Source organism: Lycorma delicatula, chromosome 4, assembly GCF_047948215.1.
Source record: "Lycorma delicatula isolate Av1 chromosome 4, ASM4794821v1, whole genome shotgun sequence".
Taxonomy (NCBI): domain Eukaryota; kingdom Metazoa; phylum Arthropoda; class Insecta; order Hemiptera; family Fulgoridae; genus Lycorma; species Lycorma delicatula.
In genome coordinates this window covers 116098157-116309151 of record NC_134458.1, presented here as the reverse complement: position 1 = coordinate 116309151, position 210995 = coordinate 116098157, and the positions used below count along the sequence as shown (strand labels likewise).

Here is a 210995-nt window from a genome sequence, read left to right as displayed (position 1 = left end):
TTTTTTTTCATTATTACTTGAGTATCTTCCTTCTTTCCCTCTTTCTTCTTTTAAATGTTTATTAGCTTATTGTCTCCTACCATTATCAGGTAAGTTTACTTAACATTCATTTTTGTATTTTATTCTCTCATTGTACCTTCAGATTTTGAAATTATGTTGAATGTGCTTTATTTCTAAAAATACTATCTATGAACGTTATAAAATTGATTTTCCTTTCATTGTCATTTGCTGATCCTACATCCTCTTTTAGAGCATTTTAAAAAAGATCTCTTCATCTTCAAGAACAGCACGCTTACCTTACTCCTTTTCCTGGATTAAGCCACTCGGTTTGTTTACCTGTACATTCATAGCTGTTTTCTAATTCACTTATAATTCTCTAATTATCTTTCTAATTTACTCTTTGGCCTTTTAATATTTTCACTAGCGTAACTCATTTGACATGATCAATTTCAATTAACATATCAACTAAAACAAAAAGCAGAATTTTAGGACATCTCTACAGTTTGAATCACCACCTTCCTAAGTTACATATGAAAGCAACAGCTCCAATGGTTATTACCTCTTCAGATTTTTAGTCAGATGTGCATTGACATTTCTAATTTCACTTAATTCAAGAGAAATTTTAAGAGAAAACTATACAGAGAGAAATGAGTTCTGAAAAACAGAATATTGTATTATCTGATCAGGACAAGATGATTAATTGAAACTTAATTATCGAAACTCTTCTACTTTTAAGAAAATACTACTTATATGTATACAGATGAATGTATAAATAGACTGATTGCAGTGTTCATAGTGAAATTTAACAATTTCATTATGATTTATAAGAGAAAGGTAAAGTGAGATATTATTTGCATCAGTCGACTATCTTTTTTTTCATTATTACTTAAGTATCTTCCTTCTTTCCCTCTTTCTTCTTTTAGATGTTTATTAACTTATTATCTCCTACCATTATCAGTTAGGTTTACTTAAAATTCATTTTTATATTTTTTTTATGATTGTTAATTATTATAATTAAATTATTTATAAACAATTAATTGTAAATTTTTTTTATAATTGTAAATGTTTGGTATTTTTTTTTTATATTTGAGTATGTCAAATAAGAAACATTTATGAACCCTAAAAAAGACAGTTAATTGTTTAGGTGAGTATATCCCTTTCTCATCAAACCTTACTTTTATTATGCTTGGTTCCTTTCCCATTTTCTGTTGGCACCGATCTGCCATGGTAGGTTCTTCATGCTAAGGATTTTGAGACCTGAAGAACTAGTACATCCTTGCAATTTGGGACTGTTCATGTACTTACTCAAGGACTCTGTTTCGTGTCTGATGGATGCAATATGAATAATAGCTGAAATTCCTATCTGAAGATTAGGGCCTCTGGGCCCACTTTCAAAAAGGAGGATTTTTGATGCTATGCAGGCAGCTTTAAACAATTAACATAACTAATTAAGTATTTAAATAAGCCCACTGGTAACATGATTAATGTTACCAACATTGTTGAAGGTAAAATTGTTAAAAGAATAATGTTTAGTATCTGGTAGAAATGGCTGAATAAGAATGAAAAAAGGCTATATATTTGGCAGTTTGTTTATACTTTTACAGTTTTAACACTAAAAATGAGTGAAACCTATTATAATATTTATATACTAATATCTGAAGTAAGCTGAGAATGTAATTATAGTGTACACTCATGTTTAATGTAAAAATATATAGATACTTAAAAATGTATAGTTTTTGAGCTTTAGTACTGACATTCTTGAATTGTGACCATTCTTATGAACATAAAAAAAAAAACAATTTTTCAATGCATTTTTTAATAAGTATATTAACCGATAAACATAAAAATTAGTAAATTATATTATTTTAGTTTCACAAAGTAACATTCCCAAATACAAGTAGTCACTATTTAAAAATTTTAACATTTTTTTAATTGGCATAAAATGACCACTGATTGATTTTAAATACATAACAGTAAATTTTATTTTTGGCAAGTTTTTTTTCTAAATAGAATAAAAAGATTAATTGGAAAAAAAATTAAATGTATCAAATTTTATAGTACTGTAATAGTTTAATTTAGGATATACTGTGATTTATTTATGCAAATTATTGTGCCATTTCAGTTATTTATTGAAATTAAAGATATTAAAATATAGTTTGATAAAAATTTTTATATTTAATAAAAAAATTAGTTGTTATTTTTGAAACTAAAATGGAATTGTGCAAAATACTACAAAAAAATGTCTTTGCTACATATTTAGAAAGATAGCAGTACAAATGTTTTGTTGTGTAATGTATTTATTATATTTTGCTGTGTAATCTATTTTATTCTTTTATCATATAACTAAAAGCACTATTTTTCTTTTTGATTTAAAGTTTGAAAGAAGTTTGTTATTCTGTATGCCTGTAAAATTGTAATTATTTTACAGCTGCGTACATGCGTGCACATAACCTATTTTGTTTAATATTTTACATGCTATATTTTTTCATCTATGATTTAATAAAATATTATTACTTTATTCTCTTCAAATATTAGATATTCAAACAATAATGTAATTTATAATTCTCATCATACTTCTGTATTTAACAAAAGTTGCAGTTGAGATTTACCATACAGTTATAACATAGTCTCATAATTATTTTTATTTTCTGTCAGTTGTATTTTCTTGTTATTAAGATCTATATTTATTACAAAATCACTTGATTAAAAAAATGATATATAATTGATAAATTATGTCTATTTTCTTTTAAATACTAATTGGTGATTAATTTTCTTAAGAATTACTTAGTTTATTGGTTTACCTATGAATATATTTATGTACGTGCCAAATTTTCCAGTTTACAGAATAAATTCTGGAAGTTGTAAAAGTATGTTAAATATTTAAAATCTTATAGAATTTCATTTTTCATTTAAGATTCTTCCTGTAAGTATTAGAATTAAAACTAACCCTAAAAACAAAATTCTTCAGGATTTCTCTCTTAGAAGTATTTGTTTTCATCTGTTTGATAAATTCTTTGTAAAATTAAATAATTATAATTCTTTGTAAAAAAAAAGAAAAAGTCTTCTCTAAGTGTCTATAAATAAATTTTATTTAAATATAAAAACTTATTTGTTATCATTCAACATTCTTCCACACTATTTGTAATTTAATTAAAAATTATCTTCAAGTTATCATATTTGAAATAACAGTTAGCTTTACTGAAATATGTTAATATCATTCCAAAAGATAATGAGATGAGCATTATGGGTTTTCTTCTGTTAAATCTTTTTTGTCATCTATAATGCCTTTTATCAAAGTTATCTAGAGTCATGAAACAACAAAAAATAAAGTGGATTTTCCTACTTTGAATTCCTCTTTTAATAAAGCTTTATAATAATGGAAGATGCTTTAAAAAGAGGTGCATTTCAGTAAAATTACTTAACTTATTAATATCAGTTTATTAATTTTTATTCTTATCAAGTAAATAACTTTGTACTAATGGTATTTATAAAATATCTTTCTTAAGTTATAGGCATTTAGCTGAATCAACAAAGACTCAAAAAGTCCTTAACCTCAAAAGAATTCACTACAGCAAATAAATTATTGAGATGGGTTCAGAAAAGTATGTAAAATAAAGTGTACCCTGGTGGACATGAGCAAATAACTATTTAATTTGTTTATTTACAAATTGAGGAAAATTTTTTAGTTTTTTGTCAATAGTGGCTTTATTTTTATTGCATGTAAAAATAAAAGGCATCGATGGATAGCTGAGGAAATTTTGCATAAAAACTTCTTTGATATATTTTTCTATAAGCAAAACTAAGGGCGTTAGCAAATTTTACAGTAAGTACCTAAATCACGCTGTGGTAGAATAGAATGGAAATTGGGTACCTTGAATACAGTAAAACTAAATGGATAAATTAATAATTTATCCATAATTTCTTAATTTTTGCTTGTAGAAAAGGGTATATGCTTTTTTTATGCAAAATTGTCTTATTTCTACTGGTGGTATTTATTTTTTGATAAGATTAAAAATAAAATATTGATGAAAAACTAGATATTTTTTCAAAAAATACATTTTTTCCACAAGTGGAAAAAATGATGTATTTTTACAAAAACTCTACAAAGTTGCATAAAAATAACTTTTCATTATTTTTTTATAACTATTTGTTTATAGCGTCATTTTCATATGTTTACAAAGTATGTTAACAATTACTGTGTAAAACTCATCTTAAATAACTTGACACCATACAAATAATTAAGATAGTTTATTACTTGAAAAAAACAGAATTAATAATGATTGGTTTTGAGCTTTAGCCAAGGTACCAAAATGCTTTTTCTAAAAAATGCAATTTTCAAATGTTAAATAAACAAATAAGATACAGAGATATCCTGTTGTTATAATAAAAAAGAAAAGAAAACATTGACAAACTGTACTACGTCTTGATTTGTAGGTAGATCTAGTAGTGTATTCCAGTCTTAAGAATAAACTGTCAGAAAATTCTTGACGTATTAATTAAAAAATATGTACATGAGATTTGTTGATCAGTAATGAACTCAGTTTAATAGGAATAAATGAATGCTAATAAAAAACTTAAATTTAATTCTTCACAATTTAGTGGGTCCACTGGAACACCTCAAAGGTATTTCATACATTGGAATAATTTATCTACTCAAGTGTGCTTCTTTCCCAGTTGGAGGTATAATATAGTAATCAGATAAGTCTTCATAACCTGTAGACATCTTGTTAAAACTTATAAAATACTACTAGATTAAGGGGTAGTATGTTTAAAGATAGTGGTTTAAACATACATATAGTTTGTTAAAGAATCAAATTGTTTAATATCTTATCCATTGGTTATCATTATGTGCTAGATTCTGAAAACTAGTTAGTATGTCAAAACTGGTTTCTATAATTAGACTTGCTTATATAGCAATTGCAAAGGATTGTTTATAAATTATTATTGGTTACTTTTTTGAGATTTCAAACTAGCTCATACCAGTACAGATTAGCAAGTTTTTACTTGCATGTGTGGATCTTAAATCCATTTTTTCCATTGTCAATAATAGTTTGTGTAAACAAATACTTTTTGTTTATATGCTTAATTGTATTGCACAATGTTAGTAATTTATTTTCTTGTGAAAATAATTTTAATATATTCATCAATTTTAATCAATATTTGTGGAAAAAAGATTAATTTTTTTAAATTATAATAGTTAAAAGGGTAGTTTTGATTAATAAATAAATATTTGTGGTGTTATAATATGTATGAATAATGTATTAATATTATATTTATTTCAATATAGAGCAATTAGTGTATATATTATATTATATATTTTGTGTATGTGTAAATGTTAGTTAAAACTGAAAAATGTATTTGTAGTAAAAAATAATATTGAGAATTATTGGGAAAAAATAATCTTATTTTTTATTACTGTTATAAAAACACATAATATATATTTAAAAATAAATAAATGTTGTAAAATGGCCTCCTCTTTATATCTCAAAATCAAGATTACAATAAACTGTTATAAATTAAAAGAAAGAAAAAAGATGTGCATGTAAAACTGTAATAATAATAATTATTATTACTAAATTATTTTGTATAAAACTTAATACAACTTCAGATGATATTATTTATTATTATAAATTTTATTATAGATTTTTAAACAAAGTGTTGTGTAGATTAATTAGTTTTAATTAATAAATACTGATAATTTTATTTAGTTTATAAATTATTTTTTAGAATTAAATTTTTGTGTTTAAAATAATTAGTATATATATATATATATACACAAAATGGTAATATAAACAATATTTTTTGAATATATAAATGATTTATATATATATAGTATTATAATTTGATTGAATTTTGTAAATAGATAAAAAGATCTATATGTATATATTATAACAATTGCGTGATATGTAAAATTAATTGTAACTACTATTCACCTGTTATGAAAAAATTGATGAATCTTTTTTTTTTGGAATTTTGAAAACCCTTCAGTTTTTAAGATTCCATCATTTTTCTTCAAGTGAATAAAAAAAAAATTATCGATTTAATTAATTATTTTTTAATCTTAAGAAATATTTACTAAAAATAATATTCTATTCATTATCATTATAATGCAGTACTATTGGAACAAATATAGTTATATCAAGTTTGTTTCTATTGCAGCAATATGACTGAATAGTCTCCATCTTCTATAAAACACCAGGTAGTTAAAAAACCTGAAGTTACCCTTTCTACATAACTTGCAATTTTTGTTGAAACGTATATTTAAATTGGTTAATACAAAACATTGATCAGTAATATAGTATTACTTCCTTCCAAAGTAAAAGTGCCCAGTCTTGAAATTGTGGGTTGAGTGGGCTTCTGCTATTTGGAGGGGGACCATGGAGCTACCTATAAGCTGGGATTGTTTTGTCTCGTGTTGCAGTTCCTCGATAAGCATATATTCCCTCCTAATCCCTAGTACTTTCCTTATTCTAGATCTCTTTTTTTCACTCTGTATTTTGTAGTTTTAATTTGTTAAGGATGCCTGTCTAGGAACTCTTATTTCTTGTTACAAAGCTGATAAAGAAACATAAGTCCCTAGATTTAAAATTCATAAAAAAACTATATTTGGTATAAAAAATATAATATTTTCATATTATAAACTGATATAATGATATTCTGTCAAATTTAATTAATAAAAAGAAAAAGTTCCTTTTAATGTAGAAGTTTTGTTTTATTAAGGTTAATTTTTTTTTTCAAATAACCTTTTTGAGAGTACCAGGTGTGTAAATATGAAACCGGAATTTTTGTTTAGAGAATACACGTTTATTATTTGAAAATGATAAAAAATATTTTATTTGAAATATTGTCCATCAGTAGCTAAACATTTTTCCCATCTCTCTGACAATTTATGAATGCCACGCCAAAAAAACTGTTGCTCTTTTTAGGCAAACCAGTCATTGAGCCATTTTCATAAGAAGTGAAGCACTGCTCAGCAAGTGCATGTCCCATAGATGCAAATAAATAGTAGTTGGACAGAGCCAAGTCTGGTGAGTAAGCCGCACGCAAAAATATTTCCCAACTGAACACCTCAATCGTTTTACAGCTTTGCTGTGTGTGATGGTGCATTATCATGAAGCAAAATCACTTTGTTGCCTTTTTTGATATTCTAGTCGTTTTTTACACAATGCTTGATTCAGATCAATGATTTGTTGTCAGTAGCATTCAGTATTAATGGTTTTGCCAGGTTTTAGCAGCCCATATTAGATCACACCCATGTGATCCTACCAAACACAGAGTATTGTCTTCTTTCCATAGTGATTTTGACCTTGAAATCATGATGGTTTACCTGGAGTTACCGATGATCTTTTACGCTTAGGATTCTGAGAATATATCCACGTTTCATCATCTGTCACAATTCAATGGAGAAATGACTTTCTTTTGTACCTGGCAAGCAGCATTTCGCAAGTAGTTTTTCATTTTTCTTGCTGTCTTTCATTCAGTTCCTGTGGGAACCTATTTTCCCATCTTCTGGAACTTTCCCATGGATTTCAAACTAATGGAGATGGCTTCTCATATTATATTTAATTGAACCATGAGTTGTTGGATTTGAGTGTTATCCTTATTCAACAATGCTTGCAATTCGCTGTCTTCAAAATTTTTCGATGGTCTTCCACATTCTTCGTTTCTTACATCAAAATCACCACTTTTGAATTTTTTAAACCACTCAAAGTACTGTTTATTTACCAAAAGCATGCTCAGTGTAAGCTTTGACAAGCATTCGATGTGATTCTGCAGCAGTTTTCTTTAAATGGTAACAGAAAATCAGTGCTGTCCACAAATCGTAGTTTGTAAGTGCAAAACTCAGTATGTTCAACGCTATTTAAAACTATGCTGTTGTATGAAACTTGTATTTTTGTGAGTTGAAAATCATTGTCAGCTGTCAAAGAAAGAAAATGGCACCAATGATGCAGTTTGATGGTAACTACATTGACAGCTAGGGCATCTATGGGCAAATCCCGGTTTCATATTTACACACTTGGTATGAGAAATCAATTTTGATTATGCCTCCTTTGTGTCCACACTTCTTCTTTCATCCTTCAAGAGTGTCGTTCCTTCTCTTCATGTGTTCTTCCTTCCCCTGGTTGATTTTTTCCTTTTCTGAAGATCTGCTTTCTGAATTACCCGTCTAAAATTTGTCCTGTCACTTGTGTTTGTGTTGATTCTACTGTTTTTCTACTTTCCAAAACCATGTGGGCTTGGATTTGAAACTTCTTAAGTCAAAAATTTGTTTAATTAATCTGTTATCACCCATCCTATGTGTATGTTCATGGAATTATAATCTTTTCCTCATAACATCTGTCAGTTTTTCAACTTTCAAATATAGTTCTCTATTAGGTTGTAATTTTAATTCCAATACACTATTACTTTTAGGTCCAGTATTTTCCTCAAAATTCTCCTTTTGATGTTTTCAAGATTTCCAATTCCATGTAGTTTAAGTACTTCTGGTGCATAAATTGTTTTAAGTCTAACTACTATTTGATGTCTCAGTTTTGTGTTTCATGATAAAGATTTCTTGTAATGTGAAATGCTTTTTCACGTGCTTTTTTTTGTATTATAGTTTCTGTTGCTATTTTTTCTTTTGTGGTGTTCGACATCCATTCTCCAATATATTTAAAGCAATTCATTTTAAATGTGGGTTTATTATTTACCTTAAGGTATTGAGGTGCATCTCTGATGTTTGTCATGAACTGTATTTTTCCAAAGGACATTTGTAATCCTACTTTGGCTGCTGGTTTTTGCAATTCTAGAATTTGTTCTTGTGCATTTTCAAGTGGGACTTAATAATTAGCAATTTCACGGCATGAGTTAATTCAACTCATCTTAATAATTTTTAGATTTTTGTAAGATTGTTTAGATTTGGTCATATCTTTATTCATAAAAATTCTTTATTTACTGATTACATAGATTATGTGTACCATTGTAATTTGTAATTTTTTTCTTGTTTCTTTAACAACTTTAATTATTTGATTCACACTTTGAGCTTTTATTTTTCATACTCATCATAATGAAACGCACACATCCCATCCCTGTAGGGGAAGACACCCACCTTGTGGCAATTCCGGTTATCATACCACCCTCTCCATTCCAAGTCCTGGGGGGCTTTACTGGTTGTTGTCTTTAGACCCTCTAACAGTCATCAGCAAGGCCTCAGTCGGGATGCCGCTGATGCAAATGCCTTGGCAGACATATTCATTAGCAAAAATTATTACCTCAGCCAATGCCTTTACTTTAGGCTTCTTTCGAACATCTTCACTCTTCTTTTCCTACACTATCACCCTCTAAACTAGCTAACCGAGTCTGTGAAAGCGCAAACCCCATGCCTAGTCCAATTTTAATACCAACGCTTGTGACTGTAAATGACTCAACCATTGACTAAGTAATGAGTTAATACAGTGCTAAACTCATACCGTTCAAAATATGTTATACATAACAAAATTCAGACCTTCATCCCATCACCCACTATAAACATTATACCTGAAGACCACCCTTGGCAAGATAGTGCCATACCTCATGGTGCATGGACTACCAGGCCCTTGGTAGTGCAGTCACCCCCCCCCCCCCCCCCCGACGATAACGGCAGCTCCACCACCCAACTTTAACAACTATTGCTCTAAATTAACCGCGTTGCATTTACTCCATAACATTCAAAGATTCTTCTCGGCAAGACAGTGCCACACCTCACGGATGCATGAACAACCATCCTCTCGGTAGCACAGTCACCCCCCTGTCAACAGCAGCTCGCTTTCATCTTAGCCAAGAGGCCGAGAAGTGATCGACAGCAGCTCAGCCATTCAACTTCAACAATCACTGCTTTTGAGTTAACCGAGGCTCGTTGCCAAAACACCTACCCCTGGCCAATCAAATGTCTCTGCCGAAACCCTAGCCACTGGGTATCCTACTCTGTTTAAATACCTTAGCCGATGTAATGCAAGGAAACAAAGGAGACCAGCCTCTATCGACCGTTCCCCATGGATCTTTCAGCTAACTCGGATATCCAGAAAGGAGTTCACTCTCTCAAGTTCTGTAACTACTCTGGTACGTTCATCCTTATACCAGGGACAGACATAGAGAACATGGTCCAGTCTATCATCAACCCGCAATCTGGGCATAGATCTGAATCTACCAAACAAAACCTAGCCAATATTTCCCAAAAAGCACCATGCCTGTAAAGGAATTGTGTATTATACCGATTGGGGTAAATCCACCTAATCATGTACAAATCACACATAACCGGAAATATGCCATGTATGTGACGGCCAACAGGGTAGTCATCCCACCTGGTCTGCCAAGATGTAAAATCCTGGTCCTCACTTTCTCACATACGTTCCGAACTAAGAAGCCATCCTGTTAGGAAATATAACATTCCTTACATTCTATGGCAAGAATATTTATCGGCATAATGCCAGCAATAACACAGTTATAAAATCGTAAATGCATAAGTAAAATTATGTTGATAATTCCCCATAAAAAAGCTAATGAATGAATTTCTAATTTTATTTTAAATAGTAGTTTTCATAGCAATATTGAGTTTACATCAGATTGTTAAAATTTAAATTATCAAAGTTTGAATCTATGTTAAGATATTTACAGTACATAAATTTATACCAAAAAGGTTTCTTTTAGAACAACAGTAATTTGTGTGCTACCATACTCCAGATTTTCATCCACGCATTATGTCCATCTATCTATCACCAGGCCTCTTCCTCGTCACATATTTGGCTTCAACTTTATGATTTCTATCCTTCCATTCCTTAAAGTTTTAGATGGAAATAAAAGGCTAGTTAAAAACAGTCGGTGAAACACCAGTATCTTCAAAAGATAATTAGCATATTAAGTATTTTGATTAGCTGTAATCCTTTAGATGTTACCAGTAGTTAACATATATGGTTTTGATTATTTTATAGTTTTAAAATCTTCTCCATCAGTTAGGAGATGCAATAATATTTTATGTTATAGTTGCTTATTTGAATATTAAAATATTATACCTTAGTTCAGATGTTAATTCTTTTTAGAACTTTATCTTCTTTGCCAGAATAAATGCTTAAGTAGGATTTTTTATTGGAAACATAGTAACAGTTGTATTTAGTGTTTACATTACACTAAGAAGAAGCTTCTTGTTTATAACAATTCAGTAATTAGTAAAGAAAGATAATAACTTTGAATTTCTTGTAAACCTGGATATGAGATTTTTTTAACAGTACCTAGGTAGGTTTGGTGAAATGTTAGGAAGTTTATGTATGTAAATAACTGGATCTGATTCCAGTTTCTTCAATCTTAGATCCTCCTAAATATCACTTATCTTCCTAGCCCTCTTGATTTCAACCAAAGCTAGTCTTAGTCTACTTCTCTTTCCACTATCATAAAATATCAGCATACTTCATGATCTCATCCTCAAAGATTATCTAAAACTGAAAAAATTTGTTTAGTTGGCCATTAGCAAACATAGGTCATTTGGTATTGGCTACTAGACATAATATGACTTCACCTGAGACCAATTAGCTTTAATTTTTTTTTTTGGTTCCTGTTGAGTCTTTACAGCTACGTTATCTGAATTGCACCAGTTCCCATAGAATTTCATGGCCAAAGGCAATCAAGATTAGCCTTATCACATATTAAATGCGAAGGATTAAAGGTTGGACCTAGGATTAAAATTTGAATTTATAGTTAATTGTAGTAAATAAATAAGACAATTAAATGTAAATGTAATAAATGTGGATATATTTAATCTGTAGCATTTAAAAAGTATTCTTTTTTATATTTGTGGCTCAAGTTATTTGTGTGTAACTTTATTCAAATGTTATCAAAATTTTTCTCATATATTTTTACGTAATATTTATTTAAAAAAAAGCTTCATTTCTTTTTTGTTGTGAAAGTTTTTCTTTTCATTTGATAGACTTCATAATAAATATGGAAGTTAACCTGGTTACAGTAAAAAAATAAAATGTTTTTTCTAATGAGATTTCAGCTTTTTTTATCCATTTTGAATTGTTTTTGACATTTGCGCTGTGTTAGTTTAACATTTACCATATTTGTACTGGAACAATTGCTACAAAATAAATAAATACTGAAACAAAAAATAAATAAAATTTTGTAAAAAAAAAGATGGTATTGTAACCATATTATTCTTTATTTATTTAAGGAAGTAAAATATTATAGTTGTAAATTTTTTGAGTTTGTATTTTGTAAAAAGTAAACATTTTTCTAAATTTAGGAATTAAAGATTTTAATTAACATAATGTTTCATGTTTCTGATAGTAAAATAAATATCAGTTTTTATTGAATATCTTATTAATTTTAATGTTACTACAGTTTAGTAGTTCAAAATTGTTATATATACCAAAATTAATTTTATCAAAGATACTAATAGTCTAAATGTCAGTAAATTTTCTATTTATTAAAATCTGGTGTACTTATTTAACTAAAATTTATTTTATTAATATTTTAAATTTGAAATAATAAGGCTGACATTGGAAATTACACAAAACCATCATAAATATATGGTTTATAATAATATTTCTTTCCATTTTTTAGACTTTTAGATTAATAGTATACTTATGACATTATTATGACCACTTTACAAGAAATTCCCTATAATCGAAAAAGTCTTCAATCCACTTTAAATTGTATTATTCAAAATTAAAATAATTAATAAAAATGCCAATTCTTAATGTTTTAATAAAATTATATTTATAAAATTTCTGTTTTATGATATTGCATGAAATTAATTTTAAATAATATCGCGCAATTAATTTTATGAATCGTACCAGTTGAAATGAGGTAGTTATGAAGTAATGTAAAATGGTATGTGATGTATATGTTATTTATAGATAGAATTTTTTGTTTCAATTTACTTTAAAGTGAAAACTGTAATAATAAGGATAAAGAGTTAATTTTCTTATTACTATAACTATATTATTGCTGTACTATTAATAATGTAATTATTTTTTATTGTCATAAGGAATTTGTGAAATTTCAATTTTAATAAAATGTTTTGTCTTCTTAAATTTTATTTCTAGCTTTAACCCATACAAAAACCAAGAAGTTAGAATTAATCAATATAGAACCCCCTTACAAACAAACAGGACATTATTTCGTACTAAATCTACAGCGATTAGTTTTGTATTCTCACAATTTTTGTAATGGTATATGTAGATCTCTTTTAAAATGACTAGGACAATGGTGTGAGTTTGCTGTCTAGAAAAGACAATTTAATTATTCATAACAAAAAAAGGCTTATTTTAAATATCTAACATTTCATTTGAATTATTATTATTATTTCTTGTAGCATTGTATTACAAGTTTGTATTTGAATACAGATTGAGAAGTCTTTTAAAACCAGCCAGTAAAGCTTAATATTGTAGTTAAAAATTATCCCACCAAGAAAGATACTTATTATTCTGGCCACTGCATTAGATATGGTAGAAGTATGGCTGAAGGTCATCCTCCAAAGTGATGTGTTTCATTCATCTAGGTTTAAAATATATGTTTCATGTAATTAATGATACAGTATAATCCTATCACATAACGCATTTAAAGATACTGCCCTGTAACTCATTTTAACATACTTTTGGATGTAGTACTTGATGTCTCTAATAGTACAAGAAAACCTTTAAAAATGATGTGGTTTTTTAGTGGCCTAAATTGCTTCAAGGTCATCTATCATTAATAAATACCATCAGCTTTGGCAGTCTACAAGAACCATTTTATTAAATGTAACTTCAACCATTGGCATTTATCCTTGCCTCACATCCTTCAATTCACAAGTTATTGCTCCCTGAGATGTTTCAAGTAAGTGTAATAATCCTTTACATAGACCTAAATATTCATTAAATATAATGGTGCGCTATACCAAGATTGACCACCATATCTCAAGATTGACTGAACCAATTTTCTTCAAATTTGGTTCATATATTTCTTTGCATGGAGCATTGATCATACTATTTTTTTTCAAAATTCATTAAGAGGGTGGAGGTTATCACAAAATAACCAATTTTGATTTTCTTCAGGCATTTTAGAGAAAATTTTATTAAAAGTAAATTTGTTATTCTTAACTTATTAACTTAACATATTAACTTGTTTTAAGAAACTTTTCTAAAAATTTATTCCCATCCCTATAAAATATATATTCTGTTTTTTGGCTCTTAACTTTTAATTTTATTATTAATAGCCAGGAAAGTCATACAATACTTTACCAGCTTTTATATCTATATTATTTAGAAGTATTATATTATACATTATTAGAAAGAAAAAGTAGATACGCAGTAATGGACTACACATCCTGATGGTACTGAATAAATTCAACTCAAAACTGTTATGTAGCAAAGATTAATATTTTCAGAGAATAAGCTGGTATAGCTTTACAGTAAGAAGATTCCTTTCCTCTTCACAGGAAATTAGAGTTTTAACTATTATGTTCAGCAATTCTTGTTAATATCAGTTATGAGCAACACTACTTTTAAAATTAAATAGTTTTACAGTAGGGGTATTAATTCTGTGACACTGACATTTACAACTACTAAATAAGTGATTTTAATTGCCTAACATTTTTCAAGTGTTATCTTTTATAAAGATAATGTTTGTCAACGTTTCTGGATTGGTTGATAGTAATTATGAGATGCCTACCTCTACCTGATGGAGCCTTTTTACCAGTTGATAAGTCACACAGAAACACTTCTTTTGATGAATTCACAGCTTTATTTTTCCAAATGAAATTTTTCATCCGTTTCCTTCATTAACCCAAGTTTCATCCATATAATATATTCTATGCCCTTCTTGCCTCATTTTCTTTATCTCAGTGAGGTAATGTCTTCGCCATATGTCATCTCTTTCAGTTAAAGCACTTTCCCAGCCCCATTTTTTGTACTTAAAATTCATACTTTTTATTATTTATAAAAAAGTTGTTCTTCAGAAATCTGTTAGATCGTTATAGCCATTAACAACTTGTCTATTGCAGGCAGTTAGTTTCAAAAATAAAATTTGTGTACTTTTTTACGAATTGCGTTTTTATTGAAATTGCCAACTTTTTCTTCAATTGACCTGCGGGGTTTTGTTTTCTTTGGAGACCGTAATTCATTAGTAGATTTATACTCGCAAACCATGTTGTACACTTCAGCACAACTTCTACATGTTAGCAGTTTTATTAATGACATTGGAAATCAACGCTATTGGATTACTCTGTAATTTGCTTTTGTAAGTTTTTAAAATTATATGTTTTTCCACATGGTTTTTTAAACTTAAAAAAAATTGCATTACTGGTGTATTAACTTTAAATAACATTAGAATAAATAAATAAGAAACGGAAACATAAAAATTGAACAGAAGAACAAGAGTGATCATATGAAAATATCAAGGGTTTTAATAGAACTTAAAGACATAATATAAATTTATAAATATTTGATTACACGAGTACTATATGACTAATTAATTATACGGTGACTAATATGAGTAATGACTATTGTGTTGTTTATAGATACAGCCGCATTGTGAATCGGCACTGATACAAGGGAAGTGACTCAGCAGAAATATGATGAAATCATTAACACAAATGCAATGTTTGTTTATTCTTCACTTTACAAGCTAACTGAATACAATATATTTAGTTATCTTTCTTAAATTGTAGTTCATTCATTATAATTTCATTATTATTTTTTATTTTGTATCATTTAACAGCTTATGTTTTTAAGCATATGAAATTAACATTTTTTATTATTAACTTTTAATGTTTTATCTTCTACTTTAAGAAAAAATATTGTATTTTATTAAATATATACTCATCTGATAAAGTAGCAATCACTATGAAAACACATGTACAATTTTCAAAATTAAAAGCAGTAAAGAGAGTTTATTAAAATAATAATTTTAATATATATATAAATAAATTAAAAAAAATATATGTATATATAATAATGTAAAACAGTAAATTAAGTTATGCAATAATATAAATTGTTACTCCATCGTTAAAATATGTAGAAAGATGTCACCTAAAATTTCTTATAATATTATAGAAAAACTTCTGAGTGGTATAATGTAACAATTATTCAACACTTGCTGGCCCCTACTACAATTAATGAAAACTGGCGAAGAAAGACCAATGTGCGGTGTTTGTAATAAAATACAATTAAGCATTTAATGGAAGAGTGTACCATATATGAGGACCTCAGAAAGAGGTTCCAGCTAAGAAATGATATTGCTGCTGATTTGGAAAATGGAAATGAAGAAAAAATAGTTGCTTATTTACACGCCAATGGACTGTTTAAAAAACTGAAAATTTAAAGCTGTGTTAAACAAACTCTAAGGATAGTTTATTTATATATATATATATATATATATATATATAGGGGAGTCTTGAAGCGTGGCATGTATAGTGACGGGAGGTAGCCCTCTTGCCTAGGCCACCCGGGCTCGCCTGCATGCAAGATCAGGGAGTCGGGGTGACCAATGATGGCATGGGGGACCCTCAAGAATGGACTGAGGACGCGAGGCTATGGGTATGAGTAATGCATATCTGTAGCCAAGTAAGTCAGGATTGGGATGGACAGCCTCCCCACCGAGGGGCTTTTTGGCTGTCCTGAACAGGCGGTCAGATTGCTTTTATGACACTGGGAGGACCCCGTTGAGTTATTCTACGGGACTGTTTATAGGGAAGAGTCAGCTGCCACGGCATCCTGGGGCGACTGATATGCTGATTAATGGCGGTTTTGGTCGCCCCGAGGGTGCTTAAATAAATAAGTGAGACAGGTAGAAGGGCATAATGGGATAATGTAAAGACTTATATTTTCCATTTATGTACTTTGTGTTATTTTTCTCAAATTTTAAGATCGGGGCCCTTTACACCCCATAAGTGTTGTGGATTAATGTTTTGTGTATTTTGTTCTTTTAAATAAAAATGGAAGGGCCCTTCTTTTCACCCTTACATATGACGACCATGATGGTGATACTAACCTCTTTTCAAGAATGTGATGAGGGCTAATGCCCTTAGCAGTTGATGCCCGTAAAAAAAAGAAGATAATACATGCTGAGATTTTTAAATGTTTTGACAATATATAATTTTAAAAGTAATATTTTTAATTTTCATATTTTAATTATGTGTATTTTATAAATTAAATCTGCTGATGGAGCAGATGCTCTGAAAGTAATTCAGACAAATAGGTAAATGTTCTTACATTTCACAAACTGTATCTGGTGATATAAATATTATTATCAAGTATAGATATGATGTGTTTGTGACTATATTACATTTTAGATATCATTGGATCTAAAGTAGTTGACTGTTATAAAGTTTACAACAAACAGAATGAATTGTTTCATGTTCTAAAACCAGCATGTGCTGTTGCAAAGTTTACACAAATGGTGCTGCACTGGTAGTAGCACGAGGTATTCCTATAGAGTCTGAAAATTAAAATTTCTGTATACATTTATAACTTTTCTTGTATAAAATACAAATATTAACACATTTTATAGAAAAATGTACATATCAGTTATGTAGTATAATAAATTTTATTTTTCATTTTTTTCTGTTTTAAGACTAGTCTTAAAAAATCAAAGTGCTAAAATATGTTTCTTATTCCTTATTAAAAACTTTTGTTTACTTCTTTACATTGATGATTTGTAATTTTAGCCGTAGGACCTATATATTTTTTATGCCTACAAATTGGGATTGTATAAAATAACAATTAATAAAAAAAATTCTGGTATCTTTTTCCACTCCAGTTAACCTGTGACAAAAATTTCCACTAAGCTGTACAATCCAATGGATGGTTATCGGATACCAACCCCAGCAGTGTAAACTGGATAACTAATTAGTTATCCAGTTTAAACAAGGGAGGTGGTCAATTCAAACTTACTATCTGAAGGCTAACATTTTTTTGGATACCTCCTCAGAAAGTGATATTTACCCCATTGGAAAATTGTGAACCAGCACAGTAGCTGTAAGGAGACACCTCCTTCCTTCATTGTGATAGATTACTGTGGTATAGTGTTTCTTTTCTGAATTTTTTAAAGTTAACTAAGTATAGGTGTCAGACGGATAATTACAAACATGGAAATGTCAAAACAATTGCTCATGATATGGACTTTGTGGGAGAATTGACAAAGATTGACTAGGTGAAAAGGACTGTGGAGAATAAATGTTTGTTAGATTGAAGGTAAAGAAAAAAGTACAATGAAGTCTATTTTATAAAATTTACATATTATACAGAAAACAAAAAGAATAAATTAAATTGCTATAATTATAATTACTTAAAAATGATGAAATTAAATTAATAACTTTTTTATTCATTGCAATGCATGCAATTTCTACATTGTAAAAAAAAAATTGAATTAAGTTCATGATGTAGCAACATAATGTAACTTAAATAATAAAACCAAAATAATATCAAAAGTAATTACCCATTACTGTACTTTTGAAGAACTATTGTAATTTTAAGGTAGATATAATTTCTGTAGCATGTTCAGTAGCATTTAGAAATGAAGGAATTCATCTCTCTGCAGCAAATGAATGCCAGGGTGGATGACAAGCCACGTGTTGGAACGGTTCATGAGAAGCATAAAAAAATAAATTTGCTCATCTACTTCAGTATTTCAAGTTTTTCTTTAATAAAACAAGCGATTTAAACAGGAAGTGGCATGAAAACCTTGGTCTTCAGGAAATAATTTTGAATTCATATGAAGCACAGTTTTTTTCATATTTAGAGTTAAGTACTTCATCTTGTCAAAAGAATAACAAAAAAGAGCCTAAAAATTAAAAAAAAGATGTCAATCAGTAAAGCATAAAGAATATAAGTGATATGTATACATATATTTTTTCAAGTTAATGAAACCTTTATATTTTTAAAATTATATTTTCAGTGGAACATTTATTATATTCAATTCATCTCTTTCATTTCGATCATGTACTCCACTTATAATATTTGAAATAAAGTTATTAAAATTACTTCTCAGTTTGTTACCACTTTCTTCAGCATTTGCAGTAATATGTGTCATTCTTGAAAATTTACTACCTGAAATAAAGAATGCTTATTATAACCAGTCTTAGTTATGGTAGTAAATAATTTTAGTAGCTGGTGTATATATTTAAACACCCAGTTTCTTTTTGTTGTGAGTGCAGAAACTCTAACTAAATTAAGAAAGGGTATTTAAACAAAGATATATTAACTTCTAATTGTATTATCAGGAAATAAAAAATAAAGCAGTAACTTATAAGATAGCAATGGAAAAGTGTTATGCTGTTTAAATAAATCAGCACTTTTGCTAATTATATGAGAGTGGTTGAAATATAAACAACATATTTTTCCTTCTGTTCTATAACAAGGGTAATCTTACTTTCTGCAAGATACTTAATTCGAAATTGTACTGAATCAATCCTTGTCCTTTGTTATCAGTCAACTACTGTTATAATGTGAGAGCAAAAAATTTAATGTAGCTGAATGAATGAATGAACCAGCCTTGAAAGCTTCATTAAACTTCAAGTAAAGTTTGTAAATGAATCACAGGCAAATCTATTTCCACTGATATCAAAAACTTATCAGATTCTTTGGGAAAATCAGCAAATTACCATTGTACTAATGACTCAGAATTTAGGCATTGCAGCTAAAATGTTGAGGAAATACTACACATAAAATTATAGTACAGAAAAGTAAGCAAGATGGCTCTCTCTTGCTTGCTTAACACTAAAGCATAAATAAAAATGACTGGCTCATCTACTTCAGTATTTCAAAAGAGAGAGCGACAAATTGTTTTAACTTTGAGATCTTTTAATTAGACAGACCTACCATTTTAGTCCTGAATTGAGAATATATATTCAAGCAAAGAGCAAATTTAAATTTAAGCAAATCTATTCCAAGCAAAGACATTGATTTTTTCAAAAAATGCTTTGTCCTCATAGTATGCTTTAATAACAAATCTGTTATATCTGTCACTTTTCAATTCAGACAGTAAGTTTTGCTACTTCCCATCAAATCTAACTTGGCTGTCACTTATTTGGTTCGCTTAAAAAGGATTTTTTTAAGAAAAACGTTCACGATAATGATAAGGCTATTGAAGGTGATTTTGAGAAGCAACTGAAAGTTTTTGAAATTGAAATTATGCAACAAGTGAATTGCAGTCTAACAAACTTCACTGAATATTGTTAATTAAGAATTTTTAATTTGTTGTAAATAAATTACATGTAACAAACATTTGTATTTCAGTCATATTAATACAAGCTCTACTCTTTTAATCATACCACAGAATGAATCTCACTCCATCATCGTTCAATACGATTGTTAATTGCTTGTAACAGTTATGGAACAAATGGAGGAGTAGTAATTGAAGGTTGATACAGCTTGACAACAAAAATTTAATGATAACCAGATCGAATACTATGTAGTGGAAAGCAATAGGAAATTAGAGTTGTATTTCCTGAAGAAACACATATTATTCATTCCTTGTGCTTTTGTTATAAAATTTGATGTTGATAAGTGAAATATATAATTTATTTCTTGGGTAAAATATTCTAGAGTTAAAATAATCCCCTAACTGAATATACAATTAAAGACTAGTCAACAGATCATCAGGAACTTTAATAATTGCAACATTCTTTGGGTAGGAGTGTGTAATGTCAGAAGTTTTATTAAACAAGAGCGATAGGCTAGATAACTGTTGAAAGTTGGCAATAAAATTAGATATATATATATATATACAGAATGTCGAGGTTGGCAATCTCGAAGTTTGTTGTGTAAAAGTTGCTTGTATACACTATCTGTACTTACAATCTATGGCTAAAAAATTTATTATACTACTGTATTATCTTTTAAAGGATTACTTAAATTTTCATACCACATTATTATTGAAAAAGAAATATATATATTCCATTTTCAATAATAATTTTAAATGAGAAATAAATAGGCTATGGTTAGATTTTGGATTTAATGAGGTGAGATGAAAAGAAAGCAGGATTGTTGATCAGGAAAGTATAAAACAATTTAACTCAAATCAGTAAAGAAATTACCTGAGTTAGAGGCTTTCAAGTAATTAAATAATATTGTGGCATATATTTCTTATAATAGTGATACTTTTAATAAATTTTGGATCTTCTTGGTTACTTTTTAATGTATTTCTTATTATATTTTTTAATTATTTTTAAGATATGATCTATAGATATGCTAAGATGTATGTTAGTTATATCATAAGTAATAATCATAGTGTCTTTATTTACATTTAGGTTATTTTATTTATTTACTAATTAATAATCATCTTTCATGTAGAATGCATCAGGTAAATTCATTGTATTCCTCAGAATTTTATTTATTAGTATGGCATATTTATGTTAAATGTATTGGGTAAATTCATTCTACCCCTAAGAATTATATCTATTTATTCTGGCATAAAGATTACATTGCGATGTTTAATTTATGAATTTTTGGTGGTCCAATTAATTTAGAGGTGATCAGTTCAAAAGCATATAATATATTATATATATATATATAAAGAGAGAAAGAATTTAAGAAAAGAAAGTGGGAGAGGGGGAGAGAGAGAGAGGTAACAATAAAGTACGTAAAGGATTATAAAAAATTGAATTGGAATGCCACAGAAGGAAGGGAAGGTTGATCAAACAGGAAGAAAACTTATATGATCTATATCAAAGAGATTAAGGAGGAACTATATCAGAATTTTATAACAAATATATCTAGTAATTACATGGTGTTTTTTTATACAAATGGATGAAGCAAAAAGATTCAGGAAGATAATAAATAATACTATAAAACAGTTAGGCAGACAAATGTTATGAAATCAAATTGTGGACTATGAAATGTCTCCAAGCACAAAAGTTGATTTTGATTATTATTTAATAATGATGATGCACAAACAACAGTTTGATAATGATGGTTTTCTCTATTCATTGAAAGTTGGCAATGTAACCATTGCATAACATACTACGTCAGCTGCTGCTTTTCCAATACACCTTTGTTCAGTAACTTATTGCGTATTGAGATTGAAACTGTTCATGCAACCCAAAAGGTTGCATGAACAGCTTATTAAAATGAGTAGATCTAGTAATAGTGAAACTGATTTCAAGAGGTGAAAGCATGTTCAGATCTGTAAGATAGTTCTAGACTTTTGTTTTTAAAATTATCATTACCCGAACTTTGACAGGAGAGTTTTTTATGACATTTCTGACATTAGCTCTGAAGTCATTAAATTTTGTAGGCTGGGCTTTAAATTTCATTGTTTTTGCAACCTCATTTTGAATGAGGTAAGAACTTTCACTGGAATGATTTCTCCTCCAGCCTGAATTTGTTAGATTCCCCTTCATCTTTTTTTTTTATTTTCTGGGCGAAAAACGCTTCTACAATCATCACCCTGTCAAAATATATTTATGGTAATAAATAAAGATACATCTCAATTAGAATAGCAAAATTAGCATCTACTTGACAGCAGCTAGCATGAATAGGTGAAACAAACTACAGTAAATACTTAAATATAGACAGATGGCCCTAAGAAACTTTAAAACATAAGATAACATTTCATTACCACCTAGAGTAGTTTGCATGTTAGCCTCTAGGTTAAACTTGCGATGCAGTGCCACATAACAGATACAACCCACAAGGATGTTGTGCACTATTAGCTGGCAGTCGCATCATGTAAAAATAAGTGCGTCTACTTGTGTCAGATATTCATGAGTGAGCCTAGTGTGCCCTATTTGTAAACTACAGATAATAACCTCTCGAAGGTTATTTTTGCATGAGGAGCTCCATGGTGAAACAGTGTTCTTGATTGAATGAAGTTTATTGCTAATATTAGCATTCCACTCATCATGCACCACTCTCTTTAGAAAACAAACAAGATCAAACAATCTTGTTTGTTTTCTAACAATGTGAGTGATTGGTGATGCAATTGGTGAAAGGAGGCTGGAAACGAGCTTCCTTAACTGCACCATCAGTGCACTCATTGCCTAAAATCCCAATATGGCTGGGGATTCAGCAGAAGCTCACTATTGTAATTTGGTGATTCATTTGCAAAATGTCACAATGAATTTCACAGACAGCAGAGTGTCTGGAGTACAAATCATTAATCACCTGTAAGGCACTCACAGAATCTGAGCAAACAAGAACTTGTTGAAATTTTGGGCTAATTATATGTAAGGCCTTATTAATGGCATACAGTTCTGCAATGAAAATACTGGCAATGCTGGGAAGGCCAAACATGTATGTTCTGTTGCCAATCACAACCAACAAAATTAACATTTCTAGAGCCGTTCATATAAACTATAAAATCAGGATTCAAGCTATTCACAATATTACAAAATAACTGGATTTGTGTTCTCTTTACTATACTGACAAAGATCAAAGCAGTAATTAACAAGAGTAGGCTGCCAAAGAGGGTAATAACATGGAGCAACAGTAAGGACTGGAGATAACTGTATATTTAGAGCTGAGAAAGGGCACTGAGCTCCGATGCCTCGCAGAGCAGTAGATATCTGTTGTTCCTGTTATCAATTAACATGCTGGTTGGAGAGTACCACACATCAAAGGTTGGATGAGTTGGTTGCGCTTTAATCCGAACCACATAGGAGCATATAATCTGCTTTTGCCTATTCCAAAGAGATGGCTTGCCACTTTACACCAGCAGACTTACCAAGGGGCTTGAGTGAAATGCACCTGTGGCAAGACAGATGAATGAATGTTACACTGCATCGAGCATCCTTAGAATGGTAGCCCCAAATAACCCATGCAGCAGTAGTCTAAGCAGGCACGGACCAGAGCCTGGTAGAAGTACAACACACTAATATGATCGGATCACCAACAGATATTAGATAAAACCCTCAGCATGTCTAACATCTTTAGACATTTTACCTTCAACTCTCTCCTACAAATGTGTTACCCATGTTAGTTGCGGTCTAACTACATTCCTAGAAATCTAACTCATGTGCCACGTCTTAACTGGTTCACCATGTAAATACATGTTCCCTCAACCAGGAAAAGCAAATGCACTTTGTTTTTTCCAGGGAATACGTGAATACATTAGATTTACACCATGATTCTAAGCTGGTTATTGTTTTGAAGCACCCTCTCATCTCCAGCTAACGTTTTAAATGTTATATAAATAGAAAAAAATCATCTATAAATAAGGAACACATAACTGGTTTTTGCACGGCTTTTTATACTATTTATGGCTATGGCAAACAAAGTAACATTAAGGACACTTCTCTGGGGGTACCCCGTTTTCTAGTGTGAAACTTTCAGATACCATCATTCCAACTTGAATTCAGAAGGACCGACTACTGAGGAAACCCCGATAAGTGCGAGGAGATTACCTTCTACACCCCATTCATGAAGTGTATTTAGGATTCCTCTCCTCCATGCCATGTTGTATGCTTTTTGAAAATCAAAAAATATACAGCAACCAGGCATTGGCAGAAAAAAAAAGGGGTTTTGCATAGTAGCTTCCAGGGCAACTGCATGATCAATAGATGATCTACCCTGGTGGAAACTGCATTATTCTGGGACAATGAGGGTGTTTCTCTGAAGCTAACACACTAGACAATGGTTCACCAATCGTTCCATCATCTTGCACAGGGTACTGGTCAAGGAGATAGGATGATAACAATCCCCCTCATCCTGATTTAGGTAACTGATTGTTGGAATTTAATTATTTGCAGAGAAAAGCCACTTGCTATGAGGGAAATGAAAAATAATATGTGCCTTGAAGGTGTGAGAAGAAAAAGGAATTACTTCAGCACAAGAGTTTGAATAGCATGATATTAAGCCTTGATTAAATCCTAGAAGACTATTGGATCCCAACAGTAGAATAATTTAATTTCAAACCAGGCTTACAGCTGTGTGACCTCTCTCTCTCTCTCTCTTTTCCTGTTTAGCCTCCGGTAACTATCGTTTAGATAATTCTTCAGAGGATGAATGAGGATGATATGTATGAGTGTAAATGAAGTGGTCTTGTACATTCTCAGTTCGACCATTCCTGAGATGTGTGGTTAATTGAAACCCAACCACCAAAGAACACCGGTATCCACGATCTAGTATTCAAATCCGTGTAAAAATAACTGGCTTTACTAGGACTTGAACGCTGTAACTCTCGACTTCCAAATCAGCTGATTTGGGAAGATGCATTAACCACTAGACCAACCCGGTGGGTACAGCTGTGTGACCTGATTACTGCTTTGTCCACTTGAATGGAGGTTTAAAAAAAAACCAGATAGATGGAATATAGAAAAATACTTCTGAACAATGAAAATCTTTAAATAAATAAAGAAACAAAATAATTCAGAATGAATTTTCTGCCAACTATCTGACCAGTTGTAATGGAATGTGCTGGATTTTGGTTCAGTTTTAATGATAAAAGTGTAGCATCTTTTCCTTTAAGTAATTTCATTGATCTCATCTGCTACATTAAAATATAAACAAGATTAATAAAAAAATATCATCAAGTATTTATTTAAACAGCATTCAATTATACTTACTAAGAATTGCAGTAGGGTTAGAATTGCTATTTTGCAAGGAATGTGCAATTATCAAACAATTATTGTGATCAATACCACTCTGTACGACAAAATTATCAAAGTATTCATCTAATTCTGTTAGCTGTTCATCAGAATCTGCATCATATACAAAAATAATTCCTTGCGCATCTCTGTAACAAGCTGGCCAACAGTTCTCATACCTATATTACAAACAATCTTAAAAATCAAGAAATTAGTTATGAGATTTTTTAATATTATTTTACTTAACAGGGAAGGTCAAACTTATAAGTAATGTAGTAAAATCTGAACACATTTATTAAATCTCATCTCCACCAGTTCTTAGGAAGCACAACAAAATACTAAATAAATTATATGTATTTTTGTTTCAGTTGTTTCTGGCAAAACATTTGAAGTTCACTTAATGGAAATACTAACTATGACTTTTTTCCACAGCAGTATCTTTTTAAAAATCGAAGATAAAAAGGGATTGTATTTATTACAATAAAGTAATTATACAGATATCTTATAATACTTATCACCCACTCATATTTTACAATAAAAGATAAAACTATAATCAAATGAATTTTAAACCTGATCGTGAATTCTGTATGTCTCTTTATAAGGCAAAGATGAAAAGGAAATTAAAGTAACAATCATTGCCATATTTTTCATATTACATGTTGTGTACATTTTGTCCAACTTAGTTATTATATAATCACATTTTACCTTAGTAAAATGAAAACAGTAAAGTTTTATATTATATCTTATTTTGTGCATATGCATTAATAATAAAAAAAAAAAAAAAAAAAAAATTAACTAAAAACAGTTTCAAATACATTCAAGGTGATTATGGTGCAATTTTCATTTAACTTGATCATTTAATATAGTTTTTATTATTGTCTGCCATGGGCAGTAAAACCATTTTGTCAATAGTTAATTGAAAAGATAAAATACTTACATTTTATTTCCACTACAGTCCCACAACTCAATTTCTGCTGCTGCATTTCTGTTGTTTACATTTAAATTTTGCGTTTCAAATTCAACAATTCGTACACCTTTAGTAGGTCTATAATCCCCTCCACTAATATCTGTGGCATCGGACAAATAATTGGCAATTGTTGATTTCCCACTCTAAAAATGCAAAATATTAATGAAAAAAAGGAATTAAAAATTAGCAATGAATTCAACTGTTGTGTAAATTATTTAAAAAATAAAATTTTCATATTTTAGCAAATCTGAAAAAAGTGAAAGCTAGGTAGATTAATGAATAAATCAATCTTTATAAAAAATTATGTAATTACTTTGTTTACACAATATGCACACCAAACAACACAGAATACTGCAGACCTTTGCAAACTTAACTTTTGATAACTTTACATTCTATAAATAATATTCCTATTTGTAAGGCTGGTTCCAATTAGCAGATCACTGATTTCTAAACATGTAATAGTATCAGTTGAGTTGCTTTTATTATATTGGTTATTGTGTATTAATTCCATCCCAGGCCAAATCTGCCACCGAGTAACATATGGTCATTCTTGATGTAACCTACTCGTGATATCTCATATTATGTACTTTGGGTAATTATATTTTATGTCCCACTTCATATTTAGGCAAAACATACACATAAACTCAGTGAAAACTATAGCTGATTAAACTTTACAAATTATCTCATGGAAACTTAACATGTCTACAAAGATGTTATTTGAATTTTATATGTAAATGTAAATCCCAGACCAAAACATTCTTGAACATTGGGAAATTTTACAAGCAGACTACACTTACAAAAAAAAGTAAATGAACATACATCAAACTACACATTAAGGAGGGAACTAAAATTAACGTTAAACTCAAATTATAATTTTTTTAAATAGAAAATGTATTTAATTCATAAATAGTATGAAAATATGATCTTTTTTCATTTTTTTTTTTTTTTTTAGTGCATCTGAGTTACTTTAAATACTACTTTCTGTTCGTAAAAAGAGAACAATAAAACATTCAGTGGTATTTCCACTTTGTGAAATAAACTAAAACTAAGTAATTCTTCTGGGTAAACGGCTACGGCAAATTTATCATAAACTTAAATAACAATCCAGTTCGATAGTACAAGAATCCAAGGTTGTCCACCACTAGTATCCGTATTTTCGAATCTGATCATGTATGTTCATTAGCAATCGAGCTTGGACCATTGCGAAATAATAAACTTAACATACTGTACTAGAGAAATACAAGTTTTCTTGTCGTTGTTCATTACAACGGAAAAGAAACATCTTCAAGTTGGTGATAACGGATAGGATACTATTAAGAGAATTACTACCGAAATACACCAAAAGTACTTTACTACGTAACTTCACTTACATTGGAGGGTCCAATAATCACTGTTTTTAATTTAATCATTAAATAACACGATTTCACCTTTCAGAAAAACAGCAAAATTATATTGCTTTAAACTGCTTACAACAATATACAGTGGTTACTATGGCTACTGAAAGGAATAACAAAATTGGTGTACTTCAGGAATGAAACAACATAGACAATTGTCCATGATGAAAGTAACACGTTACTTTAATAGTAATATGTCTGTGCTTACATTTCTGAAAATGTTGAATACATAACTCATGTAAAAAGATCGTAGACAGTCTAAAACGAAACTGGGAAATTTTAGCGAAGAAACTGTTTACAGGAATTATAGCTTATAACTTTTAAAAGATAAATGAGATTCGCAGCAGTTTTAAATCAAATAAATGTATATTTAGAATCTGCATATCATAATTTATGTTGTTTATCACATTGAAAGAAACTTTAAGACGTTTTCATCAAAACTGATTTTATCCCTTTTAGTTTTCCTTAGTTATGTTTATTTACCTTTCATTTCGCTGTACGTTCGTTTGATTCCCAGCAAGGCTAAATTTTTAAAAAAATTACTCATAAAAACCTGTGACAAGTATTAGATACTTATTCTACTGATAAATAACAGAAAATTAATTACGTCTTCGAATAAATTATAGGACGTAATTAATTTTGTGATTAACCTGGCTTTTCTACTACCTAATATATATCAACTGCTCCGATAGATAGTGGTAGTGTACTGTCGTGTATTAGCAAAGCTGCTTGTTTGGATCATTCTACTTAAATTTGTCTAAGTTTTCATTTGTAGAGTTTAAAATTGTGTCAATATCAGTTTAAATAAATTAATAAAAGTTATATAGGTTCTGTAGATTGTAATGTTTCCTATAATTTTTTATTTCGAAATATAGAAAGTTTTTCCTTATAAGTTTTGTTTGTGTTGATTAAATGGGGAAAAATAGCGGATCGTGCCTCTCGCAGATTCCTTAGGGGTTATTTTTTATTTGCACTTTTAAACTAATAGTGCAAGTTTTCTTATTAAACCCCGTAAAACGTTTTGCGGGGTTGTGCAATGTATAGGTAATACAACTTTGTTACGTATTTAATATATTGGAGATTAATTTTACTTTTACAAAATTTTAAGAGGTATAATTTCGCACGTGGTATATTTTGAGGTTAAAATGCGCCGAATTTTATAAGTTGCCTAATTTTCATTGAGATCCAGCGTATACAAACATGAACGAAGTTTTGTTTACTAGTTCCTCTGGAGATTCGGTAAGTTTAAAACATTTTGTTTATTTTTGCTTGCAAATAATAATTGTCGAAGGAGTTGAATGTTGTATAGACTAACACATCTCATTGTGTGTTACGATATAGATTACTGAATAAGCCAGATGAAAGAAAATATAAACCCTAAAATACTGGCGCAACATATTGCCTACTTCTATTTCCATGATGCTACTCTGGTTTATTTTAAATCGTGCAAGGTTTTGAGGGTTGCTACTTACAGTCTTATCAGGACCCGTTTTAAGTAATTAATTATGTAGTTCATTGTAGTTAAGTATGAAATTCTTGCTTTATTTACTCAAGAAAGTTTTGCTTAAAAATTAAATATATTAATTGGTAAAAAGATATTCCCCAGTAAGCAGCAGTAATCAAGTATTAATATTTCCTTAAATAGTAGAAATTCACATAGATTTATGTAAAATGCTGTGTGCTCTGTTACTAATATAGCTATTAAATATTAAACTTGTGGGCCAAGATTAAGTTTGACTCATAAATTTCAATTTTATTTCTAATTTAATAATTGAATCAGAATTATTACAGAATAGCGTTACCATCTATGCAGATTAGAATACATCATTCCGTTAAATATTGTTATTTAAATTCACTTTATATTAATGATTAGTTAGATTATACTTGGTCCTTGAGTAGATTTGGATTCATATAAAAGAATTTACTAGTTTTATTGAATTTCAGAATAAATACTATAAACAAAAAATTTAATAAACATAAAAAACTTAGATGACTATAACTGTGTGCACTTGATGAAATTAAGAGTTCTAAATTTATTATGGATTAAAGCTTATATTAAGTGCTATCTTGTATGCTTATACTAATTATATATAATAATTATTATAAGGATAATTGATAGAAGGATAAAAAACATGCAACTGCTTATCTGGGTCTCATGTGCTATTTACTAAAAATTAAAAAAAAAAAATATTTACATTCTGAATACAATATATATATATATATATATATATATATATTTTATTATTATTATTAATTTATTTAGGTTAAACTTTTTATAGTCCATTTTTCCTGTGTACGTTAATATCTATATATACAATATAATATTCTTTCAAATAATACTCTGCAAAGCACAGAATTAGAGAAACACTCTTATCTTTACTTTTTTACTTTATCATAACATTTTGAGGCCTACGCTCATCTTCGGTGATATTTAAAAAAAATTTAGACTGTGTACATTTACATATTATTCTATTAGCTTTTTAAATTTTGTAAAAATTGTTGGTTAAAATAAAAATTTTCATAAAAACATTTAAAATAAATTAGAACAAATATTTGTTCAGTCAAGAATGAAACTATATATATATATATATATTTTTTTTTTTTGTTTTTGTTTTTTTTAGTAGTGCCTTGTATTGCACAATTGACAATATTATATTTGTGTATATGGGGAAGTATTGTATAATGAAACTATCTTTAAAAAAATATGTATAATTACAACCAAATATAAGGCACAACAAACTGGAAAATTTTCAGAATTAGTCATCTTTATTAGAAGAGAATAAAGTATTTGTTGTTTATCATTTGTTTTTCCTTTTCATTAAATTCTGTTCCTTAAAATTACTTTTTAAATTAACATACTTTCAAGTATCTTTCATTATGTTATATTGTAACTGTTTCCTGTAGATATAGTTGAAGATTATCATGTTTTGAATAGTGTCTTAAGTAATGTCATTTATATGCCCTTGTATTCAAGCGTTATGTTGCAAGGTGTAATTTCAAACACTTTGGTTATTAAATAATAACATACTCTAGAGTTGTAAGATGGCAAACTCAGCAAGGTAGTCTGCCCAATTGATGGCATGCAGTGTGTTCATGGTTTTTATTTTCCATTTTGTGCTTCTCCACAACTGTTTAATCGTTTACATATGCACACAGTTTTCAGTTTCTGCAAAATTAAAGTGCTGAAACGAGACTCGTCTAAAACAACTATGGTACTGAATGCCAGGAATTTCAATAAATGAAAAAATCTTCTTCAACCTTACTTTTAATGCATGTATGCACTAACTGGAGTAAACATCTTTCATTTCACATAATACATCACTAAAAATCTGTTCATTTCACCAATCAATACGTTCACCAAAATTTAATCTATCTTGTACTCATTCTGACAAATTTTGTTAGAAGACTAGAACACCAAGTTTTTTCATTAGTCTGCAAGCATCTGCCTTCCACTATTTAATTTTTTTAAAACAACTAGGATTGTTAAATATACCTGGGGAAGCAACATGAGTCACAACCAAATAATGTGCAGAAAAAACCATAGGAAGCATTATCGAAAATATAACTGTGCACAGAAATTATAAAGCTATGCAGATTACAGACTATTGGAAGGTAAGGCTATCTCCACAGAATAAAAGAATATACATAATGATTCTATTCAACGTGACTAAAATAAATTAAATTATTCAACTATATTAAATTTCTTTAAACTAAATTAAAACATAAATTGCAATAGCTCTAAAAGATTGAAATTATGTGTTAATAGAAAAGCATTGAAAGGTTTTGTGTGTTTCTGATATGATCAACAATTGATTATTCTCATTTTCAAAAACATAAGAGCCAGTAATTACCGAAAAGTGTGGTACATCATGCACTCTCTAGTAATTTTTCTGGATTTTTTAAGTTCTAGTAATAAAAATCTGTGTACTAGTTTTATTGAATTTCAAAAGAAATACTACAAACAAAAAATCTAATAAACATGAAAAACTTAGATGACTTTATGACAGTGTGCACTTAATGAAATTACAAGTTCTAAATTTATTGTAGGTTAAAGCTTACCTTGTGTGCTTCAAGGATGATTGATAGAAGGATAAAAAAAAACATGCAGCTGCTTATCTGTTTAAATTGACATACTTTCAAGTATCTTTCATTATGTTACATTGTAACTGTCTCCTGTTGATATAGTTGAAGATTATCATGTTTTGAATAATGTCTTAAGTAATGTCATTTATATGCCATTATATATTAAAGCTTTATGTTGCAAGGTATAATTTCAAATGCTTTGCTTATTAAATAATAACATACTGTAGAGTTGTGAGATTGCAAACTCAGCAAGGTAGACTGCCAATTGATGGCATGTAGTGTGTTCATGGTTTTTATTTTCCACTTTGTAAATCTATTTACATGCTGAACCTATTAAAATTAAATCCCCATACTTGTGAGAATTTTTTAATTTATTAATTCTAATTTCTTGTTTAATATTTAAACTAATTCAAATGTTAAATGAAAATGAAATTGGGAATGAAGATTGCGTTCTGTCAGATATTTCCTATGGGTTGAATGTCTGGGCTGTATAATACTGGGTGATTCAAAAAGGACTTCGCAGCTTTAAAAGCATATAAAAGTTTATTTAGATAACTTACAGATTCAGTTGAGGTCTCATTTCATAGCAAAACATCAATTTTTGCCTCGTAGTTCCAAATTCAGCTATCAGGTCTGTCACTAGGGTTGTTAAAAATGGATACATTTACTGGTGTGTAACATGTTCACTGTGTATTTCATGATTTGCAGTCAGCAACTGCAGTGTTCAACTTAATTTTCATAGAGTGTATAGTAGGGAGCCTTCTAGTAGGCATACAATTAGCTGTTTGCACAAACCTTCATTGAGACAGGTTCTGTTAAACGTGCAAAATTACCAGGACGCCCATGTGTCCGTGAAGCTGCTTTAGAACAACTTTGAAAAAGCTTTTTGTATAGTCTGAAGAAATCAACTGGACATGTGTCACATGAGACTGGCATTCCAAAAATGACTGTTTGGTGCATATTATGTAAAGGATTGCATTTGAAGCCATAGAAACTAACTGTGATTTAACACATTACAGATGATGACACAGTTGTTCGCCTGCAGTTTTGTGTGGAAGTGATGGATAAAACTGCAGACAACAATACATTTTTAGACAATGTAATTTTTAGTGATGAGTCAAACATTTCACTTCAGTGGCCAGATGAACACCCATAACTACAGAGTATGGATTAGCTAAAACCCTCGTGAAACTTAGCAGCATATTCATGATAGCCCTAAGCTCAGTGTTTTTTGTGCTCCAAGCAATCAAAGACTTTACAGTCCATTCTTCTTCCAGGAGGCAACCGTAAATGGTATTGTTTATCTGGTCATGATTCAGAATTTTCTAATTCCTCACATAAATGTTGATGACCAAGATGGACGCCTGCATGATGGATTACTGTCAGCATGACAGGGAATCACCTCACTACCACCTACAGGTCTGAGATTTTCTTGATACTGATTCCCAGGTTGGTGGATAGGTCGTGTAGGTCCAATTGCATGGCCACCTCACTCCCCAGACTTGACCCCCATTAGACTTTTGTTGTTGGGTTTCATAAAAGATCAGGCTTATGTACCACCTTTGCCTGCTGATCTTGTTGAGCTAAGGTTTTGAATTAACATTGCAACTGCAGAGGTATGTCCGATTTGCTGGCTACAGTCTGGAATGAGTTTGACTTCAGATGGGATGTATGCCTTATTACAAATGGAAGCCATATCGAACCAAAGTGAATGTTGGGTGACAAACTTGATGTGATTTTCTATGAAATGAGACCTCAGCCGAATCTTGTGAGTATTTCAATAAAAGTTTATATGCTTTTAAAGTTGTGAAGTTATTTTTGAATCACCTGGTATAATGAGCCAAATGTACCTTGTCATTCAAGTGAAATTTATGGCAAACCACAAAAAACATTTGCAGAGCTAAAATTTTATAAAATAGGTAATGAAAGCAACACATTAAAAGTAAATAAAGGAATAATTTTGGACAAAAGACGTTTTGGAATGAAAATCTTCAGACAAGAGACATTTTGGTTTAAAAGACAATGTATGAAATTTGTCAAAAAATTATGCTATTTGTTACTGAAAAAAAAAAAAACAATTCTTTATGATTGTTCTATATTCAAAAATATAAAAAATAAATATGATCAGAATTTAGGCCTATATGACTTTTAATGTAATAAACATTGTAGGTTTATCAGTAAAGTTAAGTTATTACAATTTTATACAATAAAATAAGAAAATAATAAACTTACCGAACTATTTAAAGTATACTTTCAGCCTCTTCCATCATACCACCTTCTAATTCATTTTCCAAATCTTTGCACTAAGTATTTACCAGAAATTACGTTTTTTTAAATAATATGTCTGACATCTGGTTTCGCCTCCCAGTTCCCTCCAAAATGAAGATGTGACAGTTACTTCACATCCTCAACTTCTGTTGTTATGGGGGATGCCTTTCTTTATTGTGTTTAGTTTGAAACCCAACAGCTTCTGTTTTGGTTTAAGAATTTTTTTGAAAGTACCATGGTTCTCCTTTAACTAGAATTTCAGATGGTGTTCTGCCCCAACATAGTATAAATCATTTGGTGGGAGCAAACTTAAAATAAAACTGGTCAGGTTTTTCATTACTTTTCCACAAGTTTCCTTCCAGTCATACATACAGCTGTCATTCAATTTGAAAACGGTTCCATGGTTCTCAAATAGTTTGTAGTATTCTTTGGGGTTTATTAAAATGGTCTAAATGCTGAAGTTCTGACAATCTGGTTGAACACCCGATGTGAAGGAAGGTATGAATGGCCAGGGACTGGGAAAATGAGATTGTTGTATGCACATGCAACAGAGTGTAGTTTACAGATCAGTATATTAGCATGGCAAAATTCTTATTCTGCTTGCCACACCTGTCTGAATACAGGCGTATTGTAGTGCAAACTTCAAAAATTAATTGTCCGTAATTTGTGAAACATGGCAGAAGTTAGTTGAACATACCCCTTTGCAGCATCTTTTTCAGTCTGTATATTTCAATGTATAAATATTAACCTTTTCTTTTGGTTGTTTATCTTTTGTTTGTTCTGTTGTAGCTGCTAGGAATATTGGGTGAAGTGAATAAAAACCAGTATTTACTTTTACTTGCAGTTCTGTGAATAAACAACGGTAAACCAAATACTTGACAAGTATTCTCTTTACTTGTAAAACAGGGAAGTGAATAACCTTTACTTATCAAGCGTTTACTTGTAACTACACGCAATTACTGATTCCGGTCAGACTCTACTTAAAACGAGTGAATAAAATCCTGAGTTCGGAAGTGTATTCAAGTATTTACTCGTAGAATTTCAAGGTAGCTGTTTAGTAACCTTATCAAACTTTCATTTAATTTTTTATACTTGGTATGGCAGCCTTTGTCAACATTCGTCAACCAAAAACTTACAAAGAAAGGCGAGCATTGAGTCCAAGAAGATATGAAGAACTAATTCCGTTTACAAAAGAATCAGTTGAATTTTTGACGAATGCTTTTTTGGAAGAAAGTAATGAAAAGCGAGGAGGTGCTCTGTCATCGCAACAGAAAATGGAAGTATTTTTGCGGTACTTAACCCTGGATTTCAAAACGGTGTCAGTGAAGACTTCGGGATTCACTGTTCTACAGTATGCAAAACTTTCGATTACGTTCTGAATAAATTAAACGAAAAGGCATCTGAGTAGATTAACTTTCCACAGAATGCTCATGAGTTAAATGAAGCCAAGAGGAAATGGAGTTCTCGTTTTAAAATGCCGAGCGTAATAGTTGCTGTGGATTGCACGCACTTAGAAATAAATAAACCAGCACGCTACGGAGACTGTTACATAAAATCGTAAGAAGTATCCCAGCATCAATGTTCAGGTAACATGTGATTCCACAGAAAAAATCACTAACGTTGATGCTTCTTGGCCGGGTAGCACCCATGACAGTCGCATTTGGAAATGGAGCAGTGTTTGCCAACCCGTGGCTAAATTTAATGCTACGGTATGCCTTTTGGGAGACAGTGGGTACGGAATTGCCCTGTAGTTAATAATACCTTTTAAACCAGCAGGAAGAAGTGTTCAATAAACAACATTCTAAAGAAAGAGTTGTTATTGAACGCATTTTTGGTCAACTTAATATACGGTTCCCGATATTGGCGAATGTTGTTCGTGTAAAATTGGGAAAAATTCCGAAAGTATTTGGGCTTGTTCTGTTTTACACAATGTTGAGAAATATTTTAATGATGTTAGTAGGCTGGGATATCTTCTTGAATCCTATTTTCAATTCCTACATTGGTTGCTCCCGGTATCTGATGAAATACAGGATTTTCATGAATTTCAAGTAACTCAAAGAGGTTTGATTCCCATTTTAGTAATTTCACTGCTCTATTCCCACTTTTGTTTTTGTCAGTTTTCATGTTATTTAATTTTTTTTAGTTTTTCTACTGTAATTGACTTCCCCGCACTTTTCTGATGTTCCTTCTGAATAGTGTTCTGTGCTTTTTCTTTAGCAGCAATTCTTTTAGAACTCATAGACCGGTCTAAAACAACGTTGTCTTTAAGAATATTTACCAAATACATTCTGCTACTTCAACGCGGATGGTTTGACTGGTTCTTGTACTTCGAAATTAGTCTCTTCACTAGACATGATGATGTTTGCTAAAAGACTGGCATGCAAACGGTGCTGGATTGATTAAAACATGAGAAACATTTGATGTATTGACAAAAGTGTCTGAACATGATGATGTTCAGGATATGAATTGTACAAGTGTTTACTTGATAAGTAAAGAGAATACTGGATAAGTAAAAGCAAAATGGGAAAACTACTCGCAAATACTTGGACAACTACCAATGTTACAAGTGTTTACTTATAAGTATTAGTAAAAGGTTACCCACTTAGTCTCAAGGGTTTACTTTATTTGACCAGTATTTACTTTAAAGTAAAAAGTATAGTTTATTCACTTCACCAATTAACAGTAGTACCACATTAAATATTTCCCTCCTGTAACATTATATTATTTTCTGTTTTACAGAATTTTTTTATTATAATTTATTATTGAATGATGTGCCATACATTGGACGATGAAAATAAAGCCATATGTGTATTTAATGTATGCATTGGACAAGAGATTTTTTGTTACAAAAAAAAGGAAGCAAATTGTACAGCCATATTGAATGAACAAGAGACATTTTGGAAATGAGACTCATATTTAAACTGAGTTTAATCATTTTAAAGACGTTTTGGAACAAAAACCATATTTTCTTCTGTAGAGGTGAAAATTGTGAATAAAGCCGTACAAAAATATCTATTTCAACAATTTTTGGACAAGAAACCTTTTGAAAATGAGTTCCTCATTATACTTTATTATTCAAGCAACATAAGTGTATACTGACAAGGTCAGCTGCTTGAATTACTGTTTAACGTGAAACCTCTCATGTAATTTTGTAACTACCTACATAATGTCATTTAATAAATAGGTATCTATATTAATTCTCTTTGGATTAAATTTCCTGAGGAATTCTAAATTGATCTGATTTAATTTGTTTTTTTTTTTAAATACTCAGCAGTAATAATATGCTCCCAGATGGTGTTCAATAGTCCACAGTGAACTCAGCATGGAATTCAGATCATTATGCTACTGAGAAGTGCAACACATTATTTAAATCATTAAGAAATAATATTTGCCTTTTTATGGCCATTTTGTTTATTACCAGATATAATCCTTTACAGTGATAAAAATGATGTATTGGAAAATGGCAGATGATGTACAAAACACTATAGTTTCCTGGATTCTGGAATCGAGTTGACAAGATCATAGGTATTCGTATTTTTGTAACAATTCAGAATTGAAAAATGACGATCGCTTTGGTAAAATAAGAAAATTGCAGAATATGCTGAATGATCGATAGCATATTTTTTCTCTGTGATGCCTACCTTGCTCAAAAAGTACATGGTGCCTTGTTTTAGTAGACATGATGCCAAACATTATTTGCATGGTAAGCCAATTTGTTTTGGATACTAAGTGTGGGCTATTTGTACCAGACTTGGATATATTATTCAAGGAAAAATATATTGTTCAGGGCTAGATACGTGCTAGGAAGAAAAATCTGAACTTTCAATTTTGTCAATGCATGTGATAAATGAAACATTTTACCACAAAAAAAGTTATAAATGACAGAAGTTCATCTGGTCATTGTATTACATCCATTACAAGAATTGAAGTCTATATCCAAATCAAACTGCTTGATTTTAAGATATTTCAAAAGCCTCATCATATGTGTTGGCATTATTACTGAAACTTCCAAGTAAAACTTGTTAACATATTGTTCTATAACTATTGCCTAAACTTAAGAAGGAAACACAAATGTAATGTCTGTGTGTTATCCACTGGTCCAAGGTTGCTGATTTGGCATGCATTTTTATTAATTTCTTTGCTTGAAATTTAACAATGAAAAGAATGTGATACTGGGACACTGATTATGGATCAAGGATCTGAATGTGGTCTTAAAGAGTAGAATACAGGAATAATTCTAAAACATTTTGAAATTTGGCAAATGTTTGCATCTGCCTATTTGAAGGAAGTATAATTAAGAATTTTTAATGTAGAAAGTTTGTTGCAAAATAAAAATATCCTGGGAACTTTTTAAAGCTATTTTATGTTAATATATTATATTGAATGGTGTTATTAACTAGAAGTAGTATGTTATACTTGTTTTATGTACATGAATTTGTTATTTAATTATGTATATTTTGTTGTATAATTAGTTTTGATGTTTTTTATATTTAATAAATAAGTAATTTCTAGTAGGAGTGAAATTTTGAAATTGATGTTATCAGAAATTGTTGAAAATCAGTTGATTGAAAGTTTGTGAAGTAAAGAGCGTAAATGTAAATAAAGAAGCTTGTGGTAAAAACTTTGTTACTATAAGTAAAATCTGAGTTGGCGAGACATACATTAAAAATTTGGTCGGTTAATTTAATATTAATAATTAGAGCGAATTGCGGTGGTAAAATCAGTAGAAGTTTTATTATTTTTGAAGGAGATATTTTGTAATAGCAAATTTTATTTTATATTTAAAAGATGTACATTAAATTATAATGGATTGAATTAGTAAAATGAATAATAATTAAAAAGTCAAACTTAATTTTATAACCACATTATTTTGTGTTTTTATATTGTGTACAGGTGGTCTCAGTCAATGTTTGGGATTCAAAGACTGGTACTTCTCTGATGTCATACAGAGGTGGAGGTGTTATAAATCCCAATGGTTTAAGTATGTTAGGTTCAGATTATTTGATTGCAGTTGAAAAATCTAAACCACTGTTACAAGTATGGCCTATTAACAGCCAGCAGCCAATCCAGTCACCTAGACTTTTATGTCCTGGTAAAGTATCTGTGATGGCTTGCAGTCCTGATGGTTGTTACATTGCACTTTCTGTTGATGAAAAATTACATGTGTATCAGGTAAGTGTTTTTTTTAATAACATGTAATATTTTTAGTATAATTAATTTTACTTAACTTTTAAGTTTTGATGAATGTTTTTTCTGAAAAAAAGTTTCTTACTCTTGAAAAAATGTATAATATTTAAAATTTTAGGATGTACTTAGGTTATTTTAAGAATTATTCATTTTGATTTAATTAAAATTAAAGTATCATTAAACTTTCCCCTGTGAAATTTCATTTTCATCTTCTGTATTCCTATAGGCGATGCACAAAATAATGAACTTCAATAAAGGGTTATTGGATTAAAATAACCAAGAGAATGCTAAGAACTCATCTAAATACTCATTTTAAGTGTTAAACAATCATTAATAATTATGAAGGAAGTTCTGAAAATAACATGTTTATATAGTAAAACTTGTAAAAGAGAATAGAAAAATTGAAAAAAATGAAATTAAAAAAAAAAACAAAAAAAACACAAGAATTGAAAACAACCTTATTTTGAGCATTCAGAGCATTCAAAGTAAAAGGTCTGCTTATGATGCTGTGTCTATAATAATTAAGGATTGGCCAATCATTAACAGTTTAAGTGAACAGATTATTTTCGTATGGTAAATTAAATTTCTTTCCTCTTTTCACTTAAATTATATTATTTTTTTTACTTTTAAGATTTGATTTTATTAATATGTGTAAAAACATTTTTTATGAATTGCACAAGCTATTTTTGTAGTTTTATGTAATTACTTATAAACTGTTTATTTGTGGGTATTTAATTTTTCTAATGTGTATATGTACACATCTGTAATGTACGTATGTAAAAATTTATGAGTAGTTTGTTCATAATGATTGTATAAATATTATTGCCTAATAATGATTATGTAAGTGGTTGAGGGGCATTCAGAAAATAAAAAACTGTGTGCATAGAGTAGGTAACCTCTCACTAGTGATATGTTGGTTTTTTGGATGTTAGTATAGATTGAACTATATTTTGAACATTGTTGTAAATACACTTTTTTTTATACTGAACTTAAATGTGTTAAAAAGTAAAATTTTCTGCAAGATAGGAAATTTGAAATGTATTCAGTTTTTAAATAGCTCGTGTAGAAATTTATAGGTAAATAAAAAAGCATGTCTTATGAATGAATAAATTGTGAGAAAATGGTGCATCACAGTTTATTAAGAAAGACCAAATCTTCACAGTGAACATTATTCTGAACGACTCTCTTTTGTGACGGAACATATTGACAATGAATTGATTACATCCAAAGGCCAGGTCCAAGTGGAAAATATGACAAACATCTTAATAATTTTTAATGGCAATGAAAAATGCAATTCATAAAAATCGCTGAAAGTAAAATACCAATCAGTAGATTGGTTCAGAGACTTCTTCAAAACTGATGTAATTTATACAGATAGGTAGTAAATAAGTCAAAATTGTGGCAATACCAGAAGAAACACCTGTTTTAACTACGCAAAATGTGTTAAAAAGTGCCTAGATTTGTGAACGCTTCAGAGGTCAGCATTTAAAAGATATTATTTTCAAAACCTAAGCCAGTAAATTATTTTATGACTAAAATTTAATTTAATGATAAAAAAATTAGTTTTGAATTATTTCGTAATGTTTTGCTAAAAATCAAGTTGAGAAGTTACTTTTTGTACCCAATCAAGTACCCACTCTGTACAAGAATTTTTTTCAAATGTTGCAAAAATATTGCATACAGTAGACTTGAAATGGGTGGACTTAGATATGGTTAAATGTATTGTTATGTTAGAAATATTTTTGTCATGGTATGGCTTGTGTTAAGGTTTGATTTCAGCTGTGTTCTGATGGTATGTGCATTTTTTAATATTTTTTGTGAAGACTTAGATTATTTCTGACAGTACTATTATTTAACAGTACAGCACAGTAAGAAAGTATGCTGTGATAGACACACTGAAATCAAATCCAGTTTAATGTAATTATTTTTCACTGGATTTTGATAACTTTTTTTGGATTTTGTAACTGCACCAACACTGAACAGCTATTGTAAGTACCTTGTGGGTGACAATATTACCAACTTATCTGATAGGTTGGGTGAATTGTACCAGTTATTTTATAGAACAGAAACCAAAATATAAAGAACAAACTTTCTTCAATTTTACTGTTTCTTTACTGCAATGTTTCTTTTCCTTTGAGTGATTTGAATATAAATTATATTGATTGAAAAGTTGTGTAATAATATGTATGGTATTTTAAAGACAAAGGTAATTAATTCCAAAAATAGTTGTTTGATGTATAAAACATAATGCATGCATTTTCCAAGTGCATCAGTTTAGATTTTACTTTCCTAGTGAATATAGCTAGAGTAGCTCTATTGAGGGGGAAAGTATATGATGATCTTGTCAAAAATGGGTATTGGGTTTTTTTTTTGCGAATCTTTATGTTTTATGGACCAACTAGTTCATCTAGAAAAAAAAAGATATGTGTGTGTGTTGCACTGTGTTTGGCTCTTTATCTCAGGATTAACCAAATTGATTTGGTTCAAATATTTTTATATAAGGCATTGATCATATTAAATGTTTTCAAAATTTATTATGGGAATGGGGGATTTTTTGTTTCTTGGCTCTAACTCTTTTAATCTTTTTTTTTTGTATTTTTCTTCATCACTTAAAGGGCTACTAAAATGAAAGTAGCTGTGGCACCTATGTTATATTTCAGACTCCAAATGTGAAGCAATTTTTTTCATTGCTTTGCTGTAAGTTGTATTTCATTTTTCAGTATTTTAAAATAATTCTGTTTCAAATTAATTCTTTTTTGTTCATCTCGGGATCATCTCTTTTCAAAATGTTTCCTAAATTTTCCCCACAGAGTAAGGAAGCTCATAAAATCAAAAAAAATTTTTATTCAAAATTTGGGAGTTTTGATGTTTACATCTTATTTTGTTAATCATCATAATTAATAAACCCCCCTTCACATAGGGCTCTCAAATTTTACAAAAATTCAGTAAATTTTTTTTTTAGTTTTTTCTATTTCAACATTTATAAAACTAATTTTGGTAAATATATTAAAAGTGACTTTTTAGTATGGCAGAATTGTACAAGAACATGTAGTGACTTATAAAGGCTATTTTATTTTACAGTTTTGTGGAATTTTCTATGATGTTATAGTTTTATAACTTTGTTGTACTTTTTTTATTTTACTATTTTTACTTTCCCGTCTTAGCGCTATTACTGTATAAGGGAAAATATTGTAATTGGTCAAATTTGGGCATATGTGGTCTTCACTGGATCTTGACATTTTGACACCTAAGGAACCCTGAAAACTGGTTGGAAATTTTCCGGATGTTCATATGTACTTGTGTTCGGTGTTGCACTCTAAATCACTTTATATCTCCAGAACTACTGGAGATATATTTTGTCAAACTGGTCAAATTACTTCTATATATTGGGCATTGATACCATTAAATTTTCAACTTAAAAGATCAAGGGAATGAGGCTGTAGAGCAAGGTCATTTTTCTTAGGCACATTTGTTAACAATTAAAAAATATTTCCAAAACCACCCTCACCCCCAAAAATGATCTAAACTAGTGACTAAGTGGGTATACTGTGTCAATAACACAATACCCTCTCACCACAAGGAGTGATTGTATAGCACTGACATATTTTAAATTAAGTTGTATGTGTAATTCATACATCAGAAAAAAGCCATGTGATGGGAAAGTCCTACAACTGTGTTGTCAGCTTTTTTTTAACAATTGTAGAATATTTTATTTTATTGTTTTAAATACTACTTTTTGACCGGCACAGCCAGGAAAATTATTCACCACTTCGTCAGCATTTTTTTATATGTATCTATGATATTCAGATTAATACTTTTAGTATGTACAGGCTAGACAACGAAATTGTGATCAACTACTTTTATATGCAGTTTATTATTATGAAATCTTATAGTGGTACATCTTTCATACATTTATTTTTTTAGCATTAAATAATATCAATGTATGTAATATTAAATTTCAGGTTTCATCAGGTTGTCTTGTTGGCAGTGGTGCACGTCATTTTCAACCAATTACTGTTATACGCTGGTGTTTTGATGGTAGTGTAATTGTATGTGGTGGGGAAGATGGTATGGTGACTGTATGGAATCTATCGAATTTACTTAATAAGAATATTCAGCAGAGCATTTCTGTAGATTCAAACCATGTTTTTAACGATCATTCTTTACCAGTAACAGATCTAATTATTACTTCTGGTGGGTCTTCATTCAGTAATTCCAGACTTATATCAGTTTCATCTGATAGAACTTGTAAGGTATGATTAAACATAATTTAATTTAAAAAATATACTGTATATAAAATTGACTAATTTAGATATTTAATATTAGCAAAAATAGAAAGAATAGCTATAAAAATTTATTTTTTTCCAGTATTCCATTTTCTGTATTCTGATGTGCATTTTGTTTGCTTATTGAATTGAAAAATTGCTCTTTCTAATAACAAAGAATTGTTATTGTTTTTAATTTTTTTTCTAAGTTCACTTAGTAAATTCTCATTTGGATCATATTACTTTTAAAAAGGTATTCTTGAAACATTAACAAAATTATAGATTCATGAATGTATCATATGTTATAACATTTTTAAAGAAAGTAGTTATGAAGTGGAATTGATTTAGCAGTGTATTCTGTTTTGATAAAGATCTATACCCAGTTAATATTCTTCTACAGTGTAATTCAAAGTGCAGATTGTTCAAAAAGTGACGCAGCCTTTTGGGAAAATGAGTAAGTTTTGCAGCGATACATTGTTCAATTTCACTTTGCAATTCGGTAATGGTGTGAGGATGAGTTTTGTAAGCAGCATCCTTAAGGTATCGTCACAAAAAAGTCAGGAGATTGAGGGGGCCACAACCCCTTCAAAATCACCTGTCCATGAAAAAACTGAACCAAGAAAGTCATAGTGTTGTTGGCTGTATGAGCAGTTGCATTGTCCTGCTGAAACCACATGTACTCTAGCCGGTCTGCAGGCATAGTGTTTAAAAATTGTTCGTTCACCATCTGTATGTAGCACTCACTCACTGTTCATTGTGCGATGAAAGAATGTTGTGAAGATTCGCCTACGTGACATTGCACACCAAACACCCACTTTTTGTCTGTGCAGAGGAGACTTGTGCAGCTGATGTGGATTTTCCATACACCAAATCCATTCTATGTATTCATATATTCATCAAGGTGGAACCATGCCTCGTCAGGTCAAAACCAATCATTGAGTTCTTCCCCTGGCATTACAGATGACATTAACTACTGACCGAAAGCTACAAGTTCTCCAGTGTCTGCAGGTGACAACTTTGAACAACACGAATTCTGTACGAATGCATCTTTAAACACTTGTGCAATGCTGCCTAGGTACCACCATTGGAGAGACCAGACTGGCTGTTGGGTAAAGTTAACAAAAACCACACAGCCAGTATTTGCCAAAAGAAATTGGACTTTATTGAAAGTGTACCAAATAAATTTATGTTATAATTATAATCTTAAAACATAACAGGAAATTATGAAATTAGCATGACTTAATACTACTTAATATATCAGCTGAATTAACAAATAAATAATGCTGTTAAATACAAAAATACATGAATAAACCTTTATAAATACACAGTGTAACAGAGCCGGAAAATAAGAGAGTTGTTTACAATAATTTCAGTATAGAAGGCGTTAAATCACAATATAATCACATTAAAATAAATAATAATATAAATAGAATTTATTCTAATAGTAAGTTTTCTTGAAAGTATTAAGTTACAAAGAAGCACAAAAACATAACTTCATATCCGGAGTAATTTTCTTTAGATTAATTTAAGAGAATATGAATTCAGTGCATGAATAGATAAGAATTAATCTCGGCGATTAACAAGTTAAATTAGATTAAATGATAGAGTTGATTGCAATAAACCTTTCAAGTAAAGGTAATTTGCTCTGAGTAACTGACGTTTGAACACGCACTTTTGATGAACAACACAAAATATAATAATAGTTATCAATAATAATATATGAAATATATTGCACATAAGTTTTATAATTCTGAAGTAGTGTTTAAATTAAAAGTAAATTTCATAAGAACGATAGTTTGCATTTAATAACCCATAAAATGGGCTACACATGAACAAGGATAACATAAACGTTTAATATGAATAATTTGCACTTGCCTGTATCACACACAAATATTAGCAAGAGATGAACTCGTAAAAGCAAGTACAGATGAATACATATGTAATCCTGGGCGTAGTCCGCACTGGTGTATCAGGAATACAGAGGTGTGATGTGGTTTAGTGGTAGAATGATGCGTAGAATCTCAGATGTGTAGTGATGAGTTTTGAGATTCTGCTTGAATGAGAATGTTACCACAAAGTTTGCAGGAGAGTGTGGCCATAGGCGACTGCACTGGTGAGATGTTCGATCTACTCTGCCGAAAGGATGGTGAAAGAAAAAGGGGGAAACCAGATCCAGGTAGTGGACAGGAGAGAGTGTGTGTAAAAGACAAGAGATGTGTGCATGTATTAGTAAGGGGACGAAAAAATAACGGGTGTATGAAAGGGGTAGTCAAAAATAATTCGATAGAAGAATAGACGCGGTCACTAAGGATGACGGAGGGAGGGTCGAACACAAGAACAAATAATAGAAACAGGTAGATTTGACAAACACAAAAATTCGGAACAAAGTGAAATTTAACATTCCTGTAATAAGACAACGGGACCCACCCTAGCTTAGAATTCGCAGAAAATAACGGAAACTTTACGCTAGAATGGCGTAAACACTGGCTAAACAGGCATCACACAGACTTCTTGGAACTAACAAAATATGCAGTTTGCACATCGATCAATGTTTCTGGTGTTAGCACTTTTGATCAACCACTTTTGGCTGCATCTGCCATTCCCTGTCTTTTTGCTAAAAATGTTAATACAAATACAGAAAGTACATATGAAAGACACAATAGTAATACAAGGAAATATGCTCATACTTATACATAAATACTTAAATATATACTAAAGTAAATTATAAATAACATTATATTGTTTATTGGCACAAAACTGTTAATTGTCTCTTGGAACTTGTACCGCTGCTTGATGGAGAACTTGTTTGTTGCATCCATTCTTGGTCTGGGCATAACTGACGCATCCAATGTTTTGGGAGACAATGGATATTCTTTGCTGCATTGTGTAACCTATTTTTCCTCTATTAAACATGCAACAAAAAGAAGGAAATATTCTTCCCTAAGGTTGTGTCACTTTTTGAACACTGTGGAGTAGTTATACATAGTGGTTAATGACCTTATTTATTAACATGTTGGTTGTGGTACCAGTTACTTATGTCTTGCAAGAGCATTTACGATGAGACATTCTTCCCTTAATTTCCCTTATGTGTAGCAAATGTATTTTTGTCTATCCTCCTCATAATTTTTTATGTCATATTCAGTAATTCAAAAGATTAAATTCTGATATTAGAGGGATTAATTTTGTACTGGACCCAAGTGACTTGTACTACAAGATACGGTTGCCCTGTAAGGCACCATTATAACCATGAGTACCGATAATGTGGACTTGTTTATATGCGAAAATGACATGCATTATAAAAATACTGTAGCTAATGTATTAACTGATTTTTTTTTTAAGAGAGAAAAATTTAGATTTTATAATGAATTAATTTTTTTACATATTAATTAGGAATTATGAATATTATCATATTATCATTTATATTATTTATAGTTTAAGAATCACTATATACACAAAAAATATAAAGGCCTTCTTATTCAAGAAGGCCTTTTCGGACCCACTGGATCCATCATCAGTTGTTAAGATAACACAATTAATAAAACAGGTATTTGGTCACAAAGGTAAAACTAATTAAAATTGTAACCAGATGTTAAAAACAGGTGTCAGTGTGCAGATGTTATAGCCAACTTAAATAGATCTTCGTTTTCGAAATGTGTTTGATGGTTCACTAAATTGAAGTTCTCATTTCAATAAGTGTAATATTTTTAAAATTCTTTAGTTTGTTATTAATGTTACAAACTTCTAATATTTCAAGATTATCCGCTAAGCTTGTCTATTCGAAATCAAGTGATCCGCCATGTTTGAAAAACATTTCTTCTTATTCTTGAATGCCCTCAGATGTTCCGAGAATCTTACCTTGAACGATCTGTCTGTTTTTCCAATATACATGGCTCACAATCTGTGCACTTAATATATGCCACTCAAGTTGAATTTGTCGAAAGACATAGGTTGAGTTATAAATAAAGAATTTTGTAGAATTGTTATTCACTGGTTTATACATGATTGTATATTTTTCTTTTTATAAAGTTCACTATTTTATGTGTTTTTGTGTACATAACTATATATAATATAACTTATTGTAATTTTTAGACTGATTTATTGGAACAAGGGTAGTGAGTGTTCTTGTTATATTTCTTATTCAAATATTGCGTGTAAATACCATTAATGAAAGATTAGTTGTAACTTTTCTTCAAAGCTATACTTCTTATACATCCCAGTTCGTTATTTAAAACCATTTTGTTATTCCGTGAATAAACCACTTCTCTATGTATCGTAGCATAGTAAGTGTTGCTCTTATGCGACCATGGGTTATTTGAGTCCCTATGAATAGTTATATTATTGCTGGTCTATTTCCTGTATACCATTGTTATAAGATCTGATAAAACTAGTACTCCGGTAATTATACATAAAGAGACTTACGATGACATAATTATGATTACATAAAGAAGAATGAATTCAGAGAGATGGAAGACCCCACAAATAAATATTTGAGAATTGTGAGAACCTTGATAAACAAATATAGAACTTTATTCAACTATGACAACAGATTAACATACCACAGCAGACTTTATCCATTCTGTCCCAAAGCTCCTGCATTTGGGACAGAATAAACCAGGCATACTTTTTAGATCATTGATAGACTTCAGAACTGCTCCATCGTATTTCATTTCAAGAATAATGGACAGGATACTTAGATTAAAATTGAATTTATTGCTTAAGTTTAATATAAAGAATGGATATGACTTAATTGAAAGATTACACACATTAAACGTTAATGGAAACACTAGTATGGTATCTTATGACATAATCAACATGTATTCGAGCATACCAATTACAGAAACTATGAATATAATAAAGGATAACTTTTGAAAATGACACAGAGGATTTTGTTTGCACACTCATTGTTATCATTTGAAATATATGCCAACAAAACTAGGTAATTTGGTAACAAGTATTATTTTCGCAGGAAGGTTCTTTACCTATGGGTATGCCACTATCTGCCATTATGTTGGAAATATATCTACAAAACTGAAAAAGTCAATTTACATGATATATTACACACTCATGATGCTCTTTTATGGGTGAGGTATGTAGATGACATACTTGTGATATTTACATCTAACTATCTATTAGAACATCAATTAATATTACACAAACTAAATTCATTTGATGATAAGATTAAATTTACTATGGAGAGAGACAATAACAAGACCATATATATTTTGACATAAACATAAAAATTAATAACAATAACCAGACTGAAATGAGCATATACAGGAAACCGACCAGCAATAATACAACTATTCATAGGAACTCAAATAACTCCTGGTCGCATAAGAGGAACACTTACTGTGCTATGATACATAGAGCTGTGGTTTATTCACATAATAATAAGTGGTTTTAAATAACAAATTAATTATTGTGTTTGAGACTACTTGTTTTATCTGCTGTATTTTTTTGAATTTTGTTTTTTGGTGTATATGCATGCATTGTGAAACAACTGATATGTCCCTGCTTTTTTTTGGTCATGAACGTTGTGAGCTTTTATTTGACAGGTTGTGGGTTTTTTTTAAACCACCGATTTTTAAACCACCATTTTGACAATGAAACAGTGATGTCTTAAATTTATTATAATTAAAATATTGACTAGTGTAAGTTTTATAAATGATACGTTTTATAAATATTAAATGTAGCATGATACATCATATACTGTCAGAATGTTATAGCAATTTTCTCATTAGAATGGACAATCATAAATCAATATGATGCTCTTTTTTTTTTTAATTAAAAATTTCTTTACCATGATAACATATACATATAAAACAACTTTTCATTTAATTTTTAACTACTATTACATGTTGGTAACCAACATGTTTTTGTGTATAAAATCAAAAGATTGTTTTCTTATTTTCTATTATCAAGCCATCACTTGTTTATTTCCGCTAAAAATTGATAGCTACTTAGATTGACAAGAAATATTAAAACCGTTTGTAGTAAAACAAATTAATTATGACGTGTATGCAATATGAATAAAACAATTCTTTCGTAATGATGGAAAAAAGCTGTTTCAATTCAGTAAACTGCATGTAGTACTCATTCATTTCTACAAGAAATATTTACATTTTCATAACAGTGACACTCAACATAAGTAAATTATTTCATAGCAGCTGGGATTCTGCAAAAATTAATTTATTTGAATAGGAAATATTACTGGTTTTATTTTTTTTCTAGTAGATAGTAATTATTAGTAGAACCAGAAAATGGTAAGAGATCATTCTTTCTTTTTCTTGGTTAAAAAATGTTTTATAAAGTATTAGTAAGCAGTGTTACCTGCTTATGAGCTTAAGGAGTGTTACTTTGTGGTTTCTTTAATTCTTTATTTACACAATGTCTGTTTCTTCACGTATTGGAGTAGTGAAAATGGTTAGCACTACCCTTTCTGTGCAGGAGGTTGATAATTCAAAGCTTGGCTAAACCATTTATATCTTAATGCTTATGGCTCCTTGAACTGACTCCACCAGCAAATTTGTTGTATTCTAATTAACATGACTTATTGGCTTGGGTATCCATAAATTAAAAAATCTTAATTTATTACATAAACAAAGGGTGCAACTGCTTGTTGCACTGATCATAAATCAGTATATTAATAATTATTATATAAATAGCGACTGAAATATTGTAGGCTTTGGGGTAGTCATTAACCTGTGTTCTGCATAAAATTTTGTTAGCCTATTCACATGAATGGTAATGTGTTAAATGATTTCTTTCCATCATTCTTAATACAATCTGTATAAACAATGAGCAAGAACTGTATGTACAGACTTGAGAACGTTTTGTAGGATGGTTTAATGCAGACTAAAATTCAAAACAGAAATTAAAAATGGTTCAACGTATGATAGATTAAGGTCATTATATCTTACAGAACAACACAAGATTTGTTTTAATGAAAAAATATATTACTAAAAAAATAAAATTACCATATTTTTTTATTCAAAAACACAAAAGTAAACAAAATTTCATAACATAACCTTTTTTAATTAAAAAATTATTTTTTTTATAAATAGATTTATATTTTATTTAAACATAAAAACGTAAAACTATTATTTATAAATGTACTTTTGGTCTTTAAACCAAAACTTATATATATGGTACACATTCACAATTTGGATTTACTGTCCAAAGACATTTTTCCTGTTTGCTTATGTATGAATTTGTTTCATTTAAGTTATATTATTATCTTTTGCAGATATACAAACTGTCTACTGGTAAACTTCTGTTATCAGTAGTTTTCACTGAAATGTTGACATCTGTTTCTATTACTCCATCTGAAATGGACATTTTTGTTGGTTGTGCTTCAGGTGATATAAATCAGTTCTCTTTAAGAGATGGTAGACACTTGAATTCTCTGGAAATTCACATAAGTACTGGTGTTTTACTGGGTGATAATATTACTGACATTTTTAGTGGTCATAAAAAATCTGTTACTTGTCTTTCAACTTCAATTGATGGCGAGAGATTATTATCTGGTTCTGCAGATGAAACTGTTCGAATTTGGCACATAATGAGTAAGCAATGTTTAAAAGTTTTAAATCTTAAAGGTCCAGTCACAAATGCATATTTCATTAAAGTTCCTAAAGAAATGTTTCAACAAGATGTTAAAAGAAATATTATTTTACGTCCTTTTCAAAAAACATCTACTGATGCTGAGGATTCAGAATATTGTTTAGAGATAATCAATTATCATGATTTAGACATGTCATGTTATGAATTATCTAATAATTATCCTAATGTCATGATGGCAAGAAAACATTTTATTTCAGATGATGATTATTCATTAAAAGATGAATTGAATCGTTTGCGTAATATTAATGAACAATTATATAAAATTGGTATTAGTCAGTTTTTACAAAAAAGAACTAATGAAGAGTCACTAAATCAGCAGACTGTTGATGTTGCTATTAAAAATAATGATGAAGATGTTATAAGTGATGCTAATAATTTTTTTCACTCAGTTTTTGATCAACTTGAACAAAATCAAAAGCAACCAAATTTAAGAAATAAGAATAATAGAAAGATAAAAAGAAAAGTTGTTACAGAAAATACTACATTGACAAGTTTGAAAATGATTTCTAAACGTAAGAAAAAAAAATAAAATAAAAATTCTGTTAAAATGTAATAATAATATTAATTAATAATCTATAATTGACTTTTATTTTGTTGATGTGTTTATTTATATACATTATATTTGTTATATGTATATTTATTGCTGTAATTATTATTTTTTCTTTCTCATTCAAGATTGTTAAAAGATGATTTTCTGTTAACAGTTTATACATGTATTGATTATAAATGAAGAATTATATTACAACAAATATTAAATTGATTTTATTTGTATTCCTTTACTTATTGTAAACATTCTTCTGTTTATATTGAAATCACTGATTTTGTTGATTAGAACATATTTTTATTTACTGGGTGTCTGGAAAGACTGGAAATGGCTTAATTATAGAAAACTAAATTTGACTACTCTACCTGAATGTAGTTGATTACTGTATAAAAGAAACTACTCTAAGTTGTGTTAGAAATTATTTTCAGCCAACTTGGTTCCGCCATATTGAATTCAACTTTATTTTTTTAAATGGCTATATGGTCATATTACACATGATTTTAATGTAGATTTTAATGGGAAAAACTTTAGTGAAAACTCTGCATCAATAGTTTCATGTTCATCTTTTAGATATTGACTGTTAAAGTGTCCAGATTGGGGTAAAATGGCTGTTCCCAACCACTATTCAAGATAATGTTTTTGGTAGAATGGGGGGTAATATACATGATGTAACATTGCAATTTCATGCTGGAAACAATTTCAAACCATTTTCCAAAATCTGTTCTCATTAATTAATTTTTTTTTTTTGTCTTCAGTCATTTGACTGGTTTGATGCAGCTCTCCAAGATTCCCTATCTAGTGCTAGTCGTTTCATTTCAGTATACCCTCTACATCCTATATCCCTAACAATTTGTTTTACATATTCCAAACGTGGCCTGCCTACACAATATTTTCCTTCTACTTGTCCTTCCAATATTAAAGCGACTATTCCAGGATGCCTTAGTATGTGGCCTATAAGTCTGTCTCTTCTTTTAACTATATTTTTCCAAATGCTTCTTTCTTCATCTATTTGCCGCAATACCTCTTCATTTGTCACTTTATCCACCCATTTGATTTTTAACATTCTCCTATAGCACCGCATTTCAAAAGCTTCTAATCTTTTCTTCTCAGATACTCCGATCGTATAAACTTTCATATAAAGCGACACTCCAAACATATACTTTCAAAAATCTTTTCCTGACATTTAAATTAATTTTTGATGTAAACAAATTATATTTCTTACTGAAGGCTCGTTTCGCTTGTGCTATTCGGCATTTTATATCGCTCCTGCTTCGTCCATCTTTAGTAATTCTACTTCCCAAATAACAAAATTCTTCTACTTCCATAATCTTTTCTCCTCCTATTTTCGCATTCAGTGGTCCATCTTTATTATTTCTACTACATTTCACTACTTTTGCTTTGTTCTTGTTTATTTTCATGCGATAGTTCTTGTGTATGCCGTTCACTGTTCATCTATGCCGTTCATTGTTTCTTCTAAATCCTTTTTACTCTCGGCTAGAATTACTATATCATCAGCAAATCATAGCATCTTTATCTTTTCACCTTGTACTGTTACTCCGAATCTAAATTGTTCTTTAACATCATTAACTGCTAGTTCCATGTAAAGACTAAAAAGTAACAGAGATAGGAAACATCCTTGTCGGACTCCCTTTCTTATTACGAATTCTTTTTTATATTCTTCAATTGTTACTGTTGCTGTTTGGTTCCTGTACATGTTAGCAATTGTTCTTCTATCTCTGTATTTGAACCCTAATTTTTTTAAAATGCTGAACATTTTATTCCAGTCTACGTTATCGAATGCCTTTTCTAGGTCTATAAACGCCAAGTATTTTGGTTTGTTTTTCTTTAATCTTCCTTCTACTATTAATCTGAGGCCTAAAATTGCTTCCCTTGTCCCTATACTTTTCCTGAAACCAAATTGGTATTCTCCTAACACTTCTTCCACTCTCCTCTCAATTCTTCTGTATAGAATTCTAGTTAAGATTTTTGATGCATGACTAGTTAAACTAATTGTACTGTATTCTTCACATTTATCTGCCCCTGCTTTCTTTGGTATCATGAACTATAACACTTTTTTTGAAGTCTGACGGAAATTCCCCTTTTTCATAAATATTACACACCAGTTTGTATAATCTATCAATCGCTTCCTCACCTGCACTGCGCAGTAATTCTACAGGTATTCAGTCTATTCCAGGAGCCTTTCTGCCATTTAAATCTCTTAAATTCAGATCTCAGTATTGTTACTCCCATTTCATCCTCCTCAACTTCCTCTTCTTCCTCTATAACACGATTTTCTAATTCATTTCCTCCGTATAACTCTTGAATATATTCTACCCATCTATCGACTTTACCTTTCGTATTATATGTTGGTGTACCATCTTTGTTTAACACATTATTAGATTTTAATTTATGTACCCCAAAATTTTCCTTAACTTTCCTGTATGCTCCGTCTATTTTACCAATGTTCATTTCTCTTTCCACTTCTGAACACTTTTCTTTAATCCACTCTTCTTTTGCCAGTTTGCACTTCCTGTTTATAGCATTTCTTAATTGCCGATAGTTCCTTTTACTTTCTTCATCACTAGCATTTTTATATTTTCTACGTTCATTCATCAGCTGCAATATATCGTCTGAAACCCAAGGTTTTCTACCAGTTCTCTTTATTCTGCCCAAGTTTGCTTCTGCTGATTTAAGAATTTCCTTTCTAACATTCTCCCATTCTTCTTCTACATTTTCTACCTTATCTTTTTTACTCAGACCTCTTGCGATGTCTTCCTCAAAAATCTTCTTTACCTCCTCTTCCTCAAGCTTCTCTAAATTCCACCGATTCATCTGACACCTTTTCTTCAGGTTTTTAAGCCCCAATCTACATTTCATTATCACCAAATTATGGTCGCTATCAATGTCTGCTCCAGGGTAAGTTTTGCAGTCAACGAGTTGATTTCTAAATCTTTGCTTAACCATGATATAATCTTTCTGGTACCTTGCAGTATCGCCTGACTTTTTCCAAATGTATATTCTTCTATTATGATTTTTAAATTGGGTGTTGGCAATTACTAAATTATACTTCGTGCAAAACTCTGTAAGTTGGTCCCCTCTTTCATTCCTTTTGCCCAGCCCGTATTCACCCACTATATTTCCTTCCTTGCCTTTTCCAATGCTTGCATTCCAATCTCCAACTATTATTAAATTTTCATCTCCTTTTACGTGTTTAGTTGCTTCATCAATCTCTTCGTATACACACTCTACCTCATCACCATCATGGGCGCTTGTAGGCATATAGACGTTAACAATCGTTGTCGGTTTAGGTTTTGATTTTATCCTTATTACAATGATTCTATCGCTATGCGTCTTGTAATACTCCACTCTCCTCCCTATCTTCTTGTTCATCACGAAACCTACTCCTGCCTGCCCGTTATTTGACGCTGAATTAATTACTCTAAAATCACCTGACCAAAAGTCGCCTTCCTCTTCCCACCGAACCTCACTAATTCCTACTATATCCACATTCATCCCATCCATTTCCCTTTTTAAATTTTCTAGCCTACCAACCTTTTTTAAGCTTCTAACATTCCACGCCCGACTCGCAGAATGTTATTTTTCAATCTTCTGGTGACCCCTTCCTTAGTAGTCCCCACCCGGAGATCCGAACGGGGGACTATTTTACCAAGGAAGGCGCCTCCATTATTGTTATGTGAAAATGCAGAGAGCCACATTTTCTTGTAAAAAAAAAACAGCTGTAGTTTTCCATTGCTTTCAGCAGCGCAGTACTCAGAGGACTGAGCGATGTTGATATGGCCGTTTCAGTCATTGTGACTCACGCCCCTAACAACTACTGAAAGAGCTGCTGCCCTCTTTCAGGAATCATTCCTTAGTCTGGCTCTCAACAGATACCTCTCCGACATGGTTGCACCTTCGGTCCAGCTACTCTGTATCCCTGAGCACTCAAGCCCCCTCACAAACGGCAAGGTCTCATGATTCATGAGGAGGATTAATAAATTAATTAAATTAATTAAGAATTAATTAATTAAGATAATGGAATTTCTAACAAAACTAGAAACAGATGATTCATTGTTATAGAATATTGTAAAGATAAATTTTGAATAATTAAGTAACAAGAAGATATTTTTGAAAACATTTTGATGAATCATTTTCAGCATGAAATTGCCATGTTACGTTATGTGTAATTACCCCTCTTTCTACCAAAAATATTTATCTTGAATGGTGGTTAGGGATGATTGTTTTACCTTGATCTGAGCAGTTTTAATGGTCAATATCTAATACACTGATGAAGCTATCCAATGTGGGGTTTTCAATAAAAATTTTCCCATTGAAATCATGTGTAATATGACCATCATAGTGTTTAAAAAAATAGTTGAATTCAATATGGGGGATCCAAATGGGTGACAATAATTTCAAATACAACTCAGAGTAGTTTCTTTTATACTGCAATCAACTAAATTTATTCTAGTAACATAGTCACATTCAGTTTTCTATAATAAAGCTATTTCCAGACACTCTGTATGTACTTTGTATTCTGTATTTTACTTCACTAGCTGAATCATTGCAGGAAAACCTGCACAAAAAATGTTATATACCTTACCTTTCAGATTATTTTTAAACTACTGCTATTAATAAAAAATGAGCAATTAAAAGTTTCAAAGTGTAACCTATAAATTATAATAAAGATATTCAAAATAATAAAGAAAAATTTAAATAGATATATTGATCTATCAATTTGCAAGATTTATCATTAAATTCATTAAAGCTAATAAAATGACATTCACAATCCCAACAAATTTATCTTTCCTCTTAAAAACCTTTTGTGTGATTTCTTTTTGGTCTTGACAAATATTATTTACCTTTGACAAATTTTCTTTAAATGTAAGGCTAGCTCATAAATACAGATCTATCTTTAATCTTTGACCACTGTGAAAAAAGGTGATAAAGTGATAAAAATTGTGTTAAAAATGAATGATACTTAACAAAAGTACAGAGCATGAATAGAACACGGTCGGTGAAACAATGTTATACTTATCAGTTGTAGAGTAGATAGAAGCTGTTGATCAATGCCATTATCTTAATTTTAATACAAGGATTAATCCCCTGTAGTTTTCTAAAGTAAATTTAGCAATTAAAGTAAGTAAGCAAGTCTTAATAAAGTGAAACCTTTGTTAAGCAAAAATGAAAGAATATATTTTACCTTAAAGTAATTTAGTTGAAGGTACTATATTTTATAATAATGATGGGAGATAATTCTGTCATAGTGTTATTTTGCTGGTTACAGTTAACAATGGCACATTATGATTTTTTCTAGTATTGCATTTTTCTAAAATTATTCATAACAATATAAGATAATATATTTCTATATTTAATTGCTTTATTTCAAATTAAGAAATAAATTCACTAACAAAAAACAAAGATGGCAGGTTAAAATATCAGATTAATGGTGTGTTATATTTTACTATGGAAATAAATACAGCACTTACCAAAAAGAATTGTTTATATTTTAAAAAAATATAAAAACTTAAGATTAATTTTGTATTAAATGTTTATTCATGAAGATTTTTTTACATACCAAGTCAGGTGCTTAATATGCCAACCTTGGGATGCATGGCATATGTCCACATGGTAGTTGAATTTGTCCCACACTTTTGCAAGTGTTTCTCAATTCACTGCTGCTATTAATGTGGTTCTGCAGTTTGACCACTGCTGGAAGGGGAGGCACATAGACAGAATCTTTTACAAAACCCTCCACAAGTAAATCGCACAGTGTGGTGATCTTGGAGGCTATTGATATAAAGCTGAATCGTTAGATTGCATGTGGCTGATCCATCATTGAGGAATCAATTATCATTGAAAAATTCTCGAGTGTACAGACTACAGTGAAATGGTGCTCTCCCCTGCTGGAAAATTAAATCTTCCGAATCGGCCTCTAACTGAAGGAAAAGCCAGTTTTGAAGCATATTGAAATACATTGTTCCCATAACAGTGTTCTCTAAGCAAAAAAAGGGACCATACACCTTTTCCTGAGAAATTGAACAAAAAATGATAACTTTGAGAGAGTCCCATGTTGTACAAATTCATGTGGCTTCTCTGTACCCCATATTCTAACATTGTGGTGGTTTACCTTCCTGCTTAAATGAAAACCCAAGTTATTTAGGTTATTGGTTAACCTTGTCACTAAACACTAAGCATGTTACAAAATTGCCACCTTGTCAAGGATGAATTCACAAAACTCCACACGTTTGTCATTTTCATAAAGATGGCATTAACTAAATCCTGTATGGTTTTATACGCAAACGTCAACACAAATTACGCTAGATGTTCTGGGAATGTTTAGTTTTCTATCGGCATGGGGAGCTGATTTTTGGAGGCTATGTGAGAAACTCTTGAAGGATGCGCTCCACATCTTGGTCTGACACATGAGGTCGACCACTCATTTCCTCTTGCACAGGCAACCTGTGTCTTTAAATTGTCTGTACACCTAATCATCTGTGCAGTAGGTGGTTCAGCACCGTATTCACTATGAAAATCACACTAACCGTAGTTACAGACCACTGTGCGAATCATAGAACACAAAATGATTTCTGTTGCGGAGTCGTCACTTTAACCGTGAAGTGAATGAAGTTCTGATCCTAACTAGCAGTAATTGCCTGAAACTCAATAGTTCCTTCTTTCTAACAGTTCTTTGCTTGATCAAAACGGATTAAAAGGTGAATAGTTACAAAATTTAAAAATTTGATGTTTGGGACACATTGTACAAAAAAGAAGTGATATTACCATCCTTTTAAAGCGACTTAATTCTTACAAATAATTCATACCAAAAATAAATATATCAAAGTCACCAACACTAGCATCTGTAGTGATAAGGATATCGGAAGAATTACTTTTTATTGGCTTAAGGTTATTTTGTATACATGACTAAAGTTCAAGTATTGATGCAGAAGTGTACAACATGTTTGAAAAAATAAATACTTAATTTTTTTGCTTGAAAAAAATAAAGTATTTTTATATCTAAATTATCTCATAAGATATAGATTGTGAGGATGTTTGTTGTTTTGTGGAATCAAAATGATAGACAATTTGCCATTATAACCCTCCCATGAGGATCTAGCCGAATGGTTATAGTTTAATTAGATACTTTCAAACTACACACATCTGGGTTGATAGATTGTAACTTTGGGAACCGTGACCTTGCATTTGGTGGATGGCTGTTTAATTTCTGGAGAAAAATCTATTTTTGTTGGATTTTTTAATTAAACCGTTTAAACAGATGTTTTAACATCGGGAATCTTTCCAGTATATTAGGATATATATTAAAAATTCATGATATACTTCTACAGTAGATATGTTGAAAAAGTAAAGGTATTGTCTTCAAAGATAGCAGCCCCTTGCATTATCTTAAAACTGATGCTGATGCCTTGATGAAAAAGTAGCGTGTGGGTTTTCTTTTAGCCAGAGATGATTATTACAGGTAGTGTTTATTCCATGCCGATATGAATGATGCCTTAACCTTAAATAAAATATTACATAAAAACATCAGGTTATAAACAGGCTAGTACGCTAGCCAAAAATAAAAGTAAGTCCTACTTTTGAAATTATCTGGTAAGAGAACTTGAATATGCAAAAATGTGATATGATCGGGAATCTTTCCAGTATATTAGGATATATATTAAAAATTCATGATATACTTCTACAGTAGATATGTTGAAAAAGTAAAGGTATTGTCTTCAAAGATAGCAGCCCCTTGCATTATCTTAAAACTGATGCTGATGCCTTGATGAAAAAGTAGCGTGTGGGTTTTCTTTTAGCCAGAGATGATTATTACAGGTAGTGTTTATTCCATGCCGATATGAATGATGCCTTAACCTTAAATAAAATATTACATAAAAACATCAGGTTATAAACAGGCTAGTACGCTAGCCAAAAATAAAAGTAAGTCCTACTTTTGAAATTATCTGGTAAGAGAACTTGAATATGCAAAAATGTGATATGAATACAGTAGTTGATTATTAAGGATATTTCATATGGCGCATTGAATATGAATATCTTCCTGACAAATGATTGTTCTGCATGAAAATCTTAGATCCTTGTTAATTTTGTCCAGACCTCTAATTCAGGTGTGGCTGAAGAAATTGGATTACCGTCTTCATTACCAGTGGCCTAAACATATCAGTCTGACAAGACTTGATGGAGTTTGGATATTTTAATGAAGGCTATCTGTGATTTGGAAAATTATTGTAATAAAGTCGAGTTGCTTTTGTAGCAAATGTATTTGCTTAAACAGATTTGCTACATCACATAGAAAAGTAGCAACAAGAAACTTTTAAAAACTAATCACGATTGTACGAGGGCTATTCAGAAAGTAAGGAACGTTTTGGAATTTTAAAAAACCAAGTACAAGAAAAACTTTTTATTATATACATGTGAAAGAGGGACTAAAATACTACTTTTCAACATAATCACCATACAAATTCAGGCATTTATCACAGCGGTGGACAAGGTTTGAAATTCCTGTCATAGAATTCTGCCGCCTGTGATCTCAACCACTCAGTGACGCACCCATCTTGCACAAAATTTGTGGTAGCTTAGCTTCTGTGAAACAATTTCAAACAATAAAGTCCGTGAAACTTGTGGGAAACAGAGAAAGCTCCGTTATTGTGAAACGGTGGTTTTCACGAATCTTTTCGTCAACTTTGGAGACCAGATCGACAGTCACAATGCTCGGACGTCCGTCAGCTCTTCTCTTTATCGTGAACGTTTGTTCGGCCATTTTTAAACTGAATGCACCACTTCCTGACAGAACTTTCACTCATTACGTTGTTCCCGTACACTTCACACAGTTCCCGATGAATTTCTATTGGTTTTAAGTTTTTTGCCAACAAAAAACGAATCGCAGACCGCACCTCACAACTAGCGGGATTTTCGATTGCAGCACCCAATTCAAATTTGTATATAAAAAAAAAACGGGCAGTGCGGAGATGTTTCCGTTGTCACGGCTGGACGCTGACAGGTGCCGAGCACGAGCACACCAATATATACGCGATTTGCATGCGCCTGGCGGCGTCAGGTGGAAACGTTCCTTACTTTCTGAATAGCCCTCGTACATACAAAACAAAAATCAATAGTATTCTGTTACTTTTTAAAATACTCAGTAATCAGTAATCATTTTCATCTTTAAATTTGCAAAGTAATTTATAAGACAGCTGATTAAAATATTTTTGACCAAGCAGAGGAGATAATAACACAAATTTAGTGATATTTGAATATTAACTATTTGACTGCTATTCACTAAAATGACGTAGTAGAAAACGTAAAAAAACGGCAAAAAGATTATTTTGAGCATAGTCTCACACCATTTTTGTCTGTAATAAAATTTTTAAATTTATTGTACTATAAAAAATTGTACAATTTAAATTTACTGTACTGTGCTTAAAATTTTATGCATAAAACAATTATTTCATTTACACTAATAGTTCTCAAGCTGTGTGGAGTGAAAAGTTAAGATGGACGTAATTTTGAAATTTTCGAATATTAAATTATCATATTTACTTTAATGAGGAATTATTGGTTTTAGAAGGTACGCAAAGTGATATCATTAAAGTACCTCAATACTGCAGATATAAATTTTTATTTAAAAACAAAATGGTGGATAGACGGATAAAAAGGCATTTCCAGATTTATGTTTTTTAAAAACTTTTTTCTTTTAATACTATTAGGACCATTAACGAAATATTGGACGGATTTGTTTGTACTTTGTGTTATATAGTAGAACTTTAGAAAGATATAATTGATTCCTGTAGAGAACTTAAATCGAGCCCACGCTGTCAAATAAGCATATGTTTCCCATACTCGACTTTGGGAAGATTGTAAAACGAGAGTATTTTTAGATGAAATTAATTTTCAATACTTTGATTGAACATCTTGGCTCAGTGCAGCGTGAAAGCAGGATTACGTTGGCTGCTGATCGTAAAACCAGTTATAGTTTTTTAGACTGTCTGTAGACGTCTGCGATGGTGTATATTCTCAGTTGAAGACTGCTTTTCATTATTGATGTAAAACGAGCTAAGCATTAACTTTTTTCGTTAGATGACGATTTAGGACGGTCTTTAGTAGCTGAAATATCTACACTTGCAGCATCATTTAGTATTTTAATGCAATGTACTCCGATTCGTCTTCTAAACCACTCAAACCAACCACCCTTTGGTAATTCAGTTTTACATCGCTGTTGTTTATCGTCTGAAAGATTGTCAATGTCTCTGCAGAAATAGTTACCTTATTGAGGCAACCAGTTAACTGGCACTTGTAGATAATCAATTCGGTAAAATGTTTTGTACATCTGGTATTAGATCAACAGCTCTTATTTTCTTCAAACAATTCACTGCACACTGCTTACTTCTTTTTGACTCCTGTCCATGTGCTTAATATTAGGTCTGCAGCGAACATGGTAATTTACTGTTTTATTTACTTTAATATCTGATTATCTTCATGTTTTTCTTTTAAATCTAATTGGATTTTTTTTTTCATTTTTGTGATTGTATACACAAAAACTTACCTGCCTACGAAGACATATTGATTAACCTAATTATATCGCTAAGCTATTCGATGAATATAAAATAACGTAGAAATTTAAAATAATAATATTTCACTACACCATACAGAACAAAAGCACGATAACAAAAATGGTAAAACAATGTTAGCCAAGAAGGCAGTATAATAAAAATCTTAAATGCACATTGTAAAACTGTATTCATTTTAAAACTACTTAAATAGTTACGGAGTTTTAGAATGTAAGAGAATTCAAACAGTCGGAAGGGGCGAGTTTTTATCCAGGAAGGTAATAAAAATGTATTATTACAAGTGCACACAAGTAGAGAGCAATAAATATTCCTTTTCATTGCGCGATCAGTTAATCGCTTAATTTTTGTTTTGTTTTATAAAATTAGGAATTAATAAGTTGGTCGTTATAGCAAGCGGTCGTAAATCCTGAGATCTAATGTTTATATAATGGGGGAAGTCCTCGGTGATTCATCATTAATTATTCCGTTTCCTTAATATCTAGAAATTTTACATAATTATATCAGGGAAAATAAGCAAAAGCAACAATTCCTAAGGTGTATAAAAAGGGTTTATTAGATTAAAAATTCAGTATTTGGGCCTTTAAAGAACTGGTACTGAAGAAACTAATTTAATATATAATTATTAAAAAATATAAAATGATAAAAGTTTTGGCGGGCTGGTTGTAGTATTATTTACTTAACATTAGTTTTTAAGTTTTATTAAGTTTCCATTTCTTAGTACTAACTTCGAACATATCAATCTCTTAAGTAATTAAGCGAAGGCAAAACTAGGTTGATAAGTAATGAATTGTGATCATAAAAGGATACTTTTACGTAATCGAACTGTATAAATAAATTTATTACTAAAAGTAGTTGCTTATTCAATGCAGCAATGTTTAAATTATTAAAGAATAATAATAAAAATAGTAATAACAATAATAATAATAAATCAATATTTGAAATTGTTCCAAATCTTCATTGATAAATGTTATCAATACCATAGTTATTTGACAATAGTTAATCTTAAAAGAATTTTATCGAACAAAATTGATTTGTTTAGTGGTATATTAAATTAATTTAAACCCTTGTAGTTTGCTTCTGAAACTACGTAATTCCACAGTACAGAAATTCGGAAGAAGATTAAATAATAAAACGTAAAACTTTTTTTCAGTTTTTATACAAAATAAAAATTGGTAAATATGGATTAAAAGTAATTTATACAACAGTTAAATTAACTATTCTTTTTTTGAATTGCAATAAATTTAGAACTATTTATATTCAGGGTAGATTGTACTTTTTATTGTGAGTGTCAAGTAGTTGTGGCAGTTTAATGCCTGAAGCAAGAATATATACAATATAAACTTATTAATTAATTGTGTACACTAGTACCTTTTTGGAATGTCGGTTCCTATTGTATATAATGTGATTTTATTATTGTCAGTAATTAATTAAACGATATTCGCTGAACGTTTCATAAAATTTGATGATGATAATAAAGTTTGCACATATTTGTTTTTGTCATAAGTTGAAAAAACACGTTATATTTGTTAATTTGTAGTAATTTAAATCCGTAGAATAATGTTCGTAAATAACAGTTTATGACTGTAAATAGAAAACTCGGATAAAATAATACATTCTTGTTCTAATGTCCTTCCTTTTTAATTAGGCAATTGAAAAAATTTATACTATACAACTCATAGGTTTGATTTGTATCCCCTTTTGATCTGCAGTTAAATCTACAGAAATAGAATTATTTCCAATGACAGATTTTGCCAACACGTTTTAATCAATATAAGGTTTGTTGTTATTTTTATCGATTTACTGTATTGAATACCGGTAAACAATTAAAAGATTTGATTTATCTAACTCTATACTCTTGCTTCTGGATAAGTTTAATTATAGTTCAACTTCATTCGCCATTAGCGACACCTGTATCAGATAATATTAATTACCGATACTAATAATATGGCAGCACTGAAAGCATGTACTGAATTTCAACTCCGATAGGCCGACAACACGAGATATTCATGATTGTGACCAACTGTTACTGTGATAAATTTAATAATAGGTATACGCTGAGATCGATATTGGTTTCGTCTTACATGTTTTCGATTACGCTGCTATAACGGTTCTTATTTAATATCATCAAAAGACTACGGTGTATAGTATAGCTATACTCTTTAAAGGTTTGATTACATTTATTAAATTAATAATTAGTAATTAGAAAATAAAGTTGTTGCAAGTTTCAAATTTATATTACTTTTATAAAAGAAGCAATCATTGCATTAATTTACCTTCTTTGAATATTGTAACTGGTGAAATTGTTACTTCATATAATTTTTTTAATATTTCATCACTTTCAAGAATAATTTTTTTGAGAATGACCCATTAGCGATTATGAAGAATTTTATATTCTCATTTAGAGTGCAATTTTTATCAAAAAGAAATAACTTACAAATATTATATGGTGTTAATAAAACCTTTAAAGTAATAATTATTTATCTTGAAATATGATCTTACTGAATAAAAACAAAATAAAAGTGGAATAAATATGATAAAAGAAACCTAAGTAGTATTTTTATATTTTCTGTACTCTTAAATAATACAGCTAGCTCGTAATTAATATGTTTAAAATTTTTGTTATAAAAATTTTCACTACTATATTTTGAAATTAAAAAAAAAAATAGCATTTTTGTAGATTTCAAATCTCTTTTCTAAATGCAATTATTCTTTATTTATTTCGGAACATATTTTCTACATTTTCAGTTTATTTCTCATGGTAAATCTTCAAACCTCTAGGAGTGTTCTCTTTTAATTTGTTATACCTGTTCAAAGTTCTAAAAACACATTATGCATTATTATTATTTGGCTTATGAATAGTAAAAGTTCATTTCTTTTGTCTACAGTTACTGTTTTAGTAGTTATGAATGGAAAAATATAATATTTTTAATTTTTTTTTAACTCTTTTTCTCTTTTTTTTGTAGGGTTTTTTGATTGACTGCATTGATATTCTCTCTATCTGTTCATAATTTGAGTTTACATTTCAAATTACTTGTTGAATCTTCTGTATTTATTTAAATCTTTTTAATAGCGATCAGTTTTTACCTATTAGGTAATCCCTTCAAAACTGATTGAAGGGCCTTTGTACTTATCTTTATATCTAACATTATTTCATCATAAACATTGAAGTTTTTGGGTGGCTCTTACCTTCCTATGAGGTGAGAGCCCTACTCAAATTTGTAGTAATCTAAAATTAAAAAGTCAAGATAAAAATATATTTGCATGTAATTAGTAGGATTTTTCTCTTTATGTGGTAGCTATGGTGGTCATTAACCAGTATGAAAATAAGCATTTAATGAATTGTACCAACTATTGTTTAAATTTAATAATTTTGAAAACTGGTTTTTAGATGTGATTATGGTTGTGGGGTTTTTCCTAACTTCAAACCTTACAATTTCCAGAAAGCTTTTGCATGGGACATTCTAGATGTTTTGAATCTTCAGATTGTAAGGATGCTGTTAGTAATTTTACCCAGGATAAAAAAGATTGAAATTTAATATAATCATCTTAAGAATCCCTATTATTTTAATTATTATTCATTAATGACAAAATTTATCATTCAAAATAATTATTATTATTTTTAATTAGATATACATTGTTATTTGCTTTGTACAGATTATATCAGTAGATGCTGTGTTAAATATAAATGAATAATCTTTTATTCTGATAAATATATAACACTGATAAAAAAAAAATTCAATGTTTCTCTAAGTGTGATACCATTCCTTGAATTGCTTTTTGCTTTTCTGCATACATAACAGACCTGTAAATACAATTTTTCTATCAACCTTAGTTTTAAATAAATTACACTTCAAAAAACATTAAGGGAAAATATAGTTAAAATCTGTAAAATTTATATGCATGACCTGTGTTAGAATGATTTCGCTGATGCTTTTCTTTTATAAATAGCCTTAAGCACATCCTGAATTAATGTCCAACAGTAATCGGCAAGCATGTTAGTATTCTATTTCCCTTTATAGCGGCTTTTCTTCACCGATATGTCTTGGTGGAAATGTTCACCGTGTTCATCACTTACGTCTCCAAGGTTGGGAAAAAATCCAGATGTGAGTGGAGGAAATGTATTTTCAAAGACATATTACACCCCATAGTTCTGTATGAAGTAACAAGTTGATTAACAGTATCGTGGTAATTGTCGAATTTTTGTTTGCCGAGAAAGTTTTACAAATGTCTTTAAATAAAGCCCAAGCTGCACTTTCTAAATTATTTAACATTGAGTTAAATACATCATCTTTGACCAACTCTCTTATTTGAGGACCAACAAATATTCCTTTTTTAATTTTTCCTTCATTTACATTCAGAAATTTCTGCCTGATGTATAAAAATCCAGGACTATCCTTCTTCATTGCTTTTACAAAGTTTTTCATTATTCCTAGGTTGATATGTAGAGGGGGTAAAAGTATTTTTTGGATTCAGCTAAGGGCTCATTAATAATATTTTTCCCATTTGGAGTTAAGTTGTTTCGTTTCTTCCATTCTTTGGTAATATAATATTTATCCCTAGCTCGGCTGTGTCATTTGCAAAGAAAACACATGTACTTAGAATAGCCTAACTGCATGCCTAACAAAATAGCTATAACTTCCAAATCACCACATATGTTCCAGCTATGTCTTTTACAATTTATTTTTTCAAGACCATCTTTCATCACATCGTATGTCTCTTTCAAATTAATACCATAAGCGATTGGTATCGAAGGATAATTGTTACCGTTGTGTAGTAGAACCACTTTAAACCTCAGGTTTATGAACTTGTCCTAAAGTGCAACATAAGCTCATCAATATTTGTGCAATAAACCAAATTATTTTCATCAATAAAGTACTGAAAAAGTTCTTTTTATTGGCTTTGAAAGCCCAAAATTTTTGTATTTTTTTAAAAGTAAATTCAAATCTTGCAGTTTTGGTCCTAACAGTTCAGCTTCATTTTTTGTCATTTAATTCACCTTGTGATATAAGATGTGGCTTATCGGAAGATAATTCAAAATCAGAATCATTGTTGTCTTCTTCAGTACTGCCTGATTCTTCATCACTGCTATCAAAACATACATTAACAGGTGGCTGAGGAACTGGAATAATTTCACTGTGAGGTACAAGCCTGATTGCAGATTGCAATGAAGGATATTTTACAGTATGTTTAGATATTTTAGAAATTCCAGACACACTTATTAAACAAAAGTAACAATTGGTTACATGATCCTTTGGTTCACGTCAAATCATAGGTAATCAAATGGCAAAGCCTTCCATGTACCTTTCAGCCATCCTCTTGAATATACAGAACAATTAGTGCATACTATATGAGGAGCTCACGTCTTATCCTGATCACCAATTTTACACTGAAAGTACAAATGATATGCTTTTTTAATTAAAGGTGTGATGTTTTTTCTATTTGATTTTATGGTAAACTCATCACATACATAATAAAAGGTTTCCACATCATTTACACAATTCGAGGCATTATGACACTACACTGTTAACAAACATAAGGCAGCAATAAGACTGAACAAAATTAATTCATTGCTAACTCCAGTGCTTAATAAAAACAACACAGCTGTGTTTTCAGCTACATGTTTTGACCTGCACAGACATAATTAATCTTGTCTGTGAAGGCTCACTCTTCAGTATTAGGTATGATGTCATAATATGTGACTATGATATGATTTAATTCTTTGTGTAGTACTGTTTATTTATAGCTTACAAATTATTTTAACAAAGTTAAACAATAAAAAAATGAGCTAAAAAATACAATATAGGAGCTTAAAATGCTAACTATACGTTGAAAAATGAAAAAAAATCCTTTAGAATTAAAAAAATTTTCAGAAATGGTGGGTGATAGAAAGATTCTGAGTTCATATTCTTTTTCAGCATCAAAAAGCAGAATAAAATCATGTATCGCATGTTAGGAAAAAAAAATTATGTTTATCACTGAAATAATACATTACATAAATCACATCAGGAATGGGTATAACACAATTTACAAAAGGAGCTGTTCCAACATTTGATCGGATAAATGAAGGGAAACTTGTAACAGGATACAAAATATACTATTAATAATAAAATAATAAATCTGATGTGGACATCACATGACTTTCTTGTACGCCTGTTAAATTACATATACACATTTTTTTAAAATAAAAAGTACATAAAATTTTATTTCATTAATAATTTCTGAATTTTTTCATATTTTTATTGTTATTACTGAGTTATTATTTATTGTAATTTTTTTGCAGCCAGAATTTAATAATTATTAATAAATCAATATATTTAAATTAAAAAAAAAAGGAGATGAAATCTGATTCGAACCGATGTGCCTTCCCCTTGTAAGAATCCAAAAATGTCATTAATTAAAATGTTTGGTTACAACTCTGTAACCAATGAAAATAAGTACTACTTATGATATATTGTTGAAAAGCTCTCAATTAGGGCTTATTACTGCAGTTAAGAAAAAGTCCAATATTCAAATTTTGTTGGACACTTTTGGTTCAGTCGATTGCAATCAAAAAGGGAGGGCACAACTAGATGTTACAACATTGCTAAATCCAAAATTTTAACATCCTACGGCTAATCGTTTTTGAGTTATGCAAAATACATACGTACGTACAGACATCACGCCGAAACTAGTCAAAATGGATTCAGGAATGGTCAAAATGGATATTTCCGTTGAAATTTGATAACCGAAATTTTTCGCGATCACAATACTTCCTTTACTTCGTACAAGGAAGTAAAAATAAATGTGATTAAAGTTCATAAGTAATTATTTAAAATGTAAGCACATGAAATAATAGTAAATACATTAAGATAATACATATAAAAGATACTTCACAATCACAAAGTACTATTGAAAAGTTTTTGGCAACGTCTTCATATATGCAGTGAATGGAATGCAGAAAATTCTGTTTTTTTATTTCCTTGTTCGAAGTAAAGGAAGGATTGTGATCGCGAAAAATTTCGGTTATCAAATTTCAAAGGAAATATCCATTTTGACCATCCCTGAATCCATTTTCACTAGTTTCGGTGTGACGTCTGTATGTATGTATGTACGTATGTAACTCGCATAACTCAAAAACGATTAGCCGTAGGATGTTGAAATTTTGGATTTAGCACTGTTGTAACATCCAGTTGTGCACTTCCCTTTTTGATTGCAATCGACTAAACCAAAAGTGTCCAAAAAAATGGATTTTGAACTTTTTCTTAACTGCGGTAAAAAGCCCTCATTCAGAGCTTTTCAACGATATATCGTATGTGGTACTTATTTTCATTAGTTCCAGATTTAAAGCCACATAAAACTTAAATTAATGAAATATTTGGATTTTAGAAGGGGAAGGCACATCGGTTCGAATCAGACTTCATCTCCTTTTTTTAACTTTTTCTTAAATTTATTTTATTATAATTTTTTTTAAATTTAAATATATTGATTTATTAATAATTATAAACCCGTGATTGTAAAATCATTTTTACAGTAATTAATAATTCAATAATAGAATTTTGTTTTTTAAATAAGAAAAAAAAATTATTAGTGAAATAAAATTTTATGTACTATTAAAAATGTGTATATGTAATTTAGTAGGCATTATTACGTATGTGTATATCTAATAGATTTGGTGAAAATTTAAATTTAGAATCGTATTATTTTTGGATTTTCTAGTTTAATTTTATTTAATTATACTGGAATCTATGTTTAATTTTTTCTACATTGAAGTTAACTACAGAGTGACTGAAAAATAGACCCTCACAAGAACAACATATACACTAAGACATACATGCCCGATCTTTAATAAATTGCCAAAATTCTTATCTTTTAGTTCATTATTCCTCTGATGTTGTCGGACAATATTCTCCCTAAATCGGAGTTGATTATCATTCTGCATATTTGTTTTTTGATGCCAATCATTTAATCGCTCTTTGGTCTAATATATTTCTTCTGATCTTAATTTATGTACACGTTCTCTAGTTTTCAAATTTTCTCTCTCTTTTTATTCATCATTCTCTCTTAATCTTTTTATTCTTTTCTTGGTTTTAACAGTTTTTTGGTTTTTTCCTCTTTATTTATCACCTTCTCTTAATGTTAAAGGGACTTTTAATCTATCCTAATATTTCATGTAAGATTATTGAATTAATAGTTGTAAATATTTGATGTTAATAAAAACTAATATTTCAGCAATTGTGTAACTTTCCACTTTATTATACAATTGGAGGAACGTATCCCACTTTCAAATGAAATAAGTTTAAATGAAGTGCAGCGAAAAATGTGTATGTGTAATTTAATAGGCGTACAAGGAAGTCATATAGTGACCACATCAGATTTTTTTAAAACGATTTTCGTCTAATTAACGTTAAATATGCATATTCTACACTACGTAACGATAATTAGACAAGGTTAGCGAGCGTAGGTTATGTTTGGTTACCCACCGGATTGGTCTAGTGGTAAACGCGTCTTCGCAAATCAGCTGATTTTGAAGTCGAGAGTTCCAACTTTCAAATCCTAATAAAGGTAGTTACTTTTATCCGGATTTGAATACTAGATGTTGGATACCGGTGTTCTTGGTGGTTGGGTTCAATCAACCACACATCTCAAAAATGGTTGACCTGAGACTGTACAAGACTACACTTCACTTACACTCATACATATCATCCTCTGAAGTAATACCTGACGGTGATTCCCCGAGGCTAAACTGGGGGAAAAAAGTTATGTTTAGTTAGGTTATGTTTATATACGTACGATTCGTCAGTACAAGGAATCAACATAATATAAAATGTTTTGTAATTTTTATATTTCAATAAAAAAAAATGTACTTGTTCACCTAAAATAAGCATTATTCATTTTCTCATGAAATCTGAAGAAGTTGAATAAAAAAAAAGTGGCGGTGCGATAACAAACAAGTACCTTATCTTTTAATTAGTGTTTAAAAATTCATCGATGGAATAATATTGTTTCTGTAAAAGAAGATATTTTAATTGTATTGAAAATAAACTGGAGGGAAGATTTTTTAAATGGTTTGATATACTGATTCTTTTTCACCAGACCCAAACAAATAGTCTTTAATTTTATCTACTACTCTCTTAACGCTATTCTTATCAAAATAAATAATTTTATCAAAATTATTTTTAAAAGTTGGCCATCTAAAGATCTCTGAAATTGCATCTTTCATATTTTGTCTAACCTAATCATTTTTCCAGCAGTAAATCAGTTATATTCAGTAAATTATTCCAGCTGTAGTCAATTTTGATTGGATAATTTTCATTAAATGTTTTCACCATGTTCGGATATTTTATTTTTATGAACAAGTACACTTGATTTTCTTTTTACAGAATTGACAAAAACGATATAAATTTTATTTTGATTGTGCACTCGGGGATGAAGATAAAATTTGGGCGCCTCATGTTATTTGCATATCGTGTTCAGTAACTCTAACGGAATGGTTGAAAGGGAAACGATGAGCCATGCCGTTTGCTTACCGGTGATTTGGCATGAACCTAAGGACCACTTCACTGACTGCTACATTGTATGACAAATATATTTGGATTTTTATCCAAAAATAGAAAGTTAAAAAATATACAGATGTATCCTCAGCTCTAAAGCCGGTACCACACGGTGAGACTTACCTGTACCTGTACCGCTATCTAATCCGACATTGCTAGAAGAACAATCTGAAAATGAAGCAGATGATACAGAGATGTTGAAGAATTTCTTCCTATATTTGATAAGAAATCTCCTCACTTAATTCAACAACATGAACTTAATGATTTAGTTCGCGATTTAAAGTTATCAAAGCAGCAAGCTGAACTTCTGGCATCTAGACTGCAACAGTGGAATCTTTTGACTGAAAAAAACAAAAGTTACTACGTGTAGAACATGAAATAAAACTCTTTCAACTTATTTTACTATGAAAAATTCATTGTGCGTTTGTACTGATGTCGATGGCCTGATGAAAGACCGTGGAATTCAGTATATTCCTGAAGGATGGCGTCTTTTTATTAACTCTTCTAATTTTAACATGAAAGCAGTTTTATTGCATAATGGTAACAAACAGCCACCCATTCCATTATCTCATGCAGTCGACATGAAAGAAACGTATGAAACTACGGCATCAATATTAGAAGAAATAAAATACAAAGAGCATATGTGACAAGTTTGCAGTAACCTGAAAGTTATTGCGTTACTTCTTGGTTTACAAGGTGAGTTTACGAAATATTGTGATTTTCTTTGTCTTTGGTATAATTGTAATACAGTCATTACCAGGTAAAGAACTGGCCATTGTAGCAGAACTTTGTGGTTGGTAAAAAAATGTAAAGCATTTATCATTAATTAAGAGTGATAAAATCATACTGGCGCCACTTCACATAAAACTCGACTCATGAAAAATATTTAAAGGCATTAGAATAAGATGAACCAGGATTTAATTATTTAAAAATAAGTTTTTCTAAATTGAGTGATACTAAGCCCAAGGAGGGTATATTTATTGGTTAGCAGATCAAGAAACTGCTTAAAGACCCAACGTTTGACGATAAACTTAACAAATATGAACTAGCTGCATGGAAGTTCTTCAAAGATGTTGTTGGTGGTTTCTTGGGCAACAGAAGAAATGAAAACTATGTTTTTTTGGTTAATAAGCTGTTAGAAAACTACAACCATTTAGTATGTAGAATGTCGTTAAAAATTCATTTCCTACACCCCCATCTAATTTTCCCGAAAATTTGTACTCTATCAGTGATGAGCAAGGAGAGCGTTTTCCATAAGGATATTCTATCCATGGAACATTGGTACCAAGGAAGGTGGGTGACTATTGTTGGTTTTTGTTTAGAGAAACTGATCAAACATCGTATAAGCGAAAAGGTTTCTCATCGTACTCGTATTTTAAAAATTAAAGGTAAGACAATTTCAGTGATTTAAACTTTAAAAAAGTGTTATTTTAATGACATTTTCAGTGATTTAGACTTTTAGAAATTGTTATTTAAAAACTGTATCAATGTATTCCAATTTATCTGTGTTTGAATAAATAAAAATTTGATTTAAACAAATTTTAAATGAATACACGTAAATAATAATTTTTTTAAAATACTGATTTGACAGTGATTATACAATTACTAGTAAATAAATCGTACGTCTGAATCATATGTATCTAAAAACGTGATGCATTACACAAATTCTGATAACAGTTTTGAATTCAGCACACCAAAATTAGTTGAACGCACCATATACGATTCCAGATACACGAAAAAATATTTTTTGTTGACTAGTGTTATTAAACCAGCCTTAATGTTTAAAAAAAATATTTTTACTTTTCAATTTTTAATTTCATCTTTGTATTTTTAGGATAGTGCAGAATTTTAAAGCCGAAATTTTATATAGAAAAGTCATTTTTATTGCAGCCTTTTTTTTTTATCAGTATGAAAGATTAGTGGTTAGGTTTTCATAAAAAGCAACCTTTTTTCGAATATTTGGATGTAAGCTAACAAAAGTTCTTTTCAGATATCTGAATACATGGCTCCTTTATGGTTTTGCGAGCGCGCGCGCGCGCGCGCGCGCACACACACACACACACACACACACACACACACACACACACACACACACACACATATACAGACAGATATATATAAAGTGATAAATGTACAGTAGTGATTACTGATGTATTAAACACGGCTTTGGGCAATGGTATTTTTTCTTACTTTTGGACTCTTTAGTTTCAAGTTTCTACTAAGATGTTATGGAACCATCTCGTATACGGAATGCAGCTTTACTGTTTTTTCCCAGGACTCTGAACCCATTCTTAACTCAAACTAGCCTTACAAATCACCATCGAAACTGCACACACATTTAATGATATTGACAACATCATGGTAATTTTACAAGTCATAGCCATTAACTAAATGAGTTGAAAATATATTAAATTTAATAATTCATTTGTTTTGACGAAACAGGGCAACTCAAATAAAATATACAGAGTAAAAAAAATGAATTAATTTTACCTAGCTTATTCTAGTTTCCTATATTCTACAACTTCAAGCCTTACTTTCAGGAAATATCTGATTTTCCTGAACATGCATTTGTTACATTTAAGCTATCTTTTCTCTAAAAGTTGAATCGCAGATACCATTTTTAACATATGCTTTACTGATGAGTTTCCAGTATAATGTCTTTTAGCAATTCTCTAAAGAAACCACGTCACTAGTCATGTGAATACGAGGTCTGTTCAGAAAATAACCGAACTCTATTTTTTTAATCTTTATTAATTTTACATATTATTGATCCTTGTCCCTTGAAGTACTCCCCTCTGCTATTCACACACTTTTCCCGGCGGTGTTTTCACTTCATGAAACAGACCTGGATAGCTTCATTTTAAATGGCCTTTAAGGTCCACAATGGATTTGCTTTAATATCATCAATAGTCTCAAAACTGCATCCTTTCATCATTGATTTTAATTTAAAAAATAAGAAAAAATCGCAAGGAGCCAGGTCTGGAGAGCAGGAAGCTGAACGAGGACAGTTATCTGATTTTGGTACAAAACTGACGAATTGACGAAGCTGAGTGTGCGGGCGCATTGTCACGGTGAAGGAACCAAAGTTTTCTCGCCACAACTCTGGTCTCTTTTTGCGGATTTTTTCACGTAACCGTTATAAAACGTCTTGATAGTGCGCACGGTTCACTGTTTCACCTTGAGGCAAGAATTCAAAATGCACAATTTCATTAAAATCGAAAAATTCTACTGTTCGATTATCAAACGAGGAACAAATTTTGTTGCAACTCAATGCACGTTCAATTTTTCGGTGAAAATGTCATGACATAATCTAATCGAGATGATAACCTCTTCTACAACTTCTCTGACAGTCAGTTGGCGATTTGCACGCACCATATCGTTGATTTTTTGAACGTGGGTGTTGTCAGTTGAAGTCGAAGGCCTTCTTGGTCGAGGGTTATCTTCAATTGACTGACGACTACTTTTAAATCGTGAAAACCATTTATAACATTGCGTACGAATCAGAGCATCATCTTCATAAGCTTTTTGCAAAAGCTGAAACGTTTCTGTGAAAGTTATTCCTGGTTTCACGCAAAATTTTCCGTTGTACCATTGCTCCTGAAAATCGCAACTAACGCTTAAACACGATGCACTCAGATAACAATATCACGAAAACTAAATGAGAAAGATATCAACAATCCTAGAACATGTGGTTACGGAGGTGGTTATGCGGAACACAAGCTAACAACCGCACGTCACTAAATATCTCCGTTGGTACGTTATTAAAAATGTACGGTTATTTTCTGAACAGACCTCATATTTAGGTTATTCTAATTACCTGAACTGCACATTAACATAGCTTAGCCTTAATACCCACTTCTCTTATAACAATAACATTATTTATTGAATATTATAAAGTGTTTGCTTTTCTTATACAATTATTTTGGTTTATTCTTCCATCTATCAATGTTCAAACAGAAGTATGTGTAATCTTACCTTTATTTTATTTGTAATCCATCACAGTTAATACTCAAAATCCCGTCCTCAATTTTCTCTGCAATGAGTTTCTATGCCATCATTTTCCCAATCTTGGTTTTTCTATGGATTCCATGCTACCAAAGGAAATTTATGGTTGAAACATGAAGGTTTGGAGATTACCTTTTCTTTTTCCTATTTAGCCTCCGGGAATTACCGTTCAGGTATTACTTCAGAGGATGAATGAGGATGATGTGTATGAGTATAAATGAAGTGTAGTCTTGTACAGTCTTAGTTCGACCATTCCTGAAATGTGTGGTTTATTGAACACCGGGGTCTACGATCTAGTATTCAAATCCGTATTATCCGTAAGTAGATTACTTACTACACATGTTTTTCACTCTGGTTTATTTGTGTAATTTTCTGAATATGGGTTTTAATTTATTTATTAATTGGTAACAGTAAGTTGGACTTATACATATTATACCAATTTTTTTTAACCTAAAGAATTAATGTTATAATTCTTTTCTGTTTGTTTTAGGATGGAAAATTGTAGTCCAGAAAGTGATATTATTAACAAAAGTGATTTAGAACATATCATGGCTGATCTGTAAGTAAAATATAACAAATAAATATGATTATGAATATATACTATGCGTCTAGTGAAGGGTGCACAGACATGTAGAAAGGCGTCTGGCATTCATTTTCAAAGGGAAAATATTTAAATAATTAATTATTTATAAATTCATTCCAAAATAAAACAAATGTTTTAATCATTGGTTGTATACAATAAATAATTATTGTTATGTGTCTTGGTACTTATCGGTTATACGGGACCCCTACTGAGGTTATACTTTTGAGTCATTCTTACACGAAATTCGTTTCTACTGGCGACCTAAATAGGTAAAATATATATGATTTGTATGTTTAACGTTAATTAGACGAGTTTATCGAGCATAGGTTATGTTGATATATGTGCGCGATATTATGATAATCAACATAATCTAATCAAACATAACTTACGCTCGCTAACCTCCTCTGCTTAATGTTAAAAATCAAAATCTGATGTGGACATCACATGACTTCCTCGTACGCCTATTTAATTACATATACACATTTTTTGCTGCAGTTCATTTAAACTTATTTCATTTTAAAGTGAGATACGATCCTCCAATTCTTGGAGAAAGTGGACAGTTACACAATTGCTGAAATATTAGTTTTTATTAACATCAAATATTTATACAATTATTAATTCAACAATCTTACATGAAACATTAGGATAGAGTAAAAGTCCCTTTTTACTCGTTTTACTAGATCATTATTATTAATATCTTCGTGAGTTTCTGATTAACAAAAGTGTCAGATTTCTGGTATGTCGTATAAATAAAAGTTAATAATAATAAAATTATTCCGTGTAGTGAACTCCTGTATACTGGTTACAAATATTAATTTCGACCTTACGGTGTAAAATATTCAGTTTTTATTATTGGATTATTTGGTGAATAATCAAAAATGAAAAATAAAAATAAAGATAACGTGAAGAAATATATTTCAAAAAAACGTCAAGAAGATGAATATGAAGAGGAAGAAAATGTTAAAACAAAAGTAATAATAAAAATATTAAGAGATGATAAATATGAAGAGGATGAAAACGTTAAAACTAAAGAAAGATACAAAGATTAAGCGAACATGATAAATATAAAGAAAGAGAAAATGTGAAAACTAGAGAACGTGTACACAAATTAAGATCAGAAGAAATATATTGTACCAAAGAGCAATTAAATGATTGCCATCAAAAAACAAATATACAAAATGATAATCAACTCCGACTTAGGGAGAATATTGTCCGACAATATCAGAGGAATAATGAACTAAAAGATAAGAATTTTTGGCAATTTATTAAAGCATGTATGTCTCAGTGTATATGTTGTTCTTGTGAGGGTCTATTTTTCAGTCACTCTGTAGTTAACTTTAATGCCGATAAAATTAAAAGTCCAGAATAATTAAATAAAATTAAACAGAAATTAAACTAGAAAATCAAAAAATAATATGATTCTAAATTATAATTTTCAATTAATATTAAATAATCAGATGTTTCGCCAAATTTATTACATATAAACATATGTAATAATGCCTACCAAATTACACATACACATTTTTAAAAGTGCATAAAATTTTATTTCACTAATAACTTCTGTTTTTTTTCTTCATATTTTTTTAAAATTTTATTATTGATTTATTAATTATTGTAAAAATATTTTTACAATCACGGGTTAATAATTAATAAATAAATATATTTAATTTAAAAAAAAAGTTAATAAAATAAATTAAAAAAGGAGATGGAAGTCTGATTCGAACCGATGTGCCTTTCCCTTCTAAGAACCACATATTTCATTAATTTAAGTTTCATTTGGTTATAACTCTGAAACTAATGAAAATAAGAACCACTTATGATATATCGTTGAAAAGCGGGTTAAAGTTAATGAGGGTTAATTACTGAAGTTAAGAAAAAGTCCAAAATCCAAATTTTGTTGGACACTTTTGGTTTAATCGATTGCAATCAAACAGAGAGATGCACAACTAGATGTTACAACAGTGCTAAATCCAAAATTTCAACATCCTACGGCTAATCGTTTTTGAGTTATGCAAAATACATACGTACGTACATACATACAGACGTCACGCCGAAACTTGTCAAAACGGACTCAGGGATGGTCAAAATGGGTATTTCCGTCGAAATCTGAAAACCGAGTTATTTCGCTTCATGATACTTCCTTTACTTCGTACAAGGAAGTAAAAATTATATGCAGTAAGTTATACGTATATAAGTTTTATCGTATCGAGTTGCGTACAAAGGTTATGTTGGATTTCAGTAGAGTACAGTATAAACAATAAGTACCTGAGTCTTTTTTAATAATTCGTAAAGATAGAAAAAAGTAAGTGTTAAAAATGTAAACAATACTGTAAGGAAAAATTAAAATGTTAATTAATTAATTACTCTGTGTTTAACTAATGAAGTTATAGTTAACTTATAAAGTTTAATAATTAATCTCTACTAAATGAAATTTAAGAGCAGACTTAGTTACAGATTTGTGTAACAAATAAAAAAAAATAAATATATAATATATTTATTTATATATTATAAATATTATATAATATATAAATATAAAAAACAATAAATATATAAAAATATATTTATTTAATTACTTTAAATAAATCTAAAGATTTACTAAATGTAAGTCTTTAGATTTTATAATAAATTTAAAGGTGATTGTAGTGTGTAATATGATAAGATCTAATGATCTGGGCCAAGTTAAACAAAACCATAGATTGGAATATCAATGTGTTTATTAATTGTGAAAAAAAAGTAATGTAAGATACTTGTTTTGAAGAATATATTATTAAATGGTGCTCGTTTAAAAATTTCTTTACTATACAGATAAAAGTAGTAAAAGATGAAATTATTTATGAATGGAATATACGCCTTGTTTGATAGTTACTTTTCCATAAATAGATAAGAAATTAGATAAAGAAAACAGAAAAAAATTGCCTGTTGTAAATTCTTCTCTTTCTAAGTATTGGGGTCAGTTATGGTTTTAGTTAGGGCTAGGACCAGGGTTAAGGTAATTTGCTTTGCATTTCCAGGATTGAAAGTGACAAAGCTAATCATCAATATTAGAAATACTTTAAGTTAATAATTTAGTTAAAGTTAGATTAGAAACAGCTAATTTACTTGAAATCCCTTCTGCAATTAAATTTAAAAAAATATGAATGATCCAGAAAAGATATTAAAATTTTGGTCTGTGATTTTATGTCCAGAATTGAAAAATAAGTTGGTTTCAGACAAAGCTCTAAAACAAAATAATAAGCATTTGTGATTACAGAACACATAAAATTAAAATCATAAATAGAACTTACTTTAAAAAAAAAAAGAGCAATTCCAAAAATATTTCTCTTGTTGCTCCATGCACTATCACTGCATGTAAGTGACAGAAAGCTAAAAAGGAATATTTTCTATCAGATTTACAAAAAGGAAAAAATAAATACTTAACCCATGATGGTTCACTACATTACAGTCAAAATGGGAATTTAGAGAGAAAGTGTGAGAATTTTTTAAGCAAAAACTAAAGGGATGTTAAGAAAATTTATAAAATTGACAAATATAGAAGAAATGTTAATGATTGTAAAAGAAATAGAAAGAAGGAAGTAGGAAACAGGGAGAATGAAACTTTAAGATGATCAGATACATCTTAATGAAAGAAAGTGCCTTCATACCAAAAAGATGCTAGCAGACTTTTCTTTTTAGAAAGTTTATTAAGAAACCTTCTTTTATTGGGGGAAAAATTAACCAGTATTAAGGGCTGCAACTCTGACACCCACTTCCAAAGTAATCTCTGAAAAAAATACAAGCACATGTAAATTTGAAAATTATAGATTACACAAGACCAAAATCCAAAAAAATTAATGAAAAAAGAGATTGAATATACCTGCTCTAAAAAAAAAATTGATTGTTTTCATAATATACTGAGTAGTTAGTTGTTTTCATAATTAAATTCTTCTTTGTAGTTTATTATAAAATAACTAAAACAATAATATTATTACTTAACAGATAATAATATTTATGATTTAAAATAAATCAGAATAATTTTATTATAAAAAAAATCCATATTATTATATTGGTACCAGATCGTGGATACCGGTGTTCTTTGGTGGTTGGTTTCAATTAACCACACATCTCAGGAATGGACGACCTGAGACTGTACAAGACTACACTTCATTCATATATATCACCCTCATTCATCCTCTGAAGTAATACCTTATGGTGGTTCCGGAGGCAAATCAGAAAAAGAGCAGATTATTATACCAGAATGTTGAGTTTATATTTCAGGTTATTCCATCTCTATCTGGAATAATGTAATCTGATACAAAGGGGAGAGCTTAGTGTTTATAAAAATTATTGTTTTTATTTAAAAAAATAACTGTAAGTTACATCTCTAAGATTGTGTTTTCCTATTATATTCCTAGTTTTCAAAACAGTACTGTTTTTAAAAATGAACTGTCATCAATGTAAACTTGTAATGGAAATGTACAAAATACAATACCAAAAATAAATATAGGCTCATAATATTTTCCAGATACTCAATGTCAATTGAGTATGTGTGTCAATTGAGTTTTCTAAATTTTGACGAGCAATATCTTTCTTTTATGAAATGATATTATCACCCCAAATAATTTAACTTTTTACTCTGTTTTTGTCCGTGATAATTGGTAATGTAAATTTTAACTATACACTTCAAAAAACAAACAGAACCAAAATTAATAAATATAATGTTTTAATAATTTGATTCAAAATGTTTCCACTCATCATCACCAGAATCACAAATTATGGCTAGTGATACATTAGGCCCTTATTTCTATTCCCATGCTAAAATTAGACTACACTGAAATTTTTCATACATAAATTGTGGGGAACAATTGGCAGTTTTATATATTTTTTGTTGACCTGACAAATAAAAAAAAAAAAAGATTGGGTCCCAGAACTTTATTTCCAGCAGTTTCAGAAAAAATTGCTGCAGTCAAAATCACTTTACTTGAAAAACATACTATTTTAGGGTTTAATGTACATTTAATTTGTTAAATTCAGTAAACAAGTAAACTTTGTAATTAAATTTATAGAGAATTTTATTTTTAGAAAATTGATTAAAGTTAATTGAAAAAAATAAAACTTTAAGACATTTGACTTTTATTTAAAATAAAACAAACCAAAATGATGCAGAAAAAAGTAATAATTTTCAACTAAACAAAATTATTTCTGATATTGCTGAAAAAATTATAAAGCAAAATTAAATACTCAAAATTAATGATAAAAAAATTACTTGATACCATAATAAATATTATTAAAAATATATTGTCACAGTTTACAGAAAATTTGTATTATACTTTACAAAATACAAAATTCCTTGTATGGCCCAATTTTATATCAGGTTTGTTTTGTATAATTTCAACAGTGTTGTAAATTCTTATCACTAATTCTTTTCTTGAATTAACTTTTTAATTGTGAAGTTTTCATGATTAGACAAGTAGTATTTATTTCAATGGTATTAGGTCTGGTGACACTAAAGGCCAATTAATTGGTATGACACATCCAATCCAATTGTTTAAATAAGCTATATTCAAACAATTTATAGTTTCATGAAAATATAAAGGTCCTCCATTTAAAAATCATTTACCATCTTTTGGTGTAGGTACATCTTTCAAAGAGAGGAAAGTTATTTTGCAAGAAATTTATACATATTTCTCCCAAGTTGTTTTTGTAAAATGAATGTTCCAAAAATTTTATCATCAGTAATACCATATCAAATGTTAACATGAAACCTTTGCTGAATTCAGATTGTATTACACTGTGTAGATTTTCAGAATTCCATTGATGTTTCTTTTAATGAAACATCAAAAGAGAATACAATCTCAAAGAAAATTAAACCCAAAAAATAGAAAAAAATAGTTAAGGACCAGAAATTAAAGTCAATAATTCTAATCAAATCACTATATAAAGGAAATTCCTTCTAACTAATCTGCTAACTTAATAGAAATCCAACCAAAACAGAAAATACTGAAACCTCGCATAGGTTTCAATAAACAATAAAGGAAAAAAAGAAATAAAAAAAGGTTTGATGGATAAATAAAGGACTGGTTCTGTTTAATATAACTCCATTTCTTAAAAAAAAAATTTGTTGTTAAATAAAATAGAACTTATTTTTGATAGTTTTTTGAAGTCAAGTGACAGAGATTAAATTGTAATGCAAGAGAACTTCTAGATGTAGCTAGATGTAGCTAGAGAACTTCTACATGTGGAAAGGGTAAAATTTTTTTAAAAAGTATTACCATATTTTATTGTGTGAGAAATCAGTTTGGTGGAAAATTTGTCTAGTACTAAGCCATGTGCTATGATGAACATGTAATCATTCTTCAATGATACAGGATTTTTTTTTGTCTTTTACAGAATAATGAAGGTGATAGAAGTGAATAAATTATAAGTAAACAGTAAAACACCAAAGTAAAAAAAGGACTTTCAGTTTGAGTTCTTTTTTTTGGAAACCCTTCATGATATTCATAATGTGCAGTTAGCACTCTTCCACTGTAAAATCCATAAACAAAAATTTTATCTTCGTAGCACTCTTCCTCTACAAAATCCATAAACAAAAATTTTATCTTTGTATTCTTCATTAGAAAATTGTAAAGGCATTTTTGGTTTTGATATGCACAGATTATACTGCATTCACTTCTATAAGCTTATAAAGTTATTCAAATATAATACCTAAAACTTAATCATTGATCAGCTTATACTGCCAAATTATGAAAAAAAATTCTCAAATAATTTAATTTTTAAATTCAGTTTTAGGTATAAAAATATTATAACCTACTTTAGAAGGTAACTTAATTAATTAACAACTTTATTTATTAAAATCGTCATTTATTTAATTTTCATCCATTTTTATTTATTTTGAGTAATTAGTTTTTATATTTTTTGAAAAATTATAAAGGTTTGTGGGTTTAAAATTATAATATTTATCAGCATTTTTTAAAAATAAAAGTCAGATTTCTTAAAATTTTATTTGTTTTTAGAAGACTACTTTTGTTTTTACAGTATTAAATGCTCAACAAATTTTATCTGTTTGAGAAATTCAATTTTATTTATTTATTGGCAATTTAACTAAATAAATTTATACTGAATTAAAAAAACAATTTCTTGACTATAATTTTTTCAGCTTTACAATAATTTTCTTAGAAACTATTGGAGATGAAGTTCTGGAACACATTTAAAAAAAATAATTTTGAATTAAAGATACATATGTTATCATCAATTTTTTGAAACAGAAATCGGAGTAAAAATTTTCATAGATCTGACTTGAAAACAAAGCATTTCCAGACCTACAGTATATAAAATTTCCAATTTTTGTTTACTATGACTTCCTGAAATTATATTTTTTCATGGAACACTATGTAAACTGCATAATGTATAAAAATAATACATAAACAGAGTTAACTTTTGTTGCATTTACAAAATTATGAATCGTTTTTGTTCATCATTTTATCTGAGGTATTTCCTGTAATTATACAAAAACAGTTTATAGAATAAAATTAAAATGAATATTACTTATTCTATTTTAAATTTTAGTATCTAACTTTTCATATTTATGGTGTGGAAGCATGTCCTTTGTGTTTGAGATAATATTTAGCTCTGGTGTTAATTTAATAAAGTGCTCTTATTTTCAGGTCACAAGACAACCAGAATTTCAGTGTGTTTTTGGAACAAGTAAGATGATATTAATGTATTATGTAATATTATTTTCAAGTAGTATAATAATGCTTAATTTTAATAATTGTAACTATTATGTAGTTATAATTTATCTCTTATAATGATAAATGAAATAATTATTGATATATCAATACCCTAGTGTAATAAACTGATAACATTCATTATTAAATTTGTTTTATTCTGATATTTATTTACTTACAATATTCTCTTTTTCATTATCTTATCATGATTTTTACTTAACATCAAAATTACATTAATATTCTATTTTTGTAATTAGTGTATAATGGTATTTATTGTTAGTTTTAATATTATTTTTAAATTTTTCATGAGTCTGTTCTAAAAAGAATCTTCTATTCATCGTTACAATTGTGTAGAATATATTGTTTGCTTAATACAATAGCTAATTTACTTTGCTTTGACCAAAAATTGTGTTATACTGCCTGCTATGCCTTCATATCTATTCCCTCTGAGAGATCCAGTAAGTGTCATTCTCCCAACAACATTTAATGGCTAACTAAATTCAAAGTGAAATTTTCAATAATTATTCTTATACATAATATCATTTTAGAATTAAAATATAAAGAAAGTGTTCAACAAATATTTTTAAATTGATATGTGGATAACGCCCAACCTAAAAAAATTGTCAAAATATGTAATAAAAACTTTTACAAACTTTGATACTATTTATATAAAATTTTAATTTTTTTTGTGGAATCTGGTTCAACAAAGTAATATAGAATTCACAGTAGATAACAAGAAATTTTTGTTGTAAGGAATTAGAACCATTAGGTAATTTTTTTAAGAAACCAGTATTTAATCTAGTCCAGTATATATTCCAGTTCAAAATAAAATGATCCTATGATTATCATTAAATTAAAATTCTTATTTTTTATTTTTGAAGTTTGCTATTAAAACATATAGATGATCTAAAAAAAATGCTAGAAATTTATTTATTTTGCATGCTTAATAAGTATGCATTGATTAATACATATTTATTTCTGGGCTCTTGGTAAGACAGAAAATTCCTTAAGATTCCTTTATCTATTCCTTGGTTCCATAGTCCCTTGGTGTAGTGGCGAACTCATCATCGCAAATCAGCTGATATTTTGAAGTCAAGAGTTCTAAGGTTCAAATTCTAGTACAGGCTACTTTTATATGTACTTGAATACTATATCGTGGATACCGGTTTTCTTTGGTGGTTGGGTTTCAATTAACCACACATCTCAGGAATGGTCGACCTGAAACTGTACGAGACTATACTTAATTTACATTCATATACATGTATATCATCCTCTGAAGTCATACCTTACGGTGGTTCCAGAGGCTAAACAGAAAAAGAAAGGTTCCATAGTCAATCTAATAATTGAAGTATCTATTATGGGAAGCTGGGTCTTCTAATTTTTCTGAGAAAAATAAGTTGTATATTTATTATTAAAAAATCCTAAATTATTTTAAATTATAAACTTAATGAGAAACCAAAATAGATTAAAAATTTTTCTGCTTTTATGAAAATTATTTTTATTACTTAAGTCATCATTAGAGACATTAATACTGCTATTACTACCCTTTGATTCCAGTTGAAGTTATTGCTGGCAGTTTTTTAGGCCATTAAGACATGTGCAGTTTACATCTCAGCTGAAGACCGATGCTGTACAGTAGATTAGGAGGAGAGTGATTTAAACAAACAATGATTATGTAATAATGCCATATGTTTGGAGATTGTTTAGTATGATATATCTGTTTAAAATTTTTACAAGTAAAATAAACAGAAAATGTTCAATAAATAAATGTAAACTTTTTATAATTTTTACTTTCTACTTACAACTCAGAATTGTAGTTCATGTTTTTACCAGAATTCTACCAGAGGAGATATGGATTAATATTGTTCAGAATTATTTTTTTCTTTTTGTACATGGTCCTTTACATTTGTACTTAATAACATCTGGACTCATTTTTGTTTAATTTTTTTTAGGCTATTAGTAGTTGTATTCCATCTGTGTAATGTCAGGCACTAAAATATGTCAGATTTTTTAATTAAACTTTTCTAACGTATTTCCTATCTAAACTGTTTAAAAGCTAGTTTATAAAACTTTCTGGCAAAGTATACATAGTGTTAAAAGAAACTTAATTTTGAATTTATTAATGTGTCGAAGAGGCTGGCTCATAGTCCAGTCAATAGGGATTTTTTTGACAAAAAAATTAGTATGCGACTGGACGTCGCATATAAAAAAATTGAAGTACGTCCAAAAATTCGCGGAGAGAGCGATGTTTTTATTGATGTTACGAATTCAGCTTTATTCGCGCGTTACTGCCGCGAACCGCTTCCTCCTCGATGACAACCGCCCGAGCACGCTCATTTTTTCGAAGAAGTTTAAACAAGTTTTACTTTAATTTTTGGTCTAAACTTTTTCCCCACTTGAAAGTACAAGTCTTGAAGAATATATTGCACTTGAAATGGACACGCAAACGTTCTTAAAAGTTAAAGTAATTACAGATGCCTGAAGAGTCTTTTTATAAACAAATTACAATATCTCAGCAACGAATAAACCAATTTTCTTGTGTAACCACTCATTGAATTCGGAATTCCAAGAGCTAACTTTAAAAAAAAAAGTAAAGAAGCAAATTTTGCAATAAATATTGGCTTTGCAAAAATCGGCCATTTTAATTGTTTTTCGGCATTTTTGCAGTAACTAATTAACAAAATTCAACGTTTAAGGACTTAAATTATAGGTACTGCAAATGCTCACAACTTTTATTGAGAACTTTTCGCCTTTATGAATTTGATTTGATCTGACCTGATAAGCTTTTTTTTCGTCTTGCTAAAGATTAGATTATCTGTTATGACAATTGGAATTTGGTCTCCGACAAATCCATAGACCCATATTTTGTTTATTTATGATTCACTCAATGAACATAGTGTCCTCATTGTATAATTCAACAATTCCTGACAGACTGCAACATGATTGTCTTTCTGTCTTTATATTTTCTATAAAATAAACTTTACTGTAATGTAATGCTTTAATGTGATCAAACATCGTGATGCTTTAAACTTTAATGTGATCACTAGCAGATATAAAAATCAACATCATCCCACATTCCCCTTCAACTTCCTCTATCTATGAAGCAAGGTACTCATTTCATTTGGGTTGGTTAAATGTACATTATGTTTAAAATGCTGTCTTTGAGCTGAATTCATATTAAAATTACATTTCGATTATATGTTTATTTATTTTTTTAATTTTGTTGGCATTATTTTAGTTATGTTAAGCATTCTTTTTACTGAATATAGAATTAATTTTTTCATTTTATATCTTAAAACTGAGTACCCATGTACCATTATGTTCTTTAATAAATATTATTATATTATTATTTATTTATTAATCTGTTTGGATACAAAAATCTGTAAGCCTTGATAATGAAGGGTGAATTATTATTTCTATTCCTGTCTATGCATCTATTTAGTACATCATTTATATATCATGTTGTTGTTTGCAATATCATGCTTATATTATTGTAAATTGTTTATTTTCATTTAATACTGTTACTCATCTGTTCTTATAGTCATAAAAATCTGTTTTCTTTTAAAAACAAATATTCTTACTATCTTTTGCATTATGTTGCATTATTTTGTAAGTATTTGTATTAATAATAATATATTTTTTTATTATTATGAAAATAGTAAATTATTATTTTAGAAATTATTTGCTGGAAGCTTATAAATATATAGGTGTATTATGTACTGTGTGTTTTTTTTAATAAAAACAATACAAAGCTACTTTAAAACCAATAATATAAAAATCTGATTAATATTTATAATTACTGAACTAATTACAATTTTAAGAATAAACTTGAAACATTTTTAGATTTATATAAAGAAAAATTATTTTCAATAAATATTTTTTTAAAAGAATTCTAGAAGTAATATTATATATAAATAATTTTACGCTATGGTATAGTGATTGTAGTAAATATTATATTAGAAAGACTGGGTAGACATTCATCCACAAATACAATGGATACATACAGGCACTATACACAATAACAGAATTGAATTTTGCAATTACTTCATTGAAACATATATTAATCCCAACATAAAATGTTTTTACACACCACACTAAACCATAAACCAAGATCTTAATGTACTAGAGTGATATAAAATTAATAAATACACAGAATTAAAACAAAGACAAAAAAATAAATTGAACTTATTATTTGTTCACAATATTAAGGGTTTTCCTAACCATTTTTAAGACAAGCCATTTAGACAACAGTTGACAGAAATAACATTTGATAAAAATAAAATACATAATTTGAAAGTTAAGTCATTAAATATTTAATAATATTAAAGTGTTATCTTGCTTCAACGCGCTGTTTAAAAATTATTCTATAAATTCTGCGGTTATCATATTTATCATTATTACACATGGTTTTGTGTTTATATAAATTCAGTCATTTTGTTTAATGATTTTTTATACTATAGGAACATGGAAAGTTTGAAATGCAATGGAACATTTTTCAAATAAGTTACTCTTATAACAATGTATTTTATAATTATTTATAGTTGCATTACAATAATTAAAAAAGAAAAAAAAATGTTTTTAATCTATATACTAAGTGCTTGACTATAAGGTTATTTATGTTACTATTGGTTTTTTGTGTTTTTTACTATGTATTGAACATGCTTATAGGTCAGTGAAAAGTATTTAAATATTCATTCATTTATTTGGTAATAATGGATATAATCATCTGTTTTTCCTGTTAATTTGAATTGCTGTTTAAAATTGTTAAGCTGTGGTTTTAAGAATATCAAATGAAATAATATTGTTAAATAAAAAAAAATACACAGACACACATGCACGTGCACTCATGATGTTTATGTGTTTGGGTGGCATTTGAGTCAATATTGCATTTCTTTAGTAAAAGTTGTCTGTTGCAATATGATCCTTTGTAATTTTGCTAGGATGGCTTAACATATACTGTAATGTCACTATGTACATTTTTAGAGTGCATATGTTTACATGTTTATTATTACTTGTTTATATATATATACACACACACACACACACATGCACGCACACACACACACACACACACACACACACACACACACACACACGCACACACACACATACACATACATACATACACACATACATACATACATACACGCATGCAGAGTTAATAAAGTAATGGCAATTGCTAAATAATTTTTCGACAGTTAAAAATAGAAAAATGAAAGTTAGCAAATGCTCCTACTTTAAAACAATCTATTTTTTGGTATGAGACCACTGTTTGGGTGTACTGTAGACTACTTTTGAAACTAACTGTGAAAGATATTAAATGGCTACCATTCTAGTTGTCACAATTTGAAGATTTTAACATCAAAATTCTTGTTTTCTATTATTATTTAAAATGCCAAATTACACCCTACCATTTCTACTTAAATTTTTTAAGTTGTCCCCCAAAAAGATTGGGATGAAGTGGTCTCCTAGAGAAAAATGACCGTTACAAGGTAGATGAATTTGCTAAATTCTATTTTTGTATGTTTAGGTGTTGAAAAATTATTAAGGGATTGCCATAATTTGTTAACAATATATATGAATAAGAAATATATAAAAATGAAAATAATTTATTTAATAGTTTTATTAATTATTTCCCTTTCGCACTAATTTATAAATATGAGTAAATATAGATTATCATAAACATAGTGAAAGTAATATCTTGCATCCTTTGAAAGGAAGTATAATTTTAATTTTGAGTTGTTAAGAGATTCTGATATTAAATTAGCATTTCTTTATTTACTAATACTATTCTAATATTTTTCCTTAAATTATATAAACCCAATTACTGTAGTTTTTTGCTTTGATCTGTACAGGCTTTATGTTCCAGGAGAATATCTCCATATAATAATTATTGGAAACATAGATTGATTAACCTTATTGCAGAGCAATACTAACTTTTTTTCTCAGTCAAGAGTATAAAGATAAATATTTTCATTTTTCTAACTTTTTTAGAATACATTTCCTTCATGTTATGCAAAAATAGCTGTTTTCTTTTTAATTCTGATAAACCTAAGAGCACTTTTATCTTCTTGAGACCATAAATTTTAATGAAGTAATTTTACATATTATTAGTGGGCATCGCCTTGGTGCTGGTTATGTAGCAGCCATGCAGTTAGCAAATATTATTCCCACAAAATATTGATTAGACGAAAGAGATACAGAATACAGTTTTTATAAACTTTTATTATGTGGAAAAGGATTCATTTAGTCAAAATAAAAATTTTCTATAAAGTAATTTCAAATTTTTTCCACTTGATTTTTTTCTGCGAGTAAGAAAGGATTTGTTATTCTGAGTAGCCCAAACATTTTTTTCCTAAACAGTGGGATAGAGCCTTGTTTCAGATTAAAAATAATGTTTCTGTTAAGTATGAAAATTAGTGTGCTTTGTTTTTTCTTTAACTGGTTTTTTATCTGTGATTAAAATAAACTACTTATGGAAGGTTCATCAAAATCATTTTTCCTGCTATCCGACAAACCACAAATTAACTGGTAGAAATTATACTAAATAGAATATAATGGGAGCTGTCCATTTTTTTAAAAATACCTATTAATCTATTGATTAAGAATAATTGTTATATTGTGAACAATGTGTGGACTGAAATTCTATTTTATATGTTTATATATATATAAATTTCAATAAATACATGTATTGTTAATATTAATTCCATGTTAATGGCAAGGCCCAATAGATTTACATTCTAATTTAGGCCTAGGGGTTAAATAATGCTCAAACTGCTTTAACATAATTGAGTTTTTTGCTTGATGTAGAAAGAATTTTTGAAAAAAGAAGAATTTTTGAAAATACAGAAAGTTAGAAAATGTTAAAATATTCCAGTTTTGGATAATAGAAGAGTTATCAGACCTGGGATGGTAAACAAACTTTTTTGACAATATTATGTTCTTTAACATAAGTGAAAGTAGAGTAAACTTTACAAAAGAATGATATTTGAGTGGGCCAAACTTTCTTTGTCATTAAATATTTTTACTGACCCTCACATGGAAGAAACTGAAAAAAAAAATGAATTGAACATTGCTAGCCAATTTTTGTTAATTAAAGAGAGACAAAAATCCCTGGGAAAGAAGTAAAGAGTTCCCAAACCTTTACACATCACCTTGATTAAGTTTTCTCTTGATATTGGTGAAAGAGTTCACTTTAACAAGAGTTAGTTGGACATTTCAAACCCAACGGGTTGATCTAGTGGTGAACGTGTCTTCCCAAATCAGCTGATTTGGTAGTCGAGAGTTCCAGCGTTCAAGTCCTAACACAGTGTTCTTTGGTGGTTGGATTTCAATTAACCACACATCTCAGGAACGGTCGAATTGAGACTGTACAAGACTACACTTCATTTACACTCATACATATCATCCTCATTCATCATCTGAAGTATTATCTGAAAGGTAATTACTGGAGGCTAAACAGGAAAAAAAAAAACAAGTTGGACATTCCAATTTTGTGTTAATACCTGTAAATTGTATTAATAGCACATTATCTGTTTCTTATCCTTGAAAATGGAATACATTTTGAAAATTAACAGTTCAAGTGTTACCATAATTCAGTTTTTGTTAATTTAAGGAGAGTCAAGGGCTATATAAAGCATGGGATCCAGGAGGAGTGAAACTTATTACACTACTGAGGATTTTATTGGCCCTCAAATGGAAAACTTATTTTAAAAAATAATTTTAATATCACAGTAGGTCTATTCTCTTTTTTTCTTAGTTAAGGGAGCTAGGAAATTAGGGACTCATGGCTTGGGGACAATTGGGTCAAACCTCTTTATGCCAGTATGATTTTTTGTTCTTAATAGTAGAGTATGTTTTGTAAAAGGAAAAAATGATCCAAGGTGACAATTTTATTCTAAGAATTTAACAAAAAAATCTGTATCTGGGTATGCAAGGGAGCCAAGACTCTCTGATATTATTAATCCTTTTACAATCTTTTGAAGCAGTTAAGGTTTTTTAAAAGATAAGCTTGAATATTGCAATATTTCATTTTTATACTAATGTAGGGGGCTCGGGGGTTAAATGGTCAAGGAGCAGAGGGTTAAAATCTCAATCATACTATTCAATTTTATGCTTCTCCCTGAAGGTAATGAGTATGCTTTGAAAAACAACTCATTTGTTATGGCAACATTTCCTGCTATTTAATTGGTTTATAGAAGATTATATTTTTTGTCTACATTTTTTATTTTTTGTTAACCTGTTAACTTCAGTTTATTTACATACTATGCTGTAAATATTTAATTATCAGTATTACATATTTCAATCGTTGTTTTTATTTGGTTGCTTTAACATATGAACCATAAACTGCGTTCGGGTTTAAAACCTCCTGTTTTATTTTTAAAATTCAGATTTTAATATCTCCTGCATAGATTTACATTCTAATTTAGGCCTAGGGGTTAAATAATGCTCAGACTGTTTAAACATAATTGAGTTTTTTGTTTGATGTAGAAAGGATTTTTGAAAAAAGAAGAATTTTTGAAAATACAGAAAGTTAGAAAATGTTAAAATATTCCAGTTTTGGATAATAGAAGAGTTATCAGACCTGGGATGGTAAACAAACTTTTTTGACAATATTATGTTCTTTAACATAAGTGAAAGTAGAGTAAAGGTGAAAGTAATGGAGAAGGTTCTACATCCTATATAAAATTACCTTTATTTCATTCTAAGTGATCACATTAAATGTGAAACAACTGTGAGAACAAATGAAATACTCATGTATTGTCTTATGACAAAAGCTATTACTCATTTCCATGTAAATTGTTCTCTTATTACTAATTAAGTACAATTAATGTTAAATATACCTAGTTTATCAATAAATCTTAAAAATCTTAGAATTACTTCATTTGTATGTACAAAACTACACAAAAATTTTGTAAAGTTGTAATTGTAATGCAGTGATATAATGATTGTAATTGAAATTATAGCTGGCAGCATTAAGGTGTATATATGCTCCAATGACTGTAAAATACAGCTGACACTTCTTCTTTCTGTCTTAAAGTCTATTTCTCAAAATATAAGTTTATTATGGATATAAAATAGATTAACGTATTTTGTTTAATTTTTTATAGGAAGAATACGTTGATATAAATCAGATGTGTGATTCAACACAAGAAGTGAAACATGAGTCATCAAAAGATGTTAACAATAGTTGTAATGGTGGAGGACCAATCATGTGTACACTGCCTTACACTACTAACACCAGTATTCGATTGTCAACTGGTAGCCATCCAAGTATTATAGATTATGCAGGACCATATGATTTTGAAGTGTCATTGGCTGGTTCAGCTTACAGAAGAGGATCATGGGTTGTAAGGACTACTATTGCAAATTATGCAGATTTAAATTTATGTGTTGCTTCCTGTTACAATTTTATTATGTATTTTAAAGTATTTTTTTTATTGATGCTTATTAATAATTTATGTACTGTAAATTTTGAAAAAATGTTGGTTTTAAAATTATGAAAAATAATTTATGTATATGCTAATAATTGTAAGTTTACATTATACTTGCACTTTTCATACAGTAATTTTTAAAATTTTCAATACATTTATAAAGGTTTACTTAATTTACATAATCTAGTGGTAGTTAATTCCATTCTTATTCTGGTAGTAGAAACTACTATTGTGTCTTCACCACAGTTTAAATGGTAGTTATCTTGTCATAGGTTGAAATTTTTCTGACATTTTCAAAATTTGTTCATCCATTGTTGTGAATAATAAAAGGATACAGTTCAATGAGGAATATTCATTCGTTCAAGCTTTATTTTTGTACCTTAAATATTTTAATGTAAATTGTTAAACACCAGTGTTTACCATTTAATTAAAAAAAAGTGTTGTGATATACCTACGTTCACTTCGTGTTATAAATTAACGACAAAATTATTTAGCTTGTTTCTCTTGGATATCTTTTTTACAACAAATATATATTTTATTTAAAATAAATGTAAAAAGTAATATATTAGCTTGTTTATAGTAAAATGTTTCTAACAGTGTTTATCATCAAAGCTAACATGTGATATTTGTGTTTAATGACTTTTGCTTTATACTGTTGTTCATAAAAATCAATATTTATTGTACTGTCTTTTATAAGTATTGTTTACAATTTACTTGTGGTGTGATGGCATTAATTATTTATTTGTTGTAACTAACATGTTGGATACTCACATCATTTTTTACATTATCTGATTGTAATTAATTAATTAGTAACTCACATAATAGTAACATTTTTTTTCTAAATAAACAAAGCTGTAATTTTCTTGGAAGGGGGTAAAATTTTTGGCTAATTTTTTTCAAGAAATAGAGTAGAGTAAGGAGTATCAAAAAATTATGATTTTTACATTTTAAATGCAGTGCGGTAACTTGTGAGATTGATTTCAATTTAAAATAAATCTTAAAAAAATATTTTTAAAATTAAAAAAAATATTTGTTACTACAGGCCATGGAGTGGGATGACAATTTCTAGTAGTTTGAAGATGACCTATGAATGTAAAAAATAAAGATGCAAGAAACTCCCATTAACTCCTTTCCAGAAGCAAGATATAGCTAAAAAAGGGAAGATATGTTAAGTAATTTTTTGGGGAGGCAGTGAATATTAAATAAAAATATTTGGTAATTTGTGATCTGTATAAAAAATCTTCAACTTTTGTAAGAAATATTTTTTGCTAAACTTCCTCAGTAAAGGTTTAAAATTTTATTTCAGCCAAAACATCCACCAATCTTTGCAAAAATTTAACACATTCATTCCACTTGAAGCTAGTACCTGTCTACAAAGTTTGAAAAAAATCAGTCAATGGGCTTCAGAGTTTAAAGATCAACTACAGGCCATCATACATACATACATATATTATGACAATAAATAACTAAACTTAAACCAAAAAGAAAAACAGAAATTGAAGTTGTGGAATTTAATTTTAACTTCTGGAACTAATTTGGACAAATTTAAATAGTAGTGTTAGGCAGATAATTTACTCGTATGATTTATATGAGTAGAATGAATTATTGGCAATATAAAAAATATTAGTCTTTTATTTAAATAAAAGTGGTTACTTAGGTTGAAATATGTCAATGTCAAATTTTGAAAATTTTGTTTTAAATTTAAAAAATGTAATACAATTATATTTTTATGGATGATGATTATAAAATCCAATAAAACAATTTCTTCTATTTTGAAACATACCAGTACAGGCTTAGCATTTTTAAATTACGTATAAAACAGATAGATGCTTTATAACTAGCAAATTTTATTAATGAATTGATTAAATATACTGAAGCTCATGATTTAACAGCTTATTTTATTTTTACTCTGGTATAATATTCTTGTGTATGTTGTAATGCTTTATAACTTTAGATCAAATTATTTTACAAACATGGTACTTTGACAGAATTAATATTTATTATGTTTTTTTTTTTTTTATTTATACTGGTGGAAAATTAGTGATGAAAAAAACTTTTATGAATTGAAACTTTTATGAATTGAAACTTTTATAAATTGAAGTATATATAGTAGATGAGTCATTTAAATTACCATTTGTAACTCTAGGCAACACATTGATATTGCAATGATTATTTGCTATGTGGCATGTAGCTTAAGCTACAGTGGTTTTCTTTCCTGTTATATACTGTGTATGATATTGCAATGAATGAAATAAAGAAAGAAAGGCTGGTTTTCTAGAATTAGCAAGTTATTAAGCAGTGAAAATATTAAGTTGAATTGTATGTCTGATTCACTTATAACATTTTTCATTTATGGTATTGTGAAAATTGTTACATTATGAGAAACAAAATTAATTAGTAGTTTTTTCTATTACAGTATTCATCGAAGCTGAAAAAAGTGTTTATTGATGTACATAAAGTTATGTTGATAAAATTTAAATTGGATGTAAATTTTCCTCTGGGATTACGAGTTAGAGCACTTCTTGTTTACACAGTCCCTGATCATATAAATAGAGCTGTAACACGATGTACTCTGCATAAATTTAATTCTGATCCTAATCATCTAGGTATGTTATCATAGTTTAATCAGTTTTTAGACACTATTATTCATATATTCTGTACCGACCATTGACAGCCTTTCTCCATTACAGAATGGTTAATTTTTCTGCTCTTTTCATCGAGAATGTTCTAGGTTTGAATTATGGTCAGCCTTAGTATTTTCACTCTCAAACATTTTTTTTTTTTTGATTGATGAATTAATTCACCACAGAAGTTTACAAAGTAGCTTGTACGTGGGAATATGAAAATGGAAATTAGTGTATAGTCAGTTTGCAGAATATAGAACAGAGCAAAGATGTCACTTCTAGGGCTGAATAATATCACCTAATTTCAATGGGGTTGTATGCTGATGTGCAGCAATGTGGCTCTTTGAAGAAGGAAACAGGAAACCCCAGTTTAATCCTTACTTTCACTAGTAAGCCTGGCATGATATGATTATTATTCTTGATAATGACTTTCATTTTTGGGAGTGATTTGTCTTTCATTTCAAGTTAGCTACACCTTTTATATTGTGGTTGATTCCTATTGTGGTAGGATACTTTATATGCAAGTATTTAATGAATAAATTTTGTCCATGGAATTTTGTTCTACTGCATCATGACTATTAAAGATAGAGATTTTGGACTATGAAAAATGTAATTCTGTTAATGTTAATTTTCTCCAGCATACAGTACAGATACAGCAGAAACTGCTGATTTAATATTTATGGCTTTTGTTTACTGCTGTCTATAAATAAACAAAATATTCCAGAAATAAGTTATTTCATAGCATTAGTTGTAATGTTTTCATTGGCTATGAACATTAAGTAATAACTTGCTTTAAGGCCAATTAAGATTTTCTAGCAATTTTTTTACCTATGTTGAAGAAAGAAATGTAATTTTTGCAGTATCTCTAAACATGCACACCACTGCTTAAAGGGAATTTAAAATTCTGTGTAAAAACAGCTAAGTTGAAGGATATTTCAAACTCCTGAATTATAGGAGTGTTAAGAACGAAAGTGATGACAATTTAATGAGATTTGACAATTGGCATTAATAATCTTAGTATACAAAGAAATGCAGCAATGAATAAAGAATGATATTTAGACAGCCAAGCATCACCATAAATTGCTTTTTCTATATGATGAAGTTGAATTCTCTTTTATTAATACAATTTATGTAATAAATTTAGAATCAATTGTAAGAAACATTGATTGGAGTTTTGTAGGGCTTAAGTAATGTTTTTGAAACTTAAAACAAAAGTTTTTATTAAACTGTAAACTATTGTTTTTTGTAAAATATACATTTAGTAGCCTTTTATTTTGAGTGCAGGCTGGGTCTATATTCCACCATTCATGACAGAGAGAGAGAAAGAAAGAGAGAGAGAGTGCAATTAATAAGATGCCTTTTATTGCTTGTCCCTATCTTTCATACAGCTGTACATCTGCGATACTGAGATTGTTTTCTCTGAGAGCAATAATCTTCTTAATCGCCTTAAAAGTAGAGCATTGATTCTACTTTGAAGGCTGAATATCAGTTGCATTCTAATGGTTTTGGTATGCTGATAGTTCAATGACAAAGTTAGCGGAAAAAAAATTTTAATCCTTTAGTTCTCAGTAAGTCCAACATGGAATGTTTGTAACTCGTGAAAATATCTGTGCTGATTTTGGGAGTGATCTTTTTATGTTAGATCTTCTATTAGTAGTAATTTATAGTACCCAAAAAATTCATTTTATGTAATAGTTTGAGTTCTTGAATACAAAATAATTAATTAGTCTGAATTTAACTACATAATACATATTATTTAATAAAAATTCAGAAATACATTTTACATTTTCTTAAATTAACTGTTCAGATAATTCATGAACTTGATGTTTATACATGAATTACTGGAGTCTATTGTGCTTTTTATTATTATTTGTAACGTTGAGTTTGTTTTGATTATGAATACTTCTGTAGTTACATTTTTATATTAAGTATGTCAATGAAAAAGACTTACATATGTGTATAGGTGTAGAGGATGGATAGGTTTTTTATAATAGAACACAGAACATACTACTGCAAATAAAAAGCAGAAAATCTAAAAAGTATAAAAAAATCTTCATATTTTATAACCTAGTTTAAAAAATAGTTATTTATATAAATGCTAGTAATTGTGTTAATTCTCTTGTTTTAGCTCATGCTAGGCGTGAATTATGTCTGTGCAAAGATTATAACTTAGTCGGACATGTATTAACTACAGATCATGTGAGTGCCATCTATGAATACAACCCAGATAGTGAACGTCATAGTGTTGTAATTCCTCTCAGTTTTCCTCAACCAGGGTCAGATACTCTTACAGTTGCGTACCAATTTGGATGTAAAACTTCTTGCCCTGGTGGAATGTCAAGGAGACCAGTCAATATTATATTCACCCTTGAAACTCCTAAGTAAGCTATTTTCTAAATATGTTTTTGTTATTTTTTAATAAAAAAAAAAAATTAATAATTTAACTCTATACTTATCATACTTTATCCATAATCATTAATTATATTTAGTTAAATAAAGCATTCTTACTGGTACCAACTCTTTTTATAACCTCCTGTAAGAATTTTCATGTTTCTTAAGAATAAAAGGTTTCATTAATTTTCTAAAATTTCTTTCTTTAATTCTTCTTTGAAATCTTTTGCTAAAATATTTCTCAGTAATATATCTCAAAATTATTTTCCTAGAGAGGAACAGAATCATAATTAATGTCAGAAATATTTTCTATAGTATTAGAAAAATTAAAAAAAAAATTGTATCCTTTTGAAATCTTTTTTAAAAAAAAAACTCAGTAGTAAATCATAAATGATTTGAATGAAGGAGTTAGAAATCTTTGTTAAAAGTGAAAAAAAATGTTTCATCCAAAAGACGGTACAAATTCTAGGATTAATTTTTCCTATTGTCATGTTTACTGTTATGGAATTATAAGTGTGCACTGATTTTATCTTTTTTTCTAGAGTAGATAATCTTGTAATACAGGCATATATTCATGTATTACAGAAAAAAATGTTAGGACTAAGGAAATACACAGTTAATCAGTAAGTCTACATTTTGTAATCTTAGTTTTCATGTAGGTTGGAAGGGCTATTTTAGATGTAAGTGAGGAACTATACTGCTGCACTGCCAGAGTGGGGCAAAAGACACACTTCATGTGCTTGCCTGAGTATGTGTTTTTCTGCAGGCAGCAGAAGTCTGCATTCATTCCACCTCTCCATCCTTTATATTCCCATTACGCCTGCTCACCAACAGCAACACATATCCAGGGAAAAGCGAATTGACTACTGAATCGACCAACTATGCTTACAAAAGTTATATTTAGTGAAATTTGCATGACTGTACTCTCTACAATAACTCCACTTGTCACATGTATATTTTCATCCCCCAGAGATTATAAATAAACTTTTTGTAAATATCTTTATAGCATCGAGTATTCTGTTGGTGAGTTGATCCTGTACATAATACATGATTTCATTATAAAAAGGATATTCCATGTCTTCTAGTCTTTCATAATTGTAATGTATTTTAAGTACCTGAGATACAAGAGGTATCATTAAAAAGTTTATTTTTCTAAGAGTTATGATGTTCACTATATAACTAAATTACTTGCAAATGATATGAAATTGATCTATTTTGCAACATGTCCAAATAATATTGTTTCATTTTGAAGAATCTTAATAAAAATAGTTATCATTATTAAACACTCAATATGGTTATCTATATTCCCATCTAAATTTTATTTATGGGTCAAAAATTGTTTAAAAAGTCAGATTGGTTTTCAGGATATAAAGATTGGACTGTTAGAAAATTATTTATCTGTAAATATGAATCATCTGTGTGATAATGAGGTTACTGTTTGTATTTATGAATGCATGACCTGTTTTATAAAAAAAAAAAATTGTGAAAAATTACTTTTAAGTCACTTGGAAATTATTCTTCCAATGGGCCTTTTGGAGCTAACAAGCAGTACTTCTTCACTGGTGATACTCCGTAACTTCATTGAAGAAGGTATTGGTAATACCAATTCAGTGCTGGTAATTTTGTTCATTAGAGTTATCTAGTAACTCTACTAATGAAGGTATTTCTAATTAACTCTGAAAGATCCTTTAGAAGAATAACATACAACTTCCATATTACTTCAAAGAGAATCATTTATAATTTTGAAGTATTATCAATTTTCATTAGCTTTTTGGCAAAAGAAAGAAAAAATTATCATCTATTATTAAAAAAATTCATTACATCAAATTAGAAAACTGAATTTAGAATTAACTAACTCATCATGCATTAACCACTTCCATTTCCTATTAATTAATTTTATACCTTGTGATGCTGCTCTGATCAAGATTTTCTCACTTTTTTCTTGAACTTTCTAAAATAAATACTTTATTACTGACTTTTTCTTATTTGTTAAGTAGTGCATCTTTCTTAAGTGATTTATATAATTTATTAGTAAATGTACTAATTAAAATAAAATATATAGTTATTTATCTTATGTTGTTAATTTCTGATAACAAAATTTATTATGTATTGTCCTAGTGGTGACGTAGTTGGAAGGCGAAGTATGTCTGTTAAAGTCTGTAGTTGTCCAAAACGTGATAAAGAAAGAGAAGAGAATGACTTTGATGAAGGGCGATCATCAGTCTCTGATAATCGTATGAAAAGAAGGAGATCAGTTATGAATGATTCCAAGACTAATTTAACATCAGGCTATCACAAAAGAATAAAAAATGATGTAAATCATCAAGACGTACTTGAAGATATGTCACCACACTTGGTTTGTTTTTATCTTGTACTTGACTTTAGTTTTATTTTTTATTTATGGAAAAAGTGATTATCTATGCTGCATTCTTAGATATCTATTTACTATTCTTAGACACGAATGACTGCATGTGATGTGTGACTGAATGATGCATGTGATACACATCTCACTTATATTTGATGAAAACTACATCATGCGAACATTTGATTTGTCCATATTTGATGAAAATGAAATGAGTATATAAAGTAGAAATAGCAAGTCTATCTATGTCTATCTATGGAAAAAGAGTTGGTAGGTAATTTAAAGGAAAAAAATGGTATTTGTGAAATATAAGGTTTTTTCTTTTAGGCGAGTAATTTACCACAAAAGCTCAATTTATTAAGTTGGAAAATGAAATGGAGATTTTGTAAAGTATAAATAATTCCAAGCCTAACTACAATTTGAATCCAAGACCTTCTAGACAAAAGGTCGAGTTTCTAGTATTCCACTATGGAGGCTGGAATTCTAGCATTAATACTCTTTTTTAGTCATATAAAAATAAATTAGACACTTATAACTAACTGTATTCAAAAGTCTTATTTTGTTTTCAATATTATCATTCACATTAAGAAACTAGCACATGTGCATTTAAATCTCTTTTTCTATTCATAAAAAAAGTTAAACTTATTAAATTTTATTTTTTTTAAGTAAGCTTTTATTACTTGAAGTTGTAGTACATCTTAAAAAAACAAAAAAATAATTATCTAGTTGTTTTTTCTCAGGTTATACTTATTTGTAGTGTCATAAAAATCGAATTCTATTTGGTGCTTCATTCCACTCAAAGGTCAAATTCCAGAATTTGGTTTTGTAATTTTCACAACTAATAATGTCATAATTTATTTTATTTTATTCCTAGAAGTAGTCTTGTTTTTGAAAAGTCAGCCAAATTTATAGTAAAACCATCATTCTAAATGAATGACATTTTTGTTACTAGTCATGACTTGTTATTTATCAAATTAAATAAAAAACCTGTAGAATATTACTTTTTTTAATATGTTTCTGAAGAGACTTTACTGATTAATTATAATTATCTAAATTTTTGCTTTGTGAAAAAAAATAAACAAAAACTACATTACTGCATTCTTGTTTATAAAAAAAATAACTCTAAAAAAATTTAAGTAGACTTACAGAGAGATTCATTATAATGAATTACCCTTTTTCATGATTTTATGAGCAATTATTTTAAAAATAAAACTTAAGCAGTTGTATTAAATAATGATGAATTTTTCAGTAACTACACACTTTGGTTATATAATTCATAATTAACAAACATACTTAACATTTTCTCAAAATACGTTTGTTTTTTGCTTTTTTTGCTAGATCCTGACTTCTTTTCATTGTCTTCTTGGATCTTGTTTGTCTTGTCTTCTTTGGTCTGGTTGGTAATAATGTTTCACCAAAATCAGTAGTCAACAATTATACAAACACTAAACATAGATTAATCATGTTTCTTATTATTTTCACACACTCCACATTACAATTAGAAGTATGTTCTTGTTGAAAGACCATACATACTGATATTTTGTAAGTTCTACATTATGATGATAATGCTGAAGGAACAGATAAAGGGTTTTGTTCCAGGCATAGAGGTTCTACTATTACTGTTATGAATTTATACCTTGATAAGATAGAAAAATATTATTTTCTTCAGAACTTCTAGTCTGCGTACGCATGAAACATGATAGATATATCTACCATGAGATTATCTTTTATATTTGTTCCCCAAATATGCTGACTGTAATTATGAAAGAAAAATAATATTTATCTATTTTCCTCTTTTAGAAATAACATCCAAATTTTTGCTCACAGTTCTGTAGAAAACAAATACATCGGCTTCTTTGTGTTTTTCTGCTTGAACTCAAAAAGTAGAATTTATTTATTTCTAAAATAAATAAACTCCTTTTCTTTTAATTTGCTTCAATTCTTTGTGAAATTTTTGATAACCATACTGAATATAGTATGTTTTTTATAGGGAATAAATCTTGAACCTAGAGGTTTTTGTGAAAGATTATCAATAAAAATGTGAAATAAAGTAAGAGAAAACTTACCATCACACTATAAAGAATACATTTACTTGTATTATAATCAAAGAACAATTCATCCACTGCATGCTTGGTATCCATTGACTCTAAAACGTAATGTATATTGAATGGTTCATTCAATCTTTTAAAATGGTTTTGTTAAATTGTGCCCTAAATGAGTATATTATAAAAAAAGGTTTGATTGAAATGAGGGTACCAGAAAAAGTAATTGTATTAATAAAAAATATGAATTTTGTAGAATTTTCATAAAAACATTCTAACCGTGTTTACTACGTTAGAAAATGATATACAGATGGTGTATGAACCACTCATTTTGTTTTTATTTTTGCTGTAATTTTGCCTGATGGTTTACAGAATAATGTAAGTAGATTTTCCGTTGTGCTATTAATACTTCTTTTCTGGAGCAGTCATTCTTCTTGTTACCTATTCAACTTGTTTAGTGTCCATGAGTGAATGTTGCAATCTAATAATTTTGTTGTATTTATTTTTAAATCTAAATATATACATGCGAGTTAATAAACTTTTTACTCATATTTCTTAGTTTGTTTTCCATTGATTAGTTTCATCCTATCTCCTAGGACAGCTGCTTTGTATTGTGGAGATTGTACTTTATTATTCTGCTGTTGTTTGTTGATTTGGCAAAGTATTGTTATTCTATTTTTTGGGGGTTTCAGGTGTATTCTGGTTTTATATATATGTATATATATACATGTGTGTATGTGTGTGTATGTATGTGTGTGTTTATAACTATCAATATTCAAGCTAGTAAAAAAAAACTTCTAAGCTTCTAATGAATATTAAAAAATTCTGTCATTAAAATCATAAGCTGCACTTCTTAATTTGTTTTTGAAGATTTTGTGTTACTTGTCTGAAAACATCTTCATGTTCCTTTATCAGGGCAGCAGTATTTAAAATTTGAGCAGTTAATTCATTTCATGTATTAACTTTGAGTATAACTCAAAGTATAACTCACTTTTCATCTAACCCTGTAAACAATAATTTAACGTCATGAGATCTGGATACTTTTGTGAGAAATTAAGAGGTTCTTCATGATCAATCTATTTTCCAGAAAAATGTTCATTAAATATTCTGTTATTTGATGAGTAGAATAAACAGGAGGTCAGTCATGGAAAAAATATATTTGTTTGTTTTGACAGTTAGTCATTCCTCAGCAGAGAGGAAAATTCATTCTGTAAAAATTCTAGGTACTTAGTCCTGTAAGATAATCTTCTATTATGAAAGGGCCAATTAATTAACTGGTTATCTATCATATCACATCAGTCATTCATCAAAAATATATACTGAAAATTTTTATCCTCAGTAATATGTAGATTCTCTTCTGACCATCAGTGAGAATTCTGATTATTGTTACATTTATGGTAAAAGTAACTTCACCTGTAAAACAGTAGTCATAAAAGTATGCAATGGTTTACAATAACCCATTCACAAAATTGAGTCACACAATATATATCCTGGCTGAAGGTGCTGCACTTACTGCACATGATTTGAATAGAATTCATGAAAAATGTAATGTTTACTGTATACAAGTTTTTGGAATAGTAAATTATCTAGTTATTCTCCAGAAACTTGTTTTTTGACTATGTTCAACTGTTTGAAGAATATTTTCAACTTCATCTACATGTTCAAGTCCATGTTGAGATGAATCATGAGCACTAGGAAGAGTTCTCCTCTTATGAAAATTAAAAAAAATCCTACAAATGCTTTAAGGCCTGGAACAATGCATCTAGGATTTGTACAGTGATATTCTGCAAGTGTTAGCATTTCCATTGTAAAATCCATACTTGTAAACTATATATGCATATTGGATGAGTGATTAGCTAAGGCTAAAACTAAAATAGAATTTTAGTTTTTATAGATACAAATTGAATATAAAATTTAAACATGAAATTTAAACAATGAACTTTAAACTTTAAACAATGAATTTAAAATTAAATTCTTTTAGTCACAGGATTAAATTCAGATTCAAATAGCAGATCACAATTCAAACAGTTGAGTATCTGTCATTACAATATTATATGAACAACAATGGATAATGTTCAAACTAATTTTCAATTCATTTAGTAAGTGATGCTGACTAGTTAATATCTAAGTAATAAAATTCAGTTAAAATTATTATATAATGCCATTGATTTATAATTAAAATAGCTACATTAATTAAATTTCATTCTGACTTTTCTCAATTAATTTGACCTTTTTTTGATCTAATTTTCTCAGAATTAAATCCTCTAAAATTTAAAATTCAATTTAATTAAAAAATGTATAATTATATTCTCACAAAGATTTATTTCTTATGTAGCAATTTAACTAAGTTATTTACATCAAACCTACAAATTATGTTTGACTTGTTTGTTGATTTATTGGTTTATGATTTGTTGGATTTTTTGGTTTTCCATGACTTTTCTCAAAAAAAAAAAAAATTACATACAATTCTGGGAATCAATTAAAGAAAAGAACATTTTTTTGTGTCAAATAATATATAAACTTACTAATTTTTTACTATAATTGACTACTGAATTACATATGGAACAAAAAGCCGGGAGAGATCTTATGGTAAATGTAGCTTGAAAACAAATTGTTACTGAACCTGTTTATATGACTTTTTCTTATTTCTAGTTCTAGAACCACCTCCCAAATTAGTAACATTTTGTGCATATATGTGTAAGTAATATACTGAATGTATTTTTATTTATTTTTTGTATTCTGTTAGATAAATAACTTTCATATACAAATTAGGTATTAATAATCAATTTTCAAAGTTTTACAACAGTTATTTACTTTGTTAAACCAATTTTTAAGAATTTAAAAATGAATCCATTTGCTTACTAATTTTACTTGTGAAAAATAATTCTAAAATGTGCTATTTTTTATTGAATGAAACTTAAATTAGATATTTAAAAGCGATGAGAAATATGATTTAAACTATTTAATTATGTTTATTTCTAAAGAAAATGTTTGAAAATATTTTATTTTATACCTCTAACACATTGTTAATTTATTTTTTATGCTAATTAATTCTGAATGGAAAGAAAATTTTCACTGTATACTTTGAGTAGATAGTCTTCGACATATTTTTGAGATAAAATACATTTTATAGAAAAATTTTATAAAATAAACAAAAAATGAATTTATTGTACATTATATGAATTGTTACATTTACATTGTCATTGTAGTAACCGATAAGATGTACTACGTTGAAACAGGTGAGCCAATTATTTCTTGAAATATTTCAAAAAAATTAAATGAAATATTATAATACTTTAGGATTTTAGTAGCTATCTTAATTTATGCTTCGTAAGATCAAAATTGGTTACAAAGTGTGAAGGGTTCCAATTCAGTATATCGCTTAAATTTTTTGTTTGATGTCTAGTGGGAGTATTTGGAACTTCTTAAATTGTAATAATCTATTTAAAATTCACTACAAGTTGTTTAAGTCTAATTTTCTTTTTATTTTGTTTTGCAGATTAAAGTTGAAGTACTTGAAAAATTATGTACTCAGATAAATCAGTTGCTACAAACTTTCAGTGTCGTTTGTGAACAGTTACATGGATTACAGCAAGCTTTTCACAGTATTTATAATTTACTTGGTGATGCTAAATAATTGTTTTTCCTGAGAGTAAAGTAAAGTGAAGGTGATTTATTCACTTTTACTTTTTATGTTACTTTAGGAAAAAAACAGTTGAATCACATTCTCAAAACTGATTAATTGAAATCGTCTTTAAGTTATTAAAATAATTTTATTTCTAAAAGTATTAATTTTTATATATAAAGAGTAGATTAATTTTAATGTAGATTTTTTCCTGTTTTTCAGTGTCATTTATTTTTAATTTTAACCATTATTCTTCATTTTTAAATTAATATTTTAGAGATTTAATAAAGAAAGATTTTTATTTTATAATCGCTTTTGTTTTTTAACAGTATTATTTTGAAAATAATTCAGTTATATTTTCTATTTTTAGAAGTTGTATTTTAATTTTAACTAGTAATTTGTAGTTTTAAATTTATAAATAGAGTATTTAAATGGTACAATAGAGAGAACTGTTTATTTTAAGATTGTTCAATTGTATTTTTTATTTTTAGTAATTATAATATTACATTTATTATTTTTTTTCAAATAAATAAGGATTTTGTGTTTATTTTGTTTTAGTTTTTTTTTTTTTTGCTATGAATGAGTGGGTATCAACAATTATTGTCATTAGCCCGGTGGAAATTGGTAGTGTATGAAAAGATGCTGTGCTACTTTTGGGTGTATTTTTTAATACAGACCTAATGCAGTTTATCACAGCTTACGCTCGAGTTGATAAATATAAAATTGTTGATTAGTTGCTTCCAAATTTAGGAAAAATTTCTTTATCTCCTGGAATTCTGGGTGGGATGGCTAATCATTACACAAAGAAGCGTTGAAGTACTTCCTTTGATAGCCTTATTTGTTGTTTATGGTCTCTGAGGGCAGATAATAATATTAATATCCACTCCTTTAACATTATCCTTTTCATTCTTTCTTCTTGAGGATTTTGCTTTGACATCCTCTGAATCTACACTAAGCATACGGGGACCAACAGAGTTCATGTATCCTTGGTGTTTGTGTGTGGTTTGGTGTTCAGAGCTCTGTTTATTGACCTGCCTTGTAAATGTATCCTATCTGATGATGGTACATAAAAAGATGAACTTATAACTGCAAATGCTTATGGAATAAAGCTAGACTTACTAATTCCTTCTAACAAATTCGTAATGAATGAATTACGAGATAACATTGAAAAAAGCATAGTTATGAAGTGAAACAAACTACCATGCTAAAACCTAATCTGGCTCTATTCTGTTTTTGGTCTTGCTTTGTTCAGCTTAAATCCTCATCCTGTTTAAGCTCCTCATCCTTAACTTGAACGTCTTGCCTTGATCCAATTTTTTAATTGAAAATTATTTTATTCATTGAATGAATTCAGTTCTGAGACTTGGAATCGATCTAAAAGAGTAGATGTTTAAACTATTCTGGGATATAAACAGTTTGTATGTATATAAGGTGCAGTTATAATAGTTGACATGCTATGAGTGAAAATATCATCCCACTAGAGTTTAATTTGGTTGCTCAAAACCAATGCATATGAAAGATTACCATTCACTTTTTAAAAGAATATATTTACATTTCTCCAACCAGTTTTCCGGCTACTGCTGGGTGTGTGTGTGTGTGTGTGTGTGTGTGTGTAGGCAAATGTAATTACTGCTACTGGCTTGCCAGGCATGATGTAGCTGCAGTGAAGTTTAAATATACTAGTTAATATGTAATTTAGAACAGACTTGGGTTAATCGCTCCTAGACGTGTGGTTAATTGAAACTCAGCCACCAAAGAATACTGATACCCATAGTCTTATTAGTATTTGAATACTAATTCAAATACATATAAAAGCAACTGACTTTACAAAGACTCGAACCTTAGAAATCGTGACTTCAAAAATCAGCTGATTTTGCAATGACAAGTTTAGCCACTAGCCTAACCTGGCGGGTTTTTCAAAGAATAATATGAATAAAATAGTTAGTTTACAACATTAATTATATAATATTAATTAGCTATATATATATAATTATGAAAGAAATTAAACACAACACTTAATAATCTAAGTTGCAATATCTGTTATGACTAGACACAATTATTTTAGATAACATTTATTTGTTCTAAATTTTCATACATTACACTTTTTCCAAGACAGTATTTATTAATTAATGTGTTTATTGTTAAAATATAATAAAATTGAAAAGCAAGATATTCTGCATTTCTAAATTATAGTAAGTATGTTACATACTTATTTTAGAGTAGGTATAAAATCAGAGATGTTATTTTAACATAATTACAATATTTATTATTTTCTGCTATAAAATGTTTGGTTAATTTTATAAAATTATCAAGTATTTCCAAGTAGTGTTGTTGTGTCTGAATTTTGGAATTGTATTAAAATAACCAGATATGTTGTAACAGCTCCTGCTACCTGAAAAGTAGAGAAATTCAAATCATCAATTACATATGTGTATTTACTGCAGGGGTGGTGGGTGGGGGTGGATTTGGTAGGTATAGACCCCCTCCACAAAGCTTTTGAGTGTTTGTAAGTTTATGTTAATCATATATATATTACAAGTATATTTTCATTACAAGGACTCAAAACCAAATTATTATTCCTAGTATCTTTGCTTACAGGCCAAAGATATAAATAATAATTTATAGAAGTAAAAATGTAACTTAAGGTCTGGGATCAGTGTTGAATTATCAGCTCTTATTAAGTTGGCCTTAACTTTTAGTTTATTTCTATTCTTTTGATAAATGTTTTTGTAATCTAATGATGTGCTAATTATACTTAAGTATTTCTAGTTATTTCTTTCTTATTGATTAATACTGCTCTCTGATTATTTCTGTTCTTGCAGACCATCAAGGCAAAATTATATTTCCTTCTAAGTAAGACTGACTCACTGATTGCTGCCTATATCAACCTGAATCATTGCTGCTTACTTAGCCTGGGATGATCTGATTACAACTTGTCTATCTCAGTTGTGTATATGAGTTTAGTTCAGGATCAGCAGACAATAGAGATCTTTCAGTAATCTCTTAACTTTTATGAAAATCACTAACTTTCAACACAAGTTAAAGAACTCATGAGACTGATTTTTAAATAGATTTAAACAAATCAAATGTGTTAAACATTCATAAAACTAAATCTAAAATCATAAAATCAGCTGGTATAAAATCCCTCTACTGACACATAGTTCCCACTTCTTTACTAATTTAAATTATTCATAGATTTTAAGTACTGATTTCTCCTTTCAATCAGCTGACCTTCACGTGATCTGAACTAAATCTATCACCATTCAGTTGTAATTTCGATCAAATAATAAAATTAGGCATTTTCAAGATATTCAAGAGACAACTGCGCAACACTTTCTTGTCATTTCATCACTGTGGCCAACTAAAGGAAACCCTTCACAGTCATCACTTACAACATTTATTTTACATTCTTTGAACCTTTAGAATCTAGCTATTAGTAACATTTAAAAGTTTTGACAAAATTTATGCATACAAATTGTTCCTTGTTTTCATTCAAGATCATAATGAAAAATTAAGATATGCAGAAACTAAGTGCCAATTATAGGAAGTTTTGTGTATTTAGTACCTCTATTTTGTGTACCAATAGACTACGCATCATATCAAAACAATGAAGCTTGTTTATTATTAGGGAAAACACTTTTAAATATAGTAATGAAATCTATTCTTGAAAGTTTTGTCTTACAAATTCATTCAGTCTTTATTGTCCTTCATATTTCTCGGCACTGTCTAATTGACATGTGATTGAATGATTTATTTTTGCTAATATTGAATCAATTTACAGCTCTGGCTCCTGGTGTGCAGTATAGAATATAAATGTTGATGTAATAAACATACACATAATACATTATATATATATGCATATGTGAATGTTTATGTTTATTAAAGTTGTTACATTTATTTGAAATTGAATAATAATATAAATATTACTTACTGAGGTAATAACAGGTAAATTGAGACGAAATAATCCACAAGCTGAAAATTCAGCATTATGATGAATTAACTGAATGACAAATGTTTCCAACTGTGCATTAAGAAAAAACATAAATAATTAAATAATGCAACTAAAGTTAATTGTCTAGCAAAAATGAAACTGCTCCTAAGGTATATAGAAAAATTGAGCGAGAGAAAAAATATTTAGAAAGCACAATGAATTTAATTTTGACATATTGAGGTATAAGGTCATTGTAACTACTATTAAGCTCTGTTATCACTACTACAATATTTCCTATTTGTAATCCGCAATCCAATTGCTGTCACGTTTTTGCTAGACTTTTCATAACTTAAAAGGAATGTTTAAATCTTTCTTTACGTGTTATAGTTTCTATGTAAAATAAAGTAAACAGTATTTCAAAATAAACTGAAAGAAAAAGAAGTTTATCATATGACATTAAGAAAGGTTAAATGTTGGTTTTGACGGATAAATCTATTTTAAGGTGGTCTTGTTTGGAAACATGATAGATTAAATATTAACCAAAATAAAGTTACAACAACTTATACAAGATTCAGAATGTAGTATTTTGAGATAGATGGAAAATAGAGAAATTAAATAACAAAATTGCTTAAAAACATTGTAACCTTTTATGCACTACATGGATCATTTTGCTATTTGCTGTTTTGTACAAAATGTTTGTGCTTATTCTATAAATCCTTTTCTGAAGAAACACCTATTGGCAATTTCTTGTTTTTGTCAGAAAGTTTTATATATAACAAATAGCTTTCCATCTTTGCTCACTTTTCCAATTTTCTCTCATTACGTATCACCATTTGCTTCGTACTTTTTTGATATTTTCCCTCATTTGCTAGGCAGAAAGTAAAAGTTTATTCGTTTCATCATTTTTAGGATGCACTCATGGTCTTGTTATCTATAGTATCCATTCATAAATCCTTTTTGTTATTCTATTTCTTTTAATAAATCCTCTTTATCTTAGTTGTTACTTTTTTAATTCCATTAATATTTGTTTCATTTCAAATTCCTTCAGTGTAAGTATTAGAAAATAGCTCTACTTATTATTTTCCTCTTGGTACTTAAAAATTATTACGTTACTGCATTACATTTTTATTCTGTTTTCAGATTTTTCTCTTTTGCCTGGTTATCATTATAACTCTTTTTAATATCTGTTTTCACTTCTTAATTTTTAGCATACACATACGCATCCACAGTTGAACTACAATTTAAACTAATAAAACAGTTACATTTGTAGCAGAAACTTTTCTTAACTGACAAAACACATTTCACTCTGACATTGACCATTCTCAGGTTTCAGTATATTAACGGACTTTGATTTAAAATAGAAATAATGAGAAGGAAAAACCTGTGCTACTCCCACTTTCTTCATTCTATTCTAAAGCAAAATCTGTTGTAAACTGTAGAACTTAAAGAATGCTTGTCAGAATGAAATGCATCTGTTAAATCAAGGGCAAATTTTTGCTAGAACTATATTATTTTAGTTAAAAAATTTTAAAATTTGCTTTTAATTCATATTTTGCTTACAGCATTTAACTATATTCATCTCTTTTTGTGTTCTTTTATAGATTATGACATCATCAACAAACAGTGTAGTTTTTAATTATATTCTATTTATTAATGTATTTATTTTTCTATAATTTTGCCCATTATGAAATTAAACAAGACAGAGAGCATGCCATTATCCTACCTACACCAATCTTTAGTGATGCAGTCTGCCTAATATTTTTCACAACTTTTTTCTTTATAATCACATTTTCTTCATACATTTTATATCTTTCTTTATAAATTTTCTTCTATTTTTTAATTTTTTTAAGCTATAGTTAATATTTTCAAGTCTGTTAATAGCATGATTACAAATGTGCATGCACACACACACACACACACATACACACATACACAATATCTGCATTTGCCAAAAAATATCAAAATACTTGTACTATTCTACTTAACCTTTTTTTTTATTTTTTAAAAATCTTCTTTTAAACAAATCTATTAATCAGACTTTTGACAACTAAGTTGTAGACAGCTCTGTTATAGAACTACAAATAATTAAATAGTGCTTTTGCTTTTCATCCAGAAGGTTCTGGGTTTAGCACACAATCAGTCTTATTTTTTATTTCTAATAAAAGGGTAAATATGAAAAACATTTATTGAAATAGTACTTTTATGGACTGTTAAAATTGGTACCTACAAAAAATTATAGATACTGAAAATTGGAGGTCTTCGCTGTTCGTAAATTACATGAAATCATTAAAAAGGAATGCACATTTCAATGGGTAAAGTAATTTTTTGTTAGAGTGAATAATCTTTAATTTTCTTAGTTGAAAGATTAATACATAATATCCAAAAAAATTAGGCTAAATTTATTTAATTGCCATCTCTAAAAAAAATTCTGTGTAATTAAATGTTTTTCTGCTTATTTACTTGTTTTTAATTTTCTTTTTATTAATTAAATTTATTTTACATTTTTAAAGCAAATTTTAGAGACTTCAGAAAAGCACTAGTAGAATAAAAACAACAGTTTTTTTAAGTAGGGGAGAAAAACAAGTTTTCTTCTCTATTTAGACATGATAATGTAATGTGCTTTTCATAATTAAAGGAGTTCCTTCCATTATACACGTGTTATTTTGTTATTATTTATCTCATTCTTTCATCTTTATGATTTTAATGTGTATAAATCATTATTGTAATATGTTGTACCAATCAGAATTGCTTTTTTAGAAAATTATTTTTATTTAAACCTCAAACATGCTGTGTATATATATATATACATACATACATATATATACAAGACTCCCAGTCTTGCTGGGAGTTGAATTCAAGACCAATTTATCTAAAGGCAGTATGGATTATAAAGTACAAATTTTACAACTCACAAATCTTTCTGAGTGACTGGCCAACTATTTAGTTACTATACAGCCAGGGTTGAAATGAATAAAGTATCAATAGAAGTGATGAAATACAACTTGCATTTTATTTTCTTTAGCAAGATAGAGTGCATCAATATATTCAATTAAGAAGAAGCTTAGCAGAATCTATTGCACTCTCCTCACTTTTCCTATAATACCTGACATGGTGATTTGTTATTCTTGTGTATGGCTTTGCCATTTTCAGATGTGACCTGAAATTACCTGTGTTATCAATCACCACATCAAGTAGTAAGACACAAACAAAAAGTTAACTTTCAAGTTATTCTTTTTTCACTAACCTGTTTTCTTGTTTCTGAAGACATTTCTTTATTTAATAGCTTACAAATAATTGTTGAAGTTTTGTTTGCCTGAAAACAGGGGAAAAATAATAAAATAAAAATAACAAAAGAATTTTTCATAAAATTATCTGTATTCATTTTATAATTTTTTTTGGTGATTTTAATTTTCATAAATCACAAAAAAATAAATTTTCAAAAACAAAACAAACTAGTTACATCCTTTTTCTTTGAATTGTTCTAATTTGTTAATTTTATATTGAAATAAACTACTGTATGTGAAAAAACATAGGAAAATTTCAGAAGATAATTTAACTAAATAAAATACTATTTAAAATTAAGCTTACTTATGTTAAATTTACTTATTTTAACTAAATTTACTAGTAACATTTTTCCAGATGATTTGGACATTATAGTTACAAAAGTAATATTTGAAATTGATACACAAAAAACCTCAATGAACTTATTAAATAAAGTTAAAATAAATTAACTGCCCAGAATAAATCTTCACTTAACGTGTTTGAAAGCTGACTTTGAAATTCTATTGGTAGTTCTGTTGTCAATTTATTATACTAAACTTCCCTTAACATAATTAAATATTCTGTTTCCTGATGCTAGTAGAAATACAATTATATTATCTCATTTACATTATCCTTTTACATTCTTTTCTTTCTAATGAAGTCTATAATACTTGGTGAATGAATTTAATTAAAGTTACTAGATTTGATTGCCTATGTTACTGATATAAATTTTTATTGGGTTTAGTTAAAATTACTAACTGATCAATTAAAGACTTGACAAAAATGATTGTTGAACTACGACTGGATTTACAGACAAGAATGCATCAGGGTAAATTTTGATGCATTCCTTTGTATTTATATATCTAGAATTTTTTATTTTTACCTGATGTGTGGTAGCTGCGCAAGGTAATACTAGTAGTACTAATTCCATGATGTGTGTTACAATCCATAGAGATTGGACAGCTAGATAACTGACATTTAAAAATCCTGTACTGGATGGATACAAAATATCAAGAAAAAAGAAGTACGGTGTTATAATTATGTGTACAAATATACATAACATGGCTGCTAGTAATTGTCCGCCAAATATAGCATTGGTAGTCTGTACTGCACCACACAACATCCAGTGTAAATCACTTAACATAGGAATTGTTAAAGATTGTGCTGATGATGCTGCAACATATCAATATATTAATTTGTATGTAGCATTTTATATACATATTTTTGCATCATGGAGTTAAATGGAGATTTACCTTCTTTTTCTATTATTAAAGAATTTCTGACAGTTCTGTCCTTTTCTTTAGAGACAATATTGTTATGTTTTACCATTTTAAAATGTAAAGGTGAATCTTATAGAAAATCAGATTTCTGATTTTTTTGTTTAATCTAAAAATTTCAAAAACCCGAAGGTTGAATTAAACGTAGATGAAAGATATATTTTTATTTTTTTCTTCAAAGTAACACTTTATTTTACACAATACAACAAAGGTAAAAATGTTATTTATTTAATTTTTTAAATCTGTAGAAAAGTATCAGATACTGGTGTAGCAAAATTTTTAGTATTTTGGAAAAATTTTGCATCTTAATTAGAAGTTAGGGTTTATACTAAAGTTGTTCTTTGGCAAATTTTGTTGCTATGTAAGAAAACTATCAGCTCTATTTATTCATCACTGCAAAAATATGTTTAAGTAGCTATTATTTAAACAATTTACACATTATTTTGTTAAATTGTTTAAATTAGCAATTCTGTGAACAGTACATGTTGCTCATTTTGTACTGATTTAATAAATTGAGCTAGCTCTACAAAAAAAAATTATTAACAAAATGAAACTAAGGTAAAATTAAAAAATAATTTTTTAGCATTAACAATATCATAAACATGATTTCCAGGGTCTCTGGAATCATTAAATAATATATGTCAAGGATGTATCTCTACACTATTTCTATAATATTTTTTGCATCTTAAAATTTTTGTGTTTTTTATTATTCAAGTTCTTCTTTTAAATAAAAGAAGAAGGTTTTTCTTTTTAGTTCAAAGGAAAAAAGTAAAAAATAAATTTATCAACGACCACTATAATACTAAATATTTAATTGTGTACAGAGGAAAATATGATTATATAGAGTAGAAGGAGGTTGGTTCAGAGATAAACATAAGGTTTAAAAATAAAGAAAAAACATGAAAGAGTAAAGTATTTATGTGTAGTTGCTAAAAGACAGGCTGGAAATGGTGGGTGATATCAGAGGTGGAGGGGAGATTGCATTTTCAGCTGTTAACAGCAGCGGGTTGGGAATGGAAACTTCCCCTTCACTGCACTTTCTGTCACCGTCTAAAAAAGTTGGCAGTCACCAATTTAAAACAGAAAATTTAATGAAAAATTATTTATGAATGTTGTTCCGCTTAATAACAAGGTAGAGCAAACATAACTAATTTGACAAATAAAAAATAAAACAAAAAAGATGTGTATCTGGATCACAAACACACAAATTAGGAGATGAAGTACAAAAAGGTAAAACAGGACCTCTTTTTTTCTGAAATATTTCTCAACTTTTTTTCTACCACCATTTTCTTAATTAAATCTAAATTTTACTACATTCATTTATACTTTTCTAAATTCACTAGATGTAATGCAATTTTGAATAATGATTTTGTATACATGATTTTGAAAAAAACAAAAGTATATTTATGCATATTTAAGCAGATTTGTCAAAATAATCTACAGCGACATACTTAAACACATACATATATATAGTGAAATGTTGAAAAATATTTTTGAAATTATTTTGAGAACAGTAATTAATTGTGGAGTTAAGTTTAGTACTAGCAACAATCTTTCTCCATTATATTTCATTTGAGTAGCATATTTGTAAAAAAAAAAAAAACTTCACAATTTTATAAAATTTTTTTGTTAACTTTACATTTTGATTTTATAGCTATGGCTTTCACATTATGAATGATTAAACTTTTCTTCCTTATTCTTTATATAAATGTATTATATGCCTTTAGCAAGTAGATAGGTATAACATAGTTGCTATTATAGTACCTTCAATGAGGTCCAAAAAAGGAAAAATTCCTGAATTATAGTAGCAGCTCTATCAGTAGTTGTAAGGATATAAATAACTGATACTTGGTATGGCACTGACAACAAGCTTAAAATTAATATATTTTAAGGTTTAAGGTCTACACAGCTGAAAGCAGTAGAAAACTTGCTACATTTTCTAATGAATTGCATTTCTTCATTCCTTTTCTTTTAAAAATTAAATGTGATAATGTGCTCTTAGGTAAAATATTCCAGAGATAACATAGCTTCTCAGTCAGATTTCATGGTGGGGAACCACTCAAAAGGAGCTTATCAGAAATATAAAAATTGAGGCATTCTTGGAGATTGAGCATGAAGTGTTAGAAGTTTAAACAAAAGTGGTAGGGCTAGAAATTTAAAATAAGAAATGGAGAGATTGAAGCTAGAAGGAATCAGGTAACACAGAAGACGAACAAGATTTTTGGTCTGAGAATAATGGGATAATTAATACAAAATAAAACAAAAAATAATGTACATGGATTAGAAATAATAACGAGTAAGTTTATAAGATATACAAATAGCCAGGTAAGAGATTTATTTTGGTCAAAACAGATTCAAAGTTCGAAACTACAACAATAATGCAAGTTTACATGTCAACCTCTTCAACAGAAGATGAGCTAGAAAAGATATATGAAAAAATAATCTAATTAAATATGTAAAAGGAGATGACTATTTAATAATAATGGGAGACTTTGAAATACACTGCTACATGAGAATGTTGAATAATAGGTTGGTTCATAGAATATGAAAAGAAGAGGTCTTCAGATGAGTAGAAGATAGAAGTTACAGGCAGAATCTTTTAAAGAGGTTCATTAGGATGCTGATCTTAAATCTGAATATCCCTCAGGATATTTAGTTAATTTGGTGATAGAGGCATGTATATAGAAAAACATTAACTGCACTTTAAACTTTTACAGGGAAGAATTTAGCATTAAAATCTATTAAAAAAATATAATATTAAAAACCACTTCTTATAAACAATGATTTTTTTGGTAAACATTGTCGTCCTTCATATTAGTTCTTAAAATTAAGAGGGTCTGAGCAATAAGTTATACTGATTTTTCTGAAAATCTGAGATTCCTCAGGGAGAAGTATTCTAGCAATGGAGAGGATAAACTGCTAAAAGTTAAAGCTTATTAACTACTTCCTGTAGATTACCAAATGTCTCTCAAAAATAATTTACTGAAAAATACCATACCAGTCACTATTAGGTTTGCTAGGAAGTGAGAAGGAAAGTGGTTTCCTGTTCACTGAGCTAAATATATGGTTGCATATCAGAATACCAAGTCCACGTAAGACATAATCAACCACATAGGGTAACACCTTCACTCTTTCCCCACTGAGACTGGATTTATAATGAAAATCATTACTTTTAGAGAGAGCAACTCTGACTAGTAACTTTGGTACCTCAGGTGCTTTATACAGTTACAGCAATAAGAAAGAGTAGAGTAAATAGTGTAAAACAAGAAATTAATATATCTGTTCCTGTTGTGATGTTAAACATAATTCATGCATCGCATTTCAACTTTGTAGGAGAAACCTGTATAATAGAGCACTGATTTTCTAATCCAAGGATTAGTGAAGGTTAATTTAAGTACAATTAAAATTTGTTATCTACTGGATATTTCCCTAGCCAATTGAGTTTAAAGATGAAGCAATTATTAGAACTGTTAACTTACAGTGTAAGTTAACATTGTTTAGGGACTGCATTAGCTATGTTGCACCTATTTTTACCATTGCTGTGAAATAAGAAGCTACACCTATTTCACATTCTATATATATTTGCATGGGATAAAGACACATATAGCTGAGAATATTTTAGGATGAAAGACAGTTGGAAATATGTAGATTAGTAATCAGAAAATACTGAATTTAGCCAATTACAACTGATTTTTTTTCCTAAAATTCCTAAAATAATAACACAGTACTACTTTATGACAAAATTATGCATCTATTGTCTGTGGAAAATTAATATAAACAGTTTTATCATCACTTTAGTCATGGTGCCTTTTTGTTAACAAAAATAAATCGTACGTATACTATTTTTAATGATTAATTCCAAATAGTTCATTGTAGGATGATTACCAATGATACATAACCAAAGTCTGCTTTATTCATTGCTTTAATAATCATGTTTATATGTCTAGCATAATAATTTGTTTTTAATTCATAGTAATTTATGTACACTATTATAAGTGTGAGTGTAGCTTAACAATGATTACATGACTCTGATTGATTTACATTGAATACATGACTGATTTTATTTCCATAAAGAAAGATAATGATGTTGCTTGTTGCTTTGTCAAATGAAGTGTTGTTGCCTACTCTTCTGAAATCTCAATTACATTTTCAAGCATCATATCTGTCTTAAAATATTCTCATCTGTAATAAGTAAGTTAGCTTAAATAAGTTAAATAGCTGATAAGTAGTTAAAGTTATAAAATTCCTACCTGTAATAAAAGTTTTTGATTCTGATAATTTAATTTGTAGATAATGTAATGAATCATTTTTTGGTAAATTTGCAATTAAAAAATCATTTATATATTGAAAATGAACACCAATATTTAATACATTTGTTAAGAAATGCGCCATAAATATGATTAGTGTCATTGTTATTATATGATAAGGTATATTGGCAATTATATCGCCTGTGGTCAAGTACCAAACAATTAAATCACAGATTAACACTACATTCATCCATATGACTGTAAACAATATTACTTTATACCATAAATTTTCTGTATTAAAATTACTAGTGAATAAATAATTATGAAATGATATTGTTTTTTCATAATGAAAAATATCCATGCAGTACATGTTATTTATTATTACATTAACAACCATGTACAATGTCATTGTTGCAGTTTCAATGCAAGTCGCTATTAATGCTGTTATTGATTTCATATGAAAGCTTCTATCCAAATCATATCTTTTAATATCAAAATATAATGTGTAAACATTAATTCCAACACATATTGCCATTAGTAACAAACTATAAATGCTTAAATATTTTGAAAACACAAACTTAATATTGTTTCTGTTATTATTACTATTGTTAATTTGCATTATTTTAACTGGAAACAATCCAAAATATCTTCCTAATTTTATTGCAAATATTGTACTTTTTAACATTATCAAAGATTTTTATTATTTTTTTAATAAATAAATAACTACAATCTAAGTTTTAATTAAAATCAAATATTTTTCATTATTATTACAGATCTAAGCAAGTAAAATTATCACTCTTCACCTTATTACATAATATATAACTTGGTTAATGATTCATGTAAATTGTTAATAAAAAGCATAGTTCTAACACATCAGATAAAATTTGGTGCTATGAATATTTCTAGTTTGTTTTATTTTTATTACTCCATTTAAACTTTGTTTCTATTAGCAATGAGTTTAACTGTGGAACGGGATGTATGTTTTGTTTGTTAAATATTGAATAAAAACATTTTTAATAAAAGGTTTGTTTTAAATATATGATTTTTAACAAGTGATGAATTTGATTGATGGACAGTTGGTAGACATGAACAAATAATTTTTTTAATATTCTTTTTTAAATGGATGTCATACAAACTATGTTTATTTTTATTGAATATTTATGACTCTCTATCTCTCTCTCTCTCTCTCTCTCTGTGTGTGTGTGTGTGTGTGTGCTAAATTTTTATTGATTACATGAAAGTGTAGGAATAGATTGTTTAAATCAATGTTGTAGAATAAATAAGTAAATTGTAAGTAAAGAACTCTTATCAGAGTCTTTGTATTATCTTTAATATAATCTAGTACTTCTTCTTTTTCCTGTTTTAGCCTCCAGTAACTACCGTTCAGATAATACTTCAGAGGATGATATGTGTGAGTGTAAATGAAGTATAGTCTTGTACAATCTCAGTTCGACCATTCCTGAGATGTGTGGTTAATTGAAACCTAACTATCAAAGAACACCAGTATCCACAATCTAGTATTCAAATCCGTGTAAAAATAACTGACTTTACTAGGACTTGAACGCTGGAACTCTTGACTTCCAAATCAGCTGATTTAGGAAAATGCATTCACCACTAGACCAACCTGGTGGGTCAATCTAGTACTTAAAAAAATCTGTAATCATCTTATGGATCGACATAATTTTATTATTACTAGAAAACCAAGTAGTTATCTTTACCTAATGAAAGCTGCATTTTTATTTTGATACAGTCAGTAATCCTTTAACTGTTAGCAAAACTGAAAAGGATAATATAAATATGAAATCTATACAATGCAACACTGTTTCATTTAGGAAGTAAATTAAATACCTTATAGGTAGACATACCTTATAGGATTACAGCAACAACAGCCATCTACCACACTGCATAAGCCACTATGATCTTTCCATGCTTATTTTTCAATCTCTCTTCTCTCCATTGTGGCTAATGCAGATTGCTGCCAAGAATTCTTGGTCTTCCTCTCCTTTGCTTTTCTACCGGTACCCACTCATGCACTTTGTAAGGTGACACCTGTTGGCTCATCCTTCTTAAATGACCATATCATTACAGCTGCTTCTTCTCAATTCTGTCTCACACATCAGGCACTACCTTGCTTTTCTTTTGATCTCTTCATTCCCAATCCTCTCAATTAACCTTAAGCAACATTTTCAGTAACCCATCTCCAATGAAAGCAGCTTGTTCTTCATTCTTTGATTTACTACCCAAATTTCTGTCCTATATGTTACATAATTCTTCACCATTTTCTTGAAAATCTACTTTTTAACATTATCAGAAATCCTATTACAAATGTAGTTTCCTAATAATCATTTTTCCATTATTTACTCATACAGTAATGTCCATACCACCTCTACTATCTACTATAGGTGTGGCTGTCATCCCAAATTAACAATTCTCCACTACCTTTTTAATAATGACCAGTTACAGATCTGAAGTTCTTCAAATCCAAATATTGAGATTTTCCCCTTATTAATTCCTTAAACCTTTTACTCTTCTATTAATTTCCTTGCTGTATAGGTCATGTCCTCATCTTCTGCTAACAAAAAAAATAGTGATTATTTGAAAATAATAGTGTTTGAATACTATCATCATTAATCTCCTTCCTTCCAGTTAGTTTGGTTTATTTGTCTACTCCTTGAAGGCCACAGAGATATAAATCTTAAACAAAGTCAGAGAAATTGCATATCCCTGCTGCAAAAATTTATCTATTAAGAAGGAATCTGTTAGCATCTTACCGATTTTAATTCTACTTTGATTATCTCTACAAAGTTTTAATAGCATTTGTTAGTGTATTGTTGACTCATGTTCTTTTTAGTGTGTCTCTAAGTCTGTTCACAGGTACACTGTTATAAGCCTTTTTCAAATTTTAGAAGTAATAAGTACCATTGGAGTGGTAGAATTAAATAATTATTTGAATAGAAAGAGTACAGATGTAGCTCTTATTCAGGATCTGTTAAAGTAACCTGGAATAATCCTTTTAGTAAAAAAACCATCTTGTTACAGTCTTTCTTTATAGTTATCTTAACCCCTGCCATATGGAACTAGTATTTTTATCTTTAATTCTTTTCTGCCATTCTTATTTATCCTGCATTTCCTCACTTCTTTACTTCTTTTTATCAAATCCTCTGTTATTATCTTAATTCACATCTTTTATTAAGTCAACAATTAGCCTATAATACAATATAATAATCCTAACATAAATCCCACATATATTCTTTTATCAACAAAATAAATAGGGGATCTTTTTTATTTTCCCCCCACAATGGCTTTTTTTACATTACATATTAGTAATTGCTCATGTTATAATTATAAATATAGTCTAACCAAATTTAAGCTATGCTCGCTAACCTTGACTAGTGAGTAAAAAGCGGAGGTTAAGTTTGGTTATATTACATTTATACTTTTTTTGTAAATACCTCCAAATACCATATTAATTATAGTTATACCATGAGCAGTTACTAATACGTAACATAAAAAAAAGTATTGTAGAGGAAAAACAGAAAAACCCAAATAAGGTACTTAATTCAAATCAATATGGTTAAAGCATTTGTTCTCAAAATGGGCAATTACGCCCCCTTGTGGGCGCTGGAGGCCTTCAGGGGGGAGCAGTAGAAGGCCTACAGAAAATTGGGGGCGTTCAGGCGGTCTAGGAAGGCAATGGCTGATTAAAAAAAGGCAAAAATTATGTTTTCCTGATATTTCAAACTAAAATTAAATATCTACTATAGTAATTAACTAACTAGTAGTAACAGCAATAGTTGCGCATCTTAAAAATAGCAATTGCAATTATTATTTTTAACAGATAGCAAGTTTAAAATTTTGGGTGCGCTAGAAAATTTTTGATTCTCAATGTAGGTGCAGGGAAAAAGTTTGAGAATCATTGGTTTAAAGCAGAGGTTCCCAAACTTATTTTTCTCATAGACCACTTTCAAAATTTTGCTGGTTCCCGTGGACCCCCTGCAGCTACATTTCTACCATATTTCCAGTCGACGGAAAATGTGAAGATTAGATCTAACTATGAAAATTTGCGTTACGGCTGAGTTCCACGAACTAACAGCTTCCGAAAAAAAAGTGAGAATTGATTGGTTAATTTTTGATTGACTGTGCTGTGAGTGGATGTCAAAAAAGTAAAGTTGGCCAATCAAAAAAAAAGCTTCCATCCAACTTAACATATACGTGAGTAGATTGACATCTACTCACAGCACAAGAAGCAATCAATTCTCACTTATTTTATTTAGAAAACTTCCCATTCAGAGTGGTAAAAAGCAAAAGAAAAATAGTATATTTTTTTGTGTTGCATTTATTCAAATATGTAATCATTACACTATTAATTATTATTGTTATCATATTGCAATGTAATATAATAAAATTGTCATAATTTAATTAAAATTAAACATTAATAACGTAATGTAACTTCTACAATGACAATCACAAAATAGTTACAATTTTAATGGGAGGGATGTACTTGATGGATTGACAGCAAATTATCAATATTTGGCTTCAGTTTTGTTAGGAATAAGCGCAAATCTCCCCGTTCTGTGATATTGAATATGCTCCTTTTTTTTTGATAAAAGGTTTGTAACGACACTAAAACTTTTTTCGACAAGATATGACGAGGGAAACGCTATCAAAAGCTTTCTCGCAGTTCCCCACAGTCCAGGATAGTTTTCTGGTATTTCTGCCTGCAGCCAAAATGTTTGATACCCTCTTTTAAATTTCACCTTCAGCTCCTCATTAGTGCTAAGCTCGAGTAGCTCCTCTTGTAATATCACATTCTCCACTTCTGTTTCATCAAATGTTTATGATCCGTGGTGGTATTTCCATCGTCAGAATATCTTCAAATCTGATTTTGAAGTCATCATGCAGGGCAATTAAATGTTGAACGTATGTCTGAATATCATCATCAAGGCATTCTACCTGTGACAAGTTTGAAAACTGGGAAAATACGCGCCGACTAACATTTTGCTTCATAAATTTCAATTTTCCAAGAAAAGCTGAAATTACACCCTTTGTTTTTATTAAATTGAGACTGTCCCCTTGTAATTGTAAGTTAATGTCATTAAATTTTTTGAACAAATCTGTCAAATACGCGATGTCAGCTTTCAAAGTGATCAGGTTTTCTTTTAAATCTGAATCTTTACCCTCCAGAAACTCTAAAACTGATTCAAAAAGTGAGTAAAATCTTGTTAAACATGCATCTTTCGACAACCAGCGTACTTCAGTATGTAAGAGCAATCGCTGGAAGTCTTCATCATTTTCATCGCACAATTGGGCAAATAAACGCGTATTCAATGCATTGCTTCTTATCTTGTTAACAGCATTAATTACAAGTTGAAGCGATTGGTGCAATCTATCACTCAGATTTTTCGCTACTAGGTGTTGTCGGTGGATGACACAGTGAATTGCAGTTACATCTGGTATAATTCTTTTAAGATGGCTTATAAACCCACGATATCGCACGACCATGGCAGGAGCTCCATCTGTTGCCACCGAAATGACGTTTGTGAATGGAACTGATTTTTCGTTAAAAAATCACTCAGGACATTAAATATTGATTCACCTTTAGTGCCCGTCTCCAAAGTTTTCGCGAATAATAGCTCTTCATGAATTTCTTCGTCCAAAACAAATCGAACATATGCCAATAATAATGCTTCATTACCAGGTAAAGTTGACTCGTCCAGTTGAATAGAAAAATGAGTTGTTTGCAGATAATTACACAAGAAACTTTCAATATCAGAGCTCATTTCATCAATACGTCTTTGTACAGTGTTGTTACTCAAAGGAATTCTTTTGAGTATGTCAAATGGAGATTTGTGCAGAACAGTTTTTAAAACCTCTTCAACAGCGGGTAAAATTAACTGTTCTCCAATGGTGTGCGGTTTTCCAGATTTCGCTATAAGTAATGAAATATTGTACGATGCCCGCAAGCCATCATCGTTACTTTCAGACGTTGAAGCGAACATACTGTGCACGGTAGGTCTCTTTTCATATTTTTCCTTCAATGTTTGAAAGTATTCCAAATCTTTACCTATTTTATCAGGATGACACCTTCTTAGATGATCTTCGAGCTTCGATGGTTTCATAGAGTCATTTCTCAAAATTTTGTTGCACAAAAGTCATATAGGCAATCGCCTATATTGATGGAAGAAATCCAAATTTTAAATAATCAACACTGTACAGTCGACATTTCTTCTTAGATTCAGCCATGTTTCGTATCAGTTACCTACCGGTAAATAAAAAAAAAAACTTTAGTAATCTCAAGGCGGTCTTACTTAACAGGATATGACTATTTTAACAGAATAGGATTAATTAATTATTGCAATGAAATAAAGTTCCAGCGGCAAACTGATTCTAATTATTAAAAGCAATAAATCGGTAAGATCCATAATAAAGTTTTATGAAAATGGCTGAACCAATTTTAATGTGATGTAAAACATTTTTTCATTAATTATATTTTGATATATTTCTGTAAATTCTATAGAAAATACTTTTAAATAACCAATATTTTGATATCACAACTCTGCGATTTTAATCATTTATTTATTACTTTGATGCACGTTACGAATATGTAAAGACAGGTACAATTTATGAAAATATACAACGTGTTACAGAATAAGGGTTACAACCGGGAAATGGTATGTTCAGGATCAGTTTTTAAGTCGATTCCAATAGTTTTTTTATATATCCGAAAAAAAATTTAGACCAAAAATGAATAAATCCTTAAACGGAAGAGATTTCTTTTAGGAATATGCCTCGCCTTTTGTACTTACGTATTTTTTGTAATTTGTGCATTTTTTTTTTACTGACGTGTACAATAAATTGTCAAATAAATAAATAAACAATAAATAAAATAAAAGTAAGTATAACAAAAAAGCAGATAAGTACTTACTACTTTTTCCGACACTGGCAAACGCTTAACATCTATTCACTTTACTGTTCTTTTCGAAATTCCGGAAACAAATGAGTAACGTTTATCCTTGGCAATCGTATTTATATTAGTGAAGAATCAAACAAGTTCATGGAAGATTGCTAGCACACACACCACAAGTCGTATTTCGTCCCTTCGCACGTCTGAACAAGCGTTGCGGACGGCGGCGGCGGTAGCGGCGGCGCTTTGCAAGTCTCGACACCTTCGTTGTACTGAATATGGAATATGCAAGTTTTTACAAGTAACAGTCGTTGAGCTTCTCAAAACATAGATTGATACGCAAAGTCAAGCCAACATTTTAATTCTTCACTATCGAATCCAGATGAATTTTCGTGGACCCCCGCTTACGAATTGTGAACCCCCATTTTTTTGTCACGCCAACGTAAACCCCCGTCGAGTCTCCCGTGGACCCCTGGGGGTCCACCTGGACCACTTTGGGAATCAATGGTATAAAGGATCGAAGGTAGAGTATGTATTAAAAGTTAGTCTTTCCGTCATTTTGAGATCTTATTGATTAACAAAATTGATATTAATATATTTTATTAATTTTAGTAAACCTTACATTAATGCGTTTGAATCAATTTGATAGCTTAAACCGTTATTGCGTAATGATTATTAAGAAAAAAATTATTTTGGCGGCCATTTTCAGGTAAACTCGATCGCGGCCACACGTGTATATATATGTATTTTTAATCCTCTAACGATGCTTAATCCGAATCCGAAATCAAAATCATAATTCGAGACAAAAAGTATAATATACACATACATATAGAATTCAATAACAAACAGCTCGTTAAAACTGATTGATTTTGGGGGCTCCCTAACTCTGTGGGAACAATTTAGTAATGGTTTTTATATAAAGAAGCTATCCTAAATAACAAAAAAAGAATAAATAAACTAAAAAAACAAAACTCTTGCGCAGTTCTGCGCAAGAGTCTACACACAAGTATTAAGTTTCAACTCATCACTGTTACTGCATAAACGGATATGAAAAATACATCACTACACAATCAACATAACCTCAAATTGAGGTTACTCAAGAACGACTCAACCAATCTTCATCAAGTTGTCACGTGCACAACTTTTCGTGTTTGAATGAAACTTAATTTAAAGATAAAAGAAAATTAGTTTTCAATTAATTTGTAATGTTTTAAAAAAGAATGTTTTATTAAAAATAAAAACTGAGAAGTTACTTTTGGCCCACCCTAGTAAAATAACAACTAATATGTAATTTCGAATAATAATATTGATAAAGATATAGTATAACAGAATAATCTTTTACTAATAATCTGTAATGATACATTATCTATTTGTTTTATTTTGTTATTGTAAGCAAATGTTTTATAAGGGCGTATGAAAAATACACCACTACATAGTCAATATAACCTCACCCACCGGGTTGGTCTAGTAGTGAACGCGTCTTCCCAAATCAGCTGATTTGTAAGTCGAGAGTTCCAGCATTCGATTCCTAGTAAAGCCAGCTATTTTTACACGGATTTGAATACTAGATTGTGGATACCGGTGTTCTTTGGTGGTTGGGTTTCAGTTAACCACACATCTCAGGTATGGTCGAACTGAGAATGTACAAGACTACACTTCATTCACACTCATACATATCATCCTCATTCATCCTCTGATGTATTATCTAAACGGTAGTTACCGGAGGCTAAACAGGAAAAAGAAAAGTCAATATAACCTCAAACTTTTTTCGACCTTAATTGAGCGTAACTGAAGAACGACGCAACCAATCTTCAATAAATTTTCATATGTACAACTTCAGAGACATTACTACATTACATCTAAATTTCAATGAAATTGATGTAGTAGTTTTAGAGATTTTTGAGCCACAGGATTTTACAAGTGCTTATAAAATTACGAACTATACCTTGTCTTACGAAACCGTGCAGCAGATATAAATATGAATTCAGCATGAATAAATAATATCTCGATAGTTGGGCTGAGCCATTCTGTTACTCCCACGTGCAAGTGCAATTATTGATTTATTCCTATAATAATGTATTGTCAGTTGTTATTTGACTGTCGCCGTGGCATGCCGACAATAAGCAATTAAACATTTTTTTGAGTCTTTGTTTATAACGATACATCATTTGTAATGCTTACACCATTATTGGGTTCAGTGAAAGAAAGTATCTCAGTCTATTTTATCGTGTTACTTTGTACGGTACGGTACAGTTTTATAGTTCATTTTTATAACACTTATTCCGTATTATTTTCATTTATTTTAATTTACTCTGTCTTTTTGTGCCAATCGGGTTTTAACAATGAGTGATTCTGTCGTGAAACACAAGCCGGGAAAACCCTTAAGTAGCTCCAAAAAATAAAAAATAAAAATAATAACCAGCAATGTATATGTAATCTTAAAACAAGATAACCCTAAAACTGCAGTCAGAGATTGCTCGGAAAGCAAGTAGTGTAACAGGCGTCATCAAAAGAACAATTTTTAAATAATATACGAGTAGAAAAAATGATGGTTAACGTGTTTGTTATCTTTAAAAAGACTCCAAGCGTGAGAAAACGATAGAAAAGTTGGACGATTTTACTGAAACCGCTGTCAGAAAAATGTTCATATAACGAACTTTTCCTAACTTGTAGGAAAACTTCGTTTATTTCAATATTCAGCTTCATAATTTAAACAAAGTATTAAATGCCCTGAATACAGATTCTGAACTACCGAATTTTTCTAGAAATACATTACATCGTGTTTTAATATCGAAGAATTTTCGTTTCATGTCCAGAAAAATAATGTTTTATTGATTGAACTCGAAGATGTTATTTCCTGGCGTTGGGAATATTTAAGAAAAATAAGTGCTTTCGTGAAGAGAGAAAGAAAATTTTAACGAGGTTTGTCGAATGGGGTAAAAACCCCGGGTGGAAAATATAAATGATTAATTGTAACGCCCCATTGGAAGTGAAAATGGGTTTTTGAACAGTGGTTTATGGGTATTCGAATTCAGATGTTCCCTAGAATATCACGATGAAATGAATGGTAACAGTCAATGATGTTTAACTATTAATACCAAAGGACTGGATAGATGCAGGGTGAAAAGGACCCATAATTATTAATAAGGAGTATACTGTTACATTTTATGTAGGGGAAATTCATACCTTGATAACAAGGTATGAACTTCCTCTAAAGAGGACAAGGTCCAATAAGAGCGTCAGTAGCATTTATGAGATCTGTTTAGCGTAACAAAAACAAACCTGCAAATCCATTTCTGATTAATAATTTACATCCATTCCTTCTAATTAGATACTTACGATTAATCATAGACCCGAAGAATACATAAGCTCTAGCTGCTTTCAATTAATGAAATTTAATAAGTAATGGTACTTAAAAATATATAATACAGAGTGATTCAAAGAAACGGGAAATTTTGAAAGCTGTGTTGGTAGCCGTGGGTGATTGGTAGCACTTGATAAGTGGTGCCAGCCTCTCTAACCTAACCTGCCATTTAGTTGTCATGGATTCTTGGAGTGGTGCGCAACTTGCATTTGCTATCAAAGCGTTTTACAAAAACAATGACAGTGTGGAGGAAGCGCGTAGAGAATTTCGCCGTCATTTTAATCTGGGACGGCACGACCGTGTTCCATCAGCACATGCAATTAAAACATGGATATCTAATTTTGAGGAAACTGGTTCGGCAATGAAAAAGAAACCTCCAGGCCGTGAGCGAACCGTCCGTACACCACAGAATGTTCAAGCTTTACAAGATGCTGTCACACGAAGTCCACATCGGTCAATCCGTCGTCTCTCAGCATCTTTACAATTGCATAGTTCAAGTGTTCGAAGAATGTTAGTGAAGGACTTGCAATACCATCCATACAAGTTGCAGATCGTCCAGGAACTGAAACCGAACGATGCAGTTGTGCGAGCACAATTCTGTAATGTAATGCTTCAGATGATAAATGATAACGAAGAGTTTTTTCACGAAATGTGGATGTCAGACGAAGCGCATTTCCACCTCAGTGGATTTGTTAACAAGCAAAATTTCAGATACTGGGCACAAGAAAATCCTACGCAGCTACACCAGCATCCGTTGCACAGCCAAAAAGTGACCGTGTGGAGTGCTATGTCATCTTACGGTGTTATAGGCCCTTATTTTTTTTTGAGGATGACAACGGTCTTGCGATTACAGTGACGTCGGCTCGTTACGTAGCCATGCTTGAAACCTTTGTTGTGGAATAACAAAAGAGATTTCCACCGATTCTTAACACAGCCTGGTTTCAACAAGACGGAGCAACGTCACATACTGCACCATCGATGGCAGCTGTACGCCGATTGTTTGGACAACGTGTCATTTCACGAAATGGTGACATTGATGGCCTCCAGATCGCCTGATCTCTCAGCTTGCGATTACTTTTTGTAGGGTTACCTTAAAAGCAAAGTGTTCCACAGTAGACCTGCTACAACGGAAGAACTGAAGGCAAAGATCCTAGAAGCAATTGCGGAAATTGCAGTTGAGATGTTACATCAAACCATGAACAATTTAACGAAGAGACTTCGTGAGTGTTTACGTAGAAGAGGAGGTCACCTGCAAGAAATCATCTTTAAAAAATAAACTAAAATGTATGTATCCTAAAATGGCAACATTTGTACAATTACATGAAATAAAATTCATTTTCTAAAAAAAGTTTTTCATTAACGTTATTTAATTTTTTAAATTTCCCCTTTCTTTGAATCGCCCTACTTCTTGGGTAAAGTAGTTTTAATTCATTCTTTGTCCAGGGATAGATTGTTTTTTCTTATGTTGGATAAATTTTCCCTGATAATATTTTAAGGGTATTTAACTAGACATTTAAAATATCAATGTGTAGTTATTTGAAAATCTAGACTGAAGTAAAATACACCAATATTGGGTTTATAACATCCAACACACAGATATCTGAATATGAACCTAGAGGGTATAGAGGCTAATAGAAAAAAATCATTAACAATTACTTTAAAAATAATTAATAATGACGAAGAAGTGATTTTGTGATTTGTTAACCTACATATTCATTATTTACTGAAATCAAACCTTATAATCAGTACTAAATTTTAATTATTTTTTTGTCTATTAATTTTATTTAATATTTACAATTCCATATATTTTTGTATTGTATTACGGAGCACAGCTGATTGAAAGAAAGCTTGATAGAGTCAGATGAAAACAAAAGGTACAGAAAGGAGAATAATAATTTAAATGTTAGGTGAAAATCTCATGGGAAAAAGTATCATCATTTTTGTATGATTTATTATTATTTTTCAAAACTTATTATTTTTTTAAACTTGACAAAATTAATGGATATCATTATATGCAAGTAATATATATATATATATATATATATATATATGCAAGTAAATTCTGCAATACAATCATAATGAAAATTACAAAAAGTAAATAATTAGCGACCCATCTGCCACAAATGATACATGCAGGAGATGCCATCAACAAAAGGAAACAGTGGAATACATCACAGATGAATGCAAAGTTCTAACTGGAATTGAATAGAAGCCATAAATAATGCAGCAATTAAAATACTACATCCAGCACTAACCATAACATACAAACTCATTGAAAACACAGATTCCTACAACAAATATACACCAACAGCCACACTTGAAAATAGTAAATACAAACCGTACTGTGATGTCAACATTCATAAGGATAAAACGATCCCTTTTGATAAAATAATAGACCAGACATCACTCTCCAATCCAAAAAAGAAAAAAATCACCAACTTAATTGATATTGCCATCTCTGACACAAATATCAAAACCGTATATATCAAAAAGATATCAAAATACCTACTATTTAGTGATAGAAATAAAAAGGTTCTGGAAACAAGAAAAAGCCAACATTATCCCCTCATTATGTCAGTTACAGACCTTACATTTCACATATTCACACTACATGTAGTACAGTTAGGACTCAATACACACACGCACATACACACACACACACACACACACACACACACACACACACACACACACACACACACACACACACACACAACAGAGAGACTTTCAGAAATCAGTCATACTAAAACATGCCACATTGTCAGATCATAAATATACAATCATAATAGTATTTGTATTGACTTGGAATAGTCTGTCAGTGTAGATTAAGACCACAATCATGCGAGGGAGAGATAATAATAACAAGAAATTGTAGAACAATTAAAAATTTCATTACTGAATCCAAGAAAAACATACGAGAACCTTTGTAGATATTGTGTTTTTGGAATTTCTGTAGTTTGATGAGGAGGAATCTATCTAAGGACCAACCCAGGGTCTAATTTTCCCCTTTTTGGTAGCCATACAAAAAGCTCATAGTGTTGTGTGTGTGTGTCAAGTGGAGGGGGGTGTAAATCCTGATCTGAATTCTTCCTAATATAATACAGTAGTAACATTATATATATATATATATATATATTTTTTTTTTCTTTAAAGTGGTTAGAAGAATGTTTAAAATTAAATTTTATAAACAAATTAACAATTAATAAAATCCACCTTACCAGCATTTTGATATGAACTCAAGATTTTTCGGCTTACTTGAAAGCCATTATCAGGAGATAAAATTATTTCATGAAAGTTAAAAATTTAAAAGATCACAGTTACAAAAAACAGTCATGACTGTACAGTCCTACCAGCATACTGAAGGAATATACATTTACTCTGGTGAATTAAAATGAAATCAAACGGAACCATGTTATCAAAGAGATAATTATTAGATTAAATTATTACTTCTTTATATTATGTTTAGTATGTTTTTAAATAATATATCGTTTTTAAAAAACTTTTGTTCATTAATTAAATTATTGTTATTACAATATATATGATATTTTTCCAAATTAGAAGTATCATAATATTCATAAGAAACATCTAAGATTTTCATGAAATTATTATGATTGTATGTGTGACCGTATTCTATTATTTGTTTGGCAAAGTTGGAGTTTTCTGGTTTATTATTTTTAATGCTATTTATGTGCTCTTTTGTATGTGTGGAAAATTTGCGATTGGTCACACCCACATATATCAAGTCGCAATCCTCGCAAACAAGACTGTATACTCCCTGTTTATCAAATTTGGTATCATTATTATATGATTTTTTATTAAAATTATTATTAATATATATTATAAATTTGTTATTAGTAGAATATGCAGGTGTTAACCCATTTTTTAAATCTATTTTTCAATTTTTTGACTGAAAGGTGTATATTAATTTTTTATGTATATTTTATCCTTTTTATCAGGTAATAATTTTGTATTGTTATTTAAATTAATTTTATTATATAATTTGTTTATAGAGCTGACATTATAACCGTTAGCAATGTTTTTAAGGAGTATTAGCAGTATTTCTTTATTTCTCATATAAATCCCGAATTTAAATCCCAGATAAACAGGAAGTATACAGTCTTGTTTGTGAGGATTGCGACTTGATATACGTGGGTATGACCAATTGCAAATTTTCTGCACGTGCAAGAGAGCACATAGGCATCAAAAGTAATAAACCAGAAAACTCAAACCTTTCCAAACATATAATAGAATACAGTTATACATACAATCATAATAATTTCATGAAAAACGTAGATATTTCTTATAAATATTATAATACTTCTAATTTGGAAAACACGGCAATACAAGAAAATAATGCAGCTATACTAATAAAACACTGAGCACTACACAAATGAAAACAGGAGTCAATAATTGTGATTAGTCTAAAATTAATTCTTACCTGTTGTAGCTATTACATAATAACTATTTTTTATTGTAATATTTTTAAAAATGTTATTGATAGATTTAAACTTTTTTGTCATTTTATTAGCTATTTGAGAAAACTGTAAGAGAAATAATACAACTGAAAATTTAAGTATATATACCGGAGTATAAGTCCAAACATTACTTCCAGTTATGAAATACCATATAAATATATCAAATGCAATAAGAATTAAGTAAGAGTAAAATCTTTTTACTGAAAATTCATTTAAATCATTTCTGTTAACAACTGTATAAATGTTATCATAAATCGGCAACAATTTATCTGTAGATTTCAATGCTTTATGTAATTTATAATATTTTTTCCACCTCAAAAAAGCACCAGATAATGATATTATACCAAATATATCGCAGGAAATTACTTCTAAACCTGATGATGACATAATAGTAAATTCAAGATGAGTTCGATTCTCACTATAATAACGATAGTTAAGATACACTGAAATACCACTGGATCCGATTAACATCAATGTAAATATAAAACATATTATGTAAGTTGTTACATGCAATGAAGTATTGTTAATTATTATTTTTTTTTTTTTTGAAAAAACGTTGTCGATTGCATTATGAGGGGTTATACATAATAGTATACTGGTGTAAAACGGAACTTTTTCCTTCAAAATAAATAATAAATCCATTTTTTGTATGAAAAATTTTCCAAATTTTTTTTTTTACGTTTACTATCGTTAAGTTCACACTTAGAAGTGTTACTACTTAAACTTTGTTTTTATTGAATAAAAATCGATAAGTGTAGGTTATTCATTAACAAAAGTGACAACTTGCTATTTTATATTTTTTTAACAGAATTTTTTTTTTTAAGAGTTCAGTAATAAAAATATTTTCTTTTTTACGATCAGTTACTCAGTCTTTAGAAAAGTTATATTTATAAATAATGAGGCATTATTCATAGAAGTATACTGAGGTAAAATTGATTTTTTCAGAATATATAATAAATTAATATTTTATGTGAAAAATTTTTCAAATTTTGTTTTAATATAATTTATTTATTGTGTATTACATTATACAATAATTGTATTTAATAGAGATTTAAATTTAAATAAAACTATCTCAACTTGCGTAAATTTGTTTGTTTAATGCTCAAAAACGACTGATATTGATTTGAATGAAATTTTTTGAATAAATTTAGGTTTTATTGAAATTTTTGGATTATCTTTAATTAATATGTTAAAGGAATACGACAGAAATGTAATTTGTCTAATGCGTACATACAGGAAGCGTTAGATAAAATACCATAATTGAAGAAAACATGAATAGAAGTGTAAAAAAATAAGGACAGAGAATAAGTTTGCTGAGGTTTGCAGACGACATCACAATAATTGCGGAAAGTGAACAAGATTTTGCACACTTGTTACAAAGCATGGAGGAAATTTTTAACATGAAGATTAACACATGGAAAGCTAAAATAATTGTGTGGAACAAAAAAGAGATTGAACTAACATATTACTTAATGGAAAGGAAATTGAAGAAGTTAAGTTCACAATTTTCGGGAATAAGATTACTAGTAATGGACAAAGTAAAAAAAGTATAATTAGCCGGATAAATCATGCAATAGGCTTTCTACTACAAGAAAGATTTACTTTCTTCCAAGACTGTTCCAAAACTAGGAAAAGATTATTGAAGAGCTATGTATGGAGAATAAATAGCATTGTGTGCAAACGAGACATGCAGTATAAGAACTCGGGGGAAAAAAAATTGAAGCCTTTAAACACCTTATAACACCTTATGATGTTATAGGAAAATGATGAAAAAATGGTTTTGTGACGAAGTTACAAATGAAGAAGTTTTAAAAAAGTAGGAGAGAAGAAGAAGCTGTAGATAATGTTAACAAAAAGAAGAGTTGGGAACTAATTGGGCATATACTTCTTCATGAAAACATTGTGAAGATAACGGAGAGTTATGTGTAAGGAAAGTGACCAAGGAAGGTTTAACTGACTTAAGAAAGGTTTTCGGGGTCCACCAGGATCGCCGTCGCTGTGTATCCCCCATGGAACGCTGTAAACCCTCATGGAAGGACGACACAGGTGGCACCCGTTAAAGCACACGTGGTGACGATGATAAAGCCTTTGCGCGTTTTTATCATCACATCATGAGAGGAAGTGGATTTTTAGTGGATCCTACCGTGCAGGCGATGAACCCCACACCCCTGCTGGGCGTTTGGTTGAGGTACATTTTTTCACTTCCAACGTAAAACAAAAAAAAAAAAAAAAAAAAGTAGGAGAAGGTTACCGCAGTTTAGTATTAAGGTTGCGGACCTGCAGAACCAGCTATCCTACAAAGGGAATTATCTTGCAGTATGTATGAATGTAGTTTAGTATGCTACAAGGTATTTCCCTTTGTAGGATGGCTGGATAGGAACAGAAAATTCACAGCGCATATGAACGAAACCGTAAAAAAAGCCGAAAGGTCAGCTTTTCATTTGGGAGGGGGGATTATATTGAAGGGTTGTAAACTTTGTTTGATGTACAAATAAATTTTCCTTTGAACCCTGATGAACCGTGGATTATTTTTCGGACAACCTTCCTACTCCTATTAACATGTATCAACGGTGAAACTGATACGTTCATGCGCAGGGAGTCACGGTTAGTGCTAGACCTGGTGTTTGTTACTGAAGGTGATTTTGGCTACTACCATGACTAGGAGATGCTACAGGAGGAGAGCTTATCGGACCATCAACTGATAAGATTCTCCTCTGAAGTACAGCAGAGGGTAGAACCTCCCGCCAAATTGGCAACTTCTAGGATAGGGTGCATTAGGTTTATGCACAGAATTAGACGAAGACTAGTAGAGAGGGTTTCACCTGAGAAGTATATAGTAAAGAAGGATAGGAGAAGGATATAGTAAAAGATGAGTGCAGCTACTCTGGAGTCATGTACACAAAACAAAGGCAGAGGCTCGGGTATTAGTTGAGTGATGAAATTGGGCAACTACATCGGCAATCTTGCGCCAAAAAAGAGCTCACCAGAGAGCAAATCGAAGAGGTGATCCTGCGCAGATTGAGCATACCCGTGCAGAGTATATTGCGTCTAGACCAGCCTTAAAAGCTGCGATCAAAGTGGCGAAGAAACAGTGCTGGGATGAACTCTGTCGTGAAATCGACGATGATCCGTGGGACAGAGTTTATCGGCTGGCGGTGAGAAAGCTTTGTCGATCCTTGGTGTAGGAACAGGTGAGAACAAGTGTGAGGGTACAGTTCCCGTACCGGGAAGATCTCCAAAGAGAACAGATTAAAGCACAGGAGGTTCTACCCTTTCGAACCGAGGAGCTCATCCGGGCTGGCAGGAGGATGAAGGTACACAAGTGCCCGGGTCCGGATGGGATCCCGGTGGAAATCGTTCGTATCTTAGTGGAGATAGCACCGGTTGAGACCCTAAGGATGCTGAATGAAATAATGCATTTCTGAGTTATGGAAGCGGGCTAGTTTCGTCCTAATAAAGAAATCGGGCGCTGAGAGGCATGCGTTGTCCCTCAGACCCCAATGTCTCATCAATAATATGTGCAAATTATTGGAGTGGATGTTGACAGTAGACTCAAGGAAGAAATACTAGAAAGAGGAGGACTCAACAGCGGACAGTATGGATTTAGAGCGGGGGGAACCAAGATTGACGCTGCCAGCGAGGTTGTCAGGATAGTGGATGGCGCGGAGGCGGGCACCTGGAGGACCAGATTGATACCAGAGGTGGTCCACCTTGACGTAAGAAATGCCTTCAACTCCCTCATCTGGGAATCAATTTTCCGAGCGCTGGGGGAGTGAGGGGATTAGAGGCTATTTGCGAAAATTGGTGCAGAAATATTTAGACGAGAGGAACCTCATCTACAGGATGGAAAGTGCGAAACTATGGTTTCGTTCTACTCACGCTGCCATGATGCGTGATTGGCAGAACAGGTGGGATGCGTCCACGAAGGATAGGTGGACGCACCGATTGATCTTCAGATCGAGCCGTAGGTCGGAAGGGGGTTTAGTGAAACCAACTTCTGGCTCACGCAATTTCTGACGGGGCATGGGGGCTTCAAGACTTATCAGCGTGGACAGAGGATGGCTGAGGACCAGTATTGCCCGTATTCTGGGGAGCCCGACACGCCCGAGCACGTTGTGTTCTAGTGCCCTAGGTGAGAGGCGCAGCGGCGAAGGTGTGTGGCGGCCACCGGAATGAGTAGCCCAGAGGATTTGATTGTCATGCTGAGAAGCGAAGCCAACTTTGGTGCAATAGCGAGCTACGTGTTGGGGGTCTTGAGGGCCAAAGAAAGAGGGGGTGAGAGACAGCTCTGCGTGGAGCCGACGTTCGTCTGTATTTACATGGGTGGGTGGCGATGCTGAAGTGTAGGGACTCTCGCGTGGGGTCTAGGGAGCCAGCTTGGGGGCTGGCTCCCTAGACTGGGTAGACGTCTTCTTGAAGAAAGAAGTGGAGACAGGACGACCTGAGAGCAAACGTCAAGTCCTAAGTATAGGTGAAGAAAGGGGCCACAGAGGGAGGGGTATAGGACAGCCTCCTGCGGAGCAGTGGATCGTTCGCACTTGCGTGGATGGGCTACAATGATGATGCACGGGGACTCTGGACTAACCCCGCCCCCCGACCTTAAAGGTACCTCTCGGGGTTGTGTAATGCTTATTCGTGGGTCTGGTCCCGGGAGGGGAGTATCGGTGAGATAGGAGTTTTAGTCGGTAGGGCGCAGCCATACATACACACTCTTAATAACATCTTGCGGAACCTATTAGCGAGCCCGATACTTCGCCCGTAAATAGGGTTTCTCCCACTCATCGAAAAAAAATAAAAAATTCCCTCCTACTTCGTTGTTGAGAGTATATTCTTCAATACAATTCATTATGAAACATACACTTCAGCATGTAGTTATACTATTGTATTTTTCAATTATTCAACTAATTTTAGTTTAATTTAATACAATTTTGCTTTTAAATATCCCCTTCCCAAACAAAAGAAATCAACTGTATTTATTTAAGTTTAGATACCTTGAACAGTCTACTAAAAATAATAGTCACCTAATCTTGAAAAATAACAATACCCACCTCTTTAAAAACGGAGAGACTTTTTTTTGTGCAATTCGATAAAATATTTCAGTTTAAAAGAAAGGACCTTATTGTAATATGTATTGTGTACCTTCTGTACCATTTATTTTTTTTTATAAATTACCGATCCGTTTGAAAGGTATATAAAATCTTTTAACCAATTTATTTAAAATAAAATAATAATAATAAAATCAATTCTCTTGGATTTCCCTAACGTGAACGTAAATATGTGTAAATAATTTTCCTTAACGTCTTTTGAATAGTATTTTATACATTTAGTACCTTCCCGTATTTACTTTAATATTATTTCATGTTTTATATTTTAAGTTACTAATTTTTACTCTAATCACATCTATTTCTTTTACGGTTTTATCATGGTTTCCTTTGATCCATCCAGTCAGATGCTGGGGAGTTTCTATTTTGTCTATGGAATGGCATATCTACCCATTCCTGATTCGATCTATATAATGTATTGTTATAAACTGAACAGAAAAAAAAATTTATTTATCTAATCTGTTTGTAATTATTTCCATTCCAAGAAATCATAAGAACAGAAAATATTGTTCATAAAATACCCACAGATATTCTCGCTATATGAACATCATCTTACTGAAATTCAATATCAAAAAACAACATTTTGTGCATATTAGCATGTAGCTGTTACGATTTTGTTGTTACAAAGAAATAAGGACTAATTAAAACTACACAATTTATCATAAAACCAAACAATTAACATTTTATTCGTTATGATTTTCGGAAGACAAGTATTTAAACTTTTGTTTGTTAACTTATGCTGTTAAATGGGAATGAGTTTACTCTGAAACAATTAAATTATACAACAGCAATCGTGCGTAATACACCAATGAATTTTCTATTAAAGTCTAGGTAGATTATTTGGAAGAATTTACTGACAGATTTTAATTTTGTATGAATGAAAACATTTTGTAGGATTCATCCCGATACGTTTAGCAAAGTGAAAGACATCTTACTGCTCATTGAGGGTCGGATAGAATCTTTATATTACCCGTTTTGTATTTTCAAGAATCCGAAAAGTCGGCTAAACGATCAACGTGATTATCTAATGTATTTTTGGTTTTTAGAAATAGTTTTTATTATAAAAAAAAAAATAATATTCCGTATTAAGGCACATTACATTTTTGATATTTTTTCAATACTTACAAACTAAATGAAAGGCGTAACGGCAACAATACATGTTGCACCGACCATTTCTCTATATTTGCTCACAAATAAACTGCATGAAATGTACAAGAAAATGTATTATATCCTATTTCCCTTATTCCAATTACACTCAATAATTGTGAAATTGAAAATCGTTATACGTATACTAGTGTCGAATCATATAAAGCTAATACGGTTTGTTTACGCTAATAACAAATAATAATTTATTTTTTATTATAGTTAAAAAAAAAATATTATTATAAAATTACCTGGCGTAGTTTCGATTGATGGTAATCCAGTTATAGTAAAAATATTGTTATTTACGAATTTACTATTATAAAGCGAAAATTTTTCAATTTTTTCATTAATTACTTTAAAACGTTCGTTTATATTAAAAACGACTTCAATAAATTGTAACCAAATTGAAGATAAATGATAGTAACCCATGAGGAATGGTAAAAGATAAACATCAGAATTATTTATATGAGATACCATTCTGTCTAGTATTAAAATAATGGTTAAATATATTAACCATGATAATGTTAAATATGATACTTTATTTGTATTACAATAATGATCTAATTTTTTATCTATATTGTATAATTTTAATGATAAATCAAATACTTGACGACATTGCCAAGATGCATGCATTACAGCTGTTGCTCCCGATAACAATAGCGTTGCAATGTCTAAAGTTATTGCAGTTAAAATTGTTGAACGATTAGCAAAATTATAACCTTTTCTGTTCGATCTAATATTTGAAATAAACTCGTAACATCCTAAACTTGCATATATTATAAATATAGTTACACTATAAATAAAGCCTAACGTTGACGTTTCCATGACTGTTCCGTTCGTAGTTTTACGTAATCGTACCGGAGCTAAACCTATTAATTTCCAAAATAAAAATATAATTTTCCAAGTCATTAAAATAAAATTTAAATTTACACTATACTATTTATTTTCCTGTAATATTTTTATATATCAATTTATTTTTTATAATGAAATTATTACATCGCAATGATGATTTAAAATTATATTTAATATTCAACTGAATTTAATAATGTATTACAATTATTTTTTTAGAAAAGTAAAATACAATGAAAAGTAGTAAATAGTTACAAATAACACAAATTTGAAAGTAGTAACTTTAGCAAAATAGATTTGTGTTGAATAAGCTTTTTGTAATACAGAATTTTATTTTAATATAAAAAAAATTCAATCTAAAACAACAACTTTGAAATAGACATTAAGAAATGACAAGCCCCGCCTGCTGTTTAATATTTTATTTAAAGAAAGAATAAACAATAAAAACTACAGATAATTTTCTTCATAAAATAAATCAAAACCATTTTATAAATTGATAAAATCAAATTGAATTACAATGTAAATGTATACCATTTATCCTTTAAGTTATAGGATAAATTATTTTCATTTTTTTCGTTGACAGGTTGAGTACTCTTTTTTTCCTCGTTTAACAGGCCATGTTTGAAATTAATGTGTATGTTTGATATAAAAGATATACAAATTGTTGTTGACACTGGCTGATATTAAGATAATACAAATATTATACGGTAGGTGTAAATTGATCAGTAGAATTTTAAACGTAATTTAATTATTTTAATAGATATCGTTACCCTTGATAGAATTAAAATGACAGCCAGAAAAATTATTTATCAAATATAAGTTATTAAATAACAAATAAAAGAGATATACTGAAAGGCTTTTAAAATAAAAATAGCTAAGAAACGGTCAAGAGATATTTAATTAAATTTATAACTGAAAAGTATCCCAAATGAAACTTTATTTATTATATTTCCCGGCTATGCCGGTCAAATCATTATTAACAAAATAAGATTTAAGTATAAAAATTCTTAAATTTAAAAAAAAAATGTTTGAATATAGGGGCTTCCTTACTCTTGCGGAAAATTTAGGAGACTTTTTTTTTATAAAGAAGTGATCCTTAACAAAATAAGGAAAAATAATTTAAAAGAGAATTGTTTAGAACACTGAAAAAATAGAGTATAACTTTTATAAAAATAATGAAAAAAATTGCTTCTCATTTTGGGTCCGAATATAATACAGGTGCCAAAGCTACTTTAATTTTAGTAGCCCTTTTAACTGATAAAGAAAAGTATAAATTAAAAAAATAATAATAATGATGAAAAGAATTAAAGCCAAAAAATAAAAAAAAGAGTATATAATTTTTAGTGGGTAATAAATAAATTAAAAAATATATATATTTTTAAAAATATTCATAAATAGATAAAGCTTAACAAATTTTCTTAAGTAAAGTTTTCTCTAAATCTAACCCTCTTCAATAAAGGCTAAAATAAGAAAATAAAATCTTCAAAAAACGTTTTTACAATTTACGTCCCGGGTTATTAAAAAAAAATTATAGACATTTCTTGATAGCCGTATATCCTCTTATGAAGTATAAACTTTCAAAAAATATTTGAAAAATATTTGAATTAAGGGAAATAGAGGAAAAGAACAAAAAACATATATTTAAATTTTAGGAGGAAGGGTTGAATTTTTGAAGAAAAACAAATTGGATTATTTACACAGTAACAAATTTGCTTTAATAATGTTTGCTGTAAAATCGAAATCTGTTTTTCCGCTAAAACTCGTATTACGACAGGATCAAAATAATATTTGGAATAGTTTTTTTTAAGATAATTCCTACATTAACTACTATAGTTAGGAAAGTATTGCAACAATGACGTTATATCGCAACCTTTCAAAGTACTATTGTGAATTGCTGCTAGCATTCAACAATACATTCATGGTACATCAGTTGTACTGGTACAAAACATTTGCCAAGTTTTTATTTACAAATAACACAATACATTTATATATATATATATAATTTTCCTTTTCAGTTCATAAAATGAACTTACAAGTTTTATTTTTATCTTTAATACTAACCATTCGTCGTGATATGTATTACTTTGGTTAATATCTTCTTTTTTCCCCCTTACCCTTTCTGGAAGCGCTTGTGGAGCATTACCTCCGACAGGGGAAGTATACAGCCATCAGATTGTAATCATATTGCGGAGTGCCCGCAACTTCATTGCGCGAAGACGACCCCCACATGGTTGGGGGTCCTCTAAGCGCTCAGGCGCGGGCCTGTCCGGCCCGGCACCCTCCGGCGTCGAATTCCCCGTCGTGCTTCCTCCGAGGCATGTAATCTGTCATTCACTTTCTTAACGTAGACCTCTATAACCTTCCATTCAAGAGGTCCTCTCATCATAATTCTCTGACTGTCTTCTGGATTAAACATGATCTTTGAGCCCAAGGCTTCCAGCATCTCTTGGCGTTCATTCTCAAATCGTATAAAACTAAAATAAACATGTAGAGGGGTCTCCTCCTCAGCACACGTGGGACAATGGCCCGAGTGGTCCAAACAGAATCTTCTGTACAAGTAAGCTCTGTAGCCTCCATGGCCCGCCAGAAACTGCGTTAAAGAGTAACCCAGCGAGCCATGAGTCATTCGGTATCAGCTTCAAATATCTCCGACAATGCGGTGCGTGTACCACCCTCTCGTCCCTTTGTCCCACTGCTTTGCCAGATTGCTAACAACTCCTCTTCTATATCAGCAGAAATTCTCCTCTTATCGGCAGGAGATAGAGATCCCAATGCCCAAAGTCTCTTTTTTGCTCAATCAGCAGGCCTCTTGGTAAAAGGCCAACCTTAAACAGCATTCCCTGTGTGAAGTCTCGAGTCATCCTAAATATTTCGCGTACTTAGTGACGCTCCCCCACAATTCAGCCCCGTACAATATCGTGGTGTATGCAACTCCCGCCAGCGGTATTCTTCGCAACTGGGTCGGACCACCGCAGTTGGGTAGGAGAACCTCATCGTCTTCTCCGCTTTGGCAGCCCCTTCGATGGCTTGTGTTCCAAATCGGAGCCTCGTGTCTACCCAGACCTCGAAGTATTTAATCGCAGGTCTGGCTTCGATCCGTCTTCCCGCCAAGGTGAGTCTCAGCTTCGGGCGTCTCTTGGCGAAAGAAATTGCCAACATCTTTATTTTATCAGGGGCAGCGTGAAGCCCACTCCCGCCATCCACTCTTTGATGGCTTGATAAGCATCGCATATCTAAACGGTAGCCTCGCGAAATGTGTCAACATATTATGTTTAAATATTAGTTAATATCTAAAAGATCGTTAGTCGAAAAGCTTCCAAAGTAACTGTAGACAATCAGAAATAATTAGTATTAATATTAATCAGAAAAGGCAACTAATATTATATATTTTTAGAGTTTTTGTTGGTTTCAATCGAATGTAAATTCTTTACGTTAAAAAAGTATTAAAATAGATTGTACCCCGGTTATCGAATGAAGAACCCTGGTCTACTAGACAGACGAAAAACTTCAGTCTTGAAGGGTTGCAACTGGAGTTCCACTTTGAAATAAAAACGACTTTCTTTTTAATCAAAGATTATTTAACGATAAGATTTTTATATAGACAACCGAACGGTATTCAACAAATTCATTGAAAGTGTATGGAGATAAAATGACGTTAACAGTACTGATTTAAAAAAATAAATAGTTTCCTTATTCTAAGTATATAAATTATATGTGTAAGTGATACATAAGTTTCCTCATTATGTAATCCGTTAATTTTTCTGAATATTGTTATTTATCACTAATAACTTTTACGTAATAGATCAAATTTGAAAATAGCTGACAACACAGTTGTAAGACTTTCCCATTACGCGGTTTTTTCTGATGCACGGCTTACACACACACACACACACACACACACACACACACACACACACACACACACACACACACACACACACACACACACACGTAACTTAATTTAAAATATTTATCATTTTATTTAAATACAATATTTTTTGTATATTTAATTCAATGATTCTAACTAAAGCGCGCGCGCATACCGTATTTCATTCGCACGGGTGTGGCGGTACTTGCGGCCACTCTAAATATTTTTTTACACTTTAAACATTATTCATTTATTTAATTCTACCGCTCACCTGTAACGTCACAACATAGCAATCGACTACAGCGGCTGTGCGTCAGTGCTACACTACGCTCCTTGTGGTAAGAGGGGGTAATATTGATGCAGTATAGTTGCACTAGTTTATACTTAGCCACTGGTTTATTTAGAACATTTTTTGAGGTTGGGGTGCGACTTTGCGAAAATGTTTTTTAGCTAATATTATAATTTTTTAATTGTTAACAAATGTGTCTAAGAAAAATAGGACCTTAATTAGGCAAAATCTCGAGATACTGAGGGTGATCTTGCTCTAAAGTCTCACCTCCTTGACCTTTTAAGTTGAAAATTTAATGCATCAATGGCCCATATATAGAGGTAATCTGACCATGTTTGATCAAAATCGGTCCAGTAGTTCTGAAGAAATAAGTGCAAGACTGAATACACACATGTACATACGAACATCCGGAAAATTTAAATCCGGTTTTTTGGGTTCCTTAGGTGTCTACACGTAAAGATCCGGTGAAAACCGCAAATGCCTAAACTGAACCCATTACAATATTTTCCCTTCTAAAGCTATAGCTCTGCTACAGCGCTAGACGGGAAAGTAAGAACTGCAAAACAAAACAAAAATATTTTTTTCAATTTTTCTTCTTTTTTACTTTTATTAATTAGTGCCAAACGATAAACAAATGATTACTCCCAATCAACTAGAGTTGAGTATCTTTGTTTAATTAATTTTTCATCTTTGCTTTTGTTATTTAAATATTGGTTAGCCGTACAAAAAAAAAAAAGGTTGACCGCCGCTCGTAAGAAACGCAAAGATGAGAAACTTTGTTCTTGATAAAAGAAAGTAAAGAAATACAGTCTATTACTTAATAGACTGTTAACTAATGCTGCTGATAATATATAATTTCATTTTTACAATTATCTTTCAATCTCCATCGAGAAACAAACAAACAAAATTTTTCTGTTTATCAAAACTAGCTTTTATATGAGAAATCCAAATTATATCACAGAAATAATCCAAATTATTGGTTTATATAAAAAAGCTAGCCAAACGAAAAAATTGAATTAGCCTACCGATTAACAAAAGATATTTACATAAAAAATAACCTCAAAAAAAGTCAAAATTAGGTATTATAATACGCTAAACAAACCAGAAGGCATATAGGCATCAGAATGCATCTTTAATCTAGAATTAGGTGAAATAGATGAAACAGAAAAAAGTAAGAAAAACCTTGAGAAAATCCCCAAAAAATAGGTGAAAACGGACACAAATTCAAAAGTAATAGAGATCTTTACAAATACAATGAAACTGAGAAAATATCAGATTCCATAAAAAAGAGCCAAATTCTTCGGCTATCTTATCAGAATGAATGTTAACAGGGTCAAAAAATACGTCTTCAACCAAATTTATAACAAAAAGAACGGAAATCAATGAACCTCTGCGGTTCGAAAAGTCGTAAAAGAAATAAAAATGTATGAAGAAATAGTACAAGGTAGAAGAACATCGTTCAGAAAACTAGTAAAAGATTTCGAGAGTTTCCACGATAAAAAAAAGAAACCAACTTCTCTCTAGTTAGACAGAAAAGAGAAAGCAAAAACAAAGCGAAAGAATAAACAGCTACTGAGAGACCAGGAAATAAAATTGCCCAGAAGAAAGAGAAATGAATTTAAAATTTTGTTTCACATGGTCTTCAATCGCCCAAACTCGGAAAAAAATTTCTCAGTATCTTTATACTACATATACTGTAGGTAAATGTATACAGGCTTTCTCATTTGTCATCAAGTAAATTTTACCCAGGAGTTGCATTGAATTACAAAGTAATTTAAATATTTTTGTTAAATCTACTTTTATTTAAAAATAATTAGATTATATTACATTAATTTTAGATTAATTATATTATATTACATTAGATTATATTCTTCTCCTATGCTATTTTATTGTATATACTATTGTGAATGTTATTTCATCCTACATATATAATTTGTTATTTGATTGTAAATTTAGTTTGTATTATTATTTATTTAACTTCGCATATGCTACAACTCTCTCTCCCCTCCCTCTCTCTCTCTCTCTCACTATATATATATGTGAGTGTGGTGGTAAGAGGAGAGAGAGATCATTAGCGTTTTGGGCGTCCTTCCAATATAATGCAAATTTGTAAATACACCACCACACCATTAAACAAGGTTAGAAATTTAAATTAACTTCATTTTTAAATACCTGAATATAGTGCACTTACAAAAAAGATAAGTTACTGTACGTATATAGGTTATTCGTTGTGGAACAAAAAGCTTCTCTTTGTAGAGAATTATACATAAAATAACCGTATGTATAAAACTGTAATTTAAGCTTACATGAAACGGCTGTGTTTTTGTGTAAGATGCTGTTGATATTATCAGTAGTACTAACAGAAATTTTTATTTCCCTTACAAACCTTTATCTGTTTCGTTGTTAATTAAAATTATAAAATTATGTAGTTACATAATTTCATAAAACCTTATAAATACCTTAATGGTATTTTAAATAAGTCGATGAAAAAAAATCCAATTTTTACTGGTATCAGTTAACGGTATTGTTAAGTATAGATAAGAAGTAATTTTTCAATAATCCCTTAACGGAGATACGGAATGTAAAAATTACATTACCAAGTAAACAAGAGAAGAAAAGAATAATAAATTTTATAAAAAGTTTTCAGTAAATTATATAGTTATTCTTGATATTAATTTCAGCACAAAAAATTATTGAAGAAAATAAAAAAGCTTAAAGCAGTATAATCTCAATTTTTATGTGTAATATATCTCAAGATATCTCTTTTAAAGTATTTTTTTTGTGTGATTTATCTATATGTTACCTACTGCTTCTTATCTACTATCAAAAGTTCCAGAAATGTTGTGATAAGGAAATATATACAAATCTTACTCGCTATCATTTTTCTAGCTTGAAATCCTTTTTACTAAAGTACATCCGAATGGTAAAGAAAGTGATCTTTTTTAAAACTCTTCACGGAAAAAGTTTCATTTTGGAGTTTTGTAAATGTTTCCAACAAATGTTTTTGACGTAGATAATACGTCTATCGTCTCTTTACAATTTTGGTCCTTCGATAAAAATCCGTGTGTCCTGAAAAAAAGGGTAAACCAGACTTTCCTCAATAATTTAAAAACTGTAATAGCTAGCTAAAGATATAATTATTCAGTTGAAGAAAGAAAGGTCCAAAAAGAATCTATGTGTAAAATCGTGACTTCCACTTCGTAGTGAAATAGCCGCTCGGCGCGCGGGGGAAAAATTTTATAATTCGGGATCGTGATGTCTTAGCTCATACCCGTGTTACTATCCGTTTTGTCTACGCAATATCTATTGATATCTGTAATAATATTTCTGTTAAAATTTGATTGGAGTACGTGAAGTCTCATAATTAAAGGAAGGTTTAAGTCTACCGTAAACACAAACGAGAAAAATGAATGAGTCAAAAAGAATCAAAGAAGCCCAAAATGTCCAAGGCTAAACGTAAGAGAGCCTGTAGACAACATAAGAAGCCGAGTCAGTCGACCGCCGTAAGCCGCAACCGAGCATCTCTTCTGCTCCCATAAAGGTTTTGGAGATACGCCGAAGATATTCAAGGAGTAGTAACGACTCGATGGAGGTTAGAAATATTGTGATTTCAGAAGATTTTCAAAAGGAAAGCTCGGAAGAGCTTTCAAAAAGAAGAGCTCGGAAGAGTTGATCTCATGCTAGAACGTGAACGGTACAAGAACGTAATACTCGTACCGTCGGTCCACTCAACAAAATAATTTTCAGTTTAGAATAAGAAACCATTCTTCATGCAACCATTCTCTCAAAACATTTATTCTTTGCTCATGATTTCTGTAAACAATAAAAAAAATCCTTCTGAAGTAAACTCAGCACATTCACTCATTTCTAACACCTAACCAACACTTAAATGCTACGCAATATAGGCCTATTCTCAGACACAGTTCCACCCATTTTTTTTTTAAATTACCCCCTTCTGTTTTGTCGATAAAAGGCTTAGTTAGCATGTAAATAATTTATTTAAGAAGTATCTTTCATCAGAAACGAGATAATTATAAATATCACTCTTCTCCATATAATCATCACTCTCTATAAAAAAAATGATGGTGCCTGAAGTGATACTTAATTTACTTTCCGTGTGTCCGGGAGAAAGAACACTAATCAAATTTTCCGCTTCAAATATTCTGAAGATTTAATCGCTTCGTCAGTTGCTAAAAATAGTTCATTTTGCATTCAAGCATCTTCATTGTTTGAGCAGAGGAGAAGGTGCCTGGAATTTGGATCTTTCTAAGGCCCTCTTATCTTTATCAGAATTTCTTTATAACATGTTGTAATTCCTCTTCTACGGGATTGTATGTAGAAGAATGGACACCCACTGATTACCGGTGATCTTGGTGAATTCGAATCCAGCCGAAGGGTGAAGTCTTTTGATAGGGTTATTTCTTTCTTGGTTCTCTTTGTGGATTGATCATCCCTTTACTTTAGTGTTCTTTATAGTTTGCTTGTTTGATGTATATGCTTACATTTTTATTTCAGCTGCTACTGGTGCAGAGCGGACCACGAGATGCATCGGGCAGCTGGGCAACTGCGCGCAGCACACGAATGATTCTTTCGTTCGAACAATTTATACTTCTTGATACGAACGACTTATTTAAAATTATATTTGTGTTTTGGAGATAAGAAAGAAAAACATTGACGTTAGAGCTGTGTTAAAAAATCGCAACTCAAGAAACAGCTAAAAATGTTCAAGATTATGAAGCTTTCATTGTTAAAGTTTTTGTTGTTGTTAGTACACTAACAAGTCATGAACGATATTTAGTTATAATTGGCAAAAATATTTAACAAAATCATATGTAATGAAATATAAACCATGTTAAATTTTCGTGGCGGGCCGTCGGCCGGCCGTTTTCCTACTCTCTATAAAAAAAGGATGGTGCGTTGGTTTGTTTGTTGTATGTGCTCACTATTTTATTGTAGCTGCTATTGGTGCAGAGCGGGCTAATAGTGACGCGCCAGACGGCTGCGCGCAGCGCACGAACGATTCGTCCGTTAGTACGATTTATACTTTTCGAACAATTTATACTTCTTTAGCTGTTTCCTGAGTTGTAATTTTTTAACTCAGCTCTAACCCCAATGTTTTCCTTTATTATCCCCAAAATACAAATATAATTTTAGATAAATCGTTAGTAAAACATTTCATTGGCAAAAACATTTTTAAAAAATCATGTGTAATATAACAAACCATGTAACACTTTCGCGGCGGGCGGTGGGCCCGCCTATTTTCTAGTTACAAATAATATATATTACATATAAATAAGGTTTTCCTCAGAGTAAAAAATTAATTTTATGAGATTTTATTAAAGCCTGATCAATTGTTCTTGTGTGACACCAGAAGAACAAACTAAATTTGCTTCAGTTAAATAGAAAATTTAATAATTACTGAAATACAAACATGAAGCTGGTTTATGATACCTTAGGATACCATAAAAAACAATCTGAGCCAGTAGAAGAAAAAGGAAATAATTGAATTTATAGAATATATCATAAATGCTGAAACTAGAAGATTTAAGCAAAATAAAAAGAAACTAAGAAACACGTAATTGCTGATCCTGTATTTTTTGAAAAAAATTAAACCGACAAAATTTAATTAAATATGCAATATTTTTTCTAGATAACATGTTTTTAAAATCTGAACGTGGAGATCGAAAAATAACTTTTTTTATTAATTTACACATCGAAGACAGATAGAAATTAGCAGAAGTGTTTTTAGATACATATTAAAAATAAAAATAAATAAAATTTGAAATAACTTTTTGTAGTACCGTTTTTCAAAATTTTGATTGGGAGTTCCCTCAGTTCTTTTTGATTGGGATTCAACAGATACGAAGTGATACTTAATTTACTTTCCGTGTGTCCTGGAGAAAGAACACTAATCATATTTTCCGCTTCAAATATTCTGAAGATTTAATCGCTTTGTCAGTTGCTAAAAATAGATCATTTTGCATTCAAACATCTTCATTGTTTGAGCAGAGGAGAAGGTGCCAGGAATTTTGATCTTTCTAAGGCCCTCTTATCTTTTAGAATTTCTTTTTAACATGTTGTAATTCCTCTTCTACGGGATTGTATGTAGAAGAATGGATACCCACTGATTACCGGTGGTCTTGGTGAATTCGAATCCAGCCGACGGGTGAAGTCTTTTGATGGGGTTATTCCTTTCTTGGTTCTCTTTGTGGATTGACCATCCCTTTACTTTGGTGTTATTTATAGTTTGACTGTACCATCACTTGTTCCAAGCAAAGAACGTGTGGGCAACTTAAGATCCTAATGTAGCCCGGGTATTTTTGAAGTTCTATAGGGTTGACTCTGCCGGTGAACCTACCCTCGGACCCTTTTTCTCTGAAAATATAATATGTTTTTTAATATAATATTAAAAAAGACAAGTTGAAGGAAAAATCAGATTTCTAATTTATGGTGTAAGGATGTAATTTTGTCTCGTGATTTCTGCTTGATCACACCGCTTTCCAGGATATCTGCTTGAAAGATTTTCATTAACCTTTCATTGAATTATAGTAAATACTATCTAAATATTTATCACTATTCTTTTACATGAAGACGGGACCAATAAAAAATTCTGTAAATAACCAAAAATATCTAGGTTATAATTAATAGTGCATCCAGGAAACAAGTAATGATTTTTAACAATTCTTCCACGATCAGTTCTACATATTTTGAGGGGAGATCTTTATTTAAGGGTATATGAATTACGATTCCAATTTGTAAAATCATCATTTAATATCGATTGTATTTTTGTTTGAATCGATAGTTTTGATATTGTATAACATTTAACGGATTTTGCGTATGTTTATAATAGGATTTATATTAATGTTATTTTTGTCCTTGTATCAGGAATACTCACAATAAAAATACCACAGCTAACTATACTTTACAGTTTAAATAATTATCTAACAATAATTATTGAAGTTTAATTGATAAAATAGAAATACTATTGACGATAATATAATAATATGTAACAGTAAAGTATATAATGTCACTGTTTAATAGAAACTGAAGCCAAGTTATGCTGTGTTTGTTAATGTTAACTTATCCAGGAATAGAACGACTGAACAGTGGTTTGTGTGATTGTGGATGCCCGTGTGTGTAATTTTGGATGGGATAGAATGCTTGTTAAGTATAACGACCAGCCTTTTTTTCACTCATAACAAGCTGAAAACGTTTTGTTTTGTTTTAGTGCGTTGTTCAATATACTGGTCTTTTTTACTTTATAATGCATTTCTATTTTAAATACATAAATACCTTTATACAACTTAATATTATATATTTAAATTATTTCATATGCTTTTAAAATGTATTGAAATGTAATCTAACGTTTAGTTCATAAAAAACTTTTAACGATTTTTTAGGAAGTTCCAATTTCGATTCTTTATTTAGGATTCAGATTTTCCATCTATTAATTTATTCATTTCTAATTAGATTAAGTAAATATATTTTTTTTAAATATCTTTCAGAATTTTATATATTATTTTTTCTTTAAAATAAATTTATAACTAAAAGCTATATGATTGCTTAATTCTTAATAACAAATCCATTTTTAATGAAACTTGCAGAATGATTTGGTTTGTCCCTGATTAAATTTTAACAATTCAAAAATAATTTCAAAGAAATCTATTTCCCAAACCAGTTTTTTCTCTAATTTTGTAGTCATAGACCTCAAAACCTTTAAAAAGTTTTCATTTTTGCACTGCATAATTTTTTTTGTGACTGTGATACAAATTTTTAGCTCACATTATTACTTTTTTTTTAAATATCAAATGTTAAAAAAAAGTATAAAAAGATCGTGGTATATACTTCTTCTAGAAAAGTTATTATTTTTACCTAGTCTTTAGCTTTTGAAGTAAATGTTTTACACAACTTTTGGCCTTAATTGAAGGAAAATCTTTTGACACGATGAAGGGTCAATCCCCCCAACAATAATGGCAATTTGTAAAATAAAACCTCTAATAAGAACATATTGTGAACAACCTATTTATCTAAAGTAGAGAGTGTAATGCAACTATAGTAAACAAAATATTTCTATAAGAATTTCATGTTAAATAGAAAAGACGGGGCAGCTCCTATAAGGGACTGGACTCGAAAATAAGTCATATGGTTTTTTTTCTGTTCTTATATTATCGGTTCAACTTTCGGTCGCCTTCATAATCGAAAAAAAATTAAGATTGACAGAGCTAAATTCGAAATATAACGGATTTTTATTTACAACCAACAAACCAACAAACACGCGCGCGGGCACGCACACAGATAGCTTTGGTTAGTGATTAAGGCATGGTTAGTGTTTTAATTATTGTACTTTGATTCTAACAGTTTTTTCAACTTGGAAGGATGTGAATTTAAATTTTAATCTATGATGTAACGCGTCCAACACTTTCTGATTTACAAAATTTTTTGAATGAAAAATCCGATTTGTTTAAAACTAAATAATTATGTAATTTTCATCACTGACTGTCGTGTACATAATGGGATATTCTTGCGAGTTTCGCCTTAAGCAGAGACTACACGATAAACGCACGATATATGAGCCTGAACCTTGTTAGAGATCTTTACCATCATCTGTTATCTAAGTAGGTCATCTCCGATAACCCACATTTCGTTGTGGGTTGCAGAACAAAATTTCATCAGCGGTATTCCGAGTTGTTAGTGAAATTTCAGATGGACATATTACGCCCATTTTGATTTAACCGGGATTCTAAAGAGAATACTCCACAAAAATCACCGTAAGAGATCGATGGATTTTTTATGGAGAGGTGAACCTATCCGAGGCTGACTATAAGTTACGGGCACGCCCAACTTTAATGAGGTCATTCGATATCAGCCTATCGCAAGGAAAGGCAGGGCCGCCTTATCATTTGAACAACCAATAGGTAAAGGCTAATTCATACAGAAAAGTAAGTTATGCCTTCCATGTTTGGCCGGGACTTTTTTTAAACTCCCAATCACGTACACATCTTATATAACGCATAGTTATATCAAAGCTTACACTACATGTTACGGTGCAGTACACATAGTACTACATTCATGGTAATAATTGCAGTGTTAGGTTACTAAACAGCCACAAGTATTGAGGTTTTGTTTTCAGTTTGTTTCATCGGAATTGCTACAAAAAAATTAAACTAACTTAAATAACACACCTTTTAAAAATTAAATATATTTTTTTATTTCAAAGAAAAACTACCTTTTTGAATATGGGCGACTGAGGATCACGTGAAGCAACATTTTGCATTCATTTCTCTTTCTTCTGGGGATTTTATTTCCTGGATTTCTTTCTCTTTGTTTTTCATTTCTTTCTTCTGATCAGACGTTCTTGGTTTCAATTTTCTTTTTCTGTTGGAAACCTTTAAATCTTGTACCAGCTTTTTGAACGTTGTTCTACCTTTTATCATTTCTTCATTTCTTTGAGTCTTTTTGAATCACAGAGATCCATTTATTTCCGTTGTTTTTGATTTAAATATGATCGAAAATTTTTTTTTGAGCCTGTTATCATTCATTCTTTTTAGGTGAAAATATTTGGTGGAGCCCAAATATTTGGCTCTTTTTCTGATGAAATCTGACATTTTATCAGATTCATTGTATTTATGAAAATCTTTATTACTTCTGAACTTGTATTCGTTTTCATCTATTTTTATTGGACAAGGATTTTTCTTAAGATTTTCCTTTCTTTTTTTTTCTATTACATTTATTTCACCTGATTTCAGATTGAAAATGCATTTTGATGCGCGCAGGGGTTTTGTTGATTTATTTGATTTTTTCTTTTCGTTGTAAATATGTTTTATTAATTGTTAGCCTAATTCCATTTTTCGTTCTAGTTTGATTGTCTTCTTTATCTAAATCATTTATTTGGATTACTTCTCACAGATAATTAAATATTGACTTTTACGTAATCAGTACTTTAGAACTTGGAATCTTTGGCTGGTCATGAATTCTGTATCTTTGAAGGGAAATTTTTAGCTCTACATTCTCTGTGATTTCTTTTAAATAGTTTACTTGTTTTGAGATTCTCCGAGAAAATTGCAATATCGTCAGCAAAGGCTAGGAATTCCTTTCAGTTTCGAACGCAATTTTATCTGGTGGGTGTGTTTTTCAATTTCTTTCATCTTTTTTCCCCATTCTCGTATTACTTTTTCTGTTCTATTCAACTATATTTTTATTTTTTTTACATTTATTTATGTTTCAGTGATAATATTTCCTTTCTTTTTTATTATAAGATTAAAATATCTTAGTGATAACAGCATATAAATCTAGAGAATTTGTATTGTTTTTGAACTAACAGTATTCTGATTATTGGCCAATTTCCAAATAAATTCTTACGCCAGCCAGTAACATTGTTTTTAAAAATTAAATTCTTATGTGTGTGTATATATGTAGACGATATACTGTAAAAAATGTTACCTATCTTACGTGGTAAAGTAAAATAATCTAATTACTATTCGTGGTGAAGGTACTGACAGCCCATTAGTTTAGCCAGTTAAGAAAATTTTATTTATTTAATATAAACATTTTTTCTTCTGTCTAACGATCCATTAGTGAGTCTCTCTTTACTCTTCTTCACATATACTTTTTGTTTGAAAAAGGGAAGTCGCTTTTTAACCTTCAAGGAAAGAAGAAAGTTCTCAATTCAACCCATATTTTCTTTTTATTTCTACTTTTTTTTATTTTACCCATGTTTTAAGTTTTACTCTTCATTATATTGACTAATTTCGATGATTTTTAAAAACGTTTTAGAAGTGTATCTTGTGGTCCTGCTGTAAGTTTTTTTTTTATAGATTTAAGTAAACGATGATTTCTTAAATTAAAAATTACGGAAGATTTTTTTTTATCATTATTATTGCTTAATATTAGTTTATTGTAGCCCAACGATGATGAAAACCAGTAGGAAATCTAACGTATTCAAAAGCTTTGCTGAATTTTTTTTTTTTTTTTTTTTTTTTATGAAGGGCATCGACTGCTTTAGTCATTTGCTCTATGAGGAATTTGTAACATACGAAAAATTCCATGCCTGATCGGGATTCAAACCCAGGACCTCCGGATGATAGGCTGAGATATTACCACTTCGCCAAGGAGGTCGAAAAATTTGTAAGCTATCTCTTTACTTCGTTCTTTGTTTCTCCTCATTTCCATTCTTATTTTTATTGAATCATAGGCTTATTGGGTTGGTATTTTCTTACAGTGGCTTTTTTCATACGGACAACTTTTTTTTTTATAACATAAATATTTTTAATAAATGGATGTCTAATAATAAAATATAAAGTTGAAAAATATAATTAAAATAAAAGCAAATTTTTTTTTGTACAGAGGCCAAATCAAAAGTTGGTATTGTTTTTAATTTGGTGTTTACATCTAATAATCTAAATTTAAATAAAGAAAAATTGAAAAATTATTATATTTTGTTGTAATTTATCTTGTAGTTGGTTTTGTTTAAAAAAAGTCTATTTTATTATAAAACTTACTGAAAGAGATTATCATGATAGTGGCTTAAACTTAAAGTTTCACGAGAAATTTTTAACAAAGATTATACCGTATTTTGGATGATTCAGGTGAATATATGTGTATGACTATTATACATTATAAAAAGTATAGTTAAAAATACATGAAAAAAGAAATTTTCACTATTTATCTGATATGGCAAAATCGGGTAAGGTTTTATACTGATATTATTGTGTGTTGAAAATCGTATTTTACAAACTATAGTTACTCGTATAAAAGGATATATATATATATATATATATATATATATATATATATATATGTTTTACAAATAATATTTTAACCATAATGATATTTTAAATAATTTCTAATTTTTAAACCACTTTCTTGTTTGACGAAGAATTTAATGCTAGTTGTTTTTAAGTTATATGTATAAATTTCTTATAAATACAAGTATAATAAAGCAGGAATTGCTGTTCTATTTGTATAGATCTTCCTAAATAAACAATGATACCTGTTTTCACTGTTGTAGTGTACCATACTATCTGCACTACCTGGTTGTGGCTCTTACTTGTGATAGGTGTTACGGTATGTAGAAGCTACGCAATAAAATAAATAAATAGAAATTATGATCTTCAACGTGCACTTAAATTATTTTTATTATTATTATTAATAATCTTTAAAATATATTTTGTAGAACTATTTTATACCCAATTTGAATGGTAAATTAATGTTTTTTTTTTTTTTTGTACGCGCTTACTTGTGGTAGGTGTTACGATATGTAGAAGCTATGCAATAAAATAAATAAATAGAAATTATGATCTTCAACGTGCACTTACATTATTTTTATTATTATTATTATTATTAATAATCTTTAAAATATATTTTGTAGAACTATTTTATACCCAGTTTGAATGGTAAATTAATGTTTGTTTTTTTTTTGTACGCACTGTGGGTATGGAATAAATCTGTAAGATACCTCTGACGACGTACTCAAAGAAGTAGAAAATTAGTATTCTTAAGTTAGATTCGAGGTTAAAGAATATTTATTTTATTTGCCAGAGTAAGCGAAGCGGGAAGCTGCCTAGCAAATTAATAGTATACGTAATGGACAGAAAATTGATTAATATTGGTCTTAATTGCAGTTTTTATTATGTGTATTTTAATACGTAATAAAAATATAAATATAAAAGGGAATATATTTTCAACAATTTCAGCCTTAATTTTTTTTTAAATTAAAATTGAATTCACGTTATATAGTAGTGAAAATTTTATTATTTTTTAAAAGGCTAACAATATAGTTATAGGACTTTCCGTATTTAACACATCAGTGCTACACTAGTGCTCCTTGTGGTAACAAGGAGAACTATTGACGCAATATACCCACTTAGCTATTAATTTTGAGCATTTTTTTGGGGTGGGGTGTGATTTTGCAAATGTTATTTTTTAACTGTTAACAAATGTGCCTAAGAAAAATAAGACCTTAATTAGGCGAAATCTCGAGATACTGAGGGTGACGTTGCTCTTCAGCCTCACCCCAATAACCTTTTAAGTTGAAAATTTAATGGCATCAATGTCCCATATATAGAAGTAATCTGATCAAGTTTGGTCGAATTCGGTCCAGTAATTCTGGAAATATGAGGTAATTTAGGGTGCGACACCGAACACACACGTACATACGAAGATCCGGAAAATTTCCATCCGGTTTTTGTGTTTTTAGGGTTCCATCGGTGTCAAAACGTCAAGATTCAGTGAAAACCGCATATGACGAAATTGAACCTATTACAATACTTTTCTTTCTACAGCTATAGCGCTATACGGGAATGTAAAAAAAAAAAATAGCTTCGATAGATATTGAAGAAAACTAAGCTTAAGAAGGAAAAAATGTTGATAATGATATGGATGTATACAATTTTTGTGGAAACAACTGTTAGAAATGAATCTATAATATGGTGACGCTAGAAACAACAAGACAAATGGAAATATTAGTCTAAAAAAATAAAACATTTTTTTTAATATAGTGGAGAGTGAACTTATGTCTGTATATATATATATATATATAGACATAAAAGAACATGTCTTAACTGACTGTCTGATTCATCAACATCCAACAAAAACTACTGAAGATAAACCGATGAGAATCTGCATACATGTTTTTCTTGCGGTGTAAGTGCGCCGTAAAAAGGAATTTTTGGAATTTCGAGTTTAAAGGGTTAAAATGGATCAATAATGAAATTAATTATTTTCTGTATTTTTGATATTTTGTATGTTTATCTTGATGTGAAGATCTAAAAACCAATATTTTTAGATTTATTGAAATTCCGAGTTCAAAGGGTTAAAATGGATTTTTGAATATTTTCTTTAAACCCGGCTATTTTTATTAATTTCTCTGTAACAAATGAAGATTTCAACTTAATCTTTACGTGTGCAATTTTTATATGAATATCTAAAAATCAATTTATAAATTTTTCGAAATTTGACCATAAAAGGGGTGAAGACGGGAAAAAATGTTAACCAATGATTGCAAATTTTCTCCATTTTCAACTACATAAACAAGATATTTAGTAGATTTGGACTTTCAAATGCTTTTCAGATAAATATCTAAAAATCATTTTCGTGCTTTTTTTAGTTTCGATTTTTTTAAGAGGTGTGACTGGATACGGCGTGGCGGCTCACCTAACATCAGTTAGTCGTTTATGAAAAGTAACGTCACTTTTACTGTATGTGCGACGCGACTGGCTGCACCTACCTCCGGTTACTTGACTAAAAAACATAAAATAAAAAAAGATTTACTGCGACGGGAAACGCAAGTAACCATATAGCGCGGACGAAGCCGCGACGGGAATGCTAGTACATATACATTTCAATTTTTTAATTTTCTGTGTTTTGATATTTTGCCAGATTAAAAACAAACAACCTGTAAACAGCTTACTACCTCCTTAATTTGGCACTGATTTCTTAATGTTGAAAAATAATTAAAAACATATAATTTTATTCCTTTAAGCCCATATTTTTGAAGTCAGTTTTATTATTACCTTAATATAACTCAATAATTCAAATTATTTAAAAAAAAGATAAACTTAAAAAATCCGATGTGGACACCACATGACTTCCTTGTACGCGTATTAAATTATATGAACACATCTTTTTAAAATGAAAAGTACATAAAATCTTATTTAATTAATAACTTCTCATATAATTTATTTTTTTTATTGTTATTATTGAATTATTATTTATCGTATGTATTTTTTTTACAGTCAGAGGTTTATAATTAATAATAAATAAATATATTTAAATAAAAAAAAGTTAAAAAAAGGAGATGTAGTCTGATTGGGACCGAGTGTCTTCCCCTTCTAAGATACTTCATTAATTAAAATTTCATTTGGTTGTAACTCTGGAATCAATTAAAATAAGTATCACTTATGATGCATCGTTGAAAAGCTCTCAATGAGGAATTATTACTACAGTTAAGAAAAAGCCCAAAATCCAGATTTTTTGGATTTTGGGATTTTTTTGGTTCAGTTGATTGCAGTCAAAACGGGAGGTGCACAACTAGATGTTACAACATCCCAACCCCGTAGATGAAGACACCCGCCTTGTGATGCTTCCGGTCACCCCCCCCGCACAATGGGCTTTAACGGGAGTCGTCTTTCGCCCACTAACTTTTACATCTCAACATCTCACAGTAATAAACCAGGCCTCGTTGGGATGCCTTCGATGTAATTGCCTCGGTAGACATTTACATCGGTGATTTTTAAACTCAGCTTTTGCCTTCGCTGTAGGCCTCGTCCGGACATCTTGAATGTCCTACATCGTTGCCCTCTGAAATAGCTAACCGAGTTCGTGGAAGCATGAACCCCGCACCTAGTTCTACTTTTGCTGAGTTACTTTCTTGTTAGATGTTACAACAGTCCTAAATCCAAAATTTCAACATCCTACGACTAATCGTTTTTGAGTTATGCGAGTTACATACGTACGTACATACAGACGTCACGCCGAAACTACTCAAACTGAATTCAGGGATGGTCAAAATGAATATTTCCGTTGAAATCTGAAAACCGAAATTTTTTGCAATCACAATACTTCCTTTACTTCGTACAAGGAAGTAAAAAGTTGCCCGTTATGAAAAAGAAACCATTTTTAAGAAACTCAAAAGGTGAGAAATTTGTGTTTTAATAACAAAAAGAAAAAACAAATATAGAAAAATAATATAAAAAGCCTAATAATGAATTGAAACAAGGCTTTCCAAAAATAGAAAATGAAGACTACTTTTTTAACTCTAAATTTTTTTCTTCAAATAATTCATTTTCTTGAATTTTTGTATAAAAATATTTTAAATATAAAAATTACATATTTATATTTAAGCTAAAAAATTCCAAGACTAACTAATAATGAAAACACTAAAGTAAAGAAAAAGAAATATATTTTCATATCATATACGTTGAAAACATAATTTTTTCTTTATCTTCCACTGAAGTTATCTGGAAGAAAATTAACACGGGATCAACAAAGGAACTTAATTTACAAATTAAAATAAGAATTAAGCTAAATTGATGTATCATATGAAGAAAAAGACTTGAACCTACATCTTGAAAAAAATATAAAAACGACCACCAGTCGAGATGAAAATGTGCTCCTTTTTGAAACCAATTAAAAAAATAACTAAAGATTTAATATTTAAATAAAATATTTAACATACGCACAAACACGAGCGCGCGCGCATGCCCACGCGTGCACACAAACACACACACACAAATATATATATATAAATATGTGAAATTTTAATTTATGTTTTTTTTTTACGACAGTAATTAACACTTAGCAGCGCCAGTTAGTCTGTATTTTTACATATACTTATCTAATTTAAATCTGAAATAAAACACGAAATCCTTAAAATATCACGTTCAATATTATAAGTAGAAAAAATATATATTCACAAAATAAAAAAATAAGGGTGAGTTAAAAGTCATAATTTTTGTTAATTTAACAAATTCGTTACGGTTAATTTAATATTTAATAGCTGTAATGCGATAATAAGATTTAAAATTTAACTAAGATTCTTTAAAAAAAAAATTGGCAAGAATTGTACGAAAAATGAGAACGTACACAAATTATTCTGTAAAGTGTGTGTGTGTGTGTGTGTGTGTGTGTGTGTGTGTGTGTGTGTGTTTGTGTTGGTTATAACTATTGTTTAGTGTTGCTATTCCTGAATGTTACTATGAAATAGAGAGACTTTGTGAGAGTGAGGAAGGGAAAGAGAGAGAGAGGGAGAAAGCATCAACTATAATGTAAACAATTACACATTCGTTTCGTTTACAAGCTACTTTATTTGTATACTACATTTTTTAACTTTTTATAAAAACAGAAAATATACTTTCCACTTCACAGGATATGTTACTTAAATTAATTAAAGATGAGTTAGTTAATCTGTACAAAATGAATTCATACTTTGAATGATTTGCAATGTTAATAATTATTTTGACATTTTATTGAATTTAATATTTTAACGGATTAAACATTGAATGAAATGCTAATTTAAAAAATATCATTTAGTTAAAAAATACAAAATATATTACAATACCTATTCTTAATTCATAAATATTCACAGTTAAAATATTGCAGTAACAGTATTTTATCTGTACCTATAAAGCAAGTTCGACTGACTGATTCATCAAAGCCCAGCAAAAGCTACTGAAGATAAATTGATGAAAATTTGTTTAAATGTTCTTCTTACGGTTTAAATGCACAATAAGAAAGGTTTTTTGAAATTCCGAGTTTAAAGGGTTAAAATGCAATAGCAATGAAATTTACTATTTTTTTTTTTTTTTTTTTTTTTTGTAACTCTCATGTAAATATTTAAAAACAATTTTTACCTTTTTCGAAATTCAACCTTGAAAGGGGTGAAGAAAGGTAAAAAACATTTGAACGATTGAAAATTTTGCCGATTTCTGACTATACTAAACGAGATATTCACTAAACTGGGGTTTGCAAATACTCTTCATATAAATACCTAAAAATAATTTTCGGGTTTTTTTTAAATTTCAATTTTTTAAGGGATGCGTGGTACGGCTCGGCGGCTCAACCAACACAGCCACTGTTACTATATGTGCGATGCGATTGGTTCACCTGCCTTCTGTTACTTGACTAAAAAACATAAAATAAAAGTAATTAAAAAAATAAAGTGGAAAATGAAGTACAGTCACTTCCTCCTATTGGTGTTTGTCGGGTAACGGTAAGACCCCGGCAAAATCCTTTTTTCCCGTACTTCGTACGGGTAACCAGTTATAACTAATATTTTTAAGATGGAGGCCAACTGTTTTGAAACCCACATTCTTACATCACTCAAAGTTAAGGCCACATCACTCAAAAAAAAAAAAAAAAAAAAAAAAAAAAAAGTTAAGGTACATCACTCAAAGTTATAAACTGAACGGGCTCTATCATGATTATTCTCACAAACATGAGTTTAATGAACACAGAGGGGTTCAGGGGGCAGAACCCTCTGACTAGACGGGAAGGAAGTCGGTCCCCATAACCGACTAAATATCCCCTAACCGCGACGAGAAACGTAAATAGCCATATAGCGCGGGCGAAGCCGCGACGAAGGATGTTAGTTTATTTATAAATCCAAAATAAAAACGTCATATACCTAAACTAGAATATGCAAGAAGACTGTAAAAGATATTATATAATTATTACATAGGACAGACAAGATGAATCTTTTAATTTAAAAATACCAAGAAAACATAAGTCTTGAAAAAATAAAAACAAGTTATACTGTGCTTTTAATTATTTACCTTAGTATCTTTTTTACAGTAGCGAAAGAATTTCCTCAATTTTGGGGAATCTTACAGACGATCACACACAATAAGTCTGACTTTTTTTAAAGTTCCAATCATATAATTTTTTTCCAAAATTTCGTCTGAAGCAGTTCTTATAAATTTTTATTTAAGAAATAAATAGTTTTAACTGCTGAACTGAAATTTCAAGTTGAAAAAAAATGTAATGTACTTTACTAAAACTACTAAGTTCAATAAAATGATCTATTTATCAGTTCTATATCTATTTGTCAGTTTTAAATTGCCTGTATTTAATTTTAAGGTATTTTTACACCTAAATAAAAAAAAAATATTATTTTTCAAGGTTAAGACGAGGCTAAACTTTTTAGAATATAAGTTATTGTTTGGATTACAGTTTGCTTAGATAAATCTGTTTTATAGGTTTGGATAAAACTTAAGCCATTATAGAGTGATACGTGAAAAGATACTACGAGTAATCAAGAAAATTAGGATTAATTTGATTTGATTTTTTTGGGAATGCAAAAATATACTGTATTCTACAACTGTACTGGAAAAAAATTAATACAATAGAAAAAAATTTTTCATCAATTATTTGACTGGTTTGATGCTATTTTTCATTCTTTCTGTTTTATGCTACTCTTTTAAATGAAATGTAAAACAATATATTTTATATATCATTTTTTTTTAAATTTAATTTTATATAATCTGCCAATCTCCGTGGCGGAGTGGTAGCGGATCGACCTTTCATCCGGAGGTTTTTCTTAATCAAATCTTAATGTCTTAATATGTGGCCTACCAATGTAGTTCGTCATTTTACAAGATTCTTACAACGTTTTTTCTCTTCGTTTCAGACTATCAGAGTATGAGATTTCCTTCTGAGACATCGAATTTCAGAAGCCTTCGTTTGAAATTCTTTTCTTTTTTTTAATTTTTTTCATATTTCGTTACCATGTAATACTACACTCTACGTATTATTTTTAATGTTTCTTTCTAATTTCTTGATTTATACTTTCTTGACCAACCAAAACAAGGTTCTATTTTAACTCGATATTTCGTTATTTGTCGGTTTGTCATGTAATTACAGCGCAAAACGTTTTCCAATTTTTATGAAATTTTGTAAAAAAACTTTCTGGTTAATATATTCATGAAAATGAATGAATTAACCTGAACATAAGCTGTAATAATCTTTCGATAGCGGAGCGAGTAAAGCGGATGCGGAGGCATCGCTTGTCCGCAGATGGCAGGAAAGATGGGCTCAATCGATGAAAGGCAGGTGAACCTACAGACTGATTCCGGACCTTTAGTATGGCTGTCCCAAAGACACGGGGAATGTGGTACGAGTTGACTCAGTTCCTTACCGGTCTCGAGTGTTTTAAGGCGGGTGGAAGCTGAGATTCTCCACGGAATATGCCTGTTGCGGGAAGGGAAGGCCGTGTAGAAGTACCGGAGGGAATAATTTTTTTCAAGTCTCCTTTGGGTCAAGTCCCCGCTCACAAGGTCGAATTTAAATTTAAAGAAAAAACTGCAGGACCCCAATGGGTTCAAGACGTAGGGCCAACAGTGGCGTTGTGGTCAAAAGACATATGGGAGCTGTGATAATACCGTAAGGTGTGCCCGATATCCCATGTCGTAGCGTAGGAAAGGTGCAGTTTTAGTGAGTAGGTTTCCCAAGTGAGAGTCCCACACTATCACGGTGCCTATGAAAGGTTTCCCCTCCGACGACGAAAAGAAATTTCTCAATAAACATCGTAAAAATGCAATATGTATCAAACCAAAATTTGTTCCTTTCTACATTAGTTTATAAAGAACTTATTGAAACAGCAATAAACGTGAGTTAACGTTCTTGGGGAAAACAGGGGAAACAAGATTTTTGAAGCCTTTTTATACAATAACTCCGGTTTCTAGAACCTCGACAAGGTATTTTTGTTAAGACATTTTTGTAAAATGCGCGACTTGTATACGATAAAATATTAACCGCTATTTTTACTCTAAAGTTTCAGGATGTTTCATCCAATATTTTGGCAATCCTTAAAAAAGTTGCTATCTTCATACCCTGTTGTAGTATCATGGTTTTTGACATCGTCAAAATATTGGACAGAGCCTTTTGAAACTTGATGAAGCTCAAAATAAGGACGATATTTTAACTTATACAATCTGTGCATTCTATAAAAACATTTGTTGAGATTCATGTAACGGGAAATATCGTATTCACAAAAAGACCACAAAAACCGGTGTTTCCTCAACGGTGTGGACTCACATTTATTTGAGTAAGCTGTTGGGTTAAGTTCTTTATACAATAATTTATAAATGAAGAATCTTCGGTTTAGTATATATTACATATTTTTATACGATGGTTTATTAAAAATTATTGCAAGCTAAGTTCAGGTTTAGTCTTTCATTTGCCGAATATAGGAGATACAATTATCAGTAACAGTTTGTAGTTAAAAATTTTCCATTTCAAGATAACGGTTCCTTTATTCCTTAGATTGGCATAACGAACAAATATAGTAGAGAGTAAAATTCATATCGCTACCACAATCTGATATCTTCTCCATCTTTAGATGTTACCAAACATTTTCCCATTTGTATAAATTAAGTTTCCTCTTACCAACAATTTAAAAAGTATAAATTCTAGTATGTTCGGAGCTGTTATTCCATCTTCGGGGATTTTCTAAAAGATGTTGACTTAAATTCAAATCAATGATCGTTTTTAAATTAAACTGTTATGTTCAAAATTTAAAAACGATTATTGATTTGAATTTAAATTAACATCTTTTTGAAAATCCCTGAAGATGGAATAACAGCTCGTAAAGTACTAGGATTTACACCTTTTAAATTGTTGGTAAGTGGAAACTTAATTTATACAATTGTATTAATACCAACGGTTCCAAATGCTTAGTAAATTTTTCAATTTCTCTCAACGGCTACGCGTAAGATACTTCATTTTTAACAATTTACTCCATATTTATCTTTAATGTTTGTCTAGAAAAACGTCCACCTACTATTTATTACAAAACATTGTACCTTTCTAAGTATACTCTTAAATAATTAACATTCAATTGAGTTTTGATAAACTTATTTTTTATCGTTTAACTTGGATCTATATATAAGAAAAATAAAATAATGGAACTAAAGTGATGTATTTCCATCATTATATCCGATGTCCCTGAAAACAATGTTAACGAAGTTTTTGGCACTAACTAAATCTTTCACAGTCAATTAAGACTGGCGATTCCGTTCCGTGCTTTATTTTATTTTTCGTACAGTTAATTTAATTTACTAATAGAACTCATTTCATTAAATCCAGTAAAAGATAATGAGGTTTAATGTTTATATAAACTTTTAGTACTAACGTTTTGTTTTGTTTACAAAAGGTCTTCTAGTTTATTCAAATTTTCTTTCCATATCTTTTTTACTTATCCATTTTTTGTACTTTTAATAATTTATTAACAAAATTTAAAAAAATATACTATTACCTTATGTTATTACATAGTCCTTTTGTTTTATCCTTCTTTCTTTTATTACCTTTATTTTTATTTATTTTCAAATTGAATTTTTCTATTGTTCAGAATTCTTCTAGCAATAAATTCATTTCATTCAAATACTGTTAATTTTTTGTTAATTTTTTGTTTCGGTTAAATTTTAACATCTTCATTTTCTGTACTCGGATTAGTATTCCATTTTCAAATAAGTTTAATTAATAATATATTTTTCAGATGTTTAATTTACGTTACTCAATATTTTCTCTGTAATATTCCAGTCCAAGGAAAATTTTTCTCTTCAATGAGAATCCCATTAAGCGGTATTTAGTGCATTTCAATACAGGATACCAGTTCCTCCTCGCTTAGTATTTCATGTCTTAGAATGGGAATCATTAATGGAATCAATAATTTGAGTTTGCTTTACTAAACTGAGATCCAAGAATAGTATACCATTATGTTAGGATTGGTTATATGGAAATATATAATTAGTACTTCAGTCTATTACTTTTTGTTCGTTTGTTTATTTTTTTCAATAAGTAAGACATACACAACTTTAATATATCCAAAGCGTTACAAAAACACGCACATTATGTTGGCTGCTTACGCATATAACATCATCAGTCTGCTGTATAATATGAGAAGCGATCTTCTATTTTTGACTCTTCCATTAAGGCAACGTCTTATGTTAGTTGTTTATAAATCTCTACTGGATGAAAAGCAGCTTCGTACAATATCTCCCCCCTCTGTACACTTTATTTTCAATCATTGTCGTTCAAATGTCCCAGTTGTTAAAATGTTGCACCCAAAATATGAATAGTTATTTTGAAATATGTAAGTTTTTCCTTGTATAATGACATTTTTTTAATCTCATGTGGAAATTTTTTAGTGTTTTATGTATTGCAACTATTCCTAAGCATATACAAAAACTTGCATACATTTACTTGTATTGAACGATAAATCTAGTATTTAATGATTCAGAAAAGATATTTAATCCACTCACAGATTATTTTTTTTAACAAATTCGAATAGTACATTCGAAAGTTAAGTAAATGATTTTACAAACCATAAGGGTGTCGATCAAATTCGTAATAACGTTTAGAAAGGCTGTGAAATCCGGTTCATTATATAAAAATAAAAAATATAGAAGTTATATACAGTAAAAGATGGTCACTACAGAATAAGTTAAGATCCAAGAGCAAAATGAAAATAAATATGTATTTCCAAAATACTTTATTATCTTATCTTGGAAGTAAATTAAACCACTTAAAATTCAATACCAAACTTGTAAAATTTTGTTAACATCCTAATTCAAAATATTAATATCGGTAAAAAAGATTTGTGGTGGTCATATTGATTTGTTGTTATATTCATGACAAATTAGTAATTCTTTGAACATTATATTTCATCCTTCTTGAAATGAATTTAACGAGTTGAGCTAAACAAACACGAAATTGAATTAAAAAATTGAAAATTAAAATAAATAAAGTACAAAACAGAATTTTTGATCCTAAATATTTATGAAAAGAATAAAAAATACTAAAAATAATCTTACCGTATTAGTAATAATATAAAATCACTATTTCGAGGAACACCGGACACATCACATCATGAGGGATATTGCGAAAATATTTTTCTTGAAAAACGTATCATGAAAAACGATAAAAAATAAATTTAATGAAAATCAATTAAACATTATGTTTTTAATTCGGTACTGAAAAATAGAGGGTAGTATATACGATAGAAGGAGGATCTGAAATACAAATATTAAGTATAAAGATGAAGTAAAGCTTAAAGACTGAAGTAACTAATAAATAATCGCTAGAGAGAGATCGCGCTGTGAAATTAGAAGGACGTCTGATGTTGTATATTAATCTTAGTATACAAGATTAATCTCGGAAGAGAACAGTGTAAAATATCTGTACTAAAACAAACTAATAAATATTTGTCAGCAACTACTACTGCTAACATATAGAAACGGGCAAATATTAAGACAGCCATTAGAAAATTTGCTGAGGAAGTAATGAGCAAATGCGTGAAGGTGGAAGGTCTGAGAGTTTAGAATGAGAACTTGGTAATGGTAATAGAAGAAAAGAAAACAGCGTATCACAAATGTTTGCAAACTAAACGTGAATATGATTAGCAGTTATATAAGCAGAAGAGAAATATTGCAAAAAGGGCTGAACAAACAGCTCATAGAAATAGCTGGGAGACATTGATACACTCCTTGAAGCATGATTTACATTGTCGACAGGCTTACGCGTACAAAATATTGAAGACATTGAATAAGAAGGAGAAAGATGGTGTGAATTTGGAAATGATCTTAGAACAGGGTTGGCTGAATATTTTTTTAAACTTTGGTGTGATGAGTGTTATGAAGTTGATATTGTAGAATAGGGTGATGTGAATTGTGATAATGAATCATCGGTGGATTTAATCGCTTTGGAGGAATTAAATGTAGCGTCAAGATTAATTCAGAATAGGAAGGCGAGTGGAAGTGATCGAATTAATGAAGAGTTATTTAAATACGGTGGTATTCTTTTGAAAGATAAATTTCCTCATTTGATCAACATGTGTTTATTGCAATCAAGGATACCTCAGGAATGGCTAATCTCTGAAGTGCAACCGATTCACAAAAAATGGAGTAAAAATAACTGTTTTTCATCAAGTTAACAAGATACCAAGTTGAATAAATCTTGAACAATTTGTGGAAGTATTCGGAAGAATCTCAGAAATAAGGCTAGAATTGAAAGTTAGTTAGTTAAGTTTATAAATAGTTAGTTAAGTTTATAAATTAACGGCAGTGTCAATTTTACTTCATGAAAGTGAAGCCTGGGTGATGAAATGTCGAGATTAGAGTAGGATCCAAGGAGCCGAAATGGGTTTTTTGAGAACATACAGAGATTGAGTCGTTTGGAGAGAATAAAAAATTAATATATTCAGATAGATTTGAATATTCTCTCTGTTAACGAAAGGATTGATTTATATAGAAGTAAATGGACAGAGCGCTTGAATCGTATGGAAGAAGACTGAATTCCGAAACGATCTCTAGTTTATATTCTTTTATAAGAAGACGTGATAAAGGCAGACTGAGTAAAAGATGGAGTTGGAACAGGTCAATGACCTAACCCGTGTAGAAAATTATAAATATTAATAAATTAATTTCTGAAGTTTTCATTTGTACTTCATTTCCTATAAAACTGGTTAATTTACAATCAGTAAGTTTGCTTTACTATAACTCCAAACTGGTGCAACCATTTTTCATGAAATAAGGTAAATTTTTATCTCAAACGTACGATTAAACATTGGAAACTTAAAGATTTGGAGAAAAATTAACGAAATTGAAGTTCATAAATTTTTTTTTATATAGAAAAATCTTCTCAGAAATTACGTAGTTTTATCATTTTCTTCTTTCATAATGTATATTTTTTTTCTTCGTTCTGATACATTGACGTAATACAGTAAATGTATTTTCGTCATAATTTCTATTTCTTTTTCAAATTAATTTTTCACTTCCTACATGTGAAATATTTTCAATAAGTAATCATCTACGGTAAAGTTTAATGCTTGAAGATTTTTCTTAAAAAAATAATAGTGTATGTCCGTGTATGTGCGCGCGCATGTTTGCGTATATGCTTACGTATGTATACATAATAAAAAAAAAATTGATAATTTGTCATTAAATTTATAACTTGAGGGTAAAAAACATCATAAAATTTATATGGTTGCCCATGAAACGGTGCCAGCATAAATGACATCAAGAATAAGATACACCCTGTACGATTTATTTATTCGTGTTCGCGTGCTTGTGTCTATGTATACATACATGGATATGAGTGTGGGTGGTAATATCTGGAAGAGTTCATTATCGCATGCTGTTTTTAGAAAGACAGTAAAGCTGTCCCTGTACAACTGTATTACATTTTTTGATTCGAATTAATTATTATTTAATGCACTGATTGAACGATTGAACTTAGTCAATCGTTGACAAATTTTTTAACAATTAAAAGTTTGCATAAATATTTTATGTAATAAAAGTTTCATAATAAATCATCGCGTTGATTGTAACAGATTACTGGATTTTTCGGTTTACTTCTAGGTACGATTATAAAAATAAAATGAAACCCTAAATATAAAATGTATTTTTTAAAATAAAATTTATTTTCTATATTCTGCACAAGTTGCTGCTGCCTTCTGCATAAACCTATACCTCTTAAAACTAATAATAAATGGTCTTCCTAGGGAAAATAACTGTAGAAAATGTTTTTGGAATAGAACATTTTACAACTTTTTATTATGTTTTAGAAGAGGAAGTAACATTCTTTCTCTCTTCTCTGACTACAACAACTTTTTTCTAAATATGTTATACTTGATTTTTCGTCTTTATATTTCATTACTACAAGTTTTCATTTCCGTAATTAAAAAACTAAATAAAATTAGTAATTTTTTTATGAATTTAACGTTTATGACAATATTTAACTGTTTTATAAATCACGATTTGTTCAGTTATGGAATATACAATAAATAAATCCGTTTTTTAAATGATAATCTTAGAAAAATTAAGGGAGTTAAATATTTAGAAATTTATATAGCGATTCATGAAGAATGTAACAAATATTTAGGACAAGTTCTATTAGTGAAAATAGAGAAGAAAGATCGAATAAACATAGGTTTGGTAAGGATCGTAGCGAGTGTCGGCTGGCGAAAGACTTCGCCCTGATTTTTGCGTCTTCGGTACAATTAAGCCATGCTGTAATGTTTGGAACGCAGATTAAAGGGGTGAATTTAATAGTTTTACATGAAATCTGACCTGAAAAATTGAAAAAAATATATCCCAGAACTGTATTTTTAATAGTTTTCGAGAAATCTGAAGTAAAAGATAAAATATTAGGGTGGAAAAACAATTATTTTATGTTTGGCCTAAAATAACTTTGTTAAATGGGTAATAAACACTTAAAAGTTTCAAATAAATTTTAAAAAGAATTAGATTCTGAGTAAAATGGTATGACTAAAGTTCACAGAAACTAAAAGAAAATGTAAGAATTTCGAAGTTTATTAAAAACGAAACATAAAAATGTGATAGATTTTAATAAACGAAACAAAATTTTCAATATAAAACCACTAAATTTACCCCTTAATTTGGATCCCAAGAATTTCAGTATGGTTTAATTTTAACAAAGGTGCAGAACTCACGTCGAAAGTTTTTGCTAGCCGATACTCGCTAAACAAGCCTTTCCGAATCTATTTTTATAAGAACTTTCTTCTTTATTTTCACCAGTAAAACACGTCCTGAAAATCTTTTACATTCTTCGTGGATCACTCTGTATAAAGAACTTAAAACAAGATGGTAGCAAAATCCAGGGAATGGGAATTAAGTTTTTAAAAGTTTCTAGTGATTTACATTAATGGATGATCGTACAAATGTCAATAATTATAATGGAGGAATAAGGGTAATCATTAATAAAAAGTTAAAGATTATAGAACATGTTTTTCAGTTATTTAGCCAAAACAAGAAACATGTTGGAATAGCTTAGAGAAGATAGTTTCCGGAACTCGTTTATATTACTTAAGTAGATATAAATAATTTTACATAAAACGTCATTAAGGTGGCCTGACAGAAACCTGATTGAGACGAGTAGATGACCTGATACAAAACTTGGCTAAATCTCATTCGAAAATGGCGCAAAATTTCTCAATAATCATCTTATGCCAAGTTTACTTGGGAAAAAGGAGGTGTGCCTTCTTCACTCAACTGAATATACTATTACATATCAATAAACTGACCGAAATGTATGTTATATTCAGCATTCCAGATAAAACCTTTCCTCTTTCCACAGCAGGAATTGGCTGTATAGTTAACTTCATTAACCTTAGAGAAAGAAACTTTAATTATCGTATTAAAGAAAGAAAAATGTCGTTTACTTATTAAGGAGAAAACGATCAAAAATTTTTATAATTTAAAAAAATATAAAATACGACGTAATCTCTTGCACATAATTTTAACCACCTCCAAGAATTTTTCATAAACTTATTGAAAAACAGTTAATCCCAATTAAATGACGTTATTTTTCATTTAAGTCGTAAAGGAATTTTAAATAAGAGATTATTTTTACTTTTAGATATTTCTTTAACTTAATAACTTGAAACAACTATTCCAGGAAAGGTTTTTTTTAAATTACAAGCGGCTATCCTCTTCTGGGGAAAGAAATTGATTTTTTAACTAAACTATTATCCTTATTAGCATCCTTACTCGGTAAGGATGCTTTTAAGCAAAAAATTTCAAATGATAAAAAATAAACTAAGTCGATTTCCAGTAACATTAATTATAATATTATTTTATAATATCAAGTAAAAGATATTCTTCCCTTAGTGAAAACAATTTTTTTTCTTAGTTTACTTTTTGGGGATTCATTTTAAAGATTTCAGAAAAAAAGAATAATTAAAAGACGTAAAATTTGAAAATTTATCGTACGAAATAACTTCCTTTTTTGGAGTTTTTACCGTCGGTTTATTTCGCGTAATAGACTGGACAATTTCTCTCTTTATCATATAAATTTACATATTTCTAACTATTAACTGCTCGCTTTAATTTTTTTTTTCATAATCCCAATTTTTCTAGGTTATCACAAATGGATCTCTCAGCAGATTTTAAATGACAATTACACTAGTTTACACAATTTTCGGAACAGGTACGTTAATGGCTCTTTTAAAAAGTATATTTTATGCTGAAACATAAAATTTAATCAAGAATCACGTCGCGTTTTTGAGTTATCTAAGTTTAAAGATCCCTATTATATCAATTTTGACGCATAACAGAAACAATCTGTTATCTTACCCATTATATTAAAAAATGGCTGATAGGACTAAGAGTGTATGACTACTTACACTATAAGTAAAAGCTTTTGTTTATTCTGATAATAGATCAAATATCATTCCATCCTGGAAGATCAAGATAAAGAATGGGCAGCGCATGTAACGTGTATTAGGTGTTACGTTAAGCTCTTTCGTTGACTACAAGGGAAAAGGGAGCATTTGCTATACCTATGGCATATATTTTGCTATACTTATGGTTTTATGAGAACCAATAAATCATTATGACGTTGTTACTTCTTTTAACAAATGTTTAACAATTAGTTTTTTTTAAATAAATAAAAGTAATATGTGTACCCAAATGTTCCATTGGCTATGAGATCAATCGCTCAAGGAGATTATTTACCTAGTCCGACAGCTTCAGCTTTCTGGCAGGAGATTTCAGATTCTGAAGAGGATTGTTTCGAAAATTTTTCTCTTTTTTTTCCTGTTTATCCTCTGGGAATCACCATCAGATATTACTTCAGAGGATGAATGAGGATGATATGATAGTGATAGTCTATCTTTTTCCAAGATAGATAGGACGAAACGAGTGACTACTGTTGGTTTCTACAAAGGGAGGACCCTACCGTATACAAAAGGAAGAAGTAATTTATTAGTTTATTGACTCCAGTTAGCAAAACGTTTAGGTACGTTTTATCTGTTATAAAATATAACAATTATAACAAATTTTAAAAAATACAGCGAGTCTTCTATTAACAAACAAACTGAGCTACATAAATATAAGAAGGAAAGAAAAAACCCGATTTAATGACTTTGGGAACACCGGATATTTCAGCCGATTGAAAATTAAAAGGATAACAAATATATTATTTCAGGAAGTTATAAAGTAAAATTTTATTCTGGTAACTTATTATATTCTAGACTACTATAAATTAAAGCTAAAAATAATATTGTAAGAAATGAAATAACTCCAACTCCCCCTTCTTTGTTCGAAATAAGAGTTCATTTTCGTTATTAGGTTTGGCTTGACTATATTAGTGCTACAGATCCCTTTTTATTATTACCGTTTTGAAATGTAGTTTGTAACAAAATACAATTAAATAATCTCAAACATTAAATCATGTCGTAGATGCAAACAAACAGTATTTCCATCCTTTTTCTTTATTAATGTTTTATAAGGAAACATCGTATAATATATTTTATTCGTGTCATAAAGAAGAGTTGTGTACTAAATACAAAGTGACGTCTGCACACAAACAAAAACAGGCTAATTGTGCAGGGTTATACAGTTAGTTGAGTAGATAGTATTGTGGGTATAGGGCAATAATAGTAATAGTTTTAGCTACCATTCCAAATGGAAAAAACAAGAACGGAGTCCAACTAGCGTTGTTTTATGGAGGGGGGGGGGGTAGAGAGGGGAGTTTTGGAATCGACTATAGCACAACCTCTCTACTCTTCTTATATGCTGTTGTTGTTATTGCATATACTTTCGGGAGGGGGGCATTAAACTTTAACTTATATTTGACTCTCCAGAAATCTTAACGCCGCCGCTGCTACCACTTTTATAAGTTGAAACAATCTTTAGTCGTACGTTAGACATTCACTTTCTTAATCGCTCCAAATTATTTCATCCTATTCATTTTTTTAAAAAAAAATTAATATTTTTTTCTAGATAACAAGACTAAAGAAAACATGGTATGTAATTTTGATTTAATTTTATTATTATTTTTTTAATATTTATTTATTAAAATGAAATAAAATATATTTGACTATAAATAACTCAAAAGTTTTTATTTAAAGTATTTTTTTAATATTATCTATGTGATTTTTTGTTATAATTAAGATTTATTACGATTTATTTAAATTGTAAATCAAAATGTCTACGCATAATATATTTTTTCAAAAATAAAAATTATAAATTTATTTTAAACAAATCGTATATTAAGTAGTAAATCAATTTTTTTTTGTGTTATTTTTAAACAAACATAAAAATATTTTAAATGAAGTAACAATGGGATGATCGTACATCAAATAAGACATTTTTTCTCATTTATGAATTAAATAATAATAGTCAGTTTTATCAATTTATATAAATACTGCTTCGGTCAATTTAATAAATAAATTTCTATCAATAATATAAAGAAATGAAGTAAAATATATTGAAAAAAATAATTTAAAAATCTTATTTTATTTTTTTAAGAATGATGCTTATGAAACTATTATAAATGATAGGGTGAAATTAGGTTGGCTGTTGTTTTATTCATCGCTGCAAAAAAAAATATATTTTTTTTTCTTTTTAAAATTGCATTAATATTTCCACGTTAAAATATGAAATAGTCTTGTAAAATAACATTTAAAAAAAGTACTTAATTTTATCATCTATAAATTTCTTTTCTAATTGGCTACCAATAAGTTTTTTTTTTTTTTTTTTTTTTACCGAAGCGAGCGGTATCTTTTACCAACAAAACAGTAATGTAATATATTGAAATTTAATTAACAAATCTGATTACAGGCTATTATCAAAAATGTAAGAATAAAATAAATCGATTTCATGTATCGAAAATCGATCAAATCTTCCATGAATAATTAAACAATTTAGAATTATACGTTTTGCTATGAAATAAAACAAAATTAACAGTTAAGGGCACAATTATTTAATTAAGAATGTTGAATTCTTATTACAAAATTATAATTCATAAGTTTTTATTATTAATTTTTTTAATAACTGTAAATTGTATTCACGTATCTTATTTAAATGGTACGATAAAGTAACAAAGAATGTCGACAACTAGCTTATCGTGATTCTGCTGTACTTTTAACAGAGCCATTTTTATTAATCTTTGTTTGGTACTGGTAAATGTGAATCATATAGACAATTTTAATTTTAATTATAAATTTTCATCCATCTGTAGAAAAATTCTCTTGTATCAAACCAGACAAAACAGAATTATTTTGATATATTGAAAATAAGCAGGGCAGAGTAATAACTTTATCCTGCAAGAAACAAGCATAATTCTTTCGTTTAAATTTTGAATAAATTCCATAATGATCTAAAAGATAATTAAGTTTATTTACTTAAAATTAAGTAAAAAGATTTATATTAAAAATATATCATTACTCCGGTTAATGAGATTTTAATTATAATTAATTAGATATATCATTGCTATCTCTGCATCGGATAATTTGCCGATTTCAGCGGCAGAGTGGTAACGTCTCTGTCTTTCATCCAGGGATCCCGGGTTCGAATGTCGGTCAGGCTTGGTTTTTTTCATACGCTATAAAAATCCATTTCCATATTCCCACGTACAGTTACAAGGTTCTTTGAATGCTTCTTTAGTGAAATAATTCATAAAGCGAAAAAAAAACTGTAATTTTTTGCACTCGCGTTTAACTTATTCTAAATTATTATTTATATTAACAACTTCAAAACTATTATTTTATTCTACACTGATTTTATTTATTGTCTTCAATTAGTAAGTAACATTATTTATTTCCTTCCCCATTTTGACAATTATGGATTACGTTTTACCCTTTTCTCAAAGTCCCTCTTCTTCCATTCTGGCTCCAATACTTTTTAAATATTTCACTAGCCTTTTCCTGAATTCTTATGTTACTCGTACTATTCACTTTTGTTTTTATCTTCTTCTTTGTAGAAAACCACCCTTTCCGAGATTTCTTTTAATTTTTGTTGTTAATTCCCTATTTTGTAAGTTCGGAATTTCTATTCCCGCTTCGTTTATATCTTTCTTAACTGTATCGAAATATCCGCTTTCAGTTTTTCCTTTTTAGATAAAAAGGAGAATTTTCTTAGGAATTCTATTATCAATCATCCTTAAAATGTAACTTATAAAAGGCTATCTCCTATAATGCATTATTCCTGACGAGGGTAGCACTTTGTGGAGACGGAATTTATACATCTTAACTATATAGTCTTTTACAGGATCAAATATTTTCCTTAAAAGTCTTTCGGGACCTTCGGATGAAAGGCGAAACGCTACCACTCTAGCACGTAGGTCATCAAATTTTTCTTGTTTTTTCTAAGAAAAAAAAAACCTTATCGTGTAGAAGTAAATTCAATGGCTACGCGTCCTCTGGCTAAATATTAAAAATTGACTACATAAAAAGTACAAAAATTAATTTTAAATGGTATTATTATATCACATGATTTTTCACTCTATTTTTATGAGATATTTTCATTTTGACAAATATGTAACAACTATGTATTCTTTATAAAATAAGAATATTTTATATATTTATAAAATATAAATTTTAAATACATTTGAAATTAAATTAGCCGTCCTCTGAGGCAGACTGGTGGCGTGTCTGCTTTTTTCATCTTATAGGTACTGAATTCGAATTATCAGTCAAGCTTAGCAATTTTTACACGCTGTAAAATTTCATCTCTCATGAACTGTAACTGGGCGGATAGCCTATGCTGTATTTTTCTTAAAAAAAAAAAAAAAAATTTAAAATATTACTTATTAAAAATAATTATTACAAATAAAATTTTTATTTTTTAATATTAAATTTCATAAGTTTATGCATTTACAAAATATTTATATATTAAAAAAAAAAAATTTACCTAATCTTCCTCCATGAGTCTGCAGTATTTACTGCCAATGCTCCGTATTGTAATGCCCTTTCTGAAAAACTTCCAGTAGTCATCCAGAACGAAACAAGATATGACTGGCTACAGAAACATCATATTCCATTTTCGTCTTAAATGCTTAAACCACAATTGTATGAACTAATTTAGTTGAACAAAAGTAACACAAAACGATACCGATTTGACGAATTATTGAAAAGAAGTGGGCATCATGTTCTCTGCGGCTTCCACTTCACTATCTTGATTTAAATCCAATTGAGATGGTGTGGTCAGAGGTGAAATGACAAATGCGAGCCACAAAACAACGTTTAAGATGTCAGAAGTGCAAAAAATAGTATGAAGATAAAATGAATTCGATGAGCGACCAATACCGGAAACCTTACTGTGAAAAGGTTAAAGAATCGAAGTTAAATATTGTAGCCAAGAATCGTTAATAGATTCTCTGACAGAATCTTTCATTACCTCATTATGTAGTGTTAGTGATAATAGTGACAATTACAATGGGAAATAGTGATGACAGCGAGGAGAGCGTTCTTGCTGAGTTAAACAGATAATCCATTTTCCAGTAAGCAATTACAGTAATAACCATCGACCGTTATTTACCGTGTAGATATACCGTATAGATAATATTTTGTCATCCATTATTACATTTTACAATGTACAGTACAGAATTAGCCGACTGTATTTAATTTCAAAATTGTTGCATTCATTTTTTAAAAATAAAACAATTATTTGGTAAGGGGGATTACTAAGAGCGAGGAACATGTTTTTATGTCGGGTAGTAATCATCGCCAATCCAAGCTCGCCGTTACTTGGCGACGACTGTACGTTACGACAGGTGGATTTCGAAAATGATCCCATTTTAAACCGGTCAGACGTTGATCATTTTAAATTTCTTCGGACACACCTAGGATTTGACTGATTTCAATAGCCCATAACTCAATTTTACATTTATAACAATTAATTTTAGTTATTTTCTGCTTCAGTAATAACCTTTATAGCCGTATAATTAACAGGTTATCCTTCTTGCTAAAAAAAAAAAAAATAATACACCCTCTTTTCGATATCATGGTACAGATTTTTCCGCAAAATAAAGCTACTGGCATTATCCTATTTTAAGAAGATACTTTGTATATTTTTATTTCACAACGTAGCATTTTCTAGAAAAGTAACTTTTAAAAAAGTAAATAAATATTTTTTAAATAAATTTTCAAAAGATCTTTAAAAATAATTATTTTTAAAGTTAAAAAAATAAGTTGGTAAAACTGATTATTATTATTATTATTATTATTATTATTATTATTATTATTATTATTATTATTATTATTATTATTATTATTATTATTATTATTATTATTACTATTATTATCATTATCTGGAAAAAAGTAGGTGAGGATGAGGTACGAATATTCCCAAAATTTTTAACATTGAATATTATCAATATTGTATTTAATATTATGTATACTTACTTCATGTATTTTTATTTTATCACTTAAGTTTGGCATAAGCATAAATTTCCCTAATATTAGGAAAAATTATATTTTTTCCCTAATATTTTACGCTATGTATTTGATCGAGAAAGACTTAAATAATTGTTCTGGATCAAGTTATTTGTTCTTAAGACTATTTTTGTATTACTTTTTTCAGGTTTAATTTTTTTTTAAATCTTATTCTAAAACTTATAAATAATTTGTTAATTGTTTTTATAGGTTCACCCAAATGAGTACGACTATCAGGTATAAATTAATAAATAAATTAATGTTTATATTCACTCATTTACAAACTAAATTCTACGTGGAATAATTAATTCTTTTGTTTGTTATTGTCTATCGTAATAAAAAAAAAAACAAAAATAATAATTCGTGTCTGTCACTTTTTTGTGTATATTGTCAACGAGTAATAATCTGTGTCTAATCCATTTAAATGAATTTATGTTATTCTAATTTATTTAACAATTATCACAATGTTAAAAAAATTACTAATTTTCTAATTTATTACAGTCATTTTTAAAATAAAATTCATTGCCGACCTTCGTGGTTAAATAGGTAGCGTCTCGGCATTTCCCGCGGAGATCTCGGGTTCGAACTCCCGTTAGGAATAGCGTCTTTCGTAAGCTACCAATCTCCCCCGGGCTTATGACCATAGCTGTTAATGCCCGCTTTTTTATAACGAATATATATAGTTTTTATATTTTTACTAAATAATATTAGGCCATTTTAATTTTATTTTCAATGAAATATTAAATTTTCCCACTATAACTTAAAATTTATTTAATAAAAATCAGTAAAGCCAACTCGTACAAATGTTTTATTTTTTTGTGAATTTCTAGTTGAAATTTTACCTATCTGTGTTTAAACTACTTGACACAATACTAGAGCATTTATTACATTTTTTGAAAATATTTTCAGTTTTAAGCAAAATATTTGTAAATTCTTACGATGATAATTCCTAAGATTTTTTAATAAACAAATCTTTTCATACCTAGGTTGTCTGAAAAGTTTTGAACCTAACATAGAAAGACGTATTTTTTCTGTCAAATATAGTTTTATTTTTTAACAAAGTCTCCTTTCAAGACGATACACTTTTACCAGCATTGCTCTAACCTCTTTAACCCTTCCAAATAGTAGCTGGCGTCTTTCTCCGCAAAATAGGCGTTTACGTATGGGATAACCTCCTCGTCCGATAAAAATCTCTTTCCTCCAAGCGAAACTTTAAGGTGAGGAAACAAGAAAAAGTCGCTTGGGGCCAGATCTGATGAATACGGTGAGTGGTCAACCTACTCAAAGTGCAATTCGAGCTCATTGTCCTGATGGAAAAACACTTTCTTCTTCTTCTTCTTCAAATGTGGTCGTTTTTTTAATTTCTGCCTTCAGCTTGTCAAGCAATGATGCGTAATACTATACCGTTATTGTTTTATCTTTTTCAAGATAATCGATAAACAAAATTCCGTTACTCCCAAAAGCAGTCCCCGTCACGTTCCCGGCCGATGGAACAGTCTTCGTCTTTTTCGAAACAGGTTCACTGTTTACAGTCCACTGTTTTGACTGTTGTTTTATCTCAGGAGTGTAATGATGGATCCATGTTTCATCTGCAGTTATGAATCGACGCAAAAAATCTGACTCGTTTTGCTTAAACTGCCCCAGCAGGGCCTTGGAAATTTTCATTCGAATGCGCTTTTTGGTCCAAAGTGAGCAAACGTGGCCCCCAATCCGCGGATAGCTTACACATATCCAATTCTTCAGTTAATATATTACAAACACGTTCTTTCGATATGTCCATAGCCTCTGCTATCTATATAACCTTAATTTGTCGGTTGTCTAGTAGCATTTGGTGAACTTTTTCGATGATATCGGTAGTGGTTGCGTTTTTGGCCGTCCCGAATGCTCATCATCAGCCAAGCTGGTACGACTATGTTTAAATTCAGCTGCCCATCTTTTCACGGTAGCAAATGATGGGACAGAGTCCCCGAAAACAGCGTCCACCTCGGTTTTAATTTGCGTAGGCGTATTGCCTTTCAAATCCAAGTATTTAATCACGGTACGATATTCGATTTTTTCCATTTTCATAAAAACACTCACAATGACATACTCAAACGATTATCAAACAACAACTGAGCGTCCAAAATGGCTGAAATTTTAGTGAGTACCTTTCAACGAATGCGCGCATTCCCTAACTTTTGTTGACGAGTGCTGCCATCTTCATGTTGAGGCTCAAAACTTTTCAGACAACCCTCCTAAAATTAAGCGTTTTATTTTTTTAAAAGGAAAACTGTTTCGACAAAAAGTGATCGTGTCACGCATCGATAATGTCCCAGGCTTTTGTAAAATTTTGTAATTATTCATTCCCACTCCTCATTGATATGACCCTGAATAGATATATATGCTCTGTTTTCGTTATAATTTTTTTTCAACCATATCACCATAAAATTTTATATACACCAATAAATATATTTGTAATTCATTCGTCAAATTGTGTAAGTGAAATAAATTAATACTTTGTGTTTATAACTAATTTAATCTATTATAATTTTTTTGTCACGTATAAAAATAACTAAAATTATATTAGTTCTGATGAATTAGAGAATAGTTGTGTCAAATTTTTGTTGTCTAATTTATGTGTAATAATTTCTATTAATAAGATATTTAATAAAAAAAAAAATTATTTGTAAAATTTTATTTATTTGTACTTAATGCACTATAACAAACAAATAACACAATAATTGCAATCAATTCAATAACACACTACATTAATAATAACAATAACATACACACATGCACTACACTCAAAAAAGTTGCCTCATTTTACTACTTTCAGCCTACTCTCTTTAAAAATCTGTTAAATTTAAATATTTATTACCAAAACAATTTCTTTGAAATATTGTATTCATTAATGTGTTTTTTTGTTGTACCTACTTAAGAATATTTTTCACAAAACAGGTAAAGGATTTTTTTTATACATTAAAAAAAACATGTTTTTTTTTTTTTTAAATTCTATGCTTAAATTACTTTTCGATTTCCTACGTCGGTTTTTGAAATTTTAACAACAAATTTGATTGCTAAAATCAATTTTGAAATATTAAAAAAAAAAAAAAAAACTAAGGACTTACTAATCATTAAATTACTATTCATAATATTAAATAAAAATAAAAAGTAATCTGTATGAAAAATCTGATTGTTCTAGCTTAGTTAAATTTTTCTGTATCAACAGAACAGGTAATATAAAAAAAAAATACATTTATTATAAATAAAATGCTGACAACAAAGTTGTTACACTTTCCTGGCATTGGTTATTTATTTTTACATAGTGGAAAAATAATGATTCAAGGAAGTTTTAAAAATTCAAAAAATAGATATTTTTAAACTTTGATCCATTCCCCAACCCTAATATTGTACCCAAAGTATTTTTGGGACCACATGCAAAGACATAAAAAAATTCAGTTAAAAAAATATGCACAAAAAAAAAATAGCTTTTTTGAATTTTGGGAGAAAGGGAAGAATTTGTGGGCAAATGTTTATTTAAATGGTAAAATAAGCATGTGGATGTACTGAGTTAAATATAAAGTGGGATTATGTTGGCAAAAGTTTGAGAAAATTAACCTCAAAGAAACTATCTTTCCCCTGGTGACATTGACTCTCAAATTTTTACTAAAAAATTGCTCCATATATGAATACATGAATTTCTGTACAAGATCATTTTATCCATTCAAAAGCTATTAAGCTTCAAAATCGTCAACACTAGTACATACACACATATGTACGTACATTAACCCCTACTTTTTCATTTTTTGGGGTTCCTAGATCATAAAATGTTGAGAAATCGAAAAAACCCATACCCCATTTTTTGATTAATTACCATCCTCCCTTATTGCAGCATAGCTCTAGACTGTGATGACAGGAAAGTAATATATTATTTCCTTTTTTCAAATTACAAAAGATTATTCATTAGGAACACATTATCATTTCTAGTTAATCTAAAGTTGATTTATTTGTTCCTATACAATTACTTTTTTACCACATGCTCTTCTAAATATTTATAACTAAATTTCCATATTTTTATTACAAATAGTTTTGGAAAGATTTTGAACTTTTCTATTTGATTTTCTTTTAGTAGAATATCCATTAATTATTTATTTTTAATTGTTTACAATTTATATTCTTTTTATTAAATAGTTTTAGTCTTTTAATACTACTTTTTCAAAGAATGTTTCTCTTTTAAGATAAATAGAAAAAAATACTTTTGGTTATTTTGTACCTTTAAACCTCAAACTTTACATTGTTTTTCATTTTCTTTGTAGCTGTTAGGTTAAATTACTGTAGATTATTGTTAAGATGTTTTCTAATTCTTTTAAAACCGCTAAACATTACATATTTTATGAAAAAATTCTTTACTTGAAAAAAAAAATTAACTTTTTATTGAACTAAAAAATAAAAAAGGTACTGCTTTCATTTTTTCTTTATTTTAAGAATAGTATGTTGAATATAAATTTATGTATGTTTTTCCATGTAATTTTTTTATTTATTTAAAACAGAAAGCAGATTTTTAGTATGGGTAGCTGAAAATATTAAACTAATATGGTAAAATAACACTTCTTACATACACATATAAAATTCTTATTAACTTATCTTAAAATCACAAGATAATTTAATAAATACATATATCTAATAATAAAATATTATAATTTGTCTAGAATTAAGTTTTATGTATATATTTATGATGTAAGTACTGATAAGAGCAAAAAAAAAAAATTGGTAAAAAACATAGTTGATGTCAAGGGTATGCTGTGTGTAGAATGTATGACAGCAATGAGTTACTTATTATAAATGTGTGTACGTAGATTTGTAATATTGAATTAATCCAATGATAATTCAGATAAGTTTATTACTTATTTAAAGAAATGAAGTTTTGTAAAAACTTCGTCTTGGCATTTCTATTGACAATGACTTTTAAATTTTTCATTAGACATATTAAGTATATTTTTATTTTCCTAATGTGTACATTGCAATCTGTTCAACTGGTGAATTTAAGCTACCCCCCCCCCCCATAGCACAATTAGATAAGGATGATTTGTAATTACATGTAAATGAGATATAGTCTTACAGATTCAGATTGACCATCCCTGAGACATCTGGTTATTTGAACACCAACCACCAAAGTACACGGGATTCACTGTCTAGTATTCAAATCTGTATAAAAGCAAAAAAAATTTACCCAGATTGAACCTCAGAATTTTCAACTTTGAAAATCAGCTGTTAAATAACTGATTGCGATGACAAGTTAACCACTAGACCAGCCTGGTGGGCTATATTAAAAATATAAATTAATTTTTATGTTTTTATAAGTAAAAATTATTTATTTTAGTAAAATATAATTTTTACTTAATCGCACTTTAAAAAATAAACAAACTTTAAGAAACGGGTCCTCTTATAATAAACAGAATTTATGAAGTAATTTTAATAAACCACAGCCCATTAAAATCCTCAAAAAAATTAACCACTTATGACAAGTTCAATTTCAGTATTGATACTTAAACCGTCTGCACATTCATTGTTAATAATATCAGATAAGTAAAATATTAGCCTGACCTTTGAAGTGAACTACCAGTTTTCAACTATTTAAGTACTTGCACAGTATCTCCACAGAAATCCAAAATACTAACAACACAAACAGTATAAAATAAGAGAAAGCAAGAAGAAGTAGTTAGAATATAAAGTAGGGGAAACAAGAGAAAGTAGTTGGAAAATGAAAAGATAGTTGGAAAATCGATAGAGGTGTTAAAGAAATGTTTTATGCTAATAAACTAACAAAAATATGAATGAAGAAAAAATAGTTATAAATAATGTTCCAACTACTACAGAAACAATAATAAAATATTTATTTGGAATGTTATTAACTCGGATAGCATATTTTCTGCAGGAACTCATTGGATGTGTTATATGAAGAAAGATAACACTGTAGTGATAACAGTAGTTGTGATATTCCTCCTCCATTGGAACTTCAGTGTTATTTAAAAGAACAAACAAATCTTGTATAAAACAGATAATGCTCAAAATTTTGATGATCTTCCAATCTGTATAATTTATGTTTGGAACCTCTAGATTATTTTCAAAAGGCTCGGATATGAAAAAAATTTCTTATATAATAAAAGACTGTGACAAACCTCAGAAATGAATTCAAATCATAGTTTTATTTTTAATAAATTTAGGGAAGAGATTGAAAATATCTCTTCTCTCCTTTAGTACTTAATGATGAAACAGTGACAAAAATAAAAGAACGATTTTACCACTAAAATAAAGGCTTTAGAATATAAATATGACGGAATTAAGAATGAAAATAATGAACTAAATGAAACAAGAAAAAAATTTAAGAATGAATATAATTGAAAAATAAAGGTCTTAAAATATGAATTTCAGAGTAAATCTGGAAAAATAATTGAGAGAATTATAAATGAAAAGAATGAACTAGAGGATGATTTTACCAGAAAAAAATAAAAGGCTTTAGAATATGAATTTCATAGTAAATCTAAAGAAGCATTTGATGGAATTAAGAACGAATTAGCTAAATATTTAAAAACCATAATTAAAGACATAAATACACTAAAAGATAATATTTATTTTACTAAATCTTAATTGAGTGTTAAAAATAAACATATTGTCAGTGTAACTCCTGAAAATGATTGTGTAAGATGACTGTCATTAAAAGTCAATTAGATGACTTAGAAAAAAGATAATGATGATTTGCGCAAAAAAAATGGAATATTTCTGTACATTGCCTTTAAACCTACCTAGCTACTTAACTTAAAGCCATACCGAATTCATGTATCACAGGAATAACACCCGATTGATTATGCTGCTAGACTCCACTACTGTCAATGGTTTAATCAGTTTGTAGGGGAAAGCATTAAAGTGTTAGATAATGTATTTTTTTGCAGATGAGGCTTGGTTTCATTTGAGTAGTTATTTTAATAGTCAGAATGATCACTATTGGAGCCCAACAATTCTCATATCATCCATTTACAAACTTTACACCAAGAGAAAATCGGCATGTGGTGTGAAATTTCCAGGTGAAGAATAACTAGCACTATATTCTTTAAAAACATTCTTAATGCAGATCTCTACCAAGAAATTTTAACAAAATTTATTGTAAATCTAGAATTAAATGAGAGAGATTCGTGGTTTCAACAAGATGGGACCACATGTCACATGACAAGAGTAAAATTTGTTTGACGTAAAAGAGAAATTTGTTTGACAAAAGAGTAGATCGATTGACTTATGGCCAGCTAGGTCACACATTTTCCCCCCATCTATCAATTTATTTCAAATGTTTCCTAAATAGTTATAACTAAAAACACTGACCGATTCAAATGAACAGTATCAATTACACGAAACAAAAATGTTAACTGTGGTATATACTATAAAGTGTGTAATAAAAATTCTATGACTGCTTTTAATAAACATCTCTTATTTTATTTTGGATGGTATCCAGTTGGTCTTCACTACTTACTTCATTTGATTTTTGTCGAGAGATGAGAAATGACGTTATGCTGGCAACGATCACACTGCAGATAGCGACCTGAATGCAGCAGGACAGCGAATGATAAGAGATCATGATCACCCTCTCTCCCTCAAACTAAAATCTCCCTCTCCCCCTCAAACTGTTATATAGAAGTTAATAATTATATATCAATCTCATATTACATCCAGCTAACTGTTATCAGTAAATAAGGTATTTAAAATACCTTGGTACTTAATATCTTTATTAACGTTTTTTTTTACTCTTTGACATTTAGTAGATAATTTATGTTTTCACAGTAATCTGTTGGTTAACCATTTGTCAAATAAATATTGGCAGTGCAAATTATTTTGACTAAAAGCTGTCATAATTAATGACAAGAAACTCTTTTTAAAAAATTATTTATTATAATCTTCTGAATACACTGCTTTTGGACCTGTAAAATATGATAAACAATTAATACAGGGTGAATGACTGCACTTATAAGACTTGGGCTATCTTGGCACTATGATCTCAAACATTTCTTCATCAGTCATCCTCTCTAAAATAGAAAAATAATGCAATATTTAAACTTTTTAAAAAGAACGTGTGAATAACCTGAGTCAGGGCTACTTAATCGTGACTTGTGGAAAAGTTGGAAAACAAGAAAATGCTGAAAACTGTTTACAGAAAATTGTTTAAAATTTAAGTTTAAATGACAATTTAAAAACAGAAGATGATTTAATGGATGAATCTATTAAAGATGACTGTTTAAATATATTTAAAGTCATATTTAATAGAGTATGAAAGATAAATAAAGTAAAAAAAAAAGAAATGTTTATTAATAATAATAATAATAAATGAAAAATAAAAAATGGCTCTTTGGCTAAATCGAAGGAAAACACAGCAGCACACATAGAAGAGTTAACAGGAATAGCCCAAAAAGCAGGCTTACATATATCCTTTACCGAGACGGAAATCATGACAAACATCAGATCATCCGCATAAAAGGCAATAGCGAATAATTACGGAAAGATAAATGTCGCAAACCAATTTAAGTACAGTAAAATCTCCTTATTCGCGTGGGTTAGAGACCGTAAAAATGCCGCGAATACAGAAAACCGCGAATATAGAACGGAACAGATCTCATTTAATGAAGAATGGTTAGGTTCTATATAAAATGAAAAAAATCATGCTTACTTAGGGCAATGTTACTGATGAAATACAGTCGGCAACATTAATTATAAGGCCTAATTTAGTACAGTACATAGGTACACTACACAAAAAATATTAAACAAAATATATTAAATTTCCTAATTTATTCGTAGGCACTTAACGAACTGTTTGATTTAAAAACTCACAGTATGTACTGTATTAGAAAACGGTATTACATGTTCAAATCGTACTAATGCCTTATATGTTCAACTCGTAATTGCCTTATAAAGTCAAGAAAACAGCACTACAGTACTACAGACACTAAAACTAAAATTACTGTGAAGGAAATTTACAAAACTAACCTACAGTATTTTGGATTTCATTAACAAAAATTTGTAATTTTTTCTTGTCTCGCTCTTGTTTTTAAATTCGTGTGAAGTTTCGTGTATTCCTGCATGGCATCTTTAATTCTGCGTTTAAAGTTTAAGCTTCTATTCAAAAATGGATCAGCATCTATAAAAAAACTGAATAAGATTATGGTATAGTTTAATGCCTTCGGTAAGCGTTTTGACATTTAATTGTTTTCCAGGGATCGTATCTTCTACTTCTTCACGTTCATACTCTACCTGCGCCGTTAAATCTTTTAATGTCACTACATAATGTAATATACGCGAATACGGAAAATTTTAGCCGCAAATATAGAAAAGACATCGTAAAATATTGCACCGCGAATAATGAAATCGCGAATACGGGAAGCGCGAATAAGGAGATTTCACTGTAACTGGAATGATTATTAGCAAAAACGAATAGATAAACAATCAATTGAAAATATAATACTAAATCTGTAAAAGCTTACATTTATCAGCAAAGACATCTATAATAAGAAAAATCTCTCAAAAATCGCGAAAGTATGACTCTATGCTACTCTAGTAAGACCAGTAATCTTACATGGCACTTCAAATTTTACACCTAACTGACCACGAAAAATTGTTCAAGATAAGAAAAAGCTTACTAAGAAAAATCAAGCTTATAAAAAAGCTTGATTTGGAAAAGACCTGACTTGGAAAAGTAAGCTTAGAAAAAGCTTACTAAGGAAAATCAATGGTCCAAAGGTAACAGGTAAAGGATACAAACTGAAATCAAGCAAGGTGATTACCAAAATCAAGAAAAACTATAAACAGCGACAGGAAAAGGTTAGATTTCTTGGGGCGTATGATCAGGATGAACCCAAATAGATTAAATAAATAAATCTTTGGCAAGCTGTAGAAAATAAAAAGCAAAACAGATTACCTGAAACAGATAAAAGCGGACCTGCAAAGGATAAGCTTGAAAGAAGAGGATTGTTGCGATAGAAATAACTTCTGAAGAATAATTTAAAATATAAAATTATATTTAATAAGATTAATTTTTTTTATGAAATATAAAATTATAACAATATAAAACGTTCTTGTGGCAAAAAAGGACGGAAAGAAAATGAACAGATGTGCAAAAACGAAGCCATGTCCAAAAAATGAGAGACGCATGGCAAAAGAGAGAAGAAGCTAAAAGAATATTTTCGCGATCCTAAATTGGCCTTTACGCATAAAAAAAGAAATGAAAAATAAAGAAATAATATTTTTTAATAATTATTAATTAACAAATAAAAATTTCCAATTTTTAATAGTTTTTTTTAAACAAAAATAAAACATTTTTCACCAAAATTGTAAGAAGTACTTTTTAGGCAAACTTTAAGTTGTATAAAGACAATTTAAAAATAATCAAAACAACTGAAACTTCTACCGATTTAATGCTTGTAATGAGCAATTTAGTATTAGTTCTTATAGGGCAATTTTTAATAGATTGCTTATAGACAATTTTTAAGTTAACTTTACGACTAGGATTTCCTAAAAGTGGGTATTAGTATTTTGATTAAAGATTTTTTTTTTTATTCTATAAAAGATGGTAAAAAATGCTTGTAGTTTTTAATAAATATTCTTTTGTTTATTTATTTTTTTAAATTATTTCATCATTTTTTATTTAGTTCTTTTCAACAAATAATAATTTTTTTTATTAATTTTTTATTTAATTTATATTCTAATTCCACATTATCATGATATTTTTTTAACAACTGAAAAACAGCCATCTAGATTTTTAATAATTTATTCTATAATCAGTTTTTCAGCGTTTTCTTGTTTTCTAATTTGTAATTTATTTCAATGGTGGTTAACAAACATAAGTAGATATTTTTACACATTAATCGATTTATTGAAAATAAATAAGGTATCAAATATTAAAATTTTTATTATAAGCATAATTATTAAATATTTACGAATATTTTACAAATAATATTAACTTATCATTTCTCGAAGAGGAAAAAATTGTCTCTTGTAATGACAGTCGGAGGCTGCCAATTGTTTTTTTAAGTTGGCATTACTTTTTTCATTCATGTTATATTTATTAATGAACATAAAAGAGTTGCAATTATTTTAAAAAATAGATCAAATAGAGATGTATCAAAACTTTGTACATCGGTTATTTTTTAACACCGAAAGGGCGATTAAAAAAAAAAGTGCCCTCTTGTATGTTGTAATATATGTATACGTTAATGGTTATGCTAGTGCTTCCGCGGGCTGCTAAAATTAGTTTTCTTTCCAGTGAAGAACTAATCATAGAAAATATATAAACATTTCTATTTTTATTTTTTATTTTTTAAATGACAAGACCGGTAATTTTATAAAAGGGAATTAACATAAATTATTTTATTTTAATATTATTTAAATATATATTATATTATATATATATATATATATATATATATATTAAAATAATATATATACGACATATCGTTTTAATGATTATATAAAAAAATCTATGAAAGATCAATAAAATATTTAACTGTATCAGGGAGCGCTACATTAATGATAAATTTGTAACGAAAGTAAATCCTTATGAGAAAATATTAAAGTAAATATAGTTTTTAAAAATATTATTAGTTCTTAAAAAAAGTTAACACGACCAAAATAATGTTACAGAGAAAAAAAAATCTCTGAAGTTCTCACTCAACTGATGATTTATATAGATCTGTATGATCTATGTAGATGAATTTTTTATTTTCAAAATGTTCTATTCAATTTTTGAGGTGTTTAAGAACTAACGGAGCGAATAATATTAAACTTAAGGTTCATATATTTTAAACTTAAAAAAAGGAACAAAGATAAATATAGTAGTGGGAAAACCCATTAACAAAGTTAGATGTTAAAAAACTTCTCCTTTAACTACAACAAAAATAATTGTTACATTATAGTTATTTTTTTTACTTTACTACAAGTCGTAAATGAGTACAGCAACACGTATTTTGATGCGGGTTAAGTCTATCGGTTAATAAAACAAAGATAAAAAAAAATTCCAAACCTGAAGTAAAAATAGAAAACTGTGTTTATAAAGCAGTAGAATGTAAAATCTATAGTCCCTGTTTACTGTTTATGAATAAAGTTTTCTCCAGACTTCGTCTTTTGTTGTTGAATATTTATAAAACCCGCTCTTCATTGTTACCTATTTATTCACTAGAGAATTTTGGGATCCTATTTCTTAAAAAAAACTATTTTTTTTAACAAAGATTTGATTTTAAAGTCAAAAGTTAAAGACAACAACTTTTGAAACGATAAACCGAATCAATTTTATTACATACAGAGCTTTTAAAAGTAAAATTGTAACGTTCCAGTCTCTCTCTGGACAGTGTTCAGTGGTGCTGTTGTCATACTTGTGAACGCTGATGTTATTTTTTTATCTATTTATTGATTAAAAATGTGTAGACAAGGAATTGGGGTACTTTTCAAGATGATGCCCGCAGCTGATCTGTAGTTACTTAGTCCCTGTAGTTAGTAAAATAGTTGTTAGATGGTGTCACTGAAAGGAGAAAATAAATAGTAAAATTTTTTCTTTTTAAATACATGCATTGTACTGTAATATCATTAAAATAATACAATGATACTGTAATAGTAAAATAAAGTACAGTATTTTCTGAATACAGTAATATTTATGCCAGTAATTTACGCCATTTCATTATACGCGGAAATTTTCCGGAACGTAACACCCGCGTAAACTGAAGGTACACTTTGTTCATATAAATATATATAGTGTGTGTAAGTGTATATATATTTATAGTGTGTGTGTGTGTGTGTGTGTGTGTGTGTGTGTGTGTGTGTGTGTGTGTGTGTGTGTGTGTGTGTGTGTGTGTAAGTTTATATAACAAATAAATCTAAAAGTATAAATATAATCCAACCAAACTAAACCTACGTTCGCTTCGTTCGCTAGTCAAAGTTAGCGAAGCGAGCGTAGGTTAAGTTTGGTTAGATTATATTTATTTATTATATAAAGGTAGATTATAATTTTAATTAATTTATTTTCTCCTTTTCGTGGGGCCATCTAACAGCTAACTACAGCGATTAACTAACTACAGATCGGCTACGGGCATCTTCTCGAAAAGTACCGAAATTGGTTGGACTTAAATGACTATTTTAATTGTGTCATTATATTTCATAATGTTCAGTGCATTAATAAGTGCTCCATTTTTTGTATATATATATATATATATATATAAAATATCAAGAGTGCTTTTTAAATTGCTGAATTTATAATTGATATCAATGAGATGGAACGAAACACAAAGATGTTGACAGGATATAGTGTCTCCCAAATTATTGCAGCAATACTCCGTCGCTGAGTTTTCTAGAAAAATGGCTGTGATTACAAACGGAATTACGGTTATTCTTTAAAAATAAATGGAAGGATCTTTGCTTTCGGATTATGTTTGTAATCACTTGTGTGGCTTTATCCCGTCAAACAAATTTGCTATATTAAGGTAATTTTTCCGAGACATTCTTTCTTTTGACCAAATTACCATGAAAACGCTATGTCGAGCTACCTTCCTTGTAGTCGTTACCAGTGTATTCTCTCAATGACATGCTAGGAAAATACTGACTTAATGTTGTTAGCTATAATTTTCTATTATTGACAAATATTTTGTCGAGTCTTAAAAACTTTGTATATAATGCATTTGATGTATTCTAATATTTAAAAAGTTGATTAAATAATGTTGATCGTTGTGAGAAAAAACGCGATAAAAAAAGACACGTATCAAAATTTTCATTACTTTTTGTTATTTTTGAAAATTGTTATGTATTTTTCGTTCCTCTCATGGTCGAAAATTCCTTTGTACTTGACAGATATTAAGAAAATAGAAGAAAACAATAATAGAATTAATGTAGTTATGTGTTTATTATTTTTGTGAACTAAATTAAAAATCATTTACCCCAGATTTCTAGTTTATAAATACTCGAAGTTTTATTTAATTCCTTTTTTTAAAGGTTAGAATGGGTAATTTAAATGTTTTAAAGATGGATTTGATTTTTAAAATATAGATTAAGGTTAGGTTTGCAAATTTTAACGTACTGTATATTCTGTGGTTATAATGTGCGATTCGCACTTTGAATGCCACATTTAATATTTAAATGAAAAAAGAACAAACATAAAGGAAGAGTAAAATAAAAGAGAAAGAAAATAAGAGGAGAGCAAAATAGGGACGTGCGTCATCAAAAGTATTTTAACATTTTAAAACTGCTTTCAGCCCCTTCCACAGCCGCTTAACTACCTCTGATCCATCACCCCACACATACAAACGCACATATAAATTCTCTGTTTGACTGCTTGACACCGGAAATAATCAATATAAAGTTTTTAATGTTTCTAAAAACACAACTACTTATACCCACATACTTTTCTTACTGTGTGTGTGTGTGTGACAGAACAGGTTTGTTTAGTAATAAAAAAAAATAAAAAATAGATATTACGATCAAAAGAATCTAAAATCTATATTTAATAAGTTTCTCTTTCTGTATGTAGGTGGATTTAAAATAAAATAAACCTATGTTTAGAGAGAGGTATAAATTAATAGAAAAAAAGTTGGATACAACAAGAAAACATGCAACACTGTTTATATACATAAAATAAAATACATTATAATATAAGTAATATGCAAAGAAATGTCATATATAAATGTAACATCATAGTAAATGATCCAACACATTAATGTAAAATTGTCAACGTGTTACTGAACTTTTCTGGCATCCATTTAAAAGTTTAACCCCATTAACCAGTATAAAGTTAAAAGTTATTTTTATCATTACGAAATTACCTTATTAAAAATAAATTATAAATCTCCATTACAAACATATTAAATCATCAACATTTTAAATGATGATTTAAAATTTGTTAAGTTCAACAGAATTTAACTCTCCAATATTAATTGCAATACAACACAAACAAGAATTATTGTTGAAAATCTAAAATAAATATCAGCACCACATCCAACAGAATAACACTCAGCACTCATAGCAGCAGCATCTGAAAAACTTGATTTGGATTTAAAGCTACTTTTGTTCTGATTCAAAGAAAGTCTTTATATCTATAATTTTAAAATAAATTGTACAATTTTCGATTATACAAACTTCTACATTTTCTGAAAATATGGTACACGATATCAAAAATTCAGACAATGAATAAAAAGGTTAAAGTGTAAGTTATGTCTGTTACTCTTTCACACAAAAACTATCTAAACCGATTGAGCTGAAATTTTGCATGAACATAGGTTTTATACCTGTAAAGAACATAGGAATACAGCTGTTACAAAATGTTTCATAGTTTCAAGATGATGGTCGTTTTAATGGCTTATGGTAACAACCAGATTATGTTCCTTCCTGATATTCAACTTTACTATAGTGAAACGGTTCATCAAATCGAATTTGGAGACCACTTGCAGTATTTGAAATTACATTTTCTACAAAAAAGGTCTCTTTTCATCATAACAAAAAGTAGCTTTAAAGATGTGGCAGCTCAACCAGTACAGCCACTACCACTGCTACTGAGTGTGTTGCAAGACTGGCTGCACCTGTCTTCGGTTGCTTAGCTAAATAACATAATAAATAAATGAGAAATGAAGGAGAGTCTTGTTTGTTGGGTAATGCTAAGAACTGTGCAAAATAATTTTTTACCTGTACAAAAGACAGGTTATTAGCTATAACTACTATTTTTAAGATGAGGGCTGACTATTCTGAAACCCACATACTTCAGATCACTCAAAGTTTTAAGTCCTGTTCTGACCAAACTTTACTCTGAAGAAATTACAATACACTAATAGTTTGTATAAATTGATCAGGCTTTAATTGTTACTTATCAGTATTATTTTCACAAGCATAAGGATAATAAACACAGTAGGAATCCAGGGGGTGGAATCCTTCCCCCCCAGTTAGGTGGGAAGAGCGAGTAAAGCAATCCCTGAACGGCTAGTTTAATATAAAATACAAGATAATAATCATTGGTGGGGAGCTTATGTACAAAAATATGAAAAAAAACTAACAGAAACTTACACATCCAATATTCAATTAATTATCTTTTGTCGGAAGATGTTTAGGATGATGACGTGATCCAATTTATGTAATTACCAGACAAAAGTTCAAATGTCAAGAATTTATGTATATGATTTTCATAAAATATTATAAGCAGTGTTGAATTTTTCAATCTGATAATTTTCTATAGTTATGTTATTTTGTAACATAATTACAATATAATTTCATATCTGACCTAAATTTAAAAAAAAATAACTTTTTTGATAACAGGTAGACAAACATTTTCTACTCATTAATTATTGTTTTCAAACTGCAATTAACTTAGAAAAACAAAAAAGGATTGTTAACATTCCATTAACTTTTATGTAAAAACAACAATTAAAATTCATTTTGATACAAGTTAAATGAATAAGATGACAAAAATAAAACTGGACAGTTCATTTTAATCAATCACCAATCATGTGGAATCTGATATTTCTTATAAAATTAGCTCTAAAAGTTTCTTAAATTTTTTTTGAATGGCTGTTTATTGTTGTGCTTGTATTTTTCGACAGTTTAACAGGTTGAGTGCCATGAGAGCTATTTTTATCTTGCACCCTTATTATTCTTAACAAATCAGCCGGTAAAGTACACAAAGTGTCAAAATATGTTTTAGACATTTTTAATTGAAATATTACGTAGTTATATAGTATTTACTGAAAAATTGATTTTTGTCTTGAAATCACTGAGAGTTAAATATATTGTGGCACTGGGGTTCACTTTCAGCCTCTGATCAAAAACATAAGTTTATAGATTATACATCTAGGAGAAATGATTAGAAAGATGTTCTGCCAACTGTACAAATTAAAATTATAATACATGTATGAATGCAAAAATATAATACACTTATGATATTTCTAGCTAGGAAACAAAAATTGTATGATTTTTTTTTTTTTAAATGTGCTATAAAAATGCTAAGAACATTTTCAAAATCCATAGGATTTTTCCTATTATATGATGTAGTATTTGTTACTTATAATTGAATAATAGAATTAGCCCTCAATTTTTACTCTCTGAGAGAGAGATAAATTTTTCTTTTGTGAGAGATAGATTTATCTCTCATTTTCGATAATGGCAAAAACTTTAATTCGGCCCGTGGCAATCAATCTATTAATCACAAGATTATTATAAATAAAAATATTTAGTTAAGTACAACAAATGAATGAATGACCAACTGATTGACTATGATTTCCTGACTCAAGAGACAATTTTGTTTCAAAATCACATGTAAACTTTATAACTGAATTTTTTTTTTAATACATTTGATTATTATTATAATATTTTCACTGCATTTGAATAAGAAAAACAAATTCAGAACTGGAAATGTTGTTTGTTGATCTCAGTAGCTCATTGACTAGAATCAGTGTCTTTTATTGCTTAAAAAATTCCTTTTAAATTTTATTAATTGATTTCACCTTAGTTTCTTTTTATATTTACTTATTTTTGCTTCTTTATGAAATATTGTAGATACAACCAATCATGATTCATCAAACTGACTGCAATTTCTTAACTTATGTTCTAAATAACTGTAATTTTGACTTAAAATATTAAAAAGAAGGTAATAAGATATCTTTTTGTATTTTGACTATTTTTAAATAAACATTAATGAACTTTAAAGCATCTGAATTACTAAGGTAGTCAAATGTTGTACAAGAAAACTTGGATACTTACCTTTACAACAGATTTGTCAAATCCAATTACCTTTCGCTTTTTTACTACTTGCATTTCTGTACTTAAATGTAGACTATCTTTTTTGCTCAGTGACAGCAATGATTTGTCTGTTGGCTCTGTTATGCAACATTTCATTGAAAAGTGTCCTCTATTTCATAGTCGACTTTTGTAAAAGCAATCTAATTTATAATATTTAGTGACAAACTGACAACTTGTTTCCGGATATGTAATATGGATGTTGACTCAGATGCATATAGCATAAACTGTATTTAAGAAATTTTGGCACAGATCAAAGCATGCTACACTACATGAAAACCTTAGTGACTTCTAAAGATTTAATTTAAAAAAAATTAAAAACTATAGAAAACTTACATTTTCTAAATGTTATTATGTTTAATCTGGTAGAATATTATTCTTAAATAATCTACTAATTTATAATTTTAAAATAAACCTCTTTAAACTGTAGATGACGTATGAAGCCTGACAGATTGTAGTAACACACATGAGTAATTTGTATACTTCTTAGTTAATAAATGTATTATTATTATTAATAATAATAATACATTTATTAACATTAATAATAACATTTAATAATACATTTATTATTGCTTAATAATAATAAGTATGTCCTCTACACATGAGGGAATCTTTTTAAAAAAAATTATTGTCTGATTAAATCATTGATTCTCAAACTTTTTTGCCCATTGCCCACATTGAGAATCATAAATTTTCTAGCTCCCCCAAAATTTTTAAACTTACAATCTGTTAAAAATAATAATTGCAATTTCTATTTTCAAGATTTGCTCTTAAAAACAGCAATTGCAATTATTGTTTTTAAATGTGGCATATCCTATTTTTAAGTAGAAACTTACATTTTACTTTACTTTTTAGCTTGAAAAATCAGAAAACTAATATTTGCCTTTTTTAATCAGCTATTGGCTTCCTAGACCACCTGAACACCCCCAATTTTCTGTGGGCCTTATACCGACCCCCTAAAGGCCTCCAGCACCCGCAAGGGAGTGTATCACCCAATTTGAGAATGAATAGATTTAATAAAATTGTTGGTTTTATATTAGAACATAGGAAGTTTGTTTTTTTTTCAGTACTCTAAAGACCTAATCTAATGGTTTAAAGCAAATCTACTTAAAATAATTTTCTGTTGCCTAAAAAACTATATCAAACTGACCAACCTCTTTACAGAGACTCTTTACTGTATCAACTCAGGTACAGATGTTTCTTCAACAATTTAAAAATTTCAAGACTCCATTTTTTCAGAATAATTATCATTGCATAGGAACAGCATTTTTATAAACACATCTATGATCAGTGAATGTAATTAAACAAAATATAAGTTACAGTTAAAAAATAATTAAATTTTTTTATCCTCTAGTTTAATTTACATCGCCAATATTTACGAAGAGATTTTTGGTTGGAAAAAAGAAATTAGCAAACTCTGTTTAGCCTCTGGGAATCACCATCAGGTATTACTTCAGAGGATGTATGAGGATGATATGTATGAGTGTAAGTGAAGTGTAGTCTTGTGCAGTCTCAGGTCAACCATTTCTGAAATGTGTGGTTAATTGAAACCCAACCACCAAAGAACACCGATATACATGATCTAGTATTCAAATCCATATAAAAGTAACTGCCTTTACTAGGATTTGAATGTTAGAACTCTCAACTTCAAAATCTGCTGATTTGTGAAGACACATTCACTACTAAACCAACCCAGTGGGTAGCAAATGCTTAAATCAACATTTCACAATGTTGATAAAACATTGTCATTAAATAAAACTAAACTAATTGACTAGTTTTTCCTTTTGATGTATATACTTTCTCTTCTATGCACAAGGAATAATTGAATCTGCAAAGTTTAATTTATAACCAACCTGTATAAAATGTATCAGCATACCAAATTTTCGTAAATTCAACTAACATTCAATCTTCCTTATTTTAATTTATTAATTGTATTACACAACCAAAAATAAATTGAATAAATAGAATTGATTGATAAGTAGCATGTTGACTGCCCACAATCTTGTTTTGAAACTTATTTCTTCTTTAAAGGTTCTTGATTTTTTAAATAAATATTTTTTTTATAATGAAGGGAAAGTGATTGAATAGAATGACTTATTGTAATGTGGCTCTCAAAAATATTATTTTAGCTCTATTTATATGTCCACCCAATGTCATATATAGTTGGCTGCCTCTCTTGATCTAAATGTTAATACATAAATATAAATGAAAAAATTTAAGAAGCTTGAATGCTTTCTGTAATGATTAAATGAGTGAGCCACTATCCTGTACAACTATAATAATTATACCAATTGTAATAATTACAGTTTAGAGTAGGAACTTCAGTATTCCTCTGCAAATTGCATATCTTGAAAACTAAATGATTCCATAATATCTGCAATATTTCATTGAGTAGTATGTAGAAATTAAGGAATGTGAGTAGAAATAAAATGTCATTTGGCTGAAACTACATTTAATAATCCAGTTCCTATAAATTAACAAATTAAACTACATTGGGCACAGTTCAGTACATGATGTTAATATTTATTAACCAGTTGAAAAAAAATACTAAAATAATAGCATAGGCCATCTGCAACATAGTTAAGGAAGTAACTTCATATACATGATTATTCTGAAAAAAACTCCCTGGAAGTATGTTTTCATGTACTTAGAAAGTGACTTAAATTAATTTTATTATTTAATAAAAATTTTAAACGCATTCCATCTTGCTAATCTATGTAACTTATAAAATTAGCACAAAGTTTTCGATGTTAATGTACTGAATGTAATAAAAAATTAGGGAATTTTGCCATCTAACAAGCTTAAGTGAGGGACAAGTACAGAAAGTGAAAAGGTTTTTGTAACATGTTGACTGTTGCACTTGGCACACCAAACCCATATTTGATTTCCCATCAAATGAGCGCTGCCAACCATTCTGCTAAATGTATGTGTCTGCATTGTGTTTTGAAAAGGAAAGCTGAGATTGTATGTATTTAAAGGATGTGTTATATTCTAAAAATAATTATAAACCGTTTAAAATCTAAATAGCAAAGAAATTTGTTACTTATACAAAAACATTTTTCTCAACAAAAATCTATTTTTATGTAAATTTTTTATGTAATCACATAATATTTTTAAATCTTAATATTTTTAATGTTACAAATATAGTAACTCTAGACAAAAATATCTATTGTTAATAATATAAATACAGTATTTAAAGTGATAAAGTTAAAATAATTGTTATTAAAATATTGTTAAATAATTTATTTTAATTATTATATCATATATTATAAAATTAATATTTTATTCATTTATTTTATCTAATTATTATTATTATTATTATTATTATGTTATAATATCAGAATAATACATATTGTAATTACAAAAAAGTATTTATCATTAACATTCTGAAGGTTCATATAATCCAAATAAGTTTTTTGTTAATGGAAAAAATCAATTTTTAGTTGACCAAATTTAGAACAAATTTTTGGGCTATCTTAACCTGATAGGCAATTTCAGCCATTAGGCTTATTATGTAATTACCAGACACGAAACCCCCAGATTGGTTCACTGGCAGCTCCTACAACCAGATAAAAATAATGCATTGGCTCTTTAGTTGCCAGTATGCTCTCTAGGTAACCTAGTAGACAATACAACATGAGAAAAACAGAATCAAGGATAAAGAAAAAGGCTGAGTGGTAAGACAAATTACACATCAGGATTGTTTGGAATAGTTTATTGTTCTGTCTAGGACTTATTGCTTAACACCTTTTGTTATGATTTTGGATTATTATAGATTTTAAGGAACTGCTTCTTCTGTCATGATTATACAAAAATTATCAAATAACTGTATATACTATCAAATAATGAAAAATATATTTATTTATTATTAGAAATAAATCTATTTTTAATTAATGATTATAGTATCTGATGTTAGGTTCTTTTTCATTTTCAGGATGATTTACCACCAGAACAGATTGGAGGTATGTAAATTTTTTAATCTATATATTGTAAGACTGTGGTATGTGAGAGCTTGTAAGAAAAATTAATTAGCATCTCAGTTTTCTGGATAGAATTAAATCTGACTGTAAGAGTAGGATAATTTTTGCTGTTTAAAACTATAAACTTTTGAAATTTTTTATCAAAAGGTTAAGGTTTTTAATAATGTCAAAATGTTTTCAGTCATCTTCAGTAACTAGTGTTCTGTTTTCAGCCAAGTGACAGCTGATGTTATTTAGTTATTGATTTTTTTATTGTATTAGGTAGGCAGGAATGTATTTGGAAAATGTGTTGGATTTGAATTTTGTTAGTTTGTTTAATATATCATTGTTAAATGGTTGTATATGTCATGATATTTAAATGTATTGTGGTAACATTAACCATATATATTGGTAGAATATTAAAATTGTCAATTTTGGTAAACTTTCAATCACATCCTTAATACAAAACCATTACAAAAAATAATACCTATGTATTATTTAATGACTGTATAAAATAGTTATAAACAGTTGTTAGTATATTCTAAACGTATCCAATGTTGAGTGAAAACAACTTAAATACGGTATTAACTGTTAAGTTAAACCTCTGCACATATTATCATTTCAGAAAATACAATACATAAGAAACATAACTCCTGTCAAAAGTAGTAACAGAAGGAAGAGGTGATGCTTAGTACATGTTCAGATGCATATTGTGTCTTGTCAAATAACTAATTTTGCCAATTATTTTGCTTATTATACATGAAACTGAAAAATATAAATAACTGATACTTTGATAATTGATAAATAATTGATATCAATTATACTTCTGCAAGTACTTTTATCTCAGTACCTCAGTACTTCTAAGAACACAATTTCTTTTAAATTTTTTGGTGTATTCAAATATAAAAATGTAATGAATACCATGCACAACTATAATTCACATAACAGTGTTTTAAGATTCTTGCTACTGTCATAAGTAATCCATATTTTGTGAAATTTATTCCACAATATGTTATTTCAATAAAATTTTGTATATTTTACATAATATTCCCTCTGCATGAGTTATTCATCAATGGTAAATATAATTTAAAAAAAAAAAAAAAAATGGTAACTCAAATAAACCTTGTTTTGTACTTAAATTTTTTTAGTGATTTGCCTTATATTAATTTCATCACTAGTTACTCAGTTTAAAATTACCACCTAATTCTTATCGGTATCAGTCACTTTTACATTCCCCATTAGAATGCCTATTGAGCTAGTATAACTGAAGCTAAGTAAAATTAATATTAAATTTTTATTTACAAGTTATTATTAACTGTTAATTAATTTGTTTTCAGTGTTAAGAAAAGCCTTTGATGCATTCGACCGTGAAAGATCTGGCAGCATACCAACAGATATGGTCGCTGACATTCTTCGACTTATGGGACAACCTTTCAACAAAAAAATATTAGATGAATTGATTGAGGAAGTTGATGCTGATAGTAAGTAAATTTAATACTACTATTATTATTTTTAATTTCCAGAATTAATTTTTTATGTATCTATACATAAGTTATTGCCCAATAGTGATCCTAATCCTCATAAATACTAATACCAGTTTTTATGAAAACCTAGTTACTAGTGAATTATCTAATAGGCAGGCAGTTATTTTCTATCATTGAGGAACATATACAGTGAAATAATAATAATAATATATTAGATGAACAAAAGTATAAATGACTAGATTAATACATTTTTATCGTGTATTGGCTAACTAATCAGCTACAAGTATGATATTACAAAAAAACTAAGCAATTAAAAAAAAATGTTTCAAATAATTCAAACATTTTTTTAAATAAAAAAACACAGTGAAGTAGTTCATATTTGAAGAAAAATGGGATGTGAACATAGTATAATTCTTAAATTTATCTGTAATCTGCATTAGAGCAAGTACCTGGGATAACTTTCAGCTTTCTTGAGGGTGGCTTAAAACTCTATCTGATACTTAACTTAATGTTGGTTCTGAATTTGAATTTATTAATCTTTGATGACCGTTTTAATTAAAAATAATGACATCTGGATTGGATTAGTAAAAGAGAAGAAAAAATAAACACACATCATCTAATCTCAAATTTTTAGATCTATTGCTTGGAAGAATAAATAACAGACAAAAGCCATGGATTTCTGATAAACAATATAATAAAATATAATGTTAAAATTAGATTTGAGTATTACATTACCTGTAATGCAACCTGTTAATTATATGTTATACCTGTGAGTTGTTTGTTAGGGGTCAATTAACTGCACTATCTATAGGTAGTCAGCTCGAAAGTACTTTTGAGATAACTGAAAAAATATAATTTGAATTTGATTATTATTACATCATGAAATAGAATAATCTCAAAAAAAAAACATTAAATTAAAAATAATTAGCTGGTAAGTGTATTTGAAAGTTGATAAATATAATGCTTTTCCTTCCATAAATTATTTAAATATAAATAAGCCGATCTCTGTGGCAGAGTGGTAATGGCTTGGCATTTCATTCCAAACAGGCATGGTTTTTTCATGTGCTACAAAATTCCATTTCCATATTCCCACGTACAAACTATCAAAGCTTTTGTGGTGAATTAATTCATCAAGCAAAAAAAATGTAATCAACTTGTTCCCTTTTGAACACAATTTTGTATTTTACAAGTAACATGTTTTATTTTTTATTCTTATATTAATACAGAATCAGGTAGATTGGAATTTGATGAGTTCGTAACATTAGCAGCTAAATTCATTGTTGAAGAAGATGATGAAGCAATGCAAAAGGAACTTAAAGAAGCATTCAGATTGTATGATAAGGAAGGTAAGTAAAGTATATTCAGTTTATTTTTTTCTTTAAATTATTCTCTATTGAGTTATCTTCTTTAACTGGATAATAATGAATGGAATGACTATGTTAATCATTTTATTATGTGGAATCTTATCTCTTAACATGTAAAGATCATGTAATTCAGAATCAGCATCTATTCATAGGAACTTTCTTTATGATCACTGGGAACAGACGATGAAAAAGACTATAGAAAGTTATATAGAAAAAAACAACTTTCTTAAGAACAAGATCGCTGTTTATGACCTGATATTTATTCTTTTCATCAAACTGAGACTCCTCCAGTGTTATTTATTTTTTGTGCTTTTATGCAGAGTTTATAATTAATTGCATTTGCACACTCACACACGTGTGCGTGCGCACACATAGCCAGACAGACAGACGGACAAACCAGGCACTAGCTGAAAAACTGGTTGGAGAAATATGTTTGTCTTCGTTAACTTTTATTTATGATACAGCAGCCATTTCAACCACTTTTTGTTGAAATTTATAAAGATGGTGCAGTGCTATTAAAATAAAAAATAATAATTTGTTCAGTATTTTAAATTGTTGCATATAAAAGTGCCATATTTGATAAAAATGTATTTGGCCCAATTGATTCAGCTTTGTTAAGTAACTATTAATTGTTTTTGTTTTTTTTTAGAATAGTAAATTTTAAGTAATAGGAATGTATGTATTAATTATTACTACTTTTAAAATTCAAAATTATGTAACTTTTTAAATTATATGTGTAATTTTGTCATAGGTAATTTATTCATTGAAATAATAATATTATTTTTAATTAAAATATTTTTTGTTTTTGTTGTTATAGGTAATGGATATATTCCAACATCATGTTTAAAAGAAATTTTACGTGAACTTGATGACCAATTAACCAATGAAGAATTAAATATGATGATTGATGAGATTGATTCAGATGGCTCTGGAACTGTTGATTTTGATGGTAAGAGTATTTTAAAATTTAAACTCAAATGTTTTACATGAGCCTGAGCTAACTCAAACTTACTTGAAGTTCAGGCTCAGGTAAGTTTTTACAACTTTTACTAAGTGAACTATAGATGGTTTAAAAAGAGAAGGTTTTTTTGGTTTTTAGAGATGGTTTTTCTATATTTTGTAAATATGGTATGTCATGGAAAAAAAGGTTTAATTTTTAGAAAAACTTCAAACTAAATATAGGAAGAAAAGGTTGTTTTCTATTTTCATTGCATTTCAACTCGTATATATAAGAAGTACTAAAAGAATTGAATGAAAAATTAGAGAGCAGAGTAATTATTCTTGGAGAACAAAAAAAGATAAAGATGATTGTCATTATGACAATGTTAGACTGGAAGAAACCAAAGATGAATCAAACAAATTTTGAATGCCATGAAAAATTTATCATTAGGAAAGATATTCAATTTGAAAATGAATGAGTAAAACAAACACAATGAAACATGTTATAAAAGAGGGTAGTGAGGAGTCAAATATCTAGATAAGGGAACACTATGTATTAGAAGCGCGAGAAATTTTCTATTTAAATAATAAAATTACAAAGGATGAACAAAGTAATATTGATATAAAAAGCAGAGAAGTGCAGCTTTTATACAAAAAAGAGAGTCTGCTAGCGCTAATACATTTAAAAATTTGAAAGAATTTCTTTAAAATATTTTTGTTGGGTACTTTTTATGGTAGTTAAACTTAATAATAGGAAAGGCAAAAGTAAAAGAACAGAAGCTGGTGATACAGCTTAAAGAAGGATGTTGAAAATTAGGTGTTAATAAAAATGAAATGAAAAGATCTAAAACAAATAGAAGAAAAGAAAAATTTATATCAAAATCTAATAAAAAGATGAACTAGGTTAGTGGGTGCCTTACAATAAGATGTCAAGTTCAGTTGGTATAAAGGGATGTGTAGAAAGAAAACTTTTGTTGAAAAAGACAGAAGTTATATATAAAAAAAAGTAGTTGATGCTATAGAATGAATATGTTGAGTTGAGCTTAAAAGATTAACTGCAGAACAGAAAATGAATATCCGATTGATGACTTCAAAAAAAAAAAAAATATCACAGTTGCCAAAATAAAAACTTCAAAACTTTTAAAATGATTTAATTATTGCAAAATGTGTACATGGATAATTTAAATTTTAATGAGTACATTACTTATATATGATGTATAATACAGTGTGTATTCACGTGAAAATTCAAGAAAGTTTTTTTGAGTAAAAAAATATTACATATTTTTATATATAATATTAACATGAACATTCTAGTAAATGGCCATTACTGTCCCTTTACATTGTTTTCATACATCCTTATCCTTATTACTTCCTTGTATGGGGTAAAGGAAGCATTGTGATCGCACAAAATTTTGGTTTTCAGATTTCAACTGAAATATCCATTACATATGTACATATGTATCTCGTGTAACTCAAAAACAATTAGCCGTAGGATGTTGAAATTTTGGATTTAGGACTGTTAAAACATATACTTGTGCACCTCACCTTTTGACTACAATCGAATAAAGTAAAAGTGTCTAAAATAAAAAAAAATTGGATTTTTTACCTTTTCTTAACTGTAGTAATAAGCTCTCATTGAGAGATTTCCAAAAATTTATCATAAGTGGTACTTATTTTCATTGGTTCCAGAATTGTAGCCAAATTAAATTTTAATTAATAAAATATTTGGATCTTAAAAGGACACATCGGTTCGAATCAGACTTCATCTTTTTTTTTTTATTTTTTAATTTTAATTTAAAAAAAAGTGTGTATATATAATTTTATAAGCATACAAAGAAGTCATGTGGTATCCCCCATCAGACATTTTTTGTCAAATATTCTAAAAAAAAACATTATGTGTTCTTGGATTCTTATCTAAATGAATTATAAATTTTAGGCTTATATAAATTTTAAATAAAAATATAAATTTTTAAAGTTGGATTAATTAAAAAAATATATTTTCCATTTCAATTTTAAATAATCTTTATAGTTTTTTTTTGGATTAAAAAAATCCAGAAACAAAATGTATATACTTATTTTTAAACTGCAGATAAATTTATTCAGTCTATATACAAAAAAAAATCTGATAGTCAATTAAAAAATTCATTTGAACAGGATTTAAATTAAAAAAATAAATCTATGAAGATTCTTAGTAAATAAAATAAGTACAAAAACAAATGGAGTTAATGAAAATTATTTAATCACACATCGTTTGCAGATTATGAATTATGACACAAAAGTTCAGGTTTTTAATTATTTTTTTAAAATGACATTTATTATATAGACTCATTGACATAATATTATAAAATAATTTTTTATTTTTTATGATTATTCTAAGTTAAAAAAGTCTTTTAATTCAAAATAAATTTATGGGAAAATATTTATGTTAGTAATTTGTTAAAAATTGTAACAAGGAAAATAAATTGCTTTACCTTACATAAAAGTAATGTGCCTAGTTATGCAAAAATAGTTCTATTGTAAGATTTGGTAGAAGCAGATGTTGTTGGTCGTAGTAATATGTGATTATTACTGTTTTTTTTTATCAAAGGTAGCAACATTTCTACATATGAATGCATATGTTAGAATTTTTAATTTACTAAATATGATCTACCTTATTATTTTGTGGCTGCCAAATTATGATTTGACAACTGATTTTTATATATGAAAACTCATTTAGACTTTTTGAGATAGTCCTGAGAGATAATATATTTCAGACAGGAACATACAATAATACCATGACAGGAAAATTCGCAGGTTTTACTATATTTAATTTTAAAAATAATTTTAACTAAAATAACTCATTTAATATATTTATATACTGTTTTTTAATGTTTCAGAATTTATGGAGATGATGACTGGTGAATAATTATGTGGACTTTTTTTAATGAGGAAATCATCTCTCTTTCATCTATACCTGTCTGTGTATATGTCTTGATAAAGCTCCATGACATCTCTTTTATGTATGAAATTATTTGCATGGCACAAACAATTCAAATTTTGTTGATGATATTATTAGCATAACTGATTTCTTTTTACATCTGTATCTTGTTGTGCTCTGTTGTTGTTGTTATTGCTCTATTGTTCCTGTACTTAATCTTTGTATTATTATTTTTTATCTTATTTTATAATATTATTCTGTTAACATAACTATTTTTATAATATTAAACAATTATTTATTAAACATTTTTGTGTAAAAAATTTAAAAAAAGGTAAATTTGGCTAATTAAACAATTTATGTAAATGCTGCAACTGGAATGAACAAAAAATTTTTTATACTACCTCTCGCTTTACACAACCAACATTACACAACACAAATACAAACAAATACATGCAAACACACAAATAACATGAATACACACATAGGCATACCTAGGTCCATAAAATTACATACAAGCTCACATAAATTTAGACTAGTTATAAACAAAACAAAATAGATGAGTATACTAATGCTGGCTCAGCTTGATCATGATTATTATCTCAATCTCTCCAGTTATACTTTTATAAGAGATTCTCTTGCCTTTTGGTAGGTTATTAAGTCCAGTCATCATTATATTTTTTTATGTTTTTTTTTTTTTAGTTCAATTATAAGTGTAGTTACAGTTTAGTTAATTTGGTTTTAATTCAATGAAGTGACCGAATTAGAATCTTTATTTATTGTTATAATTATTTTTGTAATTTATTGGGGCACTTTACTTTTGGTAGACTAATATGACTGAATTAGTTTCTAATTATAATTGGGCAAATGATTAATTACTAATGATAAAGAAATTGATTAAAACAATTAATGGTAAAGAACAAGACTTCGTAGGTTAAAAAGTTTGTTTTGATACAACTAATTTTTACATTAATCTAATTATGAAGAATTACTCTTGAATCTTAACACGATCAAAAAATTGTTAAATTTTGGTTCACTTGTAGATAATTAGTACAGAATAAAATACAACATAATAAATTATACTTTTTGTTAAGAGCCAGTAAAATCACTGAATAAAAAATGTAAACTAGCCAAATTTACCTGAAATAGTACTATCACATTTTCATTAATACATCTATTATAACAAATATGTTTTAGACATACATAAACTATCACACACACACACAAATACACTCACAACACACACAAAAATATACATATATACTCATCACACACACACACACACACACACACACACATACATACATACACACGCAAACACATGCATAACACAGTCTTTGTACGATTAATACTGATCCCAAAGAAGAATAAATTGCTTTAATAATCTGATTTATAATTTTTTGTCTTTATTATTACCTTATTTCATAAACATGATTATATATTCAACAATCTTGTCTTTAAATGTATGTTTATTTAATCAAAATTCCAAAATGGATGCACTGATTTTCATGAATATGTTTTTAAAAACCTTCTCATATTTCTATATGTAACACTAGTTAACAGTACCAACATAAATGACACGACAATGAGATATTCATGCTACAAATGAAATAATGTTTTTATAATAAAATTTATTATTTTTCAGGAAGCTCTTAAAGAAATTTCTATTAAACAATCCTCCTGATGACAAGTGTCAAATGGTTTCTTTCATCTTATTTTTTAAAAGAAAAGTGATGGCATTGTTTTTTTTAAATACCCTAATCTACAAAGTGGGTGTTTTCAATTTACTTTCAGATGCATGAGATCTGTCTGTTGTACATCCAAGACTAATGCATACTAATAGTCATGTAGGATATTAAATTTAATTAGTAATATTAATTATATAATTAATTAAACAAATTAATATTAATTTAGGATATTAATTAATATAGCTTAAGTTCTTCAAAAAGCTCCAGATCTTGGTAAAAATGATACCTTGACTGTAGTTATGACTAGGGGCTCTGCAAGTACCTGTGCAAACTTGTATTAATTTAAACATTTGGAGGCATTACTTACCATTTTTCAACTATTTAAGAATAACTTCTAAGCTTAACTTTCTATTGGATTGAAGTCTCACATGATCCCTCTGTGGCCTTATTTACTCTCCATCTTTAATAATGTCTGATTACTAAAAACCATGTTCTTGGTAAATTACATCACTTGTCATTTTTTCAATGTCTTTTTTTAATAAGTCAAATAAATCTGCTTGGGGTTTTTTCACAACATTTTTGTTACTGAAGATTTTGACAGAACTATCAAACCAAGCGGGGAATAGCTGCATCAATCAGAAATGGTAAATTAAGGGACCACTCTACAGAGCACACACATACTGGATATTACCATGATATAGTAATGTTGAAAGAAAAAATGTGTTCATGTTATAGTGGGTGTAACCAACTCATGAAGGTTTCTGTTC

At 29.3% G+C, this 210995-nt stretch overlaps 5 protein-coding genes across 14 annotated transcripts; 3 read left to right on the top strand and 2 right to left on the bottom strand.

Moving 5' to 3' along the window:
* Positions 1-17613: 17613 nt before the first annotated feature.
* Positions 17614-28217, bottom strand: LOC142323794 (intraflagellar transport protein 22 homolog). Of its 3 annotated transcripts, none has more exons than XM_075364011.1 (4): positions 28086-28217; positions 26454-26626; positions 25496-25695; positions 17614-19040 (listed from the first exon to the last, which is right to left on the bottom strand). In XM_075364011.1, exons 1-4 carry the CDS (start codon positions 28113-28115, stop codon positions 18877-18879), a joined length of 567 nt encoding a protein of 188 aa, XP_075220126.1. In that variant the 5' UTR covers positions 28116-28217; the 3' UTR covers positions 17614-18876. The 3 variants fall into 3 exon arrangements, with proteins under 3 accessions (XP_075220126.1, XP_075220125.1, XP_075220124.1); XM_075364010.1 differs by lacking the exon at positions 28086-28217 and adding an exon at positions 27854-28057; XM_075364009.1 differs by lacking the exon at positions 28086-28217 and adding an exon at positions 27709-27833.
* A 360-nt stretch (positions 28218-28577) lies between these two features.
* Positions 28578-52063, top strand: LOC142323792 (WD repeat-containing protein 18). The gene is made up of 4 exons (XM_075364008.1): positions 28578-29116; positions 39122-39400; positions 43378-43668; positions 50927-52063. The coding sequence occupies exons 1-4, from the start codon at positions 29078-29080 to the stop codon at positions 51830-51832; spliced, it is 1515 nt and encodes a 504-aa protein (XP_075220123.1). The 5' UTR covers positions 28578-29077; the 3' UTR covers positions 51833-52063.
* Positions 52064-64403: 12340 nt separating this feature from the next.
* LOC142322927 (cellular tumor antigen p53-like) lies at positions 64404-106949 on the top strand. 2 transcript variants are annotated; one of them, XM_075362017.1, is made up of 8 exons: positions 64404-64595; positions 76456-76524; positions 84189-84228; positions 93362-93601; positions 96102-96291; positions 98438-98690; positions 100819-101056; positions 106604-106949. In XM_075362017.1, exons 2-8 carry the CDS (start codon positions 76457-76459, stop codon positions 106739-106741), a joined length of 1167 nt encoding a protein of 388 aa, XP_075218132.1. In that variant the 5' UTR covers positions 64404-64595; position 76456; the 3' UTR covers positions 106742-106949. The 2 variants fall into 2 exon arrangements, with proteins under 2 accessions (XP_075218132.1, XP_075218133.1); XM_075362018.1 differs by lacking the exons at positions 64404-64595; positions 76456-76524; positions 84189-84228 and adding an exon at positions 87782-87860.
* A 1873-nt stretch (positions 106950-108822) lies between these two features.
* LOC142323790 (putative gustatory receptor 28b) lies at positions 108823-178869 on the bottom strand. 6 transcript variants are annotated; one of them, XM_075364001.1, is made up of 6 exons: positions 126371-127459; positions 121311-122014; positions 114805-115094; positions 113905-113973; positions 110661-110750; positions 108830-109121 (listed from the first exon to the last, which is right to left on the bottom strand). In XM_075364001.1, exons 3-6 carry the CDS (start codon positions 115063-115065, stop codon positions 109038-109040), a joined length of 504 nt encoding a protein of 167 aa, XP_075220116.1. In that variant the 5' UTR covers positions 115066-115094; positions 121311-122014; positions 126371-127459; the 3' UTR covers positions 108830-109037. The 6 variants fall into 6 exon arrangements, with proteins under 6 accessions (XP_075220119.1, XP_075220120.1, XP_075220116.1 ...); XM_075364003.1 differs by lacking the exons at positions 121311-122014; positions 126371-127459 and adding an exon at positions 178586-178869; XM_075364002.1 differs by lacking the exons at positions 121311-122014; positions 126371-127459 and adding an exon at positions 132932-133063.
* Positions 175489-209936, top strand: LOC142323791 (troponin C, isoallergen Bla g 6.0301). 2 transcript variants are annotated; one of them, XM_075364006.1, is made up of 7 exons: positions 175489-175698; positions 180319-180345; positions 201815-201842; positions 203177-203320; positions 204550-204669; positions 205505-205636; positions 208503-209936. In XM_075364006.1, the coding sequence occupies exons 1-7, from the start codon at positions 175696-175698 to the stop codon at positions 208529-208531; spliced, it is 483 nt and encodes a 160-aa protein (XP_075220121.1). In that variant the 5' UTR covers positions 175489-175695; the 3' UTR covers positions 208532-209936. The 2 variants fall into 2 exon arrangements, with proteins under 2 accessions (XP_075220121.1, XP_075220122.1); XM_075364007.1 differs by lacking the exon at positions 180319-180345.
* The last annotated feature ends 1059 nt before the right edge of the window (positions 209937-210995 follow it).

Coding starts and splice junctions, on each gene's coding strand:
- LOC142323794 (XM_075364009.1), bottom strand. CDS start 27,765: ATGTTTCTTTTCCGTTGTAATGAACAACGACAAGAAAACTTGTATTTC. Junction 26,627..27,708: donor ACTTGTATTTCTCTAGTACA/GTATGTTAAGTT, acceptor TTGCATTTTTAG/AGTGGGAAATCAACAATTGC. Junction 25,696..26,453: donor GACTGTAGTGGAAATAAAAT/GTAAGTATTTTA, acceptor TTTGTAATATAG/GTATGAGAACTGTTGGCCAG.
- LOC142323792 (XM_075364008.1), top strand. CDS start 29,078: ATGAACGAAGTTTTGTTTACTAGTTCCTCTGGAGATTCG. Junction 39,401..43,377: donor AAAAATTACATGTGTATCAG/GTAAGTGTTTTT, acceptor ATTAAATTTCAG/GTTTCATCAGGTTGTCTTGT. Junction 43,669..50,926: donor CATCTGATAGAACTTGTAAG/GTATGATTAAAC, acceptor TATCTTTTGCAG/ATATACAAACTGTCTACTGG.
- LOC142322927 (XM_075362017.1), top strand. CDS start 76,457: ATGGAAAATTGTAGTCCAGAAAGTGATATTATTAACAAAAGTGATTTA. Junction 76,525..84,188: donor GAACATATCATGGCTGATCT/GTAAGTAAAATA, acceptor TCTTATTTTCAG/GTCACAAGACAACCAGAATT. Junction 101,057..106,603: donor AAGATATGTCACCACACTTG/GTTTGTTTTTAT, acceptor TTTGTTTTGCAG/ATTAAAGTTGAAGTACTTGA.
- LOC142323790 (XM_075364003.1), bottom strand. CDS start 115,065: ATGTTAAGTGATTTACACTGGATGTTGTGTGGTGCAGTACAGACTACC. Junction 110,751..113,904: donor CTTCAGAAACAAGAAAACAG/GTTAGTGAAAAA, acceptor CTTAATGCACAG/TTGGAAACATTTGTCATTCA. Junction 109,122..110,660: donor ATTTACCTGTTATTACCTCA/GTAAGTAATATT, acceptor TCTACTTTTCAG/GTAGCAGGAGCTGTTACAAC.
- LOC142323791 (XM_075364006.1), top strand. Junction 201,843..203,176: donor ACCACCAGAACAGATTGGAG/GTATGTAAATTT, acceptor ATTTGTTTTCAG/TGTTAAGAAAAGCCTTTGAT. Junction 203,321..204,549: donor TGAGGAAGTTGATGCTGATA/GTAAGTAAATTT, acceptor ATATTAATACAG/AATCAGGTAGATTGGAATTT.